Source organism: Trachurus trachurus (genome assembly GCF_905171665.1).
Source record: "Trachurus trachurus genome assembly, chromosome: 12".
Lineage (NCBI taxonomy): Eukaryota > Metazoa > Chordata > Actinopteri > Carangiformes > Carangidae > Trachurus > Trachurus trachurus.
Window position 1 is genome coordinate 7492347 of NC_139908.1, and position 229929 is coordinate 7722275.

General features: G+C 40.9%; 8 protein-coding genes across 10 annotated transcripts; 6 read left to right on the top strand and 2 right to left on the bottom strand.

Annotated features, from left to right (window-relative positions):
* Positions 1-57958: 57958 nt before the first annotated feature.
* Positions 57959-99546, top strand: itga1 (integrin, alpha 1). The gene is made up of 29 exons (XM_083983188.1): positions 57959-58077; positions 65801-65910; positions 69145-69233; positions 71616-71730; positions 73111-73238; positions 73931-74079; positions 74870-75020; positions 77409-77580; positions 78267-78340; positions 80040-80187; positions 81288-81433; positions 82843-82986; positions 83118-83369; positions 84554-84684; positions 85886-86061; positions 86171-86322; positions 88876-88986; positions 90515-90591; positions 90845-90971; positions 91745-91822; positions 92122-92198; positions 92374-92463; positions 92597-92699; positions 94464-94580; positions 94667-94765; positions 95718-95825; positions 96003-96098; positions 96208-96321; positions 97288-99546. The coding sequence occupies exons 1-29, from the start codon at positions 58031-58033 to the stop codon at positions 97342-97344; spliced, it is 3438 nt and encodes a 1145-aa protein (XP_083839314.1). The 5' UTR covers positions 57959-58030; the 3' UTR covers positions 97345-99546.
* Positions 99547-101558: 2012 nt separating this feature from the next.
* Positions 101559-110240, top strand: kcmf1 (potassium channel modulatory factor 1). The gene is made up of 7 exons (XM_083982859.1): positions 101559-101774; positions 103699-103866; positions 104073-104212; positions 106326-106427; positions 106551-106734; positions 107544-107838; positions 108582-110240. The coding sequence occupies exons 1-7, from the start codon at positions 101759-101761 to the stop codon at positions 108844-108846; spliced, it is 1170 nt and encodes a 389-aa protein (XP_083838985.1). The 5' UTR covers positions 101559-101758; the 3' UTR covers positions 108847-110240.
* A 6099-nt stretch (positions 110241-116339) lies between these two features.
* On the bottom strand, positions 116340-134667 carry ntrk2b (neurotrophic tyrosine kinase, receptor, type 2b; the record flags this gene model as incomplete). Its single annotated transcript, XM_083982997.1, has 16 exons — positions 116340-116525; positions 121793-121951; positions 123157-123397; positions 124093-124265; positions 124397-124527; positions 125146-125331; positions 126433-126532; positions 128672-128706; positions 129540-129839; positions 130353-130485; positions 131602-131738; positions 131903-132054; positions 132166-132234; positions 132324-132395; positions 132513-132587; positions 134471-134667. 16 exons carry the CDS (start codon positions 134665-134667, stop codon positions 116340-116342), a joined length of 2346 nt encoding a protein of 781 aa, XP_083839123.1.
* A 4358-nt stretch (positions 134668-139025) lies between these two features.
* On the top strand, positions 139026-155192 carry hnrpkl (heterogeneous nuclear ribonucleoprotein K, like). The gene is made up of 16 exons (XM_083983412.1): positions 139026-139179; positions 140892-141001; positions 141685-141782; positions 141924-141980; positions 142953-142996; positions 145082-145154; positions 146131-146244; positions 146490-146618; positions 147796-148103; positions 148613-148666; positions 149165-149201; positions 151019-151034; positions 151817-151849; positions 151982-152049; positions 152158-152327; positions 153352-155192. Exons 2-16 carry the CDS (start codon positions 140941-140943, stop codon positions 153380-153382), a joined length of 1293 nt encoding a protein of 430 aa, XP_083839538.1. The 5' UTR covers positions 139026-139179; positions 140892-140940; the 3' UTR covers positions 153383-155192.
* Positions 155193-155468: 276 nt separating this feature from the next.
* On the top strand, positions 155469-170871 carry LOC310994845 (guanine nucleotide-binding protein G(q) subunit alpha-like). The gene is made up of 8 exons (XM_083983712.1): positions 155469-155756; positions 156074-156230; positions 158960-159144; positions 165276-165430; positions 165757-165885; positions 167469-167598; positions 168106-168259; positions 169424-170871. Exons 2-8 carry the CDS (start codon positions 156095-156097, stop codon positions 169612-169614), a joined length of 1080 nt encoding a protein of 359 aa, XP_083839838.1. The 5' UTR covers positions 155469-155756; positions 156074-156094; the 3' UTR covers positions 169615-170871.
* A 1894-nt stretch (positions 170872-172765) lies between these two features.
* LOC310994848 (guanine nucleotide-binding protein subunit alpha-14-like) lies at positions 172766-179309 on the top strand. Its single transcript, XM_083983715.1, has 7 exons — positions 172766-173082; positions 175186-175370; positions 176176-176330; positions 176545-176673; positions 177621-177750; positions 177873-178026; positions 178693-179309. The coding sequence occupies exons 1-7, from the start codon at positions 172965-172967 to the stop codon at positions 178881-178883; spliced, it is 1062 nt and encodes a 353-aa protein (XP_083839841.1). The 5' UTR covers positions 172766-172964; the 3' UTR covers positions 178884-179309.
* Positions 179310-179649: 340 nt separating this feature from the next.
* Positions 179650-192055, top strand: prune2 (prune homolog 2 with BCH domain). 3 transcript variants are annotated; one of them, XM_083984067.1, is made up of 11 exons: positions 179650-179707; positions 182606-182672; positions 182825-183025; positions 184423-184602; positions 186534-186636; positions 189344-189475; positions 189599-189685; positions 190120-190218; positions 190310-190348; positions 190828-190878; positions 191013-192055. In XM_083984067.1, exons 2-11 carry the CDS (start codon positions 182618-182620, stop codon positions 191044-191046), a joined length of 981 nt encoding a protein of 326 aa, XP_083840193.1. In that variant the 5' UTR covers positions 179650-179707; positions 182606-182617; the 3' UTR covers positions 191047-192055. The 3 variants fall into 3 exon arrangements, with proteins under 3 accessions (XP_083840193.1, XP_083840192.1, XP_083840194.1); XM_083984066.1 differs by lacking the exon at positions 179650-179707 and adding an exon at positions 180526-180532; XM_083984068.1 differs by lacking the exon at positions 179650-179707 and adding an exon at positions 180526-180532 and having other exon boundaries at positions 184426-184602.
* Positions 192056-192700: 645 nt separating this feature from the next.
* On the bottom strand, positions 192701-229575 carry pcsk5a (proprotein convertase subtilisin/kexin type 5a; the record flags this gene model as incomplete). The annotated part of the gene is made up of 37 exons (XM_083984003.1): positions 192701-193197; positions 195133-195328; positions 195718-195818; positions 197096-197313; positions 197964-198141; positions 198824-199060; positions 200583-200825; positions 201841-202055; positions 202863-203061; positions 203204-203287; positions 205935-206135; positions 208161-208303; positions 208524-208566; positions 208743-208811; positions 208982-209182; positions 210277-210413; positions 210931-211033; positions 211362-211477; positions 211733-211871; positions 212820-212923; positions 213381-213465; positions 213754-213944; positions 214441-214546; positions 216135-216257; positions 216402-216538; positions 217782-217970; positions 219450-219570; positions 219948-220051; positions 220146-220246; positions 224463-224669; positions 224881-225053; positions 225160-225248; positions 225516-225592; positions 225886-226029; positions 226189-226374; positions 227975-228079; positions 229423-229575. 37 exons carry the CDS (start codon positions 229573-229575, stop codon positions 192701-192703), a joined length of 5715 nt encoding a protein of 1904 aa, XP_083840129.1.
* Positions 229576-229929: the final 354 nt, after the last annotated feature.

Genomic DNA, 229929 nt, shown 5'->3' on the forward strand with positions numbered 1-229929 from the left:
AGATCAATTTTCGGTCAGTGGGGTTGTAACCCTGAACCTGGTTCAGTAGGTGACCCAAAGACGAAGCAGGAAGCAGAGCTGTGATTTTTAGTATGTTGACATGCTATGATTAGCGGTTAGCTCAGGGCAGCAGCGTGCCTACGTGCAGCCTCAGAGCAGCTGATAGCGGCTGCAGACTCATGTAGCCTGGCACTATGAATCATGTGTTTGACTGTAGATGATCACACAGCTTGAACTCCTGTTCCCGGTAGCGGGAGCTTTTCTAAGCAGTGCACCAACCAGTTCTGGGTTTTTTCTTTTTAGGTGTTTTTGACAGACAGCTGGAAGCCTTCGCCTTGTCGTTGCGAAACATCTTTGATGTTGGAAAGGTACAAAACTCGGTGGACATGACTGTCATACCAGATATGCAAAAAAAATGCTTGAACACAATGTCAGTTTGGAATTTTTTTTCCAACAGATTACATCCATCAATCTGACGTGAAATGTCTTGTGTGCAGCGGTGGAAAGTTACTACATTTGCTCTAACAGGCCTGAAGTAGCTTCTGGTTGTTCTGCACCAAAATTTTACATTATTATGGATCAAACTGTTTACAAATGATATTAATGGGATCGCAAGAAGGAGGTTGCGCACTTAGGATGGACACATGGGATGTGTTGTAATGTTATTTTTATGTTTTGCATGTAAGCATTGCATTTGAATTTGAAAGGTCAAAGGTGAAAGGTCAAATCCACAACACATGGCATCAAAGTCACATGTACAGTATTTGTGGGAAGTACATTTTGCATCACTGATACAAACACATGGGCATCATGAGTAGAAACTTAAAAGGGAACTGGTGGCAAGTGACTGTTTAGTTGCTAAGTGACTGTTTCTAGAGACTGAAATAAATAAATCAGATTTGCTGCAGAGCGACATACTTTTACTTACCCACTCTACCACATCTGTTTGACAGATGTGTTTCCTTTATGAATTTGGATTTCAGTTTTAAATTTGCATTAAAATTCAGCGTACATGTTGATGCATGTATAAAATGAAATCCTAAATATCACTCTCCGATGATATTTCCACTGCAGTTCGAAACTTTCTTACTCGTCGATGTTTCTACAGTTTGATTTTTGCACATTTTTACTGAACTATTCAATCAGTTTTTCTTGCACCACAACTCACACCTGTAGAGAAAAAGACGAAACCACAGCGAGAGCATTACAACGGCACGTAGCAGTGCATGCTCTGCAACTTTCCACTGGTTAAATGAAACGGCGCCACGATGAGTAAAAAAAAAAACCCACATCTGCTCTGGACCAGTTTCTCAGGGACCTCACAGGTCGGGTCATTAGATTAGAAATGTAGCACAACGACCACTATGAAATATTAAAGCAAAGCGTTTGGTAACATGACATACTGAGGCTGAGGTTTAGGCTCCTCTGTTATTATTATTATTATTATTATTATTATTATTACAGGCTACTTTAGCGTCAGATCAGTGGTCATGTTAATGGCCTACAACTGTGATTAATGGTCATAATCTGCAGAGGATATTTTAATGACAGGAGGATTTGCATCAGCTCTGAGTTTACATGAGGACAGTTCCTGTGGACAAATCATGCATGAACATGACACACAGTATCTCAGCTTATATAAGACCGCCGGTATGAATTAATTAGAGTCCTCCTGCTCTTTCTCCTGCTGCTGGTTATCGACCAGCTAGAGCAAGAAAGAAAGAAAGAAAGTCACAACGCTGAAAAGTCTCATTCTGATCAACGTAAAGATCGTTATGTTGCACACACAGACACAGACACACACATACGCTGCCACTCGTCTTCTTTGTAAAGAGGAAATCTTCCTCTTTCAGGTCAGACGCATAAACTGTAATGTAGCCACACCGGTTGCAGAGCTGTAAAAGGATGAGGTTTGAAGATAAGGCAACGGGTTCAGACAGCTTATCTGAAAAAATGCTGATAGAGGGAGCAGAGACTCTGGCATTGCACAGAGCTCTGTTAATGTTCAACCAATATATCTGAAGCATTGATGAGCAGCTCTCAGAAAGAGATCCCAGGGGGACCAAAGGTCGTCAATCGCCACCCCACCATGTATTAACAAGCTGAACACATTCTGCTTTAAATCACTCTACAGCATGAGTCTCATTTATTTTAGCTGCCGTGATGCAGACGAGGTATTTCAGCAGGAAGCCAGAAGTTTTAAGCTTTTTTTTCCACTTAACTGTGTTTGACATATTTAGTCTACAACAGCCTTTCTTTGTTATTTCTTATCACCAAAAAGTTATCTCAGACTTTTATCGGTTTATCTTAATGTTTCAATCACATGTCATGCTATTTAGACCGTAAAAAAAAAAAAAAAAAAAAAAAAACTTGAGATGAGATCCAATCACGACCGTGTGAATCCACAGAGCTGTTTCACATCTGCTGGTGGGAAGTGACCCAGGAAGCAGGTCCACTCCGCCGCCTTGATAAGTGTCAAACAGTAACCACCTGAGATCTGGATCATGGCAATAGACACGCTCTGAATCTCAGACTGAGCTGTGGCAATAAAAATAATCAGCCTCCCCTAATTGCTGCGTCGCTCAAAACACGTAGCGTCCAGTGGCCAACGTGTGTGTGGTGTGACAAGTGAACCTCCAGGTGTGCAGCTGTGACCCCTGAGACACAGCCTCATCAGCCACACTGTCAAACAACTGAGCCTCTTCCTAGACGCCTACGAGAGGAAGTAACGACTCGCAAGAACAATATGTTCTGTGGCTGATGATGAAGTCACGCCGTGTGTCTTGACTGCTGACACCACAGAGCTGCTCTGGTTCTACTGTTAAACTGTTATATGTTTGCTTTTCATATTCTTTTTTTACCATTTCCAACTGTAGTTAAACAATGTTTTCTATTGACCTTTTTGTTAATCTTCTGTATACTCTAACTTCTGTATGCAACTGAAAACTTGCATACAGGTTTACAAGAAGAGGGGGAAAAGTAACCAATATGATCAAATACCCTTGTGTATTTTTCTAATAAGGAAGATAAATAAGCCTTTGTTATGATGGCGCCATTACCATTGAAGATCCTGTGTTACAACAACTTTGCAAAGCTTAGAGACAAACACAGATTAGCATGTTGTTTCTCACGCATTTGTGAGTTTTTTCCTGCAAATTCGAGAACATCCAAGTTTGTTTTTCTTGTAAATTTGCGACTGTAAACTTTAAAATGTTTTGTTTTAACTTGGAAATGTACTCCCCCTCCCTTCCAGCTCATTCTTTTTAATCTACAATGGCCCCAATATGGCATCACACTTTTTTATATAAACTATTTATTACAGAAAAAATGTGCTGTATCCTGATATGTTTGGTTATCTGGATATAAAACAAGAATAAAATTAAGTTAAAGCCTCAGTATGTAGTATTGGGGCTAAACCATAGACTGTATAAAAGGGCTAAACCGTGACATCCAGCTTTCAGATTCTAGATTGCAGCGCTCACTCGCTCACCCCTCCCATCGGCAAAGTGACGATGGCCGCCGAGGACAAACACGTTCGCAAACCGCTAACTGATAACAATACCTTTGACCAATTACTGGTTTTTTGTATCATTTTTATTTTTTAACTAGCACTGTGTGTTTTATAATGGCAGAAAAAAAACAAAAACAACAACGTCGATCATCCTCCAATCGGCACAAGCCTAGTCACGGACACTCAATAGAGCATTTGAGCCAAGTTTGTCCGCTTTTGCGTACCGTATTCAAAGATGGCCACTTATGTATTTGTAAACAACTCATTCTAAGCTACGAGACAGCTTTCATTTGTATGCGGTTGTGATTAGACTATGGTAAATACGTATTTATGAAAGCAATATTTGATTTTTGCTAATAAAAAGCCAAATAAGCTACATACTGTGTCCCTTTAAGAGTATGGGATTGCACAGCCACACAGGTCAAACCTTCACATAGCCCAGGTCCTTACAACAGTTGTTAAATTGAATATGTAAATAAAATAATCTAATCTTCCAGAGACTGTGTCGTTAAAGGTTGTAGCAACAGTTCAGTTCATTTGACAGCGTTGGACACTTTAAAAGCCAAAGAGGTTCCAGACTGGGTGGAACGTAAATCTATAACGCTGTCTCCGGACTATATCCAAAGATAATGCTCGGGGGGTGATTACCTAATTGCTAATGTGTAATATGGGTCTCTCAATAATTAACGAGGCAGGGTTCACTCAGCTACAATGACATCAGCTCTGATTAGGAAAAGTGTGTGAATGGAAGTCAGAGTGCTGCAGCACGAGAGCCGGAGCAACCGTAAATTATCCCCCAATCAAAGCGTTTTACAGCTGAATTCATTCGTTTCATAACACACGAAAAGAACAACGGAGTCTCTGCAGCTTTACAGTGAGACATTAACACGTCTGTCAGAGACTGTGGTATCTTTATTATGGTTTTTCCCCCCTTCGCTCTTGTTAAAGCGTGTTCCCACTTCAAAGCTGCGCTCAAGGCCATGGAGAATAAAACACCTTCAGTCTGTCAGTCTGTACTGTCACTGATTTTCCACTCTACATTTACCTGTCGTAGATCGACCGATCATTAGATCTCTGAGTCTGTGACTTCAGGTATAATGAGATTGAAGCCACCGAGCCGTAAGCTACACAAAGTCAGGCCTGTGGAGGTCATAGGAGACGTTGGTGTTAGTAAAGCTGGGAGTTAACCACAGCCATGCTGGCCAACACATGGTCACCCAGGTGAACCTTCTTCAGGTGTGTAGCTGCGACGGTCCACCCTGTGACACGACCTGATTAGTCACACTGTCAACACCTGAGCCTCTCAGATGGAATAAGACGACTTTAGCGGCCCTGAGAGTCACATGCTGCTGAGTGCTGAGTGCGTCGCGCCCTGCAGAAGTGTGCACACTGTAAATTCCCAGCTTGTTAATCAATAATCGAGTTGCCGGAGCAATATGTGGCGTCTGGCAGATTATGAAGTCATATAGTCTATCTCGATTGCAATCATTTCTAACGAGCATGAGGTGACTACAGGTCCTTGAACCTGAGCTGATGCTCTTTAAGAGACATGCACAGGTATTTTTTAAGAAGTGAAATCAATAAATGGATCAAAAACCTACAGAGACACTGACGGCAGTATTGGTGTGATGAATAGCTCTACTGTCTCAGTTATAGCTCATAGTGACAATTTATGCTTTAAAACCTTTGTGTCGTTGGTTAACACTTAGAATCATTGTCACCTGGGGATGAATCTTAATGATATTTTTCTTTGTTAAGGTAAAAGTCTTGTACGCAATCACATTTTTATGGTTCCCAGAGGACGAATCTCAATAATATTCTTAATTTTAAGTTAAAAAGTTTTATACGCAATCATATTTCCATGATTCCCAGAAGTTGAATTGTATTGATATTCAACATTTTAGGTTAAAAAGTCTATATACAATCAGATTTCTATGGTTACCAGAGGATGAATCGCAATGTTTCTGGTGATTTCTTCTTGAACCAACAGCAAATCAGAGTTCACCCTTATTCAGCAAGTTGTCCTCACACATTAATACACATAAATAAAGTATAAAAAAGTATAAAAACGATATGCAAGAGTGCATGTTGTCTTCAACAATGAAAGATAAATATGGTACAAGTCCAGATTGTGTAACTATTTTCACTTATCACATTGGTTTTACACGTGTGGTTGGCTTGTTATTGCACATGCAACATCATTAGCTCCCACACTTCACCACAACTCCGCTTCCAAATCCATATAAAAAGCACCATGGGAAATAATTTACTATAAGTGGACCAGTTGCTGCCGTACAGTAAAGCTTAATGGAGAATGCCGTAAAAATTCCCTGGTAGCTATAACCTGTCACCACTGGAGCGACCCTCTAAAACAAGCACGGCACTTATCAACCACGGACACCTCGCTGGAATGACAGCTGATCAAATCTATGTTTAGCTATCACAACACAGTTGGGGATTTATAAACATTTCAAATGTCAAAGGTCACAGTGGAGCTGACCTCTGGGCTCGAATGCCTGGGGATTCATTGTGATGCTAATCCTGTTTTATCCAGTCGGACCCTAAAATAAACCCAGTGCTCTGAAGAATGAGCCGTAATCCTCCATCAGCGAGCCCGTGCGCTCCTGTTCTGAGCTGGGATGTTATGTCACAGTCGGAGCTGCACGGTTAAAACCATCATCAAAATGAAAGACAATGGAAACATGAGCAGGTACAACAGAGAAGAACATAAAGGGATTTTCGGAGTTGATTTGAAATGTTTTTGCCCCCGAAACATGTAAACAAGACAAATGCGTGACTATTGTATGATTTCCACGTAAACAGGTCAACAGGAGCTGGAATAAACACAAATAGCCTACACAGGATTAAACATGTGGATAATTTCAAATAAAAGTTTAATATATTGAAAAATACAACTGAACAGAAATAGCTAGACAAAAACAACCAACCAAGAACTGACATCCAGGTTTTTGTTCACCTTTACCTGAGGAAGAGCAGCTCAGAGTTGGAACCATGTGAGTTATATCAACATATAATACAAAATAACAGAAACAGATACAGACATTTGCTGTGTGTGGTGTTTTGTTTTACTTAAGTTGCACACAAACGAGTTGCATTTAACTTATGTTGACTGAATTTATGTTATGTTACTTAACTTATGTTGAGGCAAGGCAATTTCTTTATACAGTAACAGTTTGTCTCAAAGGGCTTTACATAGCATCATAACAACATCCTCTGCCCTTAGACCCTCACATCGACTGAGGAAAAACTCCCAAGAAAAAAACCCTTTTCAAATTTGAGTGCCACTCATCTCAACCAACAACTTATCTCAGTTTAGTATAAAAAACTGGAAACAGAAAGTTAGAAGTTGTGGTTGAACCAACATTGCTGACTCATTTCTGGACCGAATCATAAATGAAATCATACCTTTATGGGTGTGAATTTCTATCTTTATATCTTTAGATCTTTAGTGCAAGAGTTCAGACACTCTGCAAACTTTCAGGAAGAAAGCAAAGAAATTGCATTTCCCAGAAATGAAAGCATTCTTTTAAATTTACTGATAGATTTATAGTGCAAGGGGGGGAAAAAATCCAGATTTTTTTTTTTTCCCCAGGAAATCTGTGTTTTGAAACACAGAAAAGTAAAGTACATGTTGTGGCAAACACGCTTTTTAATCTGGATTAGCACCTCCATTGCAATTCTATGTAGCCTACATACACTCCTTATTCTATACATTCAGGATGTACGTACTATATGCTGATGGAATTTGTTAGAATTTGCTCTAAGGAGCTTTAAACCCAAATTGCCCCCAAGTCCAGATGGCAACTTGATGGAGTAAAGAAATTGGGGTTGCGATCTCTGTAGAATAATATAGGGCTGCAAGCGAAGCAGCTTGAGCCAGTCATATGTGAGGTTCAACATGCAACATGCTACAATCCTCTTAGGCTCAGGTCCAACTTCACGTACATCTGCAGCGATCTAATGAAATGTATTTATTTATATATTTATTTTTGCCTTAATGCTCTCGGTAAAGCGAATGAATCATGACCATGCAGTAAGGATTACAAGATGGCTTCATTATGGACAAAAGAGATGAGGAAAACGACTGTGCACAAAACAAAAGACATCAAAACTAGCATGGCTTCAAATCATCACTCAAGTAATTCTCTTTAATGTAGCTGTCAGCTCTGCTTTCTTGGCTTTAAATCAAAGGTCAGACATCTGGCCTCGGGGCTTTCATGTAATTGCTCTGCTTTTCTAAAATGGACAATAGCATCAAATCTATAAATTTGATCAAATCCTCGGTGATTAACTAAATGAGCTCTGTTGTTAATCTATGGAATAGGGATCCATTAGAGGAGATCACTCACCATCTTGATGGGTTACAACCCCCAACCCCTCCACCACCACACGTGTTGGTATGTACACAGGAGGTCACCGAGCACATTAGACACGTTTTCATTTTCCACACTTTAATTTTGATGACATATTGGACTCTCCCATCCATTGTTGAGCCTGCAGATGTCAGGACATAATCACAATGATTTATGATTGTAATGGGATAATTCCCCACAATCCTGAGTCCTGTGTATGAGTATCATGCACAGTATCATGCACATGAGAAGCTGCACACAGGAAATTATAATTACATTGTTGTAAACGTGTGACCATTTGGATTAATGGGATGAAAATAAGACTTTATGAACTCTTAAATGCATCCCTGCAGGGCCGTTGCATAGGGGAGAAAGATGATGACAATTCTAGGGGCCCACAGACCAGTAGGGCCCACAAAACCCCTGCAGTAGCCTAATCCTTCTATGGCTTAATTATTCTCCATATAACCATGACTAATACTCATAGTAATGCTGCATCAGCATCAAAACAAAGGTTTAGTCCATGCTGGAGTAACGGTACCCCCCACAAACTGGATTAGCTAATGTAGCACAGACAGGTTAGAGGTTACTAGTGCTATAGCTGAGAGAACAGAGAACGGCAAAACATAAATCTACTGTAGTCACCAGAAAATGGGTGGAGAGAGAGGCCGGGGGCAGAGTCATAGACAAGGAGCGCAAAATCGTGAGAGCAACATTAAGATAGCTAGTAGGCTAGGCTGGGCAGATACTAACTTACATTAGAGTTGCCAGCCGTCCAGTGTAATAGCTATATCATCTCATATTGAAAAATAAAATGCAATAGCCTATCTCTTACGGCCCCATCCCGTCCGAGAGCAGCGGTGACCATGTGGCCTGGGGTCTCGGCCAGCGCACGCAGACATAAAACAGTAATTACACAGGAATTGCCTAAACATGGTTGAACACAATGAATAAACTGATACTGGATCGACGCGTATTGAAAAATAAAATGCACTTTTTCTTACTGAATCAATACAGGACGGCCCTGCATCCTGGTATAACCCTGTCAGATTCACTTAATCAGTAAAATTTAAGATTAACTCAACTGTTTTACATTTCTCCAGATGATTTGTTTATTAGGGCTGCCAGTATAGATTCAAATTTTTAATCACACTTAATCGCAAATGAATTGCATTTTTATGTGTTCAAAATGTAGGCTACCTCAAAAGGATATTTTTCAAGTGTTTAATTATGGACAAATACGTTTTGTGTTACGCAAATATAACTTTATCAAACATTTACATTCACCACTGATACCCGGTTTTGCTACCTGGAGAGCTCATAATGTGGCACTTAAACAAAGACGGTAACAGAGTAAGTATCTTTGATGTAAACGCCTTCTCTTGCTGTGCAAAATCATTCCCTAAAGTCTGAAATTATAAATATGAATCATAAACTCCGAGATCGAAAGTCTCTGATGGCTAAACTCTGACTATCTGCACATACGTGGGAAAATGACGTAACAAAACAAACATGGCGGCGGCGGCGGCGTAACTCCATAGAAGAAGATCCTGTACCACCATTCATGGCTGCGTGTTTTGTATTTTCCTCCACTCTCCTTCGTCCTACGGTGGCAGTGACGAGCAGACAGCGGTCAGAGGTGAGGACATACTTTATTTGTTGTCGCTTCTTCCATTGTCTAGATGAGATTATGAGCCACATTTACAACGGGATCTTCTGTGCCAAACCCGCAAGAAGCCATATTTTTTTTTTACAGATTTCAAAATTGCCGCGGTTTGTGTTGTAAAAACAAAACAAAAAAGAAAACGTCACAGCTAGGCGCCTGCGCAAATAAGATAATCAGAAACTGGGATAGCCTACTTGTATTTATCATGTAGCCTAGGCCTACACAGGGAATAACCAGGTTTCATCGAATATGATCATAACTGGGACATGGCTCAAAAAGTACGTATTGTCCAGAAACCCTCAAAGGCCTCAATCTAATTGGCATATGACGATAGCATCCAAGTAGTCAGTCCACGTCCAACTCTAAACTCCAAGTTTTTTGCAATTGATTGAAACTATAGGCTAGGTGGGGTCTGAGGCCATTATGATCAAACGTGTGTTTTTTTATGCATGAACGCATTAATAAGTTAAAGGTTTAACTTATTTGAGGATCAGAGAATGAATGCTGATGATTTTATTGATCCTTTGATCATGCATCTATTGCATCAGCAGCAGACATTCAAGGTCCCCAGATGATGAATCCTCATGACTTCCTGAATCATCTGACTTTTTGTCTTTTATAAAAACTAGTCAAAAAGACAACTGAAACATGCAGGATTGAATGTGAAATATGAAATTACAGGATGTTCTTTTCTTTATGCAACAATCACCTGCAGCCTGCAGCACATGCATGAAGAGTTCAGTCTGCAGATAGAATAATCAGACAGAGCATGAAATTACCTATTTTTCAATTACAAATGTATGGTAACCGCGGAGTGGAAAAGTATAGTATGGAGCGCTCTGACAGGGCCGTGGCAGATGATTTAGATACATGTTCGCACAGTGCCAGGGACTCTGCACCGAGAGCGGAGCCAATTCAAATATAGCACAGACTCTTGGGAAAAAGTTTCCTTGAAAAACATGATTAATGGCAGTCCAGCGTGTTTCAGTGAGGCTGCATGGCGTGACTAATGCAAACAGGTTTTCTTAGGCAACACACTAACCTTTGCTCAACTGGCACATACGGAAATTACATTTTTATTTCAGCCGCTATTTGACCCCGTGGAGTAAAAAAGAAAAAAAAAGCCTCTGCAAGCCTGTTCATGTTAATTTCAGAATATATTACACCCATGAAAATTTCAACACAACTGGTAAACCAGCAACTGATCATAAAGTTATCATAACACTAAGAAGATGACCTCACAAAGTGTCGATTTCATTTAACCGAACAGAAAGCAGACTGTGAAAAAAGGGCAGAGTGGCTGTGCAGTCGTTGCATCAGCAGGAGAGAGTTGGCTGTGTAAATTTGAGGCAGCTCTTTGAGCAAACAATGATATAACACTGAACAAATAGCGAGAGTATCACAATGTGTGGCAACACCATGACATTTCTAAGAACTGTTGGCTAATTTTGGTTTAGTATGTATAAAGTCAAGTCCTCATTGAACTGCAGCCTCACCTCTCAGCTATACTGGTACGCTATAGGAGGAATATCAAGTAGCTGTATAGTGTGTTTAACAGACACTAAGGACAAAAATGTAAAGAGGCTACAGACATGCTAGCAGCTTTTTGAGCTGTGTAACACAGTGGTGATTTGAGCTAAATGCTTACAGCAGCATGCAGGACTACAGATTTACTGGATTTGGTGAATTTAAACAGACAAAATATATTTTGAATTGGTACAGTGTTTATCATGTTTATTGTCCCTAGTACTGTAGAAATAAAGCAGTTTTGCAACTATTTGGTTCTTAACCTAACCTGCGTTGGATAAAGGATATTGCAATTCATCCTTAGAGGAACCTTTTATGTGTGCTTTTATTTTTCTAATTTAACAACAATGCATAATACATTCATAGCACCAGATGTAGTTACCATATGGGTTTTTGGGAACATTTGAGGAAGTTCATTCAATAGTTGTTGAGACATGTCAGTCAGAACAAATAAAAAAAAAACCGACCTGTTGGTAGCACTACAGGAAAAATCAAGGGATCAGTTGCGTTTATCCTCCTGGGACAATGAATATTATGTGCAGCGTTTCAGTCGGTCGGTCAGTACGGCCAGTTTTCGAGACATTTCAATAAAAAGCAAAAATGTCGACCTCTTTGTGACGCAAGTGGAAAAGTCAAAGATCACCAAAGACGTCAGGTTTCGGCATTTGGAAATTATAACATAATGGAAATTCAACAGCTGTTCAGATATTTCAGAGTGGACCAGAGCAGGAGACGAACCAATCCGACCATCAGGTGCTTTTTGGTTTCTTTAAATCTGCCATTTTTCTGTCCTTTGCTTCCTGGATGATCTGCCCAGATTTAGTTTGGTTGGTCACAAATGGACCAACCAGACATTTCACCAAGATAAACCCTCTGAATGTATATATCCTCTCTTATCAACAGCTGCTTTCAGCTCTTATCGCTCTTCACCACAAGAGGAAACAGGGGTCATGGGAAATACGGTCGTGATTTTTTTTTTTTCAAACACCAGTGCCAGATAATTGGACAGCCACTTCCCAAACACTTCGGGGTACGATCTGGGAGGGATTTTATTTGGGTGTTCCTATCGCTAGTACTCACTGGAGCTATATTTCATGGACACTTGACTCATGACCTCCAAGTCCTTATTTAGAAACATCTGAGGGTGAAATTAGATCTTAGCAATATGCATAAGTAGAAATCCAGAGCATTGCAGTTTATTTCTAAATCTTGAACTTCATGTGGAAAACTCCCAGCTCTGTGCCAGACAACATCTCGTGTCCCCGTCATCGTCGTCGCTCCTTTACGCATTCCTCACCGTCATATTCAAACATGCTGTTCCAACTTCCTTAAACCTTCAACAGCTGAGAGTATCAGCCCCCCCCCCCCCCCCGCCCCCCCGAACACATGAAGGTTGACCAGGCCGTGATTACTCAGAAACCATAGCTGTGATCATCATCATGCCTACATCAAACATTCAGAGGGTGGGTGGGATGCGTGAGGCCTTTAAATGTGCCCATTAAAATGTGAGCCACAAAACAAACAGAGCGAGGGTGCAGAGAGGACGTGGAGGTGGCTGGAGAGAAGATGAATGACCTGTGTTACTAAGACACGCGGCGGGGATAGATCACTGGGTCACCTGCCTGATGTTGAAAGACTGGAACGACCTCTGGTTTTTGTAACTCGCGAGCTAAAAGTAGGACCAGGAGCTCACTCTGAACTCTGTCAAAGTGCCCCGGCCTCATCACAGGCTCATGTGGTTTCACAAAACCTGCAAGTCTATAAGGCATCAAAGTCCATCCTTCAGAACTGGAGCACTTTACCTGAATGATAAATTTGAAAAGATATTGATTTTGCAAACTTCTGGCTGACAGGCTGCACAGAAGTCTCCACAGGGCTGCAGTTGCAAAAGAAAGACAGCCAACAGCATGCAATCTGATATGTTCACAAAGTAAGTCTTTTTTTTTATTGTTGTTGTTTAAACATAGCAACACTGCCATCTGCTGGACTGGGACTATGGAGATGGTTTACAGGTGTATGTAGGTAGTCTAACCTCAGGCCTGTAGAGGGAGCTGTGGTCCACATGTTCTGTCACAGATGAGTATGAAGAGGGGTCTGGCAGCTTTGGGGGGTGAGCTTCTTTTATCCTGTGGTGCCACCATCAGGTGGAACATTGATCTGCACAAGAGCCCAGATCTGCGTGAGTCACGTTGGTGATCATTGGTTGATACTGGCCTGAGTAATCTTCCTTAACACTACAGACATTCATCTTTGCTGTATCCAAGAATAATAGAGTCACAGACACAATCTTGGCACAATTATCTGCATATTGTAAGTGATTTATGACTGTAATACACAATACAGAGATATACTGTACATTGCCTAATAAAGGAATCAAATAATTTCTCAAGGAAGGACTTTGAGTAAATGGTGGAGCATCTCTTTAAAATTAATCCATAGAGGTTCCACCGTGAGTGAGTTTTACAAATAATTTGACATTTGCAGTAAATAATTTCATGGGAGAGGAAAGAAAAGTCCTCAAGAACATTTTCAACCCCCCTAAAGAGAAGGATCCTTAATGCTAAAGTATCATGATACGTCCATTACTTGAGTTTGGAGTAGGGCTGGGCCGTATGACCTAAAATTCATATCACGGTATAAATCAAATCCCTTCACGGTAACGGTATATATCGCGGTATAAATTTAAGTGTAAAAATTATAATGGAAGTGTTTCTGAATTGGTTTTGTAGTCCCTTAGCAAAGCTAAATTGACTAAAAAAAAACAAAAAACGAACAAATGAACACAAATAACAATGCCATGAATGGTAAAATAAATTGCTCATGTTACCTTTGTTTGCTGTCACTGTCACTCCACACATCTTGCAAATTATCTTTTTCTACTCAACATCCAACTCAACACACACACACACACAGCTATTGAGCTAAAATGCTAATATTTAGGCTACACAGATAAAAAAGTATATATAAAAATTTATAAAAATTATGAACAGATGTAAAAAGTAAAAAATAAGAGGTGTATCTCATGCAGCCAGTGGAGTACTATGATCCAACACTGATTTTGAGTCAACACCTGGCCTCAGTCCCCGGTATCTCGTGTTCTCATGTTAAACTCCACACAGGAACGAAACACCTGGCCTCAGAGCTGTCAGATAAGTTTGTGTTATGTTGTTGTAGTTACGTCGGGTCGGACGCCATAATATCAATAAAAACGTGTGCTTAGACGTCGGACGCGAAATAGCCGCGAAGCGAAGCCAGTTTCCTTTTGGCGCCTTTAACTGATTGTGTCAGATGTGTCAGAGCGCGCACCTCTGCGCCAGGCTCACGCTCTGCAGCAATTTGTGTTTATTCATCTTAACAGAGCGCGAGACACTGGGCGAAAAGAGTAAGAATTCCAAATACCCGTTTTTTTTTTATTCTCTCAGAATACAGATATTTCTGATGCATATCCTGAGTTTTGTTGATATGCAACATATCTGGTCAAATATTGGTGGCTCTGTTTATGTTTGTGCGCATTCGCGAGATGTGCTGCGAGATGCTCTTCCGTGTTTACATCATACATCCAATGGTTTACAACGACAAACAAAGTGTACCGTGCTCAAGCACACCTCTTTCAACTGGGCCAAGGAAGTGTACTGTACTCAAGCACAGTACACTTGCACTCACTCTAGCCAAATAATCCGGATTTTAGGCGGCAAACGTGCTTGGGCATGGTATGATGTGTGAGTGCACCCTGTTTAGTGTGACTGTGACCAATGTTGTTTGAGCGGGTGGGCAACGATGCTACCCGCTTTGCCAAGAGGTCAATGACCACTTGGCAAGTGGATTAGCACGTCTTTTATGGGTGAGTGAGTTTAACTTAAGTACCACTAACCGCCACACGCTGTCACTTCTCCTTACTGGTACCTCGTGACTATACCTCTGTTACATGGCCATTAGCCCAAAAGGTTTTCTGTTTTTAATGATGTATGTGTCATAGAAAAGTAATGAGATCTCATACTGGAAATCATCAGGACAGACAAAAAAGGATAAAGAGAGACAGGCTTGAAGATGAAATTACATATATTCTGCACAAAAATAAACTTGTGCGCTTAGACCCCGGGGAGTAGACCAGCTAAGTGAACTGATCTAGACACTTGGGTGGTTGGAAGCATGAGGCCACCTGTCGAGGAAACTTCTTGGATGAAGATCCAGATGAAGACTGTCCGTATCTTGATGGAGGTGTAGTGGGCTGACAGTTTTGCTGCAATGGCAGCTGTTGGATGGCAGCTGCTGGATGACAGCAGAGAAAGAGAGTCCTTTTAAATTTGACAGCTTATGACTGATTGGTAGAAGAGAGAGAGGGTGGCAGGCTGTGATTGGATGAATTAGGTGAAGAAATGCGGAGCGAGATGAGTTGGTAAATTACAGTTAGTAAATAGCTTGTCTGATAAAGAGGTCAAGTCTCCTGGGTTTCCTGTTCTTTTGTAGGGTGCTGCTTTGTTTCCCCTTTTCACTCTAAAATTGCTGCTCAGGCCCAGAGGCAGGAAAGCAGTCCCGAGTTTGTCTTCTTCAGCAAACGATGAAAAATGATGAGCAGTTTGTTCCACTGTGTATCACTTTTGGATTATTGCTGGGAATGTGGAACAGTGTGAACAATATGAACTGGAAACTGAATATGAGATCAGAGATGTAAACTGGTGCCAATCCATGCAATAGCTGTACAGTTTAGATTTAGTTTAGAACATTTATATAATATGATCAAGTTGCAAAAAAATGTTTACAACAAAACTTATAATTCGATACATGAAACATTCCCTGCGTTTGATTTTACATGGAGCAGCTTCCAACTCATTGTTGATGTTATGAAACCGAGCTCAGTTCATATTAGTTTCAAAACATAAACTGTGAGCTGAGGACAATGATGTTTACTCAAGTATAATTAAGTAAAAGTTTGGGTGTATGACTGACAGTCAAAATTAATAGAAAACTTGACTACTTACCAACTAATATAAGCTGTCTGCCAGAAATATGGGAATTATTATGATTCAGATATGAACTTTGAAACCAAGTACAAAGGGTTGATCAGATGAGAGGCATCTTTAAAATCAAACCATCTCTGTCTGCCATGGAGAAAGAGACAGTGTGTCTGTATTAACTCTCTACATATCCTACATTGAGAATGAAATCATATAATCCTCTGCAGCTAATGGGTTTTCAAGTGAAACTGTGAGAGGGGAACACAATACCACTGTTAAAGTATCCCATTGGCTCCACAATGAAGTTTAAGATTCTCTCACTCACACAGCCTGAAATGGATTACCTCCAAGCTACAGCTCTGTGCGCAGTCAGTAGAAAAAAAGTTCTTATCAGACTCCCCAAGTCGTGGTTTGTGCATTTGTCACGGCACCTACAGTAAACTGTGGGATTGATTGCTGTTTTATAATTTACACAGCCACTTGTGTGTTTCTTCTTAGGCCTAAACTAAATATGCAAATTAAAAAAGTGCTTTTTAAAAAAAATCATTTTTATTAATTGTATCCAGAGTGTTAGTGACAAGCCACAGTTAAGAGAATTTTCAATTGACCTGGTACAACTCTCTCATTTCCACTGTTGATAAAACACTGTTGCCCCTTTTAAATCGGCTTTATATTCTGAGAAGAAATATAACAAAAAAAGCACAGACCTTTGCCATTATTCAAACATTATGCAGTATAGACCTTCAGCACTAGGTGGCAGCCTGCGTGTATGATATACGTAGATGACAAGTCTAACTCTCTTTTCTTTTGTCATTTATGCCTGAAATTGATGTTGCTGAATACTCTTACTGAGAGACTTTTGGGAAGCTCTTGAAAAATTGTTTAAGTGTGTTTTCTATTGTCCATACTGTAGTCAAGGAAACGCCATCATGAGAAAAAGGACATGAATGACAAATGAATGATTCACAGCAACAAAAATAGAAGTTAAAATGTCAGCTTATTATTTCTGATTGTGCAGAATCACTCAGTGTTATTTCTTTTTTTACTTGTGGTGCTGTGCTGAAGTTTTAGGCACTCGGTCCACATATTAAGATTTCAAGTGGATTCTGCAGCAGGACAACAACTCCATACATACAGTGAGACAGAGACTCACTGTAGCCTATGTATTGAGAAGAACTAGCCTATCTCCAGAGACAAGGATTCCTGCAGCAGATGGCCTGAACTCCACAGAGACCTGATCGTAACATCCTGGAGTCATTACATGAAGACGCAGAAAACTCTCAGGCAGCCTAAATCTGCAGAACAACTGTTCTCCAAGATACTTGGAACAACCTCTACCTGGGTGGGTCAGTTAGTCGGCTTATGTTTACTAACTGTGCTTACAAATTGTTGCAGTTGTTAAGGCATTTTAGTCATCTTACCATATTTATGTCAGCTGTGAGCCTGCAAATATTGGCTTTAGCTACTGTGTGTCAGTTATGAGAGTACCACTTCATGCTTGGCAGAGGTCCACTGTTGATGGTGATGTTGCAAATAAATTCTCAAATGTCCTCCTCTTGACCTCGCTCCCTTTCTATCTCCTCCTCCCCATACTTCTCCTCATCGTGTCCAAATGACTTTATGATAAGGACGAGACTTGACAGAGGGGAAGAGAGGAGTGGTGCCAAGCTACAGGCAAAACCCACAAAGACAGGCCTGGATGCCCATAGTCTTATAATGCATATAAGAATAAGACCAAGAAGCTCATCTACCATTTGCAGAAGAATTAAAAATGTATATATGATGTCATGTTGTTTTGGACAAACTGCAATGTTTGCACAAAACACCTTTTCCACCAAGGAAATCTACCTAACTAACTAAATATGTTTATTTAGTGATATTTATTCACCATATCAATGTGTTTCAGGGTTGAATATTATCCTGCCTTAGAATAGCCTGTGTTTTTGAGTGTTGCTGCTGCTGCTGTGAGCAGTGAGCCTGCATTGAGTCCGTCAGTGAGGATGATGTGCCATGCACACTTGTCTCTGGAGACGCTGCTGTCCTTGTATGGTCAGCAGGTATCATGGGCTCAATCCCCACCAGCTGTGAAACATTTACAGACAAGGGAGCAGGCAGGGTGCTCAGGGAACACGTGAGTGCTCCGCCTTCATTTATTGTTATGGTTTTCCAATAATAATAATAAAAAAGAGAGACTCAAACCCCTGCAAAATAGTTTCAATATGATTTAGTTGAATCTTTTTTATGCAGAAATATTAGTTTATATTATCATATTGAAAATCACAAAAAAAAAAACAGTTTTATGTTGCATACAAAGCCAGGCTATAGACCAAATAGATAACCTTCTTCATAGCAGGCACTTTGACTTGCCTTGTGTGAAAGACCCAGGTGTTGCAGTTAAAATTAATGATGCTGTATTCAGGAGTAGGAGTAGGAGTTTTTAAATTTTTGACACATGTGGCTTCCTACTATGCCAAATGCCTTCAGTGAAAAGCCAGTTTAAGCGAGAGGAGACATTTTAATTTCTGTAGTGTGCAACATTACACCGTCCACAGATGTCTCATGGTTTCTCAGTGTTGTTTTGAATTTGAGTAATGTATTATTGTCTTGGAAATGGTACAATGAGTGTAATGTAACGTTAAACATAGTGGCGCGGCCGATGTTTGAGGTGGACTCTCAGGGAAAACACCGGCCGTGCAATACGACTGGGTATCACTGTAAAGTGGATGAAACTGTGAGTGTTTTTGTAATAACGCAGAATCCCTGTAGGAGTCGACAGATGTTATGCACTAATAGCTTTAAACAGGTATGTAGGATTTTTACCTTGACTACTTTAATTAAACAGCTTCAGAGTAATCATGATGGTTAAATATATGACTTATGATTTGCTACAGGGAGAATCAAGGCTCTCTGCCTTCCACCTAGCATCCCTTGGCCGAAAACTAACCGTGCAAGATCTGGTGTACCTGCTCTCGTCTTGGTGGCACTGCGACACAAGCGCACCCTGTAGCCCATAATCTCTTGTTTATGACAGATAAGACTACATAAATGTAAACATTGTAACATGTCATATTGTATCGTATGTGATATGTAACGTTATCCACCGCTCCATGGCTGGGAGGAGGGTTAGTGGACTTGCATACTGTAGTTCCCCTCCAATCCAACTACAGCAATACACTAGTACAAAACTGACAGAATTTTAATAAGCAACACTGTTTTACTGAGCTAATATCTGGCTTAATCCTACGAGAAATTAATACCACAACATTTATTTTATTGGTGTGTAATAAATAAATAAATTAATAGGTCACTCCAAAGCATTTTATGAATATGTTCCTCATGGGATCCCGTGGCTCTATGCATCTTGTACTGAGCTGAGAGTTGTGGAGGTGGTTCCTCTGATGTTTAGACCTGTAATCCTGAACTAAACCTGGTCTGGACTGAACCTTTTAACTGGTGTCAGCACAGCTCGATTTGAACTTGAGCCTCAGCAAAGAGAGGTAGTTAACCCAATAATCCTTTGTGCTTTGCAAGGCCCCTGGAGGTTTCTGTTCAAAGTAAGGCCTCGTTTTTGCCTTTGTGGTAGAAGGACTGTGTATAGGCTAGCTACAGCATAGCCTGTCTGTGGTGTCTAATTGAGGTATTTCTTCAGTTGAGAGAGGTAGCATGGTACATTTTCTCTGTTAGCCTCCTGGATAACATGGTTTAAAGCTAATAAGCTGTCAATATCTGTGTTTTTCGCCCATACGCAAGTGCTATGTTTACATTAGCTTGTGGATACTACAATAAGCAGTGGTGGAATGTATAGGCCTACTTTTAATACACTCATACTTTATTTGAATATTTTCAAATAAAAAAATAAATGTTATATCCAATATTTAATAACTTTAGCTACAGGTTATTTTTCAGGTTTCGATAAATAGTCAAATAAAAACTCAATCAATAACTGGCCCACATTGTGATGAAGAATTTATAGGCTATATTAATTAAGATGTATAGTAAGTAAATAAAAAGCCCCATCTCAACCAGCTGCACCATATAATAGTGCACCAATTAATATGTTGTATTCTGAAATAGGCCGTTGAGCACAATGTTTAGTTATTAATATATTTTGATGCAAATACTTTAGTAATTTTTATTAAGTAAAATTGTGAATGTATGACTTTTACTTAGTTTAAATCCTGTATTCAAAATAATTATAAGATTAACGACATGATGGCCCATTGGAAATAACAAAAGTAAACATATTCACATAAACAGAGTTTTGTTTTATTGTATAATTGAATCAGTGACTGATTAATGTTGTTAGACAAGATAAATATTATTTTATGTGCTGATGTCTATTGCAATAACACTTTTAGAAGCACATCATGTCAAAATATGAATATTTCAAATGTAATATAATATTTAATAAGAAAAGGTAGCTAATTACAGTTGTCAAATAAATGTAGTCGAGTGAAAATGATATTACCAGAAGTGGTTCCTCCCTGATTGTGATATATTGAGAATATATGAAGTCACTGTTTGCGTCATGCAGACTTAAATTATGTCTTAACTTTGTTCATCCATGATTAACTCTGCCAAGAAAGTCAAAACACATCAGCGAGAGGCTGCGTGTAACAAACACTGTCTTCTTTCCTGACATTAAGGAGCCCTCGAGCATGGCCCTTAAATTCCTTGGAGAGATGATTCCCCAGACAGTCGGAAATATGCTCTGTGTAAACAACCATCCCTGCTACCATCACAGCCAAGACAGTCGACCGACACTCTGACCATGTAGGTAACATATTTGCACGCAGTCCAAGATGACAAGATGCAAAAGCCTTTGAGCACTGGGTCTGGAAAATAAAAGTAAATACCAATTACCTCATACTTAAGTCTGTATAGATGTAAACAAAACATAAAACTGTATTGATAGGTTGAATATTCTTATCTTAGAATAAGTCTTATCAAACTAAAAACAATAAATGTGCACTAATGGGTTCCAAGGAAAATGTGCACAAGTTGTCTTGCTCTTTTAAATATGTAAATATTAAACTGGACATAAATCTTTCCTGACATATCAGCCCATCGACTGCTACCCCTCTGACACTATTAATAAACCTTTCGGTCCCTGTGAAGCCTGCCAGAGATCTATGGTTTCAAATGGCCCGAACAAAACATCTGTATTTTTCACTTTGTACATTTTTGCTCACTGATCCTGCAGTTCTGGTCTTGACAAGCAGCCTAAATCACTCCCCAGAGCTTTAAAGGAGGCCACACTCAGGCCCATATTGGAGCCATTTCCTGTCTCTGGAGTGGGCAAAAGGGTTGACCCTTGGTGCCCCCTCAATATAAATGCACAAGAACACACTTACATACACATATGCGCACATGCCCTCTTTTAAGACTACACCCCCACAGAGAGAACAAGGGGAGTCACTTAACATTGCACTGCTGTAAGTGAATTACAGATTCTCTCAATTGCCCACTACGCTGCATCTCGAAGGAGAATAATGGCTGAGAAAATATAATTATATTTAATAACTTGTAATATTTAGAACCCCCAGAAGGCTGAGGAAAAGCAGAATCACAATTTTGGGATCATATGTATAGAGCTTGAAAATAAAGATCCTATCAATTTTCTCGCAGCTCGTTACAATAACAAGAAACAAGATGGGAAAAGAGACTGAATTGTATAGAAATAATTGGAGAATAAAAGGTCACATCTGCACATTTACCCCTGGGTGATAATGTTTCGTTCGGTGTCTTAGTCTGGTGTGAACAAGCAGTGGGTGAAACAGAAGCTCGATGCAATTCATAGTGTGATTACGATAGCAGCACGTCCAAGGACATACTGGCTCCAAGGCCAGGAGGGCTAAATAAGGCAGTATACACACACCACTGACAGCGAGAAAACCAAAATAAGAAAGAGAAAGAATAATGAGGTGAGAGAAAGAAAGCTGCAAAGTAATGTCTCTGTTTCAACATCTGTTCCAATGAGGCACAATCACAGGAAGTGCTTTGCCTTTGCTCCTTCACAGGGACACGAACAATAAACATAACAATGAGGCAATACATCCACAGCGAATAATGCAATCAACCCAAGAGTAATATACTGTAACCTCACAGCCTTATATATAATAGGACATGGATCAGTAGAAAGTCTATGTACTTGCCAGAATTACTTAAGCCAGATGTATGAAGAAAGAAATACACACCATAATCATTTTTTTGTTTTCTAACATAGAACAATTTTAACTATGAATTTAAAATAAAGCTGGAGTTCGCCTATATATCAAATGACAATGTGAAAACAATGTAATAGGGGAGTTGTTCACAGTGATGAATGTATAGGGAATTATCAGCAGAGTCAACAGCTCCCCTCAGCTTTTTAGGAAACTCATTGTTGAGATGTCACGTCCACAACTTCTGTTCCCACTGCTCTAATAGTGCTGCGCAGCGCTGTAGCAAATGTAAACTGGCATTGTTGATGGAATGTAGCAACTTTTTAGGTTCGTATTTCCCTCAGGAGCTAGTAAAGACAACAAAGAGGTAAAAAATGTGGATATTATTGAATGAAATCTTGGTTTTGTAACTTTTTGATGTATAAACGTTTCCACCTAAAAAGATCATAACATGTCACTGTTCCTGCCTCCTCAAGTGTCCAAAATAAGTTTTTATTTCTAAGAGTATGCCTGTGTTATTTACTCTTCCAAAAGTAACAGTCTTGTTTTGAAATATAAAGTGTTGTGTGAGTCTGTTTGTGGGGCTTGATCAGTTTGTATGAACCTTTAAGTTCTTACGTAGAGGCTGAGACTCATTTTCTAAACCCCCAAATTTACGAGGTTTTTTTTGTGTTTAGCCTCCAAATTTGTGTGATCCTCCCTTTCCTCTGCTCCCCCCCAGTAGATTTCTGCAGGAAGCTTTTAACAATGGGACCACCAGAGGTTCTGAAACCCAGCTGTAAGAAACTCTACACACAACACACACACACGTACACACACACATGTGTGATCATGTTTACATTTCACGCACACACCCACATGTACAGTACAGTACAGCACGGAGAAAGTGAACACAGCTATCCATTATCTTAGACATTGAATAGGACCTTCCACTGTTTGTATGATAAACCCATTGGCTTGACAGTAGATTAACACAGCCCATTCCAGAGACTCCTGATTAGCTTACAGAGACCGGGAACAGCTGACGAGCCAGCAGCACAGCTGACCTCATACATCCTACAACCTCAACATCTGGTTTATTTGCTCAGCAGAAGTGATGGTCCAGTCACAGCACCCCTGTTCAGTTTAGGGCAAAACAACTGGTGGTAGAAAATGACTCAGTGCATAAATATTATTCTAAGGCACTTGTCCTTTATTTCAGTTCTTCCTTTTTAAGATATTTTATTCTTTTATTCCATCACATTTAAGGAGAAAATGTTAAAACATTACTTTTTACTCCACTACACTTATTTGACATATTATTGGCATAAAAGTTACTGTTTTTTTGTTTTTTTTATAATATCACTGACTGTTATAAGGTATTAGCCCCAGCTTGAACCAGTAATTTCTTCATGCAAAAATGAAAGAAATCAATGCTGTTTTTAGCATCTTAAATACTGTATAACATTTGTAAACATTATGAAATGTTTTCCCTATTTTCTCAGTTTTATGTCACTGAATTTCTCTCAGGCTGCTGCTGGGATAAAACATGACATTTCAAGACCTCATCTTGGACTGTTGATTAATGAATAATAATACTAATTGCATATTCAACAATATAGTATTCAATTTTCATTCATTTTTCTGTATGAAAAAGCTTTGATCCTTCAAGCACAGTTCCTGTTTACCAATATTAGCATACTTTAACACAGCTGCTTTGCTGTTTTTAATGAGGTAAATATCTGAATTCTCCTGCTACTAAAAACAGCATAACATGTCTCAAGTGTTGAAAATGGCTGGGTTCCAGCTATTAATCCTGACCAGATGACTCTTGTGCTGTTCACCAGTTGTGGTCAGAGGCCAAACCATATTCACCTCAAAATACGGCATCTGTGGTCGAAAAGTCAAGTCAAAGCGAACTTGATGAGGGAGCGCGGAGACCTTATGATCTTAATCATCTTCTGGTTTCACAGGGGGAGGTAGCATAGAGAAGGGTCAAACACACACACATGATATTCCCACCGAGTACCGTGGTGGCATATACCTGAGGAGATGTGACCCCCATTTGCGCCCTTCTCTGCCCCGGGATTCAGACAGAAGACCTGTCAAACTGACCAAAATCCGTCAAAAATTAACTTCTTCACTATTATGACACAGGAATTCAAAAACAAACTGCTTGCACATTTCAAGCTTGGCTACTTCTTTTACTCTTATAAAGTGTCACATTTGACCAGCAAAATGTTTTACTCGGTCATGTCTGACGTGTGTGCATGTGCTTGTGTGTCATGAATATTTCACTGACATTGTTCATCCTGTCATCTACGACAGAAACCTGGTAATCAGCTCTTCCCTGTTATTTTGAGAAGCTCATGATTGGACAGGCAGGACTGAGTTGGCAAAATATAGTTCAATAAAAGTTTTTTTTAAAGTTTAAATAATCACTATGACACTGAAACCACATGAGCAAACTCATAACTAACTCACTGTTGGGTTGCTACAACAGAAAATGCGGCATGTTTCTCTAGGATGATTTTGGGTGAAATTACATTTTTTGGTAATATTTTGCACATGGCTCAGCCCAAGGCCACACTGTCTCCGGCTCTGTGATGGGCCCCGCCTGGCTACAATAGCTGCTTCTTCTCCTTCTTCTTCAACCTATACCACACCAAAGAAAGCCAGTCATCAGCCTAAGCAGTCTCCCGTCTCCGAAATGAGACACCAGTCGGGCCAGATATCAGTAAATAAAGTCAATGTAGGTGAATGTCATCTGGCAATTTACTGAATGATCTGTGTGGTCTCTGAAATGTATTGTAGATCTGAGCTGTGTCCATTCTGTAAGTCATAGCAAATTCTGAAATGTATTAGGTTGAGCAACCCACTGTTATGTCACTGTCTACTTGTTGAAATGTCAGTGACTAGAGAGTTCATAGGTCGGCTGTTTCCAAATTAGAACATTTGGGAAAAACTGGGACATGCTCATCGTTTTCCCATGTAAAAGTGTGACCCTAACATTAGGAGTCAACCCTGGCAGTCCCTCATGCCTCCACCCGTGTCTGCAATGCTGTCATGTCAGATGTCACACCAAGAAATTACTGCACTCTGAGCTGAATATGATATCCTCCAATCACAATGGCTGAGTGGCATGTCAGAAATGTAAAGCCACATGCTGGAAACAACTGTGCATGCGAACAAGCCCACGCCCACCGACGTATGTGCTTGCATGTTTGTCGACTGTCTAGGGGGAAAGAAATAAGTGATTATAGCAGTTCTCATGGGCTACATCATCAAAAGCTTCATGCAATGACTCCTTGAAGGGGGGATTAATGTGAGGCTGCATGCAGGGAGTGACTGCAGTCCAGCTTTGGCACTCATCATTCTTTAAACAATCAATTCCGCTGACTGAAGGCCCACCAAATTTCCTGTATACTGACACCATGGTCCGGGGACAAACTTTGACCAAAATCACATTCCTGTCATTGTTAGGCAGTTGTAGTCATACACAGCAAATCCCAGAAACATAATGGCCTCTAACTTTTGACTCTACTTCCACAACAATGCTGCCTGGACCCTTTGGAGGACACAGGAAGAAACAAGACTAACAATCCACAGTCATTCAAACAGCTTTTGTGAGCCTGGACCTAGATTTTAATATCTGCATGATAAATGACAATGCTATTTTGATGTTAAAGACATATAAAGTTTACCATGTTTGCCTTTTGCCCGTCAGTACTTAAAGGTAGGCCTACCACAAGTAGCTATACCCTTCTTTGTGCATTAAAGGGATATTCCGGCGTAAGCAACCGATCAAAAAGCCACTCATAGCCACAAATAATGCTCAGAACAGCACTAAACATCATCAACAGTACAACCAGGGTACCAGCACATAATACTGGGCAAACATCTGTTAGCTTTGCCTGGTTTCTATTGAAAAGAGACCAAAACAACTCACCCACTCTCATCCAGTTAGGCCTAGGCCTATATGCTGCAGCAACTTTCCACGTCCAGCATACCGTCCAGGCACTGACAACACACGTCCGAGTCCGTGGCAGGCAGTGACCACTGACCACTTGATCCCCCCAGGTAGATAGATAGACTCCTCCGCAGCTCTCCCTCTTTCACTTTTCGCCTCAATTTCCTTTAGCGTGTCTTCAGTAAACTCAGTCTCAAACTGATAGGGGCGCCCATCGAAATGAAACCAGTCGTCGTTGTTCTCAAACTGCATAAACTCAGCCGTTGTCCCTTCTGTGATTTGCCGCCATGGTTACAGGTAGTCAGCTGGCGTGGATTAAAGTGAAGTAGAGTCCATGGTAGAGTCCCGCAGGCGCCCGCAGCCGAATGAAAATGCATGTGTATTACTCCATATAATGCAGTCAAAGTTCCTATGTATCTTGCCTATCAGTTTATAAAAGTTATTATCGAGTGTTCACAGGGAAATGAACGGGTAGGCTATGGGACATTTATATTTGCGGGAGAAAATCACGTAAACAAGCGCGAGATTAGACGTGACGTCACACGCCGGGACGACGTTCGTTGCCGGAAGAGACTGAAGCAGACACCACAGAAGGGACAACACGGCTAAGTTTATGGAGTTTGAGAACAAGGACGACTGGTTTCATTTCGATGGACGCCCCTATCAGTTTGAGACCGAGTTTACTGAAGACGAGCTGAAGGAAATGGAGGAGAAAAGCGAAAGAGAGAGAGCGCCGGTGGTGTCTATGTGCTGGACCTGGGGGGATCAAGTGGTCAGTGTGGTCACTGTCTGCCAGAGGCCGCTGAAACCAGATGTTTGTGCTGCCTGTCGGACAGTCCGACGCGTGTTGTCAACTTGTCAGTGCCTGGACGCGGAAAGTTGCTGCACAGCGTATGGTGAGTTGTTTTCGTTTCTTTTCAATAGAAACCAGGCAAAGCTAACAGATGTTTGATGCCTCATATTATGTTATTGGGCTATGTGCTGGGACCCTGTTTGATGACGTTTGGTGCTGTTCTGAGCATTATTTGTGGCTGTGAGAGGCTTTTTGATCGGTTGCGTGTGTGGATCAATAGACTGAGCTGTTTGTTATGGTGCGGCCATTGCTAAAGTTGCTACAACTAGAGAAGCTAGCGGTTAGCAGAGACTCAGTCAAAGATTTGACCAGATGATATCACTGTGGATTCATCAGTTTGCTGAATTTTGTTGAAGGGCAGTACAACTCCTTCTCTATGGATGGATAATGTCTCAATTACCAACTTCTGTACCAATCAAATCTACCCTGAAGGTCTTGAGATGTTTAACTGAATAGCCTATGTGAAAAATGTGACCAGCTGGTTGTCAAATAGTTTATTCAAAAGTGGGCTTGGCATCACCAAACTCACTTGGATACACCACCCTATACCACGACTGTCTCCTCAATGTTTTGCGCTAATCCATTCAACAGTTGTTGAGATATTTCAGTCTGAACCAAAGTGGTGGTGTTGGCAGTGCATTAGGCTATATTAAATTAGTGCATGGCATTTTAAAGTATGAAAGGCTGGGCTGCATGTGAAAATGTCATATTAACTAGATTAACATGCCAAGAGGGCTAAATGCATATGTGGAATTTCAACGTCATGCATGACTATAGGCAGCGATAAAAGATTCACTGCTGTAATGACGAGCAGAGCAGCTTAGTGTGTCTGTGGTTGACTGAAAGTCAGCGGTCAGTGGCCGACTGACTCAGTGTTGTGAGAGTCAAAGGGTCGAGACCCTGTGCAGGATCTTTACAGAGAGAGGTGAAGCTGCAGGGAGATAGAGCCCCAGGAGGGAGGAGACTGAAGACACTTCTAATTGCTGCCCACATGTGTCAGATTGTTGTTTTCAGCTGCCTAGGGGGTGTTTGTGGGGTTACTTTGAAGATAGTGTGATAATCATAATCACATGTTCCCATGCATACATCAGAAAATAACTTTAGATTGGTATATAAATGCCAAAGGGGTGAAGCCTTTTAGTGGAAAATGAAATTTTACAAGTTAGTCTCGTCTGAAAACTTTTTGAAGGCGAGTGTAGCATGAGCCTTGTGTCACTAGACCAGGCAGTGTCTAATAGGAAACAAGTAAAGGCCTAGATCCACTTATCACACTGGTTTCCATCTGTTTTTTATCATGGGCAATTCCCTATTTGTTGATGACTGTCCAAACATTTATTATAGACACATTTCCAGTATAAAAGAATAAATAAAAGAAGGGGTAATAAGCAGTAACAAGAATAGTGATGTGGGGGTAACACTCCAGAGATTTCCATTTGCTCTACTTGCTCCATTTGCTCCATTTGCTCTGGTTAATGTTATAGTTCAAAACATAGTCAAAACCTGTTCTCATCAAAGAGGAATCAGTTAGGAAGGATCTGCTTTCTTTCACTCTGAGTTGACACAGGACTTTACTGCTCAGTTCATCCCCAGTCATGCTTATAGAAGAGACTCAACTGCTGCTACCAACCAAGAGAAAAAGTAACCAAGAAAATCGTCTTATCTTAGATATTCATTTCCTTCACTGTTTTTTTTTAGATTAAAAAACAGAAACAACCATCAGAATAAGTCACACTCCACAGTACAAAGCCAACATGTCCTTTTATAGCAATGAGCTATAGCTACTGCAGAGGCAAACACAGAAGCAGAAGTGGCTGCACCATTGTGGTTTTGTTAATGCCAATGTGCTATTAAGGCACTTCTTCATTGTGTATTTTTCTATCAAGTGTTCTATTAGAGATTAAATGGCAGTCGATTGAAAACAGGCCGTTCAAATGGATTAAAAACTGCCAGGACAGTGTATGAACTGCACTAAACACCATTCATTTGGCTCTTGATGGTAACTTAAAGGGGTATTCCGCCAATTCTATTTACAATGGTGAGTTTACTGGAAACCTGGACTTCAAAGTGCAAATTTGAAAGCCTCAGAATATGGGAAATAAGCATTTGCACAGGAAGCATTTCATTAGAGGTTTATTGGTTGCATTATGGGGAATGTGGGATTCACACTTATAAAAAAAAAAAAAAAAAAGCTTTAGGCTATATCTTCAACTAGTTTGAAGATGGAATATTTTGACCTCTGCTCCTTTATGTTTTCTCTTTTAATTTGCATTAGTAGATTTTTTTGGCCACTTGGGGGCGGTATAATAAGCTGAAAACACAATATAAACAACATCATCATCATCATCATCATCATCATTATCATCATCATAATCAAGTCTTTGTGGCAAACAATGGTAAACGGCTTCCTATTTATACACCCTTAAAGCTAAAACAGTGACCTGGAAGAAGCTAATGCTCTGTTGGGTCATTACAAGTGAACTCCTCACATTAGCTTTAGTTGTTTGATCCATTGATAATATGATAATATTGATCATTACTGCTTCTGTCTGTCTCTTGAGAACAAGTACAACTTTATGGAAATAAATTGCTTCAAGATTCATTTTTTATTTAAATATAGTTACAGTTTTCTGGGTATCAAAACAGTACACAATACCACCAGGGAATACCATACATAGTATATGTTTACTGTGAGCTGTCATCTACCTTTACACACGAGCACTGTCCTCTTGTATACATTAGAGATTCCTTAGATGCTCGATGTAAATAGCTTTCACTGGAGGGGAAAGGTTGTTATGGGGGGAAGAGGCTCCTCCGCTTAGTTTCAGCATAACCCAGTGATTGAGTCAGTCTGCAAATGAATGTTGTCTGTCAGACTGTATATGAACTGAGCTAATTTCCTTCACTTAAAGGGATTTACCATCCTCGGGATCTACATTTTGTCTTCATTACCTCAGTGGAGCCTCACACCGCAAATAGCAGCTCAGACAGGCTGCACTGATTGAAGAAAAATGTTTTTAGAGTATTTTATTCAAAGAAAGTATTTGCAAAATTGAATGAAGACGCCTGTGATTCATTAGGGACCCTGAGAGGCTTGTATCTTGTACACTCCTAATGCTCTCTTCCTGTCTCCATGTATACAGACAGTTACAGGGGGGGAGAGAAGAAAAATGCATTAGAATAGACTTCCATAGCTAATAGAGGAACGTGGTACATCAAGCAGAAAGGCAAGGGGACACAGGAAGGGGAGGGAGCTGTGTAAAAGGTCAAAATGAAAACACTAAGGGCTCTTACTACCACTCTATTTGGATTGTGACCATGAGAAAAACACGTATGAGTGGGCTAAGATGTGTGAGAGGATGAGGAAAGGGGGGGAGCTGGGTGGGGAAGGGTATGGTGCGGTGAGGAAATGCATGGAAACTAATCAGAGTCTTCCTGAGTCTCAGCCAGAGATATCTGCAGGGCTGAAGACAGGAAGGACTCCTGTAAACTGTTTCATTCACTGGGAGTTCCTCAGATCCTGTCTGGTGCAGATGCATCTCTTTGTGTAAATCTTAAGTCATGCATGTGTTGTGTTTGCATATAGGTTGTGTAACCCCATGTTAAACTCAATGCATGATCATAGATAGGCTGCAACAGGATGCTGTATGTATGGCAAATACCTCAGTCTGCATTCCAGCTGACGGCATGATCTTCATGTTTGTAGTTCTTTGTATATAAAGAGGTCCATAATATTTACACACAGACATGGAGAAGACTAACAGTGACTGTGCTGCACAGTGAATGAAGAAATGGAGACAGACATGCAGGTGTGCACGAGTTTGGGCATTTATGTGGGTGTCACGACACAGGAAAACACTATAGTGATGACTGTTTGTGATTACATATTGTCAATGCACATCAGAGGGAAGGAAACTGCGAGATATAGACCAATGAAAATTGATTTTTCTATTTGATTGAATGTAGTTCAGAGGGGTTTTTATTCACTTTACAACTTCGAAACCACTGAATGACCTTCACAGTAAAGTCTACAGTAGGTGAACTCAAGGAAAAGCCATTGGATACGGTCCAAGACAACACATTCAGAACAAAACAGAAGCAGCCGTTGGTCACAGGCAACAACAACTGGACTGTAACAATAGAAGCAACACGCCAGAGACAAAAGGACAATAAGAAGTGTGAGGCAATGTAGAAAGAAACATCACCTGCTGCTACGTCCAGCACCTGTGGAAAAGTTTTTCTGGCTCTGCACTTTTTTTTTTGCAACCGGAGCTGCAGTAGCAGATCTTTGCTAAGTCCTAAATGGTCGGCTATTGATTACCAGTTATTATGAAGGTATCAGTGGGAATCTGCAAGGTAAATACCAGCGGTTCCTATGGGCGTCACAATGTAGTTTCCTGCTTGTAATTACCAAAATGAGGCTGTTACCAGCTGTTTGCTCCCCAGTAGTTTGATATGACTGGAGTCTGCCACCCGAGGATCTGCATGTTCTATTTATGAACTATTTCAAGATGATGATGATGATGAAGTAAAATGGGCACATTTATGTCTGGAGATGTTGGACAGATTTCAAGCAGCCTGGCTGTGTTTCAGGATTATGGACAGAGCTGTAAGAGCACTGCCCAGAGTTATCACTGTTAAGGCAGATAATCGTTTTGGCTCCTGCATGGTAACACTGCACTTGAATAGTTGCTTGTATGAACGCCTGAATGAATACTGACCACAACCCTTCCTATTACAATCCCATAATAATCGAAGAGTGATTCTTTTAGTGAGCTCTCCTCAGCTGTCAAACTTGATTCTTCATCACATTTTAAATGTAGACCTTTTCTAACCTGCACCTTTTGTAACACTATCAATCACCAGGAGCTGAATCAGGGGATTTTTTTTTCTACTGTGGTCAAACACAAACAGCTCAACTATTTTTTTTTTCTTCTAGTGTGAAAGTAAACTGAACCACGCACTCACACTTCACTGTGAACTCCTGGATGTTGTGATATGTGGCTGCTCAGTGAAAACACAATTTGGTATCAGATACAATTACTGAACAGGATATTTCAGAACTCTATAAGCTTGTTGAGGCTGGTTCATTTTGGCTGTAATCTAAAAGCATTGTGCATCGTTATGAAAAGACGCCACATTGTGAGACATGAGTGTTTAGTATGCATCATTTACACAACAGTTTACAGTAAGACTTGTCATTTGCTGCAGATCAGCACAACATTCGAGTCAAATGAGACGACATAATTCAGCAAGAAACCCCGACTTCAGACTTCTTCATACTGTTGTGGCCATATAACTTTCAACACACAGTTGGCAAATGATTGTGGACCCCTGGGAAATGAGACTCGGTGCCAAATGTGGTCTGAGATCACTTTTTCTTGTTTTATCAGGGAGTGTAAGAAAAAACAACGTGATGTTGACGTTAGCCTCTAATCTGCTCCACTTTTTAGTCATAGTCTGTATTTGATCAAAGTTCAGTTTAATGTGTTTTTCTTATGAAAAATGCCACATCGCCATTTTCACACACTGAGCCTCTGATAAAAACAGGCCAGATTTGTAATTCTCTCCATGATGCAATCCCAGCATCTGATGCAATGAAAATTATATTTTATAACTATTAAAATCAGATCAGGGTGTGTTATGAAGAAAACAAAACAAAAAAAACAGTTCAATACTGAATTCTGTGCATTAAAATGAGAAGATTTGGAATGAGGTGGAAATAAGCAAATGCATAACGTGGCTCAAGACATCTTTTCTTGTCCTATAGGAGATTAATGTTTGTTGTGCATTGTCCCTGTTTTAAATAAATACATTTCTAAATCTTAACTTCTAATGATTCTGTGCAGATATGAATTTACAACTGTCCCACCCGCCGCCTGCTTCCTCCTCCTCCTACTCACCTCCCTCCTCCTCCTCGAGTTGCTGTCCGCTCATGCAGCTCAACGCTCGCAATGGAACAGAAGTCATCCCAACCAGTGCAGTCAAGTCAGTTTGAGGGGTTGACTCACTGTTAAACACTGTCGATGCTGCAGCTGAGGACATGACTTGTGGACACTTGTCAGTTTTTTAGCCGATTTCATTTTTTTTCCATCTCTGAAGAAGATCTGCGTTTCTCTGAACAACACAGCAGCGCGTGGAATAAACTGAAGCTCCGTCCGGGACCCAATCAGGCAGCGAGGACAAGATGCTCGGGATCAGTCAGCGTTTCACTTTGACAGCAGCAGTGACATTTGTTGGTGAGTAATAGCCTATCAACTTGAAGGAAATTTGGCGTGTGTGCGGATTTTTATTTCATTTGGTTGAAATGACAGTGACAGATGCAGAGGGCGATCTTTTTCCTCTCAAGGTCTCCAGCGCATCTCTGCGTAAACGCCGTCCAGCAGCTGAGATCATCGCGCTCTGCATAATTGAACGACCAAAAAGAACGGCTAAAAGCATGTGTCGCCCCTGCGCGCCCATTAAAACAAGGTAGTGGCACCAGTGTGTCCTCGTTAACTGCCCCTAAATACTTTCCGTCCAGATTACCCAGATGTTATTTCTTCTGACTGACGGAAACCGCAGAGTGGGACTTAATTGTCCCTACGTGCAGCAGCGTGGCATTGCCTCATATAATAAGAGACATTACAGTCACTCAAATATTGCGCCTTAATTGAACGCTGCCCACGCCAAGTGTTTACACGCGCGTGTCAAGACATCCTGGAAAAAGTAAATTGCTTTGCTTTTGCAGTGTCATGTATTTTTTTTCCCACCATGTTTCTGCAGAGTGTGTCATGTGAAATTATGTCATATGTGGATGAATGCTCCACTGATCATTATTAGTGATTACATTTTGGTTTATATAAGGTGAAAAGTGAAATTATTAATATTGACTTAGCAGCAGCTCTGAGAGGCAGCGGGGCTCTGTTAGTAAAGGATCATGTGTGTGTTGGTGCTAGGGAGTCCCTCCGGTGATGGGATGTGATCTCAGGTTTTTGCTCCAGAGCAGCATTGGTGAATTAACTTCTAGGTCATGTCCAAGTAGTTCAAACATGAGGGAAAGTACCGGCAAAGTGGAGAGAAACCACTCCTCTGAGTTTGGAGGAGGAGGAGGAGGAGGAGGAGAGCAAAGTAAACAGTGCATGTCTCTCTTTAATTCTCAGATTCCTACGCTTACATGTGATACTGGCTTGTGATGGTCATTAGAGAATTGAGTTAGAGATGGAGATAAATGTGTGTGTCTGTCTCGCTCTCTCTCTCTTCTGTGTGCATGTAAGGAGATCAGAAGGCGTTCACAAAGCAGACCATCATCACATATAGACATCAGGTTTACATGCTTACTCCCTCTGCCTCCTTATCTACTGTATCTCCTCAGGTTGATGCATGTCATCAAACTATGATCTTCTCTCTGTCTGTGCAACTTCAAGCTGACTTGTTTAAACCAGTTCAGCTTTCTCACTGCAAAAACTCTTTCCAAGAATATTTGTCTTTTTTCTTGTTAAAATGTCTCATTTCTAGTGAAAACTCATCTCTTTCCACTTCAAATAAGACTCATCACCTAAAAATCTACTTGTTTTTAGATCATTTTCACTAGTTTCAAACAAATATTCACTTGAAATATAGAAAAATCTGCCAGTGAAAGCAAGTTTTTTGTGCTTGTAATAAGGAACTTGCTCTACTATCAGATTTTTCCACTTATTTCAAGTGAAAATATGCTTGAAAGAAGGAAAAAATGTCTAAAAACAAGCTACTTTTTAATGTGATGAGTCTTATTTTAAGTATAATGAGATTTGTTTTGACTAGAACTGACATTTTGACTAGAAATAAGACAAATATTCTTGGTGAGATATTTGAATTTTTGCAGTGCTCCCAGTACCTTACCATCGTCCATACCTCCACACCCTTCTGAGTGCTAAGTCCAGGACTGTTGGCTGGGCTGGAGGACCATGACCTCATCTGGGTTACACAGGGGTGGAAGACCATGCTGGGAGATCCCGTGTTGTGCTATCGGAGCTACCTTTGCCTGCCTCAGAGGCCCACATGTGGTTATTGTAGTGGCAGCATTTAATCTCCGTAAATTCCTAACGGAGATGGGGCTACAGGTGGTTTGAGTTTGGCCAGTGCAGAGGAGAGAGGGGCATCTGGCTTCAATCAGCATGTGTCGGACCAGAGTGACCGCGCTCACTAAGGGACGTCAACACCTTCGCTCCAGACCGCGGCTGTAACTAATGATTGGTTTTGTAATTTAGTGAACTGATCAATCATTTAGCCCGTAAAATGTTAAGATAAAGCATGAGCTCAACTGAAACTATGAGTTGCTTAACCAATATAGTTGAAAATAATTTGCAAAATTTCGGCCCCTTGAACAAGAGAGTGTTGCGTTTCTCTCGTTTGGGATTATTGATCAAACAAACCAAGACATTTGAGGGTGAGACCTTTTTGCTTTAAGCGTTTGTAAAGGCTATTTAATCACATTTTGACATTTTCCCAAGTATATCAAGCTTGTGTGTATTATTTCTGGTGATATCAAACAGGACAAAGCAGCAAATTCTCTTATTTTGAAAAGCTGGAACCAGCAGATGTTTGATATTTTTACTCGATATTTGACTTAAGTGACTAATCAAATAGAGCTGCAACCAATGCACAGTTTCATTATGGTTTAATTCAATTTCAGCCCAGTCGTCTATACTGTATATCTATAACATCAAATCATAACATACATTATCTCAAGGGGCTCTTCAGGGTGAGGTCAGGACTTAATGATATTACAGAGAGAAAGCCAACAGTCCCTACAATGAGCACTTGGCAGCAGCGGAGAGGAAAAGCTTCCTTTTTAACAGGAAGAAACCTCCTGTAATTATTCTAGTTTTAATAAGTCAATGGATACAAAAATATATCAGAATATACCATTGTAAAAACAAGCCCATCTGACTTCTTCCATCATAGGACGATGTCTTCAACTTGACCTGAAGTCTGCTAAAGCTTAATCTGAGAAGTTGGAAGCAAAAAACAAAAAAATCTGGATACATGATGTATGCAACTGTTGTCTTCTCTCTCTCTCTTTTTTGTGAATGTGATTGAACTTCAGCGGCATGTGGGAGACAAATATCTGCCACACAGAGCTGGTGAAGCTTCATGGAGATCACACATGATGAGATGTGTGTTTGTCAGATGTGAGAACAACCACAGGAAATTATGGAGCTCATATGATTCCTGTACACTGATGCTGTCTGTGCATCTGGCTTGTCTCTCTGCCAGAGAATAGACTACAGTACATGTTCCTCTTGCTTGGGAATGTACTTAATGTTTTAGTCTTTGTAACTTTTCTCTGCCACAAAGATGGAGACGTGGGTGAAAGGTTAGTCGGACATAAACTGATTTAGATTCCTTAACATTCCTTTGGGGACTGGGATGTTTTTTTTCCTGCAGTTTCTCACATCTCAGATTTGGGAATTTGTCTTTTCTCTGCATTTTTGCATGCACACAGTGGACGACCACAGTGGACGGTTAATTCATTGAAAGCTGTAGGGTCAAGGAATATAAGTCTTCAGACATTAAAGCTCTGAATTCAATTTATGAGCCTGGCGAGACAGAGTAGTGAACTTGGCCGTTGCCGTCATTAGCAATCTATCTTCTCCTCTTCCTCCTCCTCCTCCTCCTCTGCTTTCTCTACTATCTTTCATTGGAATCAGCTTATTCTGTTGTCCGCAGTAATCACCAGTAATTGGACATAAACTCAGTAATTACTCTGCTTGTGTCCTCTTCAGCATTTCTCATATGTCCATTTTTAGCATTGTCATTTTTTCCAGTGTGTCAAGTTTAGCTGTTGCTGCTGTAATACACACACTTAAATGTGTGAAATGAGATTGGGTTTATTATAGCTGCACCATAACACTGCCGGACACCTTTAGTTACCATACACATGCTGTGACACAGTGACAAACAAGAGACCAAAGCTACATCAAGCGTCTCAGCTCTGTATTAGAAATCTTCTCTGTAACACATCAAGTTGCATCACATGACCTTTTACATACAGAGAAGTCTTTCATGTGCCGCTGTCAACAGGAAGCTGATTGTTTACGCTGCAGTAGATTGCTTAATTGCAGAAAATACAACAAACAGTTAATGACAATGAGATGGACCCGTCACTGAATGTTAACACAAGTATGAAGGAAGTCATGGTTTCGGACAGCATTCGTTTGTAGTCTCTGGGTCATGTGATCGGCGTGTGACGAATCAGGGAGGGACATGGCGAGACTGATAAGTAGCCAAGGAGCTAACGAGGGTGTTTGTGCTATTGTTTCCATCCAGACTAAAACTCCAAACTTTCAAAACGAGCAGCAGTGTTGTCACTGTGTGATTTGTTCTTAAAATACAACAAAGTAGTGTTGCCTCATGGCAGTATTGGTCTGTCTGTAAGTCGGCCTGCTTTGGTTTAGATTGATATATCTCAGCAATCTTTGGATGGATCACCACAGTGGACATATCTTACGGATTAACGTAGGTGATAACCAGACTTTTCCCGTAGTACAGCCGTAACGGTTGGTATTCATGGTTTACCCATTACCAAATTAATTTATATAAAATGTAGTATATTCATCCATCCATCCATCCATCCATCCATCCATCCATTCATTCCTCCGTCCATCCGTCCATCCATCCGTCCATCCATCTATCCATCCGCCCATCTATCCATCCATCCCTCCGTCCATCCATCCGTCCGTCCATCCATCCATCTGCCCATCCGTCCATCCGTCTGTCCATCCATCCATCCCTCCGTCCGTCCGTCCATCCATCCATCCATCCATCCATCCATCCATCCATCCATCCGTCTGCCCATCCATCCATCCATCCATCCATCCATCCATCCCTCCATCCGTCCGTCCATCCATCCATCCGTCTGTCCATCCATCCATCCAGTCCAGGTCCGGGGGTTCAGGACTGTCCCACTGTGAAATCAGACAGAATAGACTTTCTGTAAGTGTAGATTCTTCTTTAGAAAGAATCCCATAATGCACAGTGTTGTGACATTTTCCATGGAATGACAGTGCATTGTAAATCATCATAAACAATCTGAGATGAAATGAGATGATGTTTTTACAGTAGAGCTGCATTGTGTTCTTTATTTCAACTGAAATGGTTGGTGACACTAGTAGTTCTCAGAAGAGAGAAGTGAATGTCTCTGCAGATCTTCACACGGTGATACAGTATCATGACCCACAGAGAGGCTAAAATACACCACCAAACTAGGAAACCAAGTAGTGTTGCTTCATGACAGTATTGGTCTGTCTGTAAGTCAGCCTGCTTTGGTTTAGATTGATATCCATCCATCCGTCCATCTATCCGTCCGTCCATCCATCCATCCCTCTGTCCGTCCGTCCATCCATCCGTCCAGTTCCAGGGGTTCAGGACTGTCCCACTGTGAAATCAGACAGAATAGACTTTTTCTGTAAGTGTGTAATACTGTAGATTCTTCTTTAGAAAGAAACCCACAATGCACAGTGTTGTGACATTTTCCATGGAATGACATGCAGTGCATCGTAAATCATCATAAACAATCTGAGATGAAATGAGATTATGTTTTTATAGTAGAGCTGCATCGTTTAATGTGTTCCCAATTTCAACTGACATGGTTGAAATGGACACTAGTAGTTCTCAAAAGAGAGAAGTGAATCTCTGCAGATCTTCACACAGTGATATCATGACCCACAGAGAGGCTAAAAAGCACCACCAAACTATAGGAAACCAGTTGATCCGAGGGTTTTCAGTAAGTATGACACTGTGCCACTCCCCCCAAGACAGAATTGAGACAACTGGCTGCCAAATTAGCTGTGAGCAGTTCCTGTTTACAATTTTCCTGATTTACAATCAACCCTGACGTACCACCCAGAGCAACATGTTAGAGTTAGAGTGAGGGGCTACACCCTTGAGTCTGGAGTAACAATACAAAATGCTTTAGATCTGTATGATATCATTTCAAACCATATATGACTATGTCAACATTGTTTACACCTACAGTCTGTCTTTTGTCAAAAACAGAGGCTCAGGTCAGCATTCGACTCCTTTTTGTTTTCAGGGGTCAGAAGTCCTGAATAGGAAGAAGGAGTGCTGAGAGGCAGACAGGACATGGTGTGAAACATCAAAACAGACTTGGTCACCGTCAATTCCTGTCTGTTTTGGCAAAGCTGAGATGGAAACAAAACAGCAACCCAGTTTTTTTTAACCCGACCAGAAATAGTTCAGTCGAGTCAGTAATCACAAAACATTAAGACTTAGGACAAGTGATGATAGAAAAGTGGAGCATTAATCTTGATGGTGAAAGGGAATCGAACACTATTCTGACACTTTGAAATAAGAATCTGCACAAGCTCAGATTGTTCCTGTGATCCATATCTACTGTTATCGCTATGATTTACCGTAGCTGCAGTGATAGACATAAATAAATATGTACGTGTTCAAATGTGTTTGCAGACTTGACATTGAAACCTCGCGCAGGAAATGCACATACTGTAAGAAACTCTCCAACTCACAACTCACACTAAAATTGAACAGACATTTTTATGATCAGTTTTTGTACTTGTAAAGGGAAAACAGAACTTTGTTTCAGCTTCTAACATGGGGATTTGCAGCTTTTCTTTGTCTAATGTGACTTTAAACTGAGTCACTAAGGGACTCTAAAACAGTTTCACTATTTTCTGACACTTCAGATAATGAAATGAATCATTATTATATTAGTGTTCATCAGCCTGTCAGCTTAGTTTAGTGGATTATGCTTATTTATCACAGGGACTATGTAAGGAATTGTCAAAGAGAAGCATTGTGCCAGATTTAGCTAGTAGCTCGCAGGTAACACAATACAACGATCATTCAATCAGTGTGAGACAAAATTCATAAGGTGTCCACCACACATAGGACATGCACACTCCAGCTCTCCCTTCCCAACCACTTAAAATCAACAAAGAGTCTCCCAGACATGCTTGTCTGCAGTGATGAGAGTGATCGGTGCATGGTTGACAGATAAAGGGTGAATTTGGTTTAAGGAGGTGTCAACATTTCATTCTTGTAACTGCTTTGGCATTTGGGTGGCACTGTCGGTGTCGTATGAAACTTGTTCAACGGAAAACAAACTCATGCACCTGATGTTCACACAGAGGTGACTGAAAATAGTTGATCTGGCAGGAAGTTTCTGTGGATGAACACAAAACCAAAGAGCATATACTTCACTGCAAATGCATACTGGTTAAGGGGAGGTTCAAAGATTTAGCCCCGAGCCTGTGAAACCACAAAGGCCACCCACATGACTTCAGTTTGATACTCTGCTGCCTTAAACCACAAAACACGTCTAACTGCTTTTTGTCTGTGCAGCATGTGGCAGCCATGGTGCAAGAGTTTACAGAGTGGAAGATGTTCAAGTTCAGGTAAAGCTGGTGTATTTATATAACAACAGTCACAGCTTTCCTGGCACTGGTTGAGGCTGAAGGCCGTTGCATCAGCAAGTTACAAGTTTTGCTCATCGGAAACAAAACATCTGAAAGGAGAGTTTATATTTTAGAGATTTTATTTGGCTTTTGTGCCTTTGCTGGACAGTTTTAACGTACAGTTATAAAATGCAGAGAGAGAGATGGACATGGGATGTAATAAACATCACAAGTCAGAATCAGACCCATGGATGATACAATATGATGTAAACACTTTCACCGACTAATCATTTAGCTTAATTTCCGCATTATTTGAGTTTTGAATTACTTTTTAGTTCTTGAGTTAGCAAGAAAAGCCAGAAATGAAATAAATCATTAGAAATAAAAATGAACAAAGAATAAAGGCAAATGAAGCAACTCAGAACCAGTACTTTTTCTTATGTTTCAGTCACTTCCTATAACTAAACAAGGACGAGTGATGTGTTTTGTTTTGTTTTTTTGGATTGTCCGAACAACTATTGGCTGGTTTGCCATGAAATTTAGCACAGATATGGCTCACACCCAGAGGATTACTCCTAATGACTTTGCTGACTTTTCTAGTTGTGCCACCAGTTATTTTCACTGGTAGTTCAACATCTATATGATGGATTAGTAAGAACCTTTCTGACAGATTGCTGTGTTTTCTAGTGAAGGACGCCTAATGACTTAAATGATGTGAGTGCCAATGTGACTAATTACAGCCTCCCGGAGCCACAAACATAGCTGCAGTCTCTCAGTCTCGCTTTTTTTTTTTTTTTTTTTCCTTGTTAACCATGGTAGTGGTGTGGCTCCATGGATGGAAATGTAGGTTGGTCCACCGCTTTGGTCCCGACTGAAATATCTCAACAAGTACTCGACTGATTCCCATGAGTTTTTCCTAGAGACATTCATGGTTCTCAGAGGAGATATCTGAATGACTATAGGGTCAATCCAGGACTTCTCCCCCCCAGCGCCACCATCAGGTTGTTTTAGTTTGAGAAGGAAAATGTGCAGTTTTGACATTCTACATCTTTGTTTGGTAGTTTACAATGCACAATAATTAAATCTACTAGTATTATCACAACTCAACTGCTTACAATGACTAGTTGAGTCTATTGTAAGGCATATGCATGCACCATCTTTGGTTCTGCTGTTGCCTTCTTGCTATGTATGTTCTTGAAAGACAAGAAAGTGAAGATTTCCTTTGAGTTTTCATCGAGCATCATCATTTAATCAGAAATGTTCAGTTAGTCCATTACTTTGGTTTAACTAAACTTAACCCTAACCCTAAACTTAACCCTAACCCTAAACTAACCCCTAACCCTAACCATAACCACAACGGTCTGGTTTTCTTTACAGCGAGCATTGCTGCATCACAGCTGCTCGTGTGCCTGTAGACTCTTAATCTTGTTACAGTATGAACTGCAAATAAATAAAAGTGAATGATGACTGTCAGGAACACACACCACCAGGGTTGGGCTTTACCACACAACCGAGTCATATTCTATCTGTGACAGCCGCAGACAGAGGAGTGAGACACAAATAAAGGGAAACTCAGGGTTGCCAAGGTGACCGTTTCTGTTAAATGACTGCTAATATGACATCACCTCCACAAGTCTTATGGTTTTAGCAGCGACGTGCTGAACTTAGTTTCCCCTCTCGTTCTTGTTAAAAAAGATGTATTTCCTGAGTTGCGTCTCAGCGCCGGAGTCAGACACATATTGTTTTCGGGTTCTCGTCGATATCGCATCTTCAGCGTGCATAGAAACTCAAGACGTGCACACTTTCAAATTTGCAAATAGAAACATGGAAAAAACTTAAGTTGAGAATCCAAAAATGAAGTTGAACAATAGCAGAAAAAGTTGTTTTCTGCTTGGATGCAGTGGAAAAGTGTGTGAGTTGGCAACGCGTGACAAATGTGACTAAGTGCAAAGAAAACCAACTCAGCAACAGATGTGTGAAGCAATAACGAAGATAGTTCCTAAAATGAATACAACATACAAAAAAGGTTGTCTGCATCTTTTTTCAGAGCCATCGACTTTGTGTAAGGAAACATTGGTCAATATTTGCTCAACACTCTTTATGACAATGAATCAGATTGTGTTTGACTATGAGGGGATATCTCCAGCAAATGTTTGAAAAGCTAATCTTCCTATAAGTAGCCTCAAAGCCCCAAAGTAAACATAAAGACTCCCCTGATAGTGAGATAAGTGCAGGATAATCCCCGAACTTCACCCAACACCGTCCACACACTGGAGACAGAAACCGATATCTGTCATAAAAGGTGTTCAAATAAACAAGACCCCCGTGAAGGTGCAACATCACATGTCGTGTCGGCTTACGTGGGTCTTACCCCTCCACACAAGGTCAAGCCACACACAGACACACATGTATAAACACACAGACACACGTTGTTGAACACATAAAAGCATTCAGCATCTGTTTCACACTTCATCGCTCATCACCACTTTACTTCAGACTGCTACAATTTAAGCATCTCGGGAGCATCCTCTGAACCCCGTCGGGTCGGGCAGTGGAATAATTGTTTCCACATTGAAGAAATGTCTAAAAAAATCTTTTAAAAAAGCACAAAAAAAACATTCTTGACAGGCATGCACCGGATGATTTGCATCACATTTATTAAAAATGTTTGTTTGTCCCTTCAGTCAGCCACACTCGCATGCCATACCCGCAGATGTAAGCCGCATGCATGGAAGTATGCCGAAGCATTTTTCAGTGCGATGACCTCTGCCTCTGCCACAGTTGTTGTGAGGCATCAGGGGCAAAGAGGAGGGAGGTGGAGGCAGCAGCTGAGTAGACAGGGAGGCAAAGGGGAAAGCTGCAAAGCGAGATGACAAGAGAGTTGTTGGGGAGGTCCGTATCAGAGAATGTGTGGTGGGAGGAGATTGCGCTATCGTTAGTTTGAAAAACAAGGAGAAGAGTGAAAAGTGCAGAGGTTAAAGATGGTGGACAACCACTGCTTCTGTTTTTCAAATAAGGAAGAGGGTTAGTCATCTCTGCAGCTCAAAGGGGGGGAACAAGTTGGTGTGTTTAGAAAGCGAATTTGGGTTCTGCAGAAAGCACTTCTACAGTATTTGCATAGGAAGTCAGTGCACCTGGCTTTTATTTGCTAATAATAACTACCGCAGAATTTTTATCACTTTCTGTTTGTCTGTTGGTAAAGATGCAGTAGAATAATTGGCCAGATTTAGGGGTGCTGATAGAGAAACTTTGGACTTTGGAGACCACCTAGCTGAATGTATCCCCTAGCTTATATAGTCTCTTTGCAAAGCTAAGCTAAATGCACTCTAGCTGAAACTTCATATTTAAGGAATAGATATTAAATCTACAGTTAAGTCCGGACAGCTGACCCAGGCCAGGCGCCTTGTTTTTGCAGCATTGTAACAATACCATGTCTGATTGGTGCTGAGAGAGGAAAGTCTGTTTTGACAATAGCAATATACATAAGGACAGTATCACCGTGACTGTAACACAGCCAGCGTTAAACACAAACCATTTCCCAGAATTGACATCAATTTGTATAAAGCCCCGTTTGTTGTGGGTGTAGGTTGTGATTAAATGATTTGTAAAACAGGATTTAGGCCTGTCTAGAGTCATTTCCTTGTTTTTTACCACTGTGTGCCAATCAAAACCCCACTACTTCTTGTCAGAAACACGCATTACAAAGACCCTAAATCCGTTTTCAGTTCAGGGGACATCCGTTTTTACTTGCTCTTCAAAGATCTGGTAAAAATGAGGTTGATATAGTAAAACAATGTTCAATGTTAGAAGCATTATAGTCAAGTCACGTCGCATTTTCATGAGACATCAACAAAGTCTCGGTATGTGTTCTGGTCCCCGCTTTGATCGATCAGTGCAGCAGGTCCCGTCATGATAGCTACTCAGAGGAAAACATTTCAAAAGCAGCTCTGCACTCACAGAATATTATGAAACGTTCTGTATTTCCTTTTTGTGTTTTCAAAATGAATAGAATTAGTTTAGGTGTTTGTGATGTAGGCTATGTGGACACCTGTGAAGTGGCGATAGCTTAGATCTCTCTTTCTCTTTGTGTGTGTGTGTGTGCATCTGCATGTGTGCACCAGGCTCAGTCGCCCTCTGTCTCTCTCCCAGGCTGCCAGCACTGGGCCAGAGCCATCCATCAAACTGGCTTCATACAGGGAGCAGTGGGGCTGTGGCGTCTGCCTGGGGCAACATGTTCACGCTAACCTCTTCGACGAGAGGCCAACGGGAACGACCGCACTCATCATGACGCTCCTCTCCCGGACTAAAGTTGCATGGGGGGTGGGGGCGGGGGCTGAACTAATTTGAGGTTGCAGTGAGCAGTACAGAAGGTCAGATGGGTGAGAATGAGGTAAAACATGTAGGTAAACAGTCAATACATCAGCCAGGAATAGAGACCAGTGATTTTTGGTCTGGAGGTGAGATAAAGGTGATATTAATAGTTTAAAGAGGAACTGAAATGAGTGAAATGTCAGTGGTTACACCGGTTCAGACTCTCATTATGTCTCAGTGTCCTTGTTTGACTCTTTAAGTCGTTGTGTGCACATTATTATTATTATTTTTCGTGCCTGTTTATCTTACTGGTTTTCAGGGTGTGTTTGTCCCGAGTGCTGTTTTTCTTTACCGTTCATGAGTAGCCATGAGAAAACAGCAGAGAGACAAAACATGCAGGGGAGCTGTGACCTTCTGTAAACACATCTGTGTGTTTGACAGAGAGAGGGAGAGGGTGTCGACGGGGGCGGGATACACCCCCGCTGAGTCCATGTCCACACTAATGTGGATACGTTTAAAACATGTCTTCATTTTCATCTTCTCTTTTCTCTGTTTTTTGGGGGGGTTTTTTAGCGTCAAACCACAGTGATGAAGTTCTCACCTCAGAGAGAGGATGTTATGAAAGTTTTAAGATCTTCAGGTGCTAAATAAACTATTTTTAAAGTAGCAGATGAATTGAAAGTCTTATAAAACATGATATCAACAGATAGTGTAACATGATGCTACTCCTGCAGCCTGAGCCCTGTCCCGGCTCTTTAAATCACAGTGTGTGTGTGTGCTGTGACTCTTCAATCTGAGCATATAATTATTTCTGCTGTGCTTGCTTTTCCTTTTCAATCCAGTAAATTTACAAAACATCCCATAACTAGCAATTAGATTAATCTGTTGTTATGATCCACACTGAACAAACATTGGAGCTTCTCTCCAAAGAGCCTCATGAAGATGGCTGCAGTTCTGATGCCCGTGCTGCTTTGAACAAATAGAAACGTTTCAGTCGTTCACTGATTTGTTTCTAGTCTAGAAGTTTTACAGATGAATGATGTCACTCTTGTGGGTGCTAATCTTTATACACGCCAGTTCACTTAGCATGAAAAACTAGAAGCAGGTGGAAACGATTATCTTGTTCTTGGCAATATATGGCAACCAGTCCCTCCAAGCCTCATTAATTAACATACTGTATCTGGTTTGTGGTTTGTGCTGTAACTATTTCTCAGTGAACAGCAGTTGATCTATCTACCCCAGCGCCCCGTAATGCCAAGATTTCAGGAAGTTACTGCATCTGGCTGCCGTTAGCCAAGAAATATTAAACATGCACAACTTATAATTTTGACATTTGAGTTTGGTGCAGATATAACACACAGCAGAGGAGGATTAAAGGCGCTGATAGACATTACACAGACATTTTAGCCTTGGAGAGAGTCAAGCTGTAACTCCAGTCTGTTAAGGTAAGATAAACTAATTGGCTCGAGCACCTTACGTAACGCACCAACGTAAATAAGCGAATTTTCCAAAGTGCATTTCCAAACTGTTTCTCTAAGAGCAGTTGTATTCTGGAAATGGTTTCTATATCAGCTCAACAAATCTACTTGAACTCACCACTAAGCTACATCTCACTTGCTCGTCTTATAAATAAATGCCATCAATCCACCTCAACAGACAGTGAGCAAGAGGCACTTTGCTCTCCGTGTATTCCTGTATCACTAATCAAAAATTTAACAATGTAATGGGCAGTGCAGATAAATGTGTTTTGTCTTAAGTGCGAGTTAAAAGCTAAAAGCTTTAGCACTTGATTATTTAAAACACTGAAGATAGCATAGATTAATTGCACTGCGATGTTGTAAAACTACAATTGGAGTATTAAAGTTGTTGTTTAATAAAGTACTATCTATCTATCTATCTATCTATCTATCTATCTATCTATCTATCCAGTGTTTCCTCTAGGATTTTTTTAAGGAGTGGCGCTCAGACCCCCCCCCCCCCCCCCCCCGTGATTGCCCCCCACATACCGTAGCCCCCCCCCCCCCCCCCCCCCGCCGCGCACCTGTAAAGCCGGGTTTCCACCGAATCAACATCTCTTTTTTTTTTTCATGACAACTTCATGTCATGATGTATTTTTGCTATTCAAACAAACTACCACAGGTCATATTTCTCTTAGTTTGATAACCTGGGCCTTCTTCAGGAGACTTTTGGTTAAGTAACCGCACGGACAGCTCCTACACAGGATCGTTCTGCCGTCTCGTCGTTGTCGGTGTCGCTGCCGTCATCGCCGTTACCCCTCCTCCCACTCGCACCAGCGGACGGCCGCGGAGAGGAGGGGGAGTTTATGCACGTTTATGTTACAGCGCAGTAGAGGATATGTAAGGGATAATGTATAGTTCGGAGGTTGTTATGGAGAAATAAACCCCGACAGGTTGTATGGAACCCCGACGCGAAGCGGAGGGGTTTCATTCAACATGAAGGGGTTTATTTCTCCATAACAACCGACCAACTATACATTATCCCGCTTATTACACGGTTTACGAGTGAAATAATTAATTTGAAACATAATGTTGACCAAAATACGACTTTCATCGATTTAAAATTGAATTTAGCGAATCTGCAAGACCGGTCACTTCCGCTGTTTTGCCGAGCCTCCTCCCGTTCGTGCATTTGAAGCCTTTGATAATCAATCAGTGGATCGATGGATTACCATACACGTGTTAAAATGTGTGTATTGTGTGTAGTCGTATCTGTCATAAACAAGATATTAACTTTACTGTTTACGGGGTGCGTTTGTGTCGCGGAGCCGCGGTGCCACCGAGACGAGAGGAGGAGAGCTGTGACACCGGGTCAGAGGCTCTGATCAGCAGGTTTGGTTTCCAGCCACGATGTGGAAGGAGCCTCCACTCTCCTTGTAACAAGTTACCAGTCATTTATCTAACATCACTATTAGTCCGAAGCTGTTTAATGACGGTAAAAATGAAACACAAGGTAAATATCCTAGTTTCTCTTTTCTGTGCTGCGCTGATCAGAGCGGCGTCCCTAGCAACGGTCTGTTATACTTGACGACGGTCATTATTCAGAAATAACAGACCGCAGAACGCAGCGCTGGACCAATCAGAGAGCAGGATTCAATAGAGCCGTGTAATAAGTCCTGTTACACTTACTGTATGCGCTACAATAACATCATCATAAGCCCGACGGACTGACACACACTTTTTAGTTTTTTTTCTTTTCCACCAGCACTGAGCGCGACGTCCGACACGAGAATCAAACCCGCTAATTAAAAAAAAAAAAAAAACACCGGCAACAGCGACCACTGATCTGTCCTGAGTCTGTTGTCATTCTGTCACCTGAGTTCAATGATTCTGCGGAAAAACAGGCTGTGGTCTGTCATCGAGGTGCAGAGGGGGTGCAAAGAGTAGATACTGAGCAAGATAGTTATCTGTAGTTTACCTTAGTAGCTACTCGCGAGCAAGGGGGCAGTTGTCGGTCTGAGGAGTGAAGCTCACTTCCGCGTTCAAAAAGCTGCAATCCCCTCGGCTGTCGCTGGGGGCTGGCTCCAGAAGGGAGCAACTCCAATTGAGCCCCATGTTAAAATAGCCGATTTTACAGCTTAAAAAAACATATTTACAGCCTGGTACATTTCATTTTTTTGGTCTCAATCGATAGTTTCTACCCCCGCACACACTCTGAGGGGGGTGAATTTTTTTTAAACTCTACCGTTTTACTGTTATTAGATTTAAAGTTCTGGCCAATTAGGGCGCCGAACCGTTGAGTGACAGGTCCGGCGACCGCTGCTACGAGGCCAGTGGGCGGGCCCTCGGCCGGCCAACGGCCGCACCGCTCCAAATATGGCAAGTAGAATCCAACATGGCGCGGCTCAAACCCCCGTAGTAGCGGCACAAAACAGACTCCCCCAAACCAATGGGTGACGTCACGGACGCTACGTCCATTCTTTTTACAGTCTATGCTCGCGAGGTGCAGTGCAGGACTCTGCTGTGAAGGTGGAGGCATGTGGCGGTGGTGGATTAGCGACAATTAAAAAAAGAAAAAAAAAGAAAGAAATTTGAAGCAGCGGCGGCTAGGATTTAGCTGTGGCGGTGCGCCACTGCTAAATGAATGTAGAGGAAACACTGCTATCTATCTATCTATCTATCTATCTATCTATCTATCTATCTATCTATCTATCTACAGTACAAAGCGTGTTATTTCAAATGAGACATATGGTTATTATTATGTCAGAATTGTTAGCATGTGAAATTGCACAGTCTGTGTGCACAGGATGAGAGACGACAATCTACACTTCTTTTTTTCCTTCTCTTTTCATTATAATCTCACTTGTACCTCTGTTTTCTCTCAAGATTCCTCTTTGTTTTCACAGACTTTGCTCAAAATAAACCTGCGGTGATGCTTGTAAGAGTTGGCGATTAGCTGGACTATGGAGTTTACCCACGAGCTAATAGTTGGTTTTTGCTATTTTCGCTCGCTGCCCCCTTCATAACATGTATGATTATTTTTGCATGTTGCTTATTGATTCTGGGGGAAGGTCATTCTCTGACCCTTGGGTGTGTGTATTTTTAGTTTCTACAGAGGTATTTGATGTATCCCAGAAGCCCAGCCTCTCCCCTGTATGTTAAAACTGTTGTGATCAGCAGATTGCGCACTAGACTATGCTATGTGTACGCGTCTGTTGGATGGATATGGTTCGCAGGGTGTCAACCACCCCTGCATTATAGAGAGAGAATTTGGGGGAGTGGGTGAAAGCTTTGACAACCGTCAGGGGGGATGATGTCATGCGTGGGACTCGGCTTGTATAAGGCTGCATGTTTTCTGCACCGGTTGAAAAGCAAAAGCTCTGGAGGATACATCTGGACGTTTCAGAGAGGGGAATCTGACACCGCCGAGCCGACATGTTCAGTCAATGAATGAAAGGACGCACGGAGAGAGGAACAGGGGGGTTGTTACTGTGGGACGGGTGGGGGACGATAAGAAGATGAATGGAGGGAGGAAATCGTGTAGAGATGCAGGATGTTCTTGGGGGACGCAGGGATCGGAGGGGATGGATTAATAACTGGGTGGAGGAGAGGAAGCAGATTGAAAGAAACAGTAAAACGTTTTCATGGTTCCCAGATGATGAATCATAATGAACCTCTTGAAAACCCTCTTGACGACCCTTTTGCACATAAAACATCCGGTCAGTCGTGTCAGTTCATTGTTTCTCCTCCAGGAGATCTTGTTCTAGCTTTTCTTATACTGACATGATGATTTGGTGAAGTAAATCATAATGTAACCACAAATAAAAGGACTTCCTGTTGGTTTCTGAGAGCGATTCAAATCAACCAATTAATTACTGGCTTTTAGTGGTAAGGTAGATACCAGTGGGGACTTAGGGTCGCAAAGGGGCAGAACATTTCCGGTAAATTTACTGTAGGTTTCCAGAAACTTTCCATGGGAAGTTAAGCTGGGGAATTTTGGAAATATTCCAAATTGGAAACCTTCAATGGGAATTTATGGGAATTAACTGGAAATTGGGGGTAATTTAAACAAACTGTATCATATCCAAACATAAATGTAAATATTTAGTCATAAGCAGACATCCATGCAAAGTAATAAAATTAAAAAACATGACATTTCAACAGATTTATTTATTTACTTTATTTTATTTCCTTTATCAAGTTTTAATTTTTGTTTGAACAATCAGTTATTTTACTGAACAACAAAAACATGAATGGTGAGTAAAATATTACTTACTATATTGGATTAAATCTGGTTGTTTTAGCCAAGATTATGCTACAATATATTTTCCCCAACTATATTTAAAGGCCAACCTTCAATTTAGTAAATTTCATATTTCTCCCCATTTATTCCCATATATTCCCATTAATTCCCATGGAAAGTTTCCAACTTTGAAAATTCCTGGAATTTTGCAACCCTATTACTACCTCTGATGTACAAACAATATTGTAACAGCTCTAACAGTGACACACCCATCACTCTCTGCTCAACTGTTCAGTGTTAAAGAGCCAAAGACTACTACAGCACCAGACTAAGCTCATGAGATCAGCATGTAGGCTGAACATTTTCATTATAACCACATAACGGATACTGGATTCTTTTGAGTTAAAATCCTCAGATCAGGTGATACAGATTTTTTTTAAAAGATAATACGAGCGGGAAGTTCACATCCTGAGTCAGAGTCTGATAACGCACCAGACTCAAGAGAGAAAAATGTTAATTCATAGTACATGATTGGGATAGATATGCATCAAAATTAAATGAATTCTTCCCTGACTCATAGACCAACCTTCCACCAAGTTAGGTGCAAATGTGTTCAGTACTTTTTGTGTAACCCTCCTCACAAACAAACACACACTGTTGTGTTCATACTATACACTTTGATGTAACTGCTCTCCTTGGACCGTCTTTTAATAAAAGTTAAATGGATTCATCGCCGTACAGTACCTTCCTCTGCCTACAGAAATAATCTCGACTACAACTCAAAGGAATTCGGCCTTTTTGTTCTTCTCCGCTGCGTATGAAGGCACAAACACGCCTACATTCATGACCTCTTGCGTCCACTGCACACACACCCACACACACCCACACACTGCACATTCGCCAAGAATAAAGCAGCGACGGAGCAGACGGTCAAATGAGAAAATTAAGTCAATGTCCGCGGAGACGAGACGCGTCTGAAGTCCAGCTCGTGATAACCATTCCTAGAGTGTCTACGGAGGGAAAGTGTGGTTACTGTTAGACTGAAAAAAAGGCCGTTAGAGGAGAGTTATGGGGAGAGAGCAAGAGGGAAAGGCTTTGGAGAAAGAAAGAAAAAAAAAGCAGATAAGGATAAATGAACAAAGGAGGAATCTGGAAATATTTCAGTTTCATAACTTTGTCTTCATGGCTTTAGGCTGCCCACGGCCAAGCCAAAATATGAGGCTACGCTCCCTTGCCAGTAGTGCTGTTAAATGCCAGCACATGGTGAAGAAAAGCTCCAGCTCCCACCCAAAACCCCTTTTGACCTTTGCAGGGTCAGACACCAGTCAGTCATAAAAACATTAATGAATCCTTTCTTCAGTAACACTTTATTTGACGCCTATCTCTATAACGCATTATAACCATACTTATGAGTTATAATATAATGCAGTTATAGCACTGTATAGCCTAACTATAGTTATAAACACTCATAAATGATCATAATGCTTTATAACAATAATCATAACACACTATAAAGCATTTTATCATGACTTATAAGGTCAGGTATTATAATACGTTATAATTATTAGTAACTCACTGACAATGGCCACATCGATGCATTACAAATATAGTTATGATGTGTTATAATTGGCTTATAAACATGTAGCCTATAACTATCATTATAAACACTCATAAGTTATCAAAATGCTTTATAACAATAAGCATAACACATCATAGACCATTTTATAATGGCTTATAAGGTCAAGTATTATAATAGAGTTATAATTGCTCTATGATGTGTTATGCTTATTGTTATAAAGCCTTATGGTCATTTATGAGTGTTTATAATGATAGTTATACACGTCTATAAGCCTATTCTTATAATGCATTATCGATGTGGGCATTGTTAGCGAGTTACTAACAGTTATAATGTTTTCTAATACCTTAACTTATAAGTCATGATAAAACGCTTTATATTGTGTTATGATCATTTGAGTGTTTATAACTATAGTTATACAGTGTTAGAACTGCATTATAACTCATTATAAATATGGTTATAATGCGTTATAGAGATAGGCCTCAAATAAAGTGGTACCCATTCTTTTACTCCATCTGATGTATTGTTACGATCATCACCCCCGTGTCTGAGCTGCTGCAGATGTTTGCTTACAGTACACTTTAATTTTAGGCGATTTGTTTTAATGGTCTGTCCTGGATCAGCTTTACAAGTGACACGTGTTGTGTTTCTTACCACAAACTGATTAAAGCAGAGTTTCAGGGGTTGCATGATGACTTTGTTGCCCACAGGTGCTGATTTGTGTTAAGCTTTAAAGCCGATTATAGCTGGTTAGATATGTCACAGATGAGCAGGTGTCAGTCGGGTGTGTGTTTTTACCGAGGCTTTGAAGCCCACAGGTGCTGACTCTGGGTCGTTTTTATAGCTGGTTTGATGTCTCGCAGGCCAGCAGGTGCTAATCTGTGCTGCTCTGGGCTCTGCCTGCCGCCGCTATCACACATATATATCTGACTTTTGCTGCTTTGCTTGATGTGTAGCAGGATTGTTAAATAGAGTCGTTTGGTTTTGATAAGTGCGGCAGAGAGGGCGGCAGGGTTTTATTGTGGGTTTGTGTGGCTGACAGACCGCCAGGGTCAATCAGGAGCACAGGGAGCTTGACTGAAAACAGACTCGTCGGAGTCTTAAGGCTGTGACATTTGAACAATTTCACATTAAACATTTCTGGTGAGCAAAAAGATTTCTCTTAAAATAAGCTATGACACACTGTATTGGACTATATTGTATCTGCTTGTCTGCCTTTCCTTTTCCGCTAAAGGCCGGACCAACACAGAAGCAGTTTCAGTCCTCTACACAGGAGACGTTCAGGAACAGCGTTGACTGGAGGTCTCCCGTGTTTTTGCAACACTCAGAGTCCAAACACAGTGACTTCAGCTACGTGTGTAAAACAGAAGAAAATAGCCTTTGCAGCTTATAAATACGGTCTGGGTTGCATTTACAAGCGCATGGGGCACACAAGCTGTAACATGGCCCGCATCGACAGCTGGACTGTTAACTGACTCAAAAACAAGGGGTTTGTTACCAAGGCAAACACTGTGAGTGGTGAATTCAGTAGTTGATTCATTAATTATTATGTCAGTTGCCATAATGATAATAACTTTGACAATGGATGGAGTCAAAGGCAAATGCACCTGAAACCTGAACACATGATGTTGGGATGAACATTTTTCACTTTTACCTATTTACTGTAAGTAATTAACAGTGAAAAAGGCCACCGCTCATCCATAGGCAAAATACTTCGAAGAGGTGCTGGAGCTGAACTTTGAAACTTAGAAAACAACAAAATAGCAACCACACACTCAAAACACTGTGCATATATCAATTTATTGCAAGCTTTCGATCACTGTGATCGATGCCTGAAGGTCACAATGACCGAAAGCTTGCAATGAATTGATATATGCACAGTGTTTTTAGTGTGCAGTTGCTATTTTGTTGTTACCTACAGTATTTAAGTAATTGAAAAACAATAAGCAAAGAGTCAATCTACTGAAAATAATCAGTTATACAGTAGCAATTTATGGCACTTTTATTATAACAATGTTATAAGATAAAATAAAGACAAAACCAGAGAAATAGTAAAATCCCTTGACCCATGGTATTTAAAAACAGTAAGTAACTGTATGAATGAGCTCAGCAGAGACCAATATAGTGTAAAATATGTGCACCAACTAGTTGCCTAAGGGGTTAAAAAGGCTTTGTTAATGAGCTAGCTAATCTTGAGTCTGTGTGCGTTGATGGCAAAGGTCCCGTCTCCCAGCCTAAACAACCAGAAGAGCCTTATCGGAGAACATGATGATAGTTGTAGCCCTGAACTCTACATTACTACACCATATGTCTGTCTTTCTTGCTGTCTCGCGTCGTGCTCGTGTTGATTTTGTAATGTAACCAGGCCACAGCCGCCCGCAGCTCTGCAGGTCTGTACGTGGTGGTGGGCAGTGGCACTGTGGTCCAGTAGCTGCTGAGATACCAAAGTGCTGGTGTGACCCGACAACACTGATCCTCGCTGCAAACTCCTCACCATCTGTAACAGAGAGAGTACCATGTGAACCCTCCAGACAATGATGGACAGCTTTATTTGCCAATTCCTCAGAGGCTTATGAGGCCATTTCCATCCACAAAGGACAAGCCCACTTATTGGTTTTCCAGGGCAGATGTTGGCTGAGCTCACAGCTGCTTACATAACTCACTGGTTTTGATTTTAGCAGAGCCGAACCGGGAGACACCGAACACAGCTAAACTAGATGGGTACTATACACAAAAGACGTGTCTGTCAGGAGACGAAGGGCGCTGCTGTATGATTTACAGCTCAGGCCGGTGTTGACTGTGAAATGTACTTGAGCTCAGTCAGTGATAAATTGGAAAGGTCTGTTTGGCAGGAAGCCATCTTAAATAAGCTAAATTAGCTGTGCGTAGAACGTGTGTGTGAGTCTGTGTGTGTGTGTGTACCTGTGGATTTGAGGGGATGCCTGTAATCAGGTTAATAGGAACAGGAAATGGAGCTTCTCTGGGAGATGGAGAGGGGCTATCAGAGGAAGTACAGAAACGAATGAGGGAGAAACAGAGGGGATAATATTTCTTGGCTGAGATTCCAGTATATGACTCCGCAGAACCGCCTCTCTCTCTCTCTCTCTCTCTCTCTCTCTCTCTCTCTCTCTCTCTCTCTCTCTCTCTCTCTCTCTCTCTCTCTCTCTCTCTGTTACTCCCTGGCTGCCTCTCTTTACCAGACGGCAACGTTAAAAGTGTAATCCTATATGAAATCCATGTGATCAACATCCAAACAGGACTGGATGATGACAGGCAGCAGTAGGTTTTTCTAACTCCCCTGTTTATTAGAAAGCAGCGAGAACGGCCATAACTGACCTAACCACATGTAATTCATACATCTAAGACTTAAGGACAAGGTTGTATTGTTTTTTGTGTTGTGCTTCTATCGTTTTCTCTGTCTGACCAACCTCGCTCTTCTTTTGACATGCACAAGAGTCTGAACTGTTAAGATATATTACATACACACTGGGCTGCCCACCTTTGACTAGTACTGCCAAAATGCAAAGTAAACTGAGATGGATCCCTGTAGAGAGGAGGCTATTATCTAATTATTGGTTCATTTTTATGGTATATTGTATATCTACACCTATGAAATTCATACACTTGCCACTAGAGGAACCAGCTACATGATTTTACCTCGACCAGATTCCAATATTACTGAGGAAGAAGGGGTTGACCAAGTATTTGTAGGCTTGTCTAGTGATTAGAGGCGTGGCTGAGGCCTGGCCCCTGTATTAACCAGTTAACTCCATATAAAACAATACTGAAAAAACATTAAAAGTTAGTGACTTTCTCTACTCACAGAAGAGAAAGAACAGCATTGACTCAAAATTTGCCATGTTTTAAATCCTTTTAGTCCTTACAGTCTATTCAATGGTTTAATAAGACGGGTTCTGTACCACCAATAAACACTGACAGAAGTGCGTGATCCAATGAAGATGCTTAGTGCAGTGATTCTCAAACTATGGTATGCTCTACCATAATAGGCTCCCTCTAGGTGGTACACAAAAGATTCACTGAATTAAACATAAATGGTGGTACTTTGAGAGGCCAGTATTTTCTGGGGTGGTACTTGGTGTAAAAAGTCTGAGAACCACTGGCTTAGTGGATGTCAAGTTTGTTTGTTTTTGTTTTTTTCCCACTTTGGAAAATGCAAGAAGGAAAAAGGAAAAGCGGTTTAATTAGTTTAATGTCCTGTCATTGCCTCAGTGCAGTAAAGAGACTGGAACTACCATATTCTTCATTATACTGCCTCGGCTGATGGATTATAAATGCTGCTGATGAATGTCATTAGCTGTTGTAGGAGTTGAGTCATAAACCAAAAGCATCCGATAAATCAAAATGTTGCCCTGAAGATGGTGCTGATGAAATATTACGGGTTCACCAAAGTTATGTCAATGAATTCATCATAAAAAAGGTCACATGGGTGCGTGAACCAAGTTTTATGGCAATCCATCCAAATAGCTGTACGACGTGCCACTATAAAGCTTTATTGTGGCACTAGAGGAAAAATCTAGAGGTTCATTCTCTGTGCACCACAAATGTCTGTACAAAATTGTCATGGCGGTCCGTCTTAGTAATAGTCGCTGGAATATTTCTGTCTACTGGACCAGCTGAGCGAACAACAGGCGTCAGTATTCGTCGAGCTTAAAGACTTCAGTCCAGACTAAATATGGAAGTTCTCTATTTTGTTTGGGCCAGACACATTAAACACAAAGAATCATCATCAAAAGAACAAATTGCTGCTTTTTTGTGTGTGTCTCTGTGTCTGTGTGTCTCTCCATCTATGTGGTCTGTGTCTGCTCGCTCTTTGTTGGGATCTCACTGTTTCCCAACCCCTCGTCTTCTCCTCTGCACTCCCTCACAAGTCCGGGAATTGAATATGAAATTACACCAAATTCCTTTTGCACAGTTAGATATAAAGGGTGTCATTGTGGCGCGGACACAATGAGACATGGATGGATTTATATAGAGCCTCTGTGATATACTCAGCTCGGTGACAGACGGACGCAGTCTGTGCACGGAGCAGAGAAGAAGTCATTGTCCTGCAGGTCAGACCAGAGCGCTTCACACTGTCGTCTGAAATTCCTCTGGTGTCCTCCAGAATTATTGCGTGTATGTGTGTGTGTGTGTGTGTGTGATCTGGTTCACACAGTTCACCCCTCATCTTAGTATATCTCTATATCTCTGTAAGCAGTATATTACGGTACTAAATATTTTTATACCGTTATAATTATATAAATATTGCAGCTATATTAAAGGGATAGTTCACCCAAAATCCAAATTTCACTCATTATCTACTCACCCTCATGGCGACTAAGGGCTGGGAGAAGTTTCAGAGTCCTCCGTGGCTTCTCAGAGTTACAGCGGGGCTCCGTGCAGCACTGCATGTCCATATGACGGTTGCGAACGGAGCTCACTTTTCTTCGTCCAAAAAGACAAACCAAAAAACATCCAAATACCTCCATAGTGCTCGTCTGTAATGTCCCTCTTGTATTGAAGCCCCAACATGAGAAATTGTTCCGAAAAACATTAAATAAGTAGCCTATATGTTTTAAGCTTGTTTGTAGCGGAAGCGGAAGGAAATTTGAATTTTGGGTGAACTATCCCTTTAACATCCATTATTTATGAAGCTGACCTATTATTAGATCTGTTTATTTTTCATTTCCGGGTTGCATATTGAATTATTTCTAAATGTTTATTGAGAGTGTTTGTTCATGCTTACCGTCCTCTCATTAACGTGGCTTTCCTATATCAGGAAATGAAATTAATACGCACGTATCTTATTGCGGGGTTTGCTTATTTATTCATCAGATAATTTCAGCTCAACTCTCACTGGAGAACTAGTGCAGGATGCTGAAGGACCTCGATAAGCTTTGTTGTGTTTATTCAACAATACCCTTTGGCATTTCTGTCTTAACCTTTTTCTTCCCGTCGGCCCCTGCAGTGCTGCTGCTGACGACGACGCGCGTGTCGTCCTTCAACGTGGACCAGAAAAACGGCTTGTCATTCAGCGGCCCGCTGGAAGACATGTTCGGCTACACCGTCCAGCAGTTTGAGAACAGCGAGGGAAAATGGTGAGTGTCATTCATTAGCTGTTTTTTTTGGGAGGAAATGAGGGTATCCAGAGACCAAACATTCATCATCTTTCTCCACTACAGCGTTTCCTCCTGGTCTGACAGATGCTGCTCGAAAAACACACAAGCCCGTTTCAGACAGAAATGTGGCGGCAATTTGTAACATTTCCATAAAACTGAATAACTGACAACGAAATGAATGAGGTTGGATTCCTGTGAAGTCAGCAGCAGCAGCAGCAGCAAACAAGCTTGAATGAATGTGTGCACAGAGAACTTTAATGCACATTTTATTCATTTTATAGCCCTACGAGGAGCTTGTTCTCATGTCGCATCAGTCGGCAGCAGTAAAACTTTATCCTTGTGTTGAGCGGCAACAGTAGACAACATACCACAGTTCTTTTAAGACCAGCGATTCCTCTCTGTAGGTTATGAATAATATAGCCCCATCAAAATGTAAAGACTGGGAAGTTTATCTATACGTATATATATATTATCTACATGTCAGGGTGACCAGATCCCAAAAGAACAACTGTGGAACAGAGACTAATTTTATGTGGAACAATATGGGACAACCATTACCAGCAGACTGCAGGTTTCAATTATATATACTGGTGCGTTCATCCTTCAAATACAAGACTGCATTGCAAAATAGATAGATAGATAGATAGATAGATAGATAGATAGATAGATAGATAGATAGATAGATAGATAGATAGATAGATAGATAGATAGATAGATAGATACACTGTCATTCAATCTCACTAATATCTAAACAATCTTAGGTATTTTTAAAATTCAGAGTCACACCAGTGATTTTTAAGCGGTGTCTGCACATGTTTTGAGCACAATCTGCAAAAAAAGACTTATTTTTGGACGGAAAACCTGATTGTGCTCAGGCTACTAGCCTGAGCCAAGGCCATCACCAAGCTAAGGCCACCACCCAGGCCAGGTTTCAACATCCAAGCCCAGACTCCAGGCAGCTACCAGGCCCAGGCCAGGCTTCAACATCCAAGCCCAGACTCCAGGCAGCTACCAGGCCCAGACCAGGCTTCAACATCCAAGCCCAGACTCCAGGCAGCTACCAGGCCCAGGCCAGGCTTCAACATCCAAGCCCAGGCCCCAGCTACCAGGCTCAAGTCTAGGCTCCAGCCGACCTGCCTAGACTACCATCAATCAGCTCAGGCTTCATCTTCCTGGTCCAGTCTAGCTTCTGTAAACCTACCAGCGAACACAATGCCCGACAGGAAGAAAGAAAAAACCTGTCCTGCTACTTCACCTCTTGAAGATGAGTATATATCTATTGCTGTTTTCCATGAATTAATGGATCAACAAAAAGCCTCCTTCAAAGAGCTGATAGACCAACAGGAAAAGTCCTATAAAACTTTCATGCAATTAATTCTTGATTCGACAAACAAACGGGTTGATGAACTTGTTAAAGAAGTACAGGAGCTAAAGAGTAGCCTTCAATACTCCCAGAAGGAGATTGATGACCTCAAGGTGGCTAACTCAATTAACACCAGTGCTGTTACTTCCATGTCTGATAAGAATGATGAACACAAAGAAACTCTTGCCAACCTTGCCTTGAAAGCAGATTATATAGAGAATCAGTCAAAAAGAAACAATATTGTGATTGATGGCATCCCTGACGCGCCTTCAGAATCATGGGATGAATCACAGCGCAAAACGAAGAAACTTCTTGCAGATCACCTGAAGATGGATCCCAAATTGGTGGAAATAGAGCGAGCTCACAGAATAGGGAAGTATACATCTAATGGGCGGCCAAGACCTGTGATTGTTAAGCTATTGCGCTACAAGGACAAGGAAGAAATCCTCAAACAGGCAAAGAAATTGAAGGGAACTAATTTCTTCATAAATGAGGACTTCTCAGAGAGAGTCCGCCAGAGAAGGAAAGAACTGTTGCCACAGCTCAGAGAAGCACGGAAGCAAGGGAACTTTGCCTTTCTTAAGTATGACCAGCTCATAGTGCACCCTCCCCGTAAATTTTCCAATGAATCCCCTGAATGACTGCCATCCACTGCTTAAATTTTTAACTTGTTCTTATTTGTCTAAACATCATTTTTTACTTTTAAAATTATGTCTTCTACTGATGAAATGTTGAATGCTTCATATTTATCTGATGAGGAACCTGATTTTATTACTTTTTCCAATCAACATCTTTCATCTTATGATAATGCTGACTCAGATATAAATCTCAGTATTGGTTCCAGTAAGTCTGCCTGTAGATATTTTATTACGGAATCCTTCAATACTCTTGTTACTGAAAAGGACATCAGTGTTGAAGATTCCTTGTCATTTTTCCATCTAAATATAAGGAGTTTACCAAAACATTTTGATGACCTTATTGATTATTTTTCTTTATTTTCAATTCAGTTTAAGATAATCGCCTTAACAGAAACTTGGTTGACAAAAGAGAAAGTATCCCAGTTTAACATACAGGGCTATAATCATATTCCTTGTCACAGACAGGACAGGATTGGTGGTGGTGTATCTTTGTTTCTGCAGGAGGAACTTAAATTCTCTCTTCGCCCTGACCTTACAACTCCCTTTGAAAAGGAAGCTGAAGCCATATTTATTGAACTTACTGTGCACAAGACCAAGGTTATTATTGGCTGCATTTATAGGCCCCCAGATTCCAACCATAATTCATTTATTCATTGTTTAACTGTTTCGTTGAGTAAAATATTATCAGAGAAGAAATTATGTTATTTGTTGGGTGATTTTAATATAAATCTGATGCAACCCCAATCCTGTACTTTTGTTGACCATTTGAATACCTCTGCTTTTTATCCTCTCATTACCAAACCTACAAGAATTACAGCTACAAATAGAACTCTTATTGATAACATACTAACTAATTCAGTTGAGGGCCCGGGGATATCCGGTGTTCTGCTTGCTGATCTCTCTGACCATCTCCCCCTGTTCCACTTAACACACACTGTTGCTCCTTTCAAAAAAGGCAAGCCAGCAACCTCTCATAGAAACTTCTGTCAGGCTAACATAGCTAAGTTCATTCTGTCCCTCTATGAAAATTCATGGCATTCGGTGGAGATGGAAGACGATGCCCAGAAAGCATATGATATATTTTTTAAATTATTTTCTAAATTATTTGATATTGCTTTCCCCTACCAGAATACAAAAAGGTGCCCCCAAAAATCTAAATCTTGGCTCACCAAGGGTCTAAAGAAATCAATAAGAAAAAAACATAAACTTTATAAAACATACCTAACCAGCCCATCTCCACTGAATTTTAAGTCTTATTCCTCTTATAGGAACAAACTTCATCATCTCCTCCGAATTGCTAAGAGACAGCATTATGAGACTAAATTTACTGAGTCTGGTAATAATATGAAGTCAACTTGGTCAATTATCAATGAGATCATGAAAAAGACTCCTCCCAATAAAATATCATGTGATGAATTTCAAGTGGGACTGGAAAGTAAGTTAGTAACTGACCCTGTAGAAATTGCTGATGGATTTAATGATTTTTTTGTTAACATTGGACCCTTACTTGCTGCCAGTATACCTCATAGTTCTATGACACTTCCTGAAATACAGGCTCCTCCTAAACCTTTCAGGTTCAGGATGATTGGGAAGGCTGAGCTTGAGGACATTGTGACCAAACTCAAACCTAAAGGAGCTGGTCATGATGGACTGAAGCCTAGTCTTCTCAAGAAATGCTTGCCTGCCATTACAAAACCTCTTCTTCACATATTGAATTGCTCACTTGCTACAGGTCGTTGTCCTGACCAGTTCAAATGGGCCAGAGTCATCCCAGTACACAAATCTGATGAAAAGTGTAAGTACTCAAATTATAGACCAATATCCATTTTGCCTTGTTTGGCCAAAGTACTTGAAAGAATTGTGTACAATAGACTAACAGAGTATTTAAATGAATCCAATCTCCTCTATTCTCATCAATATGGATTTAGAGAAAAACACTCCACTGCGATGGCTCTGGTTCAACTAATTGATAGATTTTCAACGGCATTGGATAATAATGAATTTACTATTGGGGTTTTTATAGACCTGTCTAAAGCCTTCGATACCGTTGATCATTGTCTTCTGGTTAAAAAATTGCAGATGTATGGTATTGGGGAAATTGAGCTTCAATGGTTTTGTGACTATCTGAACAACCGTAAACAGTTTGTTTCTTGGAATGGTTTTGATTCTAGCTATAGGAAGTTAACATGTGGTTTGCCGCAAGGATCCATTCTTGGTCCTTTGCTTTTTATTATTTATGTAAATGATTTATATCTGGTCTCAAAAAGCATGTTTTTTGTCAATTTTGCTGATGATACGAATATGTTTATGTCGAATCGAAGTTATGAAGACCTAATTACTCAAACAAATGTTGAACTTACAAAAGTTAATCTTTGGTTCCAAAAAAATAAATTATCTCTAAATATTAAAAAAACTTCATACATGTTAGTCGTACCAAAAAATAAGAAAAAGATTCCTTATGATAAAGATGTCTACATATTCAATCATTCTCTTATTAGAGTGCAATATGCCAAGTTTCTGGGTATTTATATTGATGAAAAATTAAATTGGAAAAAACATGTATCATTCATTTGTAACAAAGTTGCTAAGAACATTGGTGTCATCAGCAGGATAAGACATGTTTTACCCAGAAAAATCCTTATATCACTTTATTATACTTTAATATATCCTTTTCTCACTTATTGTAATCTTGTATGGGCAAGCACTTACAAAACAAACCTCAAACACCTTGTTACTTTACAGAAACGATTTGTTAGAATGGTTACATACTCTGAGCCACTTGCAAGTTCAGGTCCACTGTTTCAAGAACTTAATTTCATGAATGTTTATGATATCAATGTGTATCAGATTTGTTTATTTGTGTTTCAGCATAGAATGAATATTTTACCTTGTAGTTTCTCTCACATATTTATGTCCAACAACCAAATCCATAGCTACCAGACACGAAACTCTTCCAACCTCCACACTGCCTTCTTTAGAACTGCTCTTGGTCAATTTTCAATTCGTTATCAAGGTCCACGTCTCTGGAATCAACTACCTGACTATCTGAAAAAAATTATTAACTTATTAACAAAAAGGCTCTCAAAAAGTACCTCATCAGTCAAACCATGTATCATCAAACATAAGACAATTATTGTTGTGTTTTAAGACAATTATTGTTGTGTTTTTCTCTCTCTCTCTCTCTCCCCCTGTTTCTCTCTTTCTCTCTCTCCCTCTCTCCTCCTCTCTCTCTCTCTCTCCCTCTCTCTCCCTCTCTCTCTCTCTCTCTCTCTCTCCTTATGAGCTTATTCATTATTTTTGTATTGTATTATTCATTTATGTACGTATTCTTATTTTTTTTTCCCTTATATTTTACTGTTTAATCTCTACACTTTTCTACTTATTTCTCATTATTGTTCAATTATTTTCCTATGTTGTTTTTAAACTGTAACAAATTTGATATTTGAATATGTTGGGTGAGGTTTTCATATAAGCCCTCTTGGGTTTCATACCTCCCCTTTGCACATCCCAGTAATGCTGATTGTTCATGTTGTTTATTTATATGATATTGTTTGTGCTAAATAAATAAATAAAAAAAATAAAAAAAGATAGATAGATAGATAGATAGATAGATAGATAGATAGATAGATAGATAGATAGATAGATCAATACTTTATTTATCTCGAAGGAAATTCAATTTCTCAGCTGCACAATAAACAGTCATTCAACAGCAAGACATAAAATAGTAAAAAAGTAGTGCATTGAGAATAGAATAAATAAAAACAATAGATTATAAAAACAATAAATTAGAACATTTCCTGACAAAGTCAATGTGCAGGAGGCCAGTCAGCGAAGACAAAAGTACAAAATTGACCGTTGAAGGTGCAGAAACTGGTCAAAACTCTCCTACCGGCTCACTAGACGACTACAGCACATCAGGACAGGCCAGGAAGGGAGGGATCTGAAATAAGACGATAGGTGAGTGTTGAAATGAAGCACAAAACAGAAGATAAAAAGCAGACAAGTAATGAACAGGCTCTTAAATGTCCTGTCATATCCGAATAAACCTGTCAAGAACATTCATGTAACACCTACAGCATCACTCCAAGATACAGAATTACTGTAGCGCCAGCAATGTTTCTTTTATAGTGACACAGACTCTGGAGTTAATTTGCCGTGTTCCCACTTGAGGATGTTTTATTGCATCACGATGAGTTTAATTCAACACCACATTAACAAATGACACAAACCCCCGATTCACCTGTAAAACCATAGTAAAGGGCAGCGCACCAGATGCTGCTGTAATGAGGATCCTTGTCTTTATTACTCTCGCTGTTAAACATAAACTGCCCACCAGAGTATCCACGTACCCGGCCTGTAAATACACCGACACCAAGCACCCGTGGCTCCTTGCTAAAACAAGTCTGGGAACACGGTTTTAAAAACCCTGTTAAAGGTTATTAGACTGTGGTTAATGGCTGCGTGTATCTACATCTCTCCTTCACTTACTCCAGTCTACACAGTTTAACAGTTTGCTTCTCTCCAACCTGTTGCGGCACCACGTCTGCTCCGCTGCTTTCCCACATGGCTGTACCTACCTGATGCTGCTCTGAGTCTGAGTCTGCGGCCATGATCTTATCCAGCTCATGTGAGATCAGTTACAGTAATTCACTCACTGCTAATCAGCCGAACCAGCTGTGGCTGAGCCTCCGCACTGTTCGCTGGAAAACACGTCGGCTCTGCAGCATCTCCAAGATAGGGCCTTTTTTGTTCCGGTTCAGAGAGAAGTGCGTGATAAGGGCCCGAGTGAGGGAGGGACTGGAGGTTGAACCTGGGAATGAACAGCAGGCGGAGGAGGGAGGAGAGGAGAGGAGAGGAGAGGAGGACGTCAGAGATCTGGAGGAGTGAGGCAGAACAGATGACAGAAAAAAAAGATAAAAAACTGAATTACAGAGGAAATTTTGGGGAAATGAAGAGGAGAGGCAATAAAATTAGAGAGGATATGCAGCCTGGAGTTGGAGACTATTATAGAGGGAAAAGATAGCAGCCTAGAGGTGATGTAACACGCAGGTTAGCTGCTGACACTAGTTGACCGAGCTCCCAGTGTGTTGTTGTTCCACTCTGTGTCTCGCTTTAGATGACCAGGGCCCATTAGAGTTGAGGAATGTTAATAAGCCCGAATGTTTAAAGGAGGGCAGATGACCGACTCTTTTTTAGCATCAGTTTACTGACAGAGTGACACGATGTTATGAAACTCACACATGGGCATGGGCGTGTAGCACAGATAGGCATGCAGACCCACAAATACAGGACCGATCTGCACACATCTGCAAGATATCATGTAGCGGTATGTGATGAGGAAATGAAGTGATAAGTACACTAAGTGTTATTTTAATCTGAGCAATTTCAATTTCATACTATAGTTCCCGGGTGATAATAATAACAATATGACAGTCACAGGTTCAGTTATAGGCAGTTATAATAAACCGTGCAGCTTTTATCTGCCAATCAGAACCAGCTGTTTATGTTCACTTTAACTGTGTAAGTATCATTAAGGAAAACCTAAATTGTTGTAGGCCCTTCCAACATCCCAGCTCTTAAGCTCTGCAATAATATTTGAGCTCAGCTTGTTATCACGATCGTTAAATTGTGATGCTGTAGTTTGGTTCTTGGCAGGATTTCTAATCAGACAATCTTCACTTTTTACATTTTCTTTTTCAAGGGTGCTGATTGGATCACCTCTGTCGGGACAGCCGGCAAGACGGACCGGAGATGTCTACAAATGTCCTGTAGGGAGGGGGGACAACACGTGTATCAAACTGGACCTGCCCAGTAAGTATAGTGTATGTTTGTGTGTGCAATGAATGGCACTTAATACCTATATTATCATACGATAGGTAATTTAGTATCTCGTTAAAGGGATAGTTCAACATTTTGGCAAACTGGCCTATTGCCATAATCCCTATAGTTTTAGAAGTAGGTTTGTTACCTTTAATTGTCGGTGCAAGCTATTTTTAGAACGGCGGAGCAGAGCCGCAAGCTGCTCAGAGCTACGCTACAGAGGCTAATGGGATTTCTTGGTTTCCCTCATCAAACTCATCAAATACACAATCCAACAACTCCAAAATGCTCTTGACGGAGTTGTTTTCTAAGTAATTTCATGCAAAACAGCTGATGCACATTACTTTCGGGGCCAGTTTTTCAGCAAGCAGTCTCTGCATTTGCCTCAAAAACAAATCTCATTAAAAGTCTCGTAATGTTCCGTTATTATCTCATAGCGTGGTGAATGTGCAGGTCACAACTTGTCCACCAGAGCCTTTTGGAGTTGTTGGATTGTGTATTTGATGAGTTTGATGAGGGAAACCAAGAAATCCCATGAGCCTCCGTAGCGTAGCTCTGAGCAGCTCGCGGCTCTACTCCGCCATTCTAAAAATAGCTTGCACCGACAATTAAAGGCAACGAACCTACTGCTATGACTATAGGGATTATGGCAATGGGCCAATATGCCAAAATGTTGAACTATCCCTTTAAAGTGGTATGATGCTGTTTGTAGTATACAACAACAGGTTAAGGTGAGAATAGCAAACCACTGATTTTAGTGAGTAATACAACCTTAGCAGGAGTGTGTGTCTGTGTGTGTTATATTGTGGACCTCACCGCTGGTTGTGTGTGTAATTGCACTGTGTTTTTAAGTCTACTGTACTGTATGGGGTCTCCTGGGGAGGAAGTGAGGCCCATCAAAACGGGAAGACAGTAAATAAACAAGGTTTTAATGTTTCATCCTTCCAATTATATCTTGATTAAACAGATAAACACAATTTAGCTCCCGGTCAGCTCTGTGTCTGTATTAGTGTTTGTCCGTGTGTTGACACAAGAGTACTACTAAGAGTCAGTGTGTGTGTGTTTAATAGATATATGCACATACCCAGACTGACTCGGGAATTAATGCATTTCGACACAGCTGTTTACACCTCTGGATTATCAAGTAATAGGAGTCACAGTTCTCCTGTTGCTGGTAAATGTAAGTGATAGTGATGGACAGTGATTATCCCCCCGCCTCAGCCTCATGCAGCAGCAGCAGCGGAGTGTGCTGCTGTATTTGTTTTATCAGGCTAAAGCTTAAAATCTCACAAACTCAAGTTTAGTCTGGAGAACGTCCACCGGGAATCGATTTGGACTGGCAGCCGGAGCCAGACCACTCAGCAAACAACTGGGAGTGGTTTTACATGATGACAACAACAGTCCAGTGTATTTTTTTCCATTTTAAAGTGAAACTGGGCATGACTCAGCAACTGTACAACCCTTTTTCTGATTAACTCCAATTGATTCAGACACTAATTTTTTTTTCGGATGTCCAAAACGATATTCTTCAAGCTCCTCTGAGGAGCGTGAGGCAAACCAGGGACGGCCGAGCGGCGGGTCGATGTTCCACTGAAGGAAAACGCCTGTCAATCATCTTCTAGTCTGATGCTTGCTGGGTCGTTTCAGCCCATGCCCACCGACAACGCCCTCATCTGACAGCGCCAGATCTGGGTCTGCAGCAGAGAGAGAGAGAGAGAGAGAGATGCCAAACCATAATGAGCGAACTTGAATGTGTGCGGTTATTGTGTTGTAATTTTTAATCACGGTTCCGTCAGAGCCATTAAACTGAGAGGTGGCTATGCCAGGGCTATTATGTGTGATGAAATGTTGGCAAGAGGGTGTAAAGTTTATTTCCAAGTTTTCTGCTAAACAATATTGTTTTCTGTTTACAATCTGTTTGGAAAATTGAATCCAACCTCAGTTTTTGCAAACTCAGACTGCGAGACGGAGACGCTGCAGAGCTGCTGCTAAACTTTGGTGTTTTCCAGGTTTATGCGCCGGTCTTGTGAGATTCACAAGACAACAAGCATTATTGTCATGCATGAAGTGTAAACTGACACTCATGATGTTGATGAACTTGTAAGGAACATGAAACGTCGCTGTAAAAAGAAAAAGAAAAGAAAGAAAACGTGCAGCTCTTACAGGAGTCACTTTACAATGCAACATTTGACCGTTTTCTCTCTTCGACTTGAGAGAGGTCAATCCAGACCAAGAGAGTCTGTGTGATAAGTGCGATTTGTTCTGATAGTTATCTGAAGTCACAGTTCACTGAGGACAAAGACAGCATTCTCCTACTGCAGTCCCACAAAGCTGCTTTCAGTCCCACGTGGATGCATCATGAGGTGCAAGGTCCTGGTTTGTGTCACTCAATTTTTTAAGATAATCAAGAAAAGGTTTTTGTGTTTTTTGTTTTTTAACCTACTTATATTCAGTAGTTTATTGTGGCGCATTGCAAATGAAAGTTTATTGGGCATTAAGTTAGACACAGTGTGTTAGAACAGTAGAATAGATTATGGTCAGTCCAAATATGCTGCTGTCTTCTGTGGTTTTCTAGTGAGCATGCAGGCAGGAAATCAAATAGGACAGAAAGTGGGAATCGGTTCCCACACAGAGAAGGAGAAGAAAAGGTTGAAACACTTATTAACTACAAACAGTTACGTTGCTGCTCGGTTTGATGAGGAAATCATAACTTTGCTGCTAATGAAAATCAGAAATGGTTATACATGTAGATCAAAAAGCCCTGCATGGGAATTGGGAATTGGAAAAGAACTTGATTTAACATTTTAACAGGCATGTGAATGAGTTTGTGAAATTACATGGATCCCTCAGGGAAAAAAAAGAAAAAAAGAAAAGTGAGTCAGATTTCAAGGCATTCTCAAGCTGAAGCAAGAGTTTGTCTAATTTTAGCCACATGTTGTGATTCCTTAATGATTCAATTCCTCTAGTTCTCCTCCCTCGCTGCCACTGAGGTGTTTATCAACAAAACATATGGTTTTTGACCATAGGCAAAGTCATGGAAGGAGCTATATTTAACCACATGTAAATGGTTATTAAATCGTCTCGAGGTGGACGGAAGTATAAGGAAGAAGGGGTTTGACCATCTCTTCCTGTGGGAAAGTGAAGAAGAGGAATTTATCCAGCTGTTCTTCCTCTGTTATTCTCTCTGTTTGTCTCACTCTGTTTATTCATCTTTTTTTTTTTCAGAAAACACAACTGTTCCCAACTTACTTGAAGTCAAGGAGAACATGACCATGGGAACCACACTGGTGACGAATCCCAACGGAGGATTCCTGGTGAGGAGGGGCGGGGGGATTTGCTCTTTACAGTATATGAAAGGGGTCCACACAGTACATTTTCCATACCAAACACAGAAGGGGGACTGAACTTGGCATATTTTCTGCAAGCGAATGTATATGTTCACGAAACAGTAGGTCTGACCCTTCGTGTTTCCCAGTTTGGCTCCGTGTCCTGGGAATGCAACAGGATACTGTAAATCATGTGTATTAATGCAGAAATGCATGTAGTCGATGGTGAGGCCCATTAGGTTTTATGGATATAAATAAACCTTTATTTTTACATGATTATTACATTCACATGCTGTAAAAATGACAGAAATAATCGACACAAGGCCAATAAATGTGTGCTTTTGCAACTTATGTCGGCCTGTGAAGGTCTACAGATCCTATAGGCTACAGTACATCTGCATCTGCAGCTGTAACTGAAGCTGGCTGTGAGTCCAGCACTAAATGTGCTTAATGTGAGTGTTAACGTAACGCTTCAACACTATGCCTGTGTTTACGTTCAGTAATTCAACACCCATCACAAGTAATGCAAAACATTTGGCAAAAATCTGATTTCAGCTGCGCCATATTAGACTTAAAATTGCTCTTTTAACGATTTTTATCAGCACAGTCGAATTACCAACCAGGTTATGGGTGTATTTGAAGTCTATGAAATGTTTTACTTTCCTATTTTTTAACCCCGTCAATCATCTTGGATTTAAGTGGATAAATTGGTAGGTTCACCACTTTGGTCTCGATTGAAACGACTCCACAAGTAGGCCTAGTGTAAGCATTGTTATGAAATGTTATACATTCATGGTCCCCACAGGATGAATCCTAATGTCTTAGGGTGATCCATGAACTTTTTTTTTTTTTTTAACAGAATCATAAATGTAAATCGAGAAATCTCAAATACAATTGAATGGATTGCAATTCAATTTGGTACAAACCATCATGGTGACCATGAGGATGAATCCTTATAACATCTGTGACTCTTCACGTAGGGGCGGCTGTCGCTCAGGAGGTAGAGCGCGTCGTCCGCTACTCAGAAGGTCGGTGGTTCGATCCCCGGCTCCTTCAATCCGCCGTCAAAGTGTCCTATAGGTCTGATAGCTGTTGCATCAGTGTACGGATGTGACATATTGTATGTTTGTGTGTGAATGTGGTATATAATCATCATAATAGTAATAATCAAGTGCATTAAGGCTCATAGTGCTTTATTTATACAATCCATAATCATTCCATGTAGCTCCATCATCACGCCCCATCAGCCTTATTTCCCTGTTAGCATGCTCACATTAAAGCAGATATCAGCTTCACGGCCGTTTCGGCTAATGCTGCGTTCAAGGCAGGCTTTTGAAACCGTAAGTTACAGCTTCAAGTCACAACTACGACTTGGTAGCGTTCCAGGTAACCCGTAGCTCGTGTTTTTACCATCCTGTTGTCTGTGAAAGTTCCCTATAACGGCCACTCGTAACTTCCGACCCGTGAACTCGTACCAGATCGAACTGGTATGACTTCACAGGAAGGAAAAACACAAAGTACGAGTTTCTTTGAACGCACCATGAGTTAGCAGCCCCCGCCCTTGTCAGGCATCAATTGGTCCTCGTGCTACGTCACCACATTCACGCGCATCCCTTGGCTGCACACACAGCCCTTCATGCCGTTCTCTCTCCTCATTGGATAACACTTGTATCCCACAAGGAAAATTTTCTCCTCGGGTTACAGCAGAGCAGAGTGACGGAGAGACTCGTGTTTAGGCTGAAATACTTCATTTAAGTGATTGCTGACGGAAAATAGGACTATTTAGGACTTATATTAACAAAAACATTCCACTGATATCTGCTTTAAGTAGTAGTAGTAGCAGTAGCCTAGCTGCTATGCATTAGCATTGTCACAGAGAGCATGTTAGCATGCTGATGCTAGTGTTAAGTACTTGCAGCTTCACAGAGTTGCTGCCGTAGCCCGGCCCGGGTCTTGTTCTTGTATGTATGTAAGGAAAGCACTGAGTTTGTGGAGCATGCAGGGGAATGTGAGGAAATGAGGCTGAACGATTAATAGATGTTATTTAATTTTCCAGTCGTTGTAGGTCATTTCAAAGCCCTACTCCATGGCAGTCTCACTTTCTCTGCTTCTCTTCTCTTCTTTTCTCTTCTCTTCTCTTCTCTTCTCTTCTCTCTGGAGAAGCTAAGTCTGGTGGTTTTTAATAGTCTCTGTGTAATCCTCAGTTTGAGTAGTTCTTTCCTCTGGGTTTTCTGTCTTCAGTAGCCCTGAACCTCCTCTCACCCATGACCTCATACTAGTGGAAACCTAACCAGTCACAGTTTTTTTTTTACTCTCTCTAGCAACTAGAGTCTCAGTTTGTTGGTGTGTGTGTGTGTTTTGTCTCCACAGGCGTGTGGTCCTCAGTACGGCTACATGTGCGGGCAGCAGCAGTACATCTCTGGAGTTTGCGCGAACGTCAGCTCTTCTTTCCAGATCCTCAACTCTGTGGCTCCGACGGTGCAAGGTACGAAAGACGGAGTAAGACACAAGACACCGCAGGCAGATCTGCCCAGGACGGACACTACAGGGCATCTGCACAACTTGCCTGTTGGGAATAAGAGATCGTAATCTGCTCCTCACAGTAGTACCACCCAAAACCCTGACATCAAACTCTCCCTCCCCAAGCGAAAAGAGAGATTAGAGCATTCTTCTTAATGTAAACTTGTCTGCGACCCCATCCCTCTGCGGCCCAGCCCTTCTGCTGCGTTGTATGCCCAAGTTAGGAGACAGCGCACTGGGGCCTAGCTGCGCTCTGTTTCCCAGGAAGGAAACAACGTAGAACGAACCAGACAGTAAACAGTCATTTTCTCTTTCTGTTTCCCATGTTCTTTCACTATCACTTCTCTCTGGCTTTCCCTCAACAGAAACAAACACATATACACAGTCCGCCGGCCATATAATGCTGCTATAAAAACAACAAAACAAACATGATTCCAGTGTAACTGTTAGTAAATGATTCATTGAGACAGCTAGTGGCCGACCTGCCGGTGACAGAATGGCTACTGCAACAGGCACAAATCCTGAAGTAAAAAAATTATTACGTAAAAGATGAGTTTTAAGTTTTGAGAGGTTGTTCCAGAGAAAGAGGGGAAAAATTCTCTGCAGCTCGCTGACTCCCTTTGAACTCTGGGGACAGAGAGGAGCCCTGTACTCTGGGAACGTCGAGCACGGGGTGGAATATAAGGTTTAAGGAGATCAGACAGGTATGAGGGGGCAAGCCCATTTACAATTTGGTACGCTGTTAAAAGCACCTTGAAGTCTGAGCTGACGTGGATAGAGTGCCAATGAAGTGAAGCTTGTAATTTGGTCATATTTTCTGGATTTAGTAAAAAAAAAATCTCAACCTATTAAAGACTGAACAGGTCGCAGAGCAGAAATAAAATAAAATAAAATAAAATGTTATTTTGAATATCTTTAAAAGTCTTGATGTCTAAAATCATCCGCTAATTCACCAGAAGGCCCAAAAAAAAAAGATTGGAGTAAAAGTGAACATAACATAATTTCAGAAACGTTGCTCTACATTATTACATTTCGATTTGAGGCTTGTGCAGTGTAGTGTTGTGTAGTGAAGTGTAGTGTTGCTGTGGCCACAAGTAAACAGGAAGAGGACTGAATGTATTACATAATCACATTTCTCTCTGAGGAGTGAAATCTGTGTTTTTAATGCATTTATCAAGAAAACCAGGTTCCAGATTTGGAAAAGATAGACAACATTAAAGATGGTATGATGTGTGTAACAGAAGGCCAGTCTCACTCTCCAGTTCACCTGTAATTACAAACAGAGAAACCCAAAAAAAAACAAAAGTGTCCTTTAACCAGCTCTAATTTTGTGGCTTTGCTCCAGGTTGTGGGAAGGAGCTGGACATTGTAATGGTTCTGGATGGATCGAACAGCATCTACCCCTGGTCCAGTATTATTGATTTCCTGAAGCGTTTCCTCGGGAACATTGATATCGGACCTAAACTCTCACAGGTCAGTGTTGACTTGATTCCTGCTGCAAATGACTGTAACACAGGGCGATATGATATCAGGTGGATAAATGGATGTCTTATATAACATTAGATTGAAAAAGCATGAATGAAGGAATATATTCATCTCTGCCAACTCAGTTTTTCATATTATATTATACTGAATGACATAAGTACCCTCCATTATGGAATTTCCCACATGGTGCCAACGTTAAGAATAACTGTGAGATGCCATGAATATCGCAGACTTTATGAGCTGAAGACTTTGTCGTCTTTAAGGTAATTTTAGCCTCCGTCTTACTAAGTTATACCTTGAGTTTATTTCTGTCTTCTTGTCTTGGATGGCTCTTCACATGGGTGGTTAGTTTTTATTATGGTTACACTGATCTGGCTGCTGGAGCTCGTGTGGAGTTTTCCAGAGGGGGAAACACTGGAAAGTCTTCTCTCTGTGCAGCTCGGCGGTTGTAAGTCACATCTTCCATGGCTGCTCAAGTCCTCTGCCTGCTGTATAAAGAAAATTGTGTCATGCAAACCCCCACCAGATCCAACCACATCCTCTCTCCACTCGGTCTGGGAGGGGACAGAGGAGAAGACAAGAAGAACGTAGAAGGAGAGAGAAGAAAAAATACATTTAATGGAGGAAACATTTACAAGAAAAACGTATGTATGTGTGTGTGTGTTTGTTTGTGTTTCCAGGTGGGAATAGTGTCCTACGGTGAGACCGTCACTCACCGTGTCAACCTGAGCCAGTTTGACAACACTCCTGCTCTGTTGGAGTTTGTCAATGACCTTCCTCAGCAGACCGGCTTCAAGACCATGACTTTCCTCGGCATTGACGATGCCAGGTACTCAGCTTTAAGCCCTCCAGATCATCTGAACCAACCTGGCAATGCAAAGTAGCAGTAGCAGCAGCTGTCACTTAAGTTCTTCTGGTCTCAAACTGGTTTTTATTTCTGTTAGTTTGGACAGATAATGCACTCAGAGAGGCTTCTTACCTCAGACATCAACATGGTGAACACATGTTGGTCAAACGCTTTGGATGTCATTTGTCAAAGTTTCCCTAAACTACCCAGGTCAAGCTGCTATTCATGAAAGATGAGGTTAAACTCCTTATAGTTGACACGCCAAGGTCTGTTAAAGGGATAGTTCAACGTTTTGGTAAATGCAGAGACTGCTTGCTGAAATACTGCCCTCGACAGGAAGGCACATCAGCTGTTTTGCATGAATTTACCTCTAAAACAACTCTGTCTGGTAACATTCTGTTATTATTTCATAGCGTGGTGAATGTGCAGGTCACAACTTGTCCACCAGAGCGTTTTGGAGTTGTTGGATTGTGTATTTGATGAGCTTGATGAAGGAAACCAAGAAATCCCATGAGCCTCCGTAGCGTAGCTCTGAGCAGCTCGTGGCTCTGCTCCGCCGTTCTAAAAATAGCTTGCACCGACAATTAAAGGTAACGAACCTACTGCTATGACTATAGGGATTATGGCAATGGGCCAATTTGCCAAAATGTTGAACTATCCCTTTCAATTATCCTCTATGTAAATACCGGGTCTATATGTAAGGCTTAGTTTCCTCAGGTTATTCCCTAAGTTTTGCTATTTTACCTGAATTTAAATTATTTCTACCAATCAGGAAAGAGGCCTTCATACCTGAGCGGGGTGCTCGACCAGGGGTGAAGAAGGTCATGGTGATCGTGACGGACGGAGAGTCACATGACTTCTATAACCTGGACAAAGTCATCAAAGCTTGTGACGATGACGGCATCGAGAGGTTTGGCATCGCTGTGAGTACAATGTGTACCGTCTTTGTGTCTTTGAGTTCTGGGTTCTTCTGTGTTGTTCTACGTTGCCAGTTATGCAACTGATTGATTGTACAAATTATAGATATACAAAGCCTGATAGAAAAATACTGAACCATGTGAGTCCAACCAGTCAGTAAATTGGCTACATTTAATAATTTCATCAAATAAATAATATTGGAGAATTTTGGAAAGAGAAGACCGGAGGAAAGTTTAATGACTAACTATTTTCCCAATTATTCAAATATAAGGTAACACTTTACAATAAGGTACACAAAATTAGAGTAGTTAATGAGGAACTAATGAGTAGTTAGTGAGGAATTGAGGTACACAAAATTACAGTAGTTACTGAGGAACTAAGGTACACAACATTAGAGTAGTTACTGAGGAACTACTGATTAATTAACTATTAGTTAATGGTCAGTTCTTCAGGAACCCCTGATCAGATTTCAGAGGGGTAGTTACTGAGGAACTAATGAGTAGTTAGTTAGGGAACTGAGGTACACAAAATTAGAGTAGTTACTGAGGAACTAATGATTAACTAACTATTAGTTAATGGTCAGTTCTTCAGGAACCCCTAATCAAATTTCAGAGGAGTAGTTACTGAGGAACTAATGAGGAACTAATATTAATGATCAGTTCTTCATTAACTCGTGATCAAATTTCATAGATAGTTAATCACAACTTGATGATTAGTGAACTAGTTACTTCATCAGTACAGAATCATTACTCAATAACATGTCCAGTAGTTAACCTTTATGACCTAAAGTGACACATAATGAGTGGTTTTTCATTTCTTCATCTTCATCTTTACATTAGTAGCCTAGTTCCTTAAAAAAATCACAGACAGCGGGATTCTTGAGAAGATTTTATTCATTAATTTCAGACCACATACACATCAATATGACCATCCATGTTGCCTTCGAAATAAATATGATGTTTGTCACATGTTTGGTAGGCTAAATGAATGTATCATGGGGCTGTGTGTAAAGTACTGTATACTGATCACACCGTGGTTCACAGTAAAGTTGTTTGAGGTGCACAAAATTTAGAGTAGTTATTTACTATGAAACAAATTTGGAATGAATGAGGAACTCAATATTAGTTAATGGCGAGTTCTTCAGTAACTCCTAATCAAATTACTGAGGAACTAACTATTACTTAATCATTAGTTACCCTTTTTGTGTACCTTAAGGTAAAGCGAGACATCAAAATGAGTAGGTAATGAGTACTGAATCATTACTTAATCATTAGTTACCCTTAGTTATATTTTTCTTTTGTTCAGACAATGAAATCAAGGGTGATGTTACCTGCTTGACAGTTTCGACTGTGACTCCGGACTTCCTCAGAAGCGTCATCCGACGTGCTGCTGACGTATCATTTATCAGCTATTTATCAGCTATTTATCGGCCAGCTGATACGTCAGCAGCACAATGATTCAGTACTCATTACCTACTCATTTTGATGTCTCGCTTTACCTTAAGGTACACAAAAAGGGTAACTAATGATTAAGTAATAGTTAGTTCCTCAGTAATTTGATTAGGAGTTACTGAAGAACTCGCCATTAACTAATAGTGAGTTCCTCATTCATTCCATATTTGTTTCATAGTAAATAACTACTCTAAATTTTGTGCACCTCAAACAACTTTACTGTGAACCACGGTGTGATCAGTATACAGTACTTTACACACAGCCCCATGATACATTCATTTAGCCTACCAAACATGTGACAAACATCATATTTATTTCGAAGGCAACATGGATGGTCATATTGATGTGTATGTGGTCTGAAATTAATGAATAAAATCTTCTCAAGAATCCTGCTGTCTGTGATTTTTTTTAAAGGCTACTAATGTAAAGATGAAGATGAAGAAATGAAAAACCACTCATTATGTGTCACTTTAGGTCATAAAGGTTAACTACTGGACATGTTATTGAGTAATGATTCTGTACTGATGAAGTAACGAGTTCACTAATCATCAAGTTGTGATTAACTATCTATGAAATTTGATCACGAGTTAATGAAGAACTGATCATTAATAGTTCCTCATTAGTTCCTCAGTAACTACTCCTCTGAAATTTGATCAGGGGTTCCTGAAGAACTGACCATTAACTAATAGTTAATTAATCAGTAGTTCCTCAGTAGCTACTCTACTTTTGTGTACCTTAGTTCCTCAGTAACTACTGTAATTTTGTGTACCTCAATTCCTCACTAACTACTCATTAGTTCCTCATTAGTTCTTCATTAGTTCCTCATTAACTACTCTAATGTACCTTATTGTAAAGTGTTACCAAATATAATCATTTAAATCAGCGGGTTACTCGCTCTGTCACTCACTCATGTTGTTAAACTATAGTTCACTGTGTTTCCAGGTGTTGGGAGACTACAATCGTCAGAACAAAAGTGCAGAGGAAGTGCAGAAGTTTATCAAGGAGATTGAGGCCATCTCCAGCCCGCTCAAAGACCACTTCTTCAACGTGTCTGATGAGGTGGCGCTGTTGACCATTGTGGACGCTCTGGGGAAAAAGATTTTCGCTTTGGAAGGTAATCACAGAAAACACTTGCAAGTAGATCACAGTTTGTTTCTTAAAGGAGAATTCCGGTCATTTTTGACCCCTTAAAATCGTTCTCTTGATGGTCACCCAGTGTTGTGTGGAGCAAAAAACGCGACTAAAATTGATGCAGGCAAACCGGAGTTACACCATGGCTACCCGGCGCTAGGGATAGCGACAACGCTAAACTACGGAGGCAATTTTTTCAACCACAACAAACACTCAAAAAACAATCAAATATCTATGGTACATGACTGGAATCCTTATGACACACCACTGAACTCATTTAGTGTACAGTATAAACAGTATAAACTTTGTCTTTTTGCATGTAATCACTCACCTCAGACAGCCTAACTCTGAAACATCCTGGAAAGACATTACTGTACTGTACTATAGATATTTGGTTGTTTTTTTAGTGTTTGTTGTGGTTGAAAAAATTGCCCCATAGGTTAGCGTTGTCGCTATCCCTAGCGCCGTTTAGCCATGGTGTAACTCTGGTTCACCTGCATCAATTTTAGTCGCGTTTTTTGCTCCCCACAACACTGGGTGACCATCAGGACAACGATTTAGGGGTCAAAAATGACCAGAATTCTCCTTTAATCTGACTTAATTCATCAGTAATGCATCTACTGTATAATATGAGATACATGTGTTTCAAATGAACTTTTCCTTCCTCAGCCACCACCGGCAACTACACCTCCTCCTTTAATATGGAGATGTCCCAGGCTGGATTTAGTGCACATACTTCTAAAGTAAGTCTAAATCAAATTATTGTATGTCAGACAAACACACAACGCCATATTTGTAATGAAAAAAAGGCAGTGGTTCGCTGTAAAATCGCTGAATCAGACAGACGAGTGTGTGTTTGACCTCTTTAGGGAAGTTTACATGTCTGTAGGCGTTTGGTCTACAAGGAACTATTAATCTGATGTTCTTGCGTGTGAGTGGATTTGACGGTATGGATGTTTGCTCAGCTCGTGTTATATCTCTGGTTGCATCTTCAACCCTTTGGTGATTCACTCCAGTCAGTAGAAGTTTCCACACACAGTGGCTCTCTGTCCCGTCTGCTCACGCTGCTGCTGCTGCTGTTTTGTCTGTTTGCACGAGAGTGTGCGAGAGACAGCGAAAAGAAGGAAAAAGGGCAAACCGCCCGTTCAGCATGAGAGACAGTGAGGAGGAGAGGCTGAATCAGAAGCTGGTTGACCACTGTAAAAAAAAAAAAAAAAAACACAACATGCTTACACGCCTCTTGGATTCAATCATTAGGTATTTCCTATGTCTATTTTAAAACAAACGTGCTTACTTCATTTTCCTCTCTTCCTGCTCCTGACTCATTTTTATCGCCCTCAATCGTTGTGTACACAAGGTCTGCGCCTGCCGTGTCTCATTCAACCAAACCAAACAAAACCAAACGCAGCCAAACTTAGTTGTGCAGCTGAGTGTCAGACATGCAAGGTCTCGTTTTACCAGCAAGTAGTGGGAAAGACCCACTCGATGCAGCTCATTGTGACTAATGACCTGTGTTATGTCCTGTGTGACCCCTCCCCTTCCTGTTAGATAACTCAGTTTCCCGTCAACAAATAACACGCTGATTGATGGACATTTTTATGTTTTAACTTTTGTCTTTTTGTGCTTTATTCTATTTTTGTCCAGATGTTTTAAGCGTGTTGTTTATTCTAAGCAAAAAAAAACACAAATGTATTCAATTTCGCAGCGTATACTTTAATGCACTGTCAAGGAGAACTAATCGTTTCTTCAAATCTTTTATTCCCTCCGCTATTACTATAGGTTGTTAAACTCTGATTGTAATTATTTTAAATAAGTCATTTTAAATGAGTCTAATCAATGCTTTAACATGATAGTCTGTTTTGCCTGAAGAAGGCCTTAGCACCGAAACGTTGCTGCCATTAAATCTTCTGTGCAAGTTTAACAGTGTGCAGGAGTCTGTGTATATACAAGATGGCCATGTAACAATGTTCTTTATTACCATAGTAAATTTTTATTGGTATTTATTCACTATTTATTGGTTGTCCTTTTCTGACCCCTGTATGTGATATGAGGTAAGATGCTAATGAAATGTCCTTATTTGGATCAATAAAGTTTTCTGAATCTTAATCTGCATCTGAAAAAGATATCAAAGGAAAGAAACACAAAGAATATCCTCACCTTTTAGCCCTTGGATCCACTGGTATCATTTGTCTTTGTCTTTTTATTTTGCACAATTTAAAAGAATACAACATAAAACATAATAGATAATAATGAAACAGTGCAGGGAGAGGCAAAAACCACGGTGGGCTTATCTGAAGCCTCCACCTTATAATAATATTAATGTTAGAATTTAATGTACAAAAGCACAAGATAACATGAAAAAATGAATAAAAATAATAGTGACTAATAACAATAATATAGAAAAAAACAAAATAAAATAAAAAATTCCGTTGTCTCCTGCAGGAAGGCGTGTTACTGGGAGCAGTGGGAGCGTACGACTGGAACGGGACAGTGGTAATGCATATGCCAGGAGAAACAGTCATCCCAGACAAGAACCAGTTTTATGACCCAAAGACTGAAGCCGGCTATGAAAGACTGGCTGGGTACACCGGTAAGTCTTTTCTCAGTCACCTATTTCACATAATTTCCCTCACATGTCACACACATAGATATCGGTTTTCAAGGTGACTGAGAAGCTTCACAAATACTCAACCATCAGGAATGAAAAAAATGGTAATAAAAAGAGTAATAACTGAACTTTTCACATCACTTTTTGCACATGAAGGTGTGAAAATAGAGTGAAATGTCCTAAATTCACTTTTTTGACTTAACTGATTGCATATACAGTCACGTTATTACACTATCTAGTGGTGCTGGTCTCTTTTACATAAGATATATATATATATATATATTACTATATAAATATATATTTAGTAACATTTAAGGTTTGAGCCAATTTTTCATGGGTTTTTAGGAAAAACACGTGAGCTGAACAAGAGAGAGAGAATACACACGTTAAAGCACTTTTTACACTTGCATGAACACCTCTCTCTGAGTGTTTCTGTGTTTAACAGAGAGCCAGATAAACTAGATCTCTGAGGGGATTAAGTGAAATCTTACAGCTGCAGAATAAAAACAGAGCCTCTCTTGCATGCAGCTTCAAGATTTGTAATTTGTCTTAACTTTGACAGCAGATGCCTCTCTCTTTGTGTCACATAAATAATACACGCAGGCTCCTCTCTCTCTCTGTCCTGCTGCCTTTTATGGCCTGTAGAGCAACCGCAGCATCTTAATATCAAGTTATTTAATCAACATGTCATTAGAAGCAGCACTGGTGGGTCCAGGCTCGCGTATTGTAAACTCAGCTGCTGGCATATGCTCCTATCTAATGGTCTGACCACGGACTTTGCATACATAACCTCCATGTCCTTGTCTGATCTGAGAGTGGAGGGGTGTACACTCAGGTCTGTGTGAGTTCCTGCCAACTTCCAGTAGTGTTTTATAGTTTCGTCCTCTCGCTCAGACGTAAACAGCTGGCAGGAAAAAAAAAACAGCTTCTAAAAATATCCCTCAAAGAGCCGGAGCAGTTTTTCCTCATGACATAATTATCCCTGTATGACACATTCCTGGTGATGCCTGTTTATGTAGTGTGTACAATAATGCATTGACTCTAATAGAGTATGTGCTTGTGTATGCATTTTTTCTCTCCAGGCTATGATGTCCAGTCAGCATCCACCCCTAATGGCATGCTTTACATCACGGGCGCGCCGCGGTACAACCACACAGGCCGCGTCGTCATCTATCGTCTGAAGGAGAAGAACAACACCGTCGTCTCGCAGATACTGAGAGGAGAACAGGTGAGTCCTCTTCAGTCTGGCGCCTGGTAAAACTCAGTAATCTCAAACTCTAAGCGAACATGTTGCATGCTGTTGTACTTACTATTATACTCAAGAAAGACAAGATAAGATAAGATGATTGCCTCTAGAGGAAATGTCAAAGGTGAGAGTAAAAAAATCTACGGTGGCCCTGAGGTGCAAAACAACTGGATTTCCTAAAATAGAGCAAACAAAAAAAGTACCCACACAGAAAGAACCTATAGGTTTTAATATAGGTTTGAATATATGTGACATACATAAAATTGGCTGTTTTCATATATGCATATGCATATATGCTATATATATGCTGTATATATGCACAGATAAACTGCATATAGGTTTCATATATGCGCATATATGAAACTTATATGAAGTTTATCTGTGCATATATGCACCATATACGTATATAGCATATATGTGTATATATGAAAACGGCCAATTTTATGTATGTCACATATATTCAAACCTATATTAAAACCTACAGGGTAACCAAGGTAAGAAACAAACAAACAAAAAACGTATTAAAGCAGAAGTAAGTGGTCCGGTCGTTTTCGCTAATGCTGCGTTCCAGGCAGGCTTTTGAAATCGTAAATTACAGCTTCAAGTCACAACTTACGACTTTGTAGCGTTTCAGGCAACCCACTCGTGTTTTTCCGACCTGTTTTACCGGTGAAAGTCACTATAACGGCCACTCGTAACTTCCGACCCGTGAACTCGTACCAGATCGAACTGGTACCACTTCACGGTCGGAAAAATACGAGTTTCCTTGAACGCACCATAACAGTCCTCGTCCCTACGTCGCCACATTCACGGCGTCCCTTGGCTGCACACACAGCCCTGCATGCCGTTCTCTCTCCTCATTGGATAAAAACTGTAGGATACGATAAATGTTTTCTCTTCGGCTCAGAGCAGAGCAGAGTGACTGAGAGACCCGTGTTTCAGTCCAAACACTCTATGTAAGTGATTGCTGTCAGAAGATATAACTATTTAAGACTTATATTAACACAAATATATCACTTACTTCTGCTTTAATTTATACTAATGTGTTCCATAAAATTTTGTTATTTGTTGTGGTGTAATTAGTTGTAGTGTTTTCAATGCATTTCTGATTTTATTGTGTGTGTGTGTATTTTTGAAGCATATAATCAAGTGTAAGGTATAAAAGTAGTCCTTACTACTACTGCAAATCCAGATACACCAGTTTCTTTGCCATCATTTAACTTCTACAGCTCCCATGAATCTTTAGAAATACAGTCACTAGATGAGCTTATAATGATAAAATATAGAAAATCATACAGAGGTCAGAGCCGTGTTAATACAACTTTATGCTTCAGTAAGTTCAGTGTTTTCTGGTTCAGCACTAACTGATGACCTGTGACTCCTCTGTGCAGATCGGCTCCTACTTCGGCAGCGTGCTGCAGACCCTCGATGTGGACGGGGATTCCTACACAGACCTGCTTTTAGTCGGAGCTCCGATGTTCATGGGCTCCGACCGAAACGAGCAGGGACAAGTCTACGTTTATAAAGTCGACCAGGTACAGACGAGTGAAAATTTGTTTGTCTCTGTCTTTGTTTGAAAGTTCAGTTGTGTTGCGTCAGATTTTTCTACAGAAAGTCACGCATGTGATTGTAATGATATGATGTTTACTCTTTGCTTCATTACCAGGACGGCCAGTTTCAGTACGAGTTCACATTAAAGCCTGTCAATCAGTCCTGCTGCACCGCCCACTCGGCCAGCTGCACTAATAAAAACGAACCATGTGGCGCCCGGTTTGGTACGGCCATCGCTGCGGTGTCGGATCTCAACCTGGACGGGTTTAACGATGTTGCAATCGGTGCGCCGTTTGAGAACGACCACCGAGGAGCCGTCTACATCTACCACGGAGATAAGACGTCTCTGAAAGAGAAGTTTGTGCAGGTGAGAACAGTTTTCAGCACCACCGGCAGGGATCTGCTCAAATAAAAAATAAAAAAGAGCCAAAAATAGCCAGATACATGGTGAACCAGGCCAAACCGTACAAACCTATAAATACTTAGGAACCATATTTGACTCCCATCTTAAAGCAGAAGTAAGCGATTCGGTCGTTTTGGCTAACTTTTTGTCAGCCGATGGAGTTAGCAGTCCCCGCCCTCGTCCCTACGTCACCACATTCACGCGCATCCTTTGGCTGCACACACAGAGAGGACCGCCCCTTTATGCCGTTCTCTCTCCTCATTGGATAAAGGTTGTAGGATACAAGGAAAGTTTTCTCCTCGGCTTACAGCAGAGCAGAGTGACTGACAGACCCGTGTTTCGGTCCAAACACTCTATGTAAGTGATTGCTGTCGGAAGATAGAACTATTTAAGACTTATATTAACACAAATATTCAGCTTAGTTCTGCTTTGAATTTGACTTTTAGTCACATGTCAAACGGGGACAACAAAGAATCCACCTGATGCGGAAACTAATCTCTTTTAGTGTTTCTAAAACCATTTTATGTTCCTTTTATCATCATGACTCCGCCGCCATCATTCTTTTATTGAGAGTCTTTTAACGTTCTCGTTTATTTGTTGGTTCAATGGTCTGTCGGTGAAGGACAAAAACAGTCTTAATCAGATTGTCAGAGTCTGCTCCAATATTATTGGAGTCCAGCTCACAGATCTGAGTGTGCTCTGGAAAAAACATGTGGTCCAGGAAGCAAAATGCATCCTGAAGCAGGGAGACCATGGTCACGTCTGGTGAATTTACTCTGATGCCCTCAGGGCGACGCTACTCTGCCCCCCTGAGGAAGACAAATCGCTGCTCAAATTCTTTTATCCCTTCAGTTATTAGGTTGATGAATGCCAAGTAGGTTTGTGCTTGTCATTTATTTATTTATCTACTTGCATATTTGCACATGTACATGACATCGCTGTTGGGAAACCATGAGTTGAACTGATTTACTGAAAACTTGAATGATTGTTGTGTGATGTGTTGTGCTTTTTCTATTCTAACTTAATTGAACTGGGAGCTGTAAACTGAATTGCCCGTATGGGATAAATAAAGTTTTCTGAACTGATAATAAAATATGACGTTTCACTTAGATTAACATGTTTTCATTGGTTCTGTGGCGTCTCTGTAGCGGATCCCCGCAGGTGGAGACGGCAAGAAGGTGAAGTTCTTCGGTCAGTCCATACATGGAGTCATGGACCTGAATGGAGATGGAATCACTGATGTAACCATAGGAGGTCTGGGAGGGGCTTCGCTATTCTGGTGAGACCCGAGTCCCGACCCGTCCTCACATATAAACATTCACTCCTCAAACTACAGTACACATTCCCCTTGAATTATTACCAGCAGCAGCAGCAGGAGCAGCAGCAGGAGCAGCAGCAGGAGCAGCAGCAGCAGCGCTCGTATCCTGGAGACATCATCTCACATGTCCACTTGGCATTGTCTTACTCTGGTTTAGACAGCTGTGCATGTCCCACTGGGCTTGTAGGCTTGAGACCAACAACTTCCTAATGATCTCTGTGTTAAAAACTCCTGGCTACATCCTTCACTGTTGGAGCCCAGCCCACAGAATTCAACCCCAAAAGTTTTGAGACATATCAGCCCACACCAATGATTTAACTTCCCAGGCCGACCCTCTCCCACAGTTCCTATACTGGCAGAGGCTCAACGAAGCTGTGTGAAAACTCCATCTCCCAAGTGGCTTAGAGTTTAAATAGGATTTGGCAGCAGCGACGACTGCTCTTCCTGAACTGCTGGCTGTGCTGGGTGGAGAGAGAGAGAGAGAGAAAGAGAGTTGAGCCAAGTTTAATACTCAGTCTGCATCCGTTTCTTGTTCCTTCCTTCAAGAAAGTTGATGAATGCACACAGCTCACACTTTGCATGAAAACAGAAAGTAAAACTACTCCTTATGCAGAAATGCAGAGCGGACCCTGACTCACATACTGTATGCATCTGACAAAATGCATCCGTGTATTGTTAACGGACAAGGCGGAGCTAAATTTACTGCTCTTTATATAGCTTGTAGTTGAATCCAGAGGTTCCCAAGGGTCACATGACCCCTCACTGACGTACTGCGGGGGTGATGAGATAGTTAACATTGCAGCGAGGGATAACAAATGTTCTGCAGCACAAATTTATATAGATTTTTTCCTTTACTTTTCACTGAAATGTAGCAAAGTGGTAGCCTCGTAAACCAGCCTCTCCCGGAAATGCATTTCATTTCACAGGGAGAAATGAAATGAAATGCATTTCCGAAATGAAATGCACTTTTCATTTCACTTCACAGGGAGAAATGAAATGAAATGAAATGCATTTCCGGAGAGGAGAGGCTGGTTTATGAGGCTAGCAAAGTGGAGGCATGAAGTAAGAAAAAAGAAATAAGTTGACTGTGTGTAGAGTAAACACACTCGACTTAACTCAACTACTGTGTTTCTAAGTTGGCATGTTAATGTGATTTCCCCAGGTCCAGAGACGTTGCAGAGCTCCGTGCCAACATGACCTTTGACCCCGTTAAAATAAACCTGCAGCAGTCTCAGTACCAGTGTGAACATAACGGGCGCAAATCTGTGTGTGTGAAGACTGAAGTGTGTTTCGTCTACACTATCAAATCTGACAACAAGGACGTGGACTTTTCTGCAGGTGAGCCGCACGAACATCTCGTACTCGTGTGCGTGATTCTGTCCTTTAACAGACTGTAGTGTTATTCATTTTTGTTTTTTGTTTTTCTCTTACCTGTCCTGTCCTGCAGAGATCCGCTACGACTTGACTCTGGACGCTCTGCGTGCAAAAGCCAGGGCTTCATTTATTCACTCGGATGACAAAAATGATCGTAGGATTTCCAAGACCTTCCACATCAAAGACGGAGAGAGAAAGTGTGTGCAAGAGACCTTCATGATGTCGGCAAGTGCTCTGATCTTCACCTACACATGGGATCAGTTATTGTTTTGTACCTGAAAGAAATCAAACCCCCAAAAATTTTTACACACACACACACGGTGTTCAAAGTAGCTCCAGTCCGTACCTCAGATTTTTGTGACGTTCATTCATGAAAGTCAAATTTCTAGTCTCGCTGGAGATGTAGTGGTGTTTTGAGTAAAAAAAAAAAAAAAAAGACAGAACAAAGCTGCGAGGAGTCTTATGCAGAGGAGGAGGACTCTAACATGAAACAGACCCGTCCTGATCAAAGCATGCCGAGTGCAGCCCCATGTTGCTGTGAGTGATAAATTATCTGGAGGCACTCAGAGAGATGGGGAGAGAAAAGGCAAAAAAAAAAAGAAAAGAAAAATCAAATGAGAGAAAGACTGGAGAACAGAAGGAGAGTGGATGAGGTGTTTTGAGAATGTGACACTCCGGGGTCGAGGATGATTTCTACAAGCGGTCCAACAAACACATCGCACGCTGTTCATCACAGCTGAAAACCTCTGAACATCACAGTTACGCCGCCTACTGTAAAACCTACGTGATGTGACATTTAGAGCCGAATGAACGCACCAGATTCCCCCCTCTCTGCAGCCGCTCGCTGGATTTTTCTGATTATCTGCCCACAGGCGAGAGAAAGAGGAACTAATCAGTAGAAACAGCTGTTGCAGTTGTGTGTCCTGTCTGTGTATGAATACCTGCTCTGTTCTACAGTGCCAGTCTGCGCAGAAGACACTTCCCACATAGTCCCGGGTAGAGCGGGTCAGCGAGGTTTGGAAAATTTATAGCAGACGCATCCAGCGCCGACAGCTATCCCACCTGACTCCACGATCCAAACCTGAACGGATATGACAGCGACAAACTGAAAGTGTTTAATGCTCAGTGTGTGTTAAAGCAGTGGCTCCACTGCAAAAACTCAAAATCTTACCAAGAATATTTGTCTTGTTTCTAGTCAAAATGTCATTTCTAGTCAAAACAAATCTCATTCTACTTAAAATTAGACTCATCACATTAAAAAGCAGCTTGTTTTTAGACACTTTTTACTTCTTTCAAGCATATTTTCACTTGAAATAAGTGGAAAAATCTGATAGTGGATCAAGTTTTTCTTTTTTATTACAAGCACAAAAAACTTTTTCTACTTATTTCAATTGAAAATTAGTTTGAAACGAGTGAAAATGATCTGAAAACAAGTTCATTTTTAGGTGACGAGTCTTATTTTAAGTGGAAAGAGATCAGTTTTGACTAGAAATGAGACATTTTGACAAGAAATAAGACAAATATTCTTGGAAAGATTTTGAGTTTTTGCAGTGTCCAGTTTGTGTTAAGTCCACACCGCACAGTACCCAGCTCCAAACCAGTTGGAAAACCTCAGATTAAAAATAAATTGGCTCGTCGCTGCTACATTTAAAACTTCCATTACCTCGTCCACTCCTGTATAAAAAAGAAGTCTCATGAGAGCATGTCTACTGAAACAATAGCATCGATTCGCCGTATGTAGAAAGTGTGCAAACATGTGCAAAAAAGAAGTTAATGAAATTCACTGGAGCTGGACAAATGGAGGAGGGAAAAATCAATAACCAGCGTGTCTGCCTCCAGGCCGCCACGCAGCGGTCAGCGAGTGGTAGATAAGCAGTTTACATAGAGTATGATCTCTATTTAACATGTTTAAAGGCAACAGCCACAATCTGTACAGTACAGTAACATACATACCAGGCTGCGCTGGGGTCAGCGGAGCGCCTGCAGCCTCATGTTGCATCCCTCTCTTCTCTTCTCCGGGTGCCTCTGGGTTTAATCAACATTTGGCACATGTTCAGAAAGACCCATATTTACGCCTTACCATGCACATACAGTTCATACCATACAGTAATGTGAAGCAGCTCCTTCAAACAGCGTCCTCATGTTTCAATCAGAAGAAGGCCGTGAAACACTCGCAGGTTTTGATTAGCGCTCTCTCTCTCTGTCTCTCTCTCTGTCTCTTCGGCTACGTTACTACGGAAAAAAAAAAACCTCTGACAGTCGATGGCTGCACCACTTTGCTCCAGACTGAAATATCTCCCCAGCTGTTGGATGGATTATTTTTCTTAAATTTTGCACAGGCACCCGGGCAACTTTGTTGATCCCCATGATTTTTCAACTTTTCACACAAAACGTGTGCGTTCAGGTTCTTTTAAATGAGCTGAATCGATTGTTTGAGTGTGAAAAGTGGATTTTATTTCAGTGTAACCGCCAGTGATGGAAACTTATAACAGCCACTGGTGTGTGAACAGACATCATTACTGTCAGATATGCCTGATATCTCAGATTAGTAGAGGATAAGAGGTTAATGTTAACATTTTTACACCTCACTTACTCATAATTATAATTGAATGATATCATTATTTTCAACAATTTAACAAGAGATCATCTGCCAAATTTCAAAAAACCTTTAAAATAGATGTTCCTTTGTTCCTCATCCCCTTTATCCCCCTTCATCCTTTAATTTCCCTCCCTCCCTCTGCTCCTCTCTTTGCTCCACCTGTCTCTTCTCCTCGACAGGCCCGGCCCGATTTCCGAGACCCTCTCCTGGTGTCTTTGGATTTTGGATTGGCCGACGAAGATCAAGGCCCCGTCTTGGATGAAAGCCTCCCCAGATCCATCAATAAGACAGTAAGTCTTCTTACTGTCACTTGTAAGAGCAACTGCTAAGTTTAACAGTAAGCAGAAGATTTTGAGTCGCGGACAGGAAGGATTTTGAACCTTGTCTCAAACATCCTCCATCTGTATATACTTATCATCCAAGAATGAGAAGTGGGGTTGTTTCTTGTTTGGCTCCAACCTCACTTGCTGCTACAGCACATTAGCATCTGCAACAGCTGACTGCCATCCTTCAGTGTTTCCCCAAATCTGCATTAGTGTTTCAACACCAACGGCCAGAAAGAGTCTTCCCACACTCCTACATGCATATTTTTCTCCTAACAAGAGGGTTTCCAGATAATTGTTCCAGTGAGTGATGTTTCCAGATAAAGAGGGGGGGGGGGATATCACATGAGAATTTAGCTTTGACATGTTAGCGCTAAACGCAGGGGTGTGCGAAATGAACGGTAGCAGCAGCGGCGGTGGTCGCCACACCCCACACTTCTAAGCACAGGACCATATGTGATGTGATGTGTGCGTCGGCTCTGACACATCCTGGCTCTGCACGCTGTGAGGAAGTGTTACTGCGACCTCTCCTCTTATTGTTATTGAAAGTATGAGACGGGACACACACACACACACAGACTCACAGAAAGGGGAAGTCATCAAACGGAAGCTGCCGTTTTTCTTTTGAGATTGTGCTGCTGCAGATGATACCCCTTGTCCTTGTCCTTTCCTGTGAGAGTGGACAGTGTTGATGTTAACAGTCCAGAGGGAGAGAGGCTGAGAATGGGAACAAATATGACTGTGACCCCCATAGACTCTGGGGGGAAAAGGCAAAGGAAAGGAAATTAAGGTCATTTGAATGGACCCTTTGAGTGGAGGATACAAACAAACACACAGCAACAACAGCAGCTTGTTTTGATTCTCCGTCCTTACTGCAGAGCAGCTAACCCTAACCCAGTCTCATTGTTACTGCAGTATTTTAAAGCACCACTTAAAGAGGAACTAAGCAGGATTTCTCCTGTGACTATTCTACATTTTTACCTTAATTAAAAAGCTCTGGACTAATTGTGATAGTTGTGATTTTATGATGGTTAAGACTACACAGATAGACACGTCGTAACATCGTATATGTTATATAACGTTATACACCGCTCTATGTATTGATTTTTCGCAGTTTTCGTAGTAAACAAAATGCACACGGCCAGGAGGAGGGTTAGCAAAACAGCGGAAAAGCGACAGGACTTGCATAGTTCCTCTTTAATATTTGATGACATATTTTTGCTGTGTCATCCTTACCTGAGAGATACAGACTGAGAGCATGCATGTCATCAATCTTTTCAGCCGCTACTTGACACAGGAAGTTTCTGTTTCAAATTGTAAGTTTACAGAGTTGTAATTGACTTTGACACACTAACACAAATGTAAGCCTCTGCACGTACGTCATTCTGCACAGTGAAGCTAAAACATCTAACTGAAGCAAAAAATAGGTAAAACACATATTTGAACGGACTCTAACTTTAAAATTTCTCCTCTTCTTTACGTGTCTGTCATGTAGATTGCTTTGGTGGACTGTGGGAGTGATGAGAGGTGCATTGCTGACCTTTCTCTTAAAGCAGAGCCGAGTGTAAAAAGGTAAGAATAACACACCCACGTTGTGTACATTGAAAGATATTGGTGGCTATGATTGTCAACAGAAATCATATAATCATATAATATTGTTTTATCCAAAGAATACAACGTTGTCACATTCAATATCAACAGTTTCACAGTGATTTGACCTTCTTTAGTTCAGACTCTTGTAGTGCATGGCTGCCCCCATGTGGATCATGTGCCCATGTGCATCACAAATCCAAAACACGGCAATTGTTTTTATTTCCTCCTGCAGCCTGGTGATCAAAGCAAAGAAAGACAAGATCGATGTGAACATCAGCGTTAAAAACAGCAAAGACAACGCGTACAACACCAAAGTTATCCTCAGCTTCACACCCAACATCAACTATGTTAAAGTAGAGGTGAGACTTTGTGGTGCTCTGGTCTCAGTCAGTTAAAGGGATAGTTCAACATTTTGGCAAATTGGCCCATTGCCATAATCACTATAGTCACAGCAGTAGGTTCATTACCTTTATTTGTCGGTGCAAGCTATTTTTAGAACGGCAAAGCAGAGCCGCGAGCTGCTCAGAGCTACGCTATGGAGGCTCATGGGATTTCTTGGTTTCCCTCATCAAACTCATCAAATACACAACCCAAAAACTCCAAAACGCTTCCGTGGACAAGTTGTGACCTGCACATTCACCACGCTATGAGATAATAACGGAACGTTACGAGACAGAGTTGTTTTAGAGGCAAATTCATGCAAAACCGCTGATGCACGTTGCCTTCACGTTTGGTTTTTCAGCAAGCAGTCTCTGTATTTAGCTCTAAAACAACTCTGTTTCGTAACGTTCTGTTATTATCTCATAGCGTGGTGAATGTGCAGGTCACAACTTGTCCACGAGAGCGTTTTGGAGTTGTTGGATTGTGTATTTGATGAGTTTGATGAGGAAAACCAAGAAATCCCATTAGCCTCCATAGCGTAGCTCTGAGCAGCTCACGGCTCTGCTCCGCCTTTCTAAAAATAGCTTGCACCGACAATTAAAGGTAACGAACCTACTGCTATGACTATAGGGATTATGGCAATGGGCCAATTTGCCAAAATGTTGAACTATCCATTTAAGTGTTCACAGTGTGTGGACTGTGATGTGTGTGTGCGTGTGTGTGCTGACGTGTGTGTTTTTTGCTCCATCAGCCGGAAAAGGGATGCACTCTGAATAATACTAAAGTGGAGTGTGCAGTTGGATACCCGTTCCTGGGAAGCAATGTAGAGGTTTGTTTCAGCATACAGTACATTCAGCAGAGAACTGTACATACAGTTTACCTATACAATATATATGGTAGTAGTATATAGTCACACCGGCTTGTATTCTGAATTTATTCTATTTTTTAACGATTTGTTTTTGATGTTTTTGATTTAGCTCTTCAAAACATCTTCTTTTAGTATTCTGTATTTCATAATTTTTCATGCAGTACATAATTATAAAACATGGTCTATGAATAAAGTCTGATTGATGATTTATTCTTTCATTCTTATTGCTGCCAATTGAACATTTGATTCTGTATCCTCAGGAAAATTTAAAAGTGATATTTGAGGTGAATCCCAAACATGTTCACGAGGTTATTCAGATCAACGTGACAGCTACAAGGTGAGAGACGTAATGCAGATGGTTTTTATTTATATTTTCAAGTTGTTTCCTTTGAAATTATTCTACTTTTTTTTTTTGTTTAGTAATTAAGTGCAACATGAATAGAGTTTATTCACTGATTTTACACACGTGCAAGATGCTATTATGCAAATCTGTTTTGTAAAATTCCCCACAGTGACAGTGAAGAGCTGGAGTCTACTCTGTCTGACAACACAGTGCTGATCTCCATCCCTGTCAAATATGAAGCTGGATTCATTTTCTCAGTGTGAGTAGCTGTTAAAGTTGTTGTTGATTCACTCATCACTTCACAGTGGACATATTCATATTCGTACATGAGTGTTTCAGATGTGAAAAAAGGAAAAATCTTATATGATCTTTTAAAAATGTGCTTCTTCCAGTCGGCCTGTGGATGAGCACATCGTTGTAAGGGAGGGTGAACAGTACGCAACTGTGATCAATGACACCAGGATGATTGGAGAGGAGGTCAACATCAGCTACAGGGTAGAAATCACAACTGATGATCTGTTACTATTAAAGGGATAGTTCAACGTTTTGGCAAATTGGCCCATTGCCATAATCCCTATAGTTTTAGCAGTAGGCTCGTTACCTTTAATTGTCGGTGCAAGCTATTTTTAGAACGGCGGAGCAGAGCCGCGAGCTGCTCAGAGCTACGCTAGGGAGGCTCATGGGATTTCTTGGTTTCCCTCATCAAACTCATCAAATACACAATCCAACAACTCCACAACGCTCTGGTGGACAAGTTGTGACCATAGACTGTAAAAAGAATGGACGTAGCACCCGTGACGTCACCCATTGGTTTGGGGGAGTCTGTTTTGTGCCGCTACTACGGGGGTTTGAACCGCGCCATGTTGGATTCTACTTGCCATATTTGGAGCAAGGGGGCAGTTGTCGGTCTGAGAAGTGAAGCTCACTTCCGCATTCAAAAAGCTGCAATCCCCTCGGCTGTCGCTGGGGGCTGGCTCCAGAAGGGAGCAACTCCAATCGAGCCCCATGTTAAAATAGCCGATTTTACAGCTTAAAAAAACATATTTACAGCCTGGTACATTTTATTTTTTTGGTCTCAATCGATAGTTTCTACCCCCGCACACACTCTGAGGGGGGTGAATTTTTTTTAAACTCTACCGTTTTACTATTATTAGGGTTAAAGTTCTGGCCAATCAGGGCGCAGAACCGTTGAGTGACAGGTCCGGCGACCGCTGCTTCGAGGCCAGTGGGCGGGCTCTCGGCCGGCCAACGGCCGCACCGCTCCAAATATGGCAAGTAGAATCCAACATGGCGCGGTTCTAACCCCCGTAGTAGCGGCACAAAACAGACTCCCCCAAACCAATGGGTGACGTCACGGACGCTACGTCCATTCTTTTTACAGTCTATGATTTGGAGCGGTGCGGCCGTTGGCCGGCCGAGAGCCCGCCCACTGGCCTCGTAGCAGCGGTCTCCGGACCTGTCACTCAACGGTTCTGCGCCCTAATTGGCCAGAACTTTAAACCTAATAATAGTAAAACAGTAGAGTTTTGAAAAAATTCACCCCCCTCAGAGTGTGTGCGGGGGTAGAAACTATCGGTTGAGACCAAAAAAATAAAATGTACCAGGCTGTAAATATGTTTTTTAAAGCTGTAAAATCGGCTATTTTAACATGGGGCTCAATTGGAGTTGCTCCCTTCTGGAGCCAGCCCCCAGCGACAGCCGAGGGGATTGCAGTTTTTTGAACGCGGAAGTGAGAAGTGAGCTTCACTTCTCAGACCGACAACTGCCCCCTTGGTTGTGACCTGCACATTAACCACGCTATGGGATAATAACAGAACGTTATGAGACAGAGTTGTTTTAGAGGTAAATTCATGCAAAACCACTGATGAAAAACTGTCCCTGAACGCAACGCGCATCAAACAGTCATTTGCCTCTAAAACAACTCTGTCTCATAACGTTCTGTTATTATCTCATAGTGTGGTGAATGTGCAGGTCACAACTTATCCACCACAGCGTTTTGGAGTTGTTGGATTGTGTATTTGATGAGTTTGATGAGGGAAACCAAGGAATCCCATGAGCCTCCGTAGCGTAGCTCTGAGCATCTTGCGGCTCTGCTCCGCCGTTCTAAAAATAGCTTGCATGACTATATGGATTATGGCAATGGGCCAATTTGCCAAAATGTTGAACTATCCCTTTAACGTTGTAGAGAAAACAGCATATGTGGTCACTCACTGCGTCTTATCCCGTCTCATTCTGCCTCTCTGTCACACTTCTGTTCAGGTGGAGAAGGCAGCCGATGTGGCGACTCCGCCCCTCGACCTCACCGTCACATATCCTCACAAGTCTCCTCGGCAGAACAACTTACTGTACCTCACACATGTGGCCACCAGCCCACAGGTATGTACAGAGTGAAACTCATATAGAAAGGTGTAATTTAAACAGAGCCACACCTTCAGGTCTGCTTACCGTATCTGTCTCTGCAGGTGAAATGTGACGCAGCGAAATGGATTAACCCCGATCAAATTAACCCAAACACTATAACTCCGAATCCAACCAAAGAAACACTCAGTGTCTTCCTATTGGTAAGTAATAAAGTTAAAGTGAAACCGTGTCAGGAATTTATAGGGTAGTGCTTTTCAAACAGGTGGTTTAAATAAGTCTAACCTGAGCTGTAAATAGAAACTGGTCCATCCAGACTCAGCTGTTCCTGGTCAGGCTGGCTTTTCAGGTTTAGCTTTTCCTTATGATCCATCTGCCTCTCTGATGTTCTCCAGAGTCCTTCACTCAAGGTTTCTCTTCACCGCATAACTCTGAACATGAACCTGTTTGCAGTTAATAAGAAATGTATAACGTTGTATTCACTTTTTATTTATTTTGAGAGTTCATAACGTTTTCAGTTTTTAGGTATCTCGACATTATTCCGCTCTGCACATGGATCTTAATTAAACAAAAGGCCTATTTACCGTCCTATAAGCAGCATATAAACATGTAACCAACCAGTGGTTTATAATTGACTTTATTAAATAACAACTATAATTCCTCTTGTGGACCTTTGAGCATGCACTGCAAAAACTCAAATATCTTACCAAAAATATTTGTCTTATTTCTAGTCCAAACAAATCTCATCATACTTAAAATAAGACTTATCACATTAAAAAGCTGCTTGTTTTTAGACATGTTTTACTTCTTTCAAGCATAACATTATTTTCACTTGAAATAAGTAGAAAATTTTGATAATGGAGCAAGTTTTTTTTCCTTATTATAAGCACAAAAAACTGCTGTCGCTGGCAGATTTTTCTACTTATTTCAAGTGAAAATTATCTAAAAACAAGTTCATTTTTAGGTGATGAGTCTTATTTTAAGTGGAAAGAGATTAGTTTTGACTAGAAATTAGACATTTTGACAAGAAATAACACAAATAATCTTGGAAAGATCTTGAATTTTTGCAGTGTGGAGGCTGGTCTAGGTTTGGTCACCTCTGAGTGTGCTGCTCCTGTCTCACTGTGTGTTGCTGTTGTATTTTCTTTTCCACAGAACTGTTCTGCAGAGTTCGAATGTGCATCATTCACCTGCTCGCTCCCTGAGGATAAGGTCAGCCAGGTCAACGTCACATTCAGAGTGTGGAAACCCACATTCATTAAGGTGAGTTTGAAGTGATTACTCTTGACTTGCCTTTCCTCCCACTTGTGCTTTAAGTTAAGACAGATGAGAGACCAACAAAGTGGATAAAAGAGCGACTGACAGCCGGCTGATAGATGGATGTACTGTACTGTACATATGGAAAGCAAATGTTTGAAGGAGATGTACTGTATGTTACAGGGGGAGTTTTCCAGTCTGTACATGTTGGTGAAGGGGACACTGGGCATTCACAGCACAAACCTGTTTGAACTGAGCAGCGGTGACAGGACCAGACTTGTAAGTTTTAACGTTTTTCTATTGTGTAGTTTTGGTGCTGTCATGCCATGAAATGTTTGTGTGTTTGAATGTGACTGTACATTGATTGTATTGTTTATGACCTCCTCAGGTGAAGATCCAGGTTTCAAAGGAGAGCTTAGGAGGAATCCCTCTCTGGGTCATTATAGTCAGCATCCTGACAGGACTGCTGATCTTAGCACTTGTCATCTTTATTCTTTGGAAGGTAATATCTCCTGAGTTAAACTGCACAGTGTTTAATTAAAGTCTTCAAATATCTTTTGACCATCCATGGGAGCTTGTTAGTTTGGTTTTCCTCCAAATTTTACACAAATGCCTCCATCTTCTGCTGTTAAGAAAATATTTGGAGTGAGTTAAACAGTAGGTAGCCCTAAAATGTTTTGGCTTTATTTTGATTATTTCAAATTGTCAGTGCTATCACTCAGGAAATTCAAAATATAGACCACTTACTGCAGATTGAGACTATAATGTATGAAATATGCCAATTTAATAGTTTGTTAGTTCTACGAATATGATAATTTGTATTTTTGATGACAAATGAGAAGATTGATGCCACAATGGCAAAGTGAATATAAATCTACAACTAAGAGAGGGTTTTCTTAGCTTAGCCTATAGCCTTCTCTGCCCCCATACCAGAATTAGTCCTGCAAATGAAACACCTTAACTTTATTTTAGTGGATGCCAATGCTTTTTCATTCCTGGGTTAATTCCTGTGTATTGTAATGATCTCACCCACACAGATGTTTCTCCTGTGCAGCTAAAATGAAACAAAAATTCAACCCTAACCAAAAACATCAAGGAAAAAGATGCAATTACCATTTCTCCGATGATAATATAGTGTCGGCAGCAGTGCCAGGAGACTTGGGTTTTAAGTAAAGGATTGTCAGGATTATGCTATAAAACAAATGAAAATGCAGCTGCATCTCATAACTGCTCCTGTAAGAAAGTTCTAGAGATAATCGGAAGTTGAGTTTTTGTTTTTATCTTTTGGACAAAGCCAGGCTAGCTAGCCAGTTCCCAGGGTTTCCAGTCTTAATGCTAAGATAACCCTTTCTATTGGCTATTAGCTTAATCTTTACTGTATCATACAGATATGAGAGGAGTGAGAGAGAGGCAATAACTACGTGGACAGTGAATAATTTTGTGACTGAGTTTTCTGTTTCTCTTCCAGCTGGGCTTCTTCAAGAGGAGAACCAACGACTACACAAAGGACGAGATAATGGACTGAAGTATCCAGACAGACAGCAGCTCTGTGAGCGACGGCTTTCGGAGCCGTCGAGTCGCACAAGTGACACACACAGACTTTTAAAACAGACAGTTGGACACACGGAGGAGACACCAACCAAGACCCACAAACACCTCAGTGCTACGACACAGTGACTACCTGGAAAACACATAAGTGCCGTTCACTGTCTCCTTCGCATGGACTGGGTTAAATAATGTTTGCAAATACTTCCCAACTTTTGTTCTTTGCTGCTTGAAGCACTTGGCTACAACATCGGGAGAGCTTCAGATTATGGAAAGTGCTGAGACAGACACTTTCGTTTTAATTGTGGAGTTTACTCCGAGTATGTGAGTCCCCCATGCAAAACAAATGCTAAGAGGTAACTGCAGACATTGTTTGTTCTTGGTCAGCTTCTTTCTAAACTACAGCCAGGTCAAGCAGTTCAAGACGATGCAACCAGAAAGGAGGAGGAAGACATCACTTATCAGGCACCTTCTTGTCAATCTAGCAAGTATCTGTGTTACATACAGCAGTTTTCAGAGCTACAATAGATGCACTCCAGCTTTAGAGGAAAAGAAAAGTACTCAGGTTTTTCAGTGTGAAGATCCAAAGTCGCTTAAGTCACCTCACTTACTTTTTCTATCGTTACAGCAACTATGTCCAAAGGTCTGTTTGCTTCTGAGACAATATGTGAACATTTTATGTGTTGGAGCAGTCTGTCTGATAACAAGCTCTTGTGTTGCTTGATTAGTTTTTTTTTTTTTTTTTTTTTTTTTTACAAAACACTGTACCTTTTAGCATTTCATATCATTTTGTTTGACATTTTTGTTGAGTTTTCGCAATACGACATGGCACATTCTTCATCCTTAATGTTAAATTTGTTGGCTAAAGACACTGACCTGAACACAAGCTTTTTCTTTTTTTTTTTTTTACTAAACAAAGGTGCAGCCTGTATGCTTTTTTTTTTTTTTTTTATACTTTTAATCTTAGTTAACAACCAAAAAGACTTCTCTCACCTCCGATGTTAAGTGTTTGTAATTAGTTTCACGTTACGGTTATTATTGAGGGATACAGGAAGCTGCACCTTCAAAATCCAAACCTTTGATTGTACTGTAAATATAAGTAAGTGCTCAAAAATGTAAAGCTTTAAAATGTACAGAATTGTGTTTGCTTTAATTCATGTAAATTAAGAGATGTTGTCCACAAGTCTTATCTTTTGTGTATGTGTGGGTATGTGTCTGAGTGTATGTGTGTGCGTGTGTGTGTGTGTGTGATCAGTGGTCAGAGAACATGGTTTCACTCAGGTGCTACAAGTATCATTGATGACTAACATTTGACAATAAATGTAAATATTGTTATATTTTGATGAGAAAATGAAAGAATAATTATTCTGTACTGAAACTATACATGAAGATGAGGGTTTGTATCCACTACTTTGGTTTTAAGCCTGTTGTTGAATGACTGTGTTTTGAATGCAGAGGCTTTAACGTGACTGAGATGTGATACGACTGTAGCATACTTTCATTTCAACCTTTCTCATTTGCAAATTAGAGGGTCATGTTCCTCCATTATAGAAATATACATACTATATGTGTCACTTTTCACCAGCAGTTTTCTTCTCTCTTACCATAAAATAATTTGGACTCACTGGTATATAAATGTTTGTAACTATAGCTACAACATGTACACAAAGCATTGGTATACTGTAAGCTCATTCATTGTCACCCCATATGTGGTACACAGTACAGTACCTTGCCGTTCATTCAGGTTTGCTGTCTTTGTTTTTGTTCCCAAAAGTTGCACAGTTACACAGTGTGTTAAAAAGAGATTATCTTGTGCGCTGGAGAGGCTGAGTTTCTTCCTCTTTCTTGACTTTTTTCTCTCATTGTCGTACAATAAAGCTGAGGGAAGATGGCAAGAAGAAGACGAGCTTTTGAATATTTAAACCCTCCCCATAGCGCTCATCACTCTCCACTGTTAACATGAAGCACATGTAAGAAATTGTATGTACAGAATGCGTAACTGTTGGTCATTTTAAGATTGTACGGCTACATCAGGCTTATGCACGAGGGTGGAGTCACGAGTCTCTCTTTGTCCACTTGCATAGAAGGAGGAAGTTTCTCAGGTCTTCAGTTCTGAGAAAGAAAGAGTCGAGATAAGAGGCTCAAAGTGAGAGCCGTGCGCTCCACCCCAGCCTTCTACACTGCTGTGAAGTCTTCATTGTAATGCACTGGTTTGTCAGACTGTATGCGTCCTCATCAGCACAGAAATGAAATGAATCTTATGTACAAAATAAAGACTTTTTACAAAGAGGGTCTTGATCATCAGTTCCTTTGCCAAGTTTATCAAGTTAGTAATGCACAGAAAACCCATGTTGCACACTAACTGAGTGTTCAGTGAATGAAATGTCAGAAAAAAGTGACAATTTACCCAAAGTTAACATATTATAAACCCTTGTTTGGTCTGCCCAGCTGTCATAAATACACAGATGTTGTGAACACATTGTTGTAATGTTGAACTTAGGAGGATTTACCTTCTGGCACGGTTCAATATAGAAAGACTTACTCAACTATCCAGCATCAACAGTATCATGACCTACAAAACAATTTAGTTGAAAACTGAGACTTTTGACCTTCAGGAAGGATTATTTTTGGAGTTTCAGAGAGGTGTTGATCGAAAATTATGAGCAGTTGCAGGTTGGCAGACAGAATGGACAGGTGTTTCTATTATTTTGTTCACCACATTATACCATCATCATCATCATGGTTTAGAGTTAGATCATGTTATCAGGCTTTACTTTTTACTACAAAAACATCATATTTGGTTATTATGATTTTAATAGGATGAACGATGATGCATATTTTCTCGTAAACTTAATCTTACTTTTTGCTAAATTCTACAAAAATTTCAAACAGAAAACCAAACTTCTTTGGGTTAAAACAAAAAAGCTGTTAAAACTGTAAACATCTGCAGGCTACTAGTGACTGTGTCGAAAAATAGTCTTGTTTTTTTTGTCTTATACATGATTATACTGTATTTAAATCTTACCAAGATTATTTGTCTTATTTCTAATGAAAAATTTAATTTCTAATTTCAAAACAAATCTCATTCTACTTAAAATAAGACTCATCACATTAAAAAGTATAGCTTTTTACTTCTTTCAAGCATATTTTCACTTGAAAAATCTGATAGTGAATCAAGTTTTTCTTTCTTATTACAAGCACAAAAAACTTGCATTCACTGGCAGATTTTTCTACTTATTTCAAGTGAAAATTTGTTTGAAACAAATTAAAATTATCTAAAAACAAGTTCATTTTTAGGTGATGATTCTTATTTTAAGTGAAAAAAGTTTAGTTTTGACTAGAAATGAGACATTTTGACAAAAAAACAAGACAAATAAGCCTATTCTTGGAAAGATTTTTGAGTTTTTGCAGTGTCAGATACGTTTTATGGAGGACAGGGGAACTGTAGCCTACCATTCACCTCAACTGTATTTGCTGAGCAGCTGGCGTCTCTGCCCCGCGGATCTCAAAACAACATGCACCAATAATTAAAGCAGAAGTAAGCGATCCGGTCGTTTTGGCTAATGCTGCGTTCCAGGCAGGCTTTTGAAACCTTAAATTACAGCTTCAAGTCACGACTTACGACTTTGTAGCGCTCCAGGCAACCCACTCGTGTTTTTCCGACCTGTTTTACCTGTGAAAGTCACTATAACGGCCACTCGTAACTTCTGACCCGTGAACTCGTACCAGATCGAACTGGTACGACTTCACAGGTCGGAAAAACACGAGTTACGGGCTGCCCTGAACGCACCATAACAGTCCTCGTCCCTACGTCACCACATTCAGGCGCATCCCTTGGCTGCACACACAGAGAGGACCGTCCCTTTATGCCGTTCTCTCTCCTCATTGGATAAAAATTGTAGGATACGAGAAAAGTTTTCTCCTCGGCTCAGAGCAGAGCAGAGTGACTGAGAGACCCGTGTTTCAGACCAAACACTCTATAGAGGTGATTGCTGTCGGAAGATACAACTATTTAAGACTTATATTAACACAAAAATATCGCTTACTTCTGCTTTAAAGGTGGCGAATTTGCAAAAAAAAAAAAAAAAAGTTGAACTATCCCTTTAAATAAAGGAGGGGAGGAGAAAAAAAGTGTAGTGTGGTGTGGTGACGGTGTAGTAGAGCGCCGCCTGGTGGTTCACCCGCAGCCGTGCAGCGATAAGTGACACTCTGGGAGGGGAAGCAGAACAAACTGTAAGCTGCTGCTGCTGGAGGATCCATCTTGCTTGAAAAAGAAACGAGGGTGAAGCATTTTTCCAGTGCAGCAGCAGCATCTGAGAAACTGTATCGGTCGGTTCCCCCCCGGATAAACGCGCTGGGGAGCCCGAGGAAGGGCTGTGTCGCTGCCTTGTAGGATGTCCCGACATGAGGGTGAGTTAGTTGATAAACGGGGTCCATCCACGGCGCCGGGGGGGTCGGACTCGGAGCTAACGCTGCTAGCTCCTGTGCTAGCTTTTTGCTAGCTTTTTGCTAGCTTTTTGCTAAGTGCTTATTCAAGTCAAGGGGGGCGGGTGGGAGGGGTGAAGGGGGGGGGGGTGTTGCGCTTTTATCGGCTTGTTTTTTTTAAGTTTGTCTCATCCATATGTATATTTTCTGACAGCCATGTTGCTGCCCCGTGTGTTTATTATCCTGTCTTCCTCAATCGAGACAAACACTCAACAATGATACGGCAACATAGCAGCAGCAGCAGCGCAGCAGCCGTTAGCCGTTGCTAGGTGCTGCGTTACCTTACGTTAGCCGGGCTAGGCTAGGCTAAGCTAGGCTAGGCTAGGCTAACTAGCCAGCAGCAGCAGGCTAATAAGGAGTCGTAATGTTGCTGCTGCTGATAACTGGCGCTCTTAAACCCCCCACAACATGATGTATCCTAAAGTAGTAGTAACCGTCAACTTTTACTCATATATTTGTGTTCATTTGATGCGGTTATTTAATATTAAATGTCTCTGCTCTGTCTGGTCTTATAATAAACCTGCTGTTGTTAGCGAATGCACTGTCATCAAGTAGAAGAAGAAGACAGAAAGTCTGAGGCCTCTCTCTCCATAAACCAAGCACCAAGTTAGCTAGCTGGCAGGCAGGGAAGGCTACTAGCCAGCCTTAGGGTTAAGTTACGGCATGTTTAACTGCAAACCAGATGGCAGTGTAAATGTGGCCCTTTTTTTTGTTTGTGTTTTTTTTTGGGAACCACCTAACGTCAGTGTTATAGCACGGAACTGCTCTGGTTTATCCCTCCATAAGTTGCTGTGCTGCTCTATGATTCAAACATGGCCACAGTACGGTTAGTTTAGTGAGTCTGTCTTACTAGGACCATGGGGGGTTTATAGCAGGACAACAACTGTCCCAGAGGCCAGGCCAGTTTCTGCTTGTTCTTGTAAATGAGTTTGTATGTTTACCTGAGCAAGCCACACTGTCTTTATATCACTCAGGTGATTGATACTGAGACCTCTGCTGCATTTAATCAACATGTAGAGCTGATAGCAGCATATGGCCTAATGATATGTGTTTGTTCAGGTCTGGGTTTGCTTAATAAATTGTTACCTATGTATGTGGAGTTTTTGTTAATAATTTGATGCTGTTTATTGCAATAGGTCAAATAAGTCATAGGAAATTCACCTTATACTTCCCATGGTGCTATCAGGGAGTTTCCAAAATAAGGTGTTGTTCCTTCAGGTGAAATGTCAGTGAGTTGGAGTACTGTGCACAATAACTATAAGGTTTCATAGGAAATGACTGTCCACATAATACTAAACCAGTGTTTGAAAAGTTTGCCGCTGTAATTATGTAGTCAAGAGTAAACAAGCAGAAAGATTCAACAATATTTGATATGAAGACAAGTAAATGGTAATGAACCATACAAGGTATATAGTTGAGTTGATGACATGTCTGGAGCTCTGGTGGTTGGCTCCACTTTACCGTCCCTTTCTCTCGACTAGTTGGGGGTCATTCGGATCCCGATGAACACAAATAGCAGTATGGTATACCTGAAAATGTGTGACTGTGCTATAAATGAGTAACAAAAGCTGCAGTGAGAACAGCTCTCAGATGCTTCATGCGTTCGTGTCAGGCCTCGGAGTTGCTTGTGAACTTCGCTGGAATGCCAGAGTTCTTCATTGCTGGCGCTTGTGGGTTGGTGCCACTCCAAAACACATGCTCCTGTAAGCGAGACTGGCCTTCAGATAGGGATTGCTTTTTCACAGCCAGTCACAGTCGCAGTTATAAGGAATTTGTAAATATATTGTCAGGTCCATGTTGTGTGTTGACTGTGTATATCCTTGTTTTTCTTTTTTTATATAATTCACAGGTGTGAGCTGTGATGCATGTTTAAAAGGGAACTTTAGAGGACGACGGTTCAAGTGCTTAATTTGCTACGACTACGACCTGTGTGCATCGTGCTACGAGAGCGGAGCCACGACAACGAGACACACCACAGAGCACCCCATGCAGTGTATATTAACCAGGGTAGACTATGGTAAGGACCCAGAGACGCTGCATGGCTTACACACAAGTTAATGCCTGTGTGTCATCTGCTTTGTGATTGAAAATAATCCAATATGATTGCAGTTATGATTAAATTGAACCTAATTTATTTGTTCTGCGATATTTCTTATTAGTATTAATGATTAAACTAATGACTTACAAACAATAACAGCCGTCGTGTGTACTGTCTTCTTGCAGACTTGTATTATGGAGGAGACACTTTTTCAGTAGAGCAACCCCAGTCATTCACATGTCCCTATTGTGGCAAGATGGGCTACACGGAGACGTCCCTACAGGAGCATGTCACCTCGGAGCATGCAGAGACCTCCACAGAGGTGGTGAGTATACCGCACACATTAAAAGGCTCAGAATACGAATCGGACACTTGCATTTTATAATCATTTTCAAAGGTTGTTTCTGTTGCTTTGAGTAGCTCCACGCTGGGTATTGTAGTCATTAGATGAAGGCATGTTTGTTTGTGAACTTGTGTCTGTCTGCATCACTACAGATCAGTGTGCTCTTGCTGCTCAGAAGAACTGCACTCCAGTCAGCTAAAATGGCTTGAGTGTACGCGTAGAGGGCATTTATAGATCACTTGTTGTCAGAGAGTATTTTATATGAGCGTTGTCCGCTGCGTACTGAGTACAACGAGCAAATCAAGGCAAAGGGGTGAGGCTGCAGTGCTGACAGAGCTGACACCTGCTTGGCAGGGCAGCAGGTATGCTCTTACACAACTATTTGTGGAGAAAAAGACCCCTTGTAGCCCATAGGTAGAGCCAGTGAGTAGTATTTCGGGCTCCATTTGCCCACCAGTGCCACGTGAAACTAAAGTGACTAGACTGCAGAGACTTCCCCCTGTGGATTGTTTTTGTTTTTACTGGCTTCTGTAGCTGATGCCACAGCACAGAGTGTCAGCAAATCCCATAAAAAGACCAAAACGAACACAGTCCATCTCAGTACTTTACAACTTCCTTACACTGTCATTCCCACTAAGGATGTAGGTCTTTTAAAAACTGCTCACACATTCATAGTTTGTCTCTATGAAACATCCCGTCAGTTTTATAAAACAGCTCTAGGTTTGTTTTTTTTCTATCAAACATTTCTCAAACTACGTCTGGGCTCTATTTCCAGCTTTGGATGAATACACATTTCATGCACTAATAAGTATTTACACTAGCCGGATGGTGTATGTGGGATTGAGCCCAAGTAAACAACAGTGCCCGACCGTGTGGTATGTTATACTGGAACATGTAATCCAGCACAGCAGACCGGCTCATTAATGTGTTTTTTAATAGTTTTTGCACAATAATATGAGGAATAAACTGTATCAGGCTTCAGCTACAGGATCAGTTGATGTTTGTGGTCTTTTTGTGGGCTGTATTGTCACTAGAAACAAGACAGCAGTTGAAGAGGGTGTGTTTCTATAACCTGTTGCTGTGTTTGGATAAGGCAGTTGTACAACATACAGGTGCTGTGGTGTTGCAGTGTGAATCTGACCCACTATAGATAGATACTGGTTTAAACTGCATCTGCTGTAATACAGGCTTGGTGAAGTCTGTAGTAACTGCCTTAATGGACTCACTTGTTTTGCATTGTGTTTTGCATATTACACTTGTTTTTTTTTGTTACAGTGTTCCTTATTCAAGGACGCAGCGAAATATTGTTTTTAATTTAAACTAATCTAATGATTATTTTCTTAATTAGCCGTCGTGTCAGCAGGATGTCTGAAAATGGTGAACAATCCACATTAATCTCCCACAGTGCACAGGGGTATAGGCAGATTGCTTGTTATATTTGACTGACAGAGCAGAACCCAGAGGTATTCAGAAAATAGCATCAAAGTAGCTGGAACTACTGGATGGTTTTGTTTGCAAAGTCATCAAAATACACGCTCATTAATTTTGTGTCACTTTATTAATCAATTAAATGATCGACAGTTGCAGCTCTGGTTTGTTTCGAGTTGGTTTATCTAAGGTGTAACTTTGTTTTCATCATGTCAAAGAATCGAAGAAGATGATACAGTGGATGCTGCTTCTGCTGCATATCTTTTTTTTTTTTTTTTTTTAAGCTGCTAGTATAACACACCTCAATTTCTGACCTAAATGTGGACTGTCCAGATGCATGTTGGGGAATGTAGGAGCTAGGTACTGACGAGGAAGATGAATATGTGGGGAAAAAAACCCCAATAATATCTCGTTCTGCTGCAGCAGTTTCAATGCATTTTTTTTTTTAAACCCGGGACCCTAAAATGTAAAAGTCTTCTTTTAACAGCCTTCGTTCTCTAGTCTAAGCTTTTTGTATGTATTACAGCTGCTCTTAGATTGACCCAACATAATACCATGTAACAGGGAAATGTTTGACAGTTGTGTTGTTTTGTTGTGGAGTGACCGGAACAACAGTATTTTGTTCAGGTAAAGGAACATGTGTCCTTATTGTTCTGTCTCATTTCAGATCTGTCCAATATGTGCTGCCTTGCCAGGAGGGGACCCCAACCACGTCACAGACGACTTCACAGCTCACCTCACACTTGAACACAGAGCACCAAGAGATTTAATATCCTTTCTGTGTCTCCATGAAGATTTAATTATAATGTAAAAAAAAAAATGTCCAGAAAGTTATAACTACCATATGTATATCGTCACATTGCCGGTTTTACCCTTAACAGCCCTTGTTTACGACGAGTCCAGCAGTGTTCGGCATGTACGCAGGATGTTCCACCCTGGACGAGGACTGGGCGGTCCCAGAGCACGACGCACAAATATGCACTTTACTAGCGGCTCCACAGGAGGACTCTCATCCTCCTCATCACAGAGCTCCACTTACACCCCCAGTAACAGAGAGGCAATGGACCCAATTGCAGGTGAGAATAAGTGGTTCACTAAGGCACTCTTCACATAGGTGGTTGAAAGTGATCCATCAGGAGCAGATGAGAATAGTTACACACTCCACTACTACGTTCTGCTGGTGACTGTGTACACAAAAGTGTGTGAAACTATTCCTTGGCACAGATGATTTGTAAATGCGTTGCAAAGAGGCCGTCAGTATTTTTAGGCTTTTGAGTGATGCAGAGTGGACATTAAATAGTCGGGCTGGGTATTGCTACTGATTTACCGAATCAATTCGATTTAATTCGATTAGATATTGATTCATTCAGAAATATTCCGGTTTTAATACCAGTTTTGCTTGGTTATGAAAGAGGTTTTCACAGACCTAATGCTGCAGATTGTACAAAGATGGAACCCTCTAACCTGGTGCATTATTAAAAATAACAATGTTTACATTAAAAATGGACCCAAAAGAAATTACATTAATGCACATTTATTTAACATGACCCACTCCAGGAGTTTAACAGTCAATCGCATGAGACAGAGGAAATAGGAAATGGCATATGATAAAAAATCTATCTAAGGATTTTATGAATCGATATCGTTTCTTTAAAATGAAGATTGATATGAATCGGGAAAATCTATTTTTTTAAACCCAGCCCTGTTAAATAGCAGTGATGTTGCCCATGTTGTACACCCATATCTAAAGAAATCCTTGTACTCCTCTTTGCATCACTGTCCTTCACGTCTTCTTATCTACAGTATTGTCGTTTTTTTTTTTTATCATGACTTCTTTACAAATGGGGTTAACGCTGCTGCTTGTTTTCGTGGCGTCTTCCTGCAGAGTTGTTGTCTCAGCTGTCCGGTGTGAGGCGTGCAGCGGGGGGACAGATAAACTCATCGGGGCCTTCAGCCTCCCAGCTCCAGCAGCTCCAGATGCAACTGCAGCTGGAGCGGCAGCAGGCGCAGGCGGCGCGGCAGCAGGTGGAGACGGGCCGCCACGCGACACGACGCAGCAACAACCCGGGCAACACTGGCACCACCATCCCTCCACCCAGCACAGCCACCGCCAACACCGCCACCGCGGGCGAAAGCAACCCCTCGTCCTCGTCCCACAGCTCCCAGTTCCTATTAGCACGGTGAGTGTGGCTGGAGTTACGCTTCAGTGCATTGATTTTTTGTTTTATACGAGCTCTGTGAAGAAAAACTAACACTGATAATACTGTGAACACCTGAAGAGACAGAACAGGAGGAAGAGGACGGTCGGTCATAGTCTATATTTATGGTAGTGTCAACAAATCAGTGCGTTGCCTGCTCTTTCTTCCTCTCCCGTGCATACAGGAACAGGAACAGGTCATAATTATTTTTATTTTTTTTCCAGCAAAATAATTTCCCAAAACACAACACTGTCTGTAATATGTGGCAAATATTGCTCAAATAGAAAGTAGAGCTGTTTTCAGTTTCAGTATGATAGCGAGTGTCCACACACCCAGCAGTGGTACAGCTACAGCGTCGATGTAACGAAGTCATGAACATGTCAGCTAGTTGATTGACATTGATGTGTTTTTGGAAGACAGTGGCTGTTTACTGGTCAGGAGCATCAGTTCATTTTGGTTTTGACATTTTCCTGAGCTGTGTAGCTGGACTTAGACTTTAAATGTGCAGAATACAATGTAATTAAGGTTTTTTTGGTTTCTGTACAACACTTTGGGTCTCTAAAGTCACAAAAGGCCAAAAATATGAAGTCAATGGAAGACACATGCACTGGATAAAATGTAAACACTGTCAACAATGAGTCGTGCAGATTGCAGGTTTAGCTCCTCATGTCTCCGTGTGTAAAAGCATTTGAACTCAAAGTGCGTGACTTGTCGTGTCCCTTCAGGTTGAATGAACCTAAGATGTCCGAAGCAGAGCGGCAGTTTCTAGAAGGAGAGCGCGCCGACCGCAGCCTGTTTGTCCAGGAGCTGCTCCTGTCCACGCTGATGCACGAGGAGAGCTCCTCCTCCGACGAGGACGAGCGCCGAGACTTCGCCGACTTCGGAGCCATGGGCTGCGTGGATATCATGCCTTTAGATGTGGCGTTGGAGAACCTCCAGCTTAGAGAGCGCAGCTCCACGGGGAAGGAGCCTCCGCCGCCTCCTCTTTGATGTCCGAGCATCAAGCAGACTGTGTCCTCTCTGCTGCAACTGTCAGTGATGGGCAGCAAACAGCAGCAGTCCTCCTCCTCCTCCTCCTCCTCCTCTTCCTCCTCCTCCTCCTCTTCCTCCTTCTTCTTCTTCTCCCCCCCGGCCTCTCCCTTCTTTCCTCCCTCTATTTTCTGAGTTTGTTTTTTGGTGATTGTAATTTCAGGCCTGTCACCATTTTTGTTACATTGTAAACAAAAATAAATGAGAGCAAGTGGGATAAATGTACAAGTGCGCAATAGCAACTGAGTGAGCGAGCGAGAGAAGAGAAATATATAAATATATATATAAAATATATATGAAGTTGATAATCAATCCACATAACTTTTCTTTTCTTTATCAGGTAAATGTTACAGGCAGCTGTGGCAGACCTTTGCTTCCTGTGACATGCAAACGGCTCTTCGTATAAATACTCCACATTCAAAAGTCAAGAGAGCATAGGCTCCTCTGATGAAGCTGCTGTGTGTGTTTATGACTATTAATAAATAAAAAGTGCTTGGATGGGTTACCATAACTACTGCATGCAGTTATTTGCAGCGTGCATGAATTTTAATGACGTTGTCATTAAAACTTTTTTTTTTTTTTTTTAATTTTGGAGTATCCCAAAGCGTTCGACTGTTTTAAGTGGTTAATTCAAAACACGATTAAGTATTGAAAAATCGAGTAGTTTACAAAACTGACATGCAAAAATTAGACTCTAACAATATGTGTTGTTGGGTTTTTCTTTGAGTCTGTATGATGAAGAGGAAACAATTGGATTCTACGGTAGCTTCTGAAGAAATGCTGCAATGTGTGTGTCTCTCAGCTCCAGATTGCCTTTTATCTGTGACGACTGTCTGAATATGTCGGCGGCTGCAGAGCGACGACTACGTACATGCACCAGATGAAAACAGACCTTTGCCTCTGAAATTTTCCTAGATGTTAATATTTAGTGATAAGCTGTTTAGGCACAGTATAACGTTATAATTTATAGATAAGTACGGATGCCCGACTCTATCCATATCTCCTTCACACAGTTTTCTGACATCCACTCTGCTTATGCACACTGTCAGACCACATGCTCTCAATGGTTTGTATGATTTTCTTTGTTGGGTAATAGGAGCTTGACACTTTTCCACACTGCAGTTTGTTTTTTTGGGTTTGTTTTGTTTTTTAAATAAGAAATCGTTCATATTTTTCTGCTATAGGGTTAGCACTTTCTATTTATTCATGTTTGTTTTCTGACTCTCTTGAGCCTTGATATGAATCATGCCACCTTCATGCCTATACTTTTACCCTCTATGTAAAATACAATGAGATGTATATTGAATTTGTGCGTTAACTTTCATAATGGTTCTAAGACATGGGCAGACTTTTTTTTTAAATGTAAATTTAGAATACAATAAATATAAACTGTGCACAGCTTTTGATGAAACCAAGACACCTTCACACCTGCTGCACTTTGTTGTGACTCCACCAGTGTTTGTGTGTTAGTGTCACTTAAATCCCCCATTTAGCACTTTAAACAGTATACTCACATTGAATAATAACTTTATAGTACACTATAATGTAAATATATAAATGCAGAGTAATGTGTTTTTTATCAAACATATAATATATATATATAACTCATAATAATACTTCTTAAACTATACACTATTGTGCATAAGTGTGTTATAAACTACCAGGTGTAAATACAGTGCTTATAAATGCTAAATGGGGAGGACCTTAAACTAAAGTGAATGACCTTAAAATCAAATTACAGCACACAATATGAAAAAGAAAATATATATATAGCATGAAAACACATGCCCCAATTGTCATGGTCTAAAGTGGATAAGCTAAATCACAATGTATTGATTGGTTGATTAGTGTGTTCAGTGATTACATTACATTACAGAAAGGAGGGTGAAAAACAAAAGGGGCGCTGGTATTTCCTATTCTCTCTGCAGCAGTCACTCCCCTCAAGAAGACACAAGAGTTATATATGGAGGAAGACGCCCCTGATGGATGGACACAGCAACTGTCCCACCCTGTCTGTCCTCACCTATGGACGGCTTCTGGACACTGGAGCTCCTCACATTTTACACTGCTACTGTACACCAAGGTAGGTTAAACACTTTTAACCCGTAGCTTCTTCTATATTATGTGAACGTAGTCTTTAAAATAACATTATACACAATTTTATATCCACATAATAACACAGCACTGAAGTTGTCCTGAGATCAGTTTGAATAGCTGCTGCCACCGGTTGGTTTGTCCTTGTTGGTGTGTGAGGTTCTTTGGGGGCAGCTGTCCTTGTCACTCCTCAGGAGTTATTGTTAGAAACAAATGGTGTCCGTGGGATACCTTCCATGACACATGTTGTGCTGCTGCTGGTTCTTTTTAAAGTAACCCGGCACCAAAGGCAACAGTGAGGCAACAGTTTAAATGTCAATCACACTTCAGGAGTTAATCTGCTAATGTGTGGTGGTGTGTGTCCAAGAACCCTGAGAGAGGAGAGAGGACACCAGGTTATTAATCAGCTCCATGAAATACTGAAGTAAATGTGCATCAGAAAAAAAGTAATGTATGAAAGACTTGCTGAAAAATGTTCATTTGACTGGCATATTACTCATAAACGTATGCATAAAAGAAATATAGTTTAAAAAATAAAATTACCAAAACTGATACTTATACTTTGTCAATATAAATAACTACTTGCATTATTATAATATTAAATGATGTTTAAGTATTGACAATAACTACTGAGCATTAGTTAATCATTAAATACTTAATGCATCATTCATAAAGTAAAGTATTATTCTTACAATACTAATTAGTTTGTAATTTATAAACACAGTTGTAAATGTTTAATGTCTCTTGTCTGTTATTAAGCTCATCTATAATAAAAACATCTACTAACACTCACTAACCATTAGTACATGTCTAAATCATAGAAGTGCATAAATAAAGTATATAGTTAATACATTAATTACACTTATAAACCACTGACGTTAATAACTGCTTTGAAATTGATTTATAAATGCAGAACGTTTCATTTATTAAGTATGAAAATATAATCATTCAACACATTTCACATTAAATTATTAATCCAGAGACAAACGTTCTTAGAAATAATTTACAAATTTGCTTTATAATTTTATAATGCTCAACTAATGCATGGTGGTATGTAGTTATTAAGTGTTATCTAACTTATCATGTCATGATTATGTTATAATAATTACTCATGGTGTTGGTTCTGTCCAAATTTCAGGGATTGACCTACCCACCTCCACCTGTAACTGAAGCAGTCAGATAAATAAAGTAGAGTAAGAAGTGCAGTATTTCTCCCTGAAAAGTTGAGTAAAAGTCAAAATTCAGATAAAATACCGGTAGTGGGGCAGATAAGTAAACAAATTGTGCATTTTATGACTAAAGCATGAAACTTCCAGCATTTCATCTACATACCCTAAGGTTTGATTTCAGATGTGGAACCACTTTGGTGGCTGACCTTTGGTAACCTTTAGGGGTCTTTGACCTCAGCATTGCATTTTTCCACATTATTCTCCATTGGTTCCGATGAGCAGGAAAAGTGGGTGTGGCTGTTTTTTTTTCCACCAAGGAGTGTTTTGGGTGTAAAAGAATCATGAAATACCCCTAGTTTGACCCCTCACAAGATACTTGAGGCCAAATTTAACATTTCGGAATTTTTGAAAAATGTGGTTACTTGTACCCCAACTTTGAGTAGTTTTTTAGGGGGTTTCCCACGGGAGTTGAATTTCAACAATTTATTATATGATATTACACACCTTCCTAAACACAATGGTAATGATTTACTTTGCAGATTTTCATAGTTTCCAATGGAGAATAATGTGGAAAAATGCAATGCTGAGGTCAAATACCCCTAAAGGTCACCAAAAGTCAGCCACCAAAGTGGTTCCACGTCTGAAGTCAAACCTTGGGGTATGTAGATGAAATGCTGAAAGTTTCATGCTTTAGTCATAAAATGCACAATACCTTCCATATATGAGCGTATCTGCCCCACTACGGTATTCAACCGTCCAACAGGACAAATGAGATAATTTCCCAAAATGTCAAACTGTTCCTTTAAGTTTCAGTGGAGTCTCAGAAGAAAAGCATCCTGAGGGCCGAGGAACGTATTGTAAGACATACCACCTTTATTAAATGCACAGTATCACAAGGAACATTTCCATTAATTGTGGATAAGCTACTCACATGATGCACAAAGCATTGAATTGATTGATAGAACTGGCTGATTAAAGCAGGATTAAATCTGCCAGAAGAGCGCACACACACACACACACACACACTCACACACACTCTCTCTCACACACACACACATACACACACACACATCTGCGCTCTCAAAAACACACATACACTCTTGCACACAGGATGCACGTGCAAATGCACACACATCGTCTCTCGCACACATAAACACACACACCCTCTCTTTGTATTCACATAGTAAGTAAAATTTTGTTATCTGCACAGGAATGAAAAGTGTAATCTTTTTTTCTTTTACCATATATTTACAAAAAAAATCATTAATCCTCCCCCGCACCCCCCCCCCCCCCCCCCCGAACCCCAAACCCCAAACCCCGCCCCCCCCCAGGATAGATTACATTCAAAAAAGGTCCCGACCCTTCTAGATTACATTCAAAATAATATACTATTCATGATGCAAAGTCACAGTTATTCATCTGAAAGAGGATCAAAATAGGCTACAGTCAGTCAGAGGTTGAGCGGTGGGGGTTGGCCAGGAGGCGACCTTTGACCTCCTCCTCGACCATCGGCCACACGTCTGCTTGGAGACGCCTGTCAGTGTCAGCTAAAGGAGAGATCCTGATGTTGAATCAAATGGAGAAGTCTATGGTCCTCCTGCAGACAGCCTCTGTGTCAGCTCCCCATCACAGTGGAGAGGAAAGAGAGGAGATCATTTTTCTTTTTCTTCTGTTTTTTTTTCTTTTTTTCTCTTCTTTTTCTTCGTCTTCTTCAGAGAAAAAAACACATTGTTCAAAGAAAGAAAGAAAGTCCTCTGCAGATCAAAAGTTGCCCAAAAAAGGATTGTATTCTCACTGGTATTATGAACGAGCACAAAGAAATTATACAATGTAGCACAAATAAAATCGTATTTACATATAGTATGTATTGCCAGTGGCCCATAACACGTTGTCTTCAATAGATGTCACACAGTTTTGACATGATACCTGCTTAAAACAGATTATACTATTAAACATAGCCTACTATTCATATAGACAAATATCAGAACTGTACAGAATGGACAGCAAATTTATATGTACAGCAGACACGTGACTATTATACAGAACTGACAAAACGCTGTAAGAAAAAAACATAGAGGGACAACGAAGAAAAGATCTGTCGGACAGTTGTGTCAGAGTTACTTGCTTCAGTCATGGCAGCACAGCACAGCGAGGGTGAAATGTTGTTGTTGTGTTTTCATATTTTTCCGGTTTGTGGGAGCAGCTGAGTTGGAGGTGGAGGTGGAGTGCGGTCGGTCGGTGCTGCCAGCTGCTCAGGTTGTGCATTTCGAGGAGGGGGTTAAGTAACGCTACAAAGTGCACTTAACATAATGTATTGTCTCAGCAAAGATCCTCACTGCTTCATGAAACACATGAGGGTTAGGGTTAGGGGGGGGTGAAAGCTGCTGTTGGGAAAGTTTTAATATTTCAGCCTTTTTTTTTTTTTTTTTAAATAACATCTCAGGAAAACAGAACTATTGAATATCATTTTTTAGTTTCAAGTGTTAGCGTCCTCTGCTCTGCTCTGCCGGAGTAAAGTGTGCTTCAGCGCTGCTCGGGTTGAGGAGCTGCATCAGTCGCCACCCGGCTGACTGGGGCCGCTCGCTCGGAGAGATGAAAGCTCCCCTGGGACACTTTAGGGCCAATCAGTCTCTTAATTAATCCTTTTACTGCGGCCTCTATGTGGAATTAAAGATAAGATCTTCAAGGTACTCGCTTGTAATGGAAATAAATAACAAATAAAAAAAGGTAGCGCCTTCAGTACGTCCACACAACCAAAGTGGTGAAAACAAAGGAAATCCTCAGTGTAGGTTACCTACATCAGTGCAAACAGTGAACGGCATCAAAATGCCCCCAACAATCCCTCTTAGAAATTGAACAAAATGAAATAAAATAAAATAAAATAAAATACAATGAAGATGACTCTTCATAAGCTCATCTTCTCTCCGTAAACACAATCTCATCAGCAACACCCACAACATTTGAAAACCCGCCTTTGAAGATGCATATACAAAAACCACATCACTTACAGATATGGGCCACCGAACAACAAAGATCTGCTAAATGACATTGCTGGTGAATGAAAAATTCAAAACAAAAACAACCTGTGCTCCTGTTTTTTTCCCCCAAATACATATATATATGTTATTTTCTCCACATAGGCACAGCTCATCAACAAGTCCTCACTCTCTGTGCTTTAGATACGTCAAATGAAAAGGCCGCGAACAGAGCGGAGCACTCCAACCATGTTTAAAACACCACTTTGTAAATAAAAATGAGCTTGTGCAACAGATATTTACAGAAAATATGACAAATGATTTTTTTTTTCTTTTTTAAAAAGGGGTTTGAAATCCTGTTTGCCCTTATGTTTTAACACCTCAACACATTGGGAAGTCCTTGGGTGGACTTACTTATTTTTTTTACCAGGCATCTATGAGGATCTCTATGGGTTCCACACAGTGGTATGCGTACAATAAAATACACATATGTCAGAAATTCGCTCAAAAGCACAGATTTAAATCAAACAGCTCATTGTTTATACGTTTTACAAATATGAAAATAGGCTGGGACATGTGAAAGAAAACGCTTCAGCTGTAATAATTTCATCTTCTGGCAGAATATGTTGCTGTGTGACATTGTTGAAAGAAAAAAAAGAACAACAACAACTCTATCTACAATAAAGTTGTGTCCAAACATTGTCTGTTATGGAGAGACACATTATTTCCCCTTTGTTCATTCGCAGCACATACTGTATGGATGTAGACAGAACCACGCAGGAATCAGTGGCTTTTCATTTCTTTTGATGCTTTTTTTTTTTTTTAATGTTTATGTCTAGAGTGGTGATGATTTGGATGAAGTGGCGTATTTCCTGTATGTGTTTTGGTTTCCACTTGTGAAACATGCCTCAGTAACGTCTGCGAATGGATAGGAACAGAAAAAAGCAACCAAAAAAATAAATAAAAAATTGAAATAAAAATCACTTGAAATTTAAGGCTTTTTCTCGATGTGATGAGGAACGCGGACGAGAGCATTTACAGTAACATTTACAGCCAGGTAACTGTACACAGACACACACTCACTTACACACGCACAATCTTCATTTCCTCCTCTCCTCTCTGTCATGTCAGACAAACACGCATAAACTCCTACTAGCTCACACACACACACACGCACACACTCGCACATAAAGTACATACACAACCCCCGGGTGCATCAGCCCAGTATGTCCAGGTACACAGGCGAGGCCTTGGCCAGGCTCTGGAGCATGCTGTGGATCTCCTTGATGTTGAGCCTCATGTAGGGCTCCCTCTGCCAGCAGCCCAGCATCAGGTCGTACACCTCTTTAGGACAGGTGCGGGGTCGCTGCAGCACCCGGCCCTGGGTGATGCACTCAATCACCTGCAAGACACAAGGTCACAAAACACACTTAGCACTACTGTCTGACAAATGATTATACAACCCATGAATACACTGCAAAAACTCAAAATCTCATAATCTTACCAAGAATATTTGTCTTATTTCTAGTTAAAATGTAATTTCTAGTCAAAACAAATCTCATTCTACTTAAAATAAGACTCATCACATTAAAAAGTTGCTTGTTTTTAGACACTTTTTACTTCTTTCAAGCATATTTTCACTTGAAAGAAGTAGAAAATTCTGATAGTGGAGCAAGTTTTTCTTCCTTATTACAAGCACAAAAAACCTGCTTTCACTGGCAGATTTTTCTACTTATTTCAATTATAAAGTTGTTTGAAACAAGTGAAAACTATGTAAAAACAAGTTAATTTTTAGGTGATGAATCTTATTTTAAGTGGGAAGAGATTAGTTTTGACTAAAATTGAGACACTTTGACAAGAAATAAGACAAATATTCTTGGAAAGATTTTGAGTTTTTGCAGTGTATTACTGATGAAATGCACACAAAGTCTGACATTTAAAAAATATAATTATCAAGTCATAGTTTGATCAGTTAATTGACAATTCATCTTCACATAAATAAATGATCAAATAAATAAGCTTATGTAGCTATTATGAGAAAGCTCATTTAGGATGAGATGGGACCTTCTGAAAAGTTTGCTGCACTTTCAATCACTTTTATTCACACAGAAGCTTGTTTCATTGCTTGATTCACCACGCTATGAGATAATAACGGAAAACAACGAGACAAACTGGCGCTCTGGTGGGGTGATAATTGCTGTGAGTAAAAGAATAGCTGACAAGTGTCGGCAAAAAATGATTAGCAGTGACCTATGTGTGTGCATAACATTGAATAAACATTTATTTAAATATGATAAAGACCTTGTAATCGTAGCTGTATATATTCCCCCATATAAAACCAGATATTCAAATGTAGGTTTGTTTGACGAACTGGCACAAATAATCTTTGATATTGGGGTCGAAAGCAATCATTTTCTGATTTGTGGTGATATGAATGCCCATACACAAGAGAGAGATGATTTAGCTATAGTTGATGGGGATGAACAGTCACAAAATCAAGATGGAGTTTTCAATGAAAAGAATTTTTGTGTGGGGACATTAGAAATGTTTAACATCCCACTAAAAAGGAAATCAACTGACGCACACAGTGATGTTGGGAACTATGGTAGCGCACTGCTTGAGATGTGCAGAAATTTTATGTTTTGTATATTAAACGGTAGATGTGGTGATGATATACACATTGGGAAAGCAACCACAGTGGAAGAAAGTGTCATTGATTATATGATAGGCTCACCATTTATTTTGAGTAAGGTTAGATGTTTCCATGTGCATGAGTTTGACCCTTTATTTTCAGATAAACATTGTATGGTAGAAGCATCATTGGACGTGAATTTTGTCAACAACGATATATGTGCACAGAACCTAACAGATCAGTCAAACCTAATAATTGCAAACAGTGAAAAACAAGTGTTAATTGGTAAATGGGATAAAAACAAAGTTGATGAATTTATAAGAAATATTCAACTTGTTAAACTGGATGAACTGTTATATGATTGTGGTGATTTAACAGTGGATGAAATTACTAAGGAGCTATGTAATATTATGACTAACAGTGCAGCAATGACATTTCCCAAAAAAATTGCAAAAACTAGAAATTCTCAAAAACCCAGTAATAATGCATTGTGGTTTAACAAGGTATGTAGGTTAAAACGACAAGAATACCTGAAAGCAAAGAAAAAACATAAAGTACAGGGAAACGAGCGCAGTAGAGAAAATGTTAGGTTAAAAAGTAGAGAATATAAGAAGGAGATATGTAAAGCGCAGAGAGCTTATAGAACTGAATGTAATAGAGAGTTGTTGAACATCAAATCTAATAACCCAAAGCTCTTCTGGAAAATACTTAATGGTCCTAATAGAAATAATGAGAGTTGCCCAGTTTCACCTGAAACTTTCCATGAACACTTTAAAAGATTATCAGACTGGGATGTGCAGATTGATAAAATACCTGAAGATACATGTACTGAATGCACTCATGGTAGTAATGATTTAAATTCTAGGATCACAGAGCAAGAAATAAAAAAGGTTATTTTAAGATTAAAACCTGGAAAGGCAGCAGGGATTGACCAAATTCTAAATGAGTATATTAAAAGTACATCAGGTATTTTTATGCCATTATATGTTTCCCTATTTAATAAAATCTTTGACTCTGGCATCTTCCCGGAAGACTGGACACTTGGTTTGATTGTGCCAATCTTCAAGAGAAAGGGTGATGTTGCAGACCCGGATAACTATAGAGGCATCACACTTTTGAGTTGCCTGGGTAAATTGTTCACGAACGTACTAAATGCAAGGTTACTTAAATTTTGTGAGGATAACTCTATTCTGAGAGAAACCCAGGCAGGATTTAGAAAAAGTTATTCCACAATTGACCATATATTCCTGCTGAAACATATCATTGATTTATTCTGCTTTAAAAAGAGGCGATTATTCTGTTCCTTTATTGACTATAGCAAGGCATTTGATTCAGTTTGGAGAGATGCCCTATGGTATAAACTATTAAAAATAGGTGTTAAGGGCAAATTTTTGGATGTAGTAGTAAATATGTACAGAAATATTAAATCTTGTGTATTAGTGAATGGGATGAAATCTGAGTTCTTTGTAAGTTTAGCAGGTGTTAGGCAAGGGGAAAATCTGTCACCATTGTTGTTTGCACTGTTTATTAATGACCTGGAGGATTATCTAAAAGGCAATGGCTGTCAGCTTATTAGTTTTGATGATGAAATGATTGACCATTATTTTCAACTTATAGTACTGTTGTACGCAGATGACACAATCGTCATGTCTACTTCAAAGGAGGGGCTGCAGAAAGCATTAGACTCGATGTATGGCTTTTGTGAAAAATGGAAATTGAAGATTAATAGTGAGAAGACTAAAGTTACAGTTTTTGGTCATAGAAAAGCTGATATCAGTAAATTTCAGTTTACTTGTAATGGAGAAAAGCTAGAGATTGTCTATTGTTTTGAATATCTTGGAATCACTATGAATTATAAGGGCTCATTTAAAGCCGCTATCGATAAGCTGTACACGAAAGCGTCTCGTGCCATGTATGCCCTCCTTTGTAAATGTAGAAAATTTGATTTGCCCATAGATGTCACACTAGATCTTTTTGATAAATTGGTTTCACCAGTCATGTTGTATGCGTGCGAAGTTTGGGGGTACGGAAAAATCGACTTATTAGAAAAACTGCACCTTAAATTTCTCAAATTTGTTTTAAAAGTCAAAACAACAACTTGTAACAATATGGTTTATGGAGAGCTGGGGAGGTACCCGCTTTGTGTTTCAGTTAAAAAAAGAATCATTGGTTATTGGGGAAAACTAATAGAAGGTAAAGAAAGTAAACTGAGCAAAATAATGTATAACTGTCTATTTAGTCTGTATAACTCAGGTGTATTTGTGTCACCATGGATCCTGCAGGTTAAGCAGATATTGGATGAGTGTGGGTTGTCATATGTTTGGCTCTCTCAAAGATGTGTTAATTCTGACTGGCTGAAGCTAACTGTCGAACAGAGACTGAAAGATCAGTTCCAGCAGACATGGAGAAGTGAACTTGGCAGTATGACATCATGTGACGTCTATATTGAGTTTAAACAAGAGTTTAAGTTAGAAAAGTATTTATTGTGTTTAAATCAAAAGTACAGACAGGCCATTTGCCACTTTAGAGTAAACAACACCAGAATACCTAAAGTTATTGGAAGGTACAAAGGACTCGATAGAAGTCGGAGGTTATGTGATTTATGTAAAGACGGCCAGATTGGTGATGAGTTCCATGTTTTGTTTGAATGCAAGAATACATGTATTGTATATCTAAGAGAAAAATACCTCCCTAAATACTATGTTTGTCGCCCATCTATGTTTAAACTAATTTTGTTATTACAGTCTGATAAAAGAAAAGTTATTTATAAACTAGGTGCTTTTCTGAAATGTGTTCTTCCTCTGTTTAAGTGATTTTGCTCTGTCCTGGTCAGAGATGTATGTACAAAGTATGTACAGCCTCCGCTGCCTCTTGCTATGTCTGATTATTTGTACTGTTTTATTGTTTGTGCTCCATACCACTTGCGTGGTCGTGAGAAATAAATAAAGTAAAGTAAAGTAAAGAGTTGTTTTCGAGACTGCTTGCCGAAAAACTGCCCCCGACGGGAACGCGCATCAGCGGGTTTTGCATGAATTTACCTCTAAAACAACTCTGACTCGTAACGTTCCGTTATTATCTCATAGCGTGGTGAATGTGCAGGTCACAACTTGTCCACCAGAGCGTTTTGGAGTTGTTGGATTGTGTATTTGATGAGTTTGATGAGGGGAAACCAAGAAATCCCATTAGCCTAGTAGTGTAGCTCTGAGCAGCTCGCGGCTCTGCTCCGCCGTTCTAAAAATAGCTTGCACCGACAACGAACCTACTGCTATGACTATAGGGATCATGGTAATGGGCCAATTTGCCAAAATGTTGAACTATCCCATTAAGGCACTAACTGTGAACACCATCATCCCTGATTCACATCAACCTAAAGAGCTTAGTTGCTCTTCATTCTCTGTCCCACGCTTCTGTTTTCTTTTTAATGCCACTATCTGATGCCTCCCAGAAATTATTTCCAAAAATTAATTAACAAAGGAAAATAGGTCAAATTAAGAAAACAGAATTTCCAAAATAGTCATTAAATGTAAAAGAACATTTTAAAATGTCTGTCTATTGGTATTCATACCCAATCACATAGTAAAATATTAAACCCATTTAGAATTGCTCTATTAAAAACGAGACTGGTTTCCATGATATTTTCCCATAATGCCACTTGGCCTGGTAGGAGGAGCAGGAGTTATTTTTTTCAGACCAGATAAAGCTTCAGTTTTCACAAACTGAGTATAAAAGAGTAAGTTTCAAACAAAACAGTATTTATTTCTAAAAAAAAAGGCCGACACAGAAGTTAAAACTGTGCTGGATTTACTGTAGACAGTTACTCTTGACAACGCCCCCACTGATGCACACAAGACTGTCATTGGACATAACGGGCAAAGTAAATTGTGGTGGTTCTCGGGCAAATTCTGGACACAAGAATGAGACGATGAGGCAGTTGCATGTTTAATTTAAAGTGCCGGGCGGTGTCGGTTCATGACGCTCAGAGCTGGTGCAGCAGCTGCAGGTATCTGATGGAGTTGGCGGCCTCGTGTGACACTGACCTCATTGTTGGAGAGCTGGTACCAGGGCTGTTTGCCGTAGGTGAAGATCTCCCACAGCACCACTCCCAGGCTCCACACATCGCTCTCCGTGGTGAATCTCCGGTACATGATGCTCTCCGGGGGCATCCAGCGGATCGGCAGCATCGTATGACCGCCCACCTGCAGAGAGAGAGACAGAGAGAGAGAGAGAGTAGTCCCCTTCAGAAACCAACAGCAGTGAGTATGAAGCTTTAACTGACTCTGCTGTATCTGGATATTTTTATACACACTAGAGAGAGGGCGATTCTTATTTTATCTCATTGATATAAATGGGCTGGACAGAATATACAGTATATTCCAGCTGAATTGAAAGTAAGGCCTCCAAAGTGATCATGAAGCTCTACTTTAAAACCTTCATCAAGGTCAAAGCTGATAGAAAATAAGGGATCGGGCCATACAATATTAAATAATTCATCCAAATGGTTACCGGCTTTTCTTTGTTTTATTTAACCTTACAGTACTAAACTGCTGTAAAGGGAAAAGAGGCTCAAAGGCTGTTCTGTAGCTCATGCGAATGGAGATCGTCTTACTGTGAGCTCTGTTCATGCCTTTACTTTATATTAGATAAAAATGAATTTGTGAAATCAGGAGTTGGTAACCTCTTTATGTTGCTCTTATCTGATGCTGGGAAATGTATCTTGGAGATGTGTGTATGTGTTTGTGTATGTGTGCTCAGATTTCTGACTCCACTTTAAGCAGCAGAGGGCGCTGTGGGATTCAAATTGAAATCTCAGACACAAAGGATGAGGAAATAAAATACATCCATCTATTCCTCAACATGACAATATGCATATATATACAGCATATATATATATATATATATATTTATCATTATTGCCCTGAATTGTAGCAAAGACGTATTAATAAGAAACTACAATCTTCTCACAACCATCAGTTCCTTGTACCAAACACAAACTCTACCGTTTTTTAATGTGATTCTGCTCATGTAGAGTGGAGAGAGGCATTAACTCCTTGCCCAAGAAGAATGGAAAAACTGCCCATGCATTTTTTGCACTGTTGCCCTCATTACCATGGAAACATTAATTTTATGTAGATTATAGAATTTGCATTTAAATTGTATTAAAAATAGATAAAATACCTCAGATTAAAATAGTCATTTCTGCAGCTACACAGCTATTTCAGACCAAAACTGGAATGAAATTCAAATGACATTATTTGATTGTGTGTGCATATGTGGCTGCATTTCCATATTTCTGTATATATATATAAAATGTTGCAAGCGTGTGTGTGTGCATGTGTGAGTATGAGGTTGGGGGCAGGGCGAGGCCAGGGAAAGGGTGAAATATAAAAAAAAAAAGACTCACTCTGTAGTAGTCTGTGCTGTAAACGTCTCTGGACATGCCAAAGTCTCCTATCTTGACCAGCAGGTTTTCTCCTACCAGGCAGTTCCTGGTTGCCAAGTCTCTGTGGACAAAGTGCTGGGAGGCCAGGTAGACCATGCCAGCAGCAATCTGTTGGGCAATGTGCAGCATCTGGGACTGGGTGAGCTCCACCAGGATGCTGTGTTGACCGTCTGCCATTAGCACTGCATCAGGACCGTGGGACCTGCATCCACAAGCACTTAATCAGCTCCTCAATCACCACACCACACCACTGGGTACTTGAATTGAAACTACAAAAACACTAAAAAGTAACAACAACAATAGTTTATTAATCATTTTCAAGCAGAAACTCCACATTCACTGGTCCTAGCTTCTTTTTCATGTACTGGAAACCACTGTGTTTTTGATGTTTTAATTGAACAAGTCATTTTAATTTGTCATTGGATAATTAGTTGGGAAATTATAACATGCATTTTCAGATTTTTCTCATATTACGAAAAAGAACTGAGCAAATGACGGTCAAACCAATTATTTCAATTGAATTATTTCAATTGAGTTATTTATCACATTTACGTTAATTAAGACCAAACTTCATTGAACACTTAATGTACTGCACATACTTTGACATGGCAAAATATCTATTCCTTTCAGCCAAGAGATAACCCAGCACATAACCCTAACTAATCAACCAAGATTTATAGTAGGCTATTGGTTAATGAAGTCTAGAGGTGTTAGTTTTGGACAGAGCTATGCTAACTGTGCCCCTTGTTCCCGGTTTCTAAGCTAAAGCTATAGCTTCTTACTGAACACAAAGATATGAAAATGGTATTGATCATTTTATCTGACTCATGACAAGAGAGTAAAAAAGTCAAGCTGCACCTTTGAGACATGCAAATGCCTCTAGAAGAAGTGTCCTACCTGAGGAACTTGTTTAGGTCACCGTGTTTCATGTATTCAAACACCATGATGAGCGGGTCGCTCTCTACACACACCCCGTAGAAAGTGACGATGTGTTCGTGCTGCAGGTTGGTGAGGAGCTCGGCCTCTCTGTAGAAGTCTGCTCGGCCGCTCTCGCTGGCCTCTTTCAGCGTCTGACCAAAGACACAAAGACAAGGAGAAGACAAGAACGGACGTCAGTAGAAATCACTAACCAAATGACAAGTACATTGATTTTTTTTTTCTTTCTCTCTTTTCTTTGAACGAGCAGCTTCCTGGTCTGTACCTTAACTGCCACATGGATCTTCTCCTGGTCTGGTGTCAGGTTGTAGCACTCAGCCAGGAATACCTTTCCAAAAGCTCCTTCTCCCAGCTCACGCTTCAGCACGATGTTGTGTCTCTTGATGTGCTGGACAACTTCAATGTAGAAAAAGACAAATCACTCTTAAGCTCAGGTGAGCATCTTAATTATTAAGTGGTAATTTTAGTAAATGCAAGAGTCTATTTTAAATTCCCCCGTTTAGCATTTTTGAGGCAGTTTTAACTCCACAGTGAGTATAAACAAATAATGAGATAATATTCACACTGAGAATATTTTTATTCTAAGATTATTATTATTATTAATCATCATTTACAGTACAGTAATGGTTTTGTTTATGAAATATAATACATACACAAAGAATAATATGAGAGCAAATGTTTGTTAGATATATTTTTTTATACGTGAATGAATAAGATTTTTTTCTTTTTGATTGATTGAAATTGAAATTTTGATCACATACTGATCATTTTTCAGTCATTAAAAAAGAAAAACATGCAGGTTCACTCTGCTGCATCGAGCCTTTTTCTAAACAAGCTTGTGTTTCTGAACATTATCTGTAGGTTAACTGTCCTGTTGCCCCTGCAGAGCAGGAGTCACTATCACAATGCAGCAGGATGCTGACAATAAATCTGGCGTCCAGCAGCGATCCCTGCATGGATTTATCAGAAAAGGTCCGGGTTACCAGGCATTTGTCGAGCGAGGCGGTAACTCACACGTGTCAGATTTCAGCATACCGGAGTTACGGAAGTACTGTGGGTTCTCAATGACAGGAATCTTTGTCATCCCAATGATCACTGCGTCTGGACCCATCTCCGAGGACGACGGGGTGTTGTTGCCATTGGAGACGTGATGAAGAGGGCTGGCAGAGTCATCGTCATTACTGATGACTGAGGAGGAGCCTAGGGAGCCACAGAGGAGGAGGTGGAGAGGTAAGAGGGGGAGGAGAGTGAGGAGGTAGGACAAGGGTGGGAAAGAGGTGGAGGAGGGTGGTGGTCATGGAGGAGGAGGAAGAGGAGGGTTAGAGGGAGAAAAGAAATAGTAAGAAAAGGTAAAGTCATATTTATTTCACATTGATACAGTGGAAGCTGCTATAAGCTAATGCTATCACTGTCTTTTACCCCTCCATTTACCATTTATAAATAGTATTCAATTGCTTTCGGTCTTTATTATTAGGCCTATATTTGTCATTAACTAATAATAGTTTAAAAATGCAACTAACTAAATTGCAACCAATTTTCTGGCATCGTATAAATGCTGGGAATTAAGGACAAACAGCCTTGAAATGATGCTAACGCTGTCTTTAACCCTCAATTTGCCATTTATAAGTAGAAGGCTTATGGCTTTAAGTAGCTATATTAACATAGGCTAATTGTAAATAACTATAATTGTGATAAAAGTGCTACTAACCAAACTGCTTCCAACCAAAGGATAGCTTACAATTACCACCAGTTGGTTAGCTTAACTTAGCATAAATACGGGCGTCTGTCCGACTACCCATTTCTCCGACCATACATTTCTTTATTTTTGCGTCCATTAGTCCGACCTCCCATTTCTCCGACTTAAGTAGCCCTAACTCTTAACCTTACCCTAAACCTAACCTTAACACTGTTGAATGGGTAGTCGGAGAAATGAGCCGTCGGACTTTTGGGCAGTCAGACTGATGTATGCTCCCCCATAAATACTGGAGGAAGGTGGAAACAGCTCGCGTGGTTCTGTCAGTTTGGTAACAAAATTAGTCCATTGACACTTTCGAATAAATAAATATGAAGTTAACTTTCAACAGGCAGCAAGCTAGCCTAGTATTGCAATGTGTGGAACAAACAGGACAATACAGGCTAAGCTAGCTGGCTAACAGGCTGTAAATTCATATTTAACATTGATTGCAGATATGAGGATCGTACTGTATCAATCAGTCTTTTCGTTTAACCTTGGGGAAGACATAAGAATAAGTGCGTGTCCTACAATGTTGAATTCATAACTCCCTTAAAAAATGAGTTCACCTTTAATACCAAACTTGGAGTTTCTTCCATATTTCAGAATGATCACCATCAGCACACAGCCGGTCAAGGCAACTCCTGCGATTCCCACAACTACGTACACCTGTGAAGACAAAAAGGACAAAAAAAAAATATTGTTTAAAACCCAGCTTTCATTAAAGGAGCATTATCGCAAATCCAAATTCTTAATTCGGCCACTAGATGGAGCCAGGTGGAGCTTATCAGATATAAACAAGTGGGCAGCTGTCAGAGAGAGAGAGAGCAGCCTCGTTTAGTCCCCCCCCGCCCCCCTACCCCCTCCTCTTCCTCCTCCTCCTCCCTCACCAGGCTGAATGAACGTGCAATCGCGGGAAAAAGAAAACTCGCTAGTGGAAGCGGCAGCTCTACGTCGCGCACAACCACAACAACGACAACAACAGCAACTTCCTCCTCCTTAATAACGCTGAGAGGACAGCTGAAGAAAGACACGGGACGTGGAGACAAAGTGTTCTACCGAGCGATTCAGTGACTGTAAGCAGCCTGACACTGCTACATTACTATTTACTGTTGCATTTTTCCGGTTCGGAGGTCGGATTTGCGAGTTCCGAGTGCAATTGAACGCAGCAAGCGCCGGGCCGGCTTGGATCATAACAAAGACAAATTCTGCATTTGCCCCACGGACACTATACTGTTGGCGATTTTTTTTTGTAAATTTAGTTATGGCTCCCCCCGACCCATCTTTTGCATATTTCAGCTTATTTTATGCTATTACTGCTGTATTTGCGATAATGCTCCTTTAAAACATCTTCAATCCTTTAGCTCAGTGGTTCCCAAGTAAGTCACAAACCAAAACATTTATAAACTCACTTAACAGCTCATAAGAGACACATGTCCACCTCCTTATTGATGTAGCCTATCAGATACAGATGAGCAGCTTATCAAATATCAGAATGGCGACTAGCCTAAATGTGATCCCAGTGACTTTGAGTGTGGCGTGACTCTTGGTGTCAGACAGGCTGGTTTGCGAGTGTCTCAAACTGCTCATCTCCTGGGATTTACATGCACGACAGTCTCTAGAGTTTTTACTCAGAATGGTGCAAAAACCATCCAGCGAGCTTCGGCTCCATTGGACGGAGAAAAAAAACAAAAACGCCTCATTAATGAGAGAGGTCAGAGGAGAGTGGCTGGTGTAAGCTCACTCAAAGTTGACAGTAAATCAGATAACCACTTTTTACAACTGTGGTGAGCAGAAAAGTGGTGGTGGTTGTAGCTAGTGGTGGTGGTGAACTGCAACGGCATAAATCCACATCAGACTCCAGTCCTGTCAGCAACAAGAGGAATCTGAGGCTGCAGTGGGCACAGGCTCACCACAACTGGGCAGTTGAAGATGGGAAAGAACATCTCGATTGCTGCTGAGGCATGTGCATGGTAGACTCACAATCTGGCATCAACACCATCATGACTCCATGGGGCCCGACCGTCCACAGGCTGCTGCTGATGGGAGCATTTTCCCATATGCATAATTTATCAAAAATTTACCGTCTCCTAATGGCTATTTCCAGCATGACAATGCATCATTCCACAAAGTTTCCTCAAACTGTCAAACTGGTTTCAATGCACTTCACTGACCTCTCCAGTCACCACATGCTGAATGCAGCAGAACACTTTTGGGACATAGTGGATTCTGCAGAAATCTCCAGAAATGATGTGATGCCATCATGTCAACATGGAGCCAATACTCAAAGCAATGTTTCTGATATCTCGGGAAAACCGAGCCAAGAAGAACTAAGGCTATGGGAGACTCTACACTGCAAAAAATCAAAATCTTTCCAAGAATATTTGTCTTATTTCTTGTCAAAATGTCTCGTTTCTAGTCAAAACTAATCTCTTTTCATTTAAAATGAGACTCGTCACCTAAAAAATAACTTGTTTTTAGATCTTTTCACAAATGTTTACTTAACATAAGTAGAAAATCTGCCAGTGAAATCTTTTTTTGTGTGCTTGTAATAAGAAAGAAAAACTTGCCCCACTATCAGATTTTTCTACTTATTTCAAGTGGAAATATGCTTGAAAGAAGTAAAAAGTGTCTAAAAACAAGCTACTTTTTAATGTGATGAGTCTTATTTTAAGTATAATGAGATTGTTTTGACTAGAAATAAGACAAATATTCTTGGTAAGATTTTGAGTTTTTTTAAGTTCAGGTATCAACACACAAATTTGGTAACCACTGCTTAGGATGATAAAGACGATGACAATCACTTACTGTGACGCTGTCATCCAGTGGAGGGAGTGGTGTGTCTGAAAAAAAAACACATCAAAAATGTTTGCCTGAGAATTCGAAAATGATCACAATTATTACAGCATAAAACCGATTTTGTTCAAAGACCTACCAGTGGGGTCTGGGCAGGAGAGATATGCAGGCACAGGCCAGAGGAGGAGGAGGAGGAGATGTACATCATGGTAGAGTTAATTTCAACTTAACATAAAAAATACTGTCATGCTATTATTGTTGGTTTTATAAAACTGAATCATTACTTACAGTAGTAGAAGGGCTCTTCTGCTAAAAAGAAAACACATTTGCATTAGTGATCAACTTCAGAAATTAGCTTAATATTTAATATAGGACAATTGTAAGTACAAGCATGACACCTTGTGAAGCAGAAACAGTTCTTGGAGATGTACACCAAAATGGGATACTGTCAAATCTGCTTTAATTTTGTCAAATCTGATTTTGAGACTGAGTTTCGATGGCACTGGATGTAATATCAATGGGCTATTGAAACTTGAGTTCTAATTGTGTGACCAATAATATATGTAGACATGTATTGACATTATAATATACTACGTACCACTACTGACCTAGGGAGCTATCTTGTATTGTCTGTGTATTGTTGTGTTGTGTATCTGTTTGTATTTTTTTTGTGTTTTATGTTGTATTTGAACATGGATTGTATTGTATGGGACATAAATTGCATTGATACATTGTAAATATGTTGTATGGACCCCAAGAAGAATAGCTTTGGCATTGCCATAGCTAATGGGGATCCGAATAAATCAATCAATCAATCAATCAAGCTGACCTCTCACTAAATGAACCCTTGTAAAAAAAAAAATATATAGCATATTCACACCTGTTTCAGGTGGGTCGATGAACTGGGCAGAGACCTTCTTCTCATCCTGGCCGTACTCGTTCTTGGCCACCAGCCTGTACACGCCGTTGTGAATGTGTGTGGGGTTGACCAGCTGCAGGCAGCCGTGATCCTCGCTCTCCGTGGACACGTGGATCATGGTGCGGATGAAGTCCTGTTCCTTGAGAGGCTCGTTATCGTGGAACCACTGCAGCTCGGGCTTGGGGTTCCCTGTGACGCTGAAGGGGATGCACCAGTGGTGGTTCTGCTCTGGCCCCAGCAGCTGCTGGATGGTGGGGGCAACTGACACGGAGGCAACAACAGAGGAAGAGTAATCACGGGATGATAGGAAATAAACACCGGGGAGGAGGAGGAGGAGGAGAAGAAGCCAGCAGGAAGAGCAGGAACATTTATGGATTCAGAAAAGGAGATGCAGTTTGGGGGGGGTGAAAGTGATCACACAACATTTGAACACTGACATCAGGAGGACATGGAAGAGGAGAGTGGGGAGAGATGTCGCACTGAACAAGCAGAGGAGCATGGCAAGGCGTGAGGAGCTTCACAGGAGGAAGAGTTATGAACAGGAAACATGGAGAGTCAATAAGATTTGCTGAGAGACAGTAATGATAACAAACTGAGGAGCCTTCTGCTTACACTGGAAAAACACACAGTCTAGAAGAGGAAGGCGCTTAAAAGATCATCTGAGAGGAAATTAGACAAACTTATGAATGTAAATATAATTTCCAAAGATGTATGCTATTGCTAAAGCCGGTCAACATGTACAGTCGGCGGTGACAGAAAAGCAAGAGGCCTTACAGAGAATATTGAGTTGAAGGGTGGCCTCCGTCTGACCGACCATGTTCTCAGCGCTGCAGACGATCATCCGGCCGTTATCAACAGGAGACAGGCCCAACAAGGTGAGGCTGCTCTCTGTCTCGAAAGGTTCAAGCTGCGAACACATCGACATCATGTGCATTAAACAGTTTGTCATGTTGATGCAAAATTGGAGTGATTAGAACTGCTGCAATTCCAGACCTGCAGACCTTGCATCAACAGTAGTCAGTTGTAACACATTTGCACCACATGTCATTGTGTGAAATATAAAGGTAAAAAATATATATATATGTTTTTACTAAAAATACAGGATTTGCTGTCCAAAATAAATAGCCAAAAGAAACTGTTAAATGGGTGAAATTGACAGCCAGTGTCTAAGTGCGTAATAATTGTATCAATTGAAGTCACAGCTTTAAGGAACCTTATGTTTATGTGTATAATATGAATACATCAACTATCACCTTAAGTCTTATTTTGTACCTTAAATTATAAGGCCGGTCATATTATTATTATTGACAAACTATGAAAAGACTCAGACAGGGCCGTTGTATAGGGGAGAAAGGTTTTGATAATTCTAGGGTCCCTGCGCCCAGTAGGGCCCACAAAAAAAAAACAGTAGTCTAATCTTTGTATGACTGATTTATTCTGCATACGACCCCGACTAATACTCATAGTAATGCTGCATTAGCATCAAAACAAAGTAGGCTAAATAAAAAATGATAATACACATATGTAGTCTAAGAAATAAGTGGAAAAGTCAGGGGGGTAGGGGCCCACTTTAGTATTCTCTCAGGGGGCCCAGAATTCCTAGTAACGGCCCTGGACTCAGACCAACAATGTCTGCTCTCTATTCTCCGACTTCCTTACCCTCATTTTAAGTGATTTCCTGAAAACGTCTGGGCACCACAGTTTTTAGCAGAGGAATAAAAGTGTGTTTTTTGTTAGGACTGCTTTTCTCCACATTTGTTGCTCTGGTGAGATTTTTACATCAGCAGGTTGAGGTTAGGGTCACCTAGTTCAAAATGTGGTAGGCTATAAAGACTTATGCTGAAAGAGGAATAATTTTTTATCAGTATTTGTCAGAAAGGATCAATTTAAGATTTTGTTTTTGGTCTTTTGGTTATTATTACCAAGCCTTAACATTATCGTTTCCACTCAAACAGCAGAACCGGGAATGGTAGACCTGTACCAAAAAGGTTCAAACAGGGGGGCTTCAGGTAGACCGGCTCACCTCGTAGTGGGTAGAGATCATATCAAGGTTCCACAGGATCTCAGGAAGAGGGGAGCCTGAGGCGCTGCACACAGCTTTGACATTACTCCCCTGCATCTCGGTCACGATTTTGGGGGTGACCTCCACTTTGGGAACCACTGTGAGGCACAAAGCAAGACAGCAAAATTAAGCTTCACATATACAGTAGTTTGATTTGCTTCCAGATCTCCTCCAGTCTGTCTTCAGGAGGCGATCACATCTCCGAGCGTTCAATATCAGATACCCAGTCAGCGTTGCTTTTTATAACAGGGTTTCACATTACCGCAGTCGGGTGGGGTAAGCGTGGCAAAGGCCTGCGTCTCTCCTCTTTCGTCTATGCATCTCAGCTCTAGACCGTCGCCTTCTTCTTGGAGCCTCAGTTTGATCCACAAGTTCTCGCAAATACAGTCCAGAGGGTTTCCGTACAGGAGGAGTCTAGAAAATAAAGAAAATAAAACGTTATCACGTGAGAAACTCTTTGTCTTGCACAAAAAAACAAAAAGGTGCTGACAAGTTCTTGCAGGCTACTGCACATGTGATACTTACGGTAATGTTGTGTTGAAGTTCTGAAATGTTCTCCATGACAGTGTTGATAGATTATTGTCTCTGAGATTCCTTTAAGAGAAAAATAGATAAATCAATAAAACACCAAACAAGGAAACTCCAGTGTGCACATCAATGAAGTATAGGAAATATCTTCTTACACATATTGAAGTCTTGTATTGTTGAAAAAGGCATCTGACGATATAGATGTCAATCTCGATTTCATCACTGTTCTGTTGGAAGTCAAAACACAGAGTTATTAGTTACTAGTCACTGGCACCTTTTGGATGTCAGAGAAAACGTCGTGCATTTCTAAGTAAAACATTAAAAACAAACTGTATGATACTCACAGATTTCTGAGATTTATGTAGTGCCTCAAACTGTTGTCGTTCATGTTAAACAGTCTGTTTTGATTGGCAATGTATCTGTGGAAAAAACACAACAGACAGATCTGTTAGACTGAGTATTAGATACATTTTGTGCTTTAAAACTTTTACAGTCACAATCACAGTGTGAAACAGGGGTCAGCTGTGTTTGTGTATTTTATGAAACTAAACACTATGGCAGTTTTTATTTGTCATTTTGAAATCACAGCAAAATCTTTGGTTTTGCTTCCTCTTCCTTCATTAAGGGGAATTATTCTGCAGCACTTTTGACACATTTCATTGTCAATCTAATGTGAACCATGTTTTCTAGTGGTAGATAATAATGAAGGTTCTTCATTCAAATAAAAAACAGATCTGTTTTTTTATGGCCTAATATTATGTTTGTGTCTTAATAAAAATAAAAAATAAGGCACTGCATTAATATTATATAATATCTAATAAGTGTCTTGGTGAGAAACAGTAATTAGTACAGCTAGACATACTTTTGAAAACACAAATTAAAACTTGGACAAACTATACCAGGTATTTTCTGTGGTGTAAAACAAGTTTTGTGAAATATTTTAAGGTGAAGTTATTTCTCTTCCACTTCAATGAACATTGTTGAAGATTTGAGTTGTAAAAAACAAACAAAACAAAACAAAAAAATTAAGAGCATCAGAAAATATGAACAACTTTAGCTGAGCTCTTCTCTGGTGTTACTTTCTGTACAAAAACCTTTGGGTCAGCTAAACTGCATGTCATTATAGTGGGGAGACACTTTTGTTTACATGTGGATTGGACCTTTTAACTATGGTTTAAATATATTTAGGAAGTCTAAAGGTGCAGCGCTGCTTCAGGAGCCCTGTCCCTTCACATTAGTTGTCTTACTATGCCTATACGGAGGTGATAACAGCTGAGTTTACTAGTCAAAACTACACTTTACTCACTAAAAAGGTGTTTCTCTCTCTCTCTCTCGAGAAAGTGGAGGGAGTGTTCAAGGTGTCAGCTGCTGCAAGACTTTGAGCTTGATTTGCAGGATGAGGGAATCATCATGTTTTGATCCAGCGACAGTGGACGCCCAGTAAACTACATCTGGTTCCAGTCTGTCTGCCTCAGAAAACTCAGCCAGCCTCCCCTCACTCAGCTCTCCAGCTGGGTGCCATGCAGTTGTATATATATACTTGTGCAGGGGGTTGTAGCAGGTACACTCCGACACACAGGCCTATACACGCTGACGCAGATAAGGCTACATAACTGTGGGTATAGCCAATCGCCCGGCTGTATACAACTGATGTGATTTCATGTGTAAATCTGGCAACAGTGTGGTCATTTTGATTATTATTAGTATTTTTTTTTTGAAATGTTGAGGCTCTTTTCACACCGACGCCCAAAAGCTCCCAATCAACACCTCGGAGGCTGCGTCTGCATGGGCCTAAACATTTTTACTCCATCACTACCTCTGGAGCTGTTTTGTAAAGGAAACACCGACTAATCCAAATAAGCCTGACGCACACTCTCACCACCATTACGCACACACATACACACATACGCACACAAACACACACACACACGTACACACACCATCGTCGTTAGTGGCACGCGCAACCCCCATCTCCGCCACACATACACACGCACACATATTCTTGGCTACATGATCTGACAAACCCAGTGGTTCCACGAATAAAATCACGATTTTCTGTCTTTGACATTAAGCGCACGAGACACATCTCTGCTGATGTTTAATCCACAAAGGGGGGGGGGGGGGGGGAGCAATATCAGAGCATCTGCTGCTGTTATTATTACCTTTATTATTAGTATGGCTATAATAATAATCCTAGCCCTTGGGTATTATTGCGACCTATACGATCGAAGGTAGTTCTTTACGCATTGCATCCTAATAAGTTCATAAGCTGTCTGCACGATTCATGTTCACATACACTTACATCTCGGTGATGTTTTCCATGTCATCTAACGTGAGGACAGGGAAATCCTCGATCCCTGGTACAGAATCAATACAAACAATCCTTGAGATGCTGCAAGTGCAGGATGCGGGGCAAGCATCACTAAATCTCCACAGCCCCATCAAAACCAAAAACAATCCAAGACGAGCCATGCCATATTCCCCCGCGCTGGAGTCCATCGCAGGTCCAATGATATCCCACGAATCCCCCGAACAGAATCTGCTCAAATTGAAATATTGGTAAGATTTCCTCCCTCGCCGCCTTTATCTGGCCAAGTTAATCCTTTCGACTCCGCAGAAAAAAGACTACGCCGTCGGTGAGGAATGCGCAGAGCCCACGGTTTTAATATCAAGATGCCATGGACTGGCCTTCCCGTCTCCGCAGAGCTGGTATCACACTACTGCATATCGATGCCGTGAAGCAAGGTGTCAAGTGGTCCGTCCTGGTGCTGCTGCTGCTGCTGCTGCTGCTGTCTCACTCCTCTATCTCGGGCACAGACTGTTCGCCTCTGCCTTGTAAAACAAATATGAGGTGTTCCAGATGTTTAGAGATCAATAGGCAGGGCCCCCACGAGCGTTTTTCTCATATATGTGTGGTGATGGGGAGGAAAAAATAAGAGAGACTGCACAGTGGAGTAAAGGATGCGTGGTGATGCTGCGTGTGTAGGGAGGAAGGCTACCTGCATCCGTCTATCGATTATCGACGAGGACGAGCGCATCTCCCCCCAGCCATCACTGGGATTGGGTTTATTGGGGGGCGGGAGGGGGGAGATAGATGGTCGCGATGCTGGGGGATGTATTTATGACAAGTCTCACTTATAGGAATTCGTTTAATAAGAAATTGTTAATTTTCTATTCACGCATTCAAAACCATTTAAACGCCCGCACGCTGCACTTTTATTCTATAAGCTGCACATGTGGCCAGCTGCGGGTCAGATGCCCTGTTCGTGGCGGGCACAACAACAACAATATGGATGTATAAACTCTTGTGCTGTGCTGTGCCGTGGTGGTTACCCCTGCAGCCATGCACTGGATGAAAGCAGCGCTTCTTCCACACCAACACTGTTGTACGGTTGGCCATTAGGCCTATAGTGTGACGTACGGTTGACGCACAAGACGGGGTGCATCTATGAAAAATAATTACCTATACTATGTCTGCAAGCTTCAAATGGGTCTCACTCCAATCACTGATCAGTGCACGATATAGGAGCATGGACTGGGGTGAAAAACACGCTGTATACATATTTCATTATTCATCTTGACAAAGAACATTTAACAGAAATTATCATAGGCTATATATATTTTTTTATAATTAATTTTGCAGATATAAACTACATGACAACCCACTGTAATCATATGCAAACATGTGTGTGCAGCCCTATAGGGTCAGACTAGCAGCCCATACACAAGTTTGAGAAATCCTAACCTATACCTACATTATTTTTAACTCATCAACAACAATATTTAGAGACCTCCATTGATCTCAGTCCACGTATTATTGTGTGCATTAAATTGTCATCATTTAAACATGTTTTTTTTTTCTTTCTTTCTTTCTTTTTTTTTTTACCTTAAATGTCCCCAAATTATGCGAATTAAATGTCACATAAATCTGTGTTTTTCACTCCTATCTGAGAGTCACTGTGCAGTGGTAAACATCAAGGTGGTAATATGTTTTGAAAATGATGAAATAAATCCTGTTTACTGGTGGATTCCTAAATTTCACTCATAATGAGGAGGCATACTCAGCTAGGACACATGATCTATGACACAGCCTGGATGGTTAGTGTCGCTATGGTGACTTGCTTTTTACAAATAGCGCGGACAATGTCAAGTGTCGCTATGGTTGCAGATGAAAATATGTACGCAGGCTCTTTTTTTTTATGAGAAACATCAAGAACTGAATTATATCTGTCTCCATGGTAACCTCAGAGTATAGGAGAGGGAAGAGAGCTCTTTATTTTGCAATAGATCCTTGCCTATATCTGAAGGAGCATGACAACACTACGAGAGGAAAAAAATAGGGGGATGTTTAAAATAGATCAAGTATATGGACATAATTCAGACTCCTGATTTGCACTAAATGGGCCGTGGGGTGGTGGCTGTGGATTAGCAAGTCTGATCTCATGGCCTTATCTTTTTTATATCTGCAGGGAAAACTAGAAAATCTAGTTGCACTGCACATTGGTTCAATTTCAGGTGATCAAAAGCAATAGGATGCATGTATGATAAAGATCATGAGCTCTTGTGCTGTCTTTTGAGAACAAGGGAATCATTTGTGAAGTCAAGGTGTGTGTTTTTATTTTATTTTTTTAATTAGTTTTTATAATCGGTCTTCTTTTAGCTGAAAGGTATCCCAAACTAAGAGTTAAGCATGAGGAGTTTCATCCTTTGCAAACTGAGACGTGTGATTGTGCCACATCAAGAGATCCCCCCCCCCCCCCCTCTTGTACATTTAGTTTGGTGCCATTTCTGCATCATCCAACTCTGCAACTCCTCCGTCTGTGCTCCCTACCGCTTCCTGAACCAGCTGGTGGCAGACTTGTCTTGAACCTTGCATGGAGTGATGCAGCTGTGACACTGCCCACTGATATACATCCTGTGCTATACATCCCCACTGCCTCTCTCTACGTCTATAGTTTGGTGGATCATGCATACTGTTATTGTAAAAGCTAAACCAATAGGCCTATTCATGTTTCAGAAGCAATAAGAAATCATGTCAGAGCAAACTCCTCAATCAGTTATGTCATGTCAGAAAGCAATCTGTGCAATTACCCTGTAACTCTAAAACATAACGTCAAATTTAACAAACAATTAAAAATCTAATATTGTCAATTAAAATCTAAGCATGTTGTATACACTATAAAATATTACTCATTTGATATTTATCACAGCACACTTTGCACTGTCTGCACTCTTGCATCATTGTAATCTTGTTCTGAATTAGACGGTGGATGATGTTGTCCATTGGTACCGTTAATACATCTGCTTTTAGTTACATATTTTATTAGTCACATTAGTGCACATATAAGTACTGACACGCAGCAGCTATAGCCTTGCAGTGAACTCTAATCATCACACAGAAGTCATGAGTTGCATTTGGTTGTGAAATCAACACGGCTGACTGACCTTGACTTCACCAACATGTAGCCAAAATAATGCAAGAATGAAAGCAGCTTGGTGGTGGAACAGTTTGAACTCAGAGTTGGTGTAGCCAGATTATGACTAATTTTGATAATTGTGTCTACGTTTTGTTTTGTTTTATTGTTGCTGCTGCTCTGTTGGTCTTCAGCTTCTCATATAACTTTCAAAAGACTTTCAACGGGGTTGCCTTGACCTGATGGATCAGTTTCCCATGTGCACATTCAGAGGACAGAAAAACTCACTTTAGCTGAAGAGCATGTTCTTTTTCTTGAAGAATTCACTATGTGTTGTGAGAAACCTATAGACCCTCAAGAAATATATCACCGTTCACTCTCAGTGTGTTCATACATTTTTGCTTGAGAAATTATAAACAATGATTTGATTATCTTTTGTTTTAAGTAGAGTAGCTAGATTCATTTCAATTCTGTTGGTCAATAGATTCACCAATTTATCAGTTTGGCTTTAATAGTGTATTTATGTAGGCATACCTACTACCAAACACAATAGCAATCAAATCAAGATCAATTTCCTAGTACACTTCAAGTCTTTAGGACTAACCAACAGAGGTAGTTTGCAATATTCTCAGTGAATTAGCTAATTATTCAGTGTATAAAATGTGATTTGTTGAAATGTTTACTGAAAAAAAAACGATGTAAATGATTAATTAGTTATCCAGATTGTTGCCAATTAATTTTGATAATCAACTCATCTCTTAGGTGCCTGGGGAAATAATGAAGCTGCCATGTGCAGTGGTGATCCACTGAGACCCAATAATTAATTTAACCCAGGTTCCCCAAGAGGTAATGTCAAACTGTGTTGTGGTTAATATTTGCTTTGGGCCCTCACATACCCCCCAGCTGCCACCTTATGCCACCAAGTTCCCATTAAAGTCCTGGCTGGCTGCAACCAGATCTGTGCTGTTTACTTTAGGGATGGTATTGTGCTAATTGATCAATTTGAATAACTTAACTAAATACATTTCCAAAACCAGCAAAACCACAGGAAACCTAACATTACCAGGCAATCAATGCATGAACTAACCTGACAGTGGTTGTTTAGGGCTAGGTAGGAGGAAACCCCCTCACTTTGTCATGCAGTGGGTAGTTGGAGAGGCAGCTAGCCGGCGGGGGTGTCTGCCCTGCCGGTGGAGGGGGGCGGGGTCGTCGGGCGGGCAGAGCGGCTGCCAGCCTGCCCTGTGTGAGCCTGAAGTGCTCCACCACACCAGTTCAGGCCAGGGGAAGAATGTGTTAAACTTGTTCCCGCGTTTGGTTGCTTTGCCGCCACCACCACCACATTCCTGCTGCTTCATTTCGGCGACTTTTATGCGCCTTAGCACCGCCCGCTTGCGCCGGCGTGCGGAGCAAAAGGAACAAACCGCTGGCTGAGTGAGTGAGCGAGCGAGCGAGTGTGGTGGTGTCGACGAACGAATCGAGCTCACCCAACCAACACCACCACCAGCGGTGTCTTCTCTCTCCATGCTGAAAACGTGCAAACGTTTCAGGGCGAGGAGGAGACCGTGGTGGACCGCAGTGAACGCGGTTTTTACTGCAGGTTTGTCTTTCTCTCCCCCCGCTAAACTGTTTTATTTTCATTTTTCCGTGGCTTGCGAACATAACGTCGCGTCAGTTAACCCGTTAGCTTGCCTAGCTCGTTGTGGTTTAACGGTTATATTCAGCTTTCAACGGCTGACATTATTGGGACAGATAGATAGGTAGATAAACAAATAGAGGGGCAGATAGATAGATAGATAGATAGATAGCCGGGCGGGCGGGCTTGTTTCCGTTGTGTTCATGTGTTTGGTGGTGAATGTTGGTCTGTACAGTCGCAACGTGTACAGTGAAGCTGGCAGACACGCCTCGCCAAAAAAAAAAAAAAAAAAAAAAAAACGCACAGAAAGCGGCTGGTTAGCTTAGCTCAACCGTTAGCATAGCAAAGTACAGTAACCTAATGTCAACTTAGCAACAGCCGCCGTGCAGAGGCTACGTTAGCTAACTTATGTTTGCAGACACACACACACACACACACACACACACACACACACGTCAGGTGACAAACACGTTTTCCTTTTACGTGTAAGGAATTGCGCAGTTTCCTTTCCCATGCTAGCTGTTTTGGATTTTTTTTCTTTTTTTCTAAAGGTCGAAATAATAAGTTACAGTGGCGTGATTGAGCTTCGTTTATGCGCCCATGAATGTGTGTTTTCAGGGGGAACCTCATGCAAATATTGGGGTGGCTGTGGCTGCTGTTGGAGGAAAAAAAAAACCAACCCACGTAGTAGTAGTAGTTAAAATGGGTGCTGCTGCTGCTGCTGCTGCTGCTGCTGCTGCTTATTCCCAAAGCTGTGTAGGCGTTGACCAGCATGTCTGTCTATAAGTTTGGCAAGGCCTCAGTGTGCAAGAGTAATGTTTGCAGAAGTGCAGCTTGCTTTTGCAATCTAGTGGGAAGTGCATGTAGGTGGACAGATTTAGTTGTCACTTTTCGATATACTGTACTCACTTTGCATGAGTGACATAATACTCTGTCCACTCACACAAAACATGATCAAATACAAAACAAAACACAGATATACATTAAATACACATTAAAAGAGACTAAAATGCAAAATTTGCACATGGAATAGGGCTGCACAATTTAATCCAAATAGCAATATTGCAGTAAGTGCAATATCTAAGTCTTAGGAGTTTCCTATTTTATTTATTTATTAAGGTAGAATGTGCCATAAAATTATTGTGTATTGATAGAACCATACGTTTTGTGTTGCTACAGAGACACCCTGGCCAATAAATTATGTTAAGATGTAAATTGACATGTTTGTTTGGTTCAAGACCCAACAAAAATCACAGAAATAATTTAATAAATTCTTTCTGAAGTGAAAGTACAAAACAAAATCTGAAATTGCATAACACAGTCACAATGTTTGCTCATATACTGCCAATATTTGCATATCATGCAGTCCTAATCTGAAATAATTAATTCAGTAGAATTAATGCACTGATTCATTAGTTGTTTCAGTCATTAATCAAGCAAAAAAATAAAAACTTGCTGATTTTCCTCATGTGGTAGTAAACGGGTTAGTTTTTGGGTTTTAAACTGTTGGTCAAAATGAGACAATTATTTTTTGACAAATAATAGATTCCCCCCAAAAATGGCTGGAAGATAATATGACCATAAAAATGGTGATGCTTATTATAGTATTTGTTGATATTAGTCTTTTCACATATGTTATGTGGCCTGGCTGATTGTATTATTGTCTCATCTTTTAGCAGATCCAGGGAGAGGAGCCTGTTTGCATTCCACGGCAGGTGCAAGACAATGGAGGTGAAAATCGAACAGCAGGACGAAGACAGCACATTCAGCAACACTGACACGAATAGTAAGATCCTGCACATCATCATCCTCCTCATCATCATCATCATCATCATCATCAAAAACCCACCCATTCATGACTATAATGTAAACGTTATGAATGAGCTCATGCAGTAAGTTGAAAACGCACCAGGCCTGTCTAGTGATGCATCCATCTTGAAATAGAGTGTGTAGATAAATCGGCTAATTAGACCACTCAAGGGAGGAAAAAGGAAAAAAAAACAGAAATTTTTCTGGCTTCCTCTACATGGCATGTGGACATGTCAGATGGTTGAGGGATTCTCCTGTCCAAGATACTGCTGTTCTGTGGGCCCTGAGCAGATCTGCCTGTGTTTTAATCCAGGAAGGGTACATGGTGGTGCTGGACATGTTCCACGATACAGTTGGCTGCTGAGTGAAACCCATTCTTGGGGTGGAACATACTGTAGATCTCGCAGTCACCATTTATTTATATTTTTGTCACTTCTATTAACCCTTTAGTGGCTGCAGCCAGTGTTTCCTCGAGCATTTTTTAAAGGAGTGGTGGTGGTGGTGTATTTGTGACAATTAAGAAGAAAAAAAAAAGGAAAAACAAAATTTGAAGGAGCGGCAGCTAGCATTTAGGAATGGCGGCCCTCCTAAATGAATGTAGAGGTAACAGTGTATATATTTTTTGACACTAACCCAATCTGAATCATCCTTTTCTCTCAGGTAAACGCCCAGCTGAGGACATGGATGAGGAGCAGGCCTTCAAACGTTCACGTAATACCGACGAGATGGTGGAGCTGCGTGTGCTGCTCCAGAGCAAAGTAAAAAAACAAAACAAATGTTCAGTTCAATTCACATTGGGCCCATACTGCTGCTTTATTTTATTTATTCTAGTATTTTTTTAAAAAGAGATTTATCTTTTTTTGTCTAAGGAAAACGTCTCTCTCGCTCTCTCTTCACAGAACGCTGGTGCTGTTATTGGAAAGGGTGGGAAAAACATAAAAGCCCTACGCACGGACGTGAGTAACAGATAAAATGCTGCTAACGGTTCTGCAGCTGCAGAGAAAGTTTAGCTGGCTGATGCCCGTTCTGTTGCAGAGTCTGCACAGGTCTCTTTGGACCTAACAACTGTGCTACATTGAAGTGCTGTTAAGAGATATTTAAAAAAGACCCAAACCTAAATTCCAAATTATTCCAACCCTCCCCCACCCACCCACCCACCCCCGCCAATTCATTAAATTCCCACAGAAACAGTCCCAGATATCCTGCCAGCAGGTTTTTTAATCATTTGACATGAAGAATTGACATGCACCGTGAGGCGATAAATCCAAGTTTTCTCATGTGGACAGACGAGGGGAGACCTTGACAGACAGACAGTCCTCGTGTGAAGTTCGGCCTGATTCCAGTTCCCCTCACAGAGTTAAAGCTTAGGTTTTACCTTTGAAGTGACCCCAGGTTCCTGAAAAGCCTCAGTGGGACATAACCCCTTTTTTGCAGGGACGTAAAAAAAAAAAAAAAATCTCTGTAGTGCTCCAGACTGTTTACTGAACTTATCTTTGTCCAGGTCGCACCTCCTGTTCTTCTTCACTCACCACAGTTTCAAGTCTCTCACTTTCTCTTCACTTTTGGGACAAAGTATAGCGTGTATTCAATTAAAAATGTATTCCTTCTCCCCCTCTTCCCTTCTCCTTTTACTTTTTTTGTTTTTATTTTTGGCCACCTTCCTCCGTTGCCCATGTACTGGATCGACATGCCCCTCCTGCGTTGCCCACCTTGACGTTGGCCCAACCTCCGCCCGCCCCTGAACGCCCGCCCGCCCGCCCGCCCGCCCGCCCACCTGACACTCCCGGTTGGCCCCGCCCATAAACCGTGCCCCTCCTTAAACGGGCGCCTTACTTGACATCTTGTGATTGAATGCCCCCGCCCAATGCCAACCTCCTCCACCACAACCACCACCACAACCACCACCACCACCACCTCGGCCCATGCAGTACAATGCCAGTGTATCAGTCCCAGACAGCAGTGGCCCAGAGCGGTATGTCCCACCAGTTATTGCCTCACTGCCTGATTAGAACAGTGAAACAACATGTCTTTTGATAACCTGCCTTCTGTTTCATTTTAACATTTTTATATACATGACAGTATACCCACCCCCCATCCCCCCAAACACCCCCCCTCCCCCCTCCCCCGCCTCCTCCACTTGTAAGAGACGTGTTATTATTGTTCCTTTTGATTTTTCTGTCCATTTTTAAAGCATCTCCATTGAGTTGGACTTTTTGTCATTACAGTTTATTGTCCATGCAGAGAATCACACTGACAACCCACTACTACCAAGTAGTTGGTATTTAATGGTTTAGCGACACAGCTGTTGGATGTTGTCTTTCCTTGCTGTGATGTTTAATTTTTTTTTTTTTTTACCATGAAAACCTGTGGAAAGCAGACATCTTTTTCTCGCTCTGTCCTCTGCGGCCCATCTGGCCCCCCCCTTACCTCCGACCCCCCAACCCCACCCCTCCCATCCCCTCTTCCACCTGCTCTGCTCCTCCTCCTCCTCCTCCTCAACCCCTCCACTTTTTTCAGCATCACTGTCCATGATCTCTGAGGGAGCACTGGCTCCTGTCTGGAGGCTCCGTCCCTCACTCTGTCAGTCATTAATGTTGTCTCTTTATTTCATTGTGCTGCATCCCTTCTGTTAAAGGGATAGTTCAACATTTTGGCAAATTGGCCCATTGCCATAATCCTTATAGTTTTAGGAGTAGGTTCGTTACCTTTAATTGTCGGTGCAAGCTATTTTTAGAGCAGAGCTGCGAGCTGCTCAGAGCTGCGCTATGGAGGCTAATGGGATTTTTTGGTTTCCCTCATCAAATACACAATCCAACAACTCCAAATTGCTCGGGTGGACAAGTTGTGACCTGCACATTCACCACGCTATGAGATAATAACGAGACAGAGTTGTTTTCAAGGTAAAATCATGAAAAACCGCTGATGTGCGTTCCCGTCTGGGGCAGTTTTTCGGCAAGCACTCTCTGCATTTACCTCTAAAACAACTCAGTCTTGTAACGTTCTGTTATTATCTCATAGCGTGGTGAATGTGCAGGTCACAACTTGTCCACGACAGCGTTTTGGAGTTGTTGGATTGTGTATTAGAGGAGTTTGATGAGGGAAACCTCCGTAGCGTAGCTCTGAGCAGCTCGCGGCTCTGCTCCGCCGTTCTAAAAACATCTTGCACCGACAATTAAAGGTAACGAACCTACTGCTATGACTATAAGGATTATGGCAATGGGCCAATTTGCCAAAATGGTGAACTATCCCTTTAAATTTCTCTCAGGCCACATCAGATCAGAGCTGCCTGCCAAACCTTTCATAACCCCCACCCAACTCCCCGCTACCCCCCACCCACCCCAACCCTGCTCTTGTCCTGTGCCACAGAGTAGTTGGTAATCACTTACATCTCCTTCCCCACCTCAACTCCTCTGCTCTGTTACTCTTTTTCTACTGCCCACCTCGTCTCCTCCTCACCTCCTCCGCCCCCAAGCCCTCTCCTCCCCCCTACCTCTCCCCCTCTCCCCCCCAACCTCCCCTCCCTGGTCACAATGAAGGTGTGCTGGAGGCGCAGTTGTCATGGCAAGTTATTCTTTCAGTTTGTTACGTTCCTTTTCCTCAACTTGCTGGTGGTGGGATGGTTATAGAAGATCTCTCTCTCTCTCTCTTCTCTGTCACACCCCCCCCCCCCCACCCCCCTCCCCCAAATCTGTGTGGCCAGTCTCACGTTAATTTGAGCCGTTCTGAAGCTGCCCATCCTCCCAACGCTTCTCTTACTTTGAGAATAATATTAGAGATGAGTGCATGTCAGCTTCTTATTTAATCAGTTCAGTGTTGGAGAAAAGTTATGTGTGTGTAGTCTTAATTTTTCCTGTTTAGTTGGAAATCTGTCGCAAGTCTCTCCGTAACATTTTGCTGGACTGCTTCTGGCGTGTTTTTATTCTTTTCATTTCTTTTTTATTTTAAATTATTTGTTTGGTTTTTTTGTCAGTTTTTTTTTTGTTTTGTTTTTTTCGTTATACTTTTTCTCCCTCTTGTAATGTCTTGCTTCCTTTTGGGACAAAATGGTTCCTGACAGGATCCTGAGTGTGAATGCCAGCATCGACACTATTGGAGAGATTCTGCTGAAAATCATACCAACTCTAGAGGAGGTGAGCCACAGTGTTAATGAACAGATTACCAAAACTGAGCTGAGATTAACACAATAAAACTGCTTTGAACTGTGACTGTCTAACAAACCTTCAGTGTTATTAGGAATGATCAGGTCAGCTACAAGTTTTTATCCAGCTCCAGGGTTTGAGCATATTATTATAACACATGCATCTCACTTTGTTGACCTTAGATCTTGTTGGATCTTCCACCTTTGTGCTAGATTATCACTGAAATGTTGATTCTTAGTTATTTTGGTAATTTTACAACCACTCAGTTGATTTTGGCTTCTTTAACGCATTCAGTCTTTGCCACAACAAATTATTGAGTTCTTTATCATTTACTCATGTTTGTGACTAATAAACCAGCAGTTTTAGTCCACACATACCACAAACCGTTTATTTAACAGCCATTTGGTATAAGTGTGAGAATTCACTAATTTAGTCAAATAGAGAGAGTTTTTCTGCAGGAGCTCAAGTACATAAGTATAAATGGTAACACTTTATAATAAGAACACGCTATGAAGCATTAGCTGAGCATTAATAAATATTGAATTCTTCATTTTAAACGCATGAATATTCATTAGTATGTAGTTTATAAATATAGTTAGTGCTTATCAAATGGTAAATGGTCTGTATTTATATAGCGCTTTACTATACCTGTAACGATACCCAAAGCGCTTTTACAGTACATCGCATTCACCCATTCACACACATATTCACACACTGATGGCGGAAGGTGCCATGCACTGTCTGAACATAAGTGATATTTTCAAGAGGTTCGATTTTTGTATATGGGCTAGTAAAACATCAACTAGATGTTCAGTTTACACAAAGTGGGATCACTCTCGTTTAAGGGTTTTGTTCTTTCCCCCTGGTTGGCACTGGATGATCTTATTGCGGGAATGCTTTGTTAATCAACTATAGGAAGAGCTTGAGACCTCACTGACATTCCTGATCTTGCGTTGTGTTTCTTTAGTACCAGCATTACAGCGGGATTGATTTTGACTGTGAGCTTCGCCTACTGATCCATCAGAGCTTGGCAGGGGGCATCATCGGGGTGAAAGGTGCCAAGATAAAGGAGCTGAGAGAGGTAGGACCGAGTCCAGATCAGCAGGAGCCTCAGTATGTATGATGCTCTGCACCAACATCTCGCCTGTAGATGACTTACTAGAAACAAAATTGTGTTATAATCTATGTGAATTTATGTATTTGAATAATGAAAATATGTTTGATTTGTTTGACTATTATCATTAAGCTAGATGGAGTCACAAACCACTGCAGTCAAAAGTGAATTTCGATGGTGTGGTGTAATGTTTGTTTGTTTGTGTGTGTCAGAACACCCAGACCACCATCAAGTTGTTCCAGGAGTGCTGCCCACACTCCACCGACAGAGTCGTCTTAGTGGGAGGAAAGCCAGAGCGTGTCATTGAATGTATAAAAGTGATTCTGGAGCTGGTGTCAGAGGTGAGTTTACAGCACTGACAACATACTTTATACAGATGTGAGTTTCATCTCATGTAGATGTAATCACAGTTACTTCAAGCTGAAAAGAAAGAGATGAAATGTTTAGAAGTGTTTTTGATTTATGTGCTTTAAAAAAAAAACACCAGAGAGTCTTTTTTTTTAACTCATTGAGTGCCAACCACGTAATTTCTCGTTTTTCGTTCCCATGCGTTGAGTGCCAAAAAGGAGATTTTTCGTTTTTTGCTTTTTTTTTAAATTATGAAAATAGACACTTTAATACACATTATATGTAAATTTGGGGACTCTACGACGAGGAGAACTGAAATAGATGACGATCAAAGTCACATGACAGCTCATGATCTGGAAGTTTTTATCATAACTCGGCTTCTGCAAACGGAGTTCTGCATGCAGATGCAGCGCAGCTGCTCTGCAGCTGCTCTGCTCTCACCCGCGCTGCTGCAGCAGCTCGGAGCTGAACCAGGAAGCTCTCAGCCGACAGTCCCGCCCGGTCTTCACCTCGAGCAACACCGTGTCCTCCCCAAAGTCCTCCCGCGGTAAAATCTGATGGTCTCTGGGCCAAAGCAGACCGCCGTCACCGACCCGTACCACAGACGGACCGCGACCACCGGCGGGACCGGTATTCCCGAGCCGCGGTGGCCGACAGACCCTCACGCGCCGCGGCGAGAAGCTGTGACACGGCACGGTGCGTCTGTGTTATTGTTGTTTAGTGGCGCCCCCCCCGCCCCCGCTGGTGGTTTTGTGAATAGAACAACCATTGTTGTATATATTTATCTTATACGAGCCCTTTGATCCAGAAATGCGAGTGTCAGAAGAGCGACAGACACAAACAGCGCACCTTTCATAAAAGACGCTCTATCTCCTTTTCTAGAAAAAAAGGAGGGATTTTGGTGAAACCCAGCCATGTTTAGCTTGAGTTTTCCCAGGAACGGAGGCACGTAGAAACAAACGGATTGTGGCCACTTGAAGCATTAAGATACACCTTTCAATTGAGCTACAGTATGTGTTGGTGGCAATAATATAGAATACACTGTGGCTCTACATAAAAAGTCAAAAATGGTCTAAATTGCCGGTACACTTGACTAAAACTTTGGAAAGGAGCGCGGCACTCAATGAGTTAATAATCTCTCCATTCATTTCCTTTGGTTTCATTTTGCAGGCACCGATTAAAGGTCGCGCTCAGCCTTACGACCCTAATTTCTACGACGAGACATACGACTATGGAGGTTTCACCATGTTGTTCGAGGAGAGAGGCAGACGACCCATCGGTGGCTTCCCCATCCGTGTGCGCGGGGGCTTCGAGCGCATGCCCCCGATCCGCGGAAACAGACCAATGCCTCCATCCAGGCGGGACTACGACGACATGAGCCCCCGCCGGGGTCCTCCGCCGCCGCTGAGCCGAGGTGGAAGAGGCGGCAGCCGAGCACGTAACCTGCCGCTGCCCCCGCCTCCGCCACCAAGAGGAGGGTGAGGAGTGGCCCACTTCTTCTTTCTCGTGACATGTAATCTGCTTTGTTTGGTTGAAACAGTCTGCTATGTTTGGGTTGCTTCATATAGGTTGGTTTGTTTTATAAATACTGGCAAGAAGACAAATTGATTTTGTGACCATGGCACTTACATATGCCCATCAACTCATGAACAAATAAAACCAGGCTTAAGCTGATGGAAAAATATGCGAAATTAGTTATGTAATGAACACAGTACCTGTCTTACAGGCCTTATTGTCCAGTTTTTTATTTGTCTTGACTATATGGATCATGTTGAGATGATGATCCAGAGTCACACAGGTCTAGATAGTCTAGATAGAAATTAGCTGTGAACAAGACCCAGAGCTAAAAGTTAGTAATGATAATATGATATAACAGATCAAATAAATTAAACCAAAGGTTTAAACAAACATCTTACTGCCCAAGACACAATTGGATGTTTTCATTTCATTTTTCCCAATACATTTCTTTGTCTGTCATTGTTTTCAGGGGAGACAGGTTCTCACACGGCAGCTACCACAGCAGCATGGACGACAGACCAAGGTGAGTGTGACTGTCAGTACTGTAAATGGTCAAAAACCCTTATATATAGGGGAGTTTTAATGTCAGGTGGTGAAGTGAAAGCCTGTATTGCTGTACTGATAATCTAGCTGTACGGAAATATATGCATGATATTATTAATTTATCAAATCAGCAGGTAAATATTGAAGATGTTTTAAGCTTGTATTGACAGGTGAACTGTGGAAATTAAATCTCAAATAAGGGCTAACCTAGCCTCTCTGTGCCACCTGACTAAATTTGAGAATTTATTTTAAAGTACAGCGACAGATATCAGTGAGAGTTGCTCAGTGGGAGACTTGTCAACCCACCAGCTCTGATTCAGAGTCTGATCACAGGTCATCTGAAGTTTGCATGTCCTTTCACACTCACAGCTTTCTAAATACCAGTGTGACAGCCGTGACCTGCGCGATGCCGCAGCGTTAAAAGTCCTCTACAGAAGACAAAATATATTAATGCATACCTACCTACTCTTTTGTGCAGTGACAGAAGAGGAAGAGGAGACCGCTACGACAGCATGGTGAGTGCCGTCTGTGTTTACAGGTGCTAAGCTAAGTCCGTCTGTGTGGTTGTAGCTGAATCCCGGTCGTGCGGTGTTTGTGTGAATTATTTTCCACATGAGATGGTTGGAATTCCTCTTTCCGAGTGTAGTACAAGCAACAGAGGCTTTTGTGCTGCTTTTTTTTTTCACTGTGTATGCACACTGATCTAGGCCTGTTGTTGCCTGGCAACACTTGTCTCCTTGGTTACCGCAGAGCAGCCGAGTACGTAGTCCAGAGATCCGCCAGGCTAGCAAATGAACTTCAGCTTGAAACCAAAGCAATTCCTGAACAGGTTCCTTTCAGGTCTCGGCTGCAAAGCAAATTGTTCCAATAGGATCAAAGGATATATTTAATCAGAAACCAACAGATGCCACTGAATTCCTGAGATTTAAGGATAAACATAAATATCACACATATATTTTCACTTAAAAGAACACTCTGATTTTGCTCATCAAAATGCAAATTAACTTCAGCACTTTGAGCTTTAAAAGATGAAAAATTACTTATAAAAAAGTGGATAAGGAGAAGATAGTCTTAGATAATAATAGAACTGTATCTCTCATTTTTTTAATGCATGTGTTTGCAGGGAGTTTACATACTTGGATAACTTTTAATTATTTAGAATATTAAGGTGATGAACTTCTTCTAATAGTCATGAATTTCTGTGACTATGTGAATAGCCAGAGGATGGATTTATTGGGTTAATGCAAATTATTACTGTGCATTAAATGTCCTAAATATGGGACATCGATAAAATTAGTGCTATGACATGGCATGTCTATAAAAGAGTAATATCCTAGATTGTTAAAAGCTCAAGCACTAAATAAGTTGAATAAGTTGATTTTGACCCAGTTTCAAAGTTCTTGACGTGCTTTTGTCCAAGTTGCTGCCTGTAACTATTTTCATGTAAAACAGAACAATGACATAGCTTTTAAGATATTGGATTGTTTTTTGTTTTTTTGTTTCGTATTTACCTTTTTATCTCTACATTGTTTGTTAGTTTTTGCCTTAATCCTACCTTGTGCTGCTTACCAAAAGGGTAACCAAAAGTCCAAGGGCAGAAATGTTGTGTACAGGATGAAACTGTAAAATAGAAAACAGCAGCTACCAAAATAAAAATGCAGTTCTTCTAACACTCGTAGCCTGGAGGCGGCAGAAGTGTAAATTTTTCTGGAGGTCTCTATTTCCCGGCCTTGCGATGTCAACATGTCTGCAACTGCTCCAGCTGTTTTCCTGCCAATAGATCCCGGATGTTTTTAGCTGCGAGTCTTAGCTGATGACTCTTTCAAGTGGTTCAACATCAATGATAGTGTGCTGTGCGTTACTGTGGGGAATGTAGAGGAGTGAGGCGGTGTGTACCACATGTCGCTCTAAGGCCGTCTTTAAGCCATTATCTCAGGACGGCCCCCAAAATGACTCCAGTCTGTTTCAGTGGCCCTGCAGGCGTCAGTTTTCAAACCAGTAATGCGCTGTTACTGCACAGATAAAGTGGAAGGAGATATTTGCAGGGACTGTTTAACGCTGTAGAGTCCTGACTCAGATCGTCGTGGAAAGCTTCCAGCACCTCAGTGAATCTGTGCCTCAGATAATTCAGGCTGGTCTGGATACAAGAAAGAATCATATCCATATTGCCCTGGTGGTTTGTCATATTGTGGAACTGATACAGAGTTTTTGGTGTATTATTGTACTGGCAACCTAAAACAAAAGGCTGTCTTATATTAGCATGCTGTCATTATTGTGACATTAAAGTTTTTTGTTTTGTGTTTGTTTTTCTCCAATTGATCCTGAAATGCAGAGTGGAGGTGGATATGGTGAGTGTTGATATTTGTATATATCCTGCACACATCTACATTTAATTAATTAAATTAAAATCCTGGTTTTTGTTAACTGACGGTTTATTTTCATGGTTTTATTCTTTTGGGCATGAAATAAACATGGCAATGCAATAAACTCTGATGCTAGTTTTTAATGCTAATGGTTATTTTTACAACAATCATAAGCTTCTAGCTAGCTACATGCAGAGCAGCTTGATGACGGGCAATAGAAAGATGAGCATGGCCAATAAGATTTCAAATGAATATGAAACATTTATAAAAACCTTTTTATTTTTTTTTTCCAATTAAATTGTTCTTATTGAACCCTAACCCTGGCTGCATCATCTTCAGTCTACTATATTACTCCATTGCAATAGATGAATACAATAGACCATTCATTGCATGTTAACCTTCTTCTCTACCGCTGTTTAGATAATGAGTGGTTTGGTTTAAAACCTGTCTGCTTGCCTGATCACTGGTTCTACTTGCCCCATTAAACCATGTTGTAAAGCTGTGGCTGCAAGTTTTGACATGTCTCTCTCCACATCCTTTGAATTACAACATCGAATAATCATTTCCCTTCAACAACAAAGAAAAAGAAAAGAGAAAACATAGTTGTACTATTAACACAACACAGTAAGAGCACATGAAGGGGGAACTTTGTCTTGGGCGTTCTTTCCGGCTGTATTGCTTGTTTACTATCACACTATCTCCTGTCTTTGTCCCAGTAGTGTGTTTTCATTTTTCACTTTCTTGTTTCCTTTTCAATGTTTTCAAAGACAACAATTCTTCCTGGGATCACTTTCAGTCGGGTGAGTGGTGGACGGATCATTACTGTCCCAGTGTCTTCTTTCCTAACCTGAAGGGATTGTTACATATTGCTGCAGTGCACACTTCACTTAAAGACACAACCACTTCAAATATATTTTCCCACCACCATCTAGGAGGGAGAGGGTCATACAGTGACATAGGAGGCCCGGTCATCACAACACAAGTCACCATCCCAAAAGATGTGAGTACAGCATCTATTCACCCTCTCAAAAACACAACATGAGAAAGATGGAGAAGCCGAACGTTTCACCTTCTAAAATCCACTTTTTGGTTGGTTGTCGCCGTGCAGCTGGCCGGCTCCATCATCGGTAAGGGCGGCCAGAGGATCAAGCAGATCCGCCACGAGTCTGGGGCATCCATCAAGATTGATGAACCACTAGAGGGCTCTGAGGACCGCATCATCACCATCACAGGAACACAGGACCAGATCCAGAACGCCCAGTACCTGCTGCAGAACAGGCACGTACCTCTGTGAATCCCTCCCCCTCCCCCAAAACACTCATCATCATCATCATCATCATCATCACACTGGAGCAGCTTGGTCTCTGACGGTACTACAAAATAACAGTTTAGTAGCTGCTTTAAATACTGTAGACCCCCTTTTTCCTGTAAGAAATGGTTTTAAAAATAGATAAGTTTATAGTTTATAAGTGATAATTGTTGCTTTAATATTGATTATAGAGTAAAACTGACGCCTCTGTTGCTACTGCTTCTGTAGCTTTTGTCTCAGTGGTTGATTTTACCTCCAGAAAGCTGCTGTTTTTTTTGCCTAGAGTTTAAACAGCTGGTTGATTAATGGACTTGTTGTTTGGCACAAATATAATCAGCAAATATTTTAATAATGAATTACTAATTTGCATCGTCTTTACAGAGGAGGTTCTGCTGCTTTTTGCCGTTGTGATTTGAAACTGTGATGGTGAACATTTTTTTGTTTTTTCTTTTCTTTTTTTGCAGTGAGTAAATTTGATTTTGAATTTGAAGAGGTCATCCTGGGAAATTATATTTAACGCTTTTCAATATTGACAAAAGAATTGAGAGCGTAATTGGCAGATGAAAACAGTCACTAGTTGCAGCAGTTAAACCTGAGATGTCTTGATCAACATTTTACTGCCTTGGAGAAATGTTGAAATTTGGTTTATTATGCCAGAAGATGCAAGTTTTACTTTTTTTTTTTTTCTTTTTTTTAACGCCAGCATTTCATCTTGAAGAGTTCTCAGTTCACACATTTATTTTCCCCGCTCACTAAACGGCTAAGCTGGTCTCAGCAGTCATATTGCCTCTTGCAGACAGAATTTATTTTCAGCCTTGACCTTGGCATACTTTTTTATAACTCTCAGTTCTGCTCCACATGAAATATGTCTTCCCGTTTGCAGCATCCAGCGTTAACAGCTCCTGACCCCGTGTTATGCTCCCGTTAAAATTAATATTGTTAATGTTGTCATGAGCCGCCCTCACTCTTCTTCTTCTCCCTCTGTTGTTTCAGCGTGAGGCAGTACTCCGGTCGGTTCTTCTAGGATGAAGGAAGTGAAGAAGGAGGAGAAAAGTGAAGCCATGCTGCCATACTGTTTGCTCCGTCTATTCAGAGCCTACATTCCTCTGCTTTGGGTAGATGTGCCCCCCCCCCTCCCCTCCCCTCCCCTCACGATCACACACTACACCACCTATCTATACATTGATCATTTTATTTAGAGGAGTTTTGAAAAATCTCAAGCTGTCAAACAGCGAACAAGGAGTCAACAACATTTATTCTGTGCTGGTGTAATTATTCTTTCTGGGAGATTCTCGTGCCGTCATTGGAGTAAACTCATCAGTGTGATAAGTTTCTGTGTTGTGAGCCACCCCCTGGCCCTTATCTCCCTCATTTCAGTACAGCATGCAGAATGTAATCTTTTTTTGTAAAGGAACATGATGTGATTTTTATTTTTTATTTTTTTGCCCCCTCAACTGTTGAAGCACCCGTTCCAAATGAAGATGCATGGTCTCTCTCGAGAATGGTTAAAGAACCATTTAAATAAACTTTTAATTTTTACACAACATCCTTTTTCCACTTTGAAATAAAGTGCTTTTTGTAAAATGGGATTTGAAGAAATAGTTTGACATTTTAGGGAGAAATGCCCTTATGCTTTCTGGCAGATGAGGAGATGGATAGACAGTTTTAAAGTTCATCCATAGCAACTATAGGTAAATAAAGTCTGCAACTATGCATGAGTCACACACCCCCATTATTTGACTACATAACGTGATTAATCCCAAACACAAGTTCAGTCGTGTCTCTGCCATTGTCTGAAAAGCTTGGGTCAAGTTTGTATTGTCCCTTCATACAGTAGAAGAACAGCACAACTGCTACCAGTAGTTATTTACATAAATCTGATCATTATTTTTTAATAGCAATCAATTGTTCAGTTGATAACATGTCAGTAAATGTTGGAAAATACATGTCATTATTCCCTGGAACCAGATTGTAGAAGTTATTGGGAACAGAAAAAGATTTGTTTCTGCAAACAAATCTCTTCGCCCTCTTCTCTTGAATGCAAATGAAAAGTTGAGATACTTTGATGGTGATTGGACAGGTTTCAAATCTGACAACCCTGTGTGTAACCCCAACAACTACAATTATCATTTATTTTATAGGGTCTTGTATGTATTTTACATCATTAGTGAGTGGACTTGCACTTTCACCACCAACTGTCTCATCTCGCACAACTCTGCTACAACAACACAAACAAACATTTTCCCCCAAAATGTCAAACTTTTGCTTTAAGTTGGGATAAACGTGCCAGTGTGATATAGCAAAAAGAAAATTTTAAGACCTTTTTGTTTTTCATTGAAAGACAAGGAGCTGTACAAAGTGTGTGTGCGTGTGTGTGTGTGTGTGTGTGTGTGTGTATATATATATTTACATAGAAACGGTTAATTTCATGAGTGGTTAGACTGGCCCGGACTACTTTCTACTTTCTTGGAAGGAGATGGAGCCAAAAAGACTGAGGTTTGTTTCTCTTTATATCTTCTCTTATAATTTGATTTATTTTCTGCCGCTCCTCTGGATGGACTCGCTGTAATGCAACCTTAACATCTGACCTGGTAATCCATTAATTCTTAAAAATGTTTTTTTTTTTTTTTTTTTGAATTTGTAAGCACTTTTAAAAAATATATATCTTTTTTTATTATTACTATTATTATTATTATTTTGATCTCTTAAGGTGCAGTTGGATGTGAGCAGCAGCAGCCTTGTGAGTCCATGAGTGGTGTTTTCTGTCCGGTCATATGTGTATTTTCTGTGTCTGATAATCTGTAGAACCTGCAGGTGTTGAGTAAATAAAAGTCTGTGTTACAGTTCAATACGCGTGCTGCTCTCTCTTTCCCTTTCTTTCTTTTAAATTTTTATTTATTTCAACAGACTTCAGACGTGACAGAGAAATATGCGTTCAAGTCCACTGTCATGACTGTGATTGGCTCGCGCAGAAGGTGGTGTGTCAGCCTGTTGCTGTAACTGTCACATGCATCCGTAGTTTACTAGTTAACACCGGAAATTTGTTCCCATAATGTAATAGTGAAAGCCCACACGGTTTCCCATCAGAGCACAGCCTTCCGTCACATGGTTCACTGCTGGTTCTTCACCCAGGATAGACAAGAGGAGACAGAGAGAGGAGGTGGTGGGGGCAGGACAAACACAACCCGGACTCTGGAGGAGGATAACACCGACAACAACCCCTCAAGACCTAAACCCGTGCCAGGACAGATCCAGATCTTTTTGTTTTCCTCGGATACTTGACTTTTTCTTTTATCTTTTTAACATTTTTGACACTTTTCTCTCATTTTTGTAGCAGTATCATGTAAAAACTCCGCCATATTCAGCAGCCCACCACGCCCGGAGCTCAGCCACCAGGGGTAAAAAAAAAAAAGACTCGCTACTACTTCAGTCCTGTTAAGTTGTTGCACAAAGTTAATTTCCTCTTCTCAACAGAGGATAAAGGTAACGCAAACAGCCTTAAGAAGAACGACTTTACTTCCTTTACAATTTACATTTGGTTTTCCAGCTCAGGGGAGCACAGTTTTAGCGCAGGCAGTGGTGGAGCAGGAGGAGGAGGAGGGAGAGACTCTGGAGGGGTTCATCAGAATATACTGACTTTATTTTTTATTTTTTCCCTGTGTAACCAACATTATTTATGTGTATGTGTCTCTCTGTGTGTGTTTGTTCCTGGAAGGTGAAGCGTTATCCAGGAGTTATGATTCTGAGCTCCGTGGGAGCGTGCTGCCTCAGCCCGGAGGCCAAAGAGGCTCGCAGGATCAACGATGAGATTGAGAGGCAGCTCCGCCGGGACAAGAAGGACGCCCGCCGGGAATTCAAGCTCCTACTGCTCGGTAAGAGACGAAGTAAAGGAAGTAAATTGTCTCTTGTCTGTACTGTACTGTACCGCCCCTGTAGCTCTGTCTGTCATGCAGAAACACCGGTGGAGCAAGTATACGCGTTTTATTATAGGCTATTATGTGGACAAATAAAAAAACAGATTGTTTTGTATGTGTAATCTTCTATGTAATCTCACATGTAAATGTCAGATTTTCCTATGCAAACCAGTAAAACAGTAGAAAGAAACATACAATCAAAATACAATAGTACTTAAAATCTTTACAACTGGCTGCAAATTTACTAAAGTAACTCACCAAAAACATAAATCATACTGAACTTGTTGATACTTGAGTATATGATAATGAAACTGTGAACAGTCTTTTGTAGGTGGTGTAAGGAGAAAATCAGCAGTGTAAACAGTGTAAAGTACACCTTTACAAAGTCATGTATTCAAGGTCTCACTGAAGTGAAAGTGATTTATTAGAAAATATATCCTAAAGTTATCAGCATGCCAGAGTTATATCATTATATATCATAGTATAGGATTAAAAAACACAACTTTTTTATGTTGTGATTTTTCCGATATGTGATACTGTAGGTCAGTTGATTACATAACATGATACTTTACTCTGATGAGTAATAGACTAAGCTCAGCGACAATGGACGAATAAGAATCCAGACCCTTTTCTCACATGAAAACATTAATAACTACAAAACAGAAGAATTATCGGCTAAACTTAATAGTGTATCACTTCGTAAACAGCATTTTATTGCAGTAGCTGCTTGAATTGGTGCCAGTTTTAACGACTTTATACACAGTTTGTTTCGTTTCGTTCCTGACATGGGGGTGGGGCTCACTCGTCCACAGGTCTGAGATCTGAGGAGTTGTGAAGTGACAATGTGGAAACGAAACAAAAATCTGTGCCACAAATTTTTGGATTAATTTCCTTGTCTATTAAAGTCTTAATGTAAGATCTGAAAAGTACACGTTAATGCACATATACATATCATCAAGACAGTAATACCTCAAACTGCACTTTAAAACTACTCAGCCACAGTAAATGTGCTTGCCTTGCACCGCTGATTATAGCCAGCTATTGAGCGGACGCACATTAGTCCCATCTAGCAGATGAATAAATGATTGCTGCGTCATCCTGGGAGGCCTCATGTTACATTTTTGTTGCTTGACAAATGATGCATCAGCAGTGTTGTGAGTAAGTCACAGGTGTGAGGCAGTCAAGCTGTTTGTGGTTATTCTGCTTTGAAAAATCACTGACCCCCTTGATGAATGTGTAACCAACCAAGCCCACAGGTTCAAAAGTCAGATGTGTGACAAAACGATGATTATGTATTTCAAGGAAATCTTTTAAAGTGGAAATTTTAGACTTGTGTAATGTATGTTTTTCTTTCATGCTGAATAACCATCCCAAGTGTGAAACATTTAATATTATATTTTATTATTATATATATCATAGTGAGATTGAAATTGAAGCTCCTCAACTATCATCTATTCTGAAGTGTCATTGTTATGTTCCCACCTCGTTCTGCTGTGTGACAGTTACCAATGAAAGCTGTCGTTTCACTGCTGTCAGCTTCAGGGGGAAATGCTGCAACCTCCTCCTCTAGTTCGGCTTTTTCACAAACAATCAGTTGAGATGTGAGATGACAAAACAGTGCTTGTAAAAACCTGACTCTGAGGATAAACACAAGTCCTACAGTATAAGGCCCAAGAACAAGTCACAACCCAGAAAATGAAATGGTAGTTACTGTTCAAGATTGCATAAGGGAGAGTGATACGTGGTGGAAGTGCTTCAAACGCCCTGCAACAAGAAGCTGTTGCTTCTGCTTTTGTTTGTTTGGCAGCAGCACACACATTTTTTTTTTTTTTTGAGGATGAATTGATTAATCCCACTCACAAGGATCGTCTGTGTAGTCGAAGCTTGATGTATGGAGGATACATGTCAACATGAGACCTCTGCTGATGTCCAACAAGACCAAGAGTCTACAGCCCTGGTGGTTGAACTAAGACATAGTGGTGTTTAGAGCTAAATGCTAATATGCTCATAGTTGTGATGCTAAGATGGAGCTACAGTCTGTGGCACAAGCTGATAGTTTTGCAGGTATTTGTCCAAAAAGATTTGGACAAAGTGACTTAAGCTTAAGATGAAGTTGAAGGATCCTTACAGTGATTACAATTACAACAAACCTTCTCCTTACACATATAGATTTACAGAAAAAAATCCATAAATTCATGAGGAAAAGACTCACAGATCTGAGAGTTTCCTTCTCAAATATAAAACCACCCACACATTTTTATATTTTTTATATAAATTTGTGATTTTTTTTTAATTGCAAAGTTGAAACTTAATGTCAGAAACATCTGAGTTTTTTCCTCATAAATTTACAACTTTAAATTTGAAAATTCTGAGTTTTAATTTTGGAAATCATCCCCCTCCGTTCCAGCTTGTTCTTTCTTTTAATCGACAGTGGTCTAAATGCACAGACAGATTGATGAGCTTCTCTTTTAAAGATAGATAGAGAAGATAGAAGATTTAAAGATACACATTTTTGAGCTGTTTGTAAAGGTTTATGTCTTAAGTACAGGGACCAATCAACTGTGGCCACAAAAGGGAAGTTGTAAAGGGTTGATGGATAGGTTTTATTGATAAAAATATAATAACACAACAGCGGTCTTATCGTTTAAGTCAACACATGTTCACCAATGTTATTTATCTGTGGTCAGGAACTGGTGAGAGTGGGAAGAGCACTTTCATCAAGCAGATGAGGATCATCCATGGCCGCGGATACTCTGAGGAGGACAAGAGAGGCTTCACCAGGCTGGTCTACCAGAACATCGTCACGGCCATGCAGGCTATGATCCAGGCCATGCACACGCTACAGATCCCCTACAAATATGAACACAACAAGGTAGATCAGACTATTGTCTCTTCGTCCTTCTCTTTTCTGCTTCACGCAGACACACAAATTGAGGAAGAGGTTTCACCACACCGTCACTGTCCTACAGAAGCCTGTGCAAGGTTTTCTCTGTCACTGTCACTGACAGAGCCTGCAGTGTGTTTAGTGGGCGTTCAGGGTGAAGTACTTCTGGTAATTTGCAACAGTGTTTAGATTTGCAATCCAGCTGCCAGAGATGTTTTGCCTACTTACGGAGCAGGCTGTCTTTTGGAAAGTACACACATGATGTGACACTGCAGGCATGTAAAGACAGGTACTCCTGAGCCAAAAACGAAACAAAGGGACAAGGGAAAGAAAGAACTCCTTGTGAAACATACAGGAGTCTGTCACTGTCTTACCAGCAACAGGAGTTTATTAATCACACAAAGATGTGCTACATTAGTAATAGTTCCAGGTAAGGCTGAGATCCAGTAAGAAGAGGTGCTGCGTTAGCAAAGTCTGAGTCAGCATGTTGTTACAGTACGTTTCTCTTCTTCACAAGAGAGACAGTGAAGTTGTGTGAAGGTTCATTAACTAACAACCAGTCGTTGAGCCTGCAGATGTTTGTGCAGAGTATTTGTGAACCAGAGAGATTCAGAAGTGACCATTCACTAAACTCCTCCCTTTAACTGTGACTGACTGACTGTGCTCTCATACACAAAGCTGCTTCTTTTACAACGTTACAAGTGCCACATGTTTGAAAACCTCAACAATAAAACCATAAATATGAGTCCTATCTCGCTCGCTCAGGTATGAAAGATAAACAGCCAGAAGACCATAAAACGCAAATGAACACATGAATACAGGAACATAACTGCTTCTACATTTGTATATATATATTCTCTTTGAGGAGGTTGCTGACATTACTGTAACTACAGTTATGTTCAGTCGCATATAAGGAGCCTTTTTACACTGTCATTTCAAAACAAATCAGCTAGAAACAACAAAAATATTAAGAAAACATAACAAAACAGAGATGGAAACATAAAATAACACATCTGGAAACATCAGAAATAAGATGGAGACAAAAAAATCAGCTGGATACATAACAAAAATTAGATGGAAAGAAAATATCACACATCTGGAATCAACAGAAATCAGCTGGATACATACAAATTAGATGGAAAGATAACAAAAAAAAACAGCTGGATACATAACAAAAATCAGCTTGAAACAATAGAAATCAGCTGGAGGCAACTAAATCTGGTGGAGGCAACAGAAATCGTTTAAAAAAATAAAACAGAGCTGAGATGAGCCCACACAAAGATTAAATAATCTTGATTAGCCAGCTAGCAACGGCTGATTGACCTACTTTCTATTTTTTTTTACTTCCGTCTGAACACAAGCCTTCACTGTTTTGAAAATGGAAAATGACGAGGAAAACATTGACAGGTGTGACAACTAGAGGTGGGAGAAAAAATCGATTCACATAAATATCGCAATATCTTTTTTGACGATTTTTAAATCGATTTTTTTTTTTCAAAAATCGATTTTTTTTTTTCAAAAATCGATTTTTTTTTTTTTTTTTGAATTTTTTTTCTTTTTTAAAAATGTTTTTTAATATTGTGCAATGTGCATTTGTTAGCCTTTTTTACATACAGAGAGTACAGGTCACACATCTGGAATCAACAGGAATCAGCTGGAGGCAACAAAAATCAGCTGGATACATACAAATTAGATGGAAAGATAACAACAACAAAAAACAGCTGGATACATAACAAAAATCATCTTGAAACAATAGAAATCAGCTGGAGGCAACTAAATCTGGTGGAGGCAACAGAAAAAAATAAAAATAAAACAGAGCTGAGATGAGCCCACACAAAGTTAAATAATCTTGATTAGCCAGCTAGCGACGGCTGATTGACCTAGTTTTTTTTTTTTTTTTTTTTTACTTCCCGTCTGAACACAATCCTTCACTGTTTTGAAAATGGCGAGGAAAACATCGACAGGTGTGACAACAATAACTTAGCGGGGTGGGGCTCAGCAAATGGTTAGTTGGTTGGTAAGAGTGAACTTTTAATGAAAGATTTTTCTGATTGAATTTGAAGGGAAAAAATTGAGAGAAAAACAGATTGGAGATTAAAATCAGATGGAAAGATAATGTCACACATCTGGAAACAACAGAAAACAGCTGGAGGCAACAAAAATCAGCTGGATACATACAAATTAGATGGAAAGATAACAAAAAAAAACAGCTGGATACATAACAAAAATCAGCTTGAAACAATAGAAATCAGCTGGAGGCAACAGAAATCAGCTGGAAACAACTAAATCTAGGCAACAGAAATCATTTAAAAAAATAAAACAGAGCTGAGATGTGCCCACACAAAGTTAAATAATCTTGATTAGCCAGCTAGCAACGGCTGATTGACCAGTTTTATTTTATTTTTTTCTCTTCCGTCTGAACACAATCCTTCACTGTTTTGAAAATGGAAAATGACGAGGAAAACATCGACAGGTGTGACAACAATAACTTAGCGGGGGTGGGGCTCGGCAAATGGTCAGTTGGTTGTAACTAAGAGTAAACTTTTAATGAAAGATTTTCCTGATTGAATTTGAAGGGGAACAGATTGGAGATAAAAATCAAATGGAAAGATAATGTCACACATCTGGAAACAACAGAAAACAGCTGGAGGCAACAAAAATCAGCTGGATACATACAAATTAGATGGAAAGATAACAAAAAAAACAGCTGGATACATAACAAAAATCAGCTTGAAACAATAGAAATCAGCTGGAGGCAACAGAAATCTGGTGGAAACAACTAAATCTGGTGGAGGAAACAGAAATAAAAAATAGATAAAACAGAGCTGAGATGAGCCCACACAAAGTTAAATAATTTTGATTAGGCTGATTGACCTACTTTTTTTGTTATTTCCATCTGAACACAATCCTTCACTGTTTTGAAAATGGCGAGCAAAAAACATTGACAGGTGTGACAACAATAACTTAGCGGGGGTGGGGCTCGGCAAATGGTCAGTTGGTTGTAACTAAGAGTGAACTTTTAATGAAAGATTTTCCTGATTGAATTTGAAGGGGAACAGATTGGAGAGAGAAAAACGGGTTTAAAAGAAAAAGAAAGGAAGACGAACAGATGCTGGCGCAGCAGTTTCCTTTAAATTCCTCCCATCGTTTCTCCAAAGAGTGGGGGACATGAAAGCAGTGAAGCAGCAGCCATGAAATCAGTTTTAAAATGTGCAAGAAAAAAAAGAAGGCAAAGGCTTCAGAGAGTATGTCTTCCCCCAGAAATATAAAAAAGTAACTAAAAATAAACTCCCCCTGGTATTTTGAACACATACACAAGCACTGTGAGAAATTTCTGTCAGCCAGACATAACAGGAAAATTACTTACTACTCCTACAATATGTGTAGAGAGCTGTGACTCAGCACACAGCTCATCGGATGGCACTGGTTTTTTCGTAGTTAGCAGTGACGTAACAAACCGGTTAAACCCGTTAACAGTGTGTGTACACATTTATATTTCATAACACTGGAATTCACCTTGGCGTGGCAGCTCCTAAACATTTCTATCATGCTCACAGTGGAAGAAACCATCATCATCATCATCATCATCAAACCAAACACAGCTGCCCATCAACAGAATTACACTTCCAGTATGTCTGCAGTGTGGCTCCGTGTACAATGAGGCTGTTTATTGGATGCAATGATGATACTCCTCCCATGTGATTATTATAGCAGAGTCCCAGGCAGCAGCAGCAGCAGATGAGAGCAAACAGACTTGAGTGTTATCTGGCTGAACTGCTGCACTGTGGGACCACAGGGGACGTGCAGTCGAGGGGGGGGAAATATTCATTATTAATCAGACACAAATTAGGGCAGAGAGGTTGTGATGGAGGTTAAGAAGAACACAGGACATCCACCCGCAAAACCAGAAACCAGGATGACCCGGGTACTTAAACTCTTAATGTCAATGAACGCATATGAAAGGGGGGAAAGTGAGTGAGTGAGTGTACACTACACACTGAGGCTGAACAGCATTCACTGTCAGTTTAGTGTGGAGAGATTACAGTCTGTAATTACAGCAGCAGGACATTAAAGGCAGCTTCGGTAAAATTGGTGGGAGATCCCACCAGAACAGAGTGAGACGTCGCCACATCAACCTTAGTTAATGGTGTAATTGTTTTTGCATTGCATCAGCCAGCAAGAGTTCACATTAGTGCTACTACTGATAATTGCCAGTTAACCATTTGATCTACGTACCGGTACATAAACATAAGCCCATCATCATTTCCTACATCCCAAAGGCATATTTTGTTGTTAAACTAATTGTCCAGTGTCCGCAAATACCTGTCAATAGACTCATTGATTTATCGTTTAATTATTGCGGCTTTAGTCTGAAACAAAAAAAAGTGGGAAGGACGTTTTCAAAAAAGTGCTGATGAAAACTCAAACACAGCTACACATACAGATGAGTGAGGGTCAGCAGGCTGTGTCATTTAAGCAGCTTTAAAAATTCAAATTATTCGACCTTTCAATGTACAGGTAGCACTGACATCATCTCTCTTGTCAACGGTGGACGGAAATTAATTCCACTGCAGGCTGTCGTCGTCTCAGATGGATGAAAACGCCACATCAGCTAACCTGTTATTTAGCACACGGTGGTGAAATCAGGTATTAGACCAGTGGTTCCCAACCTTTTTTGGCTTGTGATCCCATTTTGACATCACAGAACATTTCTGGCGACGCCCGATCACGTGCAGTCATGTGATAGCAGCCTTCAATTATGCATCAACTCAGATATTTTTATGTTGCATTTTATTTGAACTCGATTTATATTCGAGAAAGTGAAAGTACAGAATACAGTTGTTTAAGATTGTGTGTGTGGTGTTTTTAATCATCATTTTTAAAAGAATAATAATTAGTTAAAAGAATATTTTTATCAATAATTTTTGTTTAACTCATTGAGTGCCATTAACGTATATATACGTCAATCAAAATACAACGCTTGGGTGCCATTATACATCTTTTTTTTTTGTACAATGAAAAAACATGTTAAAGGGACAACGAGGAGTTTCTATACGGTTATAAAAAAGTCTCACGTTAATGTGGATGAATCTCCGCTACTCACACTTGTTAATGGCTCCATTTTCGCTAAATATATCGATCTGTCTCTATCGTTATTTTGTTATTATTAGTGGTGGCGGAAATGCTGGTCGAGCCGACCAGCGTTTCCTTCATGGCGAGTTATGTGAATAACGCCGCAGAATCGCCGTTTATGGTCGGAACTACGATGGTATGTGAACCTCTTTGAACCTCTGACTTTAATTTTTGATGAATGAAAACATGAGTCCGTCTTGCGCCGGGTCAAAGAAATGTACGGTGCGCGCGGAGGCTCATAAATGTAGTGTGAAAACGCTTCGCTTTTCCAAAACTCCTCGTTGTCCCTTTAAATGAAATTTTCTGATGTCTTAGCCTCCATGTTTTTGAAGCCAAAATTAAAACGGATAAATCACTGTTTTTCTTGAGAGACTTTCTTTCACAAAAATGCATTTTTCTCAGCTTTCTAGAAAAAAAAGTGGTCTTTTTGGTGCAACCAGGCTCTATTCAACTTAAGATAAATCAAGAATGGAACAAGGTACAAACAAATGCTTTTTTCCCTAATTAAATAGAGAGTCTCCTCTTTCCTTTGAGCTATTTGGTGTTTTCAGAGTCATAGTACAAAATATTCTGTGGGTCTTGAAATATTACTCAAAATGCCCCGAAACGCTGGCACATGGCACCACTGACCATTTTATAAAAGGGCTGGCACTCAATGAGTTAATCAATTACTAATAAATAAAGGTCCAGGACAATAAAGGTCTAAAGTGTAAAATCTAAAAGTCTAAAGTCGAGACATTTCCGGCGACCCCATTTGAATTCCAGGCGACCCCATGTGGGGTCCCGACCCCAAGGTTGGAAAACACTGTATTAGACTGTGTCTGATCATGTCTCCTCCCTCTTCACATCCAAACTGATGAATCTTTCATAATGCGACAAAAACAACGCACAAGAACACAAACATTAGATCGTTGCTCCTGTAAAGCACTCTGTAGTTACTTAATTATTCATTTCAGCGTGTTGTTCTTGTTGTTATTGTTGTTCAGGCCAACGCTGGTATCGTCAGCGGCCTCGATGTGGAGAAAGTGACAACGTTGACAAACCCGTACGTGGATGCCATCAAGAGCCTGTGGAGCGATCCGGGGATTCAGGAATGTTACAATCGGAAGAGGGAATACCAGCTCTCGGACTCGACCAAATAGTGAGTGTAAACAGAAGGCAAATAACTCCTCCGACGCTGCCAAATAGTTTCCACTGTATCTGTCTGCCAATTGTCTGTTTAATACACTCCAGAGGGGTTGACTCCAGTGGTTATTCCATTTAAGGTTGTTGACAAAGGGGCTTAAAAGGAAAGAAACACTCCTTAAATTCCTGCTAAATAATTCATCAGTGTGAAGTGGCTGAAACAGAAACAGCCATGATTTCAATATTTTACAATAAAACGTCTCCAGTGCTGCTTCTATTATCTATGTGGCTGCCTTTGTTTTATTTTTTTAAATTTTGTGCGTTGTCATCCTGTGCTAACAGCTATCTGAACGACTTGGAGCGTATCTCTGAGTCTGGGTATCTGCCGACCCAGCAGGACGTCCTGAGGGTCCGGGTGCCCACCACGGGCATCATCGAGTATCCCTTCGACCTGGAGAATGTGGTGTTCAGGTGCGTTTACTTTCTCACGTTTAATGCTGTAGCGGTTTTATTTGCAGCTGAAAGTTTACAGTGGTGTAGTTAAATATCACGATTTGATTAATTTAATGTCTTATCATAATAGATTCTATGAAAGTTCAGCGCAGTGTTTGTAAATGAAATTACCAGATGGGAGTGTCTGATTTATTTAGGCCTGATTCCACTAAACAAATCACTACAATAACACAAACTGGCCCTCTCTGTGATGATGATGCAACACTGCCCTCAGTGACCTAAACCCTCACTTCACAGTTGAACAGCTGAGTTTACTATCACACCTGCATCTGCCGCTTTTGTTCAGGCTGAAATATCACAACACCTATTAGATGTATTGTCGTACAGATTTGCAGAGACATTCATGGTTTCTAGATGAAATATTCTTCCGACTCTGGTGATCCTGCTCCTATTTCTCTAGCGCAGAGGTGTCAAACATGTGGCCCGGGGGCCAAAACCGGCCCGCCAGAGGGTCCAATCTGGCCCACGGGATGAATTTACCAGATGTAAAAAATTACATAGAAGACAGAAGAGGCATTACGTTGTTGAAATTGCATGTATTTTTCTCAAAAAATTTCAGGTTGGTCATAATATGTTTTGTAATAGGATAGTCCCTTAATGTAAACATCCTAATAATGCGCTTCTTTGCACTAAAACAAAGTGAAAAGTTTAGAGTTCTTATTATTTATAGGATATTATGCTATTATTTTACCAGTGTGGCCCACTTGAGATCAAATTGCACTTAATTTGGCCCCTGAACTAAAAAGAGTTTGACACCTCTGCTCTAGCGTCACCATAAGGTTGAAAATTTCAGTTTTAAGTCAAAAGAACCCATTTTGAACATGCTGAAATAAGATTGTGCACATGGCAAATAATAAACCTTTCTGTTAACAGTAGCTGCCAAGTCTGACAGGACTTAACAGCGTCGTTATAAACTGTTTTGTCTTGTTCTTAGTCTAGTTTGAGCCCATCTCAGGTCTGTGGTCGGGTTCTGCCCAGTTATGCAGTAGTTTCACATCTGTCGACAGCTCTGTGGGATCCGTCTGGTTTTGGAAGTGAAATGTTTCGCTGTGAAAACCAGCAGATGTTTTAGGGAAGTGAAAGTTTCTGTTCCCTGATTTTAATTCTCTTGCCATATAGACAAATGCTGACTGTTTTTGCTGTTGTCATGGGGAGATAGTCAAAGCGTTAAAGACTCCCAACGTCCAGCCGACATGAATTTGAGGGCAATATGATGACACAGGTGATATTAGGACACATATCATTACCATTTCGATTACCATCATAATGAGACTGAGCCTAAATGTCGTCCTTCCTCGGTCCTCAACTGCTGCAGTTAGTTAACTTATCAGATACAACCTTTTGAACTCATTACACTGCCCTGTTCGCTCATCATGTCCAAATTACTAATTACTATCTCTCAAACATTTCCTGTTATATTATCCTTATTATTAAATTAGCACAGCTTCAAAATGTGAAGCATAAAAACTGTCTTCGAGTGGGTGATGTGATTTTTTTTTTCCCCCCCTGTCTAATGATGGCATAATCCTGTGTGGCTGTAGGATGGTGGACGTGGGCGGCCAGCGATCGGAGAGGAGGAAGTGGATTCACTGTTTCGAGAACGTCACTTCCATCATGTTCCTGGTGGCGCTCAGCGAGTACGACCAGGTCCTCGTGGAGTCTGCCAACGAGGTAAAGTGGAGAGAGAGACTGCTGCTGCCTTGGAAACAACATGTAATAGTTAGAAGATAAACTCAGGCTCGGGAGTGAGTCTGTATATGGAAAAGAAGTGGGCTCGCTTTGGGGTAATCAAAAATAAATCAGGGGGAGAAAGACAAAGGGACATTGTTTCTTTTGTTTAAAGCCAAACCTGTGAGGTGGAGATGATGACCTACATCTCCACTGAGTCTCCCCCTCTCTCTCTCTCTTTCTCTCTCTGGTCTGAGCCTTCCTCTCCGGCAGCAGTACATGCAGTCGACCTGCAGGGGGAGCTCTTTAGTCGCTCTGTTCAGCAGAAGTGCAGCTCTCAGCGAGGCTCGTTCACTTGATGAGATTACAGCCAATTGAATTTGCTCACACAGGCAATCACTGCTGAAGTGCAGCTTTTCAAACACTACGTCTGATTTCATGTTTCTGTTCACGCTGAGATGTCGTGCGTCTTATGATTCCTCTGCTTCTTTTTTTTTTTTCCTCCAACAGAATCGAATGGAGGAAAGCATGGCCTTGTTCCGGACCATCATAACCTACAAGTGGTTCAAAGACTCCTCGGTCATCTTGTTCCTCAACAAGATCGATTTACTGGAGGAGAAAATCATGCATTCACATTTGGTCGATTACTTCCCTGAATATGATGGTAAGAAGAAGAAACATTTTTGCAAAGATGGTCAACAGTGTAGAGCTGGGCATGATGACATAAATGTTTTTATTGGAGTGACACTAACATTTAAAAAATAAGAAATACGGCATCCTTCCTCTGCAATTGTAGTTGCACTGAAGTTTAACTCGTAAGCAATAAAACACACTTTCACTTCAATAAACACACCACGTGGTTTTGCTGCTACAGCCTCAGTTGGTCCAGTGTGACCAGTAGTTATGGCGGCTAATGTTGGCTAAACACACTGTGATCAACAAGGGTCTAGTGAATGGAGACTTGTTCACCAGAGAACAATCAATCAGTCAATAAAGTAAAGCTTTATTTATATAGCAGCTCAGTCAAAATGCAATTAGAGGTGTTTTACAAGCAATTGAAGGAAAAAGAAAAAAACTGTGTTAGTTTAAGAGGCTAATCTACACCAATAACAATAACATTTGAAAGTAGTTGAAATAATAAAAAGCTCAAATTAAATAGATAAAGGTGTAAATAATGAAAAAGTATAAAAATCATGATATAAATACAAGTGGTTAAAGTAATAAAAAAAAGGAAAAAATGAAAGAGAATGATAAAAATACGAGTAGCAATAAAAGGATAAAAAGGTTGAGGATAGATGGAAACAATAAAATATAACAAAAATAACTATAAATACTAAAATACTAAATTTATAGAACACCATATAAAAGCCAGATTGAAACAATAAGTCTTGAGTTTATGGCAACAAGGTGCCAAACTCCTCCAACAGCAGTTTCTTTCAGGAGTTTCTTTCATGTATCTTGCTGCAAAACAACTTTTCACATGAAAACTATGTATGACTGGTGAAGAAGAGCACGACCAAGGACATGCATCCATCCATACACCCACAGATACATGAAACAAGCGTCCTCTTTGCTTTATGGTGAAATTCAAAAGGCCAAATGAATGGGTTGTGACACTGCAGCAGGGTTGAACTGATGAAGGGAGTTTTATTACTTATGAACTGAAGAGGATGTTTTTTTGTTACATAGTCTCACTTAAGTGCTCTGCAGCCGTTTTATATTACAGTTCCTCTGTTCTGCAGCTTTTATGTAACTACTGAAATGCTCCGGTGGCTTTCATGTGCTGTTTTTTTTTTTTTTTTTTACCCTCTGTCTCTTTCTAAACCAGGTCCCCAGCGGGATGTCAAAGCCGGAAAAGATTTCATCTTAAAGATGTTTGTGAGTCTCAATCCCAACGAGAAAAAAATGATCTACTCCCACTTCACCTGCGCCACAGACACAGACAACATTCGATTTGTCTTCCGCGCGGTGAAGGACCACATCCTGCACGAGAACCTGGAAGTCTACAACCTGGTTTAAACCGGCGGGGCCTCGCCATCGCCTAATTCAATCGGCTTTGTGCAGCTGGCGGCCGGGGAGAGAGCTGTGCAGTGATTCAGTTTGCCTCACACTGCTTCTGAACACTATAATCCAAAACAGGAAATTGAGATGCTATAGCGCCGTGTCGCCAAATGACTGTACTACTGATGTATTTCAAAAAATTTCCTGTTAGGCTCTTTTGAAAATGGATGTCTCCAGTTATAATGAAGTGTGTCCCGACAATTAAAGTGCCTCTTTAGTCAAGGGGGTCTATTATAGTATGCACTCAGAAAATGTACGGAGCTCTTTGTGAACGTTGTTGAGCAGAAACAGTAGAAATGCACATTGATGGATCGAGAGGGAAAGGAAATATTTCAGTGGCCCGGGGAGCCTCTGAGGACTAGTGATGTACTAGGTCTGTCCTTCAGGGAATCTGTGGAAGTGGATGTAGAAGAACTGCAATGCAGGACCTCACGTCACTAACCCATAGTTTGTAGAACTGTTTGAAATACTCTAAATGCGAAGTTTGTGTGGTGACTTAATGGAAAATGAGTCAAAATTAACACTAACGACTATAATTTTATTACAGATACTGATTTGCACACTTCCTTTTTTTTGTAGCATTAGCTGTGCTGGTCGTCTGTGTGTCTGTCTGTGTGTATGTGTGTGTGTGTGTATGTGTGTGTGTGTGTACCTCACTTAAGTTGGGCACGATCATTTTCCACAACCTCATTTTTACAAGTTTCACTTGACTTTGCAGACCGACACTTAGCATTTAAATATGCGCGAGGGCATTGTTCAGTGTTTAACCACTTCTTCATGAGCACGGCATTAGTGTAATTATTTGTAATTAAACACATTTCACATTTCACATTCTTGTTTTTTTTTAAAAAGTCTTGTATCAAAAGCTGTAGAATAAAGTGTTCACTCGGTTCAGGGACTGTTTGTTTGGATTTTTAAGGGGTTTTCTTGCCTTAATAATAATTCACTAAAATGCCTTTTAGATCTTGCCCTGTTGTCTCTCTGAACGTGTTGTGTAAATATCATATGGTGCAGTATTTTCCTAGTTATTTTTTTTCCTCCCACCTTTGTTTGCTTCAAGGTCAGTGTTGAAATGCTAACTGCTGAGGAGTGAACTGTTATGTTAAGTAATCTCTGAGGCATTAAACTAGAGCATTCTCCATTAATTCATATGCTGCTGAAGGTATCAAATGCATGAATAAAAAGCTTACGAGAGCATATCCACAGCACCAATGTTTACACGACCCTTTTCTTACTGTTGAAAAAATAATTACAGTCTAATTTGTACTGTTTAATTTATGGTTCTGTCACTGCGATATGGTAAAGCAGGCGTAGTGTTGTTTTTTTTAAATCTGATTGTATAAATAAACAGACATTTTGCTGCTCATTTGCTGTGGAGGTTTTCATTTCATTTCAGTTTTTTTTTTTCAAATCAGCTCCAACACACTCTTTGCTTTGCCATTTAAGTGTTTGTCTCCTTGGCTGCTCTGTCAGCTCATCTGGAGCGGTCCTCAAATCCTCCTCTGTGGTACATCCATCTGGCCGCAGCCTGCGGCAGCACTTCTGTTATAGAGGTCTATATTTTTTAGTGTTGTACACAGAGTTTATATCGTATGGCAAAGCACCTTTATATCTGTAGGACAGACTCTGAATGTAAAGCGGCAGCAGTTCGCGGGATTAGTGATGATACAGAGATGGAGAGACTCCAAGGCCAAACACATTATCCATTCAATATATCAACCAATTGGGCTGAAACATTTATTTTCCCTATTGATTAATCTTAACCGTTACTTGCCTGACTAATAAATTGTTTCGACTGTTGTTAAATAACGAAAAATATCCATGGAAGCTTATCACAGTCACTGTTAAAGATTATATTGAAAGAAAATAAAAGACTCAATCAGTTACCAAAACAAAGAAGTTGCCCACTGATTTAATCCATAACTTTAATAGATGTTTGTGACAACTAGAGATACAAACATGCTAAAAGTTCAGAAAAAACATTGACAGAGTGTGCTGCAAAAACTTAGGACACAATGGACGTCTTTCTGGGGACACAAAAATGTGACGAACCTGGCTAAAGATTGATGCTAAGATAACATATTTGCAATTTTATCTTAATCATATTATATAAGTTAAAACAAACCCAACAGACTTATATACGACACATCATCTTCAAACACCAAAGTCAAGACCGTCTGTCAACTTTTTGTGTCCCCATAAACTTTTAATAGCACATTTGTGTCTCTGCATGTGTTTTCTTAAGTTGTAGTGTGTTGAGCCCTCAGGGGCCACCATACGCTTTACAGTTTAAATATCAGTCATACACTACAGCACATAAAGCACTAATGGTAATTCTATCATGGTTGCATGTCTGCTGTCTGCATACCACAGCATTAGAGGAATGCAGCCCCACAGTGTATAATGTGTTGTTGAACAGCTGGTTTCATCCTCACTTGATTTGTTTTTGAATAGTGAACTGAATATAGACACACATAGTGGCATCACAAACCAAGACAAAATCAGTTAAATATCACAAAAAGAACATGAAAAACCATACATATAGATCTAGTCTCATTACATAAACTTGGGATCAGTGATGATATGTCATTAGCATTTAAACAACACCTTGACAACTAAGGATCTTGTCATCTTGTCTGTCCTGTCCTCCAGTGGTTCAACTGGTTGCCTTTGTTGCAGTGAGGATGAGGAAGCCTACAGGTGTATTCCAGCCAGGACACGTGTTACAGGTGTGACAAAGCTAAAACACTTATGAAGTCAAGACAGGTCACAGATCTGAAGTTGTTCCTCCCACAATGGCATCATTATGTTTTTTGGGGGGGTTTGTGTGCTTATATGAGTGTGTAATGTTTCCCCTCCCTCCCTTCCTGCACTGACCTGTACCTCACTATGTGGGCAAAGAGTTTCAGTCCTCAGCGGCCCACGGGAGTTTTGGAGCTGTAAGGAGATCCACACACACTTGTATTGCCTTTCATTGAGAGCCTGCCCATCCGCCCTCCTCCTCCTCCTCCTCCTCCTCCTCCTCCTCCTCCTCCTCCTCCCGCTGCACAGGAATGTGAAATGCACCTGAACTGGATCCTGCACGAGAAAGAATGACTGCAGAAAGACGCCAGCTCACCTGTTCGGTGACACAAGTTTCTCTGGCTGAGGACTGACTGAGAAAAATCATTATCCATCCATTTCACTCTCTCACTCTCTTCCCCTCCATCCTCCGCCGCCGCTCCCTCTCTCTCTCCCTCTCTCTGTCCGTCCGTCCGTCCGTCAGCCGAGAACAAGAAGTTGTGAAGTTGTGAAGTTGGACCACAACAATGGAGTGCTGCATGACTGCCGAGGAGGCGGAGAGACGCAGGATACACAATGAAATCGAGAGGAGAATCCGCGGGGACAAGATGAACTCTCACCGGGAGCTGAAGCTGCTGCTCTTAGGTGAGTTTAATCTTTAACGTCCTCGTGTTCACTCACTGAGACGGGAAACTGCTGCTGGGGAAAGTAGCCTAATGAACCCACCACTTGTTAAAACCCACTTCTCTCAGAGCTGGCACTCTGGGGTGTCAATCACAGGTGGATAATAATATAGTCTACAAAATTCTTGGAAGTCACCATACTTTACTTCCTGTTAAGTTAGTATAAACTCTTATTATAACGAGTTGATATATTATAGGCTAATGGTGACAGGTGGATGTAACCAATCAGGCCAAAATCTGGAAATCTATATTAAAATAACTAAAAACACTTTGTAATCTAACAGAAACAGACCCTACAAACTATTAAACCAAATGGCAACAAAGTAGGCTACAGCAGCTGAGGCCCACGGGATATCATATCAGTTTTGTTGATAAAAGTAAGGTTAGTGTTGGCGTCACTAGTTGATGATTTCACTTAAAAACCTTGAGTGAAATCCAAGGGGAATGTCCAGACACAGTTGTGATGGTTTCTCCTCTGGGAACCATGAATGAACATCTGCACAAACTTAATGGAAATCCATCAAATGATTTTTGAGATTTTTCACCAAAATCCCCCAAAATTATCCCCAGGATTCATGATCTGTCTTTTTAAAAACCTTTAGTAGTATTTCAGTCTGGGACAAAGAAGCAGCCCGACCAACTACAGTAACTGATAGCGTCATGATGACCTATATTCACATCAATAAGATGTTTAATTAGGTGGCTTAATTACAGTACAAGTGTCTATGCAGAGATGTAGATACAGTACATTTGGTGGTCGAGTAGATTTTCAGAGCCATGTTACCGTTTACAGTTTCAGATTGTGAGCATTGCAACTGTATCATAATATTCGGACATAGTTTTGAGCTGAGTGAGTCACTTCGACAGAGTTGGCTGACCAGCCCAGGAAATAAAAAAGAATGCTGGATCAATAGATAACAGGGCTTTGGTTTGTTTAATTTGGCAACACTGTTTCTTTTAAAGTGGCAGCAGGTTTCCTCTTGCATTCTTGAAATAGTTGCTGAAAGGCCTGATGTGATGAGTCAGGAGCATGATAATCTTCATGAGATTTGTTGTGGGGTTTTTTTTCCCTTATTCAATTCAAAGGAGACTCCTACATGTTTTGATAAGAGCAGACGTTCAGTTTTACTGTCACACTCCTCACATAGACAAAGACACACGGGTCTGAAATAATAATGCATCACTGCAAAAAGCCATTCACACTGAATTGTCAGCATGCAAAACAAACACAACAAAGTCATTTGTACAGCGACATCTTGACAACCATAAGGATGAGTAAATATGTATGAAATATATTACAGCAGCTCATAACAGCTTTACAACTATCGAAGCAGTCCACATAAAGGCTTGACTGTTGGTTATGTTGGAAACAGTACATTAAACATGAAGGACTTTGTTTAAAGGTCAGCACTACTTTAAACTTCAACTTGAGTTAGCCCGTTTGGACAACAATATCCTGCTGTAAAGGTCAGTCTAATGGTTAACATTTTTTAGGCATTTTAGGTGGTTAGCTGACACTGCTATCCCAGAGTAGTTTACAAACTGCAGACAGGAAGTAGTTGGCTGTTCCACACAAAAGTAGACACATGGCAGAGGATACATGTACATCATCTCAGTGTTCGCTAACAAATAAGAGAAGGAAACACATTTGTACCATGCAGAGTCTTTATGATTTATTTTACATTTTTACCGATTTCATTATTTTGCTTCTTTATCTGATTGTGTTTTTCTTTTCACACACACAAAAATGAATATAATTGATCCATTATACATATAAAAACAAGAAAAAACAAAGAATCGATGGCTTAAGTTACAACCATCTGACTCGTCACCCCAAAAATATTGCAACTTATGAATGAGACAGTGGGAATATTCCCTCAGACCAAAGAATGCAGCATTTGTGTTTGTTTTGTTGCAGAAATCCCGTCTATCTGCAGCTGATTGATGTTCAGACTTTTTTTTCTCTCTCTTTCTTTTAGTGCATGTCACAGATGTCCTATTTCCGGCGTTGCTTTGATCTTATTCCATTTTTCATCCTTCGGTCTCATTCATCTCATTTGCCTAGGGACTGGTGAAAGTGGGAAGAGCACTTTCATCAAACAGATGAGGATCCTCCATGGCAACGGATACACTGAAGCTGACAGGAAGGGCTTCACTCGGCTGGTGTTTCAGAACATCGTCACGGCCATCCAGGCCCTTATCAGCGCCATGAGGACGCTAAAGATTGACTTCGTCGATGACCAGAACATTGTGAGAAACTGCACACACTTTAACTAAAAGTCCAATCCAATTCACTTCATTTCTGTAGCACATTTTCAAAACATAAAAGTTTAGCAAAGTGCTGCACAGTGACTAACATACAGGAAAAAAAAAGAGCACAAAATGGTTAAGAAAACACATAATAAAGGTGTTGATATTCTCTGTACTGATTTATAATAAGACTATAACAATAGGAAGCTCCAAAATGCTAATGTAGCATGCTAACAAACTTGCAGTTTCTACATCAAAATATTAGCTTTTAGGTAGGTTATGTTGACTTATTTTTAGTTTGGCGATATTAGCCATGTTTAGGATGAACCACAATAATGAATAACATAACAATTTTTACTTTGTAACTGCAATAATAACTGTAATAATAATATAATAGTAATAGAAATAGTCATAATAACTGTGCTGAAGGAATAACAATTCCTCTGAAATAAGAAATAAGAATTTCTACATCAGAATGAATAATGATCAGTCCAATAGTCCAATAGAGACATTTTGCTCAAAACTATAAATGTCATCAGGGTTCATCATCATGGGGCCATGAATGTCTGTATGTGACAATTCATCTAAAAGTTTATTTAAATACTTGACAGGCGTGGCTAACAATTAGCTTTTCTTGATTTTTTTTCCCATGCTGCAACAAAACTCACATCTGACTCACAACTCTCATCTTTGCAGCTCTCATCTTTTTAAATGTCTATTTACTGGTGAGTCAAAAAAAAGATCCAAAGTCAGTGTTCAGAAAAATACCATGAAAATCCTCTGTGGATGTTTTTCTGTGTGACAGAGACACGCGGAGATGTTGAGCACGCTGGAAGTGGACCAGACGTCCTCTCTGTTGGACTCGCAGGTGGAGGCAATTAAGAGAGTGTGGAATGACCACGGTGTTCAAAGGTGCTACGACCGCCGGAGGGAATTCCAGTTATCAGACTCTGCCAAATAGTAAGACTTTAATATGATTCATATTCAGGTCATTTACATAAACACCAGCCTCTCCCACAGAACCAGAGCTGCTGCTGCTTTATCCTCCATTTATCAACTCAAATACATAAATCTGTGATAGAACAAGAGCAGTTTTCTCTATGATGTTTTTTTTTCTATCCAGTTGAGTGTGTGTCAGGGAATAAAAATGTATCCACTCTCGTTGATTTTTCAGTTACTTGACCGATTTAGAGAGAATCGCATCACCGTTTTACATCCCGACCCTGCAGGACATCTTGAGGGTCAGGGTGGCCACCACGGGCATCATAGAGTACCCCTTCGACCTTTCAAAAGTCATCTTCAGGTAGGACAAATTTTTTTTTACTTCACCTGCCACAGCAAGTTAGAAAAAGAAAGAAAGAAAGAAAGAAAGAAAGAAAGAAAGAAAGAAAGAAAGATAAAGAAATTATGATGATTTTCTCACTAAAACAACAAATGAAGAGGAACTTTTCCCCCTGAGTCTCTGCTGATGCTGTTTTGATCCTTGACAGAAGAAATCGGAACATTTGGTGAAATGATTGCAGAGAGTTCATCTGTTCAAACAGCAGCTCAACGTTCAGGGAAATTAGCTCATTTATTTTACTCCTTGCTGAGAGTTAGATGAGAAGATTGAGCTCTCTGAAGTCTGTAGATTAGTATGAAGCCGCAGCCAGGCAGAGGTTTAGCTGAGCAAAAAGACAGCACCTCTAAAGATGACTTCTTACACCGCAAAAAATCTTTCCAAGAATATTTGTCTTATTTCTTGTCAAAATGTCAAATTTCTGCTCAAAACTAATCTATTTCCACTTAAAATACCTAAAAATGATCTTGTTTTTCAATCATTTTCACTTGTTTCAAACAAATTTTCACTTGAAATACCTAGAAAAATCTGCCAGCGAAAGTTTTTTGTGCTTGTAATAAGAAAGAAAAACTTGCTCAGATTTTTCTACATATTTCAAGTGCAAATATGCTTGAATGAAGTAAAACGTGTCTAAAAATAAGCTACTTTTTAAATGTAATGAGTCTTATTTTAAGTATAATGAGATTTGTTTTGACTAGAAATAAGACAAATATTCTTAAGAGTGAGTGAGTTTTTGCAGTCTATCTAATCAATCTAATGAGTTAATTTGTGGTTTTTATTTTTAGCAGACAGGTCTTTTTTTATACCTTTGGATAGAGCCAGGTTATGTAATATAATAATTATATAATAAAAGTCAAAGACACATTACAATTTGGTACATTTTACTAAAATCGATGGCTGTGTGTCTCCAGGATGGTGGACGTGGGCGGGCAGCGTTCGGAGAGGAGGAAATGGATTCATTGTTTCGAGAACGTCACGTCCATCATTTTCCTGGCGGCGCTCAGCGAGTACGACCAGGTCCTTTATGAGAGCGAGAATGATGTAAGCTCAAAAACTTTGCTGTCGTTCAAAATGAATCAATTTGATTCACAATTTCTTCTTCCTTTCTGTTGTCTAAGAATGTCCCTCTCCCTCTCCCTCTCCCTCTCCCTCTCCCCATTCAGAATCGGCTGAAGGAGAGCCTCGCCCTGTTCAAGACCATCCTGACGTACTCCTGGTTCCAGGAGTCGTCCACCATCCTCTTCCTGAACAAAACAGACCTGCTGACTGAGAAAATCGTACGCTCACATCTGGCGACCTACTTCCCGGCCTTCAAAGGTGAATGAAACACACTCTTCTCCTTTTGAGGAATGCAACCGAAAGTTGACCAGAAACTATCTTGATGATCAGTTAAAATACCAAACATTCACTAGTTAGTTGTTTCCACTTTTATTACCCTGTGTGGTGTATTTGCTGCTTTTTTTTTTGTTTGTTGCTATTTTACATAGTGAATGTCATATTATTGGGTTTGGAAAACAGTCAATTTCATCATCTTGGCCTCAGAAACAATGTTGTTGTTATTTTATTTCAACCATTACATTAGAATATGATGTAAAATGTTTGTTAGTTGCAGAATTAATGAAGTGTAAAATCACCCAATAGAGCATTTTTTTTCAAGGCAACCATCTGAAATACATGTTATAAACAGTTCTGACTGTATTTCTTTGGGAATAATGAATAAGAGTGATAAAGTCTGATTCCCTCTGACTCTGACCACACAGCACTTCTTAACTTTTTAACCTTTTACACGCATCTCTTATTCATATATTTCTTTCTTTTTTTATTTTGTGTTTTATTACACTATGTGTTTTTATGTCTTCATCTATTTTACTCAGTGTTTGTGATCTGTGTTGTTGTCTGTATTGTCTTGCTGCTGCTCTGTGACATTTTAAATTTCCCCTCGGGGATTAAATAAAGTATTTCTAATTTCTAATTTCTAAACAGGGCCTCAGTGTGACGCCAACGCCGCGCAAGAGTTCATCCTCCAAATGTACAAGGAGCATCACAGCGGGCACACCAAGCAGCTTTACTGGCACTACACCTGCGCCACGGACACGGAGAACATCCGCGTCGTCTTCAAGGCCGTCAAAAACACGCTCTTCAAAAACAACCTGGAGAAGTTCAACCTGGAATGAGCGACGTATCGGGACGGAGCGATGATGAGTTTCGGCCCCTTTTTTTTAGGAACAAGCGAGCTGGTTACAGTCAAAAACACTTCTTCTGTGGACATTTTACCTGTGGTGTCAGGTAAGATGCACAGTGACAGTGTACTACATCTGCATCCAGCTCATCGTCCAGTTAATGTTATTAAAAAAAAACACTTTCTACTGCAACAAAAGTGAAATAGACAATTACATTGTCACTTTATGTTCATATACATTCACTGTTACACACTCTTTACTTTTCTATTGTGTGCGAGAATCATCTGCTGCTATCGAACTGGTTTGTAAAAGTCTAATCTTGAAAGAATGCAACCCACCCTGTCTCACCGCTGTGGGATGAGGAAGTGAGGGATATCCTACAAGGAAGTACATACAATTGTCTTGATAGCTTTATCTCTCTGCAAGAACAAAAAAAAAAAAACATGAAGCCTGTGAAATTATTTCTTTTTATTTTTTTTTTCACAATTTTTCACTGATTATAGATATTAAAAACTACACATGTTTTTAAACCAACTGAATTCTTCACTGTTTCTTATATCTCTTGCACAAAATTGACATCAGAATATATGAAAAAACATACAGAAATATGTAGAATATACAAAATACTAACATTCATACTGCATGTACTGTATAATTTTTGCAAAGCCCTATACTGTGTGCTGCAGCTACAGGCGTGGCCACAGTGATTACTGCGCTGTGGTTAACAACCTTTGCCCATTGTTTGACCAGCACATCCGTACAAAGGTCTGCCAGGCTGCTCTCCGTCTTCCTGTCTAAACTTTTGGGACTGAGCAGCGGTAAGTGAAAAGAGGCTTTCAGCTTAGGTTAGGACCTGTGGGGAGAACAATGCAACGTTTCCACACGGAAGCAGAAACTGTCTAGGTACTATTGATTTTTATCTGCTTTTGTGGCTTTAGTTTGCTTGTTTAAGGGGTTGAAGAGTTCAGGTGCTAATGTAGAATATAAAAGACACATTTGAAGTTGCCTTAAAGACAGTAGCTACAGCAGATGTTGGTGGGGGAAGCGTCAGATATTTGCGTTGGATCAAGTTCCTATTTTCTTACCAGCATGTGGTAAAGAATGTGAATATTATCAGCACATGAAGCTGACAATGTTCTCGCTTCTGATTGTTATTGCTTTTCTTTTTTTTTTTTTACCCTGAGGGTTAATAAAAAATCCAGTCGCTGCACAATCTGGCTCACAAATCTACTGTCAGGCTTTAACAGCTAGTCCCACACTCTTTTGCGGGTAATAATAACACAACAGCGCCTACACATATACACACACACTTTATCCCCTCCAGTCAAGGAAAATAATGACACACAAACACGCCCTCTTATACCACCACCCCCCACCCCCCCTCCTCCCTTCCCTTCGTTCAGTTGCACTGCCTGGAGGAGGCTGCTGCTGTGCACAGAGCCGTTGTAGCAGGTGATCGCCCTTATTTGGTAATGGCCCAGATCATGTGACCACAAAATGGTGGAAGCTGTGAGGTGTTTGTAAGCTGAGCATCTCTCCACCGAGAGAGGCTGGGAAAAGCAGGAAATAGGCAGGGGATCTGGGAAGCACATCCATGCTCTGAGACGCAGGAGGACACACACAACCCCCGAGCCCCAGCAGCGGTGAGTAGATGGGTGTTTTTATTTGGTGAAGATAAAAAGAGGAGAAAGAGGGATATGTTCTTTCCTTTTTTTCTTTTTTTTTTTCCTCCTCACAGCCAGCAGACAGGAAGAGAGGGAGAGTGTGGGGGGAGGGAGGGGCTGCTGTCATCAGCACTGTGGATGTGGATGTGAAGCAGCATCATCATCATCCATGGAGGATGCTCACAACGGATGATGCTGATTGTGTTATTTTGCTGTGTGTTGCCACTGTGTGTTTATTATCTGTGTGTTTATTGTGTGGACATACTGTATTTCTATGAATTGTCAGCATGTCATGACAGTCGTCTCTCTCCACTGTACAGGGATCAGCCATTCAGCATTTTTTCCCCTTCTTCTTTCTCTTGCATCTGCTAATGCAATCACATTTTCCTTGTTCCAGGCTGAGCGTATATACTGTATATACCGGGGGAGGAACAAGGATGTTTCTTTTTCGTGCGAGCGAGCGAGCGAGCACACGTGACTCACTGTGAATTTGCATCTCTGCCCAATCTGTGCTCAGGCGAGCGTGCAGTCATTCGATTTGAATCAGCACTAGAGAAGGAAAAAAAAAAAGAAAAGGCAGCGAGCGAGGAGGGGGGAGTGAGCTTGTCATGATGTAACAGCCCCCTCCATCCCCCACGCCCCCTTCAGCATCCTCCTCCTCCTCCCTCTCCTCCAGTTTAAATGGAAGGATTATTCACAGGGGAAGATGACCTTTTCACCTCAAAATCTGTCTCTTCTTCCTCATCTCTCCCCCTTTTCTCCCCCCTCTACCTCCTCACCACTCTTGTCTTTACCCCCCTCCCTCCCCTCCACCACTCTCTGATGACTACAGAAACATCTGTTTAGACAAGAACAATCATTAACAGCATGTTTTAACACATTCTGGTGTTTGGGGGCTTCTTTTATTTCCTGTGCTTTAACCCGAAACAATCAGGACTTGTTAGGCAGATACTGATGGTGACAAAAAAACTAAACAAAAAAGCTTTCAACAAAAGCAACAATCTTGAAATGGATTTTATCAAATTCAATCATGTGACAGAGCACACACAATAAGTAGGTCAGTTTACAGTTGAGACCATCACTTTGTCAGTGCTCTCTGCTGGACAAACTATAACATAAAGACTTTACCTCAAACCTCGTTTTGTGTTTCTGAGCTGAAAAATGTACTTATTGGCCAACACGCCAATACCAGTATATCTGCAATAACCTCATATTGGCTGATGTATTGGCATTGGTCCATTTGTTGTTGCGTATCATTGACAAAACCCTAACCCGCTCCATCAAACTCATTAGCTTTCTGACTTACAGTATTATATTATGGTGTGTTTCTGTGCAACATCTTAATAAATAGCTGTAAATAGTGGGTCATATTGTTCCGTGTGCAGATGCACAGAAAAGATGGTTACAGTATATAGACTGCAAATAGAAAATACTTTTTTTGGGATGATATCACAGTATTTCTTACTCAAGACAGACAGACTTTTTATTTTATTTCATCACATTTTTATGTGAAGAAACAATATTTTAGAGATGGGTTTTCAGTTGTGGGGGATGTATTCATAATCTTTACCTAAAAGACAGTAGCCATACTGCAATATAAAAATAATCCATTGAAAACCAGTTATGCATTGGAAAGTGAAGACCATCAGCAAAATGCACTGAAAGTATCACCAGTAAAACAATGCGGGAAAATGGGCCCTGTGTGAGTCCATGTTTATTATATTATTTGATTGTCAGTATTGATGCATAAATGAGCCACAAGCAAGATTTAACTGCTGACGTTTTGTTGAGCCAATTTGATAGACTGTTAGGTAGTTAAATGTCATTTTAAAGTCCTTGTAAAACACATCTGTTTTGTATATAAAACCTAAATCTGAGTAACTGTTGGATAGATGTATAGGAATAAATAAGCAGGTCATTTCCCCTTGTGTTGGAAGGGAGTAAAAACATAAAAATAGCGTGAAGTGTGGATGATGTGGCTGGTTATGGTACTCTCCGGGTTTTGTTATTGTATCACGAGAGTCTGTTCAACGACTGTAATTATCTCCTCAGGTCCTCCTGGGGATGGACCCGGCATCAGAGAGCAAGATGAACTCTGAGGGGGGCGAGGGCAGACCAGGTGAGCGTTGAGTCAGACTCTCGACGATCAAACCAACAGTCATTCAAGAGGAAACATAAAGATTTTGACATCTCAATCAGTCAGATACCCATCATGGCCCAAGCGAATAACTACTTTTATCTGCTGTTTTGTTTTCTTCCTTCCTCCACTAGTCCCTCCTACCTCTCTTCCTCTGCAAGGAGGCCCCTCCCAGAGAAAGAAGCTATCCGCCCCTCGTATCAGCCTGTCACTGGACCAGAGCGAGGACGACCTGGGGGAGACGCCGGACGATCTCGACATCAACGTGGACGACCTCGACACGCCGGATGAGGGGGACTACCTCGACTACACGGACCACGAAACAGACTGGGAAGGTGGGTTGTTAAGAATCAAGAACCAAGATCAGTTCAACCCCCTCCGTCCCCCACCAGCACCACCAGCACCAGCAGCACCACACAGTCCTGAGTCATCATGATCTTGCAGGAGGAGGCGAGATGTGCTGAAATGTTGATAATTTACACTGGAGTCATGAATTTTAAGTTGAGTTTGCAGCTTTCCGCTCCTTCTTTACAAGGTCTGAATTTCCTCACTCACTAGACTCGTATTTTGTTAAGTAAAACTTGTGAAAAAGGGTTGAGAGGCTCATTAGAAAAAAGAAAGAAAAAAAAACCACTGACTGACATGGCACAAGAGGAAACCCACAGGTCCAGATAATAAGATTAACAATGGCTGAATTCCCTTCACGGGGATGGTAGTTCATACCGTCATGGTTTACAGAGACACTTGTACAGAGCCATCACTGATATTATACACTACTCACAAAAAGTTAGGGATATTTGACAAGAATATCCCTATAAAAAGTTAATGCTACAGTGATATTCTATCATGAAAGCAGGCCTTCAAAGTAGAAGGATGCAATGGTCATTTCTTTATCTCAAACAAAAGCTAACAACAGTGGTGGCTATAGCACAACAAAAATATCAATGTCTCAATAACTTGATCAATTGGATCAAAGTGTTGTCTTGGTCTCATGATGTCAACATTTGAACATGGTGGAGAGGAGAGGGAGAGAGAAGAGGACTGTATATAAGTTGTCATTGAACTAGAACAGACGGTAAATCAGATGGTGCACTGCAAAAACTCAAAATCTTAACAAGAATATTTGTCTTATTTCTAGTCAAAATGTCATTTCTAGTCAAAACAAATCTCATTATACTTAAAATAAGACTCCTCACATTAAAAAGTAGCTTGTTTTTAGACACTTTTTACTTCTTTCAAGGATATTTTCACTTGAAATAAGTAGAAAAATCTGATAGTGAATCAATAAGTTTTTCTTTCTTATTACAAGCACAACAAACTTGCTTTCACTGGCAGATTTTTCTACTTATTTCAAGTGAAAGATTTGTTTGAAACAAATGAAAATGATCTAAAAACAAGTTCATTTTTAGGTGATGAGTCTTATTTTAAGTGAAAAGAGATTAGTTTTGACTAGAAATTAGACATTTTGACAAGAAATAAGACAAATATTCTCTGAAAGATTTTGAGTTTTTGCAGTATGCTTGTGATTTTTGTGGTTAATCAGCATGTTACTCAATAAGTACTGAAACATTGAACAATTGGACAAAGTTTAGAGATGGTTAAATTCAGTTCACCTGTAAAGGTTATAGTGCATTTTAGGTGCATTCTGAAATTTAATCCAAAAGCCAAACATCCCTAACTTTTTGTGAGTATAGTGTATATTATTGTGCTCTTATTTTTCTCCCGTCTACAGCAGAATCAAATGCAGCCAGTAGGAGTGGGCCGTGTGAGCCTTATGATCCCATCCCAACATACAGCGCCGAGGAGGAGCGTCAGGACGGAAAGCTGTGGAGGACGGTGGTCATCGGGGAGCAGGAGCACCGCATCAACATGAAGATCATCGAGCCCTACATGAGAGTCATCTCCCACGGAGGTGAATATTCAACTGCAACACAATCACAACTTGTGGCTGTTATCTAGTTAGATCATCATCGTTGCAACTAGATCCTGAGCTGAACTTCCACATTTTTCAAATATATCGAACACGAGCTAATGAAATGCCACTGCCATGCAGGTAAAGGACAAGTTCACGTTTACAAAATATGTCGTTGAACAACTATAAGTTCAGATGAGAGTGAGATGACACCCCACAAACATACCTCCACTTTCTTTTTGCATCGTAAGGCAGCAGGTTAGTAGGATCAGTGGATTAATCATCAAACAGTTTACATCTACGTCTGTTTTTATGAATGCACATTCAATCTCATCTTTACTCCAACACGACTTATACTGGATTCACATTAGACGATATAAAACAGGCAGGCTGAACAGGAAGAGCAGTCGCAGCTACCAGAAACTGTGGCATCGTGGAGACTTGAAGAAATGCGAACCTATTCTTAGGTAGCTCTTCTTATAACTCCCAGTATTTGTTGTAATTCTGCCACATGTCAGCGCTGCTGGCACCAAGATAAACAGAGACAAACAACCGAATCAAAAACTGTCTAAAACGAACAGCATCTATTCAGGAGAAGGAATGCGGGAGTGTGTGTTTTTTTCAGTCGGCTTTAATCCAAGTAACAGAATCACCTGTTGTGACTGAGCTGGAAAACAAGTCGGCAGAGTGATGTTGATCATTCTGGAGATGCCTCATCTTCACCTTGGGCTGGAGCCAACCAACAACCAGGAAACACAGGCTGCAGCTGAAGCCAGCTGCTGAGTTTTACATAACACATTGACCATCAGAGAGGAAACTCTCCACAAACAAAACAGTGGAAAATTTGATGTCCTTTTTTTTTTTTTTCTCCCCCCACTGAACTTCTGAACAATATAGGATTCAGGCTGAAAAGCAGTGAAGTGGCCACTTAACAATATAACAGTGAATGTGTTTAATGTAGGGTGGAGGTCGCTGACCAAAACCACTCGCTACGAGCATACAGACAGGTGATGGATTAAAGGAGAAACCCATGCTTCCATTAGAGGGAATGAGGGGAGCAGTGAAATGTGTTTTAAGATGAATATTTGAGCTTTAAAAAAAACAGCCAATAGCGTTATTTTTCTCTCAGTTGACTCGCAGCTCTATAAAACACCAAATGAGGAAGAATGATGATGTTTTCCCTGCAGCAGAGCTCCAGAGACTTGAAGAATATTTGTCAAGGAGCGTTGGAGGTGTTGGTGTCCCTCCCAACTCCTACTATAACAGTTTCCATTAATTTATTACCCATCTACAGCTGCATTAAGACTGCTCGGGGACTTGGGTTTTTGAATTGAGGCCGTACATGGAGTCATACCATATTGATTTCACAGGCAGGGGCCCCATCTTTCCCTCCTCTTCCCTCTCCATGGGGCCTACTAAAACCCAAGGGCCAAGGGCTTGCACCCTAATAAGCCCGTGCCTTCAGTAAATCCCAGCGACATCACCATTACTGATGGAAATCGGAGCCCATATAACCATAGCAGGTAGTGCATTTTACTTTCCCGCTGCTGCTCTGCGCCGTGGGCTTAAGTGACACGCAGCCGTCCCATGGAAACAAGAGACGTCTGTCACCGAGCAGTCAATATCACCAGCTCTGTCATTTTGATGAAAGGCCCTCTGTCTGAGTGACACCAAATCTGCTGATGAATGGGCTGGTGAATAAAAGGAAATTACATTAATCTGAAAAAGTAGTGAGAGGAAACGGGACGGAGAGACAGTCGTACAAAAGAGACACAGATTGGCAGATAAACAGAACAAAAAAGGAGGAAAATGAAAGAACAATCAAATTATGAAAACTATGCTAATTAAGGCCAATCTCTCACCAACAATGGAACAAGGTCAACTTGACTCTTATATTCCTTTTTCTTATTATTTTTGTGTGTTTTTTTCAGGCTACTATAGCAACGGAGTGAATGCCATTATAGTGTTTGCTGCCTGTTTCCTGCCAGACAGTGACAGAGAGGACTATCATGAAATAATGGAGAACCTCTTCCTGTGAGTATTATACACCGCAGTGACTAACAAACACTTTTTTTTCTTCTTCTTCCCGTGTTCATAGTTTAAAATTTCTGTCACTCATCCAAATTTTTAATTAAAGCAGCGTTACAGTTATTGCTCCTGCAGTTCTCTTTGCATTTTAGCCACACTCGATGAGAAGTTAGAAGATCACCAAAGCTATTTCAATTTATCCTGCGGGGAACATGAATGGCTGCAGCGAATTACATGGCACTCCATCCAATAGTTGGACTGAGATTTTCTTTTTTTTAAAACTAAAAACCACGCATTTGAAAACCATGGTTGTTACGACAGAGAAATAAGTGGACACCAAAGTCAAAGGGTTCATTTTCTGGGGACTATGAACGTCCTTTAAGTGCTTAAATATTTCAGTGACAAATATTGGTCCCCAGAGCCATACTGCTAATAACTACTAAAAATTATACGGCATAACGTTTTTCCAGTCATTCATGGTTTTCCAAAGGATGTGAGTCATAGCTATGGCGATCCTGTGGGTTTGTGTATCACCATAGAAGAATAAGAATAAGAAGAATAGAAGCTTTATTGTCATTGTATCAGATACAACGAAATTGGAGATGCTGCTCCTAATGGTGCATAAACACAATGCATATACAGTATATACGTATAAATAGAATCCACATATCACACATATATAAAACAATCCATACATGACAGTACTGAATGGTCATAGTTTGGTGAGTTCGTAGTGCAACCGTGTTTATTGTGGTATTGTGGTTGACTGTTTGTGTTTTTAGCCTGGTATCCAAATTTGTGCAAAACAAACACTACAGCTGAACTTTAGTGACGATGGTTTGTCATTATGCTGACATTGTATTTAGCTCAAATCCATTAACCGTATACCTGCGACCACACAGAGTTCATCTTTGTTTGAATTTGGAGAAAGAGTATGTCATTTTGAAAATGCAATTTATTCTTAGATTGTGTTTAACAAATGGAGGATGCAGCCTTATTTCATTAACTAAATTAAAATGTTATATTTGTCATCATCATTATGATTTGTTTTTTATATTTATAATTAAATGTATTCACTAAATTAAATCGGACACAGCCCCCTTTGCACAAAGCAAACTGTCTGCTCTCTAAATAAAGTGATAATCTGGCTTGTTTGCTCAGACTCCCATGCTGATGTCTTCACTGTCGTGCTGGCACAGATGCATTTCATGCTTGGACAGTGTTGTTGGGATCCCACAGGCTGTTCTGTGAAAGATATTGAGTAAGCTGGCATTTCCGAGAGTTTTGGATAGGAATGAAAGGAGGTAAACCGTAGTGTCTGCACTTTCCGATGCCAGATGGCTTCAAGTCTGAATACTTGCGAGGAGGAGAAGAACCGATCCTGGGAGGTGAACGGTATACAGCTTGATGTCAGTGGGAGATAGTCACAATAGTCACGAAACAGAGTGGATGTTGGTTTGTAAGCTGGAGAATGACATTGGATCAGGGGGGAGGCGAGACACAGAGCGATCCTAAACTCATTGAAGTTGGAGGAGCTACTGAGGAAACTGGAAGGACTGTAGTAGATGAGGATATTGTCAAAAATTGACAAAGCTTCCTGCTGATCGAGAAGGAGAGGAAGGTGGGACGAGGAGGGGGGGGCGAGGAGAGAAATGAGACAGAGATAATGGCTTCTTTTTTTGCTTGAATCAGAGTATTGGATTTTAAAGAAAAAGGTAGAAGTCTGATTGAGCTGCTGAGACTGATGCAGAGAGGACAAAAAAGAGAAGAAATTCAAAGCAAAACAGCTCATCCATGAAGCAACGTTTGTACCAATTTCTCGTAGCCAACATCAGACGAAAGACTTTGAATTAAAAAAAAATGCTGCTAGTTTTTTCAAAACCTGGACTCGACTTGCCTCCTATTTCCTCATATTGTTGGCATTCAGATTTAAATTAAACACAGGGTCTGCGTCTCTTGCCCCTAGATTTCACCACGTCGACATATGTAACTTTAAAAACACAGTGACATTGCCTTTTTTTTCTTTCTTTCTTCAGGAGTTTGTACCGATTTCAATACATGGCAGCTGTGAGGCATCACATCTGTCCACTGGGACGCGGCGGTGACAAGCCGAAGCCGTAGATGTGATGTCTTTATTTTCTGGCCCTGATGGTTTAGTCATGTTGGTACTTGCTGTTTGTCACTTGTATTATTAGTTGTAATATTCCCATTTCTCTCAAGGCGAACACAATGAAAGTAGAAAAGTGTTTTTAATTTTTAGCCATGCTGGATGTAGCCTATTAGCTCTTGAGATTGCAATATCGATCGATCGGTCCACCACCACCACCATGAACCACACTTACAGTATATTTTTTGACATCTATTGGATGGATTGCCATGAAATTTAATACACATTCAAGCTCCTCTTGGGATGACCATTGATGACCTTTTGACCTTTCCTCTCTAGCACCATTATCAGGTCAAGATTTTTATGTGACCACCACATTATTAGCTATATGGCTCATACTGTATGAGATCCATAACAGGCCAAACATGCTGACATTAGCATTTTGATGGAAGCATTAGCACAGTGCTAGCATGGCTTCAGAGTCTTATTCTTTGAAATATGGCTCACAAAAGTTACGTCTCGAATTCTAAAGGGAAAAAAACATGTATTTTTTGTCTTTTACAGGATAGCACACATATTTCTGTGTATATATTTGTGTGTCTTCAGGTATGTGATCAGCACGCTGGAGCTGATGGTGGCGGAGGACTACATGATCGTGTACCTGAACGGAGCGACGCCCCACAGAAGAATGCCTGGTCTTGGCTGGCTGAAGAAATGCTACCAGATGATTGACAGAAGGTCTGTCCTGTTCAAATACACCTATAGTATTCAACGACTCTTCTTATATCGCTTCAGAAAGTTAAATGAGCTCCAACACGGACATAAACATTTATAATATGTGTCATACTGTGTTTCCCTCAGGCTCAGGAAGAATTTGAAATCCTTCATTATCCTCCATCCATCGTGGTTTATCAGGACTATTCTAGCCATTACCAAGCCATTCATCAGGTAAAAATGACTTTTTAAAAAAAATCTATAACATGGATTTACATCAGGTTGAGCTGTTCTGGTTTCCTCCGACTTTCCCTTTAGCACCAAATGAAGGTGACATTTATGGTTTTCAGTGAAATATCTGAACAACGACTGGATGGATTTTCATTAAATCGGTATAAATGTAATTTTATGAACTGTAGTAACTTTGCCGCTTTAACTTTTCATTTATTGCATCATAAGGTTAAAATATTAAAGCAGCTAAGTAGTTATTTAGTTACTATCTGGAAATTTTCATATAGCATCTTTAAAGTGTAACCTACTTTTGAGGTTACTCGTACCAGTTGGTTTCTGGGTGTTTGTGTGTGTGCTTATGGGAACACATGGATGTCACTGCGCTTTATATTTATACGTGTGTGTGTGTGTGTGTGTGTGTGTCGTTCTTGTCCCAGCGCCAAGTTCAGCAGTAAGATAAAGTATGTGAACAGTTTGGACGAGCTGCAGGAGCTCATCCCCATGGAATACATCCAGATCCCAGAGTGCATCATTAGGTGAGACCATGCCCACCTCCTCCGGGCCGCAGCTTTCCTTTTTTAAAATGACTTTATATTCATCTTGTCGTTTGAACTCTCACCTTTTTAGACTCGACAAGGAACTGAAAGACGCGGCAGAGAACTCGAAGTAAGCACCAACTCTCCTGTCTCTCGTTACTGCCCTCTGTGGAGGCAGCAGTAGCCCCAGCCTCAGTGGGTTTTTATTTTATCCTTGGCTGAAGCACTCATTTATCAGATGGCACACTTTTAGATCACAGGGACTCTTCTGCTGGATGAGGACCAATTGGATCTGGTTATGGTTGCAATTACAGAAAAAAAGACAGAGAGGAGAAAAAAAAGATGCTAAATGCATCACTTTCATCTCATTTATCACTACAGTAAAATAAATGAGCCCGTCCTTATTGCAGAGTGATCCATTACACTGATAATAAATGTTGGAACAAAGCTGCAGAATTACACACAAATCTCTTTGCTGACTAATACGCTGAATCACAAACTGCACGTGTCTTCAAATTCACAACATACGAGAGCATCACAACAATAAATCCGGCTCTAACAACCTCTCTGGTTTTTTTTTTTCCTTCCTCTCCTTCCCTTTCATTCAAGGATGAATAGCTTTCTGTACGGGCCGGAGCCAACAGCAGCGAGCAGAACAGAGTGAGTCCTCTTAAGATGTTTTAGTTCACACATACAGACGAAGAGACAGTCTTGTGTCAGCAGTCTGTCACCCGTACATAAACACAACCCGAGTCTAAATAAGACCTCCTTGTTTTGTTCTGTCGTCTTCGCAGCAGACCCGACGTAGCCGGTGCCAGCAGCTCTTAAACCCAATCATCCTAAATGGACGGGGTCACCTCGATGTTCAGAAGTCACTGTCGTATCGTAAGGCCGAAGCTTGAAAGCATTGGCAAAAGGGATTGTTAAGCTTGTGCGTGTGTGTGTGTACGTATGTGTGTGTCAGTCAAGTGTTTTGTCAATTAGACGTCGGGAGTTTAATATGAAAAACACAACTTAAGGATAGTTAACACTCGGATCTCATTCTTTACGGCTGCTGTAGCATCTATCTACTGTACCTTTACACCTGCAGTCCAGAGAAACTAATATAGTCAAGTGTGAGGCTTGGCAGCACCTACAGTACAGTACAGAGTAGCATCAACGTTCACGGTAGGGTAGGAAATGCAATTACACAGCAGACAGTGCACTGCGCAAATCCATTCGTAGAGTCTGTAGTGTTGTAGTTGTGTGTGCATGAGAAACAGTGGAGCAATAATATCACCCTTTACTGGTTACACAGTCTCAGTACTTCAGAGAGAAAGAGAGAGAGAGAGGGAGGGAGGGAGAGAAAGCCAACTTGTGCGTCAGCAATCCACAATAAAAGCACAAGGTGAGGCCAAAAAGAAACCTTGTGCCATAAACAACGACCAACTTTTGCATTTCAACAATCCAGTCCTCTGTCTTAATAACTTGTTCTGAAGCTGAACAGTAAAAACATAGATATTTTAACTTTATAGAGTCAAACTTAAACCAAGGAAGGAGAAGTTCAGAAGATCGAGTTGTCAGTGCGATGTGAGAGCATGTACTTTTAGCCATGTTCTGCAAGTGTGTGTGCGTGTGTGTGTGTGAGTGTGTGTTTCTGTAAGACGCATCAACTGGAATCATCTCCTCAGCTTCTCCTGGATCATCAGGATGAAAAAAAAAAACCTCAGATAAAAAGATGGGATCTCTGTAAAGCACAATATCTTTGTGTGTGTATGTGTGTGTGTATCTACACGCATGTGTGTGCGTTTGTGCATCAGTGCATGTCCCCTCATAGATAACTGACGGTCCTCTTGTCCTTAAGTCTTCTACTATGGTTCAATGAGGATGTGCAAAGAAATTATGGATCACTGTCTAGTAATTCAATAAAAATGGAGTCAAGTCTGAACCGTGTTTTCACTCATTGTTTCCAACTTGAATCGCTCTCTGTCATGAATTACTCTAATGCAATTTTTTTTTTCCTCCAAGACTTTATTTGAACACATTTTCAAAACAAAATTCAATGACGGCAAACGCATGAGAATATAGAAAAAGCTTAGGAAATACCATGATTAATTAAATTTAAAATGCTAATCCAACAGCACAACAATTAACATAAGAGATGAATAATATGACTAATGAAACTGTCAACACGAGTAAATGCCCACAATAAATTACGTTATACGTGGGACGTCATCATACTCCAAACAAAGTCGAGAAAATCAAGTTTAATTAGGTTTAAAGTCCTTAAGAGTGTTAAACGACATGGAATCCTCTGCAGCTCATTTCATTTTGTGAATGGATAATAGTTGTAAAATACAACCTATTATAAATAGCTTCTCATGTCTCATTTTTGTTCGACTCGTATTCAGTGAAGGATAAATGGGTCTGTCCCTCAGGGCAGGAGGAGATAAACAGCACAGAGGAGGAAATATTTCTCCAGAGCAACTCTTCGTCTTCGTCTTCACCGGAACGTGTAGCTCTCGTCGTCGTACTCCAGCTCGTCGTCATTGTCCTCTCCTAGCTGTCCGTACCGGAACTTCCTGTACACTGTGCCGTCCTGGCCCATGTAAACAATGTCCTCATCATCCTCGTCGTCATCGTCCTCGTCGTCCTTTCCCCCCGAGCGACGTTCACCAATGTCAACCAGCTGTGACTCCTGGAAGCGGCCGGTGGCGGCGGAGGAGGAACCACCGTGGCCGCTGTAAGACCCAGAGGAGCTGTAGCTTCTGCCGCCTCCTCCTCCTCCTCTGTATCCGCCAGAGCCCAGCTTCTCGTAACCACGGGGAGGGATGTCCGGCGGCGCGCTTTTGGAGCGGGAGTGTCTGATGAGGAAGACGACGGCCACCAGTCCCAGCACCAGCAGGATGCAGGCGATGATGAAGACGGTCAGGTTACCTCTGGCCTCCTCCTCCTCCTCGTCGTTGGTGAACGCCAAGTTGGTGCTGAGGACACACTCTCCTAAATGCCCCCCAGAGGCACAAAGTTAAGACACTAATAATGTGCTACTTAAAGCAGAAGTGAGTGGTCCGGTCGTTTTCGCTAATGCTGCGTTCCAGGCAGGCTTTTGAAATCGTAAATTACAGCTTCAAGTCACAACTTACGACTTTGTAGCGTTCCAGGCAACCCACTCGTGTTTTTCCGACCTGTTTTACCGGTGAAAGTCACTATAACGGCCACTCGTAACTTCCGACCGGTGAACTCGTACCAGATCGAACTGGTACCACTTCACGGTCGGAAAAATACGAGTTTCCTTGAACGCACCATAACAGTCCTCGACGCTACGTCACCACATTCACGGCGTTCCTTGGCTGCACACACAGCCCTGCATGCCGTTCTCTCTCCTCATTGGATAAAAACTGTAGGATACGATAAATGTTTTCTCTTCGGCTCAGAGCAGAGCAGAGGGACTGAGAGACCCGTGTTTCAGTCCAAACACTCTATGTAAGTGATTGCTGTCGGAAGATATAACTATTTAAGACTTATATTAACACAAATATATCACTCACTTCTGCTTTAACTGTGCTTCCCTGTCTAAGACGATTAGATGATTAACTGACTTAACTGCTGCGCCACCAATCTTAACGCACAGAGCAGCAGCAGCTCTCTCGGTCTATAATGGAGAGAACCAGTGAACCAGTCAACAACCCCCTGAATGATGGAGGGAGGGTCCAAAAGTCTGAGAAATGGAGTCACTCAGTAGGGAGGACATTTCAAGTTAAAGTCCTGAATCATTTCTCTCAGACAAGCGTTACATAACTCACAGTTGGTGCTTCTACGGCTTCAGTGGGCATCAAACTCAGCCCAAAAGATGAGCATATGCACCAGAAAATATGCTTCCTAAGAAATCAAAAGGTACAAGCGCAAGCAGGCAGGAAAAGTTGACTATGAATTCGAATGTGTTTTTCTTTTTTTAAATAATGAAACAACCAGTCAGAGAGCTTGAAATCTAGTCACGCTTCAAATAAAGGATTACGTAAGATCATAACATTCGCTTTTTATTTCTACGCCTCATTAGTATTGTAATGTTTAGATGCTTCTCCCATTTTTAAATGATAAACATAAACCTCCAGGAGAGTTCAATGAATTTATGTTAAACTATTTTTAAAGAAAATACTGAAATGGAAGATTAACCAGGAAAAAGTCGAGATATTTACTGCTTTGATATTGACCTCTCGTGTGTTTATCTGTCCCTTTCAAAAAAACCTTCTGGTTGTCGCTTCTAAAATGTGAAGAATTTTTATTATTATTATTATTTTTTTGGTGGGTTGTGGAGTGTTGGACAGAAAAAAAAGTGATTTGAGGATGTCACCTTGGGGTGTTGGCAGTCATGATTGGCATTTTTTAGCTGTTTTCCTCTAAACTTTTCTGGGTAGAAAAATAACTAAAGGTTCAATGTAGAAATGTGAATGTCAGTGTTGACATTTTATTATCAGACCCCTTCCACTGCAAAAACTCAAAATCTTTGCAAGAATATATGTCTTATTTCTTGTCAAAATGTCTCGTTTCTGGTCAAAACTAAACTCTTTCCATTTAAAATGAGACTCATCACCTAAAAATGTACTTGTTTTTAGATCATTTTCACTTGTTTCAAACACATTCTTACTTAAAATAAGTAGAAAAATCTGCCAGTGAAAGCGAGTTTTTTGTGCTTGTTATAAGAAAGAAAAACTTGCCCCACTATCAGATTTTTCTACTTATTTCAAGTGAAAATATGCTTGAAAGAAGTTAAAAAGTGTCTAAAAACAAGCTACTTTTTAATGTGATGAGTCTTATTTTAAATAGAATGAGATTTGTTTTGACTAGAAATGACATTTTGACTAGAAATAAGACAAATATTCTTGGTAAGATTTGGAGTTTTTGCATGTCTCTCCATCCTCTTCCTCGGTAGCTTACCTCGAGTCTCGGTGCAGTTGCAACAGTCCTGCTGCTGCGTCGTGGCGTCGCCGTCGTCCTCGTGGCGGCAGCAGAGCAGACAGCGTCCTCCGGCTTCTAAGATGGCCTGAGCCGGGCACATGGTGCAGTTGGCCGGACCGGGCCCCCGACACTCCAGACAGGAAGTGTCGCAGTCTTCACAAGCGTGGCCTGAACCCTGATGAGGGACAAGGAGCAGAGACTAACAATGAGCGGCCCACATACCCACAGACACAGAGCCACCGATTCTTCGCCTCCAAATATGCAAAAAAAAAAACCTCCATTTCTAAAAAGAAGTGAATTGAAGTTTTGCTCTTCCTCTCAGCTCAACCAATCGAGGCTGCCTCACAGCATGATTTATTTTGAAATCATTACACAATAATAATTTTCAATCTGCTCTTTGAGATTTCTCCTGGTGAAGTCAATCTGAAATACATTATATGACACCTGGGGCCAAAACATTAGTAGTAATTATTTTTGGCGAGGCAGGGAACAGATAAGGGCTTTTTTTTTTTAATATGAAAAATTCATAGTTGTGAAATTAAATTCTAGGAAAAGTCTTGTTACCTTCATTATAGGATACTGGCTGATGTCGCACATGGATTCGCACATTCCCTCTGAGAGCAGGTATCCGGTATAGCATGAGTCACAGCTTTGGGAATCTTTTCCTGCAGATACATGATCATCAACAAATCCCATTAAAATATCAGAGGCAGCAGTGCACAGAGGCAACTGACAAACACAAACTAATTACCAACAAATGCACAAGTGTACTTATTTCTATTATTTTTTATGACTTTTTTAAAGGGATAGTTCAACATTTTGGCAAATTGGCCCATTGTCATAATCCCTATACTGTAGTTTTAGGAGTAGGTTCATTACCTTTAATTGTCGGTGCAAGCTGTTTTTTGAACGGTGGAGCAGAGCCACGAGCTGCTCAGAGCTACGCTACGGAGGCTCATGGGATTTCTTGGTTTCCCTCATCAACTCATCAAATACACAATCCAACAACTCCAAAACGCTCTGGTGGACAAGATGTGACCTGTACATTCACCACGCTATGAGATAATAATGGAACATTATGGGACAGAGTTGTTTTAGAGGTAAATGCAGAGACTGTTTGCTGAAAAACTGCCCCGACGGGAATGTGCATCAGCACTTTTGCAAGAATTTACCTCTAAAACAACTCCGTTTCGTAACGTTACGTTATTATCTCATAGCATGGTGAATGTGCAGGTCACAACTTGTCCACTAGAGCGTTTGTTCATCAACTGTGTATTTGATGAGTTTGATGAGGGAAACCAAGAAATCCCATTAGCCTCTGTAGCGTAGCTCTGAGCAGCTCGCTGCTCTGCTCCGCCGTTCTAAAAACAGCTTGCACCGACAATTAAAGGCAACAAACCTACTCCTATGACTATAGGGATTATGGCAATGGGCCAATTTGCCAAAATGTTGAACTATCCCTTTAAAGCAGAAGTAAGCGATCCGGTCGTTTTGGCTAACTTCCTGTCAGCCGATGGAGTTAGCAGTCCCCGCCCTCGTCCCTACGTCACCACATTCACGCGCATCCCTTGGCTGAACACACAGAGAGGACCGCCCCTTTATGCCGTTCTCTCTCCTCATTGGATAAAGGTTGTAGGATACAAGGAAAGTTTTCTCCTCGGCTTACAGCAGAGCAGAGTGACTGACAGACCCGTGTTTCAGACCAAACACTCTATGTAAGTGATTGCTGTCGGAAGATATAACTATTTAAGACTTATATTAACACAAATATTCCGCTTACTTCTGCTTTAAATGAGTACAGCACACATGAACTTTTACTTTAATAGATGCACAGCACGTCTACCTCTGCAGCATCAACATCTCATCCCCTACATGTGTGTGTTTGTGTGTGTGCGCTCGTCAGCATGACATCAACGTGCTGCTTGCGAGTAGCCGCTGGTACCTGAGCATGTTCTGCAGGTGGCGTGACAGGGCTCGCAGGTCCTGTGCTCGGCGTCGTGATGGTGTCCCAGGGGGCAGGAAGGCAGACAGCGGCCTTCCCTCCGCATGTAGATGAGACCCGGAGCGCAGCTCAGGCAGCTGTCCTCCCCGGCCCCCATGCACTCACCGCAACTGGGGTCGCACCTCTCGCACATCCTTGAGCCGGCGTTTCCATAGTGACTGTCGGAGAGATGGCGAGAAAGTTATGATAGATTAGGTCCAATTAAATGAGATGAGATTAGAGCTTTTGTTTGTCCTCAAAGGAAACTCCTCTCCACGGCCACTCAGTCACACACAACCAGAACAACTCAGACATGACACAGACTAAGACGCTGTGACAGAGAGGATGCGCTCATAACAAAATACTTCAAATCATCACTGAGGAAAGTGAGGCAACGGTTCTGCATGATTAAGTTAAAGTGCTATTTTCTTTTTTTTTTTTTCTTCATGGTGCATTGCTCTCGTGCAGGTTTGAGAGTGTGAGGGTGGCACGTCACAGGAATAAATAGCCTTTGTGTCCCTTTTGTGTTTTCTCGAGTATTTAACTGCACATCAATTTAACGGCACATTAATTTAACTATCTCAATCACCACATCCCAAATAAAATCTACTCTCATTTGCATTTTACAGGCCACATGAAGGGCTATTTAAATCTCGGGCTAAATGAGCTTGCACCTCCGAGAAGCACCTCTGTCCAGATAGGCAGAGAGAAGCCGTGTCCACAGTGACATTATGTGACTAGGCTGATCTTTTATTAATGACGACACTCTGCGGCCGCACTTAACGTGATGGATGAGCGGCACAGCTGGATGGTGAGCAGGTTAAACTACCCGTGCTGGCAGGTCTCCACACACTCTTTGCCCTCTCGAAATAGGTGGGCTTTGCAGGTGAGGCACTCCTGGCTGTGCTTCCCCACGCAGGTATCGCAGGAGGGGTGGCAAGGCTCACAGCTCTGCCCCGGCTCGTCCTCGTAGTAGCCCGACGGGCATTCATCCGCACAGGTGCCATCTGCGCCAACAAACACGAATGATCAAGGCAAGGCAAGGCAAGGCAAGGCAAGGCAAGGCAAGGCATCTTTATTTAGCGCATTTCATACCAAGGCAACTCAATGTGCTTTACATAAAGACAAAACATAAAAAAAGAAGCATAAAACAGAATAAGAACAAAACACTAAAAAAAAAACAGAGTTAAAAGCAAGAGCAAATAAAAGTAAAATAAAATAAAATAGATAAAGTTTAAAGTTCTTAAAAAGAGCTCAGCTATAAGCACATGAAAAGAGAAATGTTTTTAACCTGGATTTAAAAGTGCTTACAGTTGGGGCTGATTTCAGTTCTGCTGGTAGTTTGTTCCAGTTGTGTGCAGCATAACAGCTAAATGCTGCTTCACCATGTCTCGTTTGAACTCTGTGCTCCACTATCTGACCTGAGTCAGGAGATCTCAGAGCTCTACTGGGCTTATACTCTACTAACATGTCATTCATGTACTGTATTCTGGACCTAAACCATTCAGTGATTTGTAAACCAGTAGCAGAACTTTAAAATCTATTCTGTAGCTGACTGGGAGCCAATGTAAGGACCATATAGGACCATCAAGCGAGCTACACAACAACAAAGTCGCAGATGCCTGAAGTGAGTTTTCCAGACCTCGGAGAATTCACAGAGCCGTACACAAAAGAGCGAACTCGACTCACTGAGCAGGAGATGTCTCTGGTTGCAGCTCAGACACTCGGTCTTCCTGGGACCCGAACACCTGTGGCAGTATTTGTGACACGGATGGCACTCCCCGTCTTGGTTGGCGTACTGGTGAGGCGGGCACTTGCTCGGCGACGGCGCACAGCGGCCGTGGCCCTCCGGCCTCAGACCCTCCCTGCAGCTGCTGCAGGAGCTGGCGTGAGGCCCGGAGCAGGTGAGACAAGATGCATCACAGTCTGGAAACACACACAAAGTAGAGAATTGATTGAATCACAGGACACCGTTTGTCACAACCGCAATGACGCATGTGAGGGAGAGAGTCAATATGACCCCCCTTGATCTCTGTCTGTTATATATGGTAATCATTTATCTGACAATGAACCATCATCGCTGTTAATTACTTTCTATTTTTCCTACAGGAATACATCTCACCTGCTACTTTTAACCTGCTGCGTTCTCAGAAACATTTTCTACCCATGTTCACTTCAGATGAAAGACATTTAAAAATCACCCACTGTCCATTTCTCAGAGCTTCTTTTCACATGCCTTGCTGCTGGCAGCGACTGTAAGTAGCAATAAAAAGTGGGCATTGCCTACAACGTCTTCCTGGGAGAAACACGCCATCCTCTGTGTTTCTGAATAACACAAGCCAGAGCGGTGTGTCTTTCTCGAGGGAACTGTCTTTGGCATCGCTGTTCTGTTTTCAAGGTTTGACAGCTGCCTGTTAACTCTCTGAGAAGCGTTACTATTTTCATCCCAGCCAAAGTCAGGAAACACACTCAGGCGTAGTAGAGAATATACAGTACAGCGGATATAAAAAGTCGACACACTCCTGTTAAAATGTCAGGTTTTTGTGATGTTAAAAAGAAACTTTTTTTCAGGTTTAATCTGTGCAAAACACTTGCAACAGCCTGAAATGCATGAAGGATGTTCTACAGGACAGAAAATGCTGCATCAGGGCGTCTCTCAGTGTCTCTAACTGAAAAGCAGGACTACTGCATGTATAATAAAAAAAAAAGTCAAATAAAAATCACAAAATAAATTTGTTTCTACTTAAAGGGATAGTATCATTTTTTAAAAGTGGGGTTGTATGATCTACAAATAGCCCGTAAGTACTTTAACTGCAGTAGAAGACTCTCTGCACTCCTCCCGTTAGCAACGCCAGCCCATAGCCCTGCCCAGAGATTTACAACATACAGTGTTGTGAACAGACCCAAAGAAACGGCCTATTTTCGCGGCCTAAAAGAGGTTTTACCTGAAAAAAAAAAATACAGTTCCATTGTTCGCTATAATATTTTTTTTCCAGCCCTTCAAAGTGCAGGAAAAACACAGTTTTTATTTGGACCTAACCAACTCACGTATCCCTCCGGCCCAGGGTTAGCGCCCGCCGCTCAGCAGTTGGTTAGGTCCAAATAAAAAATGTGTTTTTCCTGCACTTTGAGGGGCTGGAAAAAATTATATTATAGCGAACAATGGAACTGTGTTTTTTTTTTTTTTTTTTTTAGGTAAAACCTCTTTTAGGCTGCAAAAATAGGCCGTTTCTTTGGGTCTGTTCACAACACTGTATGTTGTAAATCTCTGGGAAGGTCTATGGGCTGGCGTTGCTAACGGGAGGAGTGCAGAGAGTCTTCTACTGCAGTTAAAGTACTTAGGGGCTATTTGTAGATGATCATACAACCCACTTAAAAAAAATGCTACTATCCCTTTAAGATTTTATCAAGGGAGCACTGTGGGGCAGGTAGAGAAGCTCTGTGGTACCTTCACAGTCTCCTGTTGTTTCGTCCCTGTAGGTGTGGGTGGGGCAGGCTACCAGACAGGCGCCGTTGTGCAGCGTGGCCTCGGGGTCCGCGCAGGTATCGCAGTCGTTGTCGTTGGGGCCGTCGCACAAAGCGCAGTCAGGGTGGCAACGCAAACACTCCCCTCGCTCTTTGTCCTCAAAGAACCTCTCGGGGCAGTCTAGCACGCACAAGCCCTCGTGGAGAAAGTGATACTCCTCGCAGCCTGCACAAAGAACAGCTTTCAGTGCTGAGTGGGAGAACAGTTTAGCACAAGTCAGTGGAACTGTACTAAGTATCCTAAAGTCTTGGACAGGAATGCAAGAGAAAGTAAAAAGCTCTTTCTCTGTGAGGGATGGATTTCACTCCAGTCTGCTCACAGCAGTTGGAATAGAAACAACATAACAATGAGCTGACACTCAGTGTAAAGCTCCTTAAAGCTGAGGGGAGCTACTGTACTGTATAGATTTAGGAGATAATAAAAAAATAACAATAAAGCAACACCTTTTGGACTAGTTATTAAAACTAGAAAAAGAAAGCATTTCCTGCAGAAAATGCGTGTGAATGCTGAAAGCAGCTGAACGCTATTGCTGAAAGAGCTGAAGAAATTGTTGAATCAATGCTAAATTAGCTGAAGAAACTGCTAAAGCAATGTTGAAAAAGGCTAATGCTAAAGCTGAAACATATAACTTGTAGTATGGGATGAAATATGCCTTTTAAAGATAAAAAGCAGTAGAAATGTTAAAGGGAGAAGAAAACATTTTAATCTATTCTCAGCCATTGCTTCAGCTACGTTAGCGCTGGTTCATCAGTTTTCCTTCCTGTTAGCTGCAGAGTCCAACTATTCAACCATTACACTCAAACATGCAGGATTTCAAAGTAAAAGCAAATTAAAAGTAAAGCTGAGGGGAGCTACTGTACAGATTTAGGTGATAATTAATAATAATAGTAAAGCAACACCTTTTGGAATAATTATTAAAATTAAAAAACTATTGCAGCTCATCTTTTTGGGAAAGTTTATGGCTAAATCAGTCACCAAATTATTATCTACTGTACCCATCTATCCATCCATCAATCTATCCACCTATCTATCATCTGCACAGGAACCATCAATATCTGTAAACTTCACGGCCATCTTTCCAACATGTTTTTGGTGCAGAGCTGTAAATGTACAGTGCGGATCAGTCTGAACAAGCTCTAACAGCTGAGTCATGGTCTGCACTGTGTGTTTCAGCCAGTACCTGTGCACTGCCCGAGCGGGCTGCACTCCTGACAGGCCGAGGGGCAGCGTTGGCACTCCCCGTCCCGGAGCGTGTGCGCTGGAGGACACTCCTCCACACACTGGTGCTTGTGTAGGACGAGAGGTTCTTCACAGCTGAGGCAGTGAGTGGCGTTTCTCCCACAGGACTCACAGCCTGCTGCACAGCTGCGGCACACCTGGCCTGCAGGATAACCCCTGATGAAGACCCAACACACACATGAGTTGAACCCCGCCCCGCCACATGACGTACATGAATTAACTACCAAGACAGATGCATGAATCAAATTCTCATTTCAGACTATGGCGATGCGTGTGAAAAACAAATAACCGGTGATGTATTAAGTCTCTTAATTAATTCATTAGCTTTCATTGTTATGCATGTCAAGCTGGGCTGAATATTTTTTTTTTTTTTGCAAAGTGAAAAAAAAAAGAAAAAGAAATTGAATGGGCCGTCATGAATGCTGCTGCTGGGGTAAACAAGAGGACTGACATTTTGCTCTGCTCTGCTCCACTCTGCAGAGGACAACCAATAATTTATCATTCCAGACAATTGTGTGTAGTGCTTAAGCATTGCTAAAAAAGCTGCTTGGCAGTTTGTAGTTTAAAAAATAAAATAAAAGTAGAGCCCTCATGGCCAAAAAGTTGAAATGGTCATGTCAGTGCTAATGGAGCCTTGAGGACCTCTTCAGCAAGGACGAGATTTTCTTTCAGTCTCAAGGATTTCGCAAATTTAATGGCATAAACATGGAGCGAGACACGTCCAAATCAAGGCCAGCAAATTGCTTTTCTTTTTGCATTTTTGGCCCCCAAGAAGACGTGCCTCAAACATCTGGCCTGATGTTTAAAAGATGGGATTTCAGCTTGATGTTGCCAGCAGGGTTTAATTCCCACTGTATTTACCAACTGAGAGTAATCCATTTGGAGTGTCTCAATATGTCAACAGCATATGAATACAGTTAGATTTAAGCCAAAGAACAAGCAGTGATTGGATTGACTCCTGACCTGACACACTGTTGGACACACTGTCCGTCCTGCAGGAATAACTGAGCTTTGCGAGTGCTCTGGCAGCGGCTGCAGTGTTGACCGTCCGCACACTGCAAACAGCCCGGAGGGCAGGCCTCACACACACCGCTTAGCCGACTGGCAAAGAAACCCCCCGGACACTTTGACACACATGTTTGCTGTGCGGTCAGGAACTGCCCTGGAGGAGAGAGAAGAACGAGTAAACATCATCACTGGAGTGGATATCTTTTTTTGGTGTAGCCATGAAGATGTGAAACACTGCAACAACAGCGGTTTGTGCACGAAACACAAAAAGCTGCTGCATAATGTGACTTACAGACCTTTTGCACATTTTGTACACTGGTTCCTCTCTTCTCCGTAGCAGGACTCGCAGGACGGGTGGCAGTCGTTGCACTCGTCGTCGTCTGGTGGGAAAGCAGCCGTGACACGACACAGCAAGAAATGAAACCGCACTTTTAATCCAAACATCTTTTTGTAGGATATGAGACACGACAACGAGGAGGAGGAGGAGGAGATGAACTTCGTAGGATGGTGTAACAACAACAACAACCAACTTCAGCTAAACTTCAGGAAACCAAGAAGCTGGTGGTGGATCTATCTGGCACACGGAGAGGCTCTCCACCCCTGGGGTACAGATGGTGGACACCTACAAGTATCTGCATGTGCAACTCAACAACTCTCTGGATGCTCTAGCACTCTGTTGTGGCCAGTGTTGGCTCCTTTCTATGTGGTGTGCTGCTGGCGGTGCTGGCACTGGGTTATGTGGCGCAAGCAAACCGGGGTAAAGCTTGTAGTGAGGAAGGCCAGAGGAAGGCCAGAGGAAGGCCAGCTCTGTGGTGGAGCTGGATAGTGACAGGAGAGGAGGATGAGAGGAGGGAAGATGAAAGTCATCACGGACAACCCCTCCTTCATCCTCTCTGTGGCAAGTTGAGGGGGGCTCGGGAGCATGTTCAGCCACTAGGGTTGCAAAATTACAGGAATTTTCAAAAACTTGGAAACTTTCCATGGGAATTAACGGGAATATATGGGAATAAACGGGAATAAATCTGAAATTTACAAAATTAAAGGTTGGCCCTTAACAGGGAACTTAAATATAGTTGTGGAAAATATATTGTAGCATAATCTTGGCTAAAACAACCAGATTTAATGCAAGTACACTTGAATATCTCTATGCTATTCCTCAATTACATGCACATGTTGAGGCTACAGTCCTCACTGCAGGTGGCCCCGGTTCGAATCCCGCATTAGGCAGCCCTTTCCTGCATGTCATTCCCCCTCTCTGCCGCCCATTTCCTGTCTCTTTCTCCACTGTGCTATCAATTAAAGGCAATAAAAAGCCCCCCAAAATATATGTATAAAAAATTACCCCCAATTTCCAGTTAATTTCCATAAATTCCCAATAATTCCCATAATTCCCCAAATTCCAACAGAAAGTTTTCAATTTGGAATATTTCCAAAATTCCCCAGCTTAACTTCCCATGGAAAGTTTCTGGAAATTTACTGGAAATTTTCCGCCCCTTTGCAACCCTATCAGCCACACACTCATCCGGCCACGTGCCTCACAGAAAGCGCTCAGGGGGCCATCAGACTCCACATCGCCACGGCGCCCAGCACCTCCTACCTCCACTGACTGAGACTCACAACCAGACACCACTCACAGTTAACTGCATTGTGCAAAACACACACATACACATACACACACAGATCTATTTTTATTGCAGCAATCACTCCTGTTTTGTTTCATATGGACGTAGAGGTGTTTATGAAAATGTCTCTCTTTAATGTTAACTATATCCCCCTGGTGCCACTGCATCAAATTGAATTTTGCCAACGGGGGATCAATAGGTACAGGTAGGCCTCATCTTATCTTAAAGCAGCTACAGTATCAGAGTCCCTGTTCACAGACAGAACCTGAACATTTCACCAACTTTGAGTATTAAAAAAGTATTTGCTATGGGAAAAACAATGAAAATCCAAGTTTAATAGCATTTTATAAGACTGGAAAAAGGAGAAACTACTGCAGCAACACTGTTCAGTATTAGTAACCTGATTTATGGACAATATGTGAAGTAGACTTTTGCAGAGACCTGAGGACTGATACTGAACGCATCTGTCCAGTGTCCGCTTACTATGAACAGCCACTAGTTAGCTTAGCTTAAGCTAAAGACTTGGTTTTAATTTTAACTCGCTGGTTTTAAAAATGCTCATAGTAAAGTTCAGTAATTTATGTTTCCACACAACTAATTATACAAAAAACAAGTTTCTTTAACACTTAGCCTTCATGCTAACTGAGGCTAATTTCAGCCATCTTGCCATAAAACAATTTGTTGTTTTTATGTTTTTAATTTTGTTAGATTATAAAAAGTAAATATAACAGGCTAATTACAGAGCTTTACAGTTTCTGATGGATTACTTTTATAAAAAACACATCCAGACCCATTCCTCCTGCTTCCAGTCTTTGTGGTAACTAGTTGAGTTTGGTGTCAGCAAGAAAAAACTCAACTACAAATGTCCTACAGCACCAGGGAAAAAAACTATATAAAACATTTACAGTATAGTATCTAGCTTCGAAATCTAAAAAATAAACTGGATATTACAGAAAAGCCAGACTACATCCTGCAACACAGGTTTTGTGTGAAGGTGTGTGAGGCTTTAATCAAAGATTTAAAGTTGAAGAATAACTTTACTTCTGCATGTTCATTTTCAACCTTTGAGTTAACCTATGTACTTTTCTCAGTTATTTTAGCTCCTATAATTAAGATGTCTTTCCTCTCGCTAATTACTATATGTTGTTTTAAGGCCTGTCCAACTTATTCTTGCGGGGGAACTAAATGTTCAGCATATACAATCAATTATTTAAAAGTCCGTATCTGGCCCACGTTCAGTCGTTCTGTCTGTTTTCAGTGCTTAAGTTGGTACAGGGTTCAGGGACGTGGCACACAGACCAATTACCCTCCAAGATTTCTTTTCTGCCCCTGTGAAAGTGCCCAAATCCCTGATTCATTAAGGGCAGACAGTTGGATTAGTGGAATATATAAGTGTTAATCTCACCGGTGCGAAAGGTCTTAATGGGACAGACCTCTTGGTCAGACACACACTCTCCATTTTCCAGCGTCGTCCCCTCTTCGCACGACAAACAGTCGTTGTCCTCCGGGCCGCCGCACGTCACGCAGTCTGAGTGACACTCCTCGCAGTCGTTGGTGTCTTCATCTCCATAGAAACCATCGGGACACGCCGAAACACACCTCCCCTCTGGGAATGAGAAGAGACATTACCGTTTTCTTTTCTTTTCTTTAAGATCAACACAGTACATAACCTACTTAGCAGGGGCTCGTTCACAATCTTAGGTGCTTGTTCTTCGCTAAAAGGAGATCTCCAGTGATTTGACACATCAGAGTCTACGCACAGGTCTTGAGGAATACTAATGTGGATGTGTTAAAAGTTGTGTAAAGCCTTTTGTGGCTCCAGATGGAGCTGCGTAAAGTCTGATTAATCAGGTGGGTTTGAGGACGATAAATCTGAAGATTTTAAGAGAAAAAGAAAAAAATCTGGAGTTGCAGAGGTAGAGAGAAGTGACTTTATCAGACCTGCTTCTGCACAACTTTGCAAACCTGACTGTTATATTGTTATAGCAGTACAATGCTTGAATCAGCAGAATAACCTTTTCAATATTTTCATTTTATGCTCCAGGAATTTATACTTTGATTTGAACACCACTACATATATTTTGACAGCTGCAGTTAAATTATTAACAAGGCAACTGTGCCGCAGTCCCAAATCTCCCTGAAGATGTCACAAGCGGCAATTACTTTTTTGCTAATTTAAATCAATTTTTGACCACCCTGAAGCACAATATAACCTTGTAGGTTTAATATATTAGCATTCACATTTCTTCTAAATATCTCTTTAAATGGTGCTTGTTCTTGAATAAATTTGTGTGAAATCCAAACATCTTAAAACAAACCTGTGGGAACAGATTTGGGAACCAAAGCTCATTTTTAATTTGGCTTAATCTGTTCCTGGCTACGGTTACTAATCACTTTGGGAAGATTAATATTTGAAATACAAAATGACTGATCACCTTGTACAATGTAATCTTCATAATCACATTCTAAACGACTCCACATTAAGAAGCATATAAAGCAGTTAAAATCAGTTTGACCTCTATTATCTAAATGATGCTTTGACACTAGAAACATTATTTCTAATAAACGAATAATGATGTAATAATACAATAATACCTCAGTATTATCCCAAGTACAAATTGGAGGTGCTTGAGTATTTCCTTTTCTTTCTTCTTTTTTTTTTGCTATTCTACACTTTACTCAACTACATTTATCTGACACTTGTATTTAGATACGACCATACACATAACGAATGGACAGAGAAAATATTTGATCATATCAGAAAACATGACACCCTGCAGTTAGTAGATCCATCTTCCATCCTTAAAGGTGTACAGAAATGGCCGTTTGTCCTGTTTGTCGCGCCGAGTTGTCACGAGCTGCAACACGAGTTTACCCGAGTGAGGAAAACAAATTTGATTGGTCGATATCGAGCGGGCGGGATATTCAAAGTTTGGGGCGAGACCGAGCCCTGTGTGTGTGTGCGTGTCTCAGACGTTTGAATGACGGATTACTGATCCAATATCAGTGGCTGATGAATCGTGTACAGGCTGACGTATAATCCGTGCGCCTGCATTATCCAATGTGAAAAAAAAATACACACTTTCATCCCGGATTTACTCAAAAATAGAATTTTGCACAAAGTTTGGCCTACATCGTCTGATAGATGAGATATTACATTAATTTTATGATCCAGAGTGGGCTCAAATTCAGTTTTCTTTTCTGTACACCTTTAACCAATACTTCATTTATTATAACGGATGAATACTCATTAGTATGTAGTTACTTGTGCTTGTACTGATGAGTAAAACATTTTTAATTGTGTTCATAAACTACATACTAATGAGTATTCATGTGTTATAAATGATGAATTCAGTATTTAATGCTTAACTAGTGTGTACTTATTATAAAGTGTTACCGATCATACTCACACATTGATGCATTACAAACAAATATCCTAACATAATCTTAATTTTGAACTAATTGATACCTTAAGTATGTTTTGCTAATACTGTAATACTTATACACTTAATACCATTTCAGTACTTATAATAGAGGTTGTTTTTTTTCATAATGTAATATAGAAGAATCTGAATACTTCTGTAAATAACACTTCATGAGTCCATGTGGCGACCCACTGGGGCAGTTTTACCTGATAAGAAGAGGTCGGTCTCGCACCAGTAGCACTCGTGTTCATCACAGCTTACACAGTTGTCATCACATGGGACGCAGGTCATCTCCTCCTCCACGCTGTACGTCTTAGCCGGGCAGTTTCTGTAGCAGCCATCCTGAAAGCTGATAACGAAAACAGCAGTTGATACCTTTGATTTAACCTCTCTCTCTCTCTCACACACACACACACACACACACACACATGCACAGACACAGGAGAAGAAGAAAAAAAATCCACTCTACTTCCACAGCAAAAAAGAGCCTTTTTCATTCTAGTACAGCAGTGAACTGAACAGCAGAGCAAGTGCAGAGAGGCGAGATCACACATGGCACACAGCCTTACTTGTAAAAGCCCTCAGTGCAGGACAGACAATGCCTGGGGTTATCTGTTAAAAGCAGACAAAAAACTCAGCTCTCCTTTTAAACAGGAAGTTCTTTTGGGGAAAAAAAAGAAAAAGCCCTTGAACACGGCTGGCAACACACCGGGAGGAAAGTTCAGTCTACTGCACACTATGTTCATTTTGAGGAAAAACTATATCATGGCTGCTGAGCCCTGACTTACACAAGACACACTTGCTGCAGCCTTCTTCACAGGCCATGCAGTCGTCGTAATCTGGATCCTCCACCTCCCCTGAGATAACAAGAGAAAACATTCAGAGTGTGGAGGGAAGAAACGAAGAAGTGAGCGAGACGACCAGAGAGAGAGGAGAAGAAGTTGAGATGGTGGAGGGTGGACAGAGGTGAGACAGACGATGCTGCTGAAGGTCATCTGTAATGTAACACACATAAAAAGATGTTTACCTTCTCCACACTCCAGCTTGGTACACGCTCCGTCAGAGACGTAGTAGGAGGAGTTACACTTGAGGCAGTGGGCGGAGCTGGTGCAGAGCCAGCAGTGGTCCGAGCACGGCTCACAGCTCCTCTCCTTGGTGTGGTAGAAGGCCTCGGGGCAGGCGTCCAGACACTGGCCTTTATACAGGTAACGCTCCACTGCAAACTTATCTGGAGGGACAAATAGCACAAAGTAATACACATTTGCCATTTGGTTAAATACACCCACATATAATTATTATCAGCTTGACTCTAACATGTAGTTAGGATCTTTCAGGTCATTGTTTTGGTTTCACATCCTGCACAATCTCACCAGTCTCATGTGCAGTAGTTTTGTTTTGAGTTTGAGTTTATTTCGATCAGCAACACTTACTGTACCACTATCAGAAAAAGAATGAAAAAACAAAAACAAAAACACATCCATCCAAAAGAAAGGGTACATAGGGCTGCCTGAAAGGATTAAGGTTGAAGCTAACTATCTTATAGATGCCCTAACCTTTAATCCATACATGTGAATGTATATACAGTACCTATACACAAACTATTGCAGAAGATTTTTACTTTTTTTGTTCTCATCAGGTAAGTGGTAAAAAAAAAGGTTAGTGAAAAAAGAAAAAGCTCTAAAACCCACTGTACACTACCTGCTCAGCACCAAACAGCAGACACAGTTACTAACTGTCAATCAAACAGTAGTGGAGCATTTAGCAGCTTAAGACTCAGACATTTCCCTCAGGAGCTGGTGGAGACCAGAGTGGACCAATAAAAGAAGAGTGAGTATGAGACTCTAAATGGTCTGTACAGTGTGTTACAGTCTGTTAATCAACCTGTTTAACCGTTAAAGCAACTGGAAAAAGAAAGAAAAAAAACCCATGAAAATCAATATCATTAAAGCAGAAGTAAGCGATCCGGTCGTTTTGGCTAACTTCCTGTCAGCAGATGGAGTTAGCAGTCCCCGCCCTCGTCCCTACGTCACCACATTCACGCGCATCCCTTGGCTGCACACACAGAGAGGACCGCCCCTTTATGCCGTTCTCTCTCCTCATTGGATAAAGGTTGTAGGATACAAGGAAAGTTTTCTCCTCGGCTTACAGCAGAGCAGAGCGACTGACAGACCCGTGTTTCAGACCAAACACTCTATATAAGTGATTGCTGTCGGAAGATATAACTATTTATGACTTATATTAACACAAAAATTCCGCTTACTTCTGCTTTAAAGTAAGGAGATCATGAAGAACACACGTCTTATTCACTCATTCAGCTCTCACCAGTGTCACAGCTGTTACAGTTGGCCGGTCCTGCATCCACACAGGTGGCACAGGTGTGGTCACACAGGTGACACCGACCACCTGACTGGTACTTGCCCCTGGCGCACTCCAGCACACAGCGGCCTTCATCCAGAGCCCTGCAGCCGACGACAACAAGAAAAACATCAACACTAAACACTATGATGTGTTGACACAGGGAGAAGAAGTGGAGGAGGAGGAAGAGGAGGAGGAGGAGGATGTAGATTCAACTGGGGGGAAATGTGTTTTTTAGATGCTAATGATTATTATCCTGTATCAGCAACTTTGACAAAACCAAGGTAAATGCAATTCCTTAAAATGCAAAGTTGTAGAAACTGGCTGTGTTTTTCTTTTCTTCACACTCAAATTGTGTTTGTCACAGATGCAATTAAAATAGATTTTTATTAAATGACTGTATTTTCCATTAGTTTTCAAACTTTCGTTTGTAATTGGAAGCTTTTTATAACTGCCTTTTTTACCATAAATTATACCATGCTGATACATCTATGCAACGCTCCTGCTCTTTGCTGTGGTGAAACCGTGTTTTGTTTTTTGTTTTTTTTTAACTCAGAGAAACAGTTGGACGTATTCATGTCCCCTCTGACCCTGAATCTAAAAAGTCCAAGTCCAACTCACCGTGAAGAAACGCAGCTGATGCAGTCCTCGCTCTGCGGCCCTGTGCACTTCAAACACGTTGCATCGCACGCGTGGCACTTCCCGTTACCGTCCTGGTACTGTCCTGATAGACATACATACGGCACGAGAACCAGGCTGACTCAGACATGAATAACCAGAGGTGGGCTTTACGTCAGATGCTGAAGAATGGAGGCCACGTATACACATACATACATAAACATGGCCGGCTTAAGGCTGACTCACATTAGGCACCACATACAGTATCACTCTGCAAATATGCACACATATACATACTGTATGTAGAAATAAAATGTCAACCCTTTATACTCTGAATATATCAAATTGAAGTAATTGTATTGTTGCAGTTGGAGAAGGAAGAACTAAACACTGTATGTTAGTATATTTATCCAGGATGAGGATGGTTGACTGACCGTCTGTGCATCCAGTGCTAACAACACACACTCCCTCCTGCAGGCCGTGACCGCTGGAACAGCTGCTGCAGTTCCCGCGGCTCGGCCCCACACAGGTGAGACAGCTGGCGTCACACCTGAGGAGTGGAGCACAGAGATTGAACACACACACACACGCACACATACACAAACTGACCACAAAACAAAACAAACAAAGACTACACCCATACAGGCGCATAGCAACAAACACAAGTGTGAAAGCACAGACACACACTCACACACACTCTAACTCTCTATCTCTCTCTCTCACTCAGAAGCCAACCAGCAGAATAAGGCCTGCCATCAGCAGATAAACAAACCACCCACACCTGAACACACACCAGTGAACTCACCTCCTACATATCCTGTGCCCATCAGCTATCTCTGGGTTTGGCTGTGTGGCATAGAAGCCAGGGCTGCAGGAGGACACACACCTCCACTCCTCCATCAAGTAGCCTTCTGCACAATGGTTGCATGCTTCAACACCTGCACCTGAGCCACAAACACAAACACACTTTTTTTGCGTGTTTTTTTCTAAATGGATAAAAACAGTCAAAGGAATACTGCAGCCAACACACAACCCCTCGTCATGTATTTTAAAGGGATACGCCAACATTTTTTTCTTTCGTGTCTTGCCTCACTCCCGAGTCCATGACAAGCAGATAGACACCATCCTTTCGACTGTGCGTGCAGTAACAAGGGAGATACGGGCAGAGCTGGCGCACCGCTAATTAGCTTAGCTCAAACACTGGAAGTGTATGGGTAGTGGTAGCCTGCCTCCACCTAAAGTCATCAGAGAAACTCTTCAGCAACTCTCAACGGAAACCGACGGGCCGAACTTTGTTTCAGAGCTGACAAAACTCTCCGGTAAGGCATCTTGAGCGGTCAAATGCCGGTAACGGGACGAGATCGGTCAAAACGGAGGGTTCAAGCAAAGACGGTTTATTTTGGTTCAAGCTAGCTACATCGAGGGTAGGTTAGCTTCCTATTTCAAAGTAAAAGAACAAATTCTATCGTGATGGTTTTCTGTATGTAAAGGTATGTTATCAGCTGGTATTTAGACAAATTAACGACACACTGCTGATCTAAACGGCTACTTTCTCACCTAAAATGTTTGAAATGTCGAGTTTAGAGAGTTTGTAGAGTTTAGAGCTAAAATGAAATCAGCTTCTAAATGCTGATTTCGGCTCGGGTAGGAGGCAGGCTAATACTACGTATGCACTTCCAGCGTTTGAGCTAAGCTAATTAGCGATGCGCCAGCTCTGCCCGTATCTTCCTTGTTACTGCACGCACAGTTGAAAGGAGGGTGTCTATCTGCTTGTCATGGACTCGGGAGTGAGGCAAGACATGGGGAAAAAAATGTTGGCGTATCCCTTTAATGACATCTGAATTTTCACACACAGGTCGTGACCCCTTTTCCTCGTGCTCTGCTCTTCTTACCTGCACAGGTAGCGCAGGCCTTGTGACAGGGCTTGCACGTGCCCTCCTGCTTGTCGTGGTAGAACCCGGCTGCGCAGCTCCGCTGGCACCGATTCCCCTGCAGACTGGAGAGGGCGGAGAGAGCATGTGGCACCGTGACACACACACACACACACAAACAGCCAATCATGTGACACTGTAGCGATGACTCACTGCCTTTAGACTGCGGGCTCGGTTTTCCAACCCACAGCACACCACCACGAGCGCTTGGCGAACTGAGTCAGTGAACACTGTATTCCGGAAACTTCTAACTAAACAATATGGTGAATTTGTCAGGGATGTTTTGTCCCTTTTCCTGTGATGATACGGCAAAATAGAAATTGAGATGCGTTTCTCTTCTTTCCTGTGTGCAAAGTGGGGAGGATGACACACTGCTTTGAGCACACTTAAAATACCGTAACCTTCTCTGATTGTCATGACGCTGCAGACGGTGTGTGAGCGTGTATGTGTGTGCACGAGGAGAACCGGTGTTGTGGTTACCGAGCAGTTCATTAAAGCACCATTAGAGAATCTGCCTCTAACCTTGTGTCTGGTTTGCATTCTGTGCAGATGCTGTAGGAGGAACACTTCAAGCAGTTTTCACTGCACTTTCTGCACATGTTTGCATCTGTGGGGAAATCAAACAATACACATAGAATACACATCAGAGCCATTAATCAATCTTACTCACACACTCACACACACACCCCTCAACTGCGGTTACATCAACTGACTATTCATTAACCGGGACGCATATGCAGCTGTATTTAAACAGCTCCTCTGTAAGCCGTGAATCCTTTAAGGTTCACTGGAGGATACTCTCCTCTTGTCTTGTGAAGTATAATTAAAAAGAAAAGTGACAAAACAGACGCATAAAGGCTTTAAAATGAAATAAAAAATAAAAAATAACATCAACCGTGGTCGAGGTAGTAGTTATCCCCGCATCCGGCTGTGCACGCGCTGGTCCCTTCAGTCAGGTGATGACCAGGTTGACAGGAAGTGCACTGGTCGCTGCGGCTCCCGGTGCAGCTCTGGCAGGAGGAGTAGCACCTCTTGCAACGCCGGCGGTCGCTCCAAAATCCCCGGGGACACTCGGACACACACATCCTGTCGGACAAACACGAACCAAAAAGCCCACAGAGGACAACGAGCTGTGAGTCTCTACAGTAAATGGGCGAGTGGCAAAAGAAACAACAATCTGGGCCCATTTACACTACAATAAATGTCTTTTTTCGTATTCGTGAATGCAAGCTCATGCATAATTTATCATTCTTTTGCAACGTGCTCAGCCACACACACGCACACACACACACACACACACACACACACACACACACACACACACACACACACACACACACACACACACACACACACACACACACACACACACACACACACACACACACACACACACACAGTCACACACACACACACACACACACACACACACACACACACACACACACACACACACACACACACACACACACACACACACACACACACACACACACACACACACACACACACACACACACACACACACACACACACACACACACACACACACACACTACAGTCTGCCTGCGATCATGCTAACCTTGTGTTGTTCTTGAACTTGAGAAAAAAGTGTAAGCACGTGACACACTGCTGCGGGCTGGGCCCCTCACAACCGTCGTCGTCACTGCATTCTGGGTCGCAGGGTCCTGGAAGGGCAAACGCTCGCAACGTCACCGCGCCACCATGGCAACAACAAGAGAAGTTACTTAAACTGCTGATACACTTCCCATGTTTACACAGAGAGACTACCTGAAGAAAGACGCTGTAAATCTGCTCCACACACCGACACTAAGTAAACACACACACACACACACACAGACGAGTTCTTATACTAATATCACATAACAATTATATTCTTCTGTATCTTTATTGAGCACACCCATCAAAACCCCCGACAGCACTGGTGGACAAACCAAGTGAACCCTTGGATGTAATAAACCAGCCTGAACCTCCTTTGGCAGCAATAACCCCAAACAAGCTCTGATCAGACCTGTGCAACGTGCAGGAGGAAATTTAGAGCATTCGTCCTGCAGAGGTGCTTCTCAGGTCATCTGGTGTGAACAGCTTCTTTACTGGGCTCAACGGGGCCAATACAAATTAGTTTGAGGTCATTCTGTGTTGGATTTATTTCGATGTTTAGGGTCATTGTCCTGCTGCAGTTTCACCACACTGAAATTATCTTGTAAGATGGCTTCATAAACATAAGAATGTATTTTCTTCACCTTTGGGATTATATTTTCACGCTGGTATGTGCTTTTCTTTTCATGCCATAATGATGCGTTCAAGTTTTTTTCCCCCGCCATCGTGCTCCATGCATCATGATTTGTCTATGGTTGACTCAAGAACAGAGATGTGGAGCAGCTCCTTTTTTTAGTCTCTATTTGTTCCTCTGAGTTTTCTTTTCTCCTTCATTGAGCATTCTGCGTTGCGCCTCGCTCCCACTTCAAGGGAGAGTGGCCACAGAACTGTATCATCTAACTTTAAATGAACTAACTGTGGACTGATGAATATCTGAAACTTTGAGATGACTTTGTCACTCGTTCCAGCTTTATGCAAATCAACCGCCCTTGTATTTTAAGTCTTCTGACATTTCTTTTTTCCATGGTTCACATCAGCAGATGTTTGCTGAATATCAAAATCAAAGTGTTCTTTTTTTTTTCTTTTAATATAAATCACAGACGCTCCAATCTGGTTTCATTGGACTCCAAGTTGGTTCCCTTTTGTTGATGAGATGAGGGACTCAAAGATTTTTTACAAACCTACAGTACACACTTAATCTTTGAATTAAGTTTTCAACATGGAGTTATATTATAACTTTATTCTGGACTTTGGTCTTTGGTTTAATTTTCAAATAAATTATGTAAAAGAACACATGGTACCTTTACCAAAGCTGCAGCTTTTATAACTTTTATAATTAATTACTGTGCTGAATATTTTTCCCCAGTGTGGGATGAAATCATTTCTCAGTTTAGTTGCTGTTATTATAATAAGAGCTGCCATTCATAATTCTTTAAGTCAGCAAAACAATTTAACAACTAATAATTTAAAATCTGCATAATTTATTTGGATGTTATGTTTCAAATTATGAAAACGCTGTCTTGCACCTGGTTGTCATTTGTGTAGATGAGCTTAGTGACTAAAACTGAGCTGACTGAAATCTTTATTCTGTAAATTAGCATTACAGACAGGTAAGTTTAGTTGCTGTCTGATCATAATACTGAGCACATGACTCACCATTGTATTCTTCAGTGAGGTCATTATCCGTCGGCATCTCAGCTGATCGGGCTCGCCGACGATGCGCCGGGTACGGCTGCTCTGCGGTGCCGTAAATCACCAGGGACCACTGCTTCAGCGTCCCTGAGAAACAACAGAGAAACAACAAGAGAAAGAGATGAGACGAGAAGTCCGTCCCACGAGGCCTGGGCTGTATTTTAGCTGCTGTTCCAGTTGAACTTCAGTGTGTTTCATAATACTGAGATGCTACAAAGAGCAACAGCAGACCTAGTTCTGTGCCGTTTCTCTTCTGAGAAGGAGTATCCTCGATCTTCAAAGTCCATTCCCCCGCTGCCTGCTCCCCCCAGCAGTGAGTCGTCATCAACTCCCAGTTCTCAAATCCCTCAGTGGAGTCGTCGAGAGGCCTAAAACAAAACATTACATAATCATGATATAACTGCTGCTAATGCTGCCACTGCTACTACTAACAACACAACCATCACCACTAGAGCTGCTAATACGACTACTTATTACTGCTGCTGCTGCCACCACAGGAAGAGGCAGTGGCAGTACATAACTAACTACTCGAGCTTTTACTTAAAAAGTTAAGTAAAAGTAACAATACGATGTAAAAATGGTCCATTACAATAAAAAGTCCTGCTTTTAAAGTTTTACTTGACTTTATTTTTTCTCAAAGTAATGCACTATTATCACCCGAATGATTTCTACTGGTGAAGTAACACAGTAGGATTTTTTCATATGCAAATCAGAACAGATTCACAGTTTATACATCTGTTAAATAAATGTAATATTCACCTCAGCGTGGCACAAAAATTAAAAAAATCCAAGCCAAGCATCTCAGAACTGTATTTAAAGCTGTAAGTGTTTATGTCTAATTGGGGACCGCATAACAAGCTCTGACATATTATATAGAAAATATTGAGGTCATAGTTGTTTATTTACACATCCAGCAGATATGGAGAAACATTATTATGCCTATACATAAATAGACTACTCACTCTTGGAAATGCCTCAGTCTTTAGCTGCTATATCATCTGCTATGTCATTTTCTAGGGGCTCGCTGCTAACGGGAGCTGAACAGGTGTCATACGGTGAGTTCTTATGGGATTTACAGCTGCCTGTTGTGGCTGGAAACAAGGTTGTTGGGGGAACCAAAACATTAAAAAAGTTGTAGGTCAAGGGGCCAAAACAATGAGCTGAAAGACACCAAAATGCTCAGTGGAGCCGAGGAGAACCACGGTTTTCATCCCTTTCAGATTACACACTTTAATGTCAGACACTGTTTAAGTAAAGATACTGATAAGAGCAGCTTTAACTAGAGCAATTGAGCAAATGTACATATATATATACACACAGTCGTTACTTCGCACCAATGTGCTTTAAATAGTTTGTAACACTGTGCGCTTGTTGTTAATTTGCTTTAAATGTAAGACAGAAAAAACAAAAAACAAAATTGCCAGGAATTCATTTAGTGAGAAACTTTCCCAGATAGCAGCACCTGTGAAAACACCATGTGAGCAACTAAACCGCTCCTGTATTTTCCCAGTAGTCTTTGCCAAAGTCCACATTTTATCTCCTCCTGATGGGTCTGAGGTGCCAAACTGAGGAATTTATTTTACTTTTGGATGAAGCATTGCTCTGAGTTACCTGTTCGCTAGCAGCTGCGACACGGTGCCTGAAGGGGACGTGAGTGCGATAGAGAGGTCGCCGCGACGGCCGTGAGTGATGGTAACACGGACGACGACATGCTCCACATAAGCAACGTGCTGCTGGGGGTTGGCGGAGCAGCCTGTAGTCTCATACACAGACGTCAGCGCCGAGCCGGGATGAATAGCTCTGTCATGAGACACAGAGAGAGAGAAAGAGAGAGAGAGAGAGGGGGAGAATAAAGAGTTGCAGCAGGCGGAGGAGATAAGAGAGGAGGTAGAAAACAAGGAGCACAAGAGAAGAGTTACAAGGAGGGGAGAGAGCGGTAAAGAAAACAACACCCATTAAGGAGAGACACTACAGGTGAATAGGGTAAACATTTTAACTAACAGATATCACCATGAAACTTGGTTTCAGTTTTATCAGTTTATCACTAACATTAAGACAAATATTTTTGTATTTTTGTCAAATTTTATGTTTAAAGCAGAAGTAAGCGATCCGGACGTTTTGGCTAACTTCCTGTCAGCTGATGGAGTTAGCAGTCCCCGCCCTCGTCCCTACGTCACCACATTCACGCGCATCCCTTGGCTGCACACACAGAGAGGGCCGCCCCTTTATGCCGTTCTCTCTCCTCATTGGATAAAGGTTGTAGGATACAAGGAAAGTTTTCTCCTCGGCTTACAGCAGAGCAGAGTGACTGACAGACCCGTGTTTCAGACCAAACACTCTATATAAGTGATTGCTGTCGGAAGATATAACTATTTAAGACTTATATTAACACAAATATTCTGCTTACTTCTGCTTTAAATATGAAATATGCGCTAATTTGCATACCTTTCCAGAACCGAAATCTGAACAATGGATAAAGCCACTTTCAAAATTCTTGTTTTATTTTGTTGACATATTAGAGTCAGAAGTTTTTACAGAGGGGACTTTGGATATCTCTTTTTGCCACTCTGTAAATGAGAAAATAATGTCACCAGCCCTAAAAAATCTAATGTTTTTATGAATAAAATGTTGTATAAATCAGGCTGTGAATGATATATCAACAAATCCCCTCTGTAAAAACCTTCATAATATAGACGGAAATAAAACTGAAAGGTTTGGTGTCTGTAGGTGCTGCTGGAGTGGAGATTTCTAGCTCAGAGTCTGAGGAAAAACATTTTGAGTAAACAGCCTTTAAAAGACTTGCACTGTAAAATTCCATAGATTGTTAATGTGAATTGTACTTTTACGATTGGTTGCGGATACGGAGAAAATGACCATTTTTGGAGCCTACTGTACATAATTGTTCAGGAGAGATAGAGCTTTACAATGATACCTGACATGACATGGCTTAGACAACAAGCACAGCACAGTATGTCACAGTAGCATGTTAACTTTTTGTAAATTTAGGAGAAATCTACTGAGGAAAGAGACAAAATGAAGTAAAGAATACATGTTAAGGAAAGAAAACTAGCCCAAAATCTCTGCATGAAAAAACAATGTTTTTGCCGGTAGTGTCTTGCCTTAAAGTGTGCAAGAATAAATGTGAGAGAAATCCAGGAGAGAACTGAGACAGAAATAAAGCAAGTGTGATGAAAGAGGAGGAATCAAGGGGAAGCCCTGAATAAAAAGGCAGGGATGTCTCTCTTCTTGTGCAGCGTTGTTGTTGTTGGTGTGTGATACCTGCTCAGCTGGATGGGAGCCTCCTCCACACACTCCTGCTGCGAGGCCACTTGTTTCCAGCGCTCAGCCTCCTTCACCATGCTCTCAGCATCCAGCAGGCCGAAGCCGTACAGGTGGCTCACTGGCAGAGAAACCCCAACAACCCCAAACACACACACACAAACACACACACCACATTAGCTGGGGCATAAAAGGCGCTGTAGCTTATAAAAGACTTCACACACTCCTGGGACTTTGTAGGCGTTTATCACTGTTCTGCTCACAGCATCTCATTAGTTTCATGCTCGCTGTTTTATGATTTCCCTAAAAAGAGCTGAGAGAACATTTACCAAAAATATGCTTATCAAGCCGTCCCTGCTCTTCTTTATCATTCATTCTCAGACGATTGCATCCAAGAGATATTATGTAATTGTTGATGGGTTTTTTTCTAAACCACTGGCAAATATTGAAATAAGAAAACACTGTTTGATATTCAGAGAGGAGATCTGATGGGAATACCTCTGTATCCGGCTGCATTAATGTGCCAGTCAGGAGCAATAAGATGATCAGATTTTGATGTTCGGACAATAATATGCTGCACATCCCTCCAGGTTAGCAACGGGCTGAGAAAAGGTCAGACAGAGAAAAACCATCACACTCTCAGCATCTGACTAGTGTGTAACCTACTGATTTTAACTGTGTGGGAGAGCTGCTTACTTTGCATCCAAAGTTAGAGCGATGACGCCTGCAGCCACAGAGGAGGAGATGGAGCTTCCTGACGGCGCCCGGCTGCAGCCATGTCGTGGCCCCACTGTTACCTGTTGGCAGCGACACATCAGCTTATTATTTAATAGTATTCACCTACTGATGCAGAGGTGTTGGGTGTCTTCATCACAAAGGAGGAGCATAAGACTTTGAGCAATGTGAATACACCAGTGCACCACACATGCACATTTGTCTACTGTACCATCAAAGCCTCTGTTGCACTTTTACTGCACTGTGTTTTAAAGGGATAGTTTAACATTTTGGCAAATTGGCCCATTGCCATAATCCCTATAGTTTTAGGAGTAGAGTAGGTTTGTTACCTTTAATTGTCGGTGCAAGTTATTTTTAGAACGGCGGAGCGGATCCGCAAGCTGCTCAGAGCTACGCTACGGAGGCTAATGGGATTTCTTGGTTTCCCTCATCAAACTCATTAAATACACAATCCAACATCTCCAAAATGCTCTTGTGGACAAGTTGTAACCTGCACATTCACCACGCTATGAGATAATAACGGAACGTTACGAGACAGAGTTGTTTTAGAGGTAAATTCATGCAAAACAGCTGATGCGCGTTGCCGTCTGTGCAGTCTCTGCATTTGCCTCTAAAACAACTCTGTCTCGTAACGTTCCGTTATTATCTCATAACGTGTTGAATGTGCAGGTCACAACTTTTCCATGAGAGCGTGATGAGTCTGATGAGGGAAACCAAGAAATCCCATTAGCCTCCGTAGCATAGCTCTGAGCAGCTCACGGCTCTGCTCCGCCATTCTAAAAATAGCTTGCACTGACAATTAAAGGTAACAAACCTACTCCTAATAAGGCAATGGGCCAATTTGGCAAAATATTGAACTATCCCTTTAATGTATTAGATCATCGTGCGATAGAGTTGCATCATTTTCACTGCTGCAAATCAATGACCAGGACTGTTGTATTAGCAGAGACATGTCTACATGCACTCAGGATGGGTGAGGTCTAAGGGCAAGGCCACTGTGACCTCACAAAACATGATTTTTACCTGTTTTCATCATATTTGGGGGCAAAAAACATTCATTTGAACTCAAAGATTAATTCAGAAACTATGACACAATTTAACAAAAATGTCTAATATAGGATAAAAATAATAAAGTGATGGCAAATTATATTGCATCTAAAGAGTCAAAGATCAATTTTACTGTAGCATAATGTTCTGCCAATAAACATCCTGCCACTCATCAGTACTTTAACGCATGTCAGTAACTTGGTTGGTTTGGCAAAGGCACAGAACAACAAGGTGGTAATTTTAGTTTCATGTATTTTCTTATTATTTTAGTATGTACACACTATGGTCCTTGTAGACTATGAGTCTGCACATATCTGTGTTTAAAAAGTTAGTATTAATAATTCAAATGACATTTGTGCCAAGTTGACTCAACTCTCAGGGCCATGTCAGAGAAAACAAAAACTTACTGAATTGAAATAAACACCAACTGGGGTTTTTGAAGTGTGATTTACAGTGGAGTGAAGAAAACACAATACGCACAAGGAAGTAGAAGAAGAGGAGCTCTCCAAAAACACTCAACTCTGTTAACGTGAACAGCAAAATACCCTGAAGAGCCAGAATCATTTCCCACAGGAGCTTACAGGGTCTAATTAGCTAATTTCATTCCTTCATGTTTTTTTTGTGAATTTATAAGTTGCAGCTCCAGCAGGAAGAAAGTTCCCAGTGTGTATTTCTGGGGCATATCTGCTTGATTGACAGGTGTCTGAGACGATCACACTCAACTGCAGAAGTTGTCGCTCGCCCCCAACACTGCCCCCCCTCCCCCTCCCCTTCCCCAGCCTCAACCTCATTTCCCAAATGTGTATTTTTTCTGGCTTTAAGCAGCTGGCAAGGCGACGGTGGTTATTACACCCCAACTGTGGACTTCTAAACATCACTTTGCCCTTACGTCCAAGTGTCATCATCATAAAGGGATGGAGAAATGATTTTCACATTTGGCGTCAAAATAAATTTAATAACTGAAAAAAGAAAACATCTTTGCTAATATAATCAAACGCTCATCCCGCTTCCAAAACTCTGGCAGTGTCGCCGTTTTTGCCCTCCGAGTCTTGACAGTGACAAAATTAATATCATAACACAACAAACTAAATTAAATGCATAATCTCTATTTGGCTCTGGAGGAAAAGCAAAGGGAGTTGTGATGTCAACGTATTTACATCATCTCCTGACAAAAAGCAACGTAAACTGCTTCATAACTCAGGTAAATATTCCTTAGTCAAACACTTATTATTGGAAAGAGTATTCTAGGTAATTGCATACTCATCTGTAAACGTGCACGTTCAGCTCACCTGCTGTGCATGCAGTTATTTCAGCAATTTTTTGGAATGATTAATTAAATGTTTCTAAGTCAATGTCTGGAGAATCATTGTAAAATGATTCATAGATGATGCAACTGAAACGTTAAGTCTTTCTTATAAGGCAATCTTTGATTACATTAAACTGGTCAGGCTGATATCTCCTTGCGTATGATTTTACTGAATATCTCAAGTTTAGTTTTTGAGTTTATGCAGCTCAGAAAACAACATTATTTTACATCATCACAACTCATTACGTCTTATTTACACTTTAAATCAAAGTAACTTCAGTCTGGGAGCTGCATCCTCTTCCACAACTCTCTCTGTTTTCAAATGATCTTGGCTTCCAGTGTTTTTCATTTTATCATCTCATCTCTGTACACGCGGCTTCAGCTTCGACTTTATTTGTCCTCGGGGGGCAATTGGATTTGCAGCAAGACATAAATACAAAACAATTTAGAACACAAGACACTCGACAATAAAACAACAAACTTAAAAGACCAAGTACAAACTAATTTCGAATTAAGTGCTAAAGTGCTCATCTCTGGAAATGATAGCATAATTTATTCCGTGGTGCTTACTCATACCTGCACTTACGCTGTGAATGATGCTCTTACTTTCCACTACTAATTAGATGCTAAGTGCATTTGGCTTCGTATTCGTCCGCTGCACAATGACTATAAAGATGAATCGATTCTAATATATTGTGTAAAGTTTTATCCCTCATGGTTGAATGTACCGTACACACACAAAAAAAAAACTCCAGGAACAGATCTTCTTAAGAGGACCCTTATGATTCAAGCACCTCACACTATGAAGGATACAGGAAGTGTGCGAGCTGCACATCTACATTATACACACTCAATATAGTCTGAGTATCTGAATGTGCAAAAAGACACATAAGTGTTTCCATCATCCAACAGATAATATTTTATACAGTTTGTGATTTTAACCTGAATGCAATGTGAATGCAATGAATGTTGGGAAATATGGGAAAAAACAACATTGATATGATATTTATTTATTTATTTAGGGGAAAACTACTTTTGCCTGCACTTCAGAGTAAAAAACCTTCAAGTCAATAAATTGATTTGTTGTCACAGTCTGAGTTTTTACTTTAAATGCTGATATCTACTGTAAGGATTCAAACAATTTATATATTGTTGTTATATATTGTTGTTGTTATATATGGCGTACTTGCATATTTAATTTTATATAATTACAGTATAGTTTTGAATTTGGGGCAATGACCTCAAGTAAGGAAGTCGTTTTTGTAAAGTTTGGGTAAAACTCGCACTACACAACAAATGGCCCGATACAGTGAAGAAGAGATGTGCAGAGCATGTTTATAACTGGTTGAGTTGCAAAATTTTCAAAGTTGGAAACTTTCCATGGGATTTAACAAGAATATATGGGAATTAACGGGAATATATGGAAATAACAAAATTGAAGTTTAGCCCTTAAAGGTTGAGTCTGGAGTTTTGTGCCCAAAAATAAACGTTGGACTTATACAAATGAAATCCATATTGATTGTTCATACACTAATTAAAACTTGATAAAGTTCTACTCGCAAATAAATCTGTTGAAATGTCATGTTTTTTTTTATTGTATTATTTTGCATGGATGTCTGCAATATGACAAAACAAAATATTTACATTTATGTTTTTAAATTAACCCCAATTTCCAGTTAATTCCCATAAATTCCCATAAATTCCCATAAATTCCCATAATTCCCATGGAAAGTTTCAAATTTGGAATATTTCCAAAATTCCCCAGTTTAACTTCGCATGGAAAGTTTCCGCCCCTTTGCAACCCTAATAACTGGTGACTGAAAAGTGACAACGTGACTTTGCAGACACACACACAGACACACAGAGCTTCATGTAAACATCTTTTTGGGCCTTTTCTACAGGACACATTTCCTCTTTCTACTCACCACGTCCTCCGTCTCCCCCCCGGTGGAAGCTGCTGCCAGCGTGGAGGAGCACTGCTCCAGGTAATCTGGCCGGCTGCCCCGTCCAGTGCTGCTGCTGACGGAGACGGTGTAGATACTGTTGCTGTAGCCGTCACAGGAGCAGTGGTCACCGACTCGCCCCCCGTTCCCCGACGCCCAGACGAAAACAGAGCCCCTCTTGTGGCGGCCCTGAGATTAATTGGTGAGGCACAGAGAGAGAGGCGATTCATTTATTAATGATATTTACACATCGATAGGGAGAAAATGATGATAAACCCCCGAAGTAAATATACAGCCGCAGGTGGGACACAGATGTAAACAAACACACAGAGCCAACAAGCTTTTTTTTTCTCCCCCTCTTGCTACAGTATTTCACACACAAATTCTCGCGTATTCTCACAGTATTAACGCCATGTTGTAAAGCCAGATGAGTCAGAGGCCCCGGCCCCTCCAAAGTGGCTCCGTCATCTTCTGGCCCCCAGCTGGCTAGGTAGATATCAATATGCTGTGGGTTGAAGCTCAGTGATTGGGCCTCCACGACGTCTGTCACATCTCCATCCAGCATACGGATGCCTACAGAGAGAGAGCAAAGATAATGTTTGGATCCACTACATACGAAACTCTGACCTCCAAAAAGTCCTTGAGCGCGCCACTTTTGCGTGCCGTCACATGGACTCACCGCCTATCCGTGCGTGGAAAGACACTCCAACCGTGCAGTGAGAGTTGTTTGCAGCGGCACCAACCATCCCCGCACACTGAGTCCCATGGCTTCAGAGAAAGGAGGAGAACATCAGAACATGAGGTTAGATGCATATGCATGAGGAGAAGATGGGCTATTTCCGTTACATCAAACCAGTGAGAAGACAGAATTCAGACTGGGGAATTTGCATATCCATATATGCATGTAATTACTGGAGGGTTTAAAAAAAATGGAAAAGGAAAAGGAAAAGCGTGCATTAATTAAAGTTGGAATTACGACTGGAACAGGAAACTACAGTAGCAAACAGGTGCAAAGACAAGAGTAGAGGTGCTCACTAGTTTTCGGCGCTGTCCGAATGTCTGGGAGAAGGGTCTCGGTCTTGTCCGTTCACATCATAGCTGGCGAGAGGATCCTGAATCAGATGGATAGTAAGTAGCAGCACATAACAAGATGCCAGCGGCTATCTGTCTCCGTTTCATCAGACAAATCACAAAGAGCATTATTCACCAGTCCACTCGACGGTTAAGTGGATCAGACGTTTAATGTCCATTCCAATACTCTTAGCCGGCCTTTGCAAACCTTTGGCCCAAAAGCTCTGCCTGCAATATCTGTCTCAGCTCTGCGCTCTTACACTAAGAGCTCTGCCAAATTGCTTATGATTAATGTCCCCTTCCCGAGAACAGCGTCCCATCCCTGGGCACTTACATAATTTGGCTTCAGATCCGGATGCTCTCTCTCAATGCCATCATCTAGGACAGACACCACCACACCCTTCCCCGTGTACCCTCTCCTCCAGGCCGCCGCAACGTTCATGCGAGGCTGGCAGCCCGTGGACTCATCGCTGCAGTGCTGTGGAGCAAACAGTGGGACATTCAATTTAGCCCTTGGGAGCGAAGAATAAATCAGGGTCTATTTTAGGCTCTGTCTGTCTGGGTTTGTGTGTGTCTGTGTTTCAGAGCTGAGTTTAGTAAAGAAAAAAAAAAAAAAAAAAAAAAAAAACTGACTCACAATGTACCACAGGCTGTTCAGCGCCGGGTCGCTGAAGTGCAGCATCTGGGTGCGGTTGGACTGAGGATGGGGAGAAGGAGGGGGGAGGAGGTGTGTGGTTTTCATGTCTGTGATGGAGAGGTTGAGCTTTTCTCCGGAGTTCCTCTTCACTCTTTTCAGGACCACCTGCTGTTGGAGCCATTCCACCTTAAAAAAAAAGAAAAAAAAAGAGGAACAAACAGGGCAATTGTACTCGTGTAGACGTGAGACTTTAAGCCACATTAGCAGAATGGTGTCAGAGTCAGTCGGGTGAAATTTCAGTCACAGACACAACAGTCATGGTTCCCAGAGGATGAATACGTACTTGGACTTTTCTTTCAGTCAGTGTCATTTTTTTTCTACCCACTGTCATCTCATAATCTCCTAAATAGATTCTGGTTCAAACATTCATGGTTCCCAGAGGATGAATCGTGATTCTCTGACTTGTCTGCTCACAACAGTCAACAACTTTGCCTTAATTAGGTACAGAGTTGATGATTTAAACTAGGACAGTCAATCAAATCTAACTTTTTCATACATTAACCACAAACAATACCAAATATTTTCCGGATTTGGCATAAGAATAAATGTCAAATAATATGATCCGAGTGGTACCTGTTAGCAGAGACAGTTTAGCCTACAACTGCGAATTGATTGATTCTGGGCAACCGAACAGAACATGTGTTAATCATGCATCAAAAAAAGTCCTTGCACTAAAAGGAATTTGCATCATCATTGCATCAACTTGAACAGTCTTAATAGAAACTAATACAGAAATGTGTTTCGGGATGGGTGTAGAGAGCAGTGGACGATACAAACAAACCATTAAACACTTTTATTTATCAAATCTAATTAGCTATTTTCTCCACCTGAGAAATAAGTAACTCATTTAAGATTTCAAAGATATTTGTCCAGGTTAATGTCTGTTTAGGAATTTACTGTGAGGTTTTGAGCCCTCACAGCAGACGAATAGCCGGTCGATGTTCGCCGTTGTTAAAATACAGCTAATATTTCCTGCTGCCAATTTGTCTGAGAGTAAAGCTGAATAGATTATAAATACATGTTTTATTGGACAGTTTAACAACAGAGCCGCCTCTGTAGACTTTGGCATTCTGATATGTGCAGCTACATCACCACAGTTCAATATTTTTAATATATATATACACTGTATATGTATATTACAGATTACAGATTACATAACAGATGTTTTTCTTTTACTACAGTCACTTTCAATTACATTTTATCTGCCTTAAAAAGTCTGTTTAGAGATAAGTCCATCTGTAGTAGTGTCATATGGAGGACTGCTGGTGAAGCAAATCTTGCTGCATGTGTTTCCCCTTTTGGCATGTGTCTCACATTTGTAGCTTTTCTGTGTGTTTCCATTTCAGTTTCAGTTCTCTCTCTCTCTCTCTTGTCTGTGCTTTGTCCTTTGGGCAACTTTAATTTTAATGCGTGTAAAAATTTAAATGTGCTGTGTAACACTGGGCTGTGTTGTTCCTCTTTTGACTCTTGGCATCTGTAGGTTTTGTTAAGTGTGTGTGTGTGTGTGTGTGTGTGTGTGTGTGTGTGTGTGTGTGTGTGTGTGTGTGTGTGTGTGTGTGTGTGTGTGTGTGTGTGTGTAGGTCCATGATGTGAGGTCATGAGTGTGTGTTTGGGTGTGCACTGTGCAGGGAGGAACATGAACATGTGTGTATTTGCATGAGGAGGCAGGGAGGGGACAGCTAATTAATAATCCAGCAGAGTCCTTCCACATCTCCCGTTACCATACCTTGGTCTCCTTGGCGACGCGGACAGTCACCTCTTTGTTGGACACAGTGGACCGATTCGCCGTGTCGTGGTGGCGAAAACTGTAATAACTCCTCAGGTCTCCGATCTGGATAAAAAGACATCAAGACATCACACATGTGTCTAGATGAATATGTTTCCAGGTGAAGGTGTGCAGCTCTGTCTCTGAAGCTAAACAGCTGATAAATTATGAATGGGCCTTCTGTGTCTTTTATTACGGCGACTACCTTACACCTGTGATAGTTTTTCAGGCGAAGGCAACCTGAGCCACAAGGCTTCAGCCACACTGCTGCTCTTGTGTGCCTTATGCATGCACATACTGCAGCTGTGTGTGTGTCTGTGTGTCCACAATGCCATGATGTAAGCAGATTTTTTTTATTACATACAGCAAGAAGACGAGAAGTCTCTGAGTAATTTATGTTTAATATATATATAAAAAACTGCTGGTCATTTCCTGTGACTGACAAGAATAAATTATGCTCCTAATTTATTCCCTGATGGTGCTGTTGTGAAATTTGCTCTTTGATTTTGTTCCCCAGCTCTACAAAGCCAAGTATTTTCTCTGTTTCAAAAGCTGCTTCATATCATCACCCACAGAGAAACAGAGACGCAAGACCTCCAACTTTTATTAAAGCACCACCCCATCCCCTGGGAGTAAATGTGTTGGATTTTATGGGCTTTCTCTGTTTTATTTATTAGTTTTATTATTTATTGATTGTCTTTTTATTTGGTCATTCTGTGGGCGTATTGACGAGTATGCCTCGATTGATTTTTGTTTTTATTTTCTTTCATGTACATACCCGACAAGAGGCTTTGTGGTTTGAAATGAAACAGCAATAAAAAAGCGGAGGATGTTGGTTCTTCGGGGTTTAACTGGGTGGATAATTAACATTATATGGATGAGGTCAGGGTGCTGAAATGAACGCAAGAGGTGAGAGAGCTAAATGTGATTTCTGGCAGCTTGACAGGTCTGTAATGTCGATGAGCAGCTGCTGACTTCTGACATAAAAAGTTCTCCAGGATGCAAAGGCCCAGCAATGTCAGGGGAAACATTCAAACTGATATTTTGCTGCATGTTGGTGGCAGTTTAATACAAGTGAGAATTATCAGCCTTTTTAATCTTTTGACATCAAATATCTTCACATTCAAAGATCTTTATTTCTTAAGTTTCAATGTGAATGGTAAACATTCATTGCACTTAATCCTAAACTGTTGCCACTTAAGTTGATTATTTGTCTGGTAAATGGCTAAATAGGACACAGATCCTCAAGATTTGACACAACACTTTGTGCATGCCCTGTAATTTGTCCACATTTGTTTCTTGCACATTTAGTCTGACTGTCAGAAAGAGGAATTAAGAGGTCTAACACTCGAGATCAATAATGCAAACTTGTCCATGTCTGGTGCTGGTCTGTGTTGGACCACACGTACCTGACCCATGTTTGTGAATCCATACTTGTGTGCTATCCTGTCCACACTCTCCGGATCTCCTCTTATTCTTATCGCCCAGTCGTTGGTGTAAATGGTTGCATGACAGAGCTGAAGCAGAGCCCCCATCCACAGAGAGAGAAAAAAACGCACCATCACTGCTCAGAAGAAGACGCTTCCACTAATTAGACGGAGCCCCGGCAGGTTCATGCGTCTGCTTCCCTTTTCAATGCTCCACTGTTTCTCATAGTTCTCGATTAAATGTCAACCAAAAAGAAAAAGAAAAAGTCCACTGTCGTGAAGAAACTGCTGTCATCAGATGTTGTGCAGAAACGGAAGGATGTTTGTTGGCTGAAGTTTCCAAGACTTGACTTCAGTGGGAACAAGCAGCGATCAGGTTACTGCTTCAACATGGGAGCCAGGGATCAGCTGCACACGCGTCCTTGACATACTATTGGACCAAAACTAAATGCCCTTATTTATGGTGCAGCCTCATCTCTCATCTGTACG

Bases quoted from the DNA above. Each gene is read 5' to 3' on its own strand.
- itga1 (XM_083983188.1), top strand. From the start codon at position 58,031: ATGTTCGGCTACACCGTCCAGCAGTTTGAGAACAGCGAGGGAAAATG. The intron at 91,823-92,121 runs GTTTGTTTCAGC...CTGTATCCTCAG, and splicing joins TCCTGGGAAGCAATGTAGAG to GAAAATTTAAAAGTGATATT. The intron at 94,766-95,717 runs GTAAGTAATAAA...TCTTTTCCACAG, and splicing joins CACTCAGTGTCTTCCTATTG to AACTGTTCTGCAGAGTTCGA.
- kcmf1 (XM_083982859.1), top strand. The intron at 103,867-104,072 runs GTAAGGACCCAG...GTCTTCTTGCAG, and splicing joins ATTAACCAGGGTAGACTATG to ACTTGTATTATGGAGGAGAC. The intron at 107,839-108,581 runs GTGAGTGTGGCT...GTGTCCCTTCAG, and splicing joins TCCCAGTTCCTATTAGCACG to GTTGAATGAACCTAAGATGT.
- hnrpkl (XM_083983412.1), top strand. From the start codon at position 140,941: ATGGAGGTGAAAATCGAACAGCAGGACGAAGACAGCACATTCAGCAAC. The intron at 146,619-147,795 runs GTGAGTTTACAG...TTCATTTTGCAG, and splicing joins TTCTGGAGCTGGTGTCAGAG to GCACCGATTAAAGGTCGCGC. The intron at 148,667-149,164 runs GTGAGTGTGACT...TCTTTTGTGCAG, and splicing joins AGCATGGACGACAGACCAAG to TGACAGAAGAGGAAGAGGAG.
- LOC310994845 (XM_083983712.1), top strand. From the start codon at position 156,095: ATGATTCTGAGCTCCGTGGGAGCGTGCTGCCTCAGCCCGGAGGCCAAA. The intron at 159,145-165,275 runs GTAGATCAGACT...ATTGTTGTTCAG, and splicing joins ACAAATATGAACACAACAAG to GCCAACGCTGGTATCGTCAG. The intron at 165,886-167,468 runs GTGCGTTTACTT...GTGTGGCTGTAG, and splicing joins CTGGAGAATGTGGTGTTCAG to GATGGTGGACGTGGGCGGCC.
- LOC310994848 (XM_083983715.1), top strand. From the start codon at position 172,965: ATGGAGTGCTGCATGACTGCCGAGGAGGCGGAGAGACGCAGGATACAC. The intron at 173,083-175,185 runs GTGAGTTTAATC...TCATTTGCCTAG, and splicing joins GCTGAAGCTGCTGCTCTTAG to GGACTGGTGAAAGTGGGAAG. The intron at 176,331-176,544 runs GTAAGACTTTAA...TTGATTTTTCAG, and splicing joins TTATCAGACTCTGCCAAATA to TTACTTGACCGATTTAGAGA.
- prune2 (XM_083984067.1), top strand. From the start codon at position 182,618: ATGGACCCGGCATCAGAGAGCAAGATGAACTCTGAGGGGGGCGAGGGC. The intron at 184,603-186,533 runs GTGAATATTCAA...TGTTTTTTTCAG, and splicing joins GAGAGTCATCTCCCACGGAG to GCTACTATAGCAACGGAGTG. The intron at 190,879-191,012 runs GTGAGTCCTCTT...TCGTCTTCGCAG, and splicing joins ACAGCAGCGAGCAGAACAGA to CAGACCCGACGTAGCCGGTG.